Source organism: Budorcas taxicolor, chromosome 8 (genome assembly GCF_023091745.1).
Source record: "Budorcas taxicolor isolate Tak-1 chromosome 8, Takin1.1, whole genome shotgun sequence".
NCBI lineage: Eukaryota > Metazoa > Chordata > Mammalia > Artiodactyla > Bovidae > Budorcas > Budorcas taxicolor.
Window position 1 is genome coordinate 41,946,795 of NC_068917.1, and position 288,358 is coordinate 42,235,152.

The following is a 288,358-nucleotide window of genomic DNA, read 5'->3' on the forward strand; positions in this document are numbered from 1 at the left end:
AGAAGAATTGGACTTTGGCTAACACCCTTCCCACGTTGCTCTATTTGGTTTAGATTTTCGATTTCTAGTAAAAGGTAAGTGATTTCTAAATGCCTCGCTGCCTCTTCTACAGTCAGGGATTCTTTTTATCATGAGTTTGCAGATGTCCTTGTTTGCATGTCCTTCCATGTTTTTAATATTCTTAAGTATATCCTTATTTCAATTTTGGCTATTTTTCCCCTTTCTGTTAGTATTTACAACATGAGCGTTTTCCCCACATGATCGGATAGACTTTGGCAATGTTGTATTTAATACTACATGATGTCCCACACTCTGGATGTACTACAATTTATTTGACTGGATTTTTATATGCGGAAGTCATTTCCACATATTTGACTTTAATAGAGGAGCAATCCTTTTGCATTTAAGAAAATTATTTGTTATTTGTTTCTGACTGTGCTGGGTCTTCATTGCTGTGCAGGCTGTTCTCTAGTTGTGGTGCATGGGTGCATGGGTTCATTGCGGTGGCGTCTTTTGCTGTGGAACACAGCATCTAGGACGTGCAGCTTCATTAGTGTGGCACCTGGGCTCAGCATTTGTGACGCCAGGCTCTAGAGCACAGGCTCAATAGTTGTGGTGCACAGGCTTAGTTGTTCTGTGGCATGTGGGACATTCCCGGATCAGGGATCAAACCTTTGCTTCCTGCATTGGCAGGTGGATTCTTTACCAGTGAGTCACCAGGGAACCTGCATATTTCTTTTTTTTTTTTTAAGTTTATCACATCAACACCTTCCTTCATATGAAAATACTACATTAAAAATTGTGAATTCTTTTAAGGCTCCTGGTACATCTTACCAAATTGCTTTCCAAAAAGGCATTTTGATAGTTATTCCACCTACATCATGTAAGTGCTTATCAATCAAATTTTTGCCATCGTGCATATTATAATTAAAAATAGAATGCAAGAAGCTTTTTCCATGTGATAGTTTAAAATGTTGTACATTTTCACATGTGTTCCTTTAATACAAAGGGTGACTGGTTTACACTGACTCGATGGACGTGAGTCTGAGTGAACTCCGGGAGTTGGTGATGGACAGGGAGGCCTGGCGTGCTGCGATTCATGGGGTCGCAAAGTCGGACACGACTGAGTGACTGAACTGAATTGAATGAGGCACTGATATTTTTCTTGCTGACTTTATATATATTAAGTTAAATATAGCTATTAATTTATAATAAATTATATATAATAATATATAACTAAATTAGATATGTGCATTGAATCTCTCAAGACAGAGGGGATGAGAGACAGTATACAACATATTAGTCTCTTGTTTTAAAAACTTGTTTAAAATAATGTTTCAGGTTTGTCATTAGACTTCTCATTTTTTTGGTGATTGTTTTTGATACACAGAAATTTTAAATTTTATTTGCTCAACATGTGATTTTTTTTTTTTTTAACCTTATGATTTCCTCCAAGTCTTTTTTGATTAGAGTCCTTGGCCATTTTAAATCTTAATTATAATTTTAAAATTATGTTTACCTTATTTTCTATCAGTTAAAAAGTTGTTCATATTCTGATTTCTACTTGATTTTTGGGGAGCGTAATGTGGCACAAGTTTCCAATTTCATATTTTCCTCCAAAAGAGGCAATTTTCTTACCCTGTTGGTTTTCAGAAGGTCTTTTAAAAAAAATTATTTTTTATTGAAGCATAGTTGAATTAGTGTTGTTAATTTCTGCTGTACAGCCAAGTGACTCAGTTATACATAATACGCAGTTTTTCATATTCTCTTCCATTATGGCTTATCATAGAATATCGAATATACTAATAGTCCCCTGTGCTATACAGTAGGACCTTCTTGTTTATCCATTCTCTATGCATATCAGTTTGCATGTGCTAATCCCCAGCTCCCACTCTTACACTATTCTATTTCCCTCCCCATTGGCAGGCACCGGTCTATTCTCTATGTCCCTTATTCTGTTCATGTCTCATGCTGCTGCTGCTGCTGCTGCTATGTCGCTTCAGTCGTGTCTGACTCTGTGCGACCATGGAGACGGCAGCCCACCAGGCTCCTCCATCCCTGGGATTCTCCAGGCAAGAACACTAGACTGGGTTGCCATTTCCTTCTCCAATGCATGAAAATGAAAAGTGAAAATGAAGTCGCTCAGTCATGTGCGACTGTTAGCGACCCCCTTGACTGCAGCCCACCGAGCTCCTCCATCCATGGGATTTTCCGGGCAAGAGTACTGGAGTGGGGTGCCATCGCCTTCTCCTTCTGTCTCATAGACAGGCTCATTTGTATCACATTTTAGATTCCATATATAAGTGATATCATACGGTATTTGTCTTTTTCTTTCTAACGTATTCACTTAGTATGCAATCTCTAGTTCCATCCATGTTGTCGTAAATGGCATTATTTTGTTCTTTTTTATGCCTGAGTAGTATTCCATCGTATGCATATACCACAGCTTCTTCATCCATTCCTCTTGTTGTTGAATGTTCAGGTTGTTTCCTTGGCTTGGCTATTGTGAACTGTGCTGTTATGAACATAGCAGTGCATATCTCTTTTTGAGTCATAGTTTTGGGGGCTTCCCTGGTGGCTCAGAGGTTAAAGCATCTGCCTGCAATGCAGGAGACCTGGGTTCGATCCCTGGGTTGGGAAGATTTCCTGGAGAAGAAAATGCAACCCACTCCAGTATTCTTGCCTGGAGAATCCCATGGATGGAGGAGCATGGTGGACTATAGTCCATGGGGTTGCAAAGAGTCAGACACGACTGAGTGACTTCACTTTCACTTTCTTTGTCTGGATATATGCCCAGGAGTGGGATTGCTGGATCATATGACAATTCTATTTTTAGTTTTCTGAGGAGCCTCCATACTGTTTTCCACAATGGCTGCACCAACTTAGATTCCCATCAGTAGTGTAGGAGGGTTCCCTTTTCTCCTTCTTACCACCATTTATTATTTGTAGACTTTTTAAAATGGCCATTCTGATTGGTGTGAGGTGATACCTTATTGTAGTTTTGATTTGTATTTCTCTCATAATTAGTGATGTGGAGCATCTTTTCATATGTCTATTGGCCATCTGTATTTCTTCTTTGGAGAAATGTCTCCTTAGGTCTTCTGCCCATTCAAAAGGCCTTTTTAGTCAGATATAGGTTCTTTCAAAATTAGAGCATCTCCTTTCCAATTGGCCATGAAAAAGGGTAATTGGACATGGTGGCTTCAGCTATAATGCAACTGGACTGGTTTTCTACCTCCTGTGTGGCCACCAGTGACAGGACACTAAGGAACAGGAGGGACCAGCCTGGAGTTTGAAGGGGAGGTAAGAGTGGTGTACTATCACCCTCTTTCTAGGCTCCAGGGACAGCTCAGCTCATGGGGGTAGAAAAACTCTGAACAAAAGGGGGATTTGCAGATCTGGCTTCTGTGCCCTTGAGAAAGCTCTTTTCTACCAGCACTGTTAGCTCCCAGGCTGCCTGGCTTAATGCAGGTTCTTCCTGTAGCTGACCATTGTCACCAGCTCGCAAATGTTCCCTTGCAGAGTGGCATAATTGGGAAGAACAATTGTCCATTAGCACCCTGAGGCCCTCACTTAAGCCTGATGGGACCTAAACCTGCCCTCTGACCCCCAAATAAACAAACCAGAAAACAAACTAATGGTGCCTCCTGAACCTGGTTATAAGCCCTATTCCTGCACGTTTAAACATAGTTGACCCATCCTCACACCACCTCAAGTGAGTACATATAATCCCGTTGCTGTAGCAACAGGACCTGTCCACAGTATTTATCAAAGATCTCTTTTGCCTTTGGAATCACTGTTCTTGATTTCTCAGTCTTTGATTCTCTGTTAGCCTCTGACTTCTGCTCTGTCTTTTGCAAATGGTTTGGATTCTCTTTTCACCTCTTGGCTTGGCACCTCCCTTGATGTTAAAGTCTGTCCTAGAGAACTTCCACCATATGCCCCTACTAGCCCCTCTTCCAAGGAAGAATGCACACAGGCCGTGAGATGAACTCTGTGGAAGACAGAGACTGGTAATTCACCTGAAACCTGACAACTGGCATGCCCTTCCACTCGCCTTGGCCAGGTTAATAGGAAATAATGGAGAGATGGCAAAACAGGGACTTGGGACTCTCAATACCCATCAAGTTGGTTTAACTTACTTGGTCATAAAGGGACACATTAAAAAAATAACATGCCTGACAGGCCAGATGAATTGAGTCAGCCCCACTGCTGACAACCAGGCTTTTTTTCTACTAGGGCACATTGCCTCCCATGGAATATTGTCGGAAATGCTTAGCAAACATTATGTGTTCAGAAAAAGAAGGTTCAAACGACTTAAATTTTAACACAGCTCCTGAGAGGTAGAACTTATCCCTAGGTTTTCTGACATCCACCCAGCTCAGCAAGTCACAGTGTAAAGTTTAAAAGACCATGAGATGTTTGAGCCTTACCCCTAGGAACTAGAGACCTTTAGATCTTGTCTTTCTGTGTTGGATAGAGGCACTGCTGAGGTTTTACCTTCTAAAGATAATGGAAGTGCTGACTTTTTAGAAGGAAACAAGACAGCAAGAGAACGGGTTCTTACAAAGGACAATATATATTCATTTCCTCATTCAGTAAATATGTATTGAGCAATGACCATGGGCTGGGCACAGGGCTAAGCACTGGGGACCCAGTAACAAAGAAATAAGATGGACATTGTCTTTGGTCTCATGGGCCTTAAAGACTAAAAAGGATGTTATTGATCTAAAATTATGCTTCTGCCATAAAACTGTTATGATTTCATTAATTCACACAAGAAATATTTATTGACAACATAGTACATGTCATGTTTTGTGTTAAGAGAAGGAAATAAAATGGTGAGCAAAGCCAGATATGATTCCTGCCTTCATGGAGCTTACAATCTAATGAGGAAGATACTAAATAATTACATGCATACAGGAAGCTATTCAGTTCAGTTCAGTTGCTCAGTTGTGTCCGACTCTTTGTGACCCCATGAACTGCAGCACACCAGGCTTCCCTGTCCATCACCAAATCCCGGAGTCATGACCCAAACTCATGTCCATTGAGTCAGTGATGCCATCCAACCATCTCATCCTCTGTTATTCCCTTCTCCTCCTGCCCTCAATCTTTACCAGCATCAGGGTCTTTTCAAATGAGTCAGCTCTTCGCATCAGGTGGCCAGTGTATTGGAGTTTCAGCTTCAACATCAGTCCTTCCAATAAACACCCAGGACTGATCTCCTTTAGGATGGACTGGTTGGATCTCCTTGCAGTCCAAGGGACTCTCAAGAGTCTTCCCCAACACCACAGTTCAAAAGCATCAATTCTTCTGTGCTCAGCTTTCATTATAGTCCAACCCTCACATCCATACATGACCACTGGAAAAACCATAGCTTTGACTAGACGGGCCTTTGTTGACAAAGTAATGTCTCTGCTTTTTAATATGCTATCTAGGTTGGTCATAACTTTTCTTCCAAGGAGTAAGCGTCTTTTAATTTCATGGCTGCAATCACCATCTGCAATGATTTTGGAGCCCAGAAAAATAAAGTCTGACACTGTTTCCACTGTTTTCCCATCTATTTCCCATGAAGTGATGGGACCAGATGCCATGATCTTCGTTTTCTGAATGTTGAGCTTTAAGCCAACTTTTTCACTCTCCTCTTTCACTTCCATCAAGAGGCTCTTTAGTTCCTCTTCACATTCTGCCATAAGGGTGGTGTCATCTGCATGTCTGAGGTTATTGATATTTCTCCCAGCAATCTTGATTCCAGCTTGTGCTTCATCCAGCCCAGCATTTCTCATGATGTACTCTGGATAGAAATTAAATAAGCAGAGTGACAATATACAGCCTTGACGTACTTCTTTTCCTATTTGGAACCAGTCTGTTGTTCTGTGTCCAGTTCTAACTGTTGCTTCCTGACCTGCATATAAGTTTCTCAAGAGGCAGGTCAGGTGGTCTGGTATTCCCATCTCTTTCAGAATTTTCCATAGTTTATTGTGATCCACACAGTCAAAGGCTTTGGAATAGTTAATAAAACAGAAGTAGATGTTTTTCTGGAACTCTCTTGCATTTTTGATGATCCAGCAGATGTTGGCAATTTGATCTCTGGTTCCTCTGCCTTTTCTAAAACCAGCTTGAACATCTGAAAGCTCATGGTTCACGTATTGCTAAAGCCTGGCTTGGAGAATTTTGAGCATTACTTTACTAGTGTGTGAGATGAGTGCAATTGTGCAGTAGTTTGAGCATTCTTTGGCATTGCCTTTCTTTGGGATTAGATTGAAAACGGACCTTTTCCAGTCCTGTGGCCACGGCTGAGTTTTCCAAATTTGTTGGCATATTGAGTGCAGCACTTTCACAGCATCATCATTTAGGATTTGAAACAGCTCAACTGAATTCCATCACCTCCACTAGCTTTGTTTGTAGTGGTGCTTCCTAAGGCCCACTTGACTTCAGATTCCAGGATATCTGGCCCTAGGTGAGTGATCACACCATCGTGATTATCTGGGTCATGAAGATCTTTTTTTGTACAGTTCTTCCGTGTCTTCTTGCCACCTCTTCTTAATATCTTCTGCTTCTGTTAGGTCGCTACCATTTCTGTCCTTTATTGAGCCCACAGTTGGCTTAAAACTCAACATTCAGAAAACAAAGATCATAGCATCTGGTCCCGTCACTTCATGGGAAATAGATGGGGAAACAGTGGAAACAGTGTCAGACTTTTTTTTGGGGGCTCCAAAATCACTGCAGATGGTGATTGCAGCCATGAAATTAAAAGACGCTTACTCCTTGGAAGAAAAGTTACGACCAACCTAGATAGCATATTGAAAAGCAGAGATGTTACTTTGCCAACAAAGGTCCGTCTAGTCAAGGCTATGGTTTTTCCAGTGGTCATGTATGGATGTGAGAGTTGGACTGTGAAGAAAGCTGAGCGCCGAAGAATTGATGCTTTTGAACTGTGGTGATGGAGAAGATTCTTGAGTCTCTTGGACTTCAAGGAGATCCAACCAGGCCATTCTGAAGGAGATCAGCCCTGGGATTTCTTTGGAGGGAATGATGCTGAAGCTGAAACTCCAGTACTCTGGCCACCTCATGCGAAGAGTTGACTCATTGGAAAAGACTCTGATGCTGGGAGGGATTGGGGGCAGGAGGAGAAGTGGATGACAGAGGATGAGATGGCTGGATGGCCAGATCACTGACTCGATGGACATGAGTCTGAGTGAACTCCGGGAGTTGGTGATGGACAGGGAGGCCTGGCGTGCTGCGATTCATGGGGTTGCAAAGAGTCGGACGCGACTGAGTGACTGAACTGAAGTGACTTGCATGACATGTTCCCTTGGTATCTCTAATTTTCTTGAAGAGATTTCTAGTCTTTCCCATTCTATTGTTTTCCTCTATTTCTTTGCATTGATCGCTGAGGAAGGCTTTCTTATCTCTTCTTGCTATTCTTTGGACCTCTGCTTTCAGATGCTTATATCATTCCTTTTCTCTTTTGCTCCTCGTTTCTCTTCTTTTCACAGCTATTTGTAAGGCCTCCTCAGAGAGCCATTTTGCCTTTTTGCATTTCTTTTTCTTGGGGATGGTCTTGATCCCTGTCTCCTGTACAATGTCACGAACCTCTGTCCATAGTTATCATGTACTCTATCAGATCTAGTCCCTTAAAGCTGTTTCTCACTTCTACCGTATAATCATAAGGGATTTTATTTAGGTCATACATGAATGGTCTAGTGGTTTTCCCCATTTTCTTCGATTTAAGTCTGAATTTGGCAATAAGGAGTTCATGATCTGAGCCATGAGATCTTACAATTAGGGGAAACTGGATTCATTAGATTAGGAGGTTCTTGCTTGAGGAAGTTCCACTTAATGTAAGACTTGAAGGATAAAGAGGAGTTAAAACTAGGCAATGAGAGGAGGGAAGAACATTCTAGACAACTCACCATGTGAGAAGATCCTCTTGTGGAAGGAAAGATGGTGAGCAGGAAGGACTTTGAAAGGCCAGTGTGGCTGGAGAATTGGGAATAAGGAGTGCCCTGGTCTCAAGTGGGCCTAAGCAATAGGCAGGAGCAGACCAGTCGGGTAGTGCACCTTCCCAGTCGGTCTCTAGGTTAACAGATAGGGTACCACAGCAACTCCATGTTGGAGATGCGGAGCTTTAAAGCAGACAGGCTCCTTGCAGCAGCATGCAGGAAGAAGACTAGATGCTCACTTAGGATCTACTCTAAAACTAGGGCTCATCCCCCCACAGGGCAACATGGAGGGAGGAAACCTTCCTTTCCAGAGTGCCATAAGCAATAGGCTGTTTTGCTACTGCTGATAAGTCACTTCAGTCGTGTACGACCCTGTGCAACCCCATAGACGGCAGCCCACCAGGCTCCCCTGTCCCTGGGATTCTCCAGGCAAGAACACTGGAGTGGGTTGCCATTTCCTTCTCCAATGCATGAAAGTGAAAAGTGAAAGTGAAGTCGCTCAGTCGTGTCCGACTCTTCGTGACGCCATGGACTGCAGCCCACCAGGCTCCTCCACCCATGGGATTTTCCAGGCAAGAGTACTGGAGTGGGGTGCCATTGCCTTCTCCGAGGCTGTTTTGGGAGCCCACTAAATTAGATTTAAGTCCTTCATCTGTTACCTGTAAGTTCTTCAGCTATTAAGTGGGAATAAAAAATACTTTCTTTTCAGGATTCTTGTGAGAACCAAATGAGATAGTGTATTAAAGCACTTAACACAGTGCTTGGCTCATGGCAGGTATTCAAGAAATAATAGCTATTATTTTTCTTAGTCTGTTAAATGGAGACAGTGGCTACCTCACATGGTTTTGATGATCTGTGATTAGATTACAGTACGTGGAAGCACGAGGCTAGGGCTCCTCTGTGCAGTCCTATTTCTAGTCTGAAGAGCTGCTGCTGCTGCTGCTAAGCCGCTTCAGTCGTGTCCTACCCTGTGCGACACCGTAGACGGCAGCCCACCAGGCTCCCCCGTCGTTACTAGGAGCCTACTATTTTTCAGAGCCTGTTCTAATGCTCCCTGCGCAAGCTGGGCCATTGCCTTCATGATGCATAAATGATGACCCTTGTGCAGTCTTTTTTTTTTTTTTGCTTTTTCCTTCATTCCTTATTTTACATATAGCAGTTTGTGGGCAAGGGTGGGATGATTTGGGAGAATGGCATTGAAACATGTATAATATCATATATGAAATGAATCGCCAGTCCAGGTTCGATGCATGATACTGGATGCTTGGGGCTTGTGCAGTCTTTTAAAAGCAGTCTCTTTTCTCACGTTTCCAAGTTTATGGCTATCTGTCCATGTATTAATCTGCGTCCCAATACCAGGCAGGGAAGCCCTGCATAAGAAGGCACACCCATCACACCCAGTCGGCTGTGGGCGCTGCCGCCGAGCCGCAGGCTATCTGCCCAAAGAACCTGAGGCGCGGCGCCGCGGGACCGGCCAATCAGAAGAAGTTTGGCCCTCTGCAGTTTCCGTCCGCTCACTAGGAGGCGCTGCGGCCGCCGCGGCGGCTCCTGGAGCTGTCGCGGGCCGGGGCGGTTGGACTGGCTGCTGATTCTCGTGGCCATGGAGTGGGCTTCGGAGTCGGGGGCCGTGAGGCGGCACCGCATCGGAGGGGAGCGCCGGGACGGCCCGGCGGCCACGCAGCAGCCGGAGAGGGAGGCCCTGGCGCCGGAGCCCCTGGCGGACGCGTGCGGCGGCGGCGCAAGGACGCGGAAGCGGAGCGGGGAGCGGGGCGGTGGTGGCGCGAGCCGGGGCGCGGGGACGGGACTGTCTGAGGCGCGCGCCGCGCTCTGGCTAGCGCTCTACCTGCTCGCGCTGCGGGCGCTTGTGCAGCTCTCGCTGCGGCAACTCGTGCTCCGCGGGGCCGCTCTTGGCCAGCAGGGAGAGTTCGACGCGCACCAAGCCAGGTACTGCCCCTCCCACCAGGCCGGTGCTTTCCTTTTCAGCCCGGGGCACCTCACCTGAGTGTACCCGCCCCGCGGGACCGCCCGGGCTCGCCGGCCCTGTCCGGCTGCACGTGGGGTGGAGTGAGGGTGGCCTCGCGTGTCCCCCTTCTAGAGGTACAATTTAAGGGACGCGGGGCTCGCACTGTCCCTTGTTTGAGCTTGTGTTGCTGGTGGTCAGGGCAATTAGGTTGGCTTTTCCACCCACTTTCTGGTTGTTAGTCGTCCCCATCTCTCAGAGCAACTTACACTTTTTACTCGCCCTCCTGCTATACAAACGCAAAGCTGTGAAATTTGTGAACCCAGTTAGGTTTTCGGGGAGGGTTCGGAAGGGAATAATGCAGTGATCTAAGTTTTTGAGGGTACAGGTCTCAAATCTGAGCACTATGAAGGCTTTCTCTGGAACACGGCACATTCACAGTTTTACAGTTTCAAGAAGTTCTGAGATTCCTGGAGCTTGTCCTTGGTGTGTCAGGTTTTTTTGTTTTAATTAAAACTTTGCTCATTGGTTTCTTCTAAGTATGCCAGAAAATGTGAATTAAGTCACAGGTTTTGTAAAAACCAAAGCTCAGAAAATCATATGCTTGCAGAGTTTTCAACAGCTACTGTGTTTGAAAAAACTTTTAAGTACAAAGCACTGGAATCTTTTTTTTTTTTTTTAAAAGGCTTCCTGAAACACACCTCCGCCCCCTTTTTTCCCGATTTGGAATGCAGTGAAAAGACAAAAAAATTTTTTGTTTGTTTTAGGGGTAGAGTTGGTTTAGCCTGAATTGAAGTTACTAGGCCCTATGTGCACACTGGGAGGGCTGAGGCCATTCTTCAAAATAAAAGGGTTTTCTTTGCTTATTTAACTTCTTGACTAAATTGTCTTTGCTCATTGGTTTCTGCTGCTTAGAATCAGTAACCCAGAGTCAGTAACCGTCCAGAGTATGACAAAATAGTTTGCTGTCCCATCTAGCTATCAGCAGTTACGCATTTTGAGTAAACTCCCTGGTCCTTGTATTAATTCTGTGTGGGGGTTGGGAGAAGTTGGGAGTGGTGTGGGTGGAGAAAACTGAAGGGATGAATTCATGGAAGGCAAAAAAAAATGATGGAACTTGGCAAGTGATTTTCACATGTTACCTGCAATAATAAAGGCAGCCTTTTTTGTGAGAAGAACTTGTTTTATGTCAAAGAACTTGTCTTTTGGGGAGGGAGAGTGTGGAGGGATAGTTGCTCAAAGTGTTAGTTTTAAGCCAGCATGCCCTGTCATCATGCTTCTTTTCATTGCTTCCAGGGATTATCTTGAACATATAACATCCATTGGCCCCAGGATTACAGGAAGTCCAGAAAATGAAATTCTGACAGTACATTACCTTTTGGAACAGATTAAACTGATTGAAGCTCAAAGCAACGGCCTTCACAAGATTTCAGTAGATGTACAACGGCCCACAGGCTCCTTTAGCATTGACTTCTTGGGAGGGTTTACAAGCTACTATGACAACATTACCAATGTTGTGGTAAAGCTGGAACCTAGAGCTGGAGCCCAGCATGCTGTCCTGGCTAACTGTCATTTTGACTCGGTGGCGAACTCACCAGGTATGTGCCTGTTTTTGGTCATTTTGAGGTCCTCATAGCCCCCAAAGTTTGTTAACTCCAAACTGCTTGAGCAATTGTGGGACACCATTTTTTGAGACAAACCCTTTTTTTCCATTGTGGTGGAAGACAGCATAATTAGAATAGTATAATTTTGTTTATGATTCTACCTTTTAGTATTCCCTCAAGTGCTTTATTTACTTAATTTTCAGACATTAGTGCCAGCAGCCCAGCTACAGGGCATCGAGTGTTTCTACCAGACTGAAATAGCCTTATCATTGTTACCAGTGTGTGTTCTTGAGTCCTGGAGTTAGGTTCTGCCCCTTTAAGTGTTTACTCAGCTAGGTGTTGTGCTAGGCTCTGGGAATATGGGATAAAAGAACCGAGACTCATTCTCCTAGCAGTTTCTTTCGACCTGTTAAGTGAGAATTTTGATCCATTGGAGATGCCATACTGTTAGAGCACATTAATTTTTAATCCATAAATCTTGCCTGAAAATAGTTTTCCAAAATAGAGTACTTGATGTTTATTACAGGGCCTGAAACAATAAATATTTGTTGAATGAATATCTCCTGAATTCAACTTCAGTTTTTTAAAGCAAGATTCCTCAGGGAAAAGTTTTCAGTAGCTAGGGAATGTACATAGGGAAGAATAGAAAATAGCATTTTACAGTGAGATGGCATCTGGTTCAGTCCCCTCATTTGACAGGAATACACTTAGCTGACCACCACTGATCTGAGACAGGGCCTGGACCTGGGTTTCCTGGCTAGTCGGTTCTTTTAGCTGTATTTGAAAGAAAGGAGAGTATTAGGATGTAGTTAATGTTCCCTTTGGCAAACTACTTAACCTCTTCTTTCTTCAGTTTCTGATTAGAAAAATAGAGATATAATAGTACTTTCTTAATGGCATTGCTTAGAGGATGAAGTGAGGGTTAAATTTGAGTGAAACAGTAGACTAGCAACTGGCATGAAAAATCCTTTTTTTTGGTTATTAGTATTTATTTAATATTAAGTTCAATGTAGACATGCAGAGTTATACATAGTCTAAAATAAAATTTATGTGCTTGATAAAATTTTTTATACTAGGATATCTTTAGTTGGAAATCTTGCCAGTTGCATTTAGAATGTAATGTGCTTTTTCAAAAATCAGCATGCACTCATGGTTTTTTACAAAGTCAGAAATACCTTTTTGTGTTGGGAAAATTAGTGGTCTTTTATGTCCAATTCAAAGCAGTAATAAGCATCACCCTTTGCCTACTGTTTTGATGCTTAAAATCTAGGAAAGAACAAATTAACACCATGGTTATTTAAGAGCATTATGTAAGAAAGATGTATATACAAGTGTCAGAAACAGTGCTAAATGTTAGAAATCATATATGGAGTCCAGGCATAAGGATGGGATTATTTGGTTACTGGAACCCATTTTTAACTAAAATTTTATAAGGATACCCATGCCAACAATCTCAGGGAAATTTCTGTCATTAATAAATTGTTAAAGATAGTGTTAAAGACATTTATAAAATAGACTATCACCTAAATTTTTTTCGTGGATGAACAAATTGAAGCATGAGTTTTTTAAGAGTGCTTCTGAGTAAGAGATCTGAAACTTAGGAATTGATATCAGTTAGGAGTAATGTTACCCACAGAAAGGCCATAAACACCTTCTTGGGTTTGCACGGTTCCAGGCTGTTATTCTGGAGGTGGCTTCAGTTTCAATGATAATTCTAAATGGGAAGGGATGTTGGTTAAGCATACAGCCCTTTTGATACCGTCCTCTAACTTTCCTTCTCTTTCTTAAAGATGTCTGACCCTTCTCTAGGTTTGTTCTCAGACACCAGAGCTATTAAAATAGATGATAAAAGTACAGTTTAGCGTTTAATCCACCCTATAGAGATATATATCTTTCAACTTCCATTTGTCTTCTTTTGAATAAAGAAAAATTTTACTGCTTTTTATTTTAAAGTAACTCACAGTCTCAAAGTTAAAGACCATTTATTTCATTTGGTTCTTGAAAGATGGCACTTTTTATTGATAGCTACATGTACTTCCTGCTCGATAGTAATGAGGTAATTATTACTTTGCTTCACTTTGATTAAATTACAGTCCAATAATCACTACTAAGACAAGTACTTTGGGCTTCCCTGGAGGTTCAGAGGGTAAAGCGTCTGCCTACAATGTGGGGACCCGGGTTCGATCTCTGGGTCAGGAAGATCCCGTGGAGAAGGAAATGGCACCCCACTCCAGTACTCTTGCCTGGAAAATCCCATGGACTGAGAAGCCTGGTAGGTTACAGTCTATGGGGTCGCAAAGAGTCAGACACGACTGAGCAACTTCACTTTCATTTTCTTTCAAGACGAGTATAGCTAACAGGTAGTTTCTTCTCAAGCAGGAATGAGGTCTCGAATTGAATAGCACCAAAACAAACACTTTAGCTGGCTGCAAAGCAGTCCATAAATGTGTAGAGAAAAGAAGGGAGACTGGCACTGAATGCCTACCGCACGCGTACTAGACGCTCGGCATGACTCTGCCGTCCTCACAGCACACCTGTGATAGCTGTCATTAGTTTGCCCTCCAGTCCAGCAAGGAGCAAAGGGGCAGAGCTAGAATTTACATCCAAGTCTTTCTTACTCCAAAACCTACACTGATCTCTGTAGTACCCTGCCTCCCAGCATGTAAACCCAGAAATGCTGTGCCTATGTGCTTTGATTATTCTTTAAACTTTTCATTATGGAAAATTTCAAGTGTAGACAAAAGAATAGTTTAATGAACCTGAGTGTACCTCTCTCAACAGTTCAGTCTTGTTTTTTCTGTACTTCCCCCACCCCCTCCCCTTGACTATTTTGAAGCAGATCTCAGGTATATCAGTTCTTCTGTGGCTATTTTGGGCTGGTTCATTGAAAGATAAGAACTCTTTTTTTGACATGCTCATAATACCATGAATACCTCACTGAAAAACTTAGTAGTAATTCCTTAATACCAGCAAATTGGAGTAGGTAATGGCAACCAACTCCCATATTCTTGCCTGGAAAATCCCCTGGATAGAGGAGCCTGGCAGGCTTATAGTCCATGGGGTCACACAGAGTCAGACATGACTGAGCGTGCTAACAATATCAGCTAATATCCAGTTAGTTCCTTTAATTACCTCTTACAGTACTTTTAGAAGTGTTTAAGTACAAAAGTCACCTTTATAGTCACCTTTAATTAATAGCTAAAGTTTCTGAATCAAGAGGTTAAGTGATTTGATAAGGTCCTCTGTTTTATCAATTCTTAGACCAGGGATATTATTAATACTTTGGTCATTAACCCCCTTTCTTGTTTCCATCAGGTGTCTTCTTTATATTTTTCCATCACACGATCCCCTTGGAGAAACTTTTAAAATAATGCCACACTATCCAAACTGACCCTTCTAAATGTGGCGTGATCTGCAGCTTTTATGATTTTGGCAGAAAAACTAGCAGGAAGGGAGTGGGTGGCAGTTGGAGATGACATAGGAAACCAGAAGTGAAGATACTACAGAGGATGTGAATAAGGATAAATTAAATTGCTTTTGGTGATGAGAATGCCAGTTTTCAGTATTGCTTTAGGTCCCCTCTAGTTGATTAGTTAACAAATACTAACTGAGCAACTGCTGTGGGACCAGGCACAGTTGGAGTTACTGAGGGTAAGTCAGCGAGCAAACCAAAGATCCCTGTCCTCCTGGAGGTCAGTGCTGGTGGGTGCAGTTATTACCTGATGATGGCGGAGCTGTGCTACTGCAGCTGTTGTGATGCTGCCTTGGTAGGAAAACTCCTGTTCTTGCCATGATGGTTTGTGCTATAAAGATTTTAAAATCTGAGAAGCAAATCTGTTTTTCTGATTTAAAGGTGCCAGCGATGACGCAGTTAGCTGTTCAGTGATGCTGGAAGTCCTTCGTGTCTTGTCGACATCTTCAGAAGCCTTATCTCATGCGGTCATATTTCTCTTTAATGGTGCTGAGGAGAACGTCTTGCAAGTGAGCTTTCACTATTTTAAAGACTAGGCTTGAGTAATAGTGACAATGAGAATAGTAATAATAGCTAACACATGGGTTTTGATGGAGTACTTTAAAAAAAATCGATAGCCACTTATGTATGCATGGTTAATTTTGAAAACTCAGAACAGATCATCTTGTCAGTGTTTAATTCATTATAGGGCTCTCCGATGGCCTAATTATTTGGCTCAGGTTTTCTAGTTTCAGTGATGCTTTGAGGCAGGCACATGTCATGAGTGCCCAACCATAGGAATAGTGCCTTCTTTTTTGTGTTTTCTTTTGCACAGGTTCACACTTAACTAAAGATGCTGTTTGGCTTCACTCACGGGAATGAGGCTGCCTTCTGTGATGAGTGACTTTCCACTGAGCAAACTGCACACGGCCATTAGTCAGAGGGAGAGAAACAGAGGATGTCTTTAGATCCTGCCTTTGAAAAAAATGATTGTTCTGTTTTTTTCTTTGCCTCATCAGCATAGACGCTCCATCTTTTAAAAAAGCACAATAAAGACTTCAGTAATATTAGATTGTTTACCCAGTATTTGTTTTCTTCTCATTCAGGCCAGTCATGGTTTTATTACCCAGCACCCCTGGGCCAGCTTGGTCCGTGCATTTATTAACTTGGAGGCAGCAGGTGTAGGAGGGAAAGAACTTGTATTCCAAACAGGTATGTGAGGCTATGCATTGTATATTGTAATGCAATTTTTGTTTTATAAAAGTGGAAAATTTCTGAATGTGAATAATCTAATGAAATGAGCATTCTTTTTAAAGCATGAGATAGCTTTAGCTTGTCTTTTTAAAGTTTTTAACAAAATAATATTTAATGTCATAAAAATCTGGTAAATCATATTAGAGTTCAGAGCTCAGATTTGTTTAGTTAGGAGATACTGAAATCTGCTATTGGTAGTTTCATGCTATTATTTTTCTGCTCTGTTAGAAATGTGTGTAATGCGTTTTAGCCAGAGATGTTGCATTTGTTAGAAACTTAATATTTAGGCATGAGGTGGGCTAGGGGAAGTGAATAAGGTGATATGGAAACTTTTAAAATATTTTTAGCACCTTTCACAGACATGGTATTGTTTAAGTTATAAAGATATGCTAAGTATGTCTTCATATCCTAAACAATACACATTTTAATATTCTCCATCCAACTTATTTTAGATTTTTTCCACTCAAATGTATATTTTAACTTCAGTCAAACCTTTGAGGATCTCAAAGTTATGTGGTCAGAAGCAAGGTTCTCCCTTCTTTTCAACTCATAGCTTTCTGCTTACTCTTCATCTGAATAGTGAGAAGAAGCTGGTATGTAATGTCTGTGGGGATAAGTGGATGACTCACTATTATCCATTTCCCTCTAATTCTTGGATATTGGTCAGGATAGGAGAAACACTTGATATAATAACCACCAGATCAAAAAGCAGCAGGAGAACATTCTGTAAGCAGAGAGGACACTGTGTCTTTCTTTTCTCTGAAAGTATCTGGACCACACATGAGCAGGAGTGTGTCTTTTTATATTTTCTCTCCTGGAAATATACTGTAAGTACCTTCACATCCATGCTTTGTTTGTTTATTTTTGGCTGTGGTGGGCCTTCATTGATGCATGCAGGCGAGCAGGGGCTACTCTTCATTGCTGTGCACGGGCTTCTCATTGTTTTGGCTTCTCATTGCAGAGCACAGGCTTAGGCGAATGGGCTTCAGTAGTCGCAGCGTGCGGGCTCTGTAGTTGAGGCTCATGGGCTTAGCTGCTCCACGGCATGTGAAATCTTCCCACACCAAGGATCAGACCCGTGTCCCCTGTATTGGCAGGTGGATTCTTATCTACTATGGCACTAGGGAAGTGCCACACACATTCTTTTTAATTTGTTATCACAGGACCCTGCCCCTGAACTTCTGTAACCCAGAGAAGAACCAGTTTTAAGGTTTAGTCTGTGTCTTTCCCTGAATTTTTTCTGGGAAAAAATGCATATGTATTAATGCATGCATACATATTCTGTGTATATATATTAATATATCTTTCATACATATAATCCAGAGAAATTAAAACACATTTACCTAACTCCTGGGTGTATATCCAAAAAAACCCCCCTAAAACCCCATTAATTCAAACATACATGCAGTGCAGTGTTTCTAGCAGCATTATTTACAATTGCCAAGATATGGAAGCAACCTGTGTCATCAACAGATGAATGGATAAGAGTGTGTGTGTGTGTATGTACAGTGAAATACTATTCGGTCATACAAAAGAATGAAATTTTGTCATTTTCAGCAATGTGGATGGACTTGGAGGATATTGTGCAAAGTGAAATAAGACAAAGACAGATACTGTATGATGTCACTTATATGTGAAATCTAAAAAATACAACTAGTGACTATAACAAAAAAGGAGCAGACTTAAACAGAACAAAACTAGCAGTTACCAGTGGTGGGGGAGGGGCTCTACAGAGGTGAGGAAGACGTACAAACTGTTGAGTGTAGGACAGGCTCAGGGATGCATTGTACAACATGGGGAGTATTGCCCATACTTTGCAGTAACTCAGATGCAGTAACCTTTAAAAATTGTGTTCAAAAATTTAAAAAAAAGAAACACATTAACCTAGGGTTAGCGAGGGCAAGACACAAGTCATTTCATTTATTTCTTTACATTTATTGAGTACTCACTTTACTGGTTTAATTTATAGTCCATGCTCTTTTTACTAAATGCAGACCATTAAACTCAAGAATCCTACAGTTTACATTTTAGATATATTGGCATTATTTTGTTAATAACAGTCACCACTGGATGGTAGGCATTGCTGATGGAGCTGTGGTGTGAGTGACTAGAGGGGAGGATGGGGCAGACTGTGAAAAGCCAATTTGAATTCTCCATTGCTTCATAAACTTAAAACCAGAATTGCCATTGCAGCTTTACTTATACTCTTTATAGTTTTCTGTACTGTTTACATTTTTGCATTTCATATGGGCTTCCCTGATAGCTCAGCTGGTAAACAATCCACTTGCTATGCAGGAAACCCTGGTTTGATTCCTGGTTCAGGAAGTTCTCCTGGAGAAGGGATAGGCTACCTACTCCAGTATTCTTGCCTGGGAAATCCCATGGAGGGAAAGGCCTGGTAGGCTACAGTCCATGGGGTCACAAAGAGTCGGACATGACTGAGCTACTTCACTCACTCACTCACCCACTCCAGTATTCTTGGGCTTCCCTGGTGATTCAGATGGTAAAGAATTCACCTGCAGTGTGAGACACCTGGGTTCATTCCCTGGATTGGGAAGATCCCCTGGAGAAGGACATGGCAACCCACTCCAGTATTCTTGCCTGGAGAATCCCCATGGACAGAGGAGCCTAGTGGGATATAGCCCATGGGGTCGGAAAGAGTTGGATACAACTAAGTGACTAAGCACAGTACATGATTAATAATAAAATGAAAACAGACTTGTTACTAGTTAGCAATATATATAGCTTAGTGGGTAAAGAATCTACCTACAGTGCAGGAGACACAGGAGTCGTGGGCTCAATCCCTGGGTCAGGAAGATTCCTGAGTAGGAAATGGTACCCAGTCCAGTATTCTTGCCTGAAAATCCAATGGACAGAGGAGCAATATATATACAGCTTAAGTGTTTTACTTACTCTAGAATAAAATTCCCATATTTCAAAATTAATTTTCTTTGTGAAGGGGCATTCTACAAAAGATTTGTAAAGAATGTTTTTCCCTGTTCTTTGAGTCTTTGTATGCTGTTTTCCCTCTAGATTTTGGTAGTTTATTCTTGTGGCTAAATGCTATACCCCAAAGCTTTCTGGGCATTTTCTGATGGTCTAATACCTTTCTATCTCTCACTTCCCAATGTTCTTGCTACGAAACACTAGCTGTCTCATGGGCATTGCTTTCAGAAAGCTAGTTAGTGTTGCTTCCGTGTCTGAAGAGGCAGGAGGAGGCCTCCTGGGTCTGGAGTCCTGGGGAACACTGCCAGAGCACTCCGTCCTCAGCTTCTGCAGCAGGCGCTTTTATCCTGAACAGTAGTGTTTGTCCTGCCTGGGAATGTTTCAGTTAAAACAGTTCGTACTCTGTAGTGTCCTGTTGTCACTTCAGAGAGACATTCATTTGGGGAGGTTTTAGTGACTAGAATAATCACTACTACTTAATTTTTTTTTAAAGGGCCAGAATGCATGAAAGAATGGCAAAATTTATCAGACTGATGATATCTATCATTGAATCAAGGCTTAATTTAATAGTTTTGAAGGTGTTATAAAATTCATTGTTTAAAATTTTAAAGTGATTAAGCCAGTAATACATGTTCCTTGTAAAAAAATTATATGCTACCAACCTTGAGTAGAAGAAAGCTCATAAACAACGGGGTCAATGAAATCTTTTTTTTTTTCAATGAAATCTTTTTTTTCCCTCTTGTGAAAAATATCTATGTAATCTTAGAACCCAGAGCAAACTATTGCTATAGTTTAGTCTCTATCCTTCTGGGATTTTTTTTCTATTCATCTCTATATAAATATATAAAATATATACTATATGTAATCTTGAATTTGACTTGAACAAGTCTTTATTGAATTTGTTACAATATGGCTTCTGTTTTCTGTTTGATTTTTTTGTCTGTGAGGTATGTGGGATCTTAGCACCCTGACCAGGGATCAAACCCGCACCCTCTGCATTGGAATGTGAAGTCTTCACCACTGGGCCACCAGGGAAGTCCCCAGTAGTTTTTAGGTATAGTCACAGAATTGTACAGTCATCACTACAATCAGTTTCAGAATCTTTTCATCTCCCACCCTTTGGGGTGATAACCCCGAAGAGAAACCCCATACTCATGAGGTCTGGCTTCTTTCACTTCTTACAGTATTCTTTGATGTTCATGCATGTTGTAGTGTGTATCAGTACTTCATCCACTTTTAAAAATTATTACTACTGTTATTTTTTGGCCACACCACATGCCTTGCAGGGATCTTAGTTCACCAACCAGGGATTGAACCTGCACATTTGGCAATGAAAACGTGGAGTCCTGACCTCTGGACCACAAGGGCATTCCTGAGTGCTTCATTCTTTTTTATGGCTAGATTATATTCCATGTAGGAATATCCTGCATTTCATTGATCCATTCATCAGTTGATGGACATTTGGATTGTTTCCACTTTTATGCCATTGTGAATAATGCTTCTGTGAGCATTTGTGTGTAGTTCTCTGTGTGGACATGTATTTTTATTTCTTTTGAGTGGATTCCTAAGAATGGAATTACAGGGTTATATGACAAGTTTATGTTATAACTTTTTGAGAAACTATTAAACTAAGTTTTATTTTAGAAGAAATGTAAATTCAAACAACAATAAGAACTTTTTAATACTTAGTTTTGCAAAAGGTAAGTAGAATGATAATGCCCAATTCTGATGAATAGAGAGGAACAGGCATTTTTATACACTACTGCTAGAAGTATAGATTGGTGCAGTTTTGGGGGCAGTTTGGCTATATATATATCACTTTAAAAAATGTACAGATCCTTCTTCCAGCAGGTCCCCTTGTAGGAATTTATTCTGTAGAAATAGTTGTACATAGATGCGTAGATCTAAGTCCTGCATAGTCTTTTTGATTTTTTTTCTTTTTTTGTAAGAATGAAAAATTGAAAACACCTTTCAGGTTCATGCATAAGAGACTGTTTATATTAATGGTGAGTTTGTTGACATTGAGATCTGCCTTCCCTCAGTATCACACATGTACATAACTTTTGCTTTAAGATGGGGCTCATTCTTTAAGAAGAAATTAATGCACAAGAAACTGGGAGCATCATGGGATTTAGATGATGGTAGGAGAAAGACTATAAGGTGAAAATATTTCTCTATGAGATAATTAAGAGCTTTCTGTGGGAGGCAGGGTAGGTTGTGATAAAGAGCACAGGCTCTATAGTCTGCTGATCCAAGTTCAGATCTCAGCGCTGTAGCATTGCAACCTTGGACAAGTCATACAACCACGCCATACTTCAGTTCCTTATCTGTAAAATTGGACTAGTATTGGTGTGTACCTTTTAGGATGAAAAACCACTTGGTAAAAACCTCAAGTCTGTAATTTCTTGTGTAAGAGCTCACTTTGCATTTTTTATGTCACAGAGACTCTCTTAGCCTGGAACTCATCTGCCTTACCCATCCCAGTCTCTCCAGTTTTCCCTTTTGCACCATCACTGGACCTGTCTGTGACCTGTACTGTAGGCCTCCATGGACCATCAGTGAGAGCCTGGGGTAGGGCTGGAGCACTGCTGTACAGCCATGGCATCTGTAAAGGGTCAAAGGCCAGGGAGCAGCTACTCAAAACCTTTTCCTGTTGATGGATCTTATGGTTTTCTCAAAAATTTTTGTGGTACAGTGCATAAAATGAACTTAAACTTTTATCTTTAGGTGTCTATTTCATCACTGATTGGTTGATTGGCTGTGTTGGGTCTTAGTTGTGGCAGATGGGATCTTCTGTTACTGTGCCCAGGCTTAGATGGTCTGTGGCATGTAGTTCCCTGACCAGGGATTGAACCTGAGTCCCCTGAATTGGAAGGTGGGTTCTTAACCACTGGACCGTTAGGAAAGCCCCTATCTCATCTTTTATTATAAGCTAAGAAAAGTACACAGCTCTGAATGCTCAGCTTAATGGATTTTTATAGACTGAGTAAGTAATGTAACTAGAACCCAGATCAAGATTGAGAATATTTTGGTTGCTTCCAGAAGCCTCTGCTGTGGTCCCTTCTCAGTCATTCCTTCCCCAGAATCACTCTATTTTAACTTGTGTCTTGGTAGATTTAATCTTGCTTGTGTTTGAACTTTAAATTGACTCATACATAGTGTTTCTTTTGTGTGTGGCCTTTTTTTCTCCTCAGTGTTATGTTCATAAGATTCATCTGTGTTACATTTAGTTCATTCTTTTTCATTGCCAAATAATACTCCATTGACAAGGGTATCCATTCTGCTGGTGATGTCAGATTGTTTCTAGGCTTTGGCTCCTATGAGTGGTCTTATGAACATTGCTAATGAGTGTCTTTAGTAAACATGTTTGTGTATGCACATTTCTTAGTGAAACTACAGAGTCATAGGTGTGTGTAGTCTCAGCTTTGGTAGATAGTGTTGGTAAACAAATGCCATGCTGGGATGAAAAAATCCTAAAGAAACAATTAGCAAACTGAATCCAGCCATGTATCAATATGTGCATTTATATGTGTATGTGTACATACAAAAAAGATAATGTTTCCAGCCAGGTTGAGCTTATTTCAGGAATATAAGATTTTTCAACTTTCAGGTATACAGCATAGTGACCCAGTATTTGTATGTGTTGCAAAATGATCATCAATAAGTCTAGTTAACATCCATTACCATACAGATGCAGATTTTTTTCCTTACGTTGAGAAGGTTTAAGATCTGTTTTCTTAGCAACTTTGTTAAAATTAAAAAAAAATTAATCAGAAGATAATTGCTTGACAGTGTTGTGTTAATTTCTGCTATACAACATGAATCAACTGTAAGTATACATATACCCATGTTGAGCCTACCTCCCATACCCCATCCCGCCCCTCGGTCATGGCAGAGCACTGAGCTGAGCTCCCGTGTAACACGGCAGCTGCCTACCAGCTGTTCTGCGTACGGCAGTGTATGTGTGTCAGCGCTGCTCTCCCTTGATTCTACTCTCTCCTTCCCCTGCTGTGTCCACAAGTCTCTTAGCAACTTCCAGGTATGCAATACAGTGTTATTAAATTTAGTCCCCATGCTGTACACACATTATGTCCCTGCAACTTACTTATGACTGGAAGTTTGTGCCTTTTGGCCACCTTCACCCATTTCCCCCATTCCCCTCCCCCCATATTTGGCAACCACAGTCTGTTCTCTGTGTCTATGAAGTCCTTTTCTCAGGGGACGGGTCAGGATTCCATGTGAGATCAAATGGTGTTTATCTTTCTCTTTCTGACTTACTTCATTTAGGATGGGCTGAATGATATTCCACTGTGTGTGTGGAAGAAAAAAATTTGCAACTATATGATAATGGGGGTGTGTGTGGGTATACACACACACACACACATTTTCCTTATCCATGCGTCTGTTGATGGACGCAGGTTCTTTCCATGTCTTGGCTATTGTAAATAATGCTCCAGTGCATATGGGGGTGCAGATATCTTTTTGAGCTCGTTTTTGGTTTTTTTTTGATAAGCGCCCAGAAGTAGAATCATATAGTTTTTAATTTTTTGAGAAACTTCTATACTGTTTTCCCTAGTGGAAGCACCAATTTACTTTCCCACCAGCAGTGCACAGGATTCCCATTTCTCCACATCCTTACAAACACTTATTTCTTATCTTTTTGATAACAGCCGTGCTGACAGATATGAAGTGATCTGTGACTGTGATTTGGATCTGCATATACCTGATGATTAGTGATGTTGAGCACCATTTAAGTACATCTTGGGCATCTGTTAGACCATCATTAGACAAGTGTCTATTCAAGTCCTGTGACCATTTTTTAATCAGAGTGTTTGGAATTTTTTATTTTGCTCTTAATTTGTATGAATTCTTTATATTTTAGATATTAACCCTTTATCATATATATGGTTTACAAATATTTTCTCTCATTCAGTACACTGCCTTTTCATTTTGTTGATGATTTTCTTTGCTGTGCTGAGTCTTTTTAGTTTGATGTAGCCCTGCTTGTTTATTTTTCGCTTTGGTGAAATCCAAAACATCATCACCAAGACCAATGTCAAGGAGCTCACTACCTATGTTTTCTTCTTGGAATTGTATGATTTCAGCTTTATGTATTCAATCGTTAACCCATTTTGAGTTAATTTTGTGTATAGTATAATATAGTTGTTCACTTCTGTTATTTTGTGTGTGGCAGTCCAGTTTTCCCAATACCAACTATTCTTACCCACTGTATATTCTTGGCTCCTTGTTGTAAATTAATTGACCATACATGTATGGAGTTACTTCTGAATTCTCTGTTCTGTTTCATTGATCTGTGTTTCTGTTTTGATGCCAATATCATACTGTTTTCATAACAAGAGCTTTGTCATACAGTTTGCAGTCAAGAAGTGTGATGTCTCCAGCTTTACTCTTCTTGCTTAAAGTTGCTTTGGCTATTTGCAGTTTTTTATGGTTTCATACAAATTTTAGGATTGTTCTATTTCTGTGAGAAATGCCATTGGCATTTTGATAGGGATTGCATTGAATCTATAGATTACCTAGTGTAGCATGGATATTTACCAATATTAGTTTTTCTAATCTATGTTGTTGTTCAGTTGCCAAGTTGTGTGTGACTCTTCGGGACCCCATGGACTGCAGCACACCAGTCTTCCTGTCCCTCATTGTCTCCCAGAATTTTCCTAAGTTCATGTCCAGTGAATCAGTGATGGCACCTAACCCATCTCATCCTCTGTTGCCATCTTCTATTTCTGCCTTCAATCTTTCCCAGTATCAGGGACTTTTCCAATGAGTTGGCTGTTTGCATCAGGTGGCCAAAGTATTGCAGCTTCAGCTTTAGCATCAGTCCTTCCAAAGAGTATTCAGGGTTGATTTCCTGTAAGAGTGACTGGTTTGATCTCCTTGCTTTCCAAGGAACTCTCAAGAGTCTTCTCCAGCACCACAGTTCGAAAGCATCTATTTTTCGGTGCTCTGCCTTCTTTATTGTCCAGTTCTCACAGTGTTAGTGACTACTGGAAAGACTGTAGCCTTGCCTATACGGACCCTTGTTGGTGAAGTGATGTCTTTGCTTTTTAACACATTGTATATGTTTGTCATAGCTTTCCAGCCAAGAAGCAATTTTCTTATAATTTCATTGCTGCAGTCACCATCTGCAGTGATTTTAGATTCCAAGGAGAGGAAATCTGTCATTGCTTCCACCTTTTCCCCTTCTATTTGCCATGAAGTGATGGACCTTACAGAAGCAGAAGATATTAAGGAGAGGTGGCAAGAATACACGGAAGAACTGTACAAAAAAGATCTTCATGACCCAGATAATCATGATGATGTGATCACTCATCTAGAGCCAGACATCTTGGAATGTGAAGTCAAGTGGGCCTTAGAAAGCATCACTACGAACAAAGCTAGTAGAGGAGATGGAATTCCAGTTGAGCTGCTTCAAATCCTGAAAGATGATGCTGTAAAAGTGCTGCACTCAATATGCCAGCAAATTTGGAAAACTCAGCAGCGGCCGCAGGACTGGAAAAGGTCAGTTTTCGTTCCAATCCCAAAGAAAGGCAATGCCAAAGAATGCTCAAACTACTGCACAATTGCACTCATCTCACACACTAGTAAAGTAATGCTCAAAATTCTCCAAGCCAGGCTTCAGCACTGTTCAGTGAACCACGAACTCCCTGATGTTCAAGTTGGTTTTGGAAAAGGCAGAGGAACCAGAGATCAAATTGCCAACATCCGCTGGATCATGGAAAAAGCAAGAGAGTTCCAGAAAAACATCTATTTCTGCTTTACTGACTATGCCAAAGCCTTTGACTGTGTGAATCACAACAAACTGTGGAAAATTCTGAAAGAGATGGGAATACCAGACCACCTGACCTGCCTCTTGAGAAATCTGTATTCAGGTCAGGAAGCAACAGTTAGAACTGGACATGGAACAACAGACTGGTTCCAAATAGGAAAAGGAGTGCATCAAGGCTGTATATTGTCACCCTGCTTATTTAACTTATATGCAGAGTACATCATGAGAAACGTTGGACTGGAAGAAACACAAGCTGGCATCAAGATTGCCAGGAGAAATATCAATAACCTCAGATATGCAGATGACACCACCCTTATGGCAGAAAGTGAAGAGGAGCTAAAAAGCCTCTTGATGAAAGTGAAAGAGGAGAGTGAAAAAGTTGGCTTAAAGCTCAACATTCAGAAAACGAAGATCATGGCATCCGGTCCCATCACTTCATGGGAAATAGATGGGGAAACAGTGGAAACAGTGTCAGACTTTATTTTTTTGGGGCTCCAAAATCACTGCAGATGGTGACTGCAGCCATGAAATTAAAAGATGCTTACTTCTTGGAAGAAAAGTTATGACCAACCTAGATAGTATATTCAAAAGCAGAGACATTACTTTGCTGACTAAGGTCCGTCTAGTCAAAGCTATGGTTTTCCCAGTGGTCATGTATGGATGTGAGAGTTGGACTGTGAAGAAGGCTGAGCGCTGAAGAATTGATGCTTTTGAACTGTGGTGTTGGAGAAGACTCTTGAGAGTCCCTTGGACTGCAAGGAGATCCAACCAGTCCATTCTGAAGGAGATCAACCCTGGGATTTCTTTGGAAGGAATGATGCTAAAGCTGAAACTCTAGTACTTTGGCCACCTCATGTGAAGAGTTGACTCATTGGAAAAGACTCTGATGCTGGGAGGGATTGGGGCAGGAGGAGAAGAGGACGACAGAGGATGAGATGGCTGGATGGCATCACGGATTCGATGGATGTGAGTCTGAGTGAACTCCAGGAGATGGAGATGGACAGGGAGGCTTGGCGTACTGCGATTCATGGGGTTGCAAAGAGTCGGACACGACTGAGCGACTGAACTGAACTGAACTGATGGGACCAGATGCCATGATCTTAGTTTTTTAAATAGAGTTTTAAGTCAGCTTTTTCACTCTCCTCGTTCACCCTCGTTAAGAGACTCTTTAGTTTCTCTTTGCTTTGTGCCATTAGAGTGGTATCATCTACATATCTGAGGTTGTTGATATTTCTCCTGCCCGTCTTGATTCCAGCTTGTAACTCATCCAGCCTGGCATTTTGCATGATGTGCTCTGCATATAACTTAAATAGGGTGACAATAAACAGCCTTGACATAAACTCTTTCTCAATCCTGAACCAGTCCATTGTTCCATATAAGGTTCTAACTATTGCTTCTTGACCTGCATACAGGTTTCTCAGGAAACAGGTAAGATGGTCTGGTATTCTTGTCTCTTTAAGAATTTTCCAGTTTGTTATGATCCACACAGTCAAAGGCTTTAGCATAGTCAGTAAAGCAGAAGTAGATGTTTTTATGGAATTCCCTTTGCTTTCTCTATGATCCATCGAATATTGGCAAATCTATCTCTCGTTCCTCTGCCTTTTCTAAACCCAGCTTGAACATCTGGAAGTTCTCGGTTCATGTAATGCTGAACCCTATCTTGGAGGAATTTGAGCATAACCTTACTTGCTTGGGAGATGAGTGCAGTTGTCCAGTGGTTTGAACATTCTTTAGTGCTGCTCTTCTTGAGAATTGGGATGAGGATTGACCTTTTCTAGTCCTGTGGACACTGCTGGGTTTTCCAAATTTGATGACATTTTGAGTGCAGCACTTTAATAGCATCATCTTTTAGGATTTTAAATAGCTCTGCTGGAATTCCATCTCCTCCAAGCTTTATTGACAGTAGTGCTTCCTACGTCCCCCTTGACTTTATACTCCAGAATGTCTGGCTCTGAATGACAGACTACACCAATGAGGTGATCTGGGTCATTAAGATCTTTTTGTACAGTTCTGTGTATTCTTTCCAGATATTTTCAATCTCTTCTGCTTCTGTTAGGTCTTTACAGTTTCTATCCTTTATTGTGTCCATCTTTGGAAGAAATGTTACTTTGATATTTCCAATTTTCTTGATGAGGTCTCTAGTCTTACCCTTACTGTTGTTTCCTCTATTTCTTTGTATTCATTGAAGAAGGCCTTCTTGTCTCTTTTTGCTGTTCTCTGGAACTCTGCATTTAGTTAATTTATGAGCACACAATTTCTTCCATTTATTTGTGTTATCTTCAGTTTCTCTTATCAGTGTCTTAAAGTTTTCAGTGTATGTGTCTTTCACCTCCTTGGTTAATTTGTTCCTTGGTATTTTATTCTTTTTAATACAGTTGGAAATGGGATTGTTCTCTAAATTTCTTTTTCTGGTAGCTCATTGGTGTATAGAAATACATCTGGTTTTGTGGAATGATCATATATCCTGATTTTTTACTAATAGTATATGAAGACGGTTTAATATTCGAAAGTCACTCTGTGTAGTTCATCACATTACCATCTCAGTTGAAAATCTCAATGTAATCATCTCAGGATATAAAGAACAAGGTTTATGTTCCTTCAATAACAGTACATTTATTATATTCAGAAATATGATATGAATATAAAACTGTTAGTGAATAAACTGCATATTCAGATTTCTATTGTTCTGATAACATTTCAGCTGTTTTTAATCTGAGTTCCAATTCAGGATCAAACAGCAGAGATATTTTGATATATCACAATCATTACATAACACACAAGTAAAAAATATGTGTGAACATAATTATTATAAAGTCAATACACATCTAACTTCAATATGTCAAAGAGGATAGACTCTGGCCACACGTTCCCAGAAGTTTTCCACCTGCCCTTTCTCAAATACTGGATTGGTGCAGAGGTAACTGTGGTTTCAGACCCTGAATTTTAAATCAGTATAATTAGGCTAAAACACATCTTTATTAATAAAACAGGAACCATCACAGTCAATACATTTTTGCCAACAGGAAATAAAAATAGGAACCATTACAGTACGTTTTTGCCAACAGGAAATAAGTTTATTCCTGTAGCATAAAAATCTGCTCTTTTGAATTCAGCAAACTCTAGGAAAGCATTTTCTGTGTACTCCTGGTTGTGGAAGCATTTTCGCTGCAAAAAGTTGTTGAGATGCTTGAAGAAGTGATTCAGTTCAGTTCAGTTGCTCAGTCATGTCTGACTCTTTGCGACCCCATGAATCGCAGCACGCCAGGCCTCCCTGTCCATCACCAACTCCTGGAGTTTGCTCAGACTCATGTCCATCGAGTCCGTGATGCCATCCAGCCATCTCATCCTCGGTCATCCCCTTCTCCTCCTGCCCCCAATCCCTCCCAGCATCAGAGTCTTTTCCAATGAGTCAACTCTTCACATGAGGTGGCCAAAGTACTAGAGTTTCAGCTTTAGCATCATTCCTTCCAAAGAAATCCCAGGGTTGATCTCCTTCAGAATGGACTGGTTGGATCTCCTTGCAGTCCAGGGGACTCTCAAGAGTCTTCCCCAACACCACAGTTCAAACGCATCAATTCTTCAGCACTCAGCCTTCTTCACAGTCCAACTCTCACATCCATACGTGACCACTGGGAAAACCATAGCTTTGACTAGACGGACCTTAGTCGGCAAAGTAATGTCTCTGCTTTTGAATATGCTATCTAGGTTGGTCATAACTTTTCTTCCAAGGAGTAAGCATCTTTTAATTTCATGGCTGCAGTCACCATCTGCAGTGATTTTGGAGCCCCCCCCCCCCCCCAAAAAAAACGTCTGACACTGTTTCCACTGTTTCCCCATCTATTTCCCATGAAGTGATGGGACCGGATGCCATGATCTTCGTTTTCTGAATGTTGAGCTTTAAGCCAACTTTTTCACTCTCCTCTTTCACTTTCATCAAGAGGCTTTTTAGTTCCTCTTCACTTTCTGCCATAAGGGTGGTGTCATCTGCATATCTGAGGTTATTGATATTTCTCCCGGCAATCTTGATGCCAGCTTGTGTTTCTTCCAGTCCAGCGTTTCTCATGATGTACTCTGCATAGAAGTTAAATAAGCAGGGTGACAATATACAGCCTTGACGTACACCTTTTCCTATTTGGAACCAGTCTGTTGTTCCATGTCCAGTTCTAACTGTTGCTTCCTGACCTGAATACAGATTTCTCAAGCGGCAGGTCAGGTGGTCTGGTATTCCCATCTCTTTCAGAATTTTCCGCAGTTTATTGTGATCCACACAGTCAAAGGCTTTGGCATAGTCAGTAAAGCAGAAATAGATGTTTTTCTGGAACTCTCTTGCTTTTTCCATGATCCAGCGGATGTTGGCAATTTGATCTCTGGTTCCTCTGCCTTTTCCAAAACCAGCTTGAACATCAGGGAGTTCGTGGTTCACTGAACAGTGCTGAAGCCTGGCTTGGAGAATTTTGAGCATTATTTTACTAGCATGTGAGATGAGTGCAATTGTGCGATAGTTTGAACATTCTTTGGCATTGCCTTTCTTTGGGATTGGAACGAAAACTGACCTTTTCCAGTCCTGCGGCCGCTGCTGAGTTTTCCAAATTTGCTGGCATATTGAGTGCAGCACTTTTACAGCATCATCTTTCAGGATTTGAAGCAGCTCAGCTGGAATTCCATCACCTCCACTAGCTTTGTTCATAGTGATGCTTTCTAAGGCCCACTTGACTTCACATTCCAGGATGTCTGGCTCTAGATGAGTGATCACATCATCATGATTATCTGGGTCATGAAGATCTTTTTTGTACAGTTCTTCCGTGTATTCTTGCCACCTCTCCTTAATATCTTCTGCTTCTGTTAGGTCCACACCATTTCTGTCCTGTATTGAGCCCATCTTTGCATGAAATGTTCCCTTGGTATCTCTAATTTTCTTGAAGAGATCTCTGTTTTCTCATTCTGTTGTTTTCCTCTATTTCTTTGCATTGATCCCTGAGGAAGGCTTTCTTATCTCTCCTTGCTATTCTTTGGAACTCTGCATTCAGATGCTTATATCTTTCCTTTTCTCCTTTGCTTTTCGCTTCTCTTCTTTTCACAGCCATTTGTAAGGCCTCCCCAGACAGCCATTTTGCTTTTTTGCATTTCTTTTCCATGGGGATGGTCTTGATCCCTGTCTCCTGTACAAAGTCACGAACCTCATTCCATAGTTCCTTAGGCACTCTATCTATCAGATCTAGGCCCTTAAATCTATTTCTCACTTCCACTGTATAATCATAAGGGATTTGATTTAGGTCATACCTGAATGGTCTAGCGGTTTTCCCTACTTTCTTCAATTTAAGTCTGAATTTGGCAATAAGGAGTTCATGATCTGAGCCACAGTCAGCTCCTGGTCTTGTTTTTATTGACTGTATAGAGCTTCGCCATCTTTGGCTGCAAAGAATATAATCAGTCTGATTTCGGTGTTGACCATTTGGTGATGTCCATGTGTAGAGTCTTCTCTTGTGTTGTTGGAAGAGGGTGTTTGCTATGACCAATGCATTTTCTTGGCAAAACTCTATTAGTCTTTGCCCTGCTTCATTCCGCATTCCAAGGCCAAATTTGCCTGTTACTCCAGGTGTTTCTTGACTTCCTACTTTTGCATTCCAGTCCGTTATAATGAAAAGGACATCTTTTTGGGGTGTTAGTTCTAAAAGGTCTTGTAGGTCTTCGTAGAACCGTTCAACTTCAGCTTCTTCAGCGTTACTGGTTGGGGCATCGACTTGGATTACTGTGATATTGAATGGTTTGCCTTGGAAACGAAGAGAGATTATTCTGTTGTTTTTGAGATTGCATCCAAGTACTGCATTTTGGACTCTTCTGTTGACCATGATGGCCACTCCATTTCTTCTGAGGGATTCTTGCCCACAGTAGTAGATGTAATGGTCATCTGAGTTAAATTCACCCGTTCCAGTCCATTTTAGTTCGCTGATTCCTAGAATGTCGACGTTCACTCTTGCTATCTCTTGTTTGACCACTTCCAATTTGCCTTGATTCATGGACGTGACATTCTAGGTTCCTATGCAATATAGCTCTTTATAGCATTGGACCTTGCTTCTATCACCAGTCACATCCACAGCTGGGTATTTTTTTTTTTGCTTTGGCTCCATCCCTTCATTCTTTCTGGAGTTATCTCTCCACTGATCTCCAGTAGCATATTGGGCACCTACTGACCTGGGGAGTTCCTCTTTCAGTATCCTATCATTTTGCCTTTCCATACTGTTCATGGGGCTCTCAAAAGGTCAGGTGAATATGGCAAATGAGGCAAAAGTTTGTAACCCAATTTGTTCAACTTTAGAAGTGTTGGTTGTGCAATGAGTGGATAGCTGATGTGGTGGAGAAGAATTGGGCCTGTTCTGTTGAACAGTGCCAGCTGCAGACATCGCAGTTTTTGGTGTTATCTCATCAATTTGCTGAGCATACTTCTCGGATGTAACGGTTTTGCTAGGATTCAGAACTGTAGTGGATCAGAGAGGCAGCAGACCACCAAACAGTGACCATGACCTATTTTTGGTGCAACTTTGGCTTTGGGGTGTGCTTCAGAGCTTCGTTTTGGTCCAGCCACTGAGCTGGTTTTCTCTGTTAGTATAAAATCCACTTTTTGCTGCATGTCACAATCTGATTGTGAAATTGTTCATTGCTGTTGTACAGAATAAGAGAAGACAACATTTCAAAATGACGTTTCTGATTTGCAGTCAACTCAGTTCGCTCAGTCTCTGTCATGTCCAACTATTTGCGACCCCAAGGACTGCAGCACGCCAGGCCTCCCTGTCCAGAGCCAACTTCCAGAGTTTACTCAGACTCATGTCCACTGAGTCCGTGATACCATCCAACCATCTCATCCTCTTTCATCCCCTTCTTTTCCTGCCTTCAGTCTTTCCCAACATCAGGGTCTTTTCCAATGAGTCAGTTATTTGCATCAGGTAGCCCAAAGTATTGGAGTGTCAGCCTACCATCAGTCCTTCCAATGAATATTCAGGATTGATTTCCTTTTGGATGGACTGGTTGGATCTCCTTGGAGTCCAAGGGACTCTCAAGAGTCTTCACCAACACCACAGTTCAGAAGCATCAATTCTTCAGTGCTCAGCTGTCTTTATAGTCCAACTCTCACATCCATATATGACTACTGGAAAAACCATAGCTTTGACTAGATACCTTTGTTGGCAAAGTAATGTCTCTGCTTTTTAATATGCCTTCTAGGCTGGTCATAACTTTTCTTCCAAGGAGCAAGCGTCTTTTAATTTCATGGCTGCAGTCACCATCTGCAGTGATTTTGGAGCCCCCCAAAATAAACTCTCTCACTGTTTCCATCATTTTCCCATCTATTTCCCATGAAGTGATGGGAGCAGATGCCATGATCTTAGTTTTCTGAGTTTTGAGCTTTAAGCGAACACTTTAAACTTTTTCTCTGTCCTCTTCACTTTCATCAAGAGGCTCTTTATTTCTTCTTCACTTTCTCCCATAAGGGTGATGTCATCTTCATATCTGAGGATATTGATATTTCTCCCGGCAATCTTGATTCCAGATTGTGCTTCATCCAGCCCAGCGTTTCTCATGATGTACTCTGTATATAAGTTAAATAAGCAGAGTGACAATATACAACCTTGATGTACTCCTTTCCCTGTTTGGAACCAGTCTGTTGTTCCATGTCCAGTTCTAACTGTTGCTTCCTGACCTGCATACAGATTTCTCAGGAGGCAGGTCAGGTGATGTGGTATTCCCATCTCTTTAAGAATTTTCCACAATTTGCTGTGATCCACACAGTCAAAGGCTTTGGCATAGTCAATAAAGCAGAAATAGATGCAGTCAACTCATGAGGCACCCAATTACTGACCTTTTTCACCTTTCCAATTTGCTTCAAATGCCAAATGACTGTAGAATGGTTGACATTGAGTTCTTGGGCAACTTCTTGTATAGTTATAAGAGGATTTTCAGTGATCTTCTCAGATGGTTGTTGTCAACTTCTGATGGCCAGCCACCATGCTTCTTACTTTCAAGGCTCTCGTCTCCTTTGCAAAACTGCTTGAACCACCACTGTACTGTACGCTCGTTAGCAGTTCCCGAGCCAGATGCATTGTTGATGTTGTAAGTTGTCTGTGCTGCTTTATGACCCATTTGAAGTCGAATAAGAAAACTGCTTAAATTTGCTTTTTGTCTAACATCATCTCCATAGTCTAAAATACATGGAAAATAAACAGCAAATAATAATTTATTAGCAATTGACCGGCTACAGTCCAGTCCAGTTCAGTCGCTCAGTCGTGTCCAACTGTTTGCGACCTCATGGACTGCAGCACGCCAGGCTTCCCTGTCTGTCACCAACTCCCAGAACTTGCTCAAACTCATGTCCATCGAGATGTCCATCGAGTCAGTGATGCCATCTAACCATCTCATCCTCTGTCTTCCCCTTCTCCTCCTGCCTTCAATCTTTCCCAACATTAGAGTCTTTTTCAGTGAGTCAGCTCTTCGCATCAGGTGGCCAGAGTATTGGAGCTTCAGCTTCAGCATCAGTCCTTCTAGTGAATATTCAGGGTTGATTTCCTTTAGGATTGATTGGTTTGATCTCCATGCTGTCCAAGGGACTCTGAATTCAGAGTCTTCTCCAGCTCCACAATTGAATGTATCCATTCTTCAGTGCTCAGCCTTCTTTATGGTCTAACTTTCACATCATATATTACTACTGGGAAAAGCATAGCTTTGACTTTACGGACTTTTGTTGGCAAAGTGATGTCCCTTTTTAATACACTATCTGGGTTTGTCATGGCTCTTCTTCCAAGGAGCAAGTGTCTTTTTAATTTCCTGGCTGCAGTCACTGTCCACACTGATTTTGGATCCCAAGAAAATAAAATCTGCCACTGTTTTCACTTTGTCCCCCGTCTCTTTGCCATGAAGTGATAGGACCAGATGCCATGATCTTTGCTGTTTGAATGTTTAGTTTGAAGCCAGCTTTTTCACTCTCCTTTTTCATCCTCATTAAGAGGCTCTTTAGTTTCTCTTTGTTTTCTGCCATTAGAGTGGTATCTTCTGCCTATCTGAGGTGGTTAATATTTCTCCCAGAAGTCTTCATTCCAGCTTGTGATTCCAGCCCACCATTTCTCATATTCTCTACATATAAGTTAAATAAACAGGGTGACAACATATAGCTTTGACATACTCTGTTCTCAAGTTTGAACCAGTCCATTGTTCATGTCCAGTTCTAACTGTTGCTTCTTGTCCTTCATACAGGTTTCACAGGTGACAGGTAATGTGTTCTGCTATTCCCATCTCTTGAAGAATTTTTCCACAGTTTGTTGTGATCCACACAGTCAAAGGCTTTGGCGTAGTGAATGAAGTAGGAGGAGATGTCTTTTCGTATTCCCTTGCTTTTTCTATGATCCGATGGACGTTGCAATTTGATCTCTGGCTCCTCAACCTTTTCTAAATCCAGCTTGTACATCTAGAAGTTCTCAGTTCATGTACTGTTGAAACCCAGCTGAAGGATTTTGAGCATTACTTTGCTAGCATATGAAATGAGTGCAGTTGTGTGGTAGTTTGAACATTCTTTGGCTTTGCTCTTCTTGGAATTGGAATGAAAACTGACCTTTTCCAGTCCTGTGGCCACTGCTGAGTTTTCCAAATTTACTAACTTGTGGAGTGCAGCACTTTAAGAGCATCATCTTTTAGGATTTTAATTAGCTCAGTTGGAATTCCACCACCTCCAGTAGCTTTATTTGTAGTAATGCTTTCTAAGGCCCTCTTGACTTCGTAGTCCAGGATGTCTGGCTCTAGGTGAGTAACCATACCACTGTGTTTATCTGTGTCATTAAGACTTTTTTTGCATAGTTCTTCTGTTTATTCTTGCCACATCCTCTGCTTCTGTTAGGTCCTTGCCATTTCTGTCCTTTATCATGCCCATCTTTGCATGAAACGTTCCCTTGGCATCTCCAGTTTTCTTGATGGGATCTGTAGTCTTCCCCATTCTGTTGTTTTCCTCTATTTCTTTGCACTGTTCACTTAAGAAGGCTTTCTCAGTTCTCCTTGCTATTCTCTGGAACTCTGCATTCAGTTGGGTATATCTTTCCTTTTCTTGTTTGCCTTTCACTTCTCTTCTTCTCTCAGCTCCTTGTAAGGCTTCTCCCTTATGTGTGTGTGTTTATTTCAGTGTTTTTCTTTAGGGATTTTATATTCTAACCATTGTAATGCATGACTTGATCCCGTTCAGGCCAGTGGCAGCCCCTTCAGCTGGTGCCTGTCCTTCTGACACATCTCTGACGTGTTTGAGCACTTCCTTTCTGGCACAAGATGCTTCCACTTTTGAGTATTTTCCTAGCCTCAGATTTGGAATTGGGCATATTTCTAGGGAGAACTGGTTCTTTTAGTGGATAATGGTATTCAAAAGCAAAGAGCCTGATGCTGAGTATGTTTTTCTTTATGTTTATCTTGTTTGGACTTTCTAGGGCCTTTTGATTTCACAGCTTGGTGGTGTTTCCTGTAAGTTTTCAGAAATTATTTGCCTTGTTTTAAACATTGCTTTGATTCCCATCCTCCCTTTCCTCTGGGATTCCAGTTACTCATGTTAGACCTTTTCACTCTATCCCATATGTCTTATAAGCATTTTTGAATTTTCTATCCCTGTTTCCTTTTGTGCTTTAATTCTCCAGATTTGTGATTTTTCTTCTGCTGTTTTTACCTTTGTATTAAGCTGTGTATGTATGAAAATTCGTAAAGCAGTTATTATTTTCAGTTCTAGGGTTTCTATTTGACACACTCTGTCTTTGTTAATAGTGTGTACTTGTCTAGTGATACCCTTGCTATCATCTGTGTTTTTGAATAATTAATATTTATTTTAAAATTCATGCCTGGTAACTCCAGTATCTGGGTCACCTAGGTATCTGATTCTGTAGTGTTCCTTCACCCCTTCTATCCTCCACCATTTATGGTTTTTTTTTTTTTTTTTTCTGTAGGAAAGCAAATGATTATCTGGTTATAAAGTTATAAAAATGTTAATATTCTTGGATTCTCTGAAACGGAGTTACTTGATCTGTCAACATCAGATAACTTTTTGCTAAATTTAGTTGTAATATGCAACCCCTGAATCTCAGTGGATTACAACAGCAAAGTTTTATTTGTTGCTTATGTTACATTCTGGTTCCTGGGTAATTGTAGCTACGTCCCATGGTTATGATGTTCCATGTGTCTTATTCATCCTGGGATCCAGGCTGAAGAAGCCCCATCAGGGACATAGCGATCTCAGGGCCAAAGTTAACGGGAGAGGTGGCCCATGTGATGGCTCTTCAGGGTCCGTGTCTCTCCCATTCACAGTCAGTTGGCTGAAGCAATTCATGTATGTGCTGCTTCCACAGGAGGCACTGTAAGTTATGTGAGAGGGAAGAGTGAATAATTGGGGACAGTAATATAATTTATCTTGCTATCTGAAAGGAAAAACTCCTATATTTGAAAACTATATGCATGGAGATGTTAATGTGGAATTATTAATAATGATAAAAGTTATGTGTAATAATAAGGAACTTTATGATATATTCAGTAATTATGCAGTTATTAAAATGATCACTTAAAAATTATTTGGCTGCTTTGGGTCTTAGTTGTGGCAGGCAGCATCTTTTCACTGCAACGTGCAGGCTCTCTAGTTGTCGTGTACGGGCTTAGTTGCCCTGCAGCATGTGGGAGCTCAGTTCCTGATCATGGAACCTGCATCTCCTGCATTGAAAGGTGGATTCTCTTAACCACCGGACCATGATCATTGTGATATCTTAAATAATCATTGTAATAACTAGCAACATAGGAATATGTTTAGTACAGTGTTAGTTCAGTTCAGTTCAGTCGCTCAGTCGTGTCCGACTCTCTGCGACCCCGTGAATCGCAGCACGCCAGGCCTCCCTGTCCATCACCATCTCCTGGAGTTCACTCAGACTCATGTCCATCGAGTCCGTGATGCCATCCAGCCATCTCATCCTCTGTCGTCCCTTTCTCCTCCTGCCCCCAATCCCTCCCAGCATCAGAGTCTTTTCCAATGAGTCAACTCTTCACATGAGGTGGCCAAAGTACTAGAGTTTCAGCTTTAGCATCATTCCTTCCAAAGAAATCCCAGGGTTGATCTCCTTCAGAATGGACTGGTTGGATCTCCTTGCAGTCCAAGGGACTCTCAAGAGTCTTCTCCAACACCACAGTTCAAAACCATCAATTCTTCGGCACTCAGCCTTCTTCACAGTCCAACTCTCACATCCATACATGACCACTGGGAAAACCATAGCCTTGACTAGATGGACCTTTGTTGGCAAAGTAATGTCTCTGCTTTTGAATATGCTATCTAGGTTGGTCATAACTTTTCTTCCAAGGAGTAAGCGTCTTTTAATTTCATGGCTGCAGTCACCATCTGCAGTGATTTTGGAGCCCCCAAAAATAAAGTCTGACACTGTTTCTACTGTTTCCCCATCTATTTCCCATGAAGTGATGGGACCAGATGCCATGATCTTCGTTTTCTGAATGTTGAGCTTTAAGCCAACTTTTTCACTCTCCTCTTTCACTTTCATCAAGAGGCTTTTTAGCTCCTCTTCACTTTCTGCCATAAGGGTGGTGTCATCTGCATATCTGAGTGAAAGAGAAATGTAAAGATTATACATACCCTATCAGTACATCTGTGTACACACATACGTTTATAAGTCATACATAAGTTGAAGACATAAAAATGATAATAGTTATCTTCGGATGATGGTCTTGTGAGTGGTTTTTCATTTTTAAACTTAAACTTTTTATATTGCTGTTATCTTATTATTAAAAGCAATTTTGTTTTCCACAAGATTATTTTTCATTTAAAATAATCATATACGTTTATCAAAGAAATGTTGGAAAATATAGAAAAGAGGATTAAAAAAATGAAACTCTTGATCTATCTCCCCAGATCATCACAGTAACTATTTTACGTATGTTAAAAAATTCCAGATTAACCTCATATTGTTGTCATGTTTCATTTCAGGTCCTGAAAATCCTTGGTTGGTCCAAGCTTATGTCTCAGCAGCTAAACACCCATTTGCTTCGGTGGTGGCTCAGGAGGTTTTCCAGAGTGGAATCATTCCTTCAGATACTGACTTCCGGATCTACAGGGATTTTGGGAACATTCCAGGTATTGTCAATTATTATGGACTTTTCTGTGACAATGATTAATTAAAAACAAGTCTTACTTTTTGGAAGTTTGTGAGTAAACAGCATTTTCTGAGAGCAGATTTTTATGTGAGAACTATATATACTGACTCACTGAAAGAGAGTTCCTGATAGTCTCCTTTTCTTTTAAACTCCAGTTTTCTTTAAATGCTTCCTTTTTTTTAGAACATGTCATCTTGGCCCACAATGTGACAGAAGAACAGGGGAGAACTGTTTAGCACTTCATTCCCAAAAGATGGTAATAGATCCTTCAGGGATCTTTTTCATTGTTACCTTGCTTTGCCAACTGCCCTGGGGACTTGTACAGCTTATTTAAAGTTAAAATTTGGCTCTGGCCTGGCAAGGATGTAGATGGTAAAGTTTTGATGACCTCCCATGCCAGTACTCCTACTCCTTGCTGTGTGACTTGTAATGCCCCAGTCATTATATATTGAATTATATACCATAGCTATAGGTTCTGTGAGAATTTCATCATTCCTTCTTGAATGTGACAAAGCAGTCATGCTACTGCTTTGATGTCTTTTAGGAATTTAATACATTAAACAAAGAGGCCTTAAATTGAGGTCAATCTTTAAAGTAAAATGACTTTTTTTTTTTTTCCTGTATGTCTTAGGAATAGACTTAGCTTTTATTGAGAATGGATACATTTATCACACCAAGTATGACACAGCGGACAGAATTCTAACAGATTCCATTCAGAGAGCAGGTTGGTATTCTCATTTAGACTTCTGATATTAAGGTGGAATATTATGGATGACCTGTGAGCCTATAGATACTCTGTGCATTAGGGAGGCAGTGTATGGTGTGAATGAAGTGGGGCTTTGGAGTTAGACGAGGCTTTGAATTTTAGCCTCAAAGTCTAGTTTAGCAGTTAAGAACCTAAAACTATTTATTATGAGGAATTTGAAAGGGAGTTGACCTAGGGTTATGAAAACATTGCTGAGTATTCAGAGTGTAGCCAGAATGGAAGCTGTACATTGGAGGTGGCACAAACACATATTCGGCAACTTGCCCAGGTATGGAAAAGTTACACTGATCCAAGGTTGTGTGGTGAGGACAGGTGTCAGGACAGGGGCGTTAAAATGTTTTCCAGTGACATCAGTAGTAGTCAGGGGAAGTGAGTCTGAGGCTGAGCCTTGCAAAGAGTTGGGATCTGGCACAGTGGGAAAGAGCCTGTTCGAGTAAGAGCTCTGCGTGAGTAGGGCTTGTTTGGGCCGAGGACTGTTAGACTACAGTGTGAATGGAGGTTGCATTTTTCAGACATAGAGGGAAATGAGGCAGAGGTGTATGGGGGTAGAGAAAGCTGTAGATGGCTTTAAAAGTCAGCAAGCGGATGCTGTAGGAATAAGAGATCATTAAAGGCCTGCATATGTGAATGAATGATGGTTTAAAAAGCTGTCAGTCTGGTGATGCAGTATGGAGTGTATGGGAGAGAAGGGGAGAGAGCCAAGATTCAGGGCTGTTCCAACAGTAATTTTAGTGTGGCATACGAAGACCTAGACTGTACTGCTGGCAAAAGATAGACATGAAAGCAAGGGTAGAAAACTAGGTACATTTTGAATGAAAACTCAACAAGACTTGATAGGTTACATAGCAGGGATGCATCGGATGGATGGCAGCAAGGAAGACCTCAGAGGGTCAAGCCTGGCTGGCCCGGGAGAGATGACACCACTGGCCATGACTGGACATGGGAAGGCGGCTCGCCCAGAGCAGTAGTGAGGAGGGCACGAGGCTGTGAACTCTGTCAGACACGAGACAGAGGGCGTCTGGGAACTGACCAGATGAAAACGCAGACGCAGCATTAGAGACCATGGCAGAACTGGGTACCTGGGTTTGGAAATTAAACGCACAGTCCAAACCACAGACGTCTGGAGAATGGAAATGGTTTTTGGAAGAGTGAAACAAACCTGAGCTTAGGGGGAGATGCATTTGAAGGCGGCAGGAGAGCCAATGAGAGAAATCCCACAGTGAGACAGTGTGGTGTCCTCAGTGAAAAGAAGAGGAAGTCCAGGATGGAATGAGCATCAGAAGATATGCCAGCCATTCAAAGCTTCTTATAATTCTTCATTATAGTTTAAACTCAGTCACTGATTGATGTAACAGATACTTATGACGGCCTCTGAGGTGCCAGCTTCTGCCTGACAATGACTCAGCCTACTCTCCAGCTTCATTGCAAAATACTCTCGCTCCCCATTCTGGACATTTTCCCCCTCCTTGGGGCCTTTATCTACACAGGTCTCTAAACAAAATCTCTTCCCTGTCGTAGCTCCTATCCATCCTTAAGCTAGAAATTCACTTCCTCAAGTGCTTCCCTGATTTCTCCAACTCCACTAGTCTCCCTGATATGTTCTTAGGGCACTTTCTCCATACTATCTTTTTTTAATTGAGGTATTACTGACATTCCTTATTATTATTTTTAATATGTACTTATCTGGCTGCATCAGGTCTTAGTTGTGGCACACAGGATCTTTCACTGGGGCATGCAGGCTTGTGGGTGCAGGCTCCAGAGCATGGGCTCAGTAGAGTGGGCATGAGGACTTAGTTGCCCCATGGCATGTGTGACCTTAGTTCCCTGAACAGGGGTTGAACCTGCATGCCTTGAATTGCAAGGTGGATTCTTAACCACTCGACCAGCAGAGAAGTCCTTGTTAATTCTTAATACATGTGTAATAACTTGTTTGGTGTCTGTGAGCTTCTTGAGGTTCTTGGTTCCCCACTGAATTTCTATGTCAGAGCAGTGTCTGCTATGTTAAGTATATATTAAATGAATAGAGACTGAGAAATAGCTGTTGGGTTTGTCACCAGCAAGCGTACAGTTGATCAGGGAGTAGCTATAATAAGTAGAAGAGAAAGGATGAAGACCAGGTCACTGAGCTTCAAAGCAGAGAAGAAACAGCACATAGGGCATGGACCTTATAAAAGATAGTTAGCAAGAAAAACTGGGGCGAGCAGTAGGATGGTTAGAAAGCTGTTTCTGTTCATAGTCTTTCTAGGTACTCCTTGACTCCAGCAGTGGATGGTTTATTCAAAGTTGTTACCTTTCATTTCTTTTTACTAATAGGTGACAACATTTTAGCAGTTCTTAAATATCTAGCTACATCTGATATGTTGGCTTCTTCTTCTAAGTATCAACATGGAAACATGGTCTTCTTTGATGTGCTTGGCCTGTTTGTCATCGCTTACCCATCTCGTGTTGGCTCAATAATTAACTATATGGTGGTGATGGCTGTTGTTTTATACCTGGGAAGGAAATTACTGCATCCCAAATATAAGAGTAAGTATTTTCCTCTAAAACTACAATACTGGATGGGTGTAGAGTTTACCTAAAGTTTTTTGGCACTTTTCTTGTATCTTTCCAAGAAGTTACAAATCTTAAGAAAAATAACATTTGATTTACACTGTTGTAAGAAATTTCTTGCATAAAGGACAGAAATGGTATGGACCTAACAAGAGGTGGCAAGAATACACAGAATTACACAAAAAAGATCTTAATGACCTAGATAACAATGATAGTGTGATCACTCACCTAGAGCCAGACATCCTGCAGTTGAAGTCAAGTCGGCTTTAGGAAGCATCAGTACGAACAAAGCTAATGGAGGTGATGGAATTCCAGTTGAGCTATTTCAGATCCTAAAAGATGATGCTGTGAAAGTGCTGCACTCAGTATGCCAGGAAATTTGGAAACTCAGCAATGGCCACAGGACTGGAAAAGGTCAGTTTTCATTCCAATCCCAAAGAAAGGCAATGCCAAAGAATGCTCAAACTACCGGACAGTTGCACTCATCTCACACGCTAGCAGAGGAATGCTCAGAATTCTCCAAGCCAGGCTTCAACAGTACATGAACTGAGAACTTCCAGATGTTCAGGCTGGATTTAGAAAAGGTAATGGAACCAGAGATCAAATTGCCAGTAAGTATCCATTGGATAGAAAAAGCAAGAGAGTTCCAGAAAAACATCTGCTTCTGCTTTATTGACTACACCAAAGCCTTTGACTGTGTGGATCACAAGAAATTGTGGAAAAATTCTTCAAGAGATGGAAATACCTCTGCCAACCATACCTACCTCCTAAGAAAACTGTATGCACATCAAGAAGCAACAGTTAGAACCAGACATGGACCAACAGACTGGTTCCAAATTGGGAAAGGAGTATGTCAAGGCTGTATATTGTCACCTTGCTTATTTAACTTATATGAAGAGTATATCATGCGAAATGCTGGGCTGGATAAAGCACAAGCTGGAATCAAGATTGCTGGGAGAAATATCAATAAACTCACATATGCAGATGACACCACCCTTATGGCAGAAAGCGAAGAGGAACTAAAGAGCCTCTTAATGAAAGTGAAAGAGGAGAGTGAAAAAGCTGACTTAAAACTCAACATTCAAAAAACTTAAGATCATGGCATCTGGTCCCATCACTTCATGGCAGATAGATGGGGAAACGATGGATCAGTGACAGACTTTATTTTCTTGGGCTCCAAAAAAACTCAGATGGTGACTGCAGCCATGAAATTAAAAGATGCTTACTCCTTGGAAGAAAAGCTATGACAAAGCTAGACATCATATAAAAAGAAGAGACACTCCTTTGCTGACAAAGGTCCATCTAGTCAAAGCTATGGTTTTTCCAGTAGTCATGTATGGATGTGAGAGTTGGACTGTGAAGAAGGCTGAGTGCCGAAGAATTGATGCTTTGGAGAAGATTCTTCTTTTGAGTCCCTTGGACTGCAAGGAGACCAAACTAGTCAATCCTAAAGGAAATCAGTCCTGAATATTCATTGGAAGGACTGATGCTGAAGCTGGAACTTTAATACTTTAACCACCTGATGTGAAGAACTGACTCACTGGAAAAGGCCCTGATGCTGGGGAAGACTGAAGGCAGGAGAAGGGAACGACATCCAATAGACGGTTGGATGGCATTACTGACTCAGTGGACATGAGTTTGAGCAAGCTCTGGGAGTTGGCGATGGACAGGGAAGTCTGGCAAGCTGCAGTCCATGGGGTTGCAGAGTTGGATATGACTGAGCAACTGAACTGAAGAAATTTCTAAATGATTATCAGAGTGATATGCTCATTATACTTTTAGTCTTGGTGAAGCATGCAATTTTTATGTACTTATGCACTTCATGGAAGTATTTCAAAAGCTTGTAGAAAATGGTTTGTAAAGATTGACACTTAGTGAAGAGTCCCCTTAAAAAGTGTCCACATTGTGGACCAGTAGCACCCTGTTCTGGTTAAACTGGTCTGCTTCTGCTTGAACTATTTAATAGTCTTAAGTTAGTGTGTGCTGTTAGCAGGTCAGATATTTAGCAGCGGTTTAAATATCCCTTAATCACTGGTTATTTTCTCATGCTGCTTCTCTTCTCGTGTTGTTGCTTTTGCTAAGATTTGATATGTAACTCTGCCTTCCATTTTTGCTGTTATTTCAATACACAGAGCATTCCAGAGGTGATAAAAAAATCAAGATGACTCCCTTTCCCAGTCAGGAATATAGCTGAACTTTTCCTGAAGACTTATCTCTTTGGGTCTTTTGTACCCACTGACTCTCAGCAAATGTTCATACCTGAATTTTATTCACTGTTGTTTTCCTTGTTGTAATGTTAAACAAAACTTACCCCTAGGAAATTTTAATATTTTCAATTATGGTGGTAAATTTTGTTTTAATGTTTGCTCCTTTAATTCTACTAACTGGTTGTGAAATTGATTTGATAAAGACAGTGATCACTACTCTTTTTTTCTCTCCGTCAGCTGCTACCTACACAAAGGACTTCTTCTGTGGACTTGGCATCACTCTGATAAGCTGGTTTACCAGCTTGGTTACAGTTCTCATTATAGCAGTGTTCATCTCCCTTATTGGACAGTCCCTCTCATGGTATAACCACTTCTATGTCTCCGTTTGTCTGTATGGAACTGCAGCTGTAGCCAAAATAATATTCATACATACCCTTGCGAAAAGATTTTATTATGTGGTAAGTGTTGGGCTTTTTCATTGATTTCTTTCTGCCGCCTTCAAGGATTGAAGACAGACTCAGGTGGGGTTCCTTATGTTTGGCCTTTTGTGACACCAAAAACTGTTTGGCATGGTTACGGAAAATTGACTCCCAGAACCATGTTGACTTTCTGGAAAATTTCTTATTCGGAGGGTTGCAGACTTTAAATAAATGAGTTTACATGGCTGGCAAAACAGTGTTTGGGGTGTTGGTGACACCAAGGTGTGTTAGCATGCCTTCTGCCTCTGCTGACAGTGGCAGTTTTTATAACCATGCTCCTTAATCTACCAGCCTTCCCTGGGACCACCGGTTATTTTTATTTGAAAAGCTCTGTTCCCCGACGGACTGTCAGCTCCTTGAGGGCAAGGGTGGTTTTGTTCACGGTCCCCTGTGCTTAGGCAGTCTCCGGCACAGAACTGACACTCTTTTCTGCCTGGCTGAGCACTGTATCTGAAGCTGCACTGAACATGTTCAGTCTTCTTTACTTTTTTTTTAACCTGTGCTGTTGATACAGATTCTGTCAGCATGCTAGGTGGTCTGGGGGTTAATGACACATTGCTGAGGAGAGAAAGCGAAGGGAGAGAGAGTTCCAAAATGACATATGCTGTCTTCGAGAAATAGCCGTAGTCATGGTTTCAACTGTGTACATTTGTTTGGTAAAGACAAAGTTAAGTATTAGGTTTATGAGAGAGCAGGGCTAAAAACTGAATAATTAGTGAGAGAGCAAGCCACACACGTTTTGATTTCCTGAGATAATAAAAGGGAAAGTCTGTCTTTCTTCCATCATTTTCAGTATGGCATGTACACACCTGTTCATCTCGGTTTGTCCTGCTGGGGATTAGACTGGAGACACGGAAGACTATAAACAGCATATTTCACTTGCATGTCTTCAGTACCTGAAGCTGGGTCTCAGTTCAGTTCATGTTTGGATATGGTTTAAGGAGCCCTTCTGTGTGGCAGGCCCTACTGAAGAAAGATTCATTGAGGTTAGCCATCTGTGTATGGTTGAGCCAATACTTATATCTTCATGACTTCAGTTTCCAAAAGAACTACATGATGCGGCTCAATTTCAAGTATTTATTCTTGCTGCAGTGGGATGTGACCAGAGTGTGGCTGACACCCTGGTTGATATGGCACTGGGGTACAGTAGAGGGTAAGACAGGAATGCTTAGTAAAATTCTAATTTCAGTTGTCCAGTTATGAAACTTTGGGCTGAAGGCACAGTAGAAAGAGTAATATGTGCATTTCTGTCTCACGTTGTCTTTGAGTGCCCAGTGGGTTCCCATCCTCAGGCCTGGTACAGAGACTGGGGATGTAGTCTTTCCTTTGAGAAGGTCACAGTCTCACTGGGGGATGAAATGATGGGGAAACCACAGTGACTTCAGTGCACTGGGATAAAGTGAAATAGAGTGATAGGTTCACCGTGCTGTAGGGTTGTAGGGCCAGGAGAGATGAATTTTGTTTGTGGAAGTCAGGAAGGCTTCATGAAGAGGGTGGTGACATTTGAACTGCATTTTTTGTGGTCTGAGTAGAAATGTACCAGGGAACTGGTTGATGGGCAAAGGTCAGAATGTATAAGATGCGTTTGGGTCACAGGCAGTAAAAAGTTCCGTGTGGTGAAGATAAGGTTGATGGTTAAGAGCATAACCCTAAAAATCACTGGGGCCACATTTTAAACTTTCTAGGTAGGGTACTGAATGAGATTTGTGATTCAGCAGGAACACACTGGTAACAGCATACATTACCAGCGGACTGGAAGGGGGAAAGGGTGATAGAGGTGGGGAGAGGGGAACTAGATTTGAGGGATGTTTGAACTTGGTACAAAGTGGGAACAGTGTAAAACATCTTCAGTTATTACAGTCTTCATTGTTGCTGTCTTTGTTTTTAAATAACTATCTGAGTGGAATGTGGCTTCATATTGAATCCCGAGAACTGTTTTATTCTTTTCAGAGACCATGACTCTTGACTAAGAGTGTTGAACATCTAATATTTTACCAACAATAGCCTATCTTTCATTGTCCAAGGAAGTTTGTTAAGTGACCTTAAGTTTGTTATGAAACATGTGTGACTGAAACTCTTTTGCACTTTTGAAGTAGGGGCCCTTTTAACAAACATGCCCTGGACTGTATAGAAATGAGAAGGCAGACGAGAGAGAAAAGCTTAAACATACCTATTTCTGCTTTGGTGTTTCTGCACCGAAATTATAACTTTCGTGTTTACACTAATAGAATCACTGGTGCAGAAGTTAAAATGTATAAAGTCCATATGGCAACTTTCTTCTGCAGAACTCAAGGTGCTGTACAGGAATCCTCAGATTTTCAGACTTCAAAGCTCAACAAGTGTTGATCAAAGCCCCCAAGGCCCTGTGCTCTGAAGGTCCTGCGGTTCTTGAGGCGTGCTGTTAGAGGCGCTGCGGCAGCTTGTACTGTTCTGCATACGGGTTGTTTCTCTGGTTTGCTTGACATTCTTTGAAAATTTCATGAATAAAAGAGCTTATAGAAGTGAATGTTTTAAGGGAAGTCCTTTGTTCTACTTTAGAACATTTCCAAAGGTCTCTCAGCCCAGTGGAGGGAAAGCATATATATGAGTAATGATGTTTTTACCCTAACTTGTTAAATTCTCCTTTCCTGTGCAGCAATTTGAACTTATTGCTTCGTGAGAGGAGGCAGCTTTGTCAGTGTTTACTTCATAGTTTAAAGGATAGACCCTGCTCGAGACAAAATGTAGCTTTTCTGAGCAGTGGAAATTATACTGCAATAGAAGATCTTGATGAGTTGTCTGTATTTTCTTTCTTTCAGAATGCCAGTGGCCAGTATCTGGGAGAAGTATTTTTTGATGTCTCGTTGTTTGTACACTGTGGGTTCCTTACAGCTCTCACGTACCGAGGGCTCTGCTCTGCATTTATTAGTGCTGTCTGGGTGGCATTCCCGTTGCTCACAAAGCTTTGCGTGCAAAAGGACTTGAAGCAGCATGGTAGGGTATTTTTGGTTGCAGTACAAACAGGAAATGCTTTAAAATACATTAAGGCTTCCAGAAACTTGTCTCCTTATTTGATTTTATTGGGTAGGCTTTCAAAATTGTTGCTGTTTTAAGATCACACAGATGTTTATCTTATACCCATCATTCTCACATAAATGAACACGTGGTAATATATTACATTTTTTGTTTTCTTATTTGTATTTTACCCTCTCAAAGTGTTTTATGCCTCTTTATAACATGTACCAAAAGGCCAAGTCATCAGCTAATCTAATTTTTGTTAGGTGTAAAGATACACTGTTGCTATAAAAAGCTATTATCTCACTGGAGAATTTCAGAGATGTATGTTTTCTTTCTCTTTTTTTTTAGGTGCTGGAGGAAAATTTATTGCCTTTTACCTTTTGGGGATGTTTATTCCATATCTGTACGCACTGTACCTCATCTGGGCCGTATTTGAGATGTTTACCCCTATCCTTGGCAGGAGTGGTTCGGAAATTCCACCTGACGTTGTGCTGGCGTCTATTTTGGCTGGTTGTACCATGATTCTCTCATCCTATTTTGTAAGGAAGAAGTTTTGTTTGTTTTTTTTTAAATTTCCTTCTTCATTTTATATATAAATATGTGATGAGTTTAACCATGCTAGATCTTATGAAATAGTGTTGAAGAGCTTTCCTGGTTTCTCAGACTGTAAAGAATCCACCTGAAATGCAAGAGATCTGAGTTCAACCCGAGCTGGGAAGATCCTCTGGAGAAGGAAATGGCAACCCGCTCCAGTATTCTTGCCTGGAGGATCCCATGGACAGAGGAGCCTGGCGGGCTACAGCCCACGGGGTTGCAGAGTCAGACACGTCTGAGTGGCCAACACTGTTTCTACTCTTAAGCCAAAGAGATGGTGCCTATTGTAGGTTCGGTGTGGTCAGAAAACGTAGAAGGGGGGTTTTGTTATTTTTGCCTCCTCATGCTCCCAAATCCTCTGCTGATACTTCTTTTTAGATAGCTTTCAAACCACCTGAATGTGAATGTGTGGAATGAATACCAGGTGAGAACTGGTAGAGATTGCTTGGTGGTGAATTTTGAGAACGTGTTTTGAACTTACTGACTAGAGGCAAGCACTAATAAATAGGTGGTAGTTTCACCGCTGCTGGTAGAGCTAGTGAAGGGAGACTAATTCTGATGAGGACTTTTCCACTGTCATTCAGCTGCCTCACTGCTGGCACCGCCAAGGTCATTAGTTGAGTCTGTGTCCTTGAGTGACACATTTACAACACCCGAGCAGGCCTCATTTACCAAGTAATGAGAACGTGTTACAGCCCTTGTCATTTTGCTCTGTCAGTGTTCCACCCGCGGAGAGAGAGTCCTGCCTTTGCCATGCCTGCTTCTCTTCCCTGGGACTCTCCAAGGGGAGTGGGGGAAGAAATGGTGCAGAGTGGATAACATCCACCCTGCTGGAGCAAGCTCCAGGCGGAGCTCTGCCCTTAGCGTGGTGTCAGCACTCCCCAGTTCTGTGGTTCTTTTCATTGCAGTTCCTAAGAGTAAGACATAGTCATTGAATACCAGGAGTTATACTCTGAGACTTGAGACTAGGGGACAAAACAGAAAAAGTGATGACTCCTAGAATTCTTTCCTTCATGGAGATGACAGTGAGCTTTTCACACTGACACAGTAAAAGGCATCTCATGTGAAGACTAAGATCTAGGAACCAGAGATAAGAGTACCACATGCATGGTCAGCACCATCCGTGGAAGTCCCTTCAATAGACAATTTGTCCTTGTTGAGTCACTAAGTTGTGTCCGACTCTTGTGACCCCATGGCCTGTAGCTGGCCAGGTTCCTCTACCCATGGGATTTTCCAGGGAAGAATACTGGAGTGGGTTGCCATTTCCTTCTCCAAAATCACCAATAAATAGCTGTGTATGTGACTGTGTCTATAGCCCCGTAGAGTAATTCTTATACACAGAACTTTTTTTTTTTTTTTTTTACCATTAATACTGTGGTTAAGTCTTTACTGGTATTTGCAGGGATGGATGGAAGATTCTAAAGTGCTCTTTGTTCCCTTCAAGGTTTACTTCTCTTGGTTTTAATATTAAGCCTTTAAATCCTCTGTGTTTCATGATAGGTTGGCTGTTGTGAGAATTAAAGGAGTTTGTAGTGTCATCATATGTAGATGAGGTTTAATCTAGAGTAAGCGAAGTTATGAACTGGATCCTTCACCCCTCAAATGTATGTAAATCATCTTCCGTGAATGAAGGCTCTTGATGCTCATAAAAGATGATCAAAGTGTGAGGCATTTCAGATCAGTTCCATATGAACCAGGGACAAAATGAACGCTGAAAACTGGGCGTGACCCCAAAGCATGGAAATCTTTGAAACAATAAGCAACTAAAGTTATTATCTTCTAAATTATATTTTATTAGGAAAGCTTTTGGAGGTGCCTCTTGGAATATTTTAAGCTCTAATTTGATTGTCATTATAATGTGAGATAACTCTGCTGCTCTTTGATGCTGTGGGTTACCATTCTCTTCACTCTTATTTGTGTGTACCTGTGTTATAGATAGTGGCTTTTTAATAGAGTGAGCCTTTTCTCCTTGGGTAGTGGAGAATTAACCATAATGCATACTTCTGAGGGCTTTTCTCTAAGTCTATGGGGATTTATTAAATATATTTGCTAGGAAGCAATTAAATTGCTGGCAAATGACTGGTTAACAGGCTTCTGGGAGTTATCCCGTGCTGGGGCCGTCATGGTTATACTGATTACCTGAGACTACTGATAGGAGGGGGATCAGGAGGAACCTGTCAGAGAGAAACAGAAAAAGCCAGTACTCACTGGACATTCCATAGGCCCTTCTCATGCTTCTCTTCATTTTCATTCACACCCATTTCGGAACTGTATCAGATACAAAGATAGTGACAGTTAAGACAGTGGGGTCCAGACGTGTTGTTACTTAGGCCATTCTCTTCTTCCTTCTCTCCCTATGATCACCTTTTCATTTATCACCATTACCAAACCTCTTCCAGAAGGTGGACAGAAGAGGCAGAAGATGAGCCTCATAACCTGGAGAAGACAGAATGTGGATGTGGGAACTATAGCCAAACCGGAAGCTGTAGGACAGCTCTAGGTAGCAGCAGGTGGAGAATGACAGGAACCACAGGGAGATTTTATCTGGACCCACATGACTCTGTACCGAAACCTAACCAGCCTTCCACTGGAGGTGAAACTCATTACGTGGCAGGGTATTTGATACTGTGCTAAGGAGCCACATTTTAAATACTGTGACTCCTAGGAGGAAGAGGGACAGACAGGGTAACAAATGGTGTTTTGCTAACTCACTACCCTAAATCCTTGGGTACTTTTTCTCCTTTCTGGCTCCAGTGTGAAAACATAAGGCCAGTATACTCCTTTGCTGGAGATTACTCTGGATGGCACAGTGTTACACTGTAGATATAAAATCTCTTTATTAGTTTCATATAGTTGAGTACTTAGTATGAATAATTTTTCATTTTCATCTCAAAAAAACATTTTCACCTTTATGTTCTTCACTTTTCTTTTTCTTGACCCTGGGAGGGTAGCCAATAAGGGGAGCTGGGATTAGGTCATTGTTTCCTGGAGTGGCTCCTTCAGAACCCCTAAGAGATCTGGGGACATATTCTATGAGTTGTGTGTCCCCCAAAACTTTAATTCAGTGATTTCATTACAGTTAAGAAACTGATGTATTTAGGACTTTCAGGATGCCCATCTTGAGACTGAGCCACTTGCTTTTCCTGCCCAGGTTCAGATTTGCTGTTTGTGTTGGCTTCAGTTAGCTCGGCAGTGAAAAGAGCAGAATGGCTTTTATTTTCCCAGCTTGTTTCAGTTTTCAGAGTTTGTTTGTTTTAACTGAACTAAAAGTTGATTTCTGATACTGCGTAAGTTTCCAGTGCAGAGCTACTTTTCCAGCAGTTCTTCCTTACAACGCAGGCTCACAGGCAGTCTTGGAGGTGAATCTAAACGCTCGTTTAGGTGGATCCAGCAGCAGCAGCAGCAGCACCTGGGCATGTTATGGAAGCATCACGAACAGAACTTGAGTTTTGTTTCGAAATAGGCCTGCTTACTTGCATAAAAGGTTACTTCTTTAATAAAAACATGTCATGATGTCTGGTACAATTAAACAGTTGTCCGCTGTACAGTCTTGGCTGCAGAGTATTGATAGAATCAGAAATAAAATAAGGCCATGGTTTGACCGACAGATGTACCTGCTCTGATCTCTTGACTTAGCAGAGGCCCTGTCTCAAGTTTCCCTGATCCCCCGTACTGTCTGGCTGCCTGACAAGAAGCCACCATCATGCAGATGGGGGCACCTCATTTATTTAGACTCAGACTTGTGATGGAAATCCCTTATAATTAGTGCGTTTTGTACTGGAAGCTGGAGTATGTTAGCACATGCTGATACATGTCCTTCATTATCTGCTACAATCGGCCTGTTAGAAAGTCACCAAAACCACTTTCCTGCCAATGGTAATTTTTCTGTTTTTCTGTTTTTAGATTAACTTCATCTACCTTGCCAAAAGCACAAAAAGAACAATGCTAAGTTTAACTTTGGTATGTACAGTTACATTCCTCCTTGTTTGCAGTGGAACTTTTTTCCCGTACAGCTCCAACCCTGCCAGTCCAAAGCCAAAGAGAGTGTTTCTTCAGGTAAGAGTGATTTTGTGTGAGCTATTTGAGATTCTGGACAGGGAAAGGCTTATGGTGTTTTGAGCTTCACTAGTCAACAGTAAAGCTCAAAACACATAAGTGACTTTTCTACTGTTGACCTGTTAATTGTACCTTGACTATTTTGTGTAAGGCAGTGAGGAAAAGATTGACCATCAATAGGCATTCTGATCAGCTAGAAACCCTTCTCCCAAGGGACTGAATGGAAACCTCTGTTTGTTTTTAGTACTGTTCAAATTACAAAAATGTACTTAGAAAAACGAGCGCATGTATGTATCATGGAGTAATGAACTGTCAGAAGTACAGACTGTAAAGTTGTCTGCAGACTGAGTAAAAATGTGAACTCCTATCAACTGGAAAAGGGAACACATTCTTTAAAATGCTAGTAAGGCTGATCTTAGGTAACATTCAAGGTAATACGGGATAGCGAAAGTATAACAACTTAGATATTAATAGAATGAGATTTACAACTTTCTTAGATTCAGGTTTTTCTGCAAACTTTTTAGAGCTGGTGAAAAACAGGAAAAAGAACTTGAACTTAAGTCCTCTTATTTTCAGTCTTCCTGTTAGAGGGAATGGAGTGGCCCAAACAGAAAAGCCAAGAGTCATAACCTAGATTACTATTCAGAGACTTGAGTAAGTTAATAATAATATGTTTGAACTTAAATATCAGAGAGGAGATTTTGAGGAAGAGCCAACTATTCCTTGTTTACAAACCTGTAGGACACAGCGATACATTTTACGTGACTGATGTTGCATCAGTAGTCATTAGGAGAAGCTGCTGCTGCTGCTGCTAAGTCACTTCAGCCGTGTCCGACTCTATGCGACCCCATAGACAGCAGCCCGCCAGGCTCCCCGTCCCTGGGATTCTCCAGGCAAGAACACTGGAGTGGGTTGCCATCTCCAATGCTTGAAAGTGAAAAGTGAAAGTGAAGTTGCTCAGTTGTGTCCGACTCTTAGCGACCCCATGGACTGCAGCCTACCAGGCTCCTCCATCCATGGGATTTTCCAGGCAAGACTAGACTCTTATTTTTAAAAAACTCCTGTCTTGATTTGTTTTGGGGTTCTCTTCTTCCCCAGTTTCAGAACTTGGCAGACTTTTCCTATAAAGGGCCAGGTAATGAATATTTTAGGCTCTGCCAGCCATGTGGTCTCTGTTTTAGCCACTCTGTTTTTTACAGAGTAAAGCTGCCATGGACAATACCAGCCGATGCATGTGGCCGTGTTCCAGTAAAGCTTTATTTATAAAAATAGTAGCAGGCCATTTGGCCTGTGGGCTTTGGTTCACCCCTGCCCTTTGTACTGTTTCTTTTCGAATTTGATATTCTTCAGGCTGGTTTCTGCTGTCAATAGAGCTATTCAGGACGGAGCAAGGTGCCTTTTCATTCTGTTAGGCACAAGTCTGTCATCTAGTGGTGAGCTGTGATTTCTGTTTTTCTTTGCACATGAATTAGCTTCATGTAATAGACTGAAAGGGAAAGGGGTGTGTGTGTGTTTGTGTGTATTTCTTTTAGAATGTATTTAAGACCTTTTAGGAGTTTTAGTGTTCATGTGTTTTAAATCTGAAATAGTTGGTTTTCAAAAAAATTTGTATGAATACAAATATAGCAGTATATTTGTAAGACATAGTAAAACAATCATCTTGAATTAAAGGATCATTAGTTGCACCTTAGAAAACCCTTGTGTTCCCTCCTTAATCCCAGCTCTTCTGCTCCTCTCCCTCTTCCCACCCTCCAAAGTTCTGTCTTAAAGGTTGCAGTTAACCATCACTGTACCACATATGTATGAATCTCTAAACAACATATAAGTTTTGCCTATCTTTGAGCTTCTTATAGATAAAGCCAAATCGTAAATACTCTGGTGACTTTGCTTCTTATTGCCCAACAGCATATCAGAGTGTTCCAGGTTGAATTGTTATCACTGTAGTTCATTATTTTTCACTGCTGAATAGACTTCTGTTCTAGGATGATACCCTAATTTATTTGTCCATTATACTGTTAATGGACATTTGGGTTGTATCCAGTTTTTGCTAATACAGACAGTGCGGAACCAACAATCTTATACCCTGTTCAGGTTTCTCTAAGGTCCACACTCAGGAGTGGAGTTGCTGGCGTGAAGGGTATGTGCATGCTAACTTTACGAGGTAATGCTAAGCAGTCTCCTGAAGTGTTGGTGCCAGTGGTGCGTGAGGGTTCCCGTTGCTCGGGAGCCTCTTCATTTCTTGGTATTATCACTTAGTCATTTTGTTCATGTGGGACAGGGATGTGGGTGAAGGAGTTCAAACAGTAGTTTCCTCATTAGGCTTGTTCTTCTCAGCATATAACTAGAACATTTCATGATCTGGATGGAAACATAGTTAAACGGGACTCTGGAGTATGGATCAATGGATTTGATTACACCGGCATGTCTCACATAACACCTCACATTTCCGAGATCAACGATTCCATCCGAGCTGACTGTGAGGAGAACGCCCCCCTCTGTGGTTTCCCTTGGTATCTTCCTGTGCACTTCCTCATCAGGTTGGTTCATTACTTCTCTGCTTTAAGTTGGGGGTTAGTGTGTTCTCAATTCCTATCACTATGTCAGTACTGTTATTTAAACTGGTTAACAGAGAAGTTGAGTGTTGTATTATTTTTATCACTACAAAAGCTCTGATATCACTACAGACGAAACACTCAGGAGTTTTTTTTTCTTCAAAATTTTGCTTTTTCAAATTTAGGACGTCTTTCCTCTAGAAACCTGAATGAAGGGTAGCCCTCTTAACTGGTCTAACAGATAGCAAGCAGCTAAGCATCAGTTTCTAATTGTTTTATTTCTGGGAAGTTTAATGCTTTGGCAGTGAAGGAATGGAGGAGAAGAAATAGTATGGGTAATGGAACTCAGATCACCTGGGATCCTTGTTCTTAACTTCAGGAAGGTTTTACTACATAATAACCTGGGCTTCAGAGAAACTCACATTGTTTATCATTATTTCCATCAGATTTTATGTGTTTTTTTATATTCTGAGCGTGTCCATGAGTTATAAGTTAATCAATAAAGCAACCTAAATATTGAAGTTACCTTTCCAAATAGGAAAAACTGGTATCTTCCTGCCCCAGAAGTTTCTCCAAGAGAACCTGCTCATTTCAGACTTGTATCCAAAGAACAAACACCCTGGGATTCCATAAAGCTGACCTTTGAAGCAACAGGTAAGTCAAATAGTTTTTTTCTTCTTTCCCTTCTTAAAAATTTCAATACGCACATATATTTTTTTCCTCAAATTTATAATAGTGACCAGCAACTTAGGAAGAACTTAGCATTTTTAAAAGCAATTAAAGCTGGTTATGATTTTTAAAATAAAATACTTTATTTTTTAGAGCAGTTTAGAAAAAGTTTACAGAAAAATTTGAGCAGAAAGTACAAACATTTCCCATGTCTGCCCTCCCCCACCCTCCAGCTTCCCTTATTATTCTCCTTTTGCATTAAGTGTGGAACATATCACGGATAAGCCAACATTGATACGTTATTAATAACAAAAGTCCTTATTCTTTGTGCTGCTCAGTTCTGTGGGTTGTGACAAATGCATATTGTCATGTATTATTACAATATCATACAGCATAGATTCACCGCCCTCAAGTCCCCTCGGTGATCTCTCTGCTCACGCCCTCTGGCAACCACTGACCTTTTACCGTGTCCATTGTTTTGCCTTTTCCGGAATATCATATAGCGTGGAATTTTACTTGGTACCCTTTCCAGATTGGCTTATTTAGTAATTTGCATTTAAGGTGCTTTTATGTCTTTTCATGGCTTGATAGCTTATTTCTTTTTATTGCTGTGAATGTACCACAGTTTATCTGCTGATCTGTTGAAGAATATCTTGGTGGTTTACAGTTTTTGGCAATTCTGAATAAAGCTGCTATAAACACTTGTGTGCAAATTTTTGTGTAGAATAAGTTTTCAACTCATTTGGATAAAGATCTAGGAGTGCAATCGCTGGACTGTACAATACGCCTCTATTTACCTTTCTAAGAAGCTGCTGAAGTGTTTTCCGAAGTATGAACTCCTGCCAGCAAGGAATTTGAGTTCCTGTTGCTCTGCATTCTCACCAGCATTGGTGCTGTTAGTGTTTTGGAGTTTAGCGATTCTTATAGATGTGTAGTGGTATCTCGTTACTCTTTTGTCATTCCCTAATGACATATGTTGTTAGCATCTTTTCATACTTATTTGCCATGTGTATAACTTCTTTGGTGAGGTGTCTATTCTGATCTTTTGTCCATTTATTAATTTATTGTTGAGATTTAAGAGTTCTTTATATACGGGTACAAGTCCTTTATCATGCATTTTGCTAATATTTTCTCCCAGTTTGTATTTTCATATCTTAACAAGGGTTTTTCATAGAGCATAAGTGTTTTAAATTACTGAAGTCCAACTTACTTTTTTTTAATGGCATGCACTTTTGGTGTTGTACCTAAAAATCATTGCCAAACCCAAGGTCTTTAAATTCTCTCTGATGTTACCTTCCAGAAGTTTTAAAATTCTGCTTTTTACACTTATGTCTGTGATATGTTTGGAACTAATTTTTGTGAAAGGTGTACAGTCTGTGTCTAGATTGATTTTTTTGCATCTGTTCCAGTACCATTTGTTGAAGACTGTCCTGTCTCCACTGAGTTGCCTTTGCCGAAGATCAGTTGACTGTATTTGTGTGGGACTATTTTGGGCTCTATTTTGTTCTACTCATCTGTTTCTCTATTCTTTCTCCATTTACTGCACTGTCTTGATTTCTGTAGCTTTATAGTATTTCTTGAAGTTGAGTAATGTCAGTGTCTCGACTTTACTTTTCTTCAGTATACTGCTTATTGCCTGTCTTTTGTCTCTCCATGTATCAATTTGGCAATACCCACAAAATAGCTTTTTTAAAAAAAATTTTACTTTACAATACTGTATTGGTTTTGCACAAAATAGCTTTTTGTGATTTTGATTGGAATGGCATTGAACCTATGGATCAAGTTCGGGAAAATGACATCATTATTGACTCTTCCGATCCATGACATGGAATCTCTCCATTTATTTATATCTTATTTTTGTAGTTTCACACTTTTGCTCATATAGATTTTGTACATATCTTGTGAGATTTATACCTCAGTATGTAATTTTTGAGATGCTAATGTAAATAGTATTGCTCACTGATGGTATATAGGAAAGCAACTGACTTCTGTGTATTAACCTTGTATCCTGTAACCTTGCTATGACTGTTAGTTCCAGGATTTCTTTGGTTGATTCTTTCTGATTTTCTACATAGATGATCATGTCATTTACAAAGGCAGTTTTGTTTCTTTCTTCCCAGTCTTTATACTTTATATTTCCTTATCTCGTGGCATTAGCTAGGACTTCCTAGTTTGATTTTGAAACTGAGTGGTAAGAGGAGGTCATCCTTGCCTTGTTCCTGACCTTAATGAGAAAGCTTTCTTACCTGCTGAGGATGATATTAGCTGAGTATATTTTCTGTGGATGTTCTTTATCAGGTTGAGGAAGTTCCTATCTGTTTTTAGTTTGCTGCTAGTTTCTATTGTAAATGAATGTTGGATTTTATCAAATATTTTTCTGTCTTTTGATACGACCTTGTGGTTTTTCTTTTACCCTGTTTATGTGATGGGTTATATTACTTGATTTTTAAATGTTGAACCAATCTTGTATACCTGGAATAAATTCCACTTGGTTGTAGTGTATAATTCTTATACATTGTTGGATTTGATTTTCTAATATTGTGTTGAGGATTTTTACATCTGTGTTTATGAAGGAATACTGATCTTTAGGTTTTCCTGTAATGTTTTTGTGTGGTTCTGGTATGAGGGTGATGCTGGCCTCAAAATTAATTAGAAATTATTCCTTTTGTTCCTATCTTCTGGAAGAAATGGAAGAGAATTTGTATAATTTCTTCCTTAAATATTTGGTAGAATTCACTAGTGAACTGATCTGGGCCTGGTTCTTTCTGTTTTGGAAGGTTGTTAATCATTCAATTTCATTTAAGAAGAGACTTTCAGATCCTGTTTTTTCTTGTGTGTGTATTGGCAGGTTGTGTCTTTGAAGGAATTGGTCTATTTCATTTGGGTTATCAAATTTTGGTGCCTACAGTGTTCCTAATATTCATTATTCTTTTACTGTCCACGGGCTCATCCTGTAGTGTTGTCACCTATTTGACTTCTGAGATTAGTAATCTGTGTCTTCTTTTTTTCTTAGCCTAGCTAGAGCCTTATTGGTTTTACTGATCTTTTCAAAGAACTGGTCTTGACTTCCTATTACAATTTTATGAATTTCTGCTGTTTTTAATTACTTATTTTTTCTACTTAGTTTAGAAAAAGAAGAGTAGATTAAATCCAGTTTATTAAAGTGGAAGCTTTAGAGTATTGATTTTAGATCATCTTTTCTAATGTATGCTTTCAGTGCTGTACTTTTCCCACTAAACACTATTTTGGTGCATCTCATAAATTAAAATGCTGGTTCACTTTACTTTGTTAACATTTGTTTTTCAGTATCGATTTCTAGCATAATTTCATTGGGGTCTAAGAGCATACTTTGTATTTCTGTTCTAAATTTATTGAAGTGTGTTTTATGGTGCAAGATATGGTCTCTTGGTGAATGTTTCATGTGAGCTTGAAGGTGTATTCTGGTGTTGAAGTACTATGAATGTTTTTGATGGTGGTGTTTTTCAGCTAGTTCCCAGAGTCTGCTTAAATTCATGTTCATTGAACTGGTGATGCTATCTAACCATCTCATCCTTTGCCCCCTTCTCTTTTGCCTTCAGTCTTTCCCAGCATCAGGGTCTCTTCCTATGAGTGGGCTCTTCACAACAAGTGGCCAAAGTATTGGAGCTTCAGCATCAGTCCTTCCAATGAACAGTCAGGGTTGATTTCCTTTAGGATTGACTGGTTTGATCTCCTTACTGTCCAAGGGACTCTCAAGAGTCTTCTCCAGCACAATTCAAAAGAAGCAATTCTTCAGCACTCAGCCTTCTCTATGGTCCAATTTTCACATCCTTACATGCTACTAGAAAAACCTTAGCTTTGACTATACGAACTTTTGTCAGCAAAGCGATGTCTTTGTTTTTCAATACACTGTCTAGGTTTGTCATAGCTTTCCTTCCAGTGAGCACGCATCATTTAGTTTCATGGCTGCAGTCACCGTCCACAGTGATTTTGGAGCCCAAGAAAATAAAATCTGTCACTGCTTCAACCTTTTCCCCTTCTCTTTGCCATGAAGTGATAGGACTAGATGTCATCATCTTAGTTTTTTGAATTGAGTTTCAAGCCAGCTTTTTCACTCATCTTTTACCTTCCTCAAGAGGCTCTTTAGTTCCTCTTCACTTTCTGCCATTAGACTGTTAACTATGTACCTGAGGTTGTTAATATAACTCCCAGCAATCTTGACTCCACCTTGTGATTCATCCACCCTGGCATTTCACATGATATACTCGGCATATACGTTAAATAAGCAGGATGACAATATACAGCTATGTTGTACTCTCTTCACTATTTTGAACCAGTCAGTTGTTCCATGTCTGGTTCTAACCGTTGGTTCTAAGGTGGTCTGGTACTCCCATCTCTTTAAGAATATTCCACAGTTTGTTGTGATCCACCCAGTCAAGGCTTTAGTGTAGTCAATGAAGCAGAAATTTTTCTGGAAATCCCTTGCTTTCTCCATGATCCAATGAATGTTGGCAATTTGATCTCTGGTTCCTCTGCCTTTTCTAAACCCAGCTTGTACATCTGGAAATTCCTGGTTCACATACTGCTGAAGATTAGCTTGAAGGATTTTGAGCATAACCTAGCTACCATGAGAAATGTACACAACTGTGTGATAGTTTAAGCATTCTTTGGCATTTTTTTCTTTAGGACTGGAATGAAAACTGACCTTTCCCAGTCCTGTGGCCGCTGCTGAAAGTGAAAGTGTCACTCAGTCGTGTCTAACTCTTTGCATCTCCATGGACTGTAGTGTGCCAGGCTCCTCTGTCCGTGGAATTCTCCAGGCAAGAATACTGGAGTGGGTAGCCATTCCCTTCTCCAGGGGATCTTCCTGACCCGGGAATTGAACCCAGGTTTCCTGCATTGCAGGCAGATTCTTTACTGTCTGAGCCACCAGGGAGTTTTCCAAATTTGCTGACATATTGAGTGCAGCATTTTAACAGTATCATCTTTTAGGGTTTTAAATAGCCCAGCTGCAATTCTATCACCTGCAGTAACTTTGTAGTAATGCTTCCTAAGGCCCACTGACTTTATACTCTAGGATGTTTGGCTCTAGGTGAGTGACCACGATGGGTCATGAAGACCTTTTTTGTACAGTTCACCAATGTATTCTTGCCATGTCTTCTTAATCTCTTCTGCTTCTGTTACGTCCTTAGCATTTCTGTCCTTTATTGTGCCCATCTTTGTCTGAAGTGTTCCCATGATGTCTCTAATTTTCTTGAAGAGAGCTCTGGTCTTTCCCATTTTATTGTTTTCCTCTACTTCTTTGCATTGTTCATTTTAGGCCTTCTTATCTCTCCTTGCTGTTCTCTGGAACTCTACATTCAGTTGGATGAATCTTTCCCTTTCTGCCTTGCCTTTCATTTCTCTCCTTTCCTAAGCTATTTGTAAAGCCTTCTCAGACAACCATTTTGCCTTGCATTTTTCTTAGGGATGGTTTTGGTCACTGCCCCCTGTACAGTGTTACTAATTTCCACTCATAGTTCTTCAGGCACATTCTCTACCAAATATAATCCCATTGATCTATTCGTCACTTCCACTGTATCATCATAAGTGATTTGATTTAGGTCATACCTGAATTACCTAGTGGTTTTCCCTACTTTAAGCCTAAATTTTGTATTGATATATTAGCATTTTAATTATACTTGTTAAACATTACTTTCAGTGGTTTCAAGCTTTCAATAAGTTAACTTTCAAGTAACACTATACTGCTTCATGGGTAGTAGGGACATTTTATAAAATAGTATCTCAAGTTGACCTCTGAAGCAGTGAATAAGTCAGATACTTTTCTCTCTCTTTCACTTCTTAAGCTTTTTAATGTTACATGTGGGATTTTTTTCCTCCTCAGACTTATTTTTGATCAGCAACTTGAGTGCTTACAGTGTTTCTAAAAGTAATTGAAGCAATAATTTTTAAGGAGCCTTATTTTAAAACTTTCATTGTCAGATATTTGTTGTCAGGTAGATCGCAAGAGCATTTGGCCTGGCATTAGCAGACAGTTTGTTTACCTTTCTTGGTATATTTACCATGTTTAGAACTAGTAGTCAGGTCCTTGAGTTTCTCAAATGGTGGTCTGAAGTCTTCTCTCTAATATTATTTTGCAAAAGTATACTTGATCATGTCACTTCCCTAAGTAAAAGAGCTTTTCTGTGATTTCCTGTTGCTGCAGAACGCACTCCAGTTTTTTGGGAGAGAGCATGTTTGGTCTTTGGTAATCTGGCTTATGTACCTATTTCAGCTTTTTCAGAACTTCCCTTATGCACTCCTTAGCTGCATCCAAGTGCTCATTTCCATCATCATGCACTCCCTCTTGGTGAGAGTGATGTTTTCTTGTTTCTCTCTCTCTCTGGAACTCTGTTTCTTCTCTTGGCAAAATGTCAGTATTATTCAGACCTTTCTTTCATTGTCTCTAACAGACTGAGCAACTGCTATCTATTTTGTGCCTTTTGTACGTATCTCGATTGTAGCACTGACCTCCTTGTATCATGGTTATTTAGTTCATATCTGATTTTCCACTAGCATTCAAGGGAGGCAGATATGGATGTGTTTTTATTTTTCTTTCTAGTCTCTGTGCCCAGTAAATATTACTACCGCCTAATGGGCACTCAATTTGTTGAGTTACATTTGGCAATTTTTTTTAAAGATGGTATTCAGATACAAGGGAAAACCATGTTTGTTATTTCTAGTGAAGGTATTTTTTGGATAGGATTGACATTTAATTTAAATCAGTAAATTTTGAGTAAAGCAGGCTGTTCTCCATAACCATGGTGGGCTTTGTTCAATCAGCTGACAGCCTTAAAAAAAAAAAGACTTGCCTCCTTCAAGGAGGGGGAGTTTTGCCAGCAAGTCCTGGGGATTCTAATTCTTCCCTGAGTCTCCAGCCTGCCTGCACCTCCTGCAGGTTTGGATTTGCCAGCCTGTACAGTCACATGAGCCAGTTCTGTAAAATAATTAACTTTTTCTACATATCCTGTTTGTCTGCTGCTACTCCTAAGTCACTTCAGTCGTGTCCGACTATCTGCGACCCCATAGACAGCAGCCCACCAGGCTCCGCCGTCCCTGGGATTCTCCAGGCAAGAACACTGGAGTGGGTTGCCATTTCCTTCTCCAATGCATGAAAGTGAAAAGTGAAAGTGAAGTCGCTCAGTCGTGTCCAAATCTTTGAGTGAAAAGTATTTTCAAACATAACTTTCCCTCTTGCTTATTTTTATTCATTCATATATAAATATAAAATATATTTCTATTATAAGGCCTAATTTACATACATTGACATGTCCAGATCTTACAGTTCCATTAGTTTTGATAAAATCATACATAACCCCCTATCAAAACACAAATATTTCCATCACCCCATAAAGTTCCATTACATTCTAGTCCCCCTGAGCAGCACCTTTCTGATTTCTGCATTAAGAGATTTGATTTGCCTGTTCTTTAATTTCATATATACACATGGAATCATCCAGTATGAAATAGTGTCTGGTCAGTTAAGCATAATGTATTTCAGATTGAGCTGTGGTGTTTTTAAGTTGTCAATATTTTGTTCCTTTTCATTGCTGACTAGTAGTCAGTGTATCAGTCAGTAGTCAGACTGTCTCGTGGCTTATCACTCTCCTATTGATGGATACCTGGGCTCTTTCCAGTTTGGGGCTAAGGTGGATAAAGCTGTTACAAACATTCTTATGAAAAGCTTTTTGGGAATATGTTTTCCACCTCTTGTAGATAAATATCTAGTAGTGGAATTGTTTAGTTCATAGGATAGACTTATGTTTAACTTTCTAAAAATGTTGTTTCCATTTTTCTCTACCAGTATACAGTAATTCCAGTTGCTTTTCATTCTTCCTGAATTTGCTGGTTCTTCCTTTGTTTTTTCATTTTATCATTCCTCATAGGTGTTCCTTATCCTATCATTCCTTATAGTATCTCTTGAATTCCTCTTATAATTAAGATGTGGAACACTTTTTGAAGTGCTTATTGGCCATTCATATGCTTTGTTTCCTCATGTCTTTTTCCCTTTTAAAAACTGGGCTTATTGTCTTAGAGGAGTTTATATATTCTAGACACAATCTTTTATTAGAGACAGTGTTACCAGATTTTCTTGCCCATTCATTTTCTTACTGATGTCTTCTGATGGGACTTCTATCTTATCATGCTTTTCTTTTAGGATTAATGCTTTATGTGTCTTCCAAAAAAGCTTGTCTACCCAGACATTATGAAGATAGACTTTGTTTTCTTCTAGAAACTTTACAGCTTAAAATTTTTATGTTTAGGCTTAGGATCCACCTTGAATTAATTTTTGTATATGGCTTGAGGTAGAGGTAAAGGTCCTTTTCCCTTACAAATATTCAGTTCCAGCACCATCTGTTGAAGACTCTGCTTACTGAGTCACTTCGGTGCTCTTGTCAAAATTTTGACTCTCTATCCCTCACAACTTTGCCCACTTTCTTCTGAACTTTCTCTTCTGCACATAGTCTGTTGGGTTTTGTATTTTTTGGTGACCAGTGGCCATCATATCAGTCATGAAAAGTAACTGCATTTATTGTGTGAAGGCATAGTTCATTCAGTTTTAACACAGAAGGGACTTGAAAATCTAGTAGATAAGGGAAGCTGGAGGACACAAGATGGTAGTAGTGAAATAGTAAGATTTGGTTGTTAAGCAGTGGGATGAAGCACTTGTGAGAGATAAGGGCTCTAGCTGACACCTCTTAGGTGAATACTTCCTTTTTCTAGGCTTTAACAATTTAATTAGGAATAAACTCATTTTGTACCAACTGGTTTTCTTGTTCATGCCAATAAATTGATTTTTATTTAAATGCTAGCCTGTAAAAAGGAAGCACAGAAAAATTTAAATCTCTCTCCTTCCTGTACAATTTGGAGAATTCCAATAAAAATCAGGTCCCTGACAGGCAGATTGCACATCTACTGACCTGTGTTTTGTGATTACAAAGGTTAAGAAATCATTAAAAAGAAAATTGGTGGTATGAGGGTCTGTTTGTGTACCAGTTACCACATTTCTTAAATTATAGAAGCTTAATCATTTAATGATTAGGAGAGTGAAGATCCTTTGTAGTTTTTGGTTTTGACTGTTTTCCTTGCCATTCTTTACATGCTTATTAATTTTAGTATTTAGAACTTTAGTATTCTCTAATATAAAATTATATATATATATTATAATATAAAATATTATAAAATTTATAAGAACTGACACTGTAATGTTGAATCACCCTATCCATCTTGCTATCTTACTGAATCTTTTAATATTTTTTAATCATTGATACTAATGTTCTCCAGGTATACCAAGAACCGCCAAAATTTAAAGGGTTAGATAGTAAATACTGTAGGCTTTGCCATATGTCTCTGTTATAGATTCTTTCCTTTTTTGCTAGCCACTCTTTAAAAGCGAAAAACCCATTCTTAGCCCAAGAGCCATACTAACGCAGACCTCAGGTATAGTTTGTCAACTACTGTATACCATGTGTAAATACAGTATTTCTTTACCAACTCGTATGCCTCTGGTCTGTATATAAACAGTATATCCTGTACTTCTAATATACAACAGTTGTGTAGATAGTAAGCATCCTTGCCTAGTTCTTGGCATCAGAACCACAGTCTCTAGTGTTTTCCTGTTATGTAAGATATTGACTTTAGGACTAAAAGAGTGTATATTTTTTATCATGTTAAACAAGCATTCAGAACTTAACATTCCTTCAATGTTTTTTAATAAAGGATAGGTTTTAATTTTGTGAAAATCTTTTTTAGCATCTATAAAAATAATCATCGAATTTTTCTCTCATGGTATATTAGGTTATCATGTATTTTCTTAATGTGATGCATGATACTGGTTTGGGGTGTTTTTGGTACTGTTTTTAACAATTTAGGTATACATTATAAATGTAAACACACCGTGACTGTTACAGATCATAAAACAGTTGGTAAGTTTTCCTTACTTTTCCTGTCTTGCAGTAGTTTATGGGGCATTAGAACTGTTCTGTTGAAAAGTTGGCTGGAATTCCTGAGACGCCTTGTGCCAGGTGCTTTTTTCTTAGAGTGGTTTCTTTTTCTAGAGAGATTGGCCTGTTTTAGCTTTATTATCTCTGTGTTCAATTTTGATATCCTGTATTTTCCTAGCAATGTACCCATTTCATTCAGGTTTTCAAATTTACGGAAATAATAGTGATTATGTAGTGATTTTTAACATTTCTTCTTTTTTTTGTTGTTGGTTGTGTCATTTTTAATTCTATTATTGGTAGGTTTAAAAAAATTATTTTAATTGGAGGCTATTTACAGGATTGTAGTGGTTTTGTCATACACTGACATGAATCAGCTCTTATTTATCTTTGCATATATTAGTGTTTGCTCTGCTCTTTTCCAGTCAGGTTACCGAGTGATCGTCTTGTTAAAAGTATAAAAAAACAAAACAGATTTTTGATTACTAGGTCGGTTTGTTCTATTGTCTATTTCATTGATTTCATCTGTAATATTTCCTTATCTTTTAAAGATTCTGTCCACTTGCCTGAAATAACCTTTGTTCTTTATTTTTACCCTTTCTGAATATCTTGGGATACAGTGTGGTTAGGTCTAGTTTTGTAAGCTACATTTTTCTTTTAGTAGCTGGGTTGTGTCTATTCACATTTATTTTTATGACCAATACTTGCAGTCGCAACTGCCTCACAGTATTTATAATTACTTGTTTTACTTGCTGTATTTGTGTTCTTTTTTTTTATGATGTATAAGCTGATAAGAATACCACAAAAACTGGCATACAAATAGCAAAAAATTAAATAGGTGATCAAAACAAAAATATAAATCTTAAGTGCCAGAAACTTTTTTAAAGCGCAAAGCCAACAAAACAGATTTATCTGCTTTCCCCTTTCCCTCTGTGTTTGTTACAGGCAGCATTTGCACATTAGTCTTCCACTTTCACATTAATATTTGTCTTAATACAATGTATGTGGATACGCTAAAATCCTCAGTGCTCTTTTGCTCTGGTTTTTGCAGTTATTCTCTAGATTTCTGAAGAAGGGCTTCTGAGTGATAGGTAGGTTCTTGTATGTTTAAATGCCTGGGCCAAGGTGTAAACACAAGTTTTCTTATTATGAACTCTGTGCTTTTTCTGCACCTCATTGCTTACCTTGTTGATTCATAATGAACATCCAGACTGAAAGTCCTCCACTAGGTTTGTACTGAGTGTCTTTATTGCTAGTGAAGCATGAACTTCGTAGTCTGGTTTGGGTTGCTTTTCTTGAAGGTTGTTTCAACTGTTCTTCCTTTTATCCTACAGGACCAAGCCATATGTCATTCTATGTTCGAACCCACAAAGGGGCTACGCTTTCTCAGTGGTCTCTCGGCAACGGCACCCCAGTCACAAGTAAAGGAGGGGACTACTTTGTCTTTTATTCCCATGGACTCCAGGCCTCCACATGGCACTTCTGGATAGAAGTACAGGTGCGACGCTCCCATCATCGCTGCTATCACTGATCAGGTTCCCAGGGTGGTATGTGGCAAGACCCTTGGGATCAGTCAGTGTTCTGTCTCCTTAGAGCTAGAGAACTAATTAACTTTCTCCTGTAGGTCTTGGAAGAACAGCCTGAAGGAATGGTCACTGTGGCTATTGCTGCCCACTATTTTTCTGGGGAAGACAGATCCTCCCAGCTGGATGCTCTGAGAGAGAAGTTCCCAGATTGGACATTTCCCTCTGCCTGGGTGTGCACCTACAATCTCTTTGTATTTTAATCTTGTGGATGAGCTCTAAGTACATATCCAGTGGGATACTCCATGTGGCACAGTTTCTCCTTATGTTGCATGGACAGTTGTATGTAAGTCAGTGAATTTTAACGAGCGTATGTTCTAAGAACTTTGTGGGCTAACACTCTTCAGGGCTGAGCATGATCTATAATGGTTACACTGTGGAGTAGAGTGCATGGCCCTTTTGACACTTGAAAATACCAGTTTTCTGGCACGTAAGCACACATGGGTACTACACACACACGTCATTTTATATGACCTTAAGAACAAAAGCCAGCAAACCAGTTTTAATAGTTGAACCCTTAGGATCATGAAAGATGCAGAAAGTACTGTAAATCCCTTGTTAATGATACAAATGACATTTCCAGTTAAAGCCCAAGACCATTGTTTTTTGTGTCAGTAGATGGTAGGTAAAGTATCACAGGAATTAATGATCAGTCATAAGAAATTTGAGATGAAGACAGGCTTCTGAGGCCCCAGCCTGTGCTGGGAGCTGTGCTTCTCTGGGCAGCCTTGTGGGCAGCCTTTAGAGTGTGCTTGGTGGCTATAAGGCCCTAGTACTCTGATGTGGAAACCTGTATTGAAATGGTGGCTCCTGTCCTTCAGACACGTGGTCACTAAGATCCATCGTTGGGATGCTTTTCTGAGGTGGTTTTCAATACCTGCTTCCTTTTGGGGTTTCCAGGCTCTTCTGGTTTAGAATACTGTCTGTGGAAGTACAGGACATGAACTTCCCTTCTCAGAGCGCTGAGGTGCCCCATGCTGGCTGTTCTGGGGGTGGGAGGAGAGTGGGAGTGGCTGGACATTTTATTTTGATTCTTAAAGGAATGAACAGAATATTGTTATCCAGAGTTAATCCTTCAGGGCATATTATTGATGCACTGGGTCCTTGTTTTCTAGCCAGTTGAACAGGTTAGTTTCTCAGTAACTTACTGTGTCTGGCAGAGCTGGCTTTCCTGAGACTCGAGGCTGTGGCTTGCACTGGAGTGTCCTTCTAGCTGTTGGTGTTTAGGTCCTGCACAACAGCAGCTCTAGGACTCAGAGGTACTTTTCATGTTGAGGAAGATGGCTGTTGGCTCCAGCAGTGGAAGAGTTTGGCGAGAGCAATGGTAAATTCTGCTAGCTTTTTTCCATTAAAAATGTAAAAAGTTAGACACTTTTTGTCTTTAGTAAGTTGGGCTAAAAGAGCCATAGTGAAACAAACAAAACAGTGGCACTCAAATCTGCCTGAACAGAAAGAGCATAAAGCTGCTTGTCCGATATATACAGTGTGCATTCTGAATCGTGCTCCTATTTCCTCAAAAACTGGGCCTACACAGACAGCAGGGTTACAGCCAGAGCTGAACGGCACCATGCTGTCACATGCATGGACACTGGAGCCAGTGCTTCTCCTGGACTTCGTAAGAACCATAGAGCTGACCCTTGAACAACACGGGTTAGGAGTGCTGACCTCTGCACTGTTGAAAATGTGCATCATCACACCCCTGTATACAAGGTTTTGTCTCTGTGGATTCAACTATGGATCATGTAGTACTGTGATATCCATTCAATGAAAAACCCCTGTATAATTGGACCTGTAGTTCAAACCCATGTTGTCAAGGGTCAGCTGTATCATTAGTCTTAGATGAGTCAAGTGACACACACAGTCTGCACTGTAGCTTTTATAGACTCACAATTGTGGAGAAAAATAGTATCTAAATGAATTTCAAAATACAGGCATATTTTCTGTTTCTGTGGTTAATCTGAAATAGATTACTGGAAATTATTTATAGGGAAAAGAAAAGCAAAAGCAAACTTCCAAATGTGGAGGAAGGGCACTACCTGAGGTCCCTGTGATTCCCATCTGCCCCACCCCGCCTTGGGAAACGCGTTGTTAACTCCTTTTTGATAATAATCATGGTTTTCTTTGCCTTTATTTTCCTATGTGGACAGTTTGCTCTTGTTTTGGTTTTCTTTGGCATTATAAAGCTCTAATGTTGTAGAAGGTCAGTAACAAGATGCACATTAGACTCAGGGTATGCTTAACAGTCTGGGGGACTGCTTTAATGCCAAAAATGGTTAAATAATTGCACACAATACTCATGGCTCTTAATAACACACTGTCAGATCAGCAGTCTGAAGAACTTGTTTTCGCACAGTACTACACATTTGGGGAAAGTGTGAAGGATTGTGATTTTGAAGAAATTCTTAAAATTTACCCAAGAACGACGGTTGCATGGAGTACTTCTGTTTCCATACTTCAGCAGATGTACATAGGCCTGATCATATTTCTAAACCATTACTACCACTTACTTAAGAAGCCAGCCTGCACACTCAGGAAGCTGTGGGAAAAATGAATATGTCTGTCCATTATCTTTTCACTGGTTTGCTAGGGATGAATTGTTGCCTTACAGTTTAACTGAAATAAACATGTTAAATACTAGTCAGTATCATTAACAGAGAAACAGACCATCATTGTTTATATTTTCCTGTAACCCCCTCATCTGAAGAGTTATTTTAAATCCATAAAGCCTTTTAGAGCTTAAAAAAAAAAAACACAACAACTCTGCTGTTAGAAAGACCTAGTTGGCTCCTGTGGGTATAATTGCTATTTTAAAGGGTCATGTGAGCAAAGAAATCAACATGGCTTCAACTGGAATCCATTTTACTGTGGAATGAAATTGTGCATTTGAATTTCACAGAAATTAAATGTTGAGCCTATAGCCTGTTTAGCAGTTTTATCATCACTGTTGGCAAAGAAAATCACTGAAGGGCCAGTAAAAGATGTTCTTTCATTGGGGGACTGGGGGGAAGAAAATACTATCTTTCAGCCAGACAGTGACCCGCTGCTCACAAGAAAGGCACACCACCAGGCCCCAAAATACAGAACCCACTTGTGAGCTCCAAGAGCTCCGTGCAAGTTACCTCCCTTTCCAAGTGAGTTCCCTCAGAACAGTTCAGTACAAGGTGAAACAGCCAAATAACTTATGTTCTTAATAATACCTTGTGTTTTAGGGCCAATAAAGCCAAAATGCATCTATGCCTCATGTCTGTTTTTATTCGAAAAAACATCTTGGGCATTTTTGAAGTTCATCAGTACTTTTCTTTTAAATACTAGCACTTCCTTACTTGATTAGTGAAAATACAACAAGTGTACTGATAATTTCTTTTCCTCAAGTTTGGCCTGTATCATGACCAAAATGAGGTTTAGCCCAGGGATGGAATGTGGGTTTAACACCTAAAAGTCAACATAATAGACTGTAGCATTAGAATAAAGGACAACAATATAATCATCTCAACAGAAGTGAAGGTTTTTTGACAAAGTTAATACCTCTTTACGATAAAAAATTTAATAGAAGGGAACTTCCTTAACCTGATAAAGGCCATCTATGGGAAACTCAACAGCTGACATCCGAATGTGTAATGAAAACTCAGTACTTTCCCCCTAACATCAGAAAGACGAGGGTATCTACTCACTGCCACTTGGATATTGTATTGGAGGCTCTAGCCCAGGCTCTGATTATAGACGACAGGATTTTCTATACAGGAAATGCCAAGGAATCCACACAAAAAACCTATTATATAGTTAGTGAATTGAACAGTGTTGTAGGACGCAATTGCAACATAAAAAAATCAATTATTCTATATACTAACAAATAATCCAAAAACAAAACAGTTCTATTTGCAATAGCATCAAGAATAAAATACTAATAAGCTTATTAAAAGTACCTATAAAACCCTCCTGAAAGAAAACTGAAGCCATGAATAACTGGAAAGACACTCCATGTTCATGGGCTGGAAGGCCTATTATCAAGATGGCAAGATTTTCCAAAAATTGATCTGAATGTAATCCTTATCAAACTTCTAGCTGCCTTATAGGTGTGTGTGGGTGCACACACAAGCTGACAAGCTGACTCTAAACTCATATGGAAATGCAAGGGGCACAGAAGAGCCAAAATGGTCCTGAAAAACTCAACAGCTCTCAAGTTCAAAACTTCCTTTTTCTAGGTAGCAACAGTAATCAAAACAATGTCATACTGGCATCAAGGAAAGACCCAGAAATCAATGTAATACAACTGACAGTTCCAGAAATAAACCCATTTGTTTGTAGTCAGTTGATTTTCAACAATTCAATAGGAAAAAAATCTTTTCAGTAAACAGTGAACTTTTCAGTAAATTATAACAACTGAGTAGTCACATACAAAAGAACAAAGTTAGACCTCTTCATACCATATACAAAAACTAACTCAAAATGGATCAGAGACCTAAATGTAGGTGCTAAAATATAAAACAGAAAAAAACATAAGCATAAATCTTCATAACCTAGGATTCGGAAATGATTTCTTGGATATGACACCCAGAAGCTCAAGGAACCAAAGAAAAAGTTGGGGACTTCACCAAAATGAAAAACTTTATGTCTCAAAAGACAGTATCATGAAAGTGAAAAGCCCTTAGAATGAAAAAATGTTTGCAAAACTGTCTAGAATATATAAAGAACTCTTGCAAATCAACAATAAGATAAATGAGCCATCTGTGAAGTGGGCAAAGAATGTGAATACAGTTTTCTCCAAAGAGATGTGAATGGCTGATGATAATCATATGTGAAAAGATGTTAGCCATCAGGGAAATGTAAATCTAAACCATAAGATATGACTTCATACATAACTCAGATGGCTATAACCAAAAATACAGAAACAAATGTTGACCAACAGAAACTTGAACCCTCATCCACTACTAGTAGAAATGTTTTTTTTTTTTTTTCCTTTTAAAATGGTACAGGCATTTTGTAATACAGTTAAGCATACCCCACCCCCCGGCCCCTGCCGCCCCCGCAAATTAACCAGTTATCATAACCCAACGTTTCCACTCCTAAAGAGAACTGAAAACTTACGTCCACAAAACAGTGTCTGAGTTGAATCCCTCCCAAATGTCCCTCAACTGAAGAGTAAAGAAATATATCCATAAAATGGTATACCCATATACATGTTAAATATAAATTTTTAGTTATAAGGAAAATTCTAAAAGGTAGAATTATATAATGAAATATGACTTTTAATGCATACATTTTTTGCTCTTAACTTGATGAGTAAACAAAAAGTTCATGTAATGGTTTTATTGCCCTTTACCAAGTTAAAAAAAAAAAACACATTACAGAAGTAGCAGCAACTTTTAATTACAAGCAAAGGTTAACTCTACCCCCAAATAACTTGTTTTGGTATCAGCAAATAATTTAAACTTCAAATAGTTATACTGAATATTTAAATTCATTGGTTAAATATGGCTTAAACAGTCAAATACGTGATCCAAACAAGGCAAAATTAAAATATGATTCAAAAAATTAAAGTATATAACAAACTACCAAAGAAAAGTTTTTCTGTAAAGCTGCCAATCTTTTTGCCTTGGGGCCACCTATATCTGTTGGTTGCAAAACAAGTATTTTATACAAGAAAAGTTTCAGTCGTGGCATTAACCATAGGAATATGGTTAACTTAATGGTGCCCTGCTTTTAAGAGTGAAAGATGAACCCAGCAGCACATTAGGATGTCTGTAAACATGGCTGTTTACCATGGTGAATCATTTCTATTGATTAAATACACCAAACACGGAAGTAATGCTAGTTCTTCTCATAATGGACTAGGACAGGAGAAGAACTGCTTCAGTTTCTTGCTGGGCTGCATGGACTCACATGGGAAACATTTTCTATCTTAAGATTCAGGGAAAGGTGGTTTAAAACAAAGGCTTAAATAAACATAGCACCAGAAGGGCCAGGTACCAGTAATCACATATTCCACCAATTCAGGAGTTTTAGTATGTGAAAGTATTGCACTTGTAATGTGAAAAGTAAGTGACAGTAAATTATCAAAATCAGTAATTTAAAACCATTGATGACTTTTGAACAAAGCATTTTTCAAATTTGAGTTTCCTTTCAAAGGAAACCTGGCTAGGACAACTAAATCTAGCCATTAATTTTAAAAAGCAAGGATAGAGGACCAAGTTTTATTTCTAAACTGTAATTGCACTATGAGAGGAGAGGCTGTTTTACATAGTGGTATGAATTTGGTCCACATCAAATACATTGTTACTATAAAAATAAGTTTGTTTTTGTAAAAAATAACATTGCATTCCTTTGTTCAAATTGCACAGTACAAACAAGCTATCTAAATTAATACTGTTATAGGGTAATTGATAAACATACAGTGGATATGTGTTTAGTCTGAAGCAACTGAGTCTGCAATTGTGTTTTCATAATGTATGAAAACTAAAATTTAAGTCATATCCAGAAATACATAAAATATTTAAGAAGTTATGATGCATTCTTTACATACTAATTTTTAGTAGCCGTGATAATACAGGATTCAGCAGTCTATTTACATAGAGTTCATTTTTATTCAATTTACAAAAGCAATAAATAAACATTAATTTGCACAAAACCTGTTTCATTTCATGATCAGTGTGACCATTTCTGTTACCTTATGACCAAGCCAATAAATCTGTCTTCCTTTATGAAGAGTGCTTGTATCTGGAAAGAAGAGCAAGCCCTGTCTTTGTTCTAAGAGTGAGTATCTATAGCCATGCAGAATCCAGCATAAAACCTTACAAATTATAGTACAAGCCCTAAAAATAGGAACAGTGCCTTTGAGTATATTTACACAAAATTATTCACAAAAAGATACGATTCTTTGATACAAAATAGTTTAGTGGTATCTAATAGCATAATTGGTAAGAACTCCTCAGGCCTCTGCCTACACTCACCTAGCAGGAACCAAGCTAGACAAAAAGCAGGCACACTGACACAGGTAAACAGCTTCCATCGATTGAGGACCAGGATTAACAGGCCAGAAGAGAAGCATGTTACAGGTGCCTGTTATACCAGGGCAGGAATCTATTCAGAGGCCCAACTAGGGAGGTCCAGTGCTCTTGATCCAGGGGGCATACAGGTAGCTCAAGCACTTGATGAGCTACAGCAAGCACCTTAGCATTTATTTTTAAAAAGCAGTCCAGAACACACGCTGAACCAGGAAAACAAAGGAAGCTTTAAGTAGTGAAAAAGTAAGCTCATCTGGGGCAATACGATCCCTGTGGTTTAAGAGCTACCAGTCTTTAAGAAAACCAAAATGTTCGCATGTACATCTGTACAATATTCTGTACAACTTTCCACTGCAGCTTAAAAAAAAACTTTTATGAAAGATCTTTTTTTTTTGATATCACATTTTTTATGGACTCAAGATTTCGTAGAAGAAAAAGTTAAAATTTAATAATACCTTACCAGAGTCTCTGAGCTGTGTTCTCCCCCTGGTTAAATTTTCCAACTAGGTCACAGTGTCCTCAGTTGCACGCTGATGCTAGTTAATACTGCCCATGGAGATGGTACTCACTGTTGTTACGACACAGAACAGTCATAAGTCCCATCTTGAAAAGCTTCCTCCTCCTCTGCTCGCGCCGTGGCCTCCTCTTTCCGGCTGACCAGACTGCCATCTGCGACCTCGCCCTGGGGGATGCCCCCATGGCCCGAGGAGCCCCTGTTCTCCTCTGCCCGGGGGCTGGTCTGTTCAGGAGTCTTACCCACAGTCATCGGCTGGAAGGCTTCAGGCTGGACCTGCTCTTCTGTGATCTCACTAAGCTTCTGCAGGTGTGGCTTAATGATGTTTAAAAATGGCTTATATCCAGGACTAAGCAGAAGAAAAAGGAAATTGGCTCTTATCAGCCACGTTCAAAAGGCTCCATAGCATGTTATGGACAGATTCTTACTAAGCATTGATACAGTAGGGTCAGTGATAGATTATAGGGTACAGGAGGAGGCACAGAGGTACTAGGAAGGGAAAGGCTTTTAGATGCCAAGGCCCTCATGGAGGGGGCTACACATAATGTAAGTGTGAGCACAAACAGCAAAGATGGATACTCTTTATCTGGTATAGCAATTAAAAAGCATATTCTATAATCGTAAACACCATTAATAGGATTTTCAGACTTGAAAAACAGGACCTTCAGAGAACATTTAACCTAAACGAATTTGCCAATTAAGGAAGACTAGAGCCAAGTGAGGGAAACCCCAAATCCACAGGTGACTGGCGACAAAGGGGGTAGATCCCAGGCTCTTCTACTTTCATTCACTATTCTTATTTTGGGCTTGTCAGTAACTGCTATGGAATGTTCAACTCACACAGACTTTAAATTTTTACTTGTTTTCAGGGTATCATCTTCAATTCCACAGAACTAGAAATCTAAAGTTCCACCCTAGTTCTAAGGTCATTTGGACTGTATTGGTCCTCAGTGACACACATTCACTGGCAACAATGAATATGACTCATTTAAAATAACTGGGTCTAAAATGGTAACTAAAGAAAATAATCTTAAAAATGAATATACAAAAGGAGTTTTTATTTCAAGCAACCTACAAATCTCCAAATAAATGAACCAGAAATAAGCCTTAATGTGAAAGAGGAGAAGTCACCAGAGGACAGTCAAGGGAACGAGCCTAATAACTTACCAATCTGTGGAGGCCCATCGGTCCACAGCATGCAGCCCCGTCTTTATGTTCTGTAACATCTCTCCATCTACCTCTGAAGACTGTATAATAACCAAAATCTGGTTGATGATTGAGGATTCTCTAAGAATCAGGCCTATAACAATGCACCAGTCCAGACATCCTGCCTCCATGAAGATGTGCAGCAAATACCTATATACAGAAGCAGAAACACAGTGACTGATGCTAGGAAGGATCTATGGATGAAGAGAAGGGCAGTCGTTATTGGGAAGGCAGCCTATATACCCGATTTGCCCAAACACCCTGAGGAGGCATTCTATGCTTCCAAAATGTTGAGAAACTTACCGAAGCTGGACCTGGGATTTGTGAGGCCCTTTACTCGCCAACTCCATGGAGATATGCTCCAGCTCTGACTGGGTTAGACTGAGTGTGGAGAAATTTTCATCCACCATTGTCCAGTCTCCATCCACCATGGAGCTACTTTCAGTCAAGTCCGTGGCTGAACCAATACTGCATTCATCACCTGATGAAGAATTGTCAAAAGTCACAAACTAGCTTAATGTATGTCTTCCTTCAATTAAAAATATTGGCTGTCTCTCAGATGTTGCTTCCTCTTTAGGATTTTGAGACCAAAACATTAAATTCACTACTAAAATTCCCATGTTACACTAAATAGTAGATGTTTAAAAAAAAAAAAAATCATCTGAGAGGTAACCAGGCATTATGTGCCATATAAAAGAAAAATACACTACTACCTATTAAGCAGTCTTGCCCACCTCTGGAAACAACAACAAACCTAGCTACAATTTGTTCAAGTCCTTTTTGGGGAGAGGGAGGTGTCACACAGCTTGTGGGGTTTTAGTTTCCAGGTCCTTGAGGCAGTGAGAATACAGAATCCTAACCACTGGACCACCAGAAGATTCCCAATCAAGTCTTTAGATTCAATCACCAGTCTACAAGAAGTACAGAAACTGTTTAAACCATGAAGATGCAATCAACTGAGATCCAGTCATGAGAAAATTCACAGAAGCAAGTCTCTTCAATGAATAAATTGCAAGAAGAAAAAAAGAGATGGGGAAGGGGAAAAAGCACTAAAAATGGAATTTAAGAAACATAATCACTGTGTATGAATCTTACTTGGATCTTGATTCAAAGTATTCTTGGGCTTCCCTCGTGGCTCAGCTGGTAAAGAATTCACCCGCAATGCGGGAGACCTGGGGTCGATTCCTGGGGTGGAAAGATCCTCTGGAGAAGGGAATGGCTACCCACTCCAGTATTCTGGCCTGGAGAATTCCATGGACTGTATAGTCCAAGGGATTGCAAAGAGTCAGACCCAACTGAGTGACTCTCACTTTCTTTTGAACCGCAAAAATATTATGACATTGTAAAACAGCTGGAATTTGAATACTTACTGGATATTTGATGGTATTAAGGAATTACTGTTAAATTTTTAGAGAGATGTGCCATTATTTTTAAAAAAAAGTCCTTTTAGAAATATATACTGAAACATTCACAAATTAAACATATCATATCTTAGATTTAGTTCACTAATACAAGAAGGAGAAAGTGTTTTATCAACAAATTTATTCATGAATTGGTAATAACTGAAGTGGGGGTTGGAGGGAAGGTGCCCATTATAGTATTATTTCTCCTTTTAAAAGATGTTTGAAATAATCTCTCTAAAAGGTTTTCTAAAGAAAAGCAATGATGCCACCTCAGGTCCATTAGGATGCTACTATTAACAAAATCATCAAAGAAGTGTTGGCGAGGCTGTGGCAAAACTGGAATCCCTGCCAGTGTTGATAAGAAGTAAAGTGGGGCTGCTGCTATGAGGAAAAAGCTGAAAACAGAATTATCACATGAGCTGACAATACCCAGAAGAATTGAAAACGGTCTCAAAGAGACTTCCCATATTCACAGTACCCGCCCCGTTCTTTGCAGCATAATTCACAATAACCAAAAGGTGGAAGCAATGCAAGTGGCCACTGATGAATGGATAAACAAAATGTGCTTTGAACACACAACAGAATATTGACAAACCCGAAAAAGGAAGGAGATTCCCATGCACGCTACAACAAGGATGAATTTTGAGAACATTATCTAAGTGAAATAAGCCAGACACAAAAAGACAATTACACGGGGACAGAAAATAGAACGTAGTTGCCTGGAGTTGGAGGAGGGAGAGATGGAGAGTTTTCTTTAATGGGTATAAAGTTTTGCTTTTGCAACGTAAAAAAGTGTTTTGCAGGTTGATTGCCCAAGAATATAAATGAACTGTACACATAAAAATCCTTAAAGCAGTAGATTTTACATGTATTCTACTACAATAAAAGAAGCCATGGCTTCTATATGCCTCCCTATATAGGAGCAGCTCAGGCAACAGTGAGCATACACTGAAAACCAAGCATCAGGTGGATCTGGCCATTGAAGCTGCAGAATCAGACCAACTGCTGCTTCAGCTCTTATATAAACCTAAACAACATGAATCACTTTAAAGCTTCTTCAATTTGTAATTCACCCATTACTATAATTGCAGAAGACACACATTTTTTTGGTAAAGGGTCAGACAGTAATCTTAGGCTTTGAAGGCTGAGATGCAAAATTCAGGGTATCATGCAGGAATTTAGAAGATAAAAAAATTTTCCCATAATTTTTTACAGCTGAAATAAACAGAAGATAACTGGTAACAATTTTTTATAATACAGGTCCACCTATGAGAAGAATGGAATTCTTTACACATGGATAAAGTTTTGTTTACTTGAGGTTCAAAGTTAGTGTTTCTGTATCATCAAAATTGATTACAAAGGTTCATTTATTAGTGTTTAGCTGTAGTGAGGTTTTACCTGTTTCATTTATGTAAAATAAACATGGCAAAGTATAATCAAAGTGATTTTGACCTTGTGCTAGTAACTATTCACCTGTCCAGCAGATACTAATGCTAATTCTCAAAGACACATCTTGAAATGAGTAAAGCTCTCTCTGAAATGCTACATATGGCATATAAACTTTCCTCCAAAGAAACTAATGAGGAGCTAGGATTTAAAATGATATCTACCTTTATTAGATAAAGGTGACAGGAAGGCATCTTGCATCTGTGGCCCGTGAGATGAGGCTGTGTCTATTTCTTGATGAGCAGGACCAATGTTGCCGAGCCAGCTCTGACTTCGTTGGATATTAGAGATGCCAGCATCTATCTCGAGGTTTAAAAATGGGTCAGTTGACTGTGACTTTAACAGCTGCTCTCCCACTGCAAGGTAGGAAACACAAAAAAAAGGAATTAAAGGTGCACACACTGCCATTTCCAGTTCAGTTCTTTCAGCTTCTCTTCCCCCACCAACTCCAAATACGAAAAGTTCAAAGCCAATTAATGTCGCTACACTGCATCACCCACCCATGAACCAGGGAGGTTGGACTGGAACAGAATGCACTGACCAGATAATGCCACCCAGCAGTCATCTTCTATCATTATTTAACTTACCAGAAACTAGGCAAAACCTCAGTCATCCTTAAATGATTTTCCTTGGTTTTAAGATGACATGAAACTTTCAAATGCCATAATAAAAAGGGTTTTGTTTGAATTTTCGTAAGTAATAATGATTACAACCTGAACTAAAAAAACCTAAAAAAAATTTTTTTTTACCAAGATACAGTTCACTTTGCCCTCTCCTAATTTAGAAGATGGCCCAAGCTCTCAAAGACGTATTTTTACCATTTCTCTGGAATGAATCCTGTCAGGTAAGTCACAATTTAGCTTATTTTGAGATCTGTGGCTAACCAATGCCAAAGTGAAAGTTGCTCAGTTGTGTCCAACTCTTTGCGACCCCATGTACTATACAGTTCATGGAATTCTCCAGGCCACAGTACTGGAGTGGGTAGCCGTTCCCTTCTCCAGGAGATTTTCCTGACCCAGGAACTGAACCAGGGTCTCCTGCATTGCAGGAAACTTCCTACCAAAAAAAAAAAAAAAGTGTGGTATCTTCTATACTCAGTCAATGCTCAACTATACTGATAATCTGAGAAAACAATCGGCTGGATTTATAAATTAAACTTCAAAGTCAAAAGGCCAAGAGACACATGATCTACTTTTATTTACATCCTTAGTCAAATGGTGGATGTTCCAACTGATCTACAAAAAGTCAGCTTCTATCTAAGCTTGGAATGAAAAGACTTCTTGAATATCAACTAACGGAAAAATGTCTAAACATTTGGAGCAAATACAATTCTTGTATAAGTAACACAAAGCCTATATTACCTGTTCGGTATTTTCCATTTTTGAAAGGAGAACTGACAGAAGAAGCTGGGATGATGGGAAGTGGCCAAAGGAAATCTTTGTGGAGCCTCTTCAGGGCCAACACAAAGTTGTCTACTCGGGCAGCACGGGTACGCTCCTTGCACAGCCAACTAATGAGTTCAAAGCCCAGCTGGGCTGCAAAGCAGCCGAGATCCTTTAGCCGAACTTCTTCTAAGAGACGCCGAGCGTGTCTCCAGAGCATCATATCAATATACATGTTCTCAGCACAGTCACTGTCTTTGCTCCATCTGTAAGTGGGAACACAAGTAAGCTACAGAACAAGCTTCACATACTTCTTATGAAGTAGCACTGAAAATGCTGACAAGGAGGTAGGAGATTCGAGAGAAGAGGAAGATCAAGTATCAGAGCTTCTCCATGAGATAGCACACCTGTTGAACAGTAGCTGGAACACAGTAAGTAGCCTCTTAAACATGTCTGTAAAAGTACAGAATAGAAAACAAAAAGGAGACTTACAAAGCCAAATCAGGAAGAGGATAGTGACTGGATGAAGTAAAGAAAGGAAGCAAACAAACGCTGTATTTGAAAAGACCAATGAAAAGAGGGAAGGAGATCAGACCAAGGAGACTAAAGAGAAGCAAAGTGAAATGTAGTCTCTTAACGTGAGTTATACAGACACATAAGAAAAAAACAGATTTAAAGAAATGAATGACTAAATATCATCTGTTACCCCTTATTCCTATGAACTGGTGAGTCGCAACTGGTTTGGTACTGGGGTGATGGCGTGCCTTCAGAGAGCAGTACTGGAGCAGGACTACCTGCATTCTGAACTTGGCTCTGCCCCACAGTTTTGTGAATATAAAGAGAGTTTATTTTTCTGGGCCTCTGTTTTTCACCTGTATAATATGGATAAAAACTGTATATTTACCCATACGGAGCTGTTACTGAAAGACCTATACACGGAAATGTTTGAATTGTGCCTGGCGAGCAGTGAGCACTTAGTATATATTAAACACCACTCACATTCAGGGTATAGCTGAGTAGCTACTGTTTGCCTGTCAATTGTTTCATAGTCTTTCATGGTTGCATTTAACTTGTTTATGGTGTATGTGTGTCTGAGTGTGTGTGTGTTGGGAATGCAGGTGTATTAATGGCTCTGTAAGAAAAAGCTGTAAAACATCACAATAAAAATGTTCAGTAAGCTCTCATTCTGTGTCAGGCGCTGTAGTAAGAGTACACACAGAATAGAAAAGAAAGGATTAGGGGAGAGAAGGAAACCAAGAGCCAAGACCACATAACAACACAGGAAGGAAAACAAGGACCTCACAAAACAGGCAAATCTATTTTACAATGTTCAGCATGAGTTCAGAGCTACCCCTCAGGGCATAGTAACCCATCTACATATAATACAGGTTTCAGACTCCAGGATATACTTTTTTGGCACGAACTGTTTAACGACTTCTCCACTCAAAAGAGTCCCAAGAGAGTCCAGTACACGACTAAAATGTCAAAAGGTACACTGGGAAAGAATGGGAAAACTGCTGACTGTCAGAAGGCTTTTGAATTATTTGCAGATCTATCTTCCTTTTTATTCTGGTCCTCTGTTATCAGAGGTAATTTAATGTTAGTCGCATTTAGAATGGGCACATCAAGACCTATTCTAGCACAAAGGGCAAAAATACTACAAAGAATAAAGAAGTGAATTTAGGAGAAAGAAAAAAGGGAAGCCTTTAGGGAAAGTAAAAAGGAACTGCAATCAGATCAAACAGTTTTTTCCTAAGATCCAATTTTACAAATACTCTGAAATGCAATGTGTTATAGAATTCCCTAAAAGCAGGAACAGTTCTTCATTCTTTTACCTTTTTCCAGAAGGACCGGATGGCATACTTAGTGTTTTCTGTAAGCTGAATTTACTAGCAGGAACACTGTCAGCTGACTGGGATAAACTGATGCTTCGATTCCTGAAGAACTCAAATCCACCACCACTTGAACTAGGTTCCTATGATTACACACAAAGTGCAGTATGGTTAGAGGAAGATGCCACGTGGGTGTGTGGCCTAGCAGAGCTGTGCAATTCTTCAACTAACCTGAGCTGTAGGTGTGGATGGGGGCGTCTCAGATTCTCCAGAGCCAATGGCTTTCAGAAATCGAATCATGTGTCGACACAGGTCCCACTTGCCTTGTTCCAGGGCTGTGTTGAAAAGAAGGGTGGCATGTTGCCTACTTACTGCTGGGACTTCCATGTTCTAGAAAAACAACCAAGAATTCCTTTTATACTACAAATGATTTGAGAAGATATGAGTAATTCTTTATCTCCATGCTTCCCTAAACCCAGACAAGTAATGCAGATATCGCATTGTAGGGAATAATTTACTAGTCAAATCAAAAGAAGCACTGAAAAGTACCATGTAAGAACAAGTGAGGCAAATACTCCCCTGGTGTAATATAATTTATGATTTCTTGCACTCCCATTACTGCCAGATATCTTAAACTTTATACATTCTTTCATTTCTCCTAGTGATTCTCAAAAGAAGTATATCATTCTCATTTTACACATGAGAAAACTGAGTTAAACAACTTGTTGAAATTATGCATTTAAAACTTTTTAAAAATTGTAATTGCATGGCAATGCAGAGTGTAATGCCCATGTACAAATATAAGCACAGGAAAAAACGGTAAATAGTATCTCAGTATTAATATGAAAATTAGTCTGATTCTGTAGTCTTCCTGAATATGTCTCAGAAACCCCCAGAATTCTGTAGACCACACATTGAGAATCCCTTGCCCTCAAGAGTGTTAGAAATCCAAAATGAAAGAAGTCTGGTTCCCCAAAATAGGACTGTTGGATGAGAGAGAAATAAAAATATATGTTCTAAACAAAGAAAGAAATAAACAACTTGCTGAAGATCAGCAGAAAAGCAAGAGTATAAATTTGTCTTTCTGACTCCAAGAAAGCTCTGGTCTATGTCCTGTGACAGAGCTTTCTGAGGATGTGACTTAATAAAAAACTGCTTTGGGCAACAGTATGTACTACTGCTACACAATGGGCATCCACAGTGGTTCTTTCACAGATTTAATCTTGCTGCTTGCCCTGGCCTTCATGGAGAGGCGCCTAACAGGCAAGTTCAACTATAATTATCATGTCAGTCACAACCTAGGAATCCTGATAAAGTTTCTAATTCCATTGCTTGGGAGATCACTGAAATCTAAGCAGTGACCTAAATTAAACAAACAAACAAAAAACTGCATTTATCTTGTTTCTGTTTTTACGACTGTGAGGCCTTTTAAGAATAGCCAGAATCTCAGGGCCACCCACCTTCTGCCAGAATATCTCCTCTGACTTCAGTCAGCCGCCATGAAGCAAATGCTGACAGGAAAACTGCTTCAGGCAGAATCTCAAACCAGGTTTATGGTTAGCTTCTTTAAACAATAATAACAACTCTGCGGTAATTTGGAAGAACATTTACTTCTCAGCCAATTCCATGCCACCAGGAGAGAGATTACTGTGGGGGGCTCAGATAAACCCACTAATATTCAGATTATTTATTTACTAGTATGTTTATTATATATTTTGATAATCATATGTAATATGTGCGTATTATATGTATTATAACACATTATATGTATATACATACACGTGCTTCTCTGGTGGCTCAGACAGTAAAGAATCTGCCTGCAATGTGGGAGACCTGGGTTCGATCCCTGAGTTGGGAAGATCCCCTGGAGGAGGGCATGGCAACCCACTCCAGTATTCCTGCCTGGAGAATTCCCATGGACAGAGGAGCTTGGGCTATAGTCCATAGGGTCACAAAGAGTCCAACATGACTGAGTGACTAGGCACAATGTATATATGTATATATATACATACAAGACATTCCTTTAATATTATTCAAAATAATACTGTAAACTCATTAATTTGTTTTAGGCCTATTTATGGGCAAACAGGATTAAAAAAAACCCCAACCCTGCAATGCTACTTTTTAACAGTAATTTTCTGCCATCATATAGTAAGACTGAGTTCTTCAAAAGTAAAGATAAAACCTGAACAGAAAACTTGACTCTAATAGTTCTTTTTTCCTTTGTAGTATTTACTTATTTGGCTGCACCGAGTCTCAGTGGCAGCATGTGGACTCTTTAACTGCAGCATGCAGGATCTACATCCCTGAGACCAGGGATTGAACCCAGGCCCCCTGCATTGGGAGCATGGAGTCTTAACCACTGGACCACCAGGGAAGTCCCTGTACTAGTTCTTTAAGCACGATCACAGTGCCAACCAAGGACATTTGCTTTCTTTTTCCTCTAGGTTTATGCTAATTCTTATACATTTACAAGAAGAAAATTGTTACCTGTAAGATAATAAGGTAAGACGCAGCAGTATCTAAATCCTGAGCCATCAAACATTCCTCAAACAAGTCCTTGGGGTTTCCAACAGCTGCAAAAAGGTAGTTCCACAGGGCATACTCAGTCTTCCTGGCACAGTGAACAACTGTCTGCAGGAAAAGGGGGAACTCGGTGATAAATTTCGCCACCGTGGGAAGCAGAGGGTCGGGAATGGGCTCCCGTGAGGTAGCTTCTTCTTCCAGCACTTCATGCAGCATGAGCTCCAGTACGTGGGGAAAGTAAGGCAGCGCGGCACAGGACTGGGCTAAGAGCAGAGCTTGCTCCCCGAGGTTCCTCACCAGCAGCTGACGCAAAATGTGATGGAGGTAGATCTGAGAGGTTCTCTCCACGACACAGAAAGGGAAGAGCACCTCCAGCTGTTCCCTAGCACTGTTCCGAGAATACAGAGAATCGTAGAGCAGAGTGTCGTTGACAGCACCAAGGACTAATGCATCTTCAAACAGAACAGCCAGGGGGTAGATATTTATGTGGAAAGGCAGCATGATCCGTTGGGACAAGAAGGAATGGGGCTTGCGGTGATCCCTGGGGAAGAGAGGGAGCCAGACTTTCATCCCGGCACCTCCACAGCTCAGCCAGAGGGCCTCCAACAGGTGACGCTTCTGTTTATTTGCACGACATGTGGTCCAGACATTTTCAACAGACTGGGCTAGTACAACAGGAGGACAGAATGGCAACTGGAGAAAAAGAGACTGAAATCAGTTCTTTTCCCATTAAATTTATAGATGAACTTTTCCTAGGTACTAGTTTCTCAAGTCTTTCAAAATAATAGTATAAATTCTGGGGAAAATTAGAGGAATCTGTTTAAAGTTAATAATACTGCCCTGCCTTTCAAAGTAAGTGTACTTAAATCTAAAAACAAAACAACGCCCCTCCCCCAAGGAACTTCACCAATTTATCCTGTTTTTCCATTAGAATTATTCCAAACAATAACACCTAAGCAGTAACGTCTGGCATACAGAACATTTTATTATCATTGTAGGATCTTATCCTCCACTTTCCACAGTCTTGCACCCAAAGGCTTACAACTAATTTTATATACTTTCTCAGTTTCCAAATCGTAAGATAATACTCTGCTCTTAAACTCTTTTATCCCCTCATCCTTCTCCCAGACGTCCTTCACATTCTAAGCGGCTCTCATCTAACTCACAAGCCTCCTTTGGTTAGGGCTGCTGTCCCTGTCTCGGATCTGAGGGCCGGACCTGACATCCTTCACATTCTAAGCGGCTCTCATCTAACTCACAAGCCTCCTCTGGTTAGGGCTGCTGTCCTTGTCTCGGATCTGAGGGCCGGACCTGTCCCTCTGCATCATGATGAGCTGTCCTGCCAGATTCAGCATAATGCTCTCTGCATCGCGAGCCTGAAAGGACAGTGAGTTGGATTCATATGAATTAACAAGTATACTTTCAGCATCTCCCCCACCAAGGCATAATGCTTACAGGTTAAACAAACAATCCTGAGTGTCTATTACGGTCAGTCATTCTGTTAGACTCTGTTGGAGTCAAGGAGCTGTCTGGCTCCAGTAGTACGAACTTAACACAATGCAATTAATAATTAATTAATGAAAAGGTGATGGCAGAGTTGAATTATCCTGAAAAAACTAAGAGACTTCCAGAAGTTCATAAAAGTGAGACCTTGCTTCAGTGACCTGGTGGGCATAGCTAGAGAAGGCTTAAGGATGAAGTGGGACTTGAAGGGTGAGGATGACATACATGGGTGGGAGAAAAACGTTTGGTACTTTAGTTGAAGAATGAAATATAAATGACACAAGAAGATAAAATAGTTCTACTGCGAAAGTGAGAACAATCTGGCTAGATTAGGGATATTACAAGAAAAAATACTGATGGTAACAGACCTTTAAGGAGGGCTTGGAAAGTCAAGTAAAAATATATCAGGAAATAAGCCACTACTTATGGTCCTTGAATAAAAGAGTTATTAAAAATTCTGAGTTATTCAGGATGGATGACTGAGGGGAGGAAGATATCATGGGTAGTAACTTCAGGACTGAAGTAAATAGTCTGTGTTTTATTAAGGAAAATTTCAATCAAACCCCAAAGTAGAAAACCTAGGATTCCCATCTTTAAGTCTGAGGAGCACTGCTTTAAAGTATATTTTCAGCTATCAAGTCATTTTCACTTGTAAACAGGAAGAACATTTTGATTAAAACAAACCAAAAGCTTACTTATATTCTAGACTTGAAGGATAAAAAAACAAAGCTGAGTCAAAGATGATTTCAGGCTGCTGAATCTAGGTGAGGTGCTAGAGAAGTTGTGGTCTTCATGGACAGAAGTTAGAAGGAGATAGTAACTTAGGAAAGGGGAATCTGAAGAGTTTCCTTTTACTGCCCATTAAATTAGAAAGAATCTTAAGACTTCCAGATAAAAATGTTGTGAGAGATGACTAAACTGGAGATGAATACCAGAATCATTGAACCATAATGGTAAGGCTGGTAAACTGAAGGTAACAGATGAATTTTCTGAAGCAAAGTATATGGCAGCAACAGAGCAAAGGACCACTGGCTAAGCTTTTGAAGGCAAGAAGAGAAACAAAGCATGATGCCACGAACCAGAGGAGGAGAGAATTTTAGGAAGGAAAGGACGATGATTAAGATGGCATGGATTGTGTCCTAGCTTTGACTCCTGCTGGCTGGCTGAATTTAAGCTCCAATATCATTTAGGGTTCAGTCAGGAAAACAACCATCACCCTATGTATTCTACTTGCAAAAAATAATCAGATACATGAAATGCTCATTTGTACTGCTCTAAGACACAAGAGATTGTGTGTAAAGAAATGTCAAAAGGATGCTGAATACTTAGAGACTTTGTCACTCATTTTTGCTTTATATCATCCAGGTAGGTAATAAGCATGTTAATTTAAAATGCAGGAATTTGAAAAATTACCCCACAAAAATCTGTAAGCAACCGTCACAAAGCTCAAGAATTTTACTTGGAAAGGAGTCTTCCGTTCCCAATTTAGCACATAAACTATAAATGAACATCTGTCCATAACACATGAGAAATAGTTGAGTTAGGAGAAGGAAAAATGGAATTGAAAAGCTGTGTGAGAATTATAAGAACTAGAGAGGAGAGGAAACCGAACATGCAATCCCAAGAATCAAACAGTATGACTGGAGGGACAAACGGGTTTCCCTGGTAGCCCAGATGGTAAGAATCTGCCTGCAATGTAGGAGACCCAGGTTCGATCCCTGGGTTGGGAAGATTACCTAGAGAAGGGAATAGCAATCCACTCCAGCACTCTTGCCTGGAGAATTCCATGGGCAGAGGAGCCTGATGGGCTACAGTCCATGGGGTCATGAAGAGTCGGACATGACCGAGTGAATAACACACACACCCCCACAAACTCCTCAAACACTTCCAAAGACCTGAAGAACATCCACTGCAGTTTACTAAATACGTTAATGTTCATAATGACCACTTTAAAGTTTTCAGATATAAAATACAGTGGTGAATTTACTATTATTTCATTTAAAAAACCCCAACAAAACAGGGCTTCCCTAGTGACTCAGTGGTAAAGACTCTGCCTGCCAATGCAAGAGACATGGGTTCGATCTCTGGTCTGGGAAGACTCCACATGCCCCAGAGCAACCGAGCCTGTGCTCTCAACCTTGGAGCTGCACTTACTGAAGCCCACACACCCTAGAGCCAGTGCTCCGCAACAGGAGAAGCCATCACGCGGAGAAGCCTGTGCACCGCAATTAGAGCAGCCCCCGCTTGCCACAGCTAGAGAGAAGTCTGCTCAGCAATGAACCGCCAGCACAGGAAAAAATAAAAGCACAAAATTCTCCATTTTTCCCTTCAGCTCTATCCACGCAGTCAACATTTTTTATTGATAATATCACAGTACATAAGAACAGGTGACCATTACAGCCCTCTCAAGCAGCTTTGATGAACTTTTCAGAAACTGAATGTAACACAAAAGCTGGGACCACATGTATCCTCAAGGTCCTAAATCTGAAGGAACCCAACAAACCATCTAAAATCCCTGGTAGGTAATTCTCATTGGAGCATCAGAGACAAGGGGCTCACCTGTCTCCTCAGGGAGACCACCTTACTGTTGAACAGTTCTCATTGCTGGTTTTTTGTTGTTAAATCAAGACTTGCTTTGTTTTTTAAACCTTGGCCTTCTCTCTGTGCAAGATGTAATCTATTTCCTCTTATCTTTCAACTTCTTATTCTGCTCTTTACAAAGTTAAGTATCTCCTCTTTGTAAAGGGGCCTCAATTAAAATGGGGCACCCAGTGTTATTCATCTTCTGACTGCCTACTCTATCTAGAATATTCAAGAAGTCTTTTTCTTTAATATGACTTCAAACATGATGAAAAGTACATAAAATGTACACCCCCCAATCTTATTCTCATTATTCACATTCACAAATACTGAGGTTTGTTTCACCTAACCCTTTTCTCTTTTTATTAATACTTATTTTGCCAAAGTATTTTAAAGGAAGATATCATACCATTTTACTCCTATACATTTAGTAGGCATCTCTCAAATATAGGGACATCTGATTATATAATTACAATGCCAACATCACATCTAAATTTAATAAAATTTAGAACTATTTCTCAGTCAATATCGCTAATTGTTTTAACAGTGTCTTTTTGTAGCCTATTTGAATCAAGATACAAATGACCTTATGAATTGCATTTTTTTGTTATAGCTCTAAAGTCTTATTTAAAAGAGTCTTTTCTTTTTTCCTCCACATTAATGACCTGCAGTTTTCCTACAGAATGTTATTAAACTAAACCTCTATCCTTGTATTTTTGATGAATAGAAAATGACTCGAGAAGCTTGATTCAGTTCAGGCTCAATGCTTTTGGCAGTAATTCTTCATGTGAACCTCAGGCTGCATCACCCCAGGAAGCATGCATGGTTCTCCTACTTTTAGTGATGCTAAGACTGACTAATGAGGCTTTGGCATGACAACTCAATACCTTCATTGTGAAGTTCCCATCAACCTTTCATTGATTTCAACTGGTGGTCACTGAATCCACTCATTTTTTCAAAGGCTGCAAAACTGATTCTTAATTCTCAAATTCCTTCCATATCTTTTAGCTAGAGTTCTGTAAAACATTCCTTTTTTATTAACTAGGACTATCTGGTTACATGAAATACGAGTTTGCAGAGAAAATGGAACCTGTATTTTAAAGCCACTCAGTGGAAGTGCCTTAATAGGAAGTTTTAAAAGACTAGACAGACAGGGATGACAAGTAACTCCACACAGAACTTTTCTTTGAAGATGGGTTGCACACTGACACGAAGTTTGGAAACATAAGTTATGCAACCTGGGTCATGGTGGCAACGCTACCTGCACAGTTACTTTAACCAGAAGCTATGGGAGTATCCCTTCTCTTTGCTCACAATTAACTAATGATGGAGTCCTCTATATGTCATATTCCTTCTACTTCTTTCTGTCTTCTTTTCACTACCCAAGTTTGGGCCACAAACACCATTCACCTAGATCACTGCAATAGCCTCTTAGCTGCTCTCCCTTCATCCAGTTTTGTCCAACTCTGGTTCATTTTCTTCCTTTGTAATGTTTTCTCTAATATTACAAAGCTTAGATCTAATAATATCTAGCTTAAAACACTTTAGACTTTAAGACAAAGTCCAAAGTATCAATAAGACTATCACACTCTATGTTCCAGTCACTGCGAAATTTCTTCTATTTCCCTGAATGTGTCCTGTTCTCTCTTATCTACAGGCCTTTGAACTGTTCCCTCTGACTGAAATTCCTCTTTACTTAGATAACCACCAATTATTCTTCAGGTTTCAATTTAAATGATAGAGAAACCATCTGTGATTGCTTAGACTACTCTAGGCTTTTGTTATACAGTATAACTTTTATACACAGAATAACGTTTTAACACAGTATCACTTTTTGGTATACACAGTAACCTGTATTACTTTTTGGTATACACATCACATTTGTATTAATTATCTATGTAATTATTTCTTTCCAGTATCAGCAAAAACCATGTTTGTTTAGTTGGCACTGTAACCCAGCATCTTCACACAAGGCAAATTCTATATATTTAGTATGTATTTTCTGAACAAATTAATAGTTCCTAATATCAAATTAAAACACAAAGACCCCAAAACTCTGAAGAGCTCTGGTAACAGAATGGTACCTGCTGTGGCATTTTCAAGGTGATTCCATTCTCTGTACTCACTGATGTCAGAGTGACAGATACCACTAGGAAAGGGTGAGGAATGTAGCGTGACATGGATACTTCCTGAAGAACCTGAATACCAGCAGTATTTGGACTGTAAAAGAGAAAGAAACAACAATTCTAATAAGTTTTTTTATACCTCAACAATTTAATGAGTCCCCCCCCCCCATTTCCACTACAAATAGTATCAGAGTTTATGTTTATAGGGGCCCCAAATACTTTCTACCTACCATTTCCACCTCCCCAAGTATCCTTTAAACAGCAGACTGACAAGGCTGTGGCACTCAAGAACACAAATGGAGATGAGGGGAGGGAAAAAAGGGAGTAAGATATAGAAAGTAAAAAAGAAATTGGGAAGAAGCTTACAGGAATAGCTCAGTCAGCTGAGAAATAGTTGCGTGAGGAAGGAAATGGGTTCTATCTAAGGTGATCTGTTTTTATCATTATAAAAGATATCCTCAATTACTAAGCTACTTCAGCAAACACGCACTTCATAGCTTTTTTATAAAAAGAAACAAAAGCCATCTGAGAACAAACTAAAACTCAAGAAGTGTGGTCTAAATGCTGCAAGTCAGCTAGACGCCAAGAAGAATATAGGCAACACACACAAAGAGCAAGATGACTGTCAGTTTTTCCTTTTCTAGACTACAGCCATCTAGGCCAGTGAAAATGTACAAGAGTCTGCTAAGGGCATGCTTCCTAAGCCCCTAAAACTACAGAAATATTATAAATTTCCCCAAGTTTCTAGAACACTAGGAAAATTAATAACAACTTGTTATCAAGATGTGTAAAAAAAATTAATATTTAAAATTTTACCCAATCCCAAACTAGTGTTTTTTTCAAATGAATCCAATAAGATTAGCTGAAAAAATTGGTAAAGCTTTATAGTTTATTTCTTTTGGTAGCTAAAAAACAACTACCATACAAAGATCACTAATTAAAATTCCTTGCTTTACGAAACTCTTAAAGGAAACCAAATACAAAATAGAATAACTGTTTTGAGAAATAAAACTACAGAGGAAGCATGATAAATAAGAGCAAAAAATGACTCTCTATATTTTATATACTTACCCATCAGATTTTCTTTCAATACTATAAAGGCATATTGAACAGTCTGCTCTAAAAACTATTACCATGTCCCGGAAGACACTAAGCAGTAATGTTTCTGCTTGTGTTTTGGTGACATGAGCAAAAGCATTGTCCAGATTTGAGGTTCGCAAATACACTCTGAGCTGTAGAAAACAAAAATAAAGACAACTGTAAAAAGAAGATACCTACCATGGATGACTAAATACTAAATACTAGACATACTGTTTTTTAATTTACTTTTTTTCAAGAGGAGCTAAAGACTAATTTGAGCATTAATAATAAGTGGATGTTTCTATTTTGACAAAGTAGGCACATTCTACAAATAACTAAAAGATGAGTGATCAAAACTGTGATGTACTATTATGAGATACTCCTTTTAGACCTGCATATTTAGACATGACATCAGGAGATGGAGTTTCTCAAAAAATAAATATATAAATCAATCAATATATCTCTAAGGACAGACATTCTTATAAACTTTTCAACTTTTAACTATTTTTTATTAGTTACAAACTTTATAGAGAATGGCTAAAATCATTAGAAAAAGTAATCACAGAAGTCCTGGTTATTCTTTAATTTTTTTTTTTAAAAACAGTAACTTGAAAATCCCATTAGCTAAAAATGTGGAATTTTTTATTAAAAGGAAAATATCTCATTCATTTTCAGTAGATTATTTTTATATAGATCAAACAATGCTGTGAAAGTGAAAATTGTTAGTCACTCAGTTGTGTCTAACTCTTTGTAACCCCACGGACTGTAGCCTGCCTCTGTCCATGCGATTTCCAGGCAAGAATATTGGAATGGGTTGTCATTTCCTTCTCCAAGGGATCTTTGGCAGGCAGATTATTTATTGTCTGAGCCACCTGGAAAGTCCTTAAATAATGCTTAACATCTTTAAAATAAAAAATTTATTTATTTCTGAGAGAACAAAAACATACCTCTTCTTGACGATCACTTATGTTATAACATGCAAGGACAATAAAATCATTCCACCAGGCTAAGCCACCTGTCACAATCATATTCTGCTCCTTAAAGAAAAAAAAGTTTACGTTTATTCCTGACAGTAATACATTTGTAAAATATTCCTAATCAGACAATGAAAGCTCTAATTATTTCTGTTCTACTCTCTATTCTTCCCACCCCACAACATTAAGTGTTACTCGAGGGCCTTTATTAATAATGATTCAGATCCTATTTTTGAAAAAAAGAATGTGTATTTCTGTAAGGCAGAAAGTACATCATTCAAAGTAACTGGGAACCATGTAGCATTGTTATTCCACATTCAATACATCTTGGTTTACATTCTGGCTTTATCATTTATCAGCTGCCTGACTCTGAATCCTATATAAAATGGTAATAGTAGTGCCCTCACTGGGTTGTTATTAAGATCCATGAGATACATGAAAAGTGCCTGGTACATAGTAAGCACCTAGTAAATGTCAACTTCCTTTTCTATTCCTCCTATTTGATTCTTGCAAAATCCAAATGCATGTTTGTATGCTACCCAGATGTTTATATTGTACACAGACAAGCAGGAAATGATCTCAAATTTTGTGGAGATTTATTCGAATAATATCTGATGAACTCCACCTGAAATGGAAGAGTACATTCTCAATTACAGGATTAGTTTCTGATATTAACAAGAATTAAAAACTAACTATCTCAACGGACATGAACTTGGGTGAACTCCAGGTGATGGTAAGGGATGGGGGGCCTGGCATGCTGCAGTCCAAGGGGTTGCAAAGACTTGGACACAACTTAGCGACTGAACAACTATCTCAATACAAAATCCATTATCAAATACCAAGTACCTTATCAGAACTGACCCTTGGACATAATTCAGTCATTTAGTAATGTTTTTACTTTTTAGTAAGTAAACAGGGGTTTACTCTATACATAATTATACTGTAGTTCTCCCACACTTTGACAAATAGGTTTTTAATTTCAAAAAGACTAACCTGGGTAATGTTTCCAAAAAGCTTCCATTTTTTGGTGAGTAAAGAGTAATGTGCAAAACCAAACTTGCCAACAACAGCAATATTCTGGCCAAGCTTATCAATAGCTGAAAACTGAATTAAAAAAAATTAAGATCTCTTCCTTGAATTTTTTATTTAGACATAAAGAGCTACGGATTATGTCAGGACGGCACACTATTAATATAAACATTTGCTAGGTGAATTAAATGTAAAATGCTAAATTCAAAAATCATATTTAAATTATATTTAACAAAATTACAGATTTACACCAACAATGTACAAGGAATCAAGTATTGAAACTTTTATCAATTCACCCACTGAAAAGCTCAATCCCCAGAATACCTCTTTCAGCACATGCCATCCACTGAAAGTTAACACCAACAAAGTAACAAATAACTCACCCGTATAGGCCAATTGCTCTCTAGATAGGTGCTGGAAATCTAGGAAATAACATATCAGTTTGTAAGACTTTTGAAATGTTTACTATATTTAAATGTAAAGCATTAGCATCATAATATGAGATTAATTTTCCTGTAATGTTTAAAGTGCTCCCAAATAATTGAGTATTATTGGCAGCCAATATTGCATATCGCCTGTCTTATCCATTTCACTATATGTTTCTAGACATCAGGCTTTCCTCTTTTTTCTCTATACTGTTTTTGTTTGTTTAACTATTGAACACTCAATCAATAACGGAGTGACAAAAGATATTTAGAGAAGCATCTACAATGGTAGCCAAGAACTGTGTAGATAAACAGTCTGGTTTTGCTGATATGAACCATCTCTAAAATCTTATCTAATAAAATCAGAGCCTCAGCAAGAGTTGTTGGTTTTTTTTTAAATAGCACTCTTTCTTATTTTTATATTTTTCTGATTAAAAAAGCAATGTACGCTTATAAATTTTAAACAATATAAAAGCACACAAAGTACAAACTGAAATTCTTCTCTTACATCACTGCTCAGGGGAAACAACTAATTAGTTTTTATTCTGTCTCTAAACAGCCATGTACACATAAAAGTGTGTCTAAGTCATGGCTATTTATTCACCTACAAGACTTTTAATATATTACAGATACGAACTCTTCATCTGCAACATCAGCAATAGATGTATCTTTCCATGCTGTCTGTCTCATTTTCGTACATGGTGTCATTTTATTACTCTAATGAGAATTTTAAACTTAAAAAATCCTCTGTGAGATATCAATGCAGATTAAGTCAAGTTTAGCTTTATTGAGACTGTGACCTCTCTCTTAGTCTGCTGATTAAATAGTTTCACGAACACATGGTGAATGAAGGGTGAAAATTAATAGAACAACGGAACAAAGGAAAAATCTTCTGTTCCTGGAATAACTACTGAACCTTCAATTTATTTATTTTCCTTTTACTCAAAGAAAAATTATTACATATTTTAAAAAGGAGAGCCAAATGAAAAAGCCAAGTAAACGCAATCAAATCCAATAAGCTTCTTTGTGTAATGTGAAGACAAAACCAAAGTCAAGCAAAAAAAAAACAAAAAACAAAAAAACCTGCTGAAAACATCTGTATTAACCTTGATAAAATTTATTCATAAAACTATTTTTGTTAGACTTCACTTACTATCCAGTTAGTCAACCTAAAATCTAAATTAATTAATAGCTTTTAGTACATTAGGAAGTTCTTAACCCCAGAACTGCTTATGTGTGGATGCCTACTTTAGAGAATTAAGTGATAGACATACTTGAAGAATGCTAAACTTGTATCTTAACAGATATGCTGTACCATTCAGGCCAACTAGTAAAATTCATTATGATGGGTGAAATTAGTGCAGAATAATGGTAATCTGAGGTAACGATCAGGTGGCAAAGTAAAATTTGAAAGTAGTTTTGTAGGGGGCTATAAGTGAAATTCTTTTTTTGAATGAAGAAAATAAGAATAGTCACTTGAAGAAGGATATTCCTGGAGTACAACTGGGCTAGCACCCAAGACACTGAAGAAACAAACAAACAAAAAACAAAATGCCCCACTTCCCCCAAACCTTGGTATTTCATAGTATTTATGAAATGTGTGAGTGGGTAAAGTGGGAAGTGAGATCTCACTGCCAAAGTGGATTCCAACACGAAGAGTTTCTAACCACAGGAACCAAGGTTAAATCTTATTATTTGATCACACTCTGATGAATATCTCTAAGAGAAAACAATGTATTCTTCTATCCTCCAAAAGTATATGAGATGACACAAATGGCAAAAGATTTGCTTTCAAAACTTACACTGAAGCTTTATTTATACAGTTTTATGTCTTGAAGATGCTATGAACTAAGAACAAAAACTTTTATTTTCCCTAGGAGATCTACATATTACCTGAACTTTGAGTTCCACTCCTAATACTGAGAAAAGAAAATGGCAAAACTAAGAAAAGAGGTGGCTAATGAATGATGAAGAAACTCAGGTCAGGATTGCATACTCAGGGCACAAAAGTCATGTCACACCACTGGGAAACCCAGTGCAAAGCTACAGAATCTCTACTCTTAACATCTTAGGATTTTTCCATCTCTCATAGAACCTAAATCTACCTTTTTCCCTTTAAAGTCATTCTGCTAAAACCCTGTCTTCTCCTCAGATTTATTTCTGTCTGTATCTGGTGAGATTGTGAAAACCATCATCCTAGGAGATCTGATCTGTGCCAAATACCTGGAACACTTGATTCACATTGTAGGAATGAGAGCAAATCATTTATAAATTAAATAGCCTTTACAATCCTCTTCGTTGACTTAACAAAGTGCCTGATACATTACCCTGCTTCTGACAAGTATGCATTTGTGTTATTTTTGTTAAAGGAGAAAACATAATTAACATAGAATCTTCTGACCAGGAAACTAATGAGTATAAGGTAGAAAGCTTAAACAAACAAACAAAAAACCTAGTAGTCTAGATGGGGGACAGAGCAAGCAGGATTAGTTGAGCTCATCTGATGAACTCTAAGCTGTATAAGAAGCACACAAAGTATTAATCACGCAAACAAAGCCACTTTGATGGAGGATGCAGGCACTCTCCTGGACAAGAGTATGTGCTGAAGGCGGAATTAAACAGGCACCCATGTTTCTTCAGGGAATACTTACTAAAGGCTAAAATGTCTGGAAGGTAAAGCATTAACATTATAGGGACACTGTAAAACCACACTACCAAACACACACCACCAAAACAATGCATTGACTCTTGTGGCTAGATTACCAGCAAACAAAGCATAGGGCAACTCAAAGTAAAAACGGTGCCAAGTAGGCACATGCTAGGTTTTATTAATAGATCTAAGTCAGCAGTATATTATATGCTTCAACATTTAGTACCTAGGTTTTAAGATAGGTTCTATTATTCCCTTAATTTGTATTATGGCAAGGATCAAGTCTGCCACTATTCTGCTGTGTGACCTTGGGCAAGTCACCTAAGTTCCCTGAGCTTCAATTTCCTCATGTATAAAATCTAGTTGGACTACATAATTGCTAAGGTCCTTCCAGCTCTAAAAATTCTATGAGTCCATTATAACTTAATTTGGGGGAACTACAACAACTCTAGCATTATTTTTATTAGCTTTAAGGAAATGGAAACCATTAGGTAAAGCTAGAGTTAAGTTTATCTTTCTGAGTATTTTAGATATCTGAAGAACAGAATGACAGAAGAATCTTGCTAGTACCTAGTTGTCTGAAGTTGTAAAAGCAGTGTTATATGCTTCTACCACAGGATACTTCGTAGACGGCTATGAATCACAGAATCACTGAATTTTTGAGCTGGAAGGAAATTCCGTTTTTGTCATTGCCTGATGGATTTTTGAGTTCCAGACCTACCTTCTTCGATCCTCTGCTCTACTTGGCTCTCTGCAACACAGACCTGGCTAGGCAGAACTGGCATTCATGCTAGGTCAGTGTAGAATGAATAGTTCAAAGTATGGGGGAATGAAAATAGCAGAGAAATGGCTATAGGAGAGAAGGGAGCAGTGGAAAATTTTAGTCAAGGAAGTAGCTGATGCAGTTTTATTTAATAACTGTTACTAATTATAAAATGGTATGCACATTGTTTGATTTTATGAATTTATCAATGTAAGTTAAATACATTTTCTTTTAGTGTATACCAAATGTCAATGTAGGAGATATTCTTCCTTTAATTTTTCACACAGAGACCATTCTTCTATCTCTCATTATCTTCACTCAAAGTCAATTGAAAATAACATGGGAGGTGAAGTAAGCTAGGTAAAAGTATAGAACGTAGAAGACAAAGAACTGTGGAAATAGACAATGACTAAAAGAAACTGACTCAAGAGTAGACTCTGATGTATCTGACACACTTTGGTGACAAAACTGGGACGAAAACATTCAGGACTCTGAAATATGTATGAAAGTTTCTTTAAGAAACTTCAATTTACTAATCTGTCCAAATTAATTTTGTTTTCAAAACTCAGAATTAATTTCTATATTAAATGTCAATTTATCAGAATTACTAAAAAGAAACTACTAATTTGAAAGTTATATCAGAATGAGTAAATAGTCTGGAGCAAGACCAAGTAATAATAAAAATTTTAACAATAATGTTCTAGACTAATCACAAGTCTTCATCTTGGGTCCAAAGTCAGACAATTAACCTCAATGTGTACCCATCAGGACTACAAGATCATCTGGACAGTGTCACTTTTCATGAAATTACCACACTTCTGCCTCTGCAAATCTAGAGCTAAATTTACACCAAAAGAAGGCTGACAGTCCTGCACAGTAAAAGGGCAAAGCATAAACTTCTAGTTTGTGAAACTATTCACTTACTAATGGACTGGGGGAAAGAAAGGAGAAGACAAGAGGACGAGAGCACAGGAAAGCAGGAGCTTTGACAGTCAAAAACGGCTAGGAAGTTCCTCAGTTCTCTAAAGCACCGAGTGAACTGCTTAGAAATCTGCTTTAGGTGCTGTCTTAGCAAGGACTAAGCCACCAGCCAACAGCATCTGAAGACTCACCTGCACTACATGCCAATGCCGATGACCAAGTAAAGTGCTTAAACTCTGAGACTCTAAACCGCCACCTGCAAATGGGCTCTTTTCCCGACGGGTTTTGTGATCAGAGTGAGCTGAAGAACTCCTGGGATTCTGGCTCTGTGAGGCCTCTCCACAGTTCAAGTACAATCGATCCTCCCCCTGAAGCAACACTTGCTCTTGGTTACTCTAGATGGGGGAGAAGGAAGCAGAGGGAAGGAAAGCAAATAAAAACAAGGAAGGTGGGGGAAAGTAAGTAAAATGTCTATTTAGTTTTGTTGCTGGGAGTATACCATACATTGCAGCATTGATTTTCCTCACAGAGGACAAGACTACATAAAAATTGCTCACACTGTTACACTTAAGACTAACAGGCAACATTTTAATGATTTCTTCCCAGTGTAAAAAAATCTTTATTAAAGTTTATCATAAAGATTCCAAAACATGCCCAGGGTTACAACTGCTATAGCAGTATCTTTCATAACTACTTCAAAATGGCAATGCTATGAGAGATTTTCCATCTGAAAAGTGAATAAAACTACTCAATGTCTACAATTTACAAAGTAATTTTATATAAAGTATCTCATGAATGGTGATAAGAAAACATGTCTGGTCACTTTGTGTATATGCTCACCGATGTGCCCACATGGCAAGGAGTGGATTAGACACAGGGATAACTGGATTCTGGAGGATCTTTTAAATCATGGGGAGGAGGAAGAGTAGCCTACATCTGTGGTCCTGGTTCAGAACAATTCAATAATTGCTTGGTGAATGCTTGGTTAGTACCAAGGGATGTGCCAGGCTCTGAAGACATTTAGAGAAAAAGTTTCTACTTCTGTGAAAGGCCAGTGTTTTCAAATGTAAGCAGATTATTCACTCACTATTTTTTATAAATTAGATAGATCAGCACCCCAACCCCTCATGTTCCCATTGTAGTCCAAACATCATCTTGACATAAAACTTGGGGTGCTTTTATATTATTATTTTGGATGAGGGCGCAGAGGAAAAAATCCTCTACTCTTATTTTTCTTATTATTCAACTACAGTAATAAGGTCTGAGATCCACAGTATTTTCATTCTTTCTCAGTGTGTTGTAAATTTTAATTAGAAACTGGTTGCACCATATATTTAAAAATCCATTGATGGCAGATACTAAGATATGCATTTCTATCATGTAACGTATACTATTTTTACATAGAAATATTCTTACAAATAAATAGCATATTAATATCTTACTTCAGACTGGTAAACATGAATTTATGTTATAATTTGGGGCAGTGTATCCCAAAGCAGGATTCTAGGCTTATTTTCTTGCAGGTCTTCCTTAAAAATTCATAGGTAAGTAAGCTTGGGAAATATTTCTTTCTATATACCAACTTTTGGACTTTTATGATGCACATTAGCGTTATCAAAGACTAGATTCCTATGGTAAAGAAATTTCTACAGCTTTGTTTAACTCCTTTATTTCACACAAGACAACAGAACTTTTTCTTATTCTATGTAACTGCTATTTATATTTCTCACAAAATGTGCCCGGTGGAACACACTTTGGGAAATGCTATTAACACTACATTTTATTCAAGTAAACCTGTAAACACTGTTTTTCCTCAAGTTGCTTATGATCCTACTTAAAAAAAAAAAAAAAAAAAAAAGCATGGGACTTTTGTGGTGATCCAGTGGTTACAACTCAGTGCATCTACTGCAGAGGGTGCAGGTCTGACCCCTGGTCAGGGAACTAAGATCCTGCGGCCTACCCCCTCCAAAAGCTAATCCTGCTCAGAAATAAAATTTGGGGGTATTATTTAACATAAATTAAAAAGAAACCTAATAATCACAGAAAATATACAAACGAAGATCGTATGTCAACTTTAGGAGTACATGCAACATATCTATGTCATAAGGACATATGTATCTGATATTCTACATGAAAGCCATTAAAAACAAAGCCAAACAGAGTTTTAATTAATAAACTTACCATACAAGGGTTTACAGTGAGTGCACTCTTGATAAACTGGAACAGTAGAATACCAGGCTGTTTAACTATACTCTTGGAGTCAGACTCATTTTCAGTATTTTGAGAACCAAATCCACTGATTACCCAGAGGTGATAGCCTTCAGCACCCCAGCTCTTAGGGAAAGAGGTGGGGGAGAAAAAGAAGAGGGGGGAAATCAAAGCAATAGAAAATGTTATTTTTTCCTGGTTTTAAATATTTGAATTCTCAAATAACCAACAATAAGCATTATTAATTACTTCTGAAGGCTGGAGATACCATGACAAACACCACAGACAAGAATCATAAACCTACATCTACTACATCTCAGATGTGGAAACCATGATTGCTCTCCACCTAGAGTAGGGAAAACACTACATACTAATCCTAGCCAGAAATCCTAAGAATTGCCTACTGCTATCTGTAACTTCTCTATTAATTTAACTGCCTCTCAAATACAAAGAACTTCCTGAGAGAGACAAGATCCACATTACATAGCTGAAGCTTGACAAACAAGCACTGAAACAGGTACAATCTTGTACAGAACAAAGAACAATGGACTGGTGACTATGAGACTAGGATTTCCACTGCAGCTTGGCTACCACTTTGTTGTACTACCTTGGCCAAACTATTTGGTTTCACAGGGTGTAAGTTTCTTCTTTTATAAAATGAGAGAGCTCAAAGAAATTAACCAGGCCCAGTCAATTTTAATATTCTATAACTAGATTTCATGATTGTTAAAATCACTTAAAAAAAAAAATCACGGGAAGAGTAGTAATTCCTAACCTGCAAGGCCAAGAAAATACTAATGAGGGGAGGAGAAGTCCATGAATTGCTACAAAATTTCAGAAGTTCTGCTTTCCCATGAAAAGTTTCAGTTGGACAAGTTAACTAAAATGCTTAGATTCTTAGTTTGTGATTAAAATATCAGCTTAGTGAGGCTGGTAACACCAGTTGTTGCACTCCATTCAGAAGCACTGATTGGCAGTCACAGAAACAGTGTTTGAAAACTTAAAACTATGAAGGTGTGTAGAGCCATCACATGGGATCCTTGGTGATGAAAGGTTGGGAAGCCCATGGTTTCAAGGCAACCATGGTGGTTTAAATTCTTCGAGAAACCCACGATCAGAAAATGCCTTCCTCTGTGGAGCAGGAGAGAAAGGTAGTGGTAAGCCTAAGCCTCACAGCCACTAACTTCACAAAAATGGTACAGAGAGGGCTATAGTAAGAAAATATTTTTATGTAAAGACAAGGGTAGTTATACCTCACTGCCTTCTACAGAAGCTGTTGAAAACTGATGGTAAAAATACTATTACAACAAGGACTACAATTCTTTTGATATACGTCTACGGAAAAAGTTTAAAATATGCTTAAATAATGTACATGTCCTCCAGGAAAAAGACCCAATGAGCACTTCACATTAAAAGAAAGGAGGCTATGGGAAGTGGGTGCTGAGTCACATAAGAAATGCAGGTAATGTTTTGGAAAAACAAATGCCTGATCTGAACAGTCACTGTGTTCACAGAGATGACAGGGCTTGCTGGACACATCAAAACAAAATAAAAATCACACACTGAAAGTTAGAAAGCCTGTTAAAGATAACACTTTCATTAAAGCACGAACTGTGTAAGAAGAGTCTTATGAGACTAGAAGAGCTTTTTAATTTTATTAGGTCAGTATGAGGGAAAAAAATACAGTTTTCCACACTGTATCAATATTTTATAGAAAGAACTTACCATAGAGTTGATTTTAAGGGGATCTTTTTTGGTACCATCTGACCTATAACTGAAAGAGAAGAGAAAATTAAAAAGAATCTTCTAATTGCATACAACATTTAGCTTTAATTTTTTTAAAAATGATTTTCTTCCTTTGAAAGAGAAACACACAATACTGTGTGAAATATGAGACTCCTGGTCAATATACCTAGGTATGTCACTGAGATACAGTCTTCTAGGTACTAAATAATTTCTTGACAGGGTCATGCAGTTTGGGCAGGTGTGTTCATTATGTCAGGACTAAAGTTCAGCATAGCATATGGAACGGGCAGAGATATTAACCCACTTCTGTCAACCCACAGAGTACCTATATTAACTCAATGAGATAATGTAAATTTTCACTTCCTACTAGCTACTTATATATATAGTTTACAGCTCTTATTAGATAATAAGCTACTTAAATAGATTCATGTGTGATTTAACCTTGAATGAAACATTTATCACATACACAATAGGGGTTTGATAAATAAATCCATTTTTATTGAATGAACAATCAACTGAAAGAGGATGGATGTATGAGGAACTGATACATTCTGAATAAATTAATTCTGAACCTTATAAACTGTTTTGGGGGAAGAGTCAAATAAGGCAAACTGGTAGCTGTATGACAAAGTTTGCATGCATGTGTGTATGTGTGTGTGTATGTGTATTGTTTCAGAGAAAATGGAGTTATTTTGTCCAAAATTCCTTTATTGACTCACGCAAAATCTCCTCCAAGTGTACAAATCAGCTGGGCTCCAAATACACTCCATAAAGAAAGGCCACCATATTCCCAGGTCACTATTACAACACTATTGTCAGGAGACCATCTGACCAACTTAACAGCTCCTGTTTTGTTCCAAATGTCTGTTAAGAAACCACAGAAAAGTTAAGGATAAACGACTGCTTCATATTTAGTACTTTTTACAGCCTCTATCTTCAACTTGAAACAAGCAGAAAGGCATGTCTGCTGCAATGAGATGAATTCAGTTCATTTAGGGCTATTTAAAATTAGTATGATCATCAGCCTGGGCCTGATCTAAGCAGAACAAACTCTGTACCCAAGTGATTCGTAAGAACCCAGAACCATTTCTTGCCACTATTAGCTTAAATAACTATTGATACAACTGTGTGGTCTTAAAAACTCTTTGGCTTTGGGAGAATCAGTTTCTCTAAGATGGGAATAATATTCCCCTTGAATAATTCAATACAATATCAAAGTACTCTACAAAGTATGAGGTGTTTCAAAATATAAAATATTTTACCATGATCTCCCTGTTTTTTCAGTAATATCAAAGGGACTCAAATTAATGCAAATTGAAGTTTAACCTTATATTAGGATTAAGTAGGTAAACTCCAGCTTCAGCACTATAGATGCTTACATCTTCTTTTAACTAGTAATACTTCTTCTAATCCTATATATAATTACTAAAGGGGAAATTTTCATTGCATAGTAAAATCCAAGTTTCTTTACTGCAGAGTTAAATGAAACATACCAGCATTTCCCATCAGGAATTCAAAAAGATCTGTATGACCTTCTTTACAATTACAGTTCTTTACATCTGCAGTATTAATAAATTTTTGTTGTAAATATATCTGCTGCAAAGGGGTGGTATACAGATATTAGCCTACAAAAGACAGGCTTGGTTAACAGAGTAAGAACTTTTTCCCTCTGCCTATGTTTGAATCCTCACATTACCATTCCCCACCATAATTCAGGTATATGAATAACTGGTATTTATGTATATAAAAATGGGAACATATCTAAGCAACATCATATCTTTTTAGTATACTTTACACACCTAGGAGAGAAATTTAAATCCAAACCAAGAAAAAAATACAAACTCAAATCAAAGCTTATAAGCAATTCCATGTGCAAGGAAAAAAAATAAGGTTTAGATGTATATTTACTATCACAAAAAGCTGCTAGTGTTTTAGCTTACAAACAGTATTCCTATTATCCCAAGTAAACATATATATCTGTATCTGCATCTACATACACAGACGTACATATTTTCCAAGCGTTATACACATGTTAAAAAAAATCTAGGTACAGAGACGTACCATAAAACAGTAATGACGGTTAACCTAATTTTCAAGTGGCAGGAATACAGAAAATTTATCTAGCTGGTAACCTACTGTAAACTTAGATTGTGATAATTTGCATAATGAGAAAAATGTAAAAAATAATCCCCAAACTTGCTGTTAAAGTTGAATTTGCAAGACAGAAAGGACGATCTCCAGGAGCCAGAAGGAAAAAACAAACAGTGAGACCAGTTAGTGCTTCAATTAAGGCAGCCTAGGTGTGAAGAGTGGAAAGTGATGAGGCAAAAACAGTTGGAAATATAGGGACAGGAGGTTGGAATGGGACCTAGCTGTGATTAGGGAGTTGGGGGTCTCACATCCTTATGCAAAGACCAAAAAAAGGGGTTTCAGGGCAACATGAGTCTGAGAATCAGAATGGAAGCTGATGATCATGTAAGGATTCCTGATGTGCTACCACCTGTAAAAATCAGCCAGTGAAGCCAGAAGAAAACATAGATGCTTATGTCTGTTCCAGAGGCAGGACAACACAAGCCTCCCAACATTTTAAGCAGCTTTATAGCCAAAAGTTACATAATCCAAAAGGGCAGCCCTCTCCCATAACAAAGACCACAAGAGCAAGAGTTAGCAGATAACTAAAGGGAGAAACGGCATTCCAAGAACCTGAGAAAAGGAAACAACCTGAAAAATTCAATACAGTGTTGTCAAACGATCAATAAAAGGGATCAGAACTTCCTGTAATGATGTAAATATTCTATATTTGCTTGGTCTAACAGACAGCCACTAAGCTATATCAGGCTATTTAACATTTAGGTGTAAAGAGGCAACTGAGATTTCATAGTAATCCAAATCTATGCCCCCAATCACTAATCCCAAAGAAGGTGAAGCTGAATGGTTCTATGATGACCTACAAGAACTTTTAGAACTAACACCAAAAAAAAAAAAAGATATCCTTTTCATCATAGGAGACTGGAATGCAAAAGTAGGAAGTCAAGAGATACCTGGAGTAACAGGCAAGTTTGACCTTGGAGTACAGAATGAAGCAGGGCAAAGGCTAACAGAGTTTTGCCAAGAGAACGCACTGGTCACAGCAAACACCCTCTTCTAACAACACAAGAGACAACTCTACACATAGACATCACCAGAAGGCCAATACTGAAGACAGACTGATTATATTCTTTGCAGCCAAAGATGGAGAAGCTCTATATATTCAGCAAAAACAAGATGGGGAGCTGACTGTAGCTCAGATCATGAACTCCTTATTGCCAAATTCAGACTTAAATTGAAGAAAGTAATGAAAACCACTAAGCCATTCAGGTATGATCTAAATCAAATTCCTTACGATTATACAGTGGAAGTGACAAATAGAAACAGAAGATATTAAGAAGAGGTGGCAACAATACACAAAAAATCTTCATGACCCAGATAACCACGATGGTGTGATCACTCACCTAGAACCAGACATCCTGGAATGTGAAGTCAAGTGGGCCTTAGGAAGCATCACTGTGAACAAAGCTAGTGAAGGTGATGGAATTCCAATTGAGCTAGTTCAAATCCTAAACGATGCTTTGAAAGTGCGGCACTCAACATGCCAGCATATTTGGAAAACTCAGCTGTGGCCACAGGACAGGAAAAGGTCAGTTTTCATTCCAATCCCAAAGAAAGGCAATGCCAAACTACTGTACAATTGCACTCATCTCACAGGCTAGCAAAGTAATGCTCAAAATTCTCCCAGTGAGGCTTCTATAGTATGTGAATGAAGAACGTCCAGATGTTCAAGCTGGATTTCAAAAAGGCAGAGGAACCAAAGATCAAACTGCCAACATCCGTTGGATTACAGAAATACAAAAAAGTTCCAGAAAAACATATACTTCTGCTTTACTGACTTTAAAGCCTTTGTATGGATCACAACAAAATGTGGAAAATTCTTAGAGAGATGGGAATACCAGACCACCTTACCTGCCTCCTGAGAAATCTGTATGCAGGTCAAGAAACAACCATCAGAACCAGCCATGGAACAATGGACTGGTTCCAAATTGAGAAAGAAGTACATCAAAGCTGCATATTGCCACCCTACTTATTTAACTTATATGAAGAAAATCATGCAAGATGCCGGGCTGGATGAGGCACGAGCTGAAATCAACACTGCTGGGAGAAACAGAATAACCTCAGATATGCAGATGACACCATCCTCATGGCAGAAAATAGAGGAACTAAAGAGCTTCTTGATGAAAGTGAAAGAGGAGAGTAAAAAAGCTGGCTTAAAACTCAACATTCAAAAAATGAAGATCATGGTATCCAGTCACATCACTTCATGGCAAATAGATGGGAAACTGGAAATAGTGACAGACTTCATTTTCTTGGGCTCCAAAATCTCTGCAGATGGTGACTGCAGCCATGAAATTAAAGGACGATTGCTCCTTGGAAGAAAAGCTATGACCAACCTAGACAGCATATTAAAAAGTAGAAACATTACTTTGCTAACAAAGGTCCGTCTAGTCGAAGCTATGGTTATTCCAGTAGTCATGTATGGATGTGAAAGTTGGACCATAAAGAAACATGAGCGCTGACGAACTGATGTTTTTGTTTTGTGGTGTTGGAGAAGATTCCAGAGTCCCTTGGACTGCAAGGAGACCAAACCAGTCAATCCTAAAGGAAATCAGTCCTGAATATCATTGGAAGGACTGATGCTGAAGCTCCAATATTTGGGCCACCTGATGTGAAGAAATGATTTATTGGTAAGACCCTGATGTTGGGAAAAAGTGAAGGCAGGAGGAGAAGGGGAAGACGGAAGATGAGATGGCTGGATGGCACTGCCGACTTGATGGATATGAGTTTGAGCAATCTCCAGGAAGTTGTGATGGACTGGGAGGCCTGGCGTGCTGCAGTCCCCAGGGTCGCAAAGAGTCAGACACAACTGAGTGACTAAACTGACTGAGGCAACTAAGAAACGTTTTGATTTTCTCTTAGTTTCATTTAAATAGCTATCGTACTGGATGTCACAGTATGGATAAAAAAGAAACAGGGCTAGAAAACACAATCAAAACACTCAGCATCCTGTTCTTGCCAGCTGCAGCAAAAACTCTTTAGGAAATGAGGAAAAAAATGCAACCTTAAAAACCTATGCAATAAGAGTGATAAAAACTTAAGGAACTAATTTCTATTTCCGGCTATATAGCAAATTTGATAGCTGGATTGACTCTCCACACTGCAACAAGTAAAATGTTAAACAGAATACTTAAATATTTCAAAATATTAAAAAACACGGGGAGGTAAGTGGGTGTACAAACTGCTGTTGCCCTGAATTTTTCTGCCAAAACCTAGAGACCTGACTTTCACCTACGACAACTCTCAGCATATGAGGGACAGAAGATAAAACTCAGAGCTTGGCCAAGACGGGGAATAGAAGATACCCATGTAATGCTGAGAATACAATTCCATGTTCAAGGGAGAGTGAGAAATAAACTCTACCACATAGAAGGTGAAAAAAATAGCAAGGAGCACTTTCCTGTTTTTGCCCATGGTACTGAATGGAAAATAAAGAAGCTCCCCTGAGAATCTGCAACCACAAGCCAGTCCTTAGGCTCATCTACAATCTGTGTAACTTATAGGATTCAAAAAAGAAAAAAATCTCAAACAGAGAATATAATGCAAAGGCTTCAAGACATTAATGTAATTTTCCCAGGTGACTGAAAGAAACAGACAGATATCCTCTCAGCAAAAACTCATTTCAATCTAGTTTCTGCTTTCCTGACCAGAAAACATATATACACTTTCTTTCCTCCTTTCTTCTTGACTCAAGAAGTAATGCTTGGGCCTTAGAAGTTAACCTGTGATCATGAAAGAAAAGGCCAAATGAATGCCAAGAGCAGCTTACCTTTGGATTTCTTGCCATTATAGAGAATAAATACTATTTGTTTAAGGGATAGTAAGTTGGGTTCTCTGTTAGTTTCAGTCAAAAACATGTCCAGTAATAACAGATTTTGCACTTACTCCAGTGGACAGAATTCATCTAAGAGTCACAAAGGGAGTTCCGAGAGAGATTTTTTTGTTTTATTCACTACTGTGTACCAGCATTTAGAACAATGTCTGGCCTATAGTATGTACTCAATAATTACTTGTTGAATGACTAAATGGAAATGAAGGCATAAAATAATAGAGGCAATGAAATTAGGAAAGAGTCTAAAGCAAAGCCCAGACAAGCAACATAGAGGCTACGACTAAGTGAGGATAGAGAAAACTAAATGGAAGAGATAAAAGAGATCTCCCAGGAGACTCTAGTAGAAATCCTTGAGTCAGAGAGAATTGTTGTTACACGTTTTAATAATACTTGGCCTTTGGGATCCATCATCTAATTCAAATCAAAACTCACTACACATATTATCTGTAATTAAGAAGAAAGAAAAAAAGAAGAGGACTCACCAGGATACTGTTTTGCTGTTAACTCTAGTTTATGAGACAGCTGCATGGCTCCAGTGGTGTTATCTATTGTATAAACCTGTACAGAACCACTGTGAAAATCAGAAAGACTTTCAGTGTAAAAAGACAAATACAAATATAGAAAACATGACTATGGAAATATGTTCTGCTGATAGGAGTGTAAACTAGAACACAACCATTTTGTAAATAATTTATAGTCATCTCATAATCTGAAACAAATGCATATTCTATAGTCTAGTGATTTCACCTATAGATATACCCCAGAAATATCCTTGTCTTTGTGACATATACAATGTCATCATAAGACTGTTAAGTGCAAAGAAATGCCAACCATCCACACGTCCAGCAATGACAAAGGGAAGAGAAACTGTGGTATGTTCATATAATAGTATACCATATAGTACTGAAAATGAATTTCTGTCCTATACCTTAAAATGGACAGCATATCTCTCTACCCACCCATCTATCTATATCTATATAAATAGTATAATTTCATTTCTATACTGTGAAAAACATCCAAAACATAGTAGTGAAATACATTTGTGGTAAAAATACACAAAGAGATATAAAGGAAATTTGGTGGCAATTAGGTTAGTCTGAAAATGAATGAGTTTTAGATCTTATTGAGGATTTATCATTAATTTACCCATGCATTTGATTAAAGATTGTATGTCTATGTAAGAGAAAATGAGTTAGGAAGGGACTGGGAGACATGATTAGCAAGTAGGAGTGATAAAATTTATATTGGCTAGCAATGTTCTATACTTTGACCAAGTTGTGAGAAGATTATAATATGTGTATTATAATTGTGTATTATAATTATTTGTAAAACTAACTATCTTGATTACATACTTCCCCATTTGTTTTTATTTTATAATATGAAAATTCCAAAGGGTATTATAAGTTCTATGTCAATAAATTTGACAGTGTATATGAAAGAAACCAATTCCTAGAAAAATATAACTTGCCAAAATGACTGAGGAAGAGATAGAAAAATCTGAATCTTCCATAAGGCTATTTTAAAAATGAACAGGCATTCAATTTTACTTTGAAAACCTTCATTATTTGAATCAAGGCAAGAAAATGATTTTACAAATGAGCTTTAAATTTGCTTGTTAACTAAGGCACACTCACTAATTTAAAGGCAAGTCAACACTGATGTCTTAAAAAGAAAGGATTAGGGGCTTCCCTGGTGACTCAGAGGTAAAGAATCCACCTGCAGGAGACACAGGTTTGATCTCCGGTCCAGGAGGCTTCCACACACTGCTAAGCAACTAAGCCCATGTCCCATAACTCTAGAGCTCAGGAGCCAAGCCCACCTGCCACAACTATTGAAACTTGTGCCCCCTAGAGCCTGTGCTCCACAACCTGCAATGAGAAGTCCAGTGGCCCCCACTCACCACAACTAGAGAAAATCCTGCTTAGCAACTGAAGACCCAGCACAGCTGAAAATAAATAAAACCTCCTCCTGATGTTATTTAAAACAATAAAGAACCTAAATTTTAACTGATTTAACCTTAACTTGTGATTCAATTTCCTACCACTAAAAAAAAGCTCACAAATTAAAACACCTAATCTCCAAAATCTGCCCTTTATATTTGCTTGCTTCAATTAAAATACTTTTACATTTTATATTAAGGTTGATTCATAAATTATAAAAGGCACAACAAAGTTCCTAAGTGTGTTAATAAGAACATCTTGTTTTTTAAAAAAATTATTTTTGGCAATAAGTGTTAAAATACAGGCATCTACATTACCTCGCACAACCAAATGCCATCAGTCGATACTTGTTATTTACTGCTACACAAGTTCCATCAATAACATCTTGTGGCCAAACTCCATGAAGCTGCTAAAATTAAGAAACATAGTTAAGATTTAAAATGTGTTCTCCAAATATGCTTCAATTAACATAATTCCCCTGCAGTAAACATAATTTCATAAGGTTTTATATGGTTCTTTATATGGTTTCATCTGGATAGGAAAACATCCCATCAAGACTACCATCTGGATTTTCCCTTAAAATCTTAATTTCATTAACTGGTTTAATAAATATTTCCAGATGAGCTCAGTCTAGTGCTAATTCATTTATAAAACACTAAAAGATGGATATCTGATCTCTAAATTCAAATTAATTGAAGACAATTTTCCTAGTAAAAAGTAAACCCCTTGATGGTAGAAACTGCATCTAACTCGCTCACTATTCTTCTTCTTCTCACTTAGCACACAGTGTTTTACTTTCCCAATCAATGGGAATTAGTCAATTTTATTTGGTCTATCTCGTCTCTTGAGAAACCTGTATGGGGGTCAAGAAGTAACAGTTAGAACCCTGTACGTGATAACTGAATGGTTTGGGATAGAGAAAGGAGTATGACAAGGCTGTTTATTGTCGCCCTGTTTATTTAACTTATACACAGAGCACGTCATGCGAAAGGCTGAGTGCTGAAGAATTGAAGCTTTGAATTGTGGTGCTGGAGAAGACTCTTAAGAGTCCCCTGGAAAGCAAGGAGATCAAACCAGTCAATCGTAAAGGAAATCAACCCTGAATACTCTTTGGAAGGACTGGTGCTGAAACTGAAACTCCAATACTATGGCTACTTGATGCAAACAGCTGACTCACTGGAAAAGACCCTGATGCTGGCAAAGACTGAAGGCAGGAGGAGAAGAGGGTGACAGAGGATGAGATGGTTGGATAGCATCACTGATTCAATGGACGTGATTTTCGGCAAACTCCAGGAGATGGTGAGGGACAAGGAAGCCTGGTGTGCTGCAGTCCATAGGGTCTTGAAGAGTCGGACATGACTTGGGGGCTGAACAACGACGACATTCTTTAGAAGTGATTAATGATTTGTCAGTTGCTTACTATTCTCTTTTACTCCTTTATTTTATAGTATAACAGCATGGCATATGGCAGCCTAACATTACATCTCAGATCTACCACTCACTTGTAAAAATGACTTAGTGATATTTTCAAGCTTCAGTTTTCTTTTCTGTAAACTACCTCTTAGAGTGTTTTGAAGTTTAAATGGGAGTAGATATATTCAATACATGGAAGGAATGCTGCTAAAGCTGAAACTCCAGTACTGTGGCCACCTCATGCAAAGAGTTGACTCATTGGAAAAGACTCTGATGCTGGGAGGGATTGGGGGCAGGAGGAGAAGGGGACGACAGAGGATGAGATGGCTGGATGGCATCACGGACTCGATGGACGTGAGTCTGAGTGAACTCCGGGAGTCGGTGATGGACAGGGAGGCTGGCGTGCTGCGGTTCATGCGGTCGCAAAGAGTCGGACGCGATTGAGCGACTGAACTGAACTGAACTGAACTCACTTAATATAATGCCTGGAATTCAACAAGTTAAATAAGCTTCAATGAATGGATGATATTATTATTAAGCTTCATATGCTACTTAATTTTGAATACAGACACAGAATAGAGTCAACTCTGCTGTTTTTATTTGTCAAATCAAGGGCATCTTAGATCATAAATTCTAAGGCAAAAGTCACCATGACTGCTAGTTTAGTAAGCACAGAGTTTAGCACACTACAATACAGCACTTTACTTTTGGATTATCACAACAGTGAACATTAGATGATCGGATATAATTAAGCTGTTCAAAATATAACACTATAGGTTTTTTAAAATTCCTAAATAAACTATATAATCTGCTCTCTATGAAATGTTTGCTTCTTTGTAGGAGTTTTATTTATTTTACTTTAATAATAAAACTATACATAGAAAATGGCAAAAGATAGCAATGAACATTATTTCTTTGGACTGTCTAGACTGGAATTCATTCATTCATCCCTACCATTAAAGTCTTCCAGGCACCCACTATTCACCAGATGCTGCTCTAGATACTGAGGATACTGCAGATATTCACACATACCAAAATCCTCAGCTGTATCCCTGCCTTACATTTGTTAAAAGACTGACAAGTTTAAAAAATTGTACAGTATTACACAGAAAGTTGGTAAATGCTACAAAAAAAATAATAAAACAGTTATGGAGAAGAGAGTGTATGGGGGAAGGATGTAATATTAAACTATTTTCCCTATGATGAAGGTGCCTCTCAAGGAAAGTACTGAGAGAGAGCAACAGAAAGGCCCTGTCATAGCAGCATTTCTAGCATGTTCAAAGATAAAAGAAACTTGTGTGGCTGGAGTGGAGTGGAATAAGGGAAGAAGTAGTAAAGGAGGTAATGGATCAAACAGTAGGCCAGATTTATAGGGCTTTGAAAGCCACCATGAGATCTTTGACTTTTTCTCCATTTCATATATGGGGAGTCATTTGGAGAGTCTTTAATTTTTTAACCCTTTTTATTATGAATTAGAATATGATACATCAAAGACAAATACCGAAACCAAAAATGTACATCATAGTAATATCACAAAGGAAACACTTGTGAAATTACCACTCAGCTAGGAACTACCAGTACCAAAAGTCTCCCAATAGTGTCACTCCTGATCAATATACCCTCACCCGAACTACAAAAGTAACCAACATCCAGACTTACATGGTAATCACTTTCTTCTTTTCCTTTAAACTATTAACACTTAAACATGCACTCATACAAACTCTAATTCAGAGCTGCCTAGGTTTTAAGATTTCCTTCTGCTTTACGTAAAATAGAATCACAGCACATACTTTTTTGTGTCTGGCTGTTTCCACTGAATATTTTTGTGAGATTCATCCATGTTGTTGCATAGAGCCTTGTTTGCTCATTTTAGCTCACTGGGCCTCTGGCCTCCCCTAGCCTCCTAATTCCTTACTGTTTTGTTAGCTCTCCAAAGCCTTTAAGCACATTAAAAAAATTATTTTTTCTCCAGCTTTTCTAGTTGACCTCAGCAGGTTTTGTCCTAAAACTCTAGTCCTACTAAAGGGTTCTGAGCAGAGGAGTGGCATAGTCTGACATATTTTAATAGATGTGTCTACTGTATTTTTACAGTGTATACTCTAAGTTATACATAGTGTGTGTGTGTGTGTGTGTATATATATATATATATATGATGTGTATATAGATGTGTATACTGTAGAGCGGCTGTAAATTTGTACAGCCATTACAGAATGCCAAACAGGAGTTCTTATAAGGCACTTAAATAATGTCTAATATAAATACACCATTAGAGTATTTCCCAATTACCAGTAATACATATGCAATGTTTTCATGTAACTTATATTTTCTACTTATAACTTCCTTAATAATATCCATCTACTTTTCATTATTTAAATCCTTAAATTACTAGAAAATTTTCTTTAACCAAATACTAATTAAAGCTGATATTCAGAAATGAGTCAGTTACCTTCCAGTTCTAACATGTTTATTTTCAGGAAATAAATTTAAATCCAAAACATGTCAACAAAATGAAAAGGGAGTCTACTGAATGGGAGATAATATTTGCAGATCACATATGTGACAAAAGGTTCTATTCAAAACATATAAAGAACTCATGTATTTAATAGCAAAAAAATTGATTAAAAAAATGGGCAGATGATCTGAACAAACATTTCTCTACAGAACACGAAAGGATGCCCAAAAAGTACCTGAAAAGATGCTCAACACCACTAATATCAGAGAAATGCACATCAAAACCACAATGAGATGTTACCTCACACCTGTCAGAATGGCTATTATCAAAAAGACAAGAAATAATTAAGTGTTGGGACAATGGGAGAAAAAGGAATCCTTGTGCATTCCTGATGGCAGTGCAAATTTGTGTAGCCACTACATCTCCATGTTCAATGCAGCATTGTTTATAAAAGCCAAAATATGGAAACACTTAGGTGTTCACTGATGGATGAATGGATAGAGAAAATTTGGTATATGTACATACACGCACACAAAACGGAATACAGCTGACTCATACAATATGAGGGTTAGGGGTACCTATCCCCCACAGTAGAAAATACACACACAACTTTACAGCTGGCCCTCAATATCCATGGGTCTGCATCTGTGGATTCAATTAATTGCAGATTATAGAGTACTACAGTGTGTATTTACTGAAAAAAATCCAGGTGTCAGTGGACCTGTGCAGTTCAAATCTACGTTGTTCAAGGGTCAACTGTATTTAGCCATAAGAAAGAATGAAATCTTGCCTTCTGCAACATGCTGAATGAAGTAAACTAGACAAGAAAGCTGATACCATATAGAAAAATATGCCCTTAAAAACTTGAAATTCCTTCCAGTTAGAGAGGCTGAACATGAATATTTAGTTTCTCTGACTTTTAAAATCCCAAATGTGTAAGTTGGCAAGGACAGAATGGGAGAGGAGGTAGTATCAGAAAATTCTGTAAGCTGGGAAGCAAGCGTATGAGTAGAGTCCTTAACCAGCAGTAAGGAACACTTTGAAAAACAGTCAAATTTGCATTACAGGTTACACAAAGGGCTTGGGGAATTAAAATGTCTCTCAAAAGCTGAACTAAAAGCAGCAGGACTGGCTCAAAGACTGTTTATTCAACAGCTGGATCTGCTTAGGTTACCTCCCACTCTGAGCAGCTAAGGAATATTCTACCTCCACTCCAAGAGAAAACTGAATTTTTTCTTTAGAGAAAAACAAGACAAAAATCTCAGCAGTCTCTAAACAACACTGAAAATAGGGATACGTGGGAGTTTACTTCCTGAATTTGGAATCTCTAGTCTAACTCTTTCATAACTCAAAATCCCAAAATACTGGGCCAGCCAGGTACATCATCTTTGGAGAAGACTGGATAAGGCGTGAGGAGGAAAAAAATAACCCAGTTAGCTCATGTTATGAAGAGCACAGTCAACCAAATCCACCAAATCCCAGACAGCCTTTGGTGAATCTAAATTTTTATTCTGGGTCTTTGTCACAACCAAATTCATACATTAACTAATCAAATATTTACCATTAACTCTGAAAGGATCTAAGAGTAAAGGAATATAGGGAATCCAGAGGATGATGATGATGGACAGCCCCAACATGCAGCCTGTGTGCAATCCATCCAGAAGAATCCAAGAGAAATTTCTTCAAGACGACGAAACAAATACTAATATAATAAAAATCACATTATCTATATTGGAATGATGGGAAGAACTTACAGACGTTGTGGGACCAGGGAAGAGGGAAGTAAATGGTCATTTTCCACAACGGCAAGTCAATAAACACAGCCTAAAAACCAAAAACTACAGGAAATACTCAGAGTAGTGGAGATAAACAGCAAAATAATCAATAAAGGAGTAAAAAGTAGTTGTCTCTGAGAATGAACACTGGGCATGAAGAGAGGAAAGGAACGATCATTTTTCATTAACATGTCAAAAGGCTTCCTTGTTTATGTATAGTTAAGACTTCTTTGTCTGTTTATGCTAGTTGTATGTATAGCTTTGATGAAAAAAAATTAACAACCACTCCTAAAATCTTAAATAAGGAAAACTGGAGGGGGATTTAATGAAGATTAAAATTAATAAATGCAAAACTGAAAAACAAACATTGAAAGTAAATCCTACCTCTGCAGTAAATCTACTTGACACTGGTGTAATAAATCCAACTTTACCATCATTAAACACAACAGCAAATCCATCAAGTGTGGCACAGTATTCCATGTCTCTAATGTGTACATCTGCAAAGCCCAGGAATGAACCTGCTGATGAAAAAATAAGTATTTGAAACATTAATATAAATATAGTAAATTAATTCTCTTACACTTTTGCTTGCAAACCATGTAAGAACAGTTAAAAGGTCAAAATTTAAAGACCTAACAACACTGAACAGTTAAACTATTCCTTCCTACACACACACACACACACACACACACACACACTCAACTCACTCTCCTTTTCTTCCCTTGCATAATTAATTTGAAAGTAGAAAAATCAATGTTCATCCATAGAAAATATCTGACTATATTATATAAAATATTAAGCTCCTTGTTCTATCTCATGTAGAAAGTATTACTACCTCTAGATGACTGCAGGTCTACTGAAAAGGGTACTGTACAAAGATTAATAGCTTTCCTCCCATTTGTCATTCCTTCCCAGTGAATAAGATGAAGAAGTCCATCAGAAGTAGCAACCAGGAGATCTTCCAGCACAGACTGCAAACTGTAGGGAAGCAATAAGCAATTTATCAGTTATCTTTTAAGAAAAACATACTGGGAAAGCAATGAATATAACTGCTCTGGAGAATATTGAAGCAAAGATCATGAAACCACTTATAAAACTGCCATTTATCAACAATTTCACTATACAGTAGTTTATCTATGTATAATTCAATCTAGATCAGAAATTCTGGGGGGGAAAAAAAGACCATAGTTGCTATTATTACAAACCTGACAGACTGAGTTTAAAAACCAGACACACTGAAATGACAGATTAGAAGATGGAAGGATAAGTGAAGCTAAGAAAGGAAAGAGGCAGAGAAACCATAAAAATGAACTAATGACAGAATGACAGTCTAGAGCTAGGGACTGTAGTGGTACCCATTCTCTACCCCTGTCCAAGAGGACTTTCACCAGTGATGGAGATATTCTGTTATCCATACTACTGAACACAGTAGCCATTAGCCATGTGTGGTGACCGCACATTTGAAATACCGAAGGAGTGTAACAAAAACACTGAATTTTAAGTTTATTTTATCTACAGTTAACATTTAAGTCACTTCATTTGACTAGTGGCTACTGTCATGGAAAACACAGTTCCAGACCACAGTATTTCTAAGGTATCACAGAATCTCATGTTAGGTCTGGGCTCTGTGGCAGGCGCTATGCTTGTCAAAGATTGAAAGGTGAAGAAATATAGTTTCTCCCTCTAGAAGACCTCTCAGGTAACTAAGTACTGAAAATAAATTATGTAGTATGATCTCAGCATTTATTGATACTTGCAAAGAGCTTTAACAATTACAGTTTCCAGGGCAATAAACGCCTAATTTGCTTACTCTTATAATGCCAAGCCTGGAGGGCAGTGTTATTTACATCTGGTACCAAATGTTTATGGGAGGAAGGTCAAGAGTGAGGAATAATCCAAGTGAAGCTACAAAGATACTGGCAGAAAGAAAGAAAGAAGCAATGGAAACCTGGCATCAGGAAAGCCAAGGGAATAGTGAAAGTCAAAGTGTTAGTCGCTCAATTGTGTTTGACTCTTTGCAACCCCATGAACTATAGCCTGCCAGGCTCCTTTGTCCATAGGACTTCCCAGGCAAGAATACTGGAGTGGGTTGCCATTTCCTTCTCCAGGGAATACTCCTGACCCAGGGATTGGACCAAGGCCTCCTGCATTGGAAGCAGACTCTTTACCGTCTGAGCTACCAGGGAAGCTCTCAAGAGTATCAAATGCTATAAAAAAATTGAGTATAAGAAAGAATGAAAAATGTATGTCTAATATACACTATTATATACTGTTAAATGAGCTTTCATACTTAAGAGGTTAAAAGTTTATTTCAGAAATATTTTAATTCATAACAGTGAAAAGAATGTTTTTCAATGTTTTCTTTAACCTTCAATTCTTTCGAGTCCAATGACTTATTCTACTATGTATTTCAGATAATTAACAATTTACTGTACTTTCTTCCCAACTATAAAAATATTTTAAAAGATTATCCCCTTATTGAGCTCCATCTCTTGAACTTCAGAGCATTTTAACCAATTACAATTTCCAGTTTAAAGAAAGTTCATCTTTTAAAATATATTCTTTTATTTCAAATTTATATTTTAATGGTAAAATTTATGTGTAGCATGTGGTGGCTAGAATATAAAAACTTTATGTTTTAGACCTGCTACTGCAAGGAGATCAAACCAAGTCAATCTTAAAGGAAATGAACCCTGAATATTCATTGGAAAGGCTGATGCTGAAGCTCCAGTACTTCGAGCACCTGAAGTGAAGAGGTGACTCACTGGAAAAGATCCTGATACTGGGAAAGACTGATGGTAAAAGGAGAAGGAGGTGGCAAAGAATGAGATGGTTAGTGTCACTGACTCTATGGACATGAATTTGAGCAAACTTTGGGAAATAGTGATGAACAAGGAAGCCTGGTGGGCTACAGCTCACAGGGTCACAAAGAGTCAGACATGACTTGGCGACTGAACCACAACAACTGCATGTCAAAAGAAGTAATTTAGTGGAGTAGTCACTGGGCTTCCCTGGTAGCTCAGTGGTAAAGAATCTGCCTGCAATGCAGGTCGGGAAGATACGCTGGAAACAGGATAGGCTACCCACTCCAGTATTCTTGGGCTTCCCTGGTGGCTCGGCTGGTAAAAAATCCACCTGCAGTGTGAGAGACCTGGGTTCGACCCCTGGGTTGGGAAGATTCCCTGGAGAAGGCTACCCACTCCAGTATTCTGGCCTGGAGAATTCCATGGACTGTATAGTCCATGGGGTCGCAAAGAGTCAGACACAACTGAGCAACTTTCACTTTCAGTCACTGGTTTACCAGTGATCTTCATTCAGTAGGAGTCAGCCTAGGTTTATTTCAAATTGCATTCTTTCTCTTCCTTTCTCATATGTCCCTAGAAAAATCACTGCATATGATGGTTAGGAACAAGATCAAGGTTAACCTTCAGTAATTTAACTGCCTGACAGACAAAACTCAACACTCCTTTGACAAAGTTAACAGAATTCAGAATCTCTACCATCATTCACCATGCTGTGACAAAAAATGACCAGGCATCTAAATAAATAGGAAAACGTGATCCAGAGTTAAGAGAAAAATCCATCAATGTAAACTGACTCATAAAAAATCCTGATGTTGGAATTAACAATGACTTTAAAATAATTAAGACAAACATGATAAACAATCTATATAAAAAGATAAACCCTTCTTGTTTAATTGAAAGTAAACAAACTTTAAATTAAAGGCTGATGTCAGATGTTAAAGTACTGAATATTTCCATAGTTTAGTAAACAGGTCTTGTCCCAAATCACCCAAGTGTTTTCCCTCACCACTGATTCCTGTTCTCACAAAGAACTAAAGGATTGATTCCGGGCATCTGGGGGATGTCAAGATTCTGTACAAATAATCAATATCCTTGGGAAGATCCCCTGGAGAAGGGACCGTCTACCCACTCTAGTATTTGGCCCTGGAGAATTTCAAGGACTATATAGTCCATGGGGTAGCAAAGAGTTGGACACGACTGAGTGACCTTTACTTTCACTTTTCTTTCATTTATGTCTTTGTATGTCGCATTGATTTTTATTGAAAATCACCCTGGGTGTAATAAACACAGAATACATATAAATATACTCTAAGTTATGCCTTTAGAGAGAGGCTCTCCAGTCATTAACTTCTATGGGCTTTACCAACAGCTATGTGATATCCCAGGGGTGTCTGTTATTGCCATTGTTATTCAACTAAGGATCTTAGAAGCAGAATAATAGGATTTTGGAAGGAGAATAATAGGATTTTGGAATCTGATTAGTCAAATATTCTTAATGGAAATATATAATTAATAATTAACAATTCTCAAATATGTAAATATGTTTCTTACCTAATTAATATTAAATACTGGGAATACCAGACCACCTGACCTGCCTCTTGAGAAACCTATATGCAGGTTAGGAAGCAACAGTTAGAACTGGACATGGAACAACAGACTGGTTCTAAACAGGAAAAGGAGTATGTCAAGGCTGTATACTGTCACCCTGCTTATTTAACTTATATGCAGAGTATATCATGAGAAACGCTGGACTGGAAGAAACACAAGATGGAATCAAGATTGCTGGGAGAAATATCAATACCCTCAGATATGACACCACCCTTCTGGCAGAAAGTGAAGAGGAACTAAAAAGCCTCTTGATGAAAGTGAAAGTGCAGAGTGAAAAAGTTGGCTTAAAGATCAACATTCAGAAAACTAAAATCATGGCATCCGGTCCCATCATTTCATGGGAAATAGATGGGGAAACAGTGGAAACAGTGTAAGATTGGGCTCCAAAATCACTGCAGATGGTGACTGCAGCCATGAAATAAAAGACGTTTACTCCTTGGAAGAAAAGCTATGAGCAACCTAGATAGCATATTCAAAAGCAGAGACATTACTTTGCCAACTAAGGTCCGTCTAGTCAAGGCTATGGTTTTTCACGTATGGATATGAGAGTTGGACTGTGAAGAAGGCTGAGTGCCGAAGAATTGATGCTTTTGAACTGTGGTGTTGGAGAAGACTCTTGAGAGTCCCTTGGACTGCAAGGAGATCCAACCAGTCCATTCTGAAGGAGATCAACCCTGGGATTTCCTTGGAGGGAATGATGCTAAAGCTGAAACTCCAGTACTTTGGCCACCTTATGCGAAGAGTTGACTCACTGGAAAAGACTCTGATGCTGGGAGGGATTGGGGGCAGGAGGAGAAGGGGACGACAGAGGATGAGATGGCTGGATGGCATCACGGACTCGATGGACATGAGTCTGAGTGAACTCCGGGAGTTGGTGATGGTCAGGGAGGCCTGGTGTGCTGCGATTCATGGGGTCACAGAGAGTCGGACACGACTGAGCGACTGAACTGAACTATATATACTACATGGGGCTTTCTATGTGCCTGGGAAAAAGGAAGATAGAGAATAAACTGTAAAATTTATTAGCATTTATTATTAGTTAGAAATACAGTAAGATTTTAATTATAAATTATATTAGTACTTTTTTTCCTTTTTAAATTTTTAAAAAAAATTTTTGTACTGGGATATAGCCAGCTAACAATGTTGTGACAGTTTTAGATGAACAGAAGAGAGTCTCAGCCATACATACACATGTACCCATTCTCCCACCAGCCCCCCTCCCATCCAGGCTGCCACATAATACTCAGCAGAGTGCCATGTGCTATACAGTAGGTCCTTGCTGGTTATCCATTTTAAGCATCGCAATGTAGTACTTTTTACTTTCTAAACATACTCTATCCTTAATCAATAACAAGAAAAAGCTGTTTAACATTTAATCCTATTCCTTCTTCAATAAAAAAATTAAAGATGGCAGAACTCTTGCCATCTTATGCCTAAAAGCAGCAGTCTGTCCCTATCTTTATTTGACTTATTTTCAGCAGTTTTCGGAGAGAAAACAGAAGGCTAAAAGCCCAATTTTCATACCTCCTCACTCAATTGAAAATTATATAGGAATTCTCCAATTAAATTTCCAGGAGGTCCATGTTACAGGTGCTAATAATAACACTCTTCTGAAATGCAATCATTTTACTGAAGTTTTGAGAGAAACCTTACAGATTTCCAATCACCTAAATAAGTAGGTTAAAAACGAGCACAAGTTACACTTGTACAAGATAGCAGGAATTCTTTTTTTTAAAGGTTTTTTTTTTCTATCCTATTTCCATGAACTGTATATTTTTTCCTCCCACCAGGTGGAGGCAGAAAACCATGCTTGTACAGTCCCACATAGCTTGGTTCCTAGACATTCAAAATTCCTCACACAAGTTACGTTCTTAAACAGAATCTCTATGCTGAAATAAAATCCGAGATGAAGAGTAACCTTAATGCAATGTTTTGTAGCCCTCATCACATTTGAAAGTGAATAAAAACACCAAAAAGGCATTCTTTTTCTCTGAGAAGAATTAGAGTGAAAAAGGATAGATTAAACCAGGCAAGACAATAGTCAGCCACTTGCACACAATACTATTTTAATATGTTCCACTATCTGTACTGTATTCTAATAAGAGAAACAATAAAAGAAGCCGTTCATTACAACTGAATCGGAAGGATTTAAAAAACATAGGCACTGCCCTCATATACAATAGCTTAATGTATTCACATATTGCATTCATATAGATAAACACTTCTTGCGAAACCTGGCCCCTGGCCACTCAGTTCTCACGCCCAGTTTCTTACGTATTCTTCCAGAACAACACCTATTCTACCACCACCAGCGCTCTTTAAAAACAGGGACAGTAATGCCAGCATTATTACATACAGCATACTTTTCTTTCTTTAATCCAACAACATACTTGGGAGTTTTTTCAAGGAAGAGTGCCCTCAATGTTTGTACAAAAGCAGAAGTATCTTTTTAAGTAATATATACTATGTTATACCATTTGAAATGAAGAAAATGGAGTAGTCAACAAAAGTCAGAAATGCAGTTCTTGGGTGCAATCTCAAAAATGACAGAATGATCTCTGTTTGTTTCCAAGGCAAACCATTTAATATTACAGTAATCCAAGTCTATACCCCAACCAGCAATGCTGAAGGTGAAGTTGAATGGTTCTATCAAGACCTACAAGACCTCTAGAACTAACACCCTAAAAAACGTTCTTTTCATTATAGAGGACTGGAGTGCAAAAGTAGGAGATCAAGAGCCACCTGGAGTAACAGGCAAATTTGGCCTTGGAGTACAGAATGAAGCAGGGTAAAGGCTAACAGAGTTTTGCCAAGAGAACGCACTGGTCACAGCAAACACTCTCTTCAACAACACAAGATGCTCAAAACTGAAATCAGACTGACTATATTCTTTGCAGTCAAAGATGGAGAAGCTCTATACAGTCAGCAAAAACAAGACCGGGAGCTGACTGTGGCTCCGATCATGAACTCCTTATTGCCAATTCAGACTTAAATTGAAGAAAGTAGGCAACACCACTAGGCCATTCAGGTATGACCTAATTCAAATCCCTTATGATTATCAGTGGAAGTGACAGATTCAAGGGATTAGATCTGACAGACAGAGTGCCTGAACTATGGACAAAGGTCTGTGACACTGTATCAAAACCACCCCCAAGAGAAAGAAATGCAAAAAGGCAAAATGGTTGTCTGAGGAGGCTGTACAAATAGCTGAAAAAAGAACAGAAGTGAAAGGCAAAGGACAAAAGAAAAGATCTGAATTCAAATTCCACCCATTTGAATGCAGAGTTCCAAAGAATAGCAAGGAGAGGTGAGAAAGCCTTCCTTAGTGATCAATGCAAAGAAACAGAGGAAAACAACAGAATGGGAAAGACTAGAGATCTCTTCAAGAAAATTAGAGATATCAAGGGAACATTTCATACAACGATGAGTTCAATAAAGGACAGAAATGGTATGGAACTAACAGTAGCAGAAAATATTAAGAAGAGGTGGCTAGACTACATAGAAGAACTATACGAAGAAGATCTTCATGAGCCAGATAATCACGATGGCGTGATCACTCACCTAGAGCCAGACATCCTGGAATGCGAAGTCAAGTGGGCTATAGAAAGCATCACTACAAACAAAGCTAGTGGAGGTGATGGAATTCCAGTTGAGCTATTTCAAATCCTGAAAGATGATGCTGTGAAAGTGCTGCACTCAATATGCCAGCAAATCTGGAAAACTCAGCAGTGGCCACAGGACTGGAAAAGGTCAGTTTTCATTCCAATTCCAAAGAAAGGCAATGCCAAAGAATGCTCAAACTACTGCACAAGTGCACTGATCTCACACACTAGCAAAGTAATGCTTAAAATTCTCTAAGCCAGGCTTCAATAGTAGGTGAACGGTGAACTTCCAGATGTTCAAGCTGGATTCAGAAAAGGCAGAGGAACCAGAGATCAAATTGCCAACATCCGCTGGATCATTGAGAAAGCAAGAGAGTTCCAGAAAAACAGCTATTTCTGCTTTATCGACTATGCTAAAGCCTTTGCCTGTGTGGATCACAGCAAATTGTGGAAAATTCTTAAAGAGATGGGAATAGCAGACCACCTTACCTGCCCCCTGAGAAATCTGTATGCAGGTCAAGAAGCAACAGTTAGAACTGGACATGGAACAACAGACTGGTTCTAAATCAGGAAAGGAGTACAACAAGGCTGTATATTGTCACCCTGCTTATTTAACTTATATGCAGAGTACATCATGTGAAATGCCAGGCTGGATGAAGCACAAGCTGGAATCAAGATTGCTGGAGAAGTATCAATAACCTCAGATACACAGATGATACCACCCTTATGGCAGAAAGCAAAGAAGAACTAACGAGCCTGTTGATGAAACTGAAAGAGGAGAGTGAAAAAGTTGGCTTAAAACTCAACATTCAGAAAACTAAGATCATGGCATCCAATCCCATCACTTCATGGCAAATAGATGGGGAAACAATGGAAACAGTGACAGACTTAATTTGGCCGGGGGGGGGGGGGGGGCTCCAAATTCATTGCAGATGGTAACTATAGTGATGAAATTAAAAGATGCTTGCTCCCTGAAGAAAAGCTATGACAAACTTAGTCACCATATTAACAAGAAGGGATTACTTTGCCAACAAAGGTCCGTCTAATGAAGGCTATGGTTTCTCCAGTAGTCATGTATGGATGTGAGAGTTGTACTATAAGGAAAGCTGAGTGCTGAAGGAAGTGATGCTTTTGAACTGTGGTGTTTGAGAAGACTCTTGAGAGTCCGTTGGATTGCAAGGAGATCAAACCAGTCAATCCTAAATGAAATCAGTCCTGAATACTCACTGGAAGGACTGATGCTGAAGCTCAAGCTCCAATCCTTGGCTATCTGATGTGAAGAACCAGAAAAGACCCTGGTTCAACCCTTTTCTAATCATGGTCCTTGGAAAAGACCCTGATGCTGGGAAACACTGAAGGCAGGAGGAGAAGGGGACAACAGAGGATGAGACAGTTGGATGGCGTCATTGACTCGATGGATGCGAGTTTGAGCAAGCTCCAGGAGTTGATGGGACAGGGAAGCCTGGTGTGCTGCAGTCCATGGATCACAGAGTCAGACATGACTCAGCGACTGAACTGAACTACATCATTTGAACAACTCTAGATCTTATTAAAAAAAAATTTTCTAAATAAAATTATAATTGATATACCCAAATTGTGGGCTTTATTACTGTAATTTAAATATAATAATGTACCATCTTGTAAGGTTTTACATTTTTTATAAGACTAATCAAGTATTTCTAGGACTAAAAAGAATTGACAAGAAGTAAAATCAACTTTCTTATTGCTCATGCGATTAACAAACCACACACTGTATACTGTCATCACAAAATGCTAAGTTTAACCAAAGTACTGTACCTCATGATGGGTGCTTGCAAATCCAGTATTTTCCTCATCTCTAAATTTAATGCTGGAGCACACTGTTCTTCCTTAAAATGGGGTGTCCCTTTCATTTGTGGGCTTCCTCTAAAAAAAAGAATACACAGGATTAAAGAGAAAGATATTCAATTCAATTGTATGTACAAATCAAGTGTTCATCCTTTAGGTTCTCAAAAAACATATTTAAATTCCATTTTAGCAGACAATATCAATTAGAAATTATTGTGTTTGACCAATGTAACCTGTGTTGGTAGGGGTCGGGGGGTGGGGAGGTTGGTAGTAGAGGTAGAAAAGCAAAGAATCTAAAACACAAACACACACACACACACACGACAGTTAGGATAAAAGTGAATTCTCAAAGGAACCAAGAGATATCTTACTTTAAATGACTGATGGCCTTTTTCTGAGTTGGACAACTATGGAACTTATATACCATTCTATCGTATAGTGCATATCCGAAGTGATCCAAATCATCACCTCATCTTACCTTAGTCCACACCTCACTCTTGCTTTCTATTCTTTAGGTGTGTATCAGACAGAAGGTCAGATTCAGGGATACAATTAGGAGATGTTTTAAGTAAGTGGTAATAAATGGCAAAATGGCTAAATTTGAAAACTCCTTGGCACTAAATGGCTGCACTAGAGCAGCTAGGTCAATGCCAACATAATTGAGCTGTCACACACAACCCCTCAAAATGACTATAAAGATGTTTTAGAATCTTTATAACCATATGGCATTTGGACCATTCTTTCTCAATGCTTGTGCTAGGATTTAATAGCTATCTGTCTATTTTCTTACTATCAGCTATGATTAATTCAAGGCAACAATTAGTCTGCCTTCATCATCTTTCCATCTTGCTAGCTATAGTCCTATAAATCAATTTGTCAATATTACTAAAATTATGTGCAAAGAGTCTAACAAGTTAAACAGCTTTTAAGAGTCCTAGCTTTGAGAAAATTATTTGGATGCTAAGAAAATTATTCAGATACTTTTTTTTTCTTTCTCTTAATTCAGACACTTTTTAATTTTTAGGTTATTTCTCATATCAAAGCCTGGTGGGGCTCTATTATCATCCAGCTACTGCCATGAGCTGGAATATCTGATTCTTTCTACATGTCTGAATGGCTAAACTAGCTAATGTTTAACCAAACATGTTCATGTTCAATTAGTATGTTTGACTGATATGATAGCCCTTAGAAGGCCACTATGAGTTATTATCAATAATTTATGGGACTCACATCTGACTAATTACACAAAACACTGTGATGATTTTCCTGAGACATTCTCCACGTACATAGAGTTTTGAAGTTATTTTTCAAAGTAATACATACATATATTGATAAAAAGGCAAACAATGCTAGAAGGCTTACAACCAAGAAAACTACAGAAGTAGTCTTTTTTCAGTGACGAAGCAGCCAGCTTGAATTCTTTGAGCTGTTATCTTTTTTTATTTACTTGCATATTTTTAAACCATGTGTTTACACTGCTTTAGCATCATTAATTTCAGACATTATTAACTTTCTATTCTCATTTACCATTTCCCCCCCATCCTCCCAACATAATTATACCAAATGTTTTCATGATGATGATTATATAACTATGTTTCACTTCTGGGTCAAGTAGTGTTCAGTAATTACATTTCTTTCCTTGTATAACTTGCTAATTTTCTTGAAGTTAACTTTACCACATGCCTCCATTTGCTTGATTTCCTTTAAACTTATACCTAATTGTCTCAAACTCCTTAACAGCTCTGACAAAACAACTCTCAATACAGTCTTCTATGTGGTCAAACCTGTTTCAGAGCTTACCGTTTCCACTCCGCCCGCCCCTGCCTCTGGAGTCACCCTTCTTTAAGCCCAATGGCCTACTGCCTGAGTCTAGTGCATAGCTATCAGATACGGTATTTACTTTGTCATCATCCTTATGATTTCTTTGCTTCTTTCCTATGTTGAATCCTTTATTTTATAGATCCCGTATCTTCCTCGGTTCACATATTCTTGGGGCTTCCTGGAAAGGTGCATGAGAAGTAAACTTAGAACTCTCAAGTCTGAAATGTCTCTATTTTATTATGACATGTGAATGAATGCTTGTCCTTCCAAAAAAGACTATGATAAAGTTGTCTGAAAAGGCATTTCTCCTGCTATTGTTCTACATCCTAGGAGGGTCCCACAAATGTTTCTTCCAATGCTTTTACTGAATTTTAAATTTCTGCTATCATGCTTTTCAATTCCAGGAACTTTCTCACCGATTTCCCCTTTGTCTTATAGAATCAACTTTTTAAAATTGGGCAATACCTGTTTAAGGTTGTTTATTATTATCTCCCCAAAGTGTTTTTTTTTTCCCTGCACTATTTCCTTTCCACCATTTGCATTTTTAAAAGAGGTTTATTTATTTATTTGGCTGCACTGGGTCCTCACTGCAATGCACAGGCTATCTCTAGCTGTGGCACAAAGGCTCTAGAGGGTGCAGGCTCAGCAGCTGCAGTGAGCTGGCTCTCTAGTCGCAGCACACGGGCTTAGTTGCCTCATGGTACGTGGGATCTTCTCCAGCCAGGGATCGAATCTGCATTCCCTGCACTGGAAAGCAGATTCTCAACCTCTGGACCACCAGGGAAGTCTCATCTATTTCCTGTGAGTTTCCTTTTTTCTGTTGTGTGTGTCTGTTTTATGTTGGAAACTTTCTTAAGATGGCTAACAATCCTTGGCTAACAATATTTCTTCATGTTTAACAGGTTAGTAAGAAAAAACAAATTATAAGCTCTGTGTGTTTAAGCTGGGTTGTCAACTGGTGGGCCTCAGTATACTGGCCAGAAGTCTTCCAATATGATAGCCTGTTGGGTCATTCATCTGGAGTGATTTAATTTCTCCAGGAAGAATCCCTCAATCCTGTCTGGGATATTTAAGTATGGAAGCCAGATGTCTGGAGCAGAGCAAGGGAAGAAAGCTTGACATCTTATCATTCAGCACAACAACTTTCACTTAATCACCATTTTTAGTTTAACATCTCATCCTTACCCTATTCTGTGTCTGGAATCCCTCTGGTTTAACAGACAGTGTATTTCCTGTCTCCTGTGAGGTAAGAACATAGAAATTCCATTCCTTGTTCAGATTTTTCAAACAATCCCAATTTATGGCTCCCTATATTCTGTGATATTAGTACCTGAGCCATTCTAGAGTTCTGATCAAACAAGCTGTTGTTCATCAATATCACATATGCAACCACAGGCTCTCAGGTTTGATATTCTTGAGTCATTTATTCTTACTCATCCAAATTTTTGGTTATTGGTTAGTTATTTCCAGCTGTCATTAAAGGTGGAAAACAGAATTTCAACTTTTCATTCTAATTGCTGATTTTCAAGAAAAAAGCAGAGGTCTTCCCTGGTGGTACAATGGATGGGATACCAATGCAGGGTACACAGGTTCGATCCCTGGTCTGGGAGGATTCTACATACTGAGGAGCAACTGAGCAGGAGCACCACAACTACTGAGTTCATGTGCTACAACTACTGAAGTCTGGGCGCCTAGAGCCTGTGCACCACAACAAAGAGGAGCCACTGCTTGCCACAACTAGAGAAAGCCAGCACACAGCAACAAAGATCCAGCGCAACCAAAAAAGGAAAAGTGGAAACCTCATTACCCAACTTTAAACTGGAAACTATTTTCCTTTATATAAATACTATCATTTAGTAAAGCTAAAGTATTAAGCATTTTATAGCAAATTTAAGTAAATTCTGACTTCTCAGTAACTTTCAGTGCAAAATTAAGAAATATATTTCACAGTGTAGTTTGCATTGCTTCCTCCAAAAGTACTAAAAGGCAGGCAACTGTTAAAATCACAATAACAAAAAAATTAACTTTCTGATCAAAAATACTATTACTTATAATTCAACAATAACTTGAGAACTACAGCAGATTTTTGAAAGGGGAGGCTTCCCTGGTGGCTCAGATGGTAAAGAATCTGCCTGCAATGTGGGAGACCTGGGTTCGATCCCTGGGTTGGGATAATCCCCTGGAGAAGGGAATGACTACCCACTCCAGTATTCTTGCCTGGAGAATTCCATGGACAGAGGAGTCTGGCGGGCTACAGTCCATGGGGTCGTAAAGAATCAGACATGACTGAGCAACTTTCACTCATCCACAGAAGATGAGGCAGGAAGGGTAAGTTAAAGTCTAACTATGAAGAGCACTGAATGCCAGAAGGAAAAAAAGCAGTAAATCGAGCATTCACTAAATATGAGTACACAGTAAGCTCTGCAGACATTTTCTCAATTGATTGACCACCATCCTTTGATTCAGGCATTATTATATCTCTTTTTCCAGAAAAGAAACTGAAGCTTCAGTTTATTAAGAATTCTGTTTATGGTCACACAACTAGTAAGTGAAGGAGTTGACATGTGAGCCAGTGGCTTCAACTCCAGGTGCTAAAAAACTGAAAACTAGTAGAATTAAAGAGGTTAATAATAACCTTTGTGTACACAAAGAAACATTACAATGAATGCCAAAGAAGGGATTAGGGATAGGGTGGGGAGGAACAGTCTGGGGATTACTTAGGAGACTATTAGCAAGAGTACACAAAGGCATCTACTGGCAGTAGCAGTAGAATGTCTTTTCAGACAACTTTATCATAATCTTTTTTGAAAGGAGATAATAAAAGCATATTGAGAATTATAACTCTTACTCAGTCACAGAGGCTTCTTAGAGACAGACACAATCACACTGTATGCATACCTGATTGTCATTTAAGCTACTGAAAAATAATGTATTTTTAATTCTTAGGCACATAAAATTGTGCTTTCCTGACCACTTAAAATGAGGTACGGCCATGTGACTTGTTTTGGCCTATAAAACAAAAGGGGAAGTAATTTGTGTTACTTCTGGGCAGAGGATTTAAGAGCCAACACTTAGCACATTAAGCTCTGCTTTAATCCTCTATCTCAGGGACTCAGCTGTCATAAGCTTAGCTTATGACATATAGTACAGCTGTCCCTTGGTATCTGGGGAGGACTGATTTCAGGACCCACCATGCATATCAAAATCTACTGATACTTAAGTCCCACCGTTAGTCCTCTTTATCTGTGGTTCTGCATTCACAGATTCCACTAACCATGTGTCATGTTGTACTATATGTTTATTGAAAACAACCACTCATAAGTGAACCTGCACAATTCAAACCCATGTTGTTCAAGGGTCATCTATATACTGTGTCAAATAACTATAAGAGTTATTAGACTGTGGTCCAGTAAAACCCAGCAATAGCTTGTGATTATCATTCATAGGTGATTTTATTCAGTATGCAGTCTGAGGAGCAGAAAGAAAGAAGAATGAAGAAAAATGAATGTAGCTTAAGAGACTATGGGACGCCACCATGCATACCATCACACATATAATGGGAGCACCAAAGGCACGGCAAGAGAAAGGAAGCAGAAGAATAACTGAGGAAATAATGTTTAAAAATGTTCCAAATATAATGAAGACATGAAATCTACTATCCAATGAACATAGCAAACTCCCAAGAAGGATAAATTTAAAAAGATTCACACCAAGATACATAATCTGTAAACTAATGAAAGACAGAATCTTGAAAGCAACAAGGGAAGTGACTTGTCATATACAAGGGATCCTCAGGACTCCCCTAGTGGTCCAGTGGTAAAGAATCCCCCTAGTGGTCCAGTGGTAAAGAATCCATTGTGCGGTGCAGGGGATGTGAGCTCAATTCCTGATTGGGGAACCAAGATCCCACATGCTGCAGAGTAACTAAGCCTGCATGCTCATTCATGAACACCTTATTGCCAAATTCAGACTTAAATTGAAGAAAGTAGGGAAAACCACTAGGCCATTCAGGTATAACCTAAACCAAATTCCTTATGATTGATTATACAGTAGAAGTGCCAAATAGATTCAAGGGATTAGATCTGACAGATGGAGTGCCTGAAGAACTATGGATGGAGGTTCGTAGCACTGTAACGGAGGCAGTGATCAAGACCATCCCTAAGAAAAAGAAATGCAGTAAGGCAAATGGTTGTCTGAGGAGGGCTTACAAATAGCCGAGAAAAGAGGAGAAATGAAAGGCAAATAAGAAAAAAAGGACATACCCATCTGAATGCAGAATTCCAAAGAATAACAAAGAGAGATAAGAAAGTCTTCTTAAATGAACAATGCGTAGAAACAGAGGAAAACAACAGAATAGGAAAGACTAGGATCTCTTCAAGAAAATCAGAGATACCAAGAGAACATTTCATGCAAAGATGGGCACAATAAAAAATAGAAATGGTATGGACCTAACAGAAATAGAAGATATTAAGAACAAGTGGCAAGAATACACAGAAGAACTATACAAAAAAAGGTCCTAATGATCCAGATAACCATGATGGTGTGATCACTCACCTACAGCCAGACATCCTGGAGTGTGAAGTCAAGTGGACCTTTGGAAGCATTACTACAAACAAAGCTACTGGGAGTGATGGAATTCCAGCTGAGCTATCTCAATCCTAAAAGATGCTGCTGCTAAAGTGCTGCACTCAATATGCCAACAAATTTGGAAAACTCAGCAGTGGCCATAGGACTGGAAAAGGTCAGTTTTCATCCCAATTCCGAAGAATGGCAATGCCAAAGAAAGTTCAAACTACTGTACAATTGCGCTCATTTCACATGCTAGCAAGGTAATGTGCAAAATCCTTCAAGCTAGGCTTCAACAGTATGTGAACCAAGAACCTCTAGATGTTCAAGCTGGATTCAGAAAAGGCAGAGGAACCAGAGATCAAATTGCCAATATCCGACGGGTCATAGAAAAAGCAAGGGAATTCCAGAAAAACATCTACTTCTGCTTCACTGACTACGCTAAAGCCTTTGACTCTGTGGATCACAACAAACTATGGAACATTCTCAAAGAGATGGAAATACCAGACCACCTTGCCTGTCTCCTGAGAAACCTGTATGCAGGTCAAGAAGCAACAGTCAGAACCAGAGGTTCAAAATTGGGAAAGGAGTATGTCAAAGCTACATACTGTCACCCTGCTTATTTAATTTCTACGCCAAGTACATCATGCAAAATGCCTGCTTGGATGAAGCTCAAGCTGGAATCAAGATTACTGGGAGAAATATCAGTAACTTCAGATATGCAGATGACACCAACCTAATGGCAGAAACCGAAGAGGAACTAAAGAGTCTCTTAATCAAAGTGAAAGAGGAGAGTGAAAAAACTGGCTTAAAACTCAACATTCAAAAAATGAAGATCATGGCATCTGGTCCCATCACTTCATGGCAGCTAGATGGGGGAAAAAATGGAAATAGTGACAGACTTTATTTTCTTGGGCTCCAGAATCACTGACTCCAGCCATGAAATTAAAAGATGCTTACTCCTTGGGAGAAAAGTCATGACCAAGCTAGACAGCATATTAAAAGGCAGAGATATCACTTTGCCTACAAAGGTCCGTACAGTCAAAGCTATGGTTTTTCCAGTAGTCATGTACGGATGTGAGAGCTGGACCAAAAGAAAGCTGAGTTGAGCATCAAAAGAAGAACTGCTGCTTTCAAACTGTGGCACTAGAGAAGATTCTCGAGAGTCCCCTGGACTTCAAGGAGACCAAACCAGGGTTAGGGTTTAGGGTTAGGGTTTTCCTTCCCAATCCTAAAGGATATCAATCCTGATTATTCACTGGAAGAACTGAAACTGAAGCTCCAATATTTTGCCCATCTCATGTGAAGAGCCACCTCACTGGAAAAGACCCAAATGATAGGAAAGATAGAGGGCAAAAGGAGAAGGGGGCAGCAGAGGATGAGATGGTTAGATGGTATCATAGACTCAATGGACTTGAGATTGAACATACTCAGGGAGACAGCGAAGGACAGGGAAGCCTGGCATGCTGCCATCCATGGGGTAGCAAAGAGTTGGATGCAACTGAGAAATGAACAACAACAATGAATGAAAAGATAATTCTATATCTACATTATGGACTCACAATGCATAATGATGTAATGTGTGACAATAAGAGGAAATGAGAGGGATGAAGTTGTACAGGAACATAGCTTTAGTATTGAAATCAAGCTATTAATTCAATCTAGGTTGTTTAAATGTAAGATGCTAAGTAATTCCCAAGGTAACCACTGAGAAAAACTAAAAATATACAGAGAAAAGGAAATGAAAAAGGAATCAAAATTAAACACAAAAGAACTGAGGATCAAAAAGGATATGACACATGAAAAACAAACAGCAAAATAGCAGAATTCCTTTCTTACCATCAATTACTTTATATGCAAACAGACTGAACTCTCCAATTAAAAGGCACACTGACTGAACAGATTAAAGAAATATATGATCCCACCTCTAAGTTTTCTATAAGAAACTCATTTTAGAGCAAAAGAAATAAGATGAATATGAAAGGATGAAAAAATATTTCATGCAAATAGTAACTAAGACAGAGCTAGGTGGTTGTAGTAATATCTGACAATATACTTTAAACAAAAAATTGTTACAAGAGATAAAGGACACCGCATATTGATGTAAGAGTCAATCCAGCAAGAAGACATAACTATTATAAACAGATAAACTTTCAATAACAAGAGTCCGAAAACTTATGAAGCAAATACTGAAGCAAATGAAGGGAGAAATAGTTCAAAAGTAACAGTTGGACATTTCAATACCCCACTTTCAATAACGTACAGTACAATTAGACAAAAGATTAGTAAGGAAATAGAGAATCTGAACATTATAAATCACTCAGACCTAAGACACATACCAAACTACCAGGTAATAGCAGAATACACATTCTTTCACAAATGTACATGAAACATTCTCTAGGATAGAATACATTAGGTCACCAAAATGCCTCAATACATTTAAAAAGACTGAAATCATGCAAAGTATCTGATCACCATGGAATGAAACCACATAGCAATAACAGAAGGGAAATTAGAAAATATACAAAAATGTAGAAATTAAACAAGTCTCAGAGACCACCAACAGGTTAAAGAAAAGACCAAAAGGAAAATTAGAAAATCCTTTGAGACTAATGAGAATGAAAACACAGCGTCATAGAGGGCAGTAAATGCAGTCATCAGAGGAAAATTTACAGCCAAGATGCTTAAACTTAAAAAAGAAGAAAAATCTCAAATCTATAACCTAACTTCACTCCGTAAAATGAACTAGAGAAGAGCAAACTTAAAGAGGTGGATGTGACTACAACAAAACTAGCAGAAGGAAGGCTATCATGAAGATTGGAATGGATATGAACAACAACAACAAAAACCCAGGAAACTGGAAAATAATAGAGAAAATCAAATAAAGCACAGGTAGTTCTCTGAAAACATCAATAAAACTGAAAAACCTAAAGGAAAAAAAGATTCAACTTACTAAAATTAGAAATGAAAGAAGGGGCATTACTACTGACCACAGAGAAATAAATGGATAAGAGAATTCATATATTTAGTGAACCTGAATTTCCTTTTCTGAAAACACACATTGTCAAATGTCCAGTGGAAGTAGATGTTTAATAATTCAAAAGGCAACCCAGACAATGACAACTGCAACTTACTAAAGACCTACTAATTCACTGTTCTTATCTTACAGATGCACAAAAGCATAGAAAATAACTGAACAAGCATCTTTTCCAAGTCAATGCCTGCAAATAGTAGGACACAGATTGAAACCCAGGTGTCTCCAGTTTCAAATCCTATTCAAATCCACATCTCTAAACTGCTACGTATTTATTAGAAGTAATAATACTAAGTCCAATATCATAAGAAAGAATGAAAAATGAAATTAAGCCATTTTTAGAGTTTTGTTTTACTGATGTATGTTTCGTGAATTAAAAGCAAAGTTTCACTATGCAATTAAGTAAGGGCTTCCCAGGTGGCACAGTGGTAAAAATTCCACCTGCCAATACAAGAGACAAGGGATCCCTGGGTCTGGCAGATTCCCTAGAGAAAGAAATGGCAACCCACTCCAGTATTCTTGCTTGAGAAATTCCACAGACACAGAAGCCTGGCGGGCTACAGACCCATGGGGTTGCAAAGAGTCAGACAAGACTGCACACATGTGCGTGCGCACACACACGTGTGCACACACACAATTAAACTCTGCTGCTGCTGCTAAGTCGCTTCAGTCGTGTCCGACTCTGTGCAACCCCATAGATGGCAGCCCACTTGGCTCCTCTGTCTCTGGGAGTCTCCAAGCAAGAATACTGGAGTGGGGTGCCATTGCCTTCTCCAACGCATGAAAGTGAAAAGAGAAAGTGAAGTTGCTCAGTCGTGCCAACTCTTCGCGACCCCATGGACTGCGGCCTACCAGGCTCCTCCGTCCATGGGACTTTCCAGGCAAGAGGACTGGAGTGGGGTGCCACTGCAATTAAACTCAACAGGCATTTATTTCAACAAAGTCTATTTGTGCAAGAAATCCCAAATACTTCAAATGCCAGCTAAAGAAAACAACGAGGTGGCTCAGATGTTTGCGCCTACAATGCGGGAGACCCAGGTTCAATCCCTGGGTTGGGAGGATCCTCTGGAGAAGGAAATGGCAACCCACTCCAGTACTCTTGCCTGGAAAATCCCATGGACAGAGGAGCGTGGTAGGCTACAGTCCATGGGGTCACAAAGAGTTGGATACGACTAAGCGACCTGACTTGACTTCACTTCAAAGGAAACAACATGGCAGATGATCTGATAAATCTTGTGGCAGAGGGGCCAGGAGGGGTATGGAGGGCACAATAACACAGGGACATGGGACAGGAATTTCAGAAGTACAGTGTTTTCCTAGCAATGCAACTTACCCAAGGCCTATCTTTCCTTCTAAGTATAGCTCAAATGTCCCTAGCTACAAAACTTTCCCTGACAACTCCAGCATCTTTGCCTGAAATGCTATTAATATTACCACTTTTAGGGATGTTCACTTGGCATATGCCATTTTATACTGCTGTTAAATACTTATTTCTTCACTAGCATCTTATACCTTTCCAGCATCAGGACAGCTAATGTCTTACAAATGATACTATAGCACACAATAAGTATTTGATGATGATAATGAAAATGAATCTAATTTCAGATTTTCACATCTTTTCTTTTTCCCCAGTTTACTGAGGTGTAACTGACATAGAACCCTGTATGAGTTTAAGGTGCACAACGAAACGATTTACATATATATTTTAAAATAATTACCTCAGTAAGATTAACATCCAACATCTCACATAATTACACTTTTTTTTCCCTTGTGATGAGAACTTTTAAGATCTACTCTCTTACAACTCAGATTATCAAGTTTTAAAATGTCTGGAATGTGTTAGACTTGATCCAGCAAGTTCTGGCAGTCCGAGGTGAATTCTGGACCAAAAGGCTTTGATTCTCCAACCAGAGTTCTGGTAAGGCTCAGGATGTTTTCTTTCCTCAAACTCCATACCTCATATGGCATCATTCTGAGTCAATCTAATTGTTTACCAGAATGTCAATAATGAAAGCATTTTGGGATGAAATAAAACGATGATATCTTAAATGTGCTAAAACATACCCAATGAAAAAAGACTAAAGTTGACTGACAGGGACATAGATGGTCAGTCACTTTATTACTATAACCGAAAACTGGTGCCAAATTAGCCCTCCAGATACAATTGGAAAAAAAAAAAAAAACTGGACAAAATATAAGAAACAGTTTTCAGACACTGCATAACAGGCAGCACAGGACTGTACTCCTGAGTGAAGGGAGGCAAACAAAGCTTTCTGGTAGAAGTCACTTTTGATATTACCATGTAAGTTAGGAGAACACAAGCATAATACAGCAGTCTTGTTAAGTTGAGCAGAAGAAGATTAAAGTTTAGGGAAGCAGAAGCAGCTATTCATGGAACAGTACAAGAGAGGCAGGAGATACAGAAAAAGAGCTCTGGAAACCAATATAGGTTCCCCTTAAATGTTGCTAAATACTAAGCTACGCCTGTATGTAGGGAAACTCCACAAGGTCAGCCAAAGAAAAACTTCCAGAGTTTCAAGTTGTAGAGCTCATAGAGGGCTTGGGGAAATCCTAGTTCTGACCAGATCAAAGAGACCTGTTTAAAGACCCAGGACATTAGTATAGAGATCAGAAGTTCTAATATAGCCTAAAGGTTGAATCTGCCCTAAAAATATATAAATAAGCTCCAAAAGGATCAAGAAAATCTCCAACTTAACTGCTCTCCAAGACAAACCTCAACATTCTTTAAAGCAAAAGAATAAAAATCAGACACTCGATACGTAATACAATGTCCATCCTCCAATCTTAAATGTGATATGCCCCAGCAATTCAACTCCTAGGTATTTATTTACTCAAATATAAAGCTAATTGGAGAGTGGAACAAGACTGGAGTCTGAAAAAGCAGACTAGGTTCACAATTTCACTTTTTACTGTTTATATGTCTCTCACTATTTGTGCATTGAATATAATTTTTTAAAGATAATACTCCATTTACAGTTGTCACAAAATATTGGATAAATTTCCTGTGCTGTTCAATATATCCTTGTAGTCCATCTTACACTCAATAGTTTGTATCTACTACTCTCTCATGCCTATATTGCCCCTCTCCTCACAGGTAACCAGTAGTTTGTTCTCTGTATCTGTGAGTCTGTTTCTTTTTTGTTATATTCATTAGTTTGTTACATTTTTTAGCTTCCGCATAGAAGTGATATACAGTATTTGTCTTTCTTTTTCTGTCTTTCTGTCTGGTTTATTTCACTTAACACAATGCCCTCTAAGTCCATACCCTCTAAATCCGTGATCTCTGCATGGATATCAAACCAATCAATCCTAAAGGAAATGAATCCTGAATATTCACTGGAAGGACTGATGCTGAAGCTCCAATCCTTTGGCTACCTGATGTGAAGAGCCGATTCATGAGAAAAGACCCTGATGCTGGGAAAGACTGAAGGCAGAAGGAGAAGGGGACAACAGAGGAGGAGATGGCTGGATAGCAACACCAACTTAATGGACATGAGTTTGGGCAAACTCTGGGAAGCCTGGCATGCTGCAGTCCATGGGGTCACAGAGTCAAACATGACTGAGCGACTGAACAACAACCTGTTCTAAGATAGAGCATGGCTCCCCTGGTGGTTCCGTGGTAAAGAATCTGCCTGCAATGCATGAGACATGGGTTCGACCCACGTCTGCAACCCACTCCTGTATTCTCGCCTGGGAAACCCCATGGACAGAGGAGCCTGGGAAGTTGCAGTCCACAGGGTCATAAAAGAGTGAGACATGACTTAGTGACTAAACAACAGCAAAGATGGAGCATATGAGAAAAGATAGGCAGTCTGAGAGTTAAGATGCTGTCAAATAATTTGACGATGCTGAGATACTCTAGAAAAACTCATATGATAAACTCATAAGATTCAGAAAAGAGAAGCAAGAGATAATAGTATTTCTAAAATTGAGAAGATGACTGACTACTGGTCTCAACTATGCTGCCTCTATTCTTTAAGACTATTATAAACCACTCCAGATCATTATCCTTTCTTTTTTCTTAAATTCCTAACTCCCCAAATAAATCCAAGAGTAACAGATGACTAGATTGAAAGAGGATTGAGGCAGTGTAGTACTGGTGATTAAATACACAGATTTTGAAGTTACAACATTTAGGTCTGATCCTGAGTGTGTCATTTACTAGTGTGTGACTCTAGGTGGGTTACTTGGCCTCTCTGATGCAAGTAACTGTCCCTAACTACCTCATCAGGTTGCGACAGGGATTAAATGAATTTGAAAAGTGCTTAGAACAGTGTCTTGAACCGCGTAAGTGTTTACAATGGCACAGATAATAATACACTCGTTAAAACTAATTTTTTTTCATTTAAAAGTTCTATACAATTTTTAAAGGTTACTTTCCATTTACAGTTATTACAAAATATTGGCTGTATTCCCTATGTCGTGCAATACCTCCCTGTGCCTATCTTACATCCTATAAAAACTAAGTATTTTTTTAAAAACTCCCCTCAAATCAGATTTTAAAAACCTAAGCCATATAATCCTGCAAAGAACTGAAGAGGAAAATATTTTTATTCCCATTTTATAAATAGGTTCTACTAGAAAAACTAAGAAACTTACTAGACTAAAAAATCCAACTAGAAAGTAGTCTAGCACACAAATATTCGATTGGCCAAAAAGTTTGCTAGGGCTTTCCATCACATATTTTGGCCAGCCTAATACATAATAGACTGATTAATTTGCTCTGCAAAACTATTCCCATAAGAGATTTTATTCCATTTTATGTAGTAGTTACTAGCAGTTAGACTCTAAAAAGAGTATACTATCAACTCAAAAGCAAAAAATGTACAACATACAGTATTCTTGCCTGCGAAATCCCATGGACAGAGGAGCCTGCCAGTCTATGGGATCACAAAGAGTCGGACACGACTGAGCAACTAACACAGAAAAAGCGTACAAAAATTAGCAGTTGTCCATATTACTTTTTCCATCTACTAAGTGCTTATCTAAACATTTAAAATGCATGATCTCATTTAATCCTTGAAACAATAACAACTGCTATCTCATTCTACAGATGAGGAAACTGAGGTTTTAGAGGGATTAACTTGATAGAAGTTATACAGCTGAAAAACAGCAGAACTGACATTTAATTCCAAGTCTATCTGACATCAAACGCTATATCCCCTTTCATTATTCATGCTGCTCTAAGGCAATGCATACTTTATTGAGGCTCACATACTAAAAAATCTTCAATACAATGAAGATCATCCAAGTCAAAAAATAATAATAATGCTGCTCTTTACTTCTCTACCTTAACATATGCAGTCAAACAGCAAAATTCATGCATTGTTGGGATACTAGTTAGTATTACAAGGTAAGAAACTTTTAAAAACCTTTGGGAAACAAAAAATGAATCTCAAAATACTGTTTCAAAACACTGGAAATACATGTAAATCATGTTGGTGAAATGAAGTGAGGTGTATTTTTCACTGTTTCCAGAGATGTCATTTACCTCCCCTGCCCATCTAGAAGAGAATAATAATAATAATAATCACCTATAAGGTGACCCTGTTTATTGCTTTTTATTTACAGGAACGTGTTTAAACTGAGAATTAAAATGGATTACATTTCCTCTTATAAGATTGCTTTTACCTATTTATTTTTGAAATCTTTGTGTTTCTTAGCCATTTATATGACTCCTTCATATAAAAAATAGTAAGCCTTGGTCCTATTGACTGCATAATTTTCCCCCAGTTTGCTACTTTTAATGTTTGTCTGTTTTATCACTGTTGATTTTCAGAAATTTAAACTTTCATAAAATGAAATCTATTTTCTCTTTCACTTCTTATATAACCAATAACATCTGTCTTCCACCGTCTAGAAATGTCATAAATAATTCATTTATATTTTCATCCAGTTTTAATGGCTTGATCTTTTTTTTAAAAAAGGTGTCATACTTGAAAATTATGTTATTTTATTTCAAAAGTTCTTTCAAGAAAATGTTATTTTAAAAGGCAAACAACAACAACAACAACACAATATAAAACATACTGAACAACAAAGATTAAAGATGAAAAGTCCAAGCTCCCTCAAATCCTTTCAGGGCTACATGCTTAGTCTAGGCACATACTAAAATATACAGGGAAAAGTGCCTATAGCTGGCTGACATTTTGCCTCTTCTCTTCACAATCTCTTGGCTCATGCACCCCAATGGAGACTGAAGAATGCTGAGCTAGAGTGTGTTAGTAGCGATTCTGAATGTCCAAGAAGGGGACAGTATTGGGCAGGCCAAAAAGTTCATTTGGGCTTTCCCATAAAACATTACAGAACATATTCATCCAAGATTTTCAGACTTACTATAGAATTTTTTTTTATTCAAGTGACAGCAGTTTGAAGACTTGGTAATTTCTGAAACAGTGTTTTTGGAAATGCTGGCCCAGCACTTCAGACAACCCTAAACTGCAACATTTTGTGAATACAAAGTACACAAATTAAATATTTAAAAAATAAAAGATAATGAACTTACTTGGGATACACTGGTTCATAAAGGTACTTGTCCCCTCTTGTAGATGTTATGTGAAAAAACAAGACGTAGCCATTTGCCGTCTGAAAGATAAATTTTATTTACCATGAATTAAAGGGTAAAGCTATGACTGTAACCTTAATTTTAATTTTATTTAAAGTATTTATTTCAAAGTATTTCTTTCTTTGAAAATATTTTACTCTTAAGAATACTCTTTTGAAGATCTACAGCTAAATTATCCAAGTAAATGAATCACTATGTTTCAGTATAATCTATCTTGTTCATAAAGTAACTCATGAAAGGAATTTATAGGTTTCAAAATATTCCATAGGTAATTGAAATTAATAATTTATAATAAGCTGTAGACATTAGTATTCTAAAATAGCTATTATTCAGGTAATAGATGGCTATTTTGCAAAATATACAGACTGTTCTGAACTCTGGAATAATATGGTAAAATTTTTCTGAGTTTTTAAAGCAATGACATCACCAAATGGTAATAGTATGATGAAATTCAACATACTTTATACATTTCAAAATCAATAAATTAGCCTGATTTACTACAAAATATACTCTTGAGACAGAAGAAAAATAGAGAAACTTCAATTTCAAAAGTTTGAACATCAGCTAATTTTTCTAAGTTAGCAAAATGCTTCAAACTGTATTAACTAGGTCAGAAAGAAAAATACCCTACAATATCACTTATATATGGAACCTAAAATATGACACAAATGACACTTATTTTCAGGACAGAAACAGACTAACAGATAGCTAAAACAGACATGGTTGCCAGGGTTGGGGATGGACAGACTGGGAGTTTAGGATCAGGCAGATACAAATTGTTATATAAGGAATGGACAAATAACAAGGTCCTACTGTATTGCACAGGGATCTACATTCAATATTCAATATCCTGTGATAAACTATAAGGGAAAAGAATATTAAAAAGATCATGTGTATGTATATATATGTATAAATGAATCACTATGCTGCACACAATTAACAGCATTGCAAATCAACTACATTTCAATTAAAAAATTCTAAATTGTTCTAAAACAAAATGTCATATGATCAAGGCAGATATCTACTTGTGAAGCTCAACCAACCATTTTACCTTTATACAAATATAAAAAAAACCCTGTATTTAACTTTTTCTAAACGAACCTCATGCAAAGAGCTGACTCATTGGAAAAGACTCTGATGCTGGGAGGGATTGGGGGGCAGGAAGAGAAGGGGACGACAGAGGATGAGATGGCTGGATGGCATCACCGACTCAATGGACATGAGTTTGAGTGAGTTTGGTGATGGACAGGGAGGCCTGGCGTGCTGCGATTCATGGGGTCACAAAGAGTCGGACAAGACTGAGCGACTGAACTGAACTGAACCAGATACTTTCAGACATAACAGAATCAAGTGGCAATGTTTTACTCAAACTACTTTATATTCATACTGAATTCCTGGCATTTTAGTGGCAGGACAGCTTTTAACAAAAATAGAACTAAAAAAAAAAAAAAATTAAAAAATTATTCAAGGTTTCTAATTTCTTTCCAGTACAGGTTTTCTGTTTTTCATAGAAAGGAATGCAAGAGGAAACACTCAATTTTTTCAGGAAAGCCAGGTGATCTGTTTTTAAGCTAAAAATGTTAATATTTCATAATGTTTTCCAAAACTCTATTTCAACATATTGGGATACCAAAGAAAAAAGGATAAAATCCTCCAGGGGAGGTGTCCGCGCTCCGAGGCTGCGGTGGGCCTCATGGTGAGCTGGGGCCTGGTTCTCCGCGCGCAGAGAACGCCAGCCTCGGCCGGGGCCGGCCCGCCTGGTCCAGTCATGGCAGACTACTGGAAGTCACAACCAAAGAAATTCTGTGATTACTGCAAGTGTTGGATCGTGGACAATAGGCCTGTATGATGATTCCTCTGTTAGAGAGTCTCCTGATAACTGTGTTCATGCGAGATGTTCTTTGTTGATCTCAACTGAGAGCTTACAAAGTACTTTCATATGCGTTGCTCTTGATTTTTCAAAACATCGAACAATTTCTGTTGTATTTTCATTCCTTGTAGGAAAGTTGTGAGCCTTCTTCTTTATCATCAGCCCAAATTTGATTATCTACTAAGCCAAATTATTTCTCTCTGGCCCTTCAGTCACACTCAGGAATTGGACATTGAAGCACTGAATTTCATGAAAGAGGAAAGAATCATAAAGAAAATGTGGCGAAGAGGATCAGTGAGATTAAACAGAAAAGCCTGGATAAGGCAAAGGAAGAAGAAAAGGCATCAAAGGAGTTTGCTGCAATGGAGGCAGCTGCCCTGAAAGCATACCAGGAGGATTTGAAAAGGCTTGGCTTAGAGTCAGAGATCTCAGAGCCAAGCGTGTCACCAGTAACCAGAACCGTCCCAACCACCTCTGCATCAAATCAGCAGAAAGAAAAGAAGAAAAAGAAAAAAGACCCTTCAAAGGGCAGATGGGTAGAAGGCATAACCTCGGAGGGTCACCATTACTATTATGATCTTATCACAGGAGCATCTCAGTGGCAGAAACCTGAAGGATTTCAAGGAAACTTAAAAAAGGCAACAGGGAAGACTGTGTGGATAGAAGGGCTAAGTGAAGATGGCTATACCTATTATTATAATACAGAAACGGGGGTAAAGTCAATGAAAAGTCACTTGGCACCCTAGAAGAGTCCAAATCATCAGATTCACATGGTGAGTCTGATGGCGAACAAGAAGCAGAAAAGGAGAAAAAAAGAGAAGAGATCCCAACAGAAACACAGAAGCTAATAATAAAGTTTAAGGAAAAAAACAAAAATAGTAATAAAAGAACTGAACCAGAAACACAGAAAGAAAAAAATACCCAAGGGAAGAATTCATCAGGTCCAAGTGAAAAAAAACCCAAAGAAAAAAATACCCAAGGGAAGAATTCATCAGGTTCAAATGAAGAAAAACCCAAAGCTCATAAAAAGCCAAACCCATATGGAGAATGGCAGGAAATTAAACCAGAAGTTGAGTCCCATGAGGAGGTAGATTTGGAGCTTCCAAGCACTGAAAATGAATATGTGTCAACTTCGGAGGCTGATGCTGCTGGGGAACCCAACTGGTTTTTAAAGAAAAAACAGTCACTTCTCTTGGAGTCGTGGCAGATGGAGTGGCCCCAGTCTTCAAAAAGAGAAGAATTGAAAATGGAAAGTCTAGAAATTTAAGGCAACGAGGTGATGATCAGTAATTATAAGAAAGCGCTTAATGTTTGCTTTTTGGACATAATGGAGACTGTACATCTTTAAAAGCTCCGTTGTGTTTGTTCTACATTATTTAAGTGATAAAAATTTAGACTTACTCTGAATGTATTTTATGTGAATTTAAAATAAATCTTTTTCATGTGAAAAAAAAAAAATCCTCCAGATAAGACAGTCATTCTAATTCCTCATGTACAATATTATATTATTCTAATGTGAAAACTATGAGATCAGAAAGAAAATGGATGCTAATAAAAACCATACTGAAAGTTTCACAGATGTCACGACCCCTATATAGATTACTGACTGTTTAAAATGTGTAAACTCTACTACTACATGGGCTAGAAAAGTAAAACAACATAGTACAGTACTTAGACAAATAACATACATACTTTGTCTGGAATATCAGTCACTCAAAGTTAAAAGTTTAACATTTCAGAACATCAAATGCTAATAATATTCTGAGAATTTTAACAACTGCTTAGAAGACTATAATGCCAGGGAAAATACAGCATCACTTTGCCCCAGCATTTAGAAACCTTACATAGACAGTATACTAGATGAGATTACAAATATGGCTTGATTTACTATTTTGGTATTCTCTATCAATCATCTCTACCAGCTATAGCTGGCTTTGCATGTATATCAAATGTTATATATTTCCAGATATTAATGATTTCATCAGTGATAATTTCATAAACACGCCTGCCTTTGAACAACAAAAGTTTTGGTGGTAAACGATCGTTCTTAAAAAAGAGCATCTTTCTGTATCTATACCAAAACTGTTATTATTATGTAGTGAGACCATAGTTAGACTGTCCTTCTCTTCTTATCCCCAAATACTGCAAATTTAAGTATATAACTCGAAACCTTCTTCTATAATAAACATAAGTACACACTCTAAGACCAGCTTTCCTAAAAAGTTAATGAAAAGACAAAATAAAGAACTTCAAAGTTCTCTTTCTTGTTATTCCTAATCTTCCTGTTATCATTCCTAATCTTAAAATATTTTTTTTTTCTCCAAGGCATATTACTGGATTATATGGCTTTAACTACAGAGGTCCAGGAAGCAACTGTTAGAACTGGACATGGAACAACAGACTGGTTCCACATTGGGAAAGGAATATGTCAAGGCTGTATATTGTCAACCTGCTTATTTAACTTATATGTAGAATACATCATTAGAAACGCTGGGCTGGATGAAGCACAAGCTGGAATCAATATTGCTGGAAGAAATATCAATAACCTCAGATATGAAGATAACACAACTTTTTATTTTTTTTAATTTTTTTAAATCAATTTTTAAATTTTAATTGGAGGCTAATTACTTTACAATATTGTAGTGGTTTTTGCCATACATTGACATGAAATCAGCCATGGTGTATATGTGTTTCCCATTCTGAACCCTCCTCTCACCTCCCTCCCAATCCCATCCCTCTGGGTCATTCCAGTGCACCAGCCCTGAGCACCTTGTCTCATGCATCAAACCTGAACTGGTGATCTATTTCACATATGATAATTTACATGTTTCAACGCTATTCTCTCAAACCCATCCCACCCTTGCCTTCTCCCACAGAGTTCAAAAATCTATCCTTTATATCTGTGTCTCTTTTGCTGTCCCACATATACAGTCCCTGTTAGCATCTTTCTAAACTCCATATATATGCATCAATATACTGTATTGGTGTTTTTCTTTCTGACTTACTTCACTCTGTATATTAGGCTCCAGTTTCATCCACCTCATTAGAACGATTCAAATGCATTCTTTTTACCAGCTGAGTAAATTTCCATTGTGTATATGTACCACAGCTTTCTTATCCATTCGTCTGCCGATGACATCTATGTTGCTTTCATGTCCTGGCTATTGTAAACAGTGCTGTGATGAACATTGGGGTATACCCGTCTCTTTCCATTCTGGTATCCTTGGTGTGTATGCCCAGCAGTGGGATTGCTGGGTCGTATGGCAGTTCTATTTCCAGTTCTTTAAGGAATCTCCACACTGTTATCCATACTGGCTGTACTAATTTGTACTCCCACAAACAGTGAGAGGGTTCTCTTTTCTCCACACACTCTCTAGCATTTATCGTTTGGAGACGTTTTGATAGCAGCTATTCTGACTGGTGTGAGATGGTACCTCATTGTGGTTTTGATTTGCATTTCTCTAATAATGAGTGATGTTGAACATCTTTTCATGTGTTTTTTAGCCATCTGTATGTCTCCTTTGGAGAAATGTCTGTTTAGTTCTTTGGCCCATTTTTTGATCAGGTCATTTATTTTTCTGGCACTGAGCTGCAGAGCTGCTTGCCTATTTTTGAGATTCTTTGTCAGCTGCTTCATTTGCTATTATTTTCTCCCATTCTGAAGGCTGTCTTTTCACCCTGCTTATAGTTTCCTTCGTTGTGAAAAAGCTTTTAAGTTTAATTAGATCCCATTTGTTTATTTTTGCTTTTATTTCCATTACTCTGGGAGGTGGGTCATAGAGGATCCTGCTGTGATTTATGTCAGAGAGTGTTTTGCCTATGTTTTCCTCAAAGAGTTTTATAGTTTCTGGCCTTACATTTAGATCTTTAATCCATTTTGAGTTTATTTTTGTGTATGGTGTTAGGAAGTGATCTAGTTTCATTCTTTTACAAGTGGTTGACCAGTTTTCCCAGCACCACTTGTTAAAGAGATTGTCTTTTCTCCATTGTATATTCTTGCCTCCTTTGTCAAAGATAAGGTGTTCATAGGTGCATGGATTTATCTCTGGGCTTTCTATTTTGTTCCATTGATCTATATTTCTGTCTTTGTGCCAGTACCATACTGTCTCGATGACTGCAGCTTTGTAGTATAGTCTGAAGTCAGGCAGGTTGATTCCTCTGGTTCCATTCTTCTTTCTCAAGACTGCTTTGGCTATTCAAGGTTTTGGTATTTCCATACAAATTGTGAAATTGTTTGTTCTAGGTCCCTGAAAAATACCACTGATAGCTTGAATGGGCTTGCACTGAATCTACAGATTGCTTTGGGTAGTATACTCATTTTCACTATATTGACTCTTCCAATCCAGGAACAAGGTATATTTCTCATCTTTCTGTGTCATCTTTAATTTCTTTCATCAGTGTTCTATAGTTTTCTATATATAGGTCTTGTTTCTTTAGATAGGTTTATTCCTAAGTATTTTATTCTTTTCATTGCAATGGTGAATTAATTGTTTCCTTGATTTCTCTGTTTTCTCATTGTTAGTGTATAGGAATGCAAGGGATTTCTGTGTTAATTTTATATCCTGCAACTTTACTATATTCATTGATTAGCTCTAGTAATTTTCTGGTGGCATCTTTAGGGTTTTCTAAGTAGAAGATCATGTCATCTGCAAACAGTGGTTTTTACTTCTTTTCCAATCTAGATTTCTTTTCTTTTTCTGCTCTGATTTGGTAGAATTCAGTTGTGAAGCCATCTGGTCCTGGGCTTTTGTTTGTTGGAAGATTTTTGATCACAGTTTCAATTTCCACACTTGTGATGGGTCTGTTAAGATTTTCTATTTCTTCCTGGTTTAGTTTTGGAAAATTATAGTTTTCTAAGAATTTGTCCATTTCTTCCTAGTCCATTTTATTGGCATATAGTTGCTGATAGTAGTCTCTTATGATCCTTTGTATTTCTGTGTTGTCTGTTGTCATCTCTCCATTTTCATTTCTAATTTTGTTGATTTGATGCTTCTCCCATTTTTCTTGATGAGTCTGGCTAATGGCTTGTCTGTTTTATCTATCTTCTCAAAGAACCAGCTTTTAGCTTTGTTGATTTTTGCTATAGTCTCCTTTGTTTCTTTTTCATTTATTTCTGCCATAATTTTTATGATTTCTTTCCTTCTACTGACCTGGGGTTCTTCATTTCTTCTTTTTCTAGTAGCTTTAGATGTAGAGTTAGGTTATTTAGTTGATTTTTCTCTTGTTTCTTGAGGTAAGCCTGTATTCCCATGAACCTTCCCCTTAGCACTGCTTTTACTGAATCCCATAGGTTTTGGGTTATTATGTTTTTATTTTCATTCGTTTCTATGCATTTTTTTATTTCTTTTTTGATTTCTTCTGTGATTTGTTGGTTATTCAGAAGCAGATGACACCACTTTTATGGCAGAAAGTGAAGAAGAACTAAGGAGTCTCTTGATGAAAGTGAAAGAGGAGAGTGAAAAAGTTGGCTTAAAGCTCAACATTCAGAACACTAAGATCATGGCATCTGGTCCCATCACTTCATGGCAAATAAATGAGGAAACAATGGAAACAGTGACAGACTTTATTTTGGGGGGCTCCAAAATCACTGCAGATGGTGATTGCAGCCATGAAATTAAAAGATGCTTGCTCCCTGGAAGAAAAGTTATGATCAACCTGGACAACATATTAAAAAGCAGAGACATTACTTTGCCAACAAAGGTCCGCCTAGTCAAAGATATGGTTTTTCCAGTAGTCATGTATGGATGTGAGTTGAACCATAAAGGAAGCTGAGCACCAAAGAACTGATGCCTTTGAACTGTGGTGTTGGAGAAGACTCTTGAGAGTCCCTTGCACTGCAAAGAGATCCAACCAGTCCATCTTAAAGGAAATTGGTCCTGAATATTCATTGGAAGGACTGATGCTAAAGCTCAAACTACTATATTTTGGCCACCTGATGCGAAGAACTGACTCACTTGAAAAGACCCTGATACTGGAAAAGATGGAAGACAGGAGGTGAAGGGGACGACAGAGGATGAGATGGTAGGATGGCATGACTGACTCATGAGTTTGAGTAAACTCTGGTAGTTGGTGATGGACAGGGAGGCCTGGCGTGCTGCACCTCATGGGGTCACAAAGAGTTGCACATGACTGAGTTACTGAACTGAACTATACAGAGGTCCAACGACCTGCAGGCAATTTATATGACATTCTTTATGTTCACGTCTTTTGTATATCCATGCATTAGGGCCATAAGATCATAAGGATAAAGGGTATTAAGAGGATGAAAGAAGGAAATCATTACTTAAATAGAGGATAGAAAAAACATATCCGCAAATCAATCAATGTAATTCACCACATTAACAAACTGAAAAATAAAAACCATATGATTATCTCAACAGATGCAGAGAAGGCCTTTGACAAAATTCAACATCCATTTATGATAAAAACTCTCCAGAAAGCAGGAATAGAAGGAACATACCTCAACATAATAAAAGCTATATATGACAAACCCACAGCAAACATTATCCTCAATGATGAAAAATTGAAAGCATTTCCCCTAAAGTCAGGAACAAGACAAGGGTGCCCACTTTCACCGCTACTATTCAACATAGTTCTGGAAGTTTTGGCCACAGCAATCAGAGCAAAAAAAGAAATAAAAGGAATCCAAATTGGAAAAGAAGAAGTAAAACTTTCACTGTTTGCAGATGACATGATCCTCTACATAGAAAACCCTAAAGACTCCACCAGAAAATTACTAGAGCTAATCAATGAATATAGTAAAGTTGCAGGATATAAAATCAACACACAGAAATCCCTTGCATTCCTATACACTAATAATGAGAAAGTAGAAAAAGAAATTAAGGAAACAATTCCATTCACCACTGCAACGAAAAGAATAAAATACTTAGGAATATATCTACCTAAAGAAACTAAAGACCTATACATAGAAAACTATAAAACACTGGTGAAAGAAATCAAAGAGGACACTAATAGATGGAGAAATATACCATGTTCATGGATCGGAAGAATCAATATAGTGAAAATGAGTATACTACCCAAAGCAATTTACAAATTCAACACAATCCCTATTAAGCTACCAGCCATATTTTTCACAGAACTAGAACAAATAATTTCAAGATTTGTATGGAAATACAAAAAACCTAGAATAGCCAAAGCAATCTTGAGAAAGAAGAATGGAACTGGAAGAATCAACTTGCCTGACTTCAGGCTCTACTACAAAGCCACAGTCATCAAGACAGTATGGTACTGGCACAAAGACAGAAATATAGATCAATGGAACAAAATAGAAAGCCCAGAGATAAATCCACACACATATGGACACCTTATCTTTGACAAAGGAGGCAAGAATATACAATGGAGTAAAGACAATCTCTTTAACAAGTGGTGCTGGGAAAACTGGTCAACCACTTGTAAAAGAATGAAACTAGATCACTTTCTAACACCATACACAAAAATAAACTCAAAATGGATTAAAGATCTAAATGTAAGACCAGAAACTATAAAACTCCTAGAGGAGAATATAGGCAAAACACTCTCCGACATACATCACAGCAGGATCCTCTATGATCCACCTCCCAGAATACTGGAAATAAAAGCAAAAATAAACAAATGGGATCTAATTAAAATTAAAAGCTTCTGCACAACAAAGGAAACTATAAGAAAGGTGAAAAGACAGCCTTCAGAATGGGAGAAAATAATAGCAAATGAAGCAACTGACAAACAACTAATCTCAAAAATATACAAGCAACTTATGCAGCTCAATTCCAGAAAAATAAACGACCCAATCAAAAAATGGGCCAAAGAACTAAATAGACATTTCTCTAAAGAAGACATACGGATGGCTAACAAACACATGAAAAGATGCTCAACATCACTCATTATTAGAGAAATGCAAATCAAAACCACAATGAGGTACCACTTCACACCAGTCAGAATGGCTGAGATCCAAAAATCTGCAAGCAATAAATGCTGGAGAGGGTGTGGAGAAAAGGGAACCCTCCTACACTGTTGGTAGGAATGCAAACTAGTACAGCCACTTTGGAGAACAGTGTGGAGATTCCTTAAAAAATTGCAAATAGAACCACCTTATGACCCAGCAATCCCACTGCTGGGCATACACACCGAGGAAACCAGAATTGAAAGAGACACATGTACCCCAATGTTCATCGCAGTACTGTTTATAATAGCCAGGACATGGAAACAACCTAGATGTCCATCAGCAGATGAATGGATAAGAAAGCTGTGGTACATATACACAATGGAGTATTACTCAGCTGTTAAAAAGAATACATTTGAATCAGTTCTGATGAGATGGATGAAACTGGAGCCGATTATACAGAGTGAAGTAAGCCAGAAGGAAAAACACCAATACAGTATACTAACACATATATATGGAATTTAGAAAGATGGCAATGATGACCCTGTATGCAAGACAGCAAAAAAGACACAGATGTGTATAACGGACTTTTGGACTCAGAGGGAGAGGGAGAGGGTGGGATGATTTGGGAGAATGGCATTGTAACATGTATACTATCATGTAAGAATCGAATCGCCAGTCTATGTCCGACGCAGGATACAGCATGCTTGGGGCTGGTGCATGGTGATGACCCAGAGAGATGTTATAGGGAGGGAGGTGGGAGGGGGGTTCATGTTTGGGAACGCATGTACACCCGTGGTGGATTCATGTCAATGTATGGCAAAACCAATACAGTATTGTAAAGTAAAATAAAGTTAAAAAAAAAAAAAAAAAGAAAAAACATATGTCTCCCTTAATGCCACTTAGGAGAAAAAGAACTACAAACAATGATATAAAATATATCAACAAGGCAATAAACAGTCAGAGGCATAAATATTAGGCTTCATTTAACTGCAAATCTAGTAATAGACATTAAAAAAATCATGCAAGTTACCTCACTTAATTCCACATTTTAAAAAGAAGAGACTAAATTCTCTGGTGGTGGTAGTTGATATGGTTATTATTATTATTAACTGCCTGTTTTTATTCTGCTGTGTTTGGGCATTTGGGAAGTTTCACTAGCTACTCCAAACTAAATGTGTTTTAAAATTACTTTATGATTGATGGATGATATATATACTAGAAATAGTAACTTTCTGTAAACAGGAAGAATTTAAATCTAACTGTGAACCAGTACAACACTGTAAAGCAATTATCCTCCAATTAAAATAAAACTAACTGCATAATTAGACAAATCAACAGTTACCTATAACTAATGCTTAACCTGTAGGCAGCTTCGCAATACTTTCTTCTACCAACCAAATGCTTTTATTGCACGTGAATTCACCAGATACTTTAGAATTTCAAGACACAGGGCATTTCTTCCTCTGCATATACCATTCTTACCATAACGGATAGAATGGATTTACGCATCTGGCTCCAATGACTTGAATCATGGAATCATAAGGATTTCTATAATCACTTAAGAGATATGGGTTTGATGATCTAGATCTTTTATCCCAACATATGGTCATATTAGGTTTCAAATATGGCTGGCAGAAGAACATTTTAAAATTCTTTACACTAATTCATAAATGGTGTTTTCTGTTTTTAGCTATATTTCTTTATTATATGTTGAAGTATATAAAATTACTCCAAATCATACCTCTAAGAGAATGATTTAACATTTTGAATACTTTCAGACTTTGCACATACATATGAATATATGTAAATGAAGAATAACAAAAAGTTGTAAATAGCACATTCTCTCAAAAACAGGTGATGAATATCTTTTGATACAAATAGTCATCACATCATTATTCCTAGTTCTATAACACTGTTTTATACCAGAACACTTGAAGACTTCTGGTTCTAACCAAGATGGATTAAACTGAAGACAGTTTATGCTCCCATCTGAAATAAACAACCCAGAACCAAGCAAAATATATGAAACAATGGTTTCAAAACACTGACACCAGCAGTGAAGGCCAGTGATCCCTGAGAGATGGGAAACTGAGCTGAGTTCTACTGTTTCAGCTTACTGTCTTGAGAGTTCTCAGGTCACAGCACTGAGAAGGGAAGTGGAGACAAAGCCTAGGAGACGACCTGTGTTGAGAAGATGCTGCTGAGAGTTCAGGAAGAACAGGCACTTAAAATTTATATAACAGAGTACTACCAGAGACAAGAGAGTTCTATGGAGAAAGAATCAAAGAACACCAATAAGCATATGCATGTGAAGACACTACCAATGCAGAAGAAAACCAAAAGGATTAGAAAAGGGAACAGTGCGTGGTGTTCCAACAGTCCTGAAAACAGTCCCTGTCCCATCAGCAAGACTGAGAAAACTCATAACGCACATGGCTTTGATTAGTTGCTCGTAACAGTGTTTTCAGGTATGGCTGTGGTAAATCTTAGAAAGGTAGTGTCTTAGTAGTAGGGAATAATTAGCTCTAGATTGAGTATTGTTCCAACACTTGCAATACAAACCCACAAAACAAAATATGAACACACCAAACTGCCTCCAAGTAACATAAGAACTTCCCAGGACAAAGCTAAAGATTTCTAGGACCACAAAAATATCCAGTAAACAACAAAGTAAAACCATAATGTCTGGCATCCAATGAAAGATTACTACACATGTAGACAGGCAGAAAAACACAAGACACACAGTAAGAAGAAAAATCAACCAATCAAAAATGATCCAGAATTCAATCTGATGTGAGAATTGGCACAAAAGGACACTGAAAACAGTTATAACTGTGTTCAATATGTTCAAAGGCCAGGGAACATAGAAAACCCAAACCAAACTATAGGGATTAAAAAAACTAAACTGAGATAAAAATACACTAAAAGGAATTAATGGCAGATTAGACATTAAAAAGTTTCCTGGTCATGAATGAAACACACACAAAAAGACTAAAACTGACAGAGTATCAGTAAATTATGGCCTAACATATGCACAGAGTTCCCAAAGGAGAGAGGTAAGAGGGGAAAAAAACAAAGTTGAATTAAATTTAACACAAATTTCATTTGTTTCACTTAAACTTCTTTAAAAGATAGCTGAATTTTAAAATAAAAATAGCAGAAATGTAGGCTGGGGTCTTACAATATATTAAAAATAAAATGTGTATAATATATGTTCCTTGACCCCAAAAGAATTAAACTAGAAACTGATGACAGAAGCTTTCTGGAGAACTCACAAATAGATATGCTTCTAAGTAATTCACAAAAGAAGAAATCAAGACAGAAATTTAGAAAAACATAGGAATTAGTGGGGTATCATTACAGTAGTGCTTAAGGGAAACTTTATAGCTTCAAATGCCTGTCTTATAAAAAAAAGAAAAATGGGTTCTACTTTAAACTAGAAACATACAAGCAAATGAAACCAAAAGTAAATAATTTTTTTAAAATAAAGAAAATAATAGAGATCAGCATGGAAATCAGTGAAACAGAAAAGAACATCAAGGAAACTAAAATCTGGGTTTTGTTTTGTTTTTAAAAGAGATCATTAAGATCTTCCATACTTCTAGTCATAGTGTCCAGGAAAAAAAGAAACAGGATAACCACTATCAGAAATGAGAGGTGACATCACCACATAGTTTGCTACTGCTGCTGCTGCTAAGTTGCTTCAGTCGTGTCCCACTCTGTGCGACACTATAGACGGCAGCCCACCAGGCTCCCCCGTCCCTGGGATTCTCCAGGGAAGAACACTGGAGTGGGTTGCCATATCTTTCTCCATCACATAGTTTACACATATTTAACTTTATGATAGTAAATTTACAACTTGGATGAAATGGATAGATTCCGTGAAAGACATAAACTATCAAAACTTGCTTGTATCTATTAAAGAAATTAAATCCTTTCCATGAAACAAAACTCTAGGCCCAGATGCTATCACTGGTGAATTCTACCAAATATTTAGAAAAGAGACAATATCGATTCAACACAAACTCATCTAAAAAACCAAAAAGGATGGAAAATTTTGATCTCATTTTATGAGGTCAGCTTTACCTTCACACCAAAACAAGATAAAGACATTCTGAGGGAAAAAAAGCTACACACCAATATCCTTTATTAACATCTATGTAAAATTTCTAAACAAAGATTTGGCAAATTAAATCTAACAATGCACTGTCAGAATAACAGATCATGTTTATTCAGGAATACAAGGTTGGTTTAACATTTAAAAATCAATAAATGTAACTTACAATATTAACAAACTAAAAAAGGAAAATTGTATGATAGTCTCAACAAATGCAGAAAAGGTATCAAACAAAATCCAATATAACACTACTAATTAAAAACTATCAGCAAATTAACAAGAGAGGGTTAACTTTTACTACGTAATAAACAGAATCTTAAAAATACCTATAACATGATTTTTAATACCAAAAGATAAATACTTTCCTATTCAAGATTATATTGGACAGTCTTACCAATAAAATCAACAAAGAAAAAGGAATAAAAAGTATCCAGACTGATATCATAGTCTTTTGAGAAAGTATGATGAGATCTACTAAAAAAGTAGTAGAATAAGTGAGTTTAGCATGGTTGTAAGATAGAATATCAACAGAAAAATCAACTGCATTTCTACATATTAGAGATGAACAATTAGAAAATTAAAAGTTTTCCCAAAAACATATAAAATACTTTGAGATAAATCTGGCAAAAGATGTGAAATACTTGTACACTAATAATAAAACATTGATGAAGTTAAAAATATCTAAATAAGAGATATAACTTGTTTATAGGTCAGAAGATTCAATTCTGCAACGATCACAAATCTTCTCCAATGGATGCACGCATCCAACACAATTCCAATCAGAAGCCCAGCAGTCATATTCATAGAAACAAACTAGGTGATTCTATAATTCATATGGAAACAAAAAGTCCTACAACAGTGAAAGCAACTTTGAAAAGGTAGTTGAAAATGTAACACTATATGATTTCAAAAATAATTACAGAGCTAGAGTAATCAAAAAAATACTGTATTGTACAGGAGACTGGGATCAAGAAGATCCCCATGGAAAAGAAATGCAAGAAAGCAAAATGGCTGTCTGGGGAGGCCTTAAAATAGCTGTGAAAAGAAAAGAAGCAAAAAGCAAAGGAGAAAACGAAAGATACAAGCATCTGAATGCAGAGTTCCAAAGAATAGCAGGAAGAGATAAGAAAGCTTTCTTCAGTGATCAGTGCAAAAAAAACAGAGGAAAACAACAGAATGGGAAAGACTAGAGATCTCTTCAAGAAAATTAGAGATACCAAGGGAAAATTTCAGGCAAAGATAGACTCGATAAAGGACAGAAATGGTATGGACCTAACAGAAGCATAAGATATTAAGAAGAGGTGGCAAGAATACACAGAAGAACTGTACAAAAAAGATCTTCAAGAACTGTACAAAAAAGATCTTCACGACCCAGATAATCACGATGGTGTGATCACTCATCTAGAGCCAGACATCTTGGAATGTGAAGTGAAGTGGGCCTTAGAAAGCATCACTATGAACAAAGCTAGTGGAAGTGATGGAATTCCAGTTGACCTGTTTCAAATCCTGAAAGATGATGCTGTGAAAGTGCTGCACTCAATACGCCAGCAAATTTGGAAAACTCAGCAGTGGCCACAGGACTGGAAAAGGTCCGTTTTCATTCCAACCCCAAAGAAAGCTAATGCCAAAGAATGCTCAAACTACCGCACAATTGTACTCATCTCACATTGCTAGTAAAGTAATGCTCAAAATTCTCCAAGCCAGACTTGAGCAATACGTGAACCGTGAACTTCCTGATGTTCAAGCTGGTTTTAGAAAAGGCAGAGGAACCAGAGATTGCTAACATCTGCTGAATCATGGACAAAGCAAGAGACTTCCAGAAAAACATGCATTTCTGCTTTATTGACTATGCCAAAGCCTTTGACTGTGTGGATCACAATAAACTGTGGAAAATTCTTAAAGAGACAGGAATACCAGACCACCTGACCTGCCTCTTGAGAAATCTGTATGCAGGTCAGGAAGCAACAGTTCGAACTGGACATGGAACAACAGACTGGTTCCAAATAGGAAAAGGAGTATGTCAAGGCTGTATATTGTCACCCTGCTTATTTAACATCTATGCAGAGTACATCATGAGAAATGCTGGACTGGAAGAAACACAAGCTGGAATCAAGATTGCTGGGAGAAATATCAATAACCTCAGATATGCAGATGACACCACCCTTATGGCAGAAAGTGAGGAGGAACTAAAAAGCCTCTTGATGAAAGTGAAAGAGGAGAGTCAAAAAGTTGGCTTAAAGCTCAACATTCAGAAAACGAAGATCATGGCATCTGGTCCCATCACTTCATGGGAAATAGATGGGGAAACAGTGGAAACAGTGTCAGACTTTATTTTTTTGGGCTCCAAAATCACTGCAGATGGTGACTGCAGCCATGAAATTAAAAGACACTTACTCCTTGGAAGGAACGCTATGAGCAAACTAGACAGCATATTCAAAAGCAGAGACATTACTTTGCCAACAAAGGTCCATCTAGTCAAGGCTATGGTTTTTCCAGTAGTCATGTATGGATGTGAGAGTTGGACTGTGAAGAAGGCTGAGTGCTGAAGAATTGATGGTTTTGAACTGTGGTGTTGGAGAAGACTCTTGAGAGTCCCTTGGACTGCAAGGAGTCCAACCAGTCCATTCTGAAGGAGATCAGCCCTGGGATTTCTTTGGAAGGAATGATGCTGAAGCTGAAACTCCAGTACTTTGGCCACCTCATGTGAAGAGTTGACTCATTGGAAAAGACTCTGATGCTGGGAGGGATTGGGGGCAGGAGAAGGGGACAACAGAGGATGAGATGGCTGGATGGCATCACTGGCTCGACGGACGTGAATCTGAGTGAACTCCGGGAGTTGGTGATGGACAGGGAGGCCTGGCGTGCTGTGATTCATGGGGTCGCAAAGAGTCGGCCACGACTGAGCGACTGAACTGAACTGATGCATAATTTAGGCACATTTCAAGTAGACAAAAATAAAAAATAGCTGAAAGTTTTGAGTTCTAGGCATTCTACAAAATATACTAAAGGCCTGTGCTAAGGTAATGACAATGAGAATAAAGAGGATGCCAATAAATTAGAGTCAGGATTTAGCAAAATACTGGTGATTGGAAGAGAATGCAGAATCAAGAGACTCCAGGTTTTTTCCTATTATAAGCAAAGCCTCAATAAAAATATTTATGCATATGCCAAATACACTGGTGCTTCTTGCCACATAGAGTACTAGGAATGAAACAGCACTTAAAATTCATTTTAATGTTCCTTGTGCACATATATCAGAGAAGGTGATGGCAACCCACTCCAGTACTCTTGCCTGGAAAATCCCATGGATGGAGGAGCCTGGTAGGCTGCAGTCCATGGGGTCGTGAAGAGTCGTCGCACACGACTGAGCGACTTCACTTTCACTTTGCACTTTCATGCACTGGAGAAGGAAATGGCAACCCACCCCAGTGTTCTTGCCTGGAGAATCCCAGGGACGGGGGAGCCTGGTTGGCTGGCTGCCGTCTATGGGGTCGCACAGAGTTGGACACGACTGAAGTGACTTAGCAGCAGTGCACACACACATATATATATACAAATTGTCTGAAACTGAGGAAAACTGTAGGGATATTTATGGTCTAGTATCATATCTACTAAAATGATATTCTACTTTTGATATTCAGAGAAAACACTCCGAAACACTATGGGCCAATTCTTAAAATGGTAAAGGATTTTCTTTCTCACACTTAAAATATTAAGGTACAACTTGATAAGGAGGTGACTGTGGCTCTGTTGATGATACAGTAATAGAATTTTTAATATAACTGACATGCCAGAGCACACAATGACTATTCTTGGCGGTTGAGGGGAAGGCCATAAAAAGTGCTTTGGTTTTGACTTAAAGTGCAGAGAGAGACTCATGTTGTATTGCTCTACAGGTCATACAACTGTATACGCTTCTCACACAGTCTACTGATGTTTTTGTAAAAGCAAACTGCAAAATATCTCCTGGATTCAGCTTTATTCCATAATAGCTAGTAGGATTAAACAACCATGCTAACAGTGAAAGGCAGTAAAGCAAAATTATTAAGACTTTCAAATTCTAGAAACAGGCTTCATGGGTTAGAACTTCATTATCAGCAGTGTGATCTGAAGTACATAGTATCTATGTAATCTGGGGCAGGTGCTTTAATCTGTCTACCACAATCAACTCAACCGTATGATGGAAGTAACAAAATTACGTACCATCAGAAGGCTGTTATGAAAAATAATTTTAATGCACATAGGCACTTAAATAGTGCCTACCACAGAGCAGGCACCAAAAAAGTTAACCATCATAATAACTCAATTTTTAAGTAAGCAGTTAATTCACAATCAATGGATTCATGTACGAGGCTAAGAAAATGTAAAATACATTTGAGACAAAGGACCATCAAAATTATAAAGCTTTAGAATCCAATTAAACTTCTAATTATCTAGTAAGTTCACTTAGCTAATACACATGGTAATATATAATTTTTAAGATTATTTTTATGTGTCCCTTTATAGATTATCTTTTAGTACAAATGACTGCAAAGAAGAGTGATTGCTTTGTACTGTGTGTGATCAGTCATGTTCAACTCCTTGTGACCCCATGGAGTCTGCACCAGGCTCCACTGTCCATGGAATTTTCCAGGCAAGAATAATTCCTACTTCAAGTGATTGCCTCACTGAACAGATAATACAAAAATACCAGTGACCTTCCTAAACTATTATCAAATGATAGTTCTCCATCTGTATTATTCTACATTATAGTACATTATAATATAAAAAATGAAGATAAAATATAACCTCTTTTGCAGGCAGAGGCAAATGAAACTTGAACAATGGGATGAAATGGTTTACTTTGAGTTAGCTTCTGCTAAGATGGAAAGACTGAACCCACATTCGTAACTTTCTTCTTTTCTCAGTTGCTGTTGTTCTTACTTGTTAAATAGTGTCTGACTCTTGCCACCCGATGGACTGTAGCCTGCCAGGCTCCTCTGTCCATGGAATTTCCTAGGCAAGAAATACTGGAGTGGGTAGCCATTTCCTTCTCCAGAGGATCTTCCCAACCCAGGGACCAAACCTGCATTTCCTGCGTCTCCTGTATTGCAGGCAGACACTTTACCTGCTGACCCATCTGGGACTACAACACAGTTACCAAAAAGCATGCTGTGACTGCTCCCAGAAGTAAATGCTGACAGGGCTTGCTCCTTGGAAGGAAAGCTATGACAAACCCAGACAGCATAACAAAAAGCAGAAACATTACTTTGGCAACAAAGGTCTGTATAGTCAAAGCTTTGGTTTTTCCAGTAGTCATGTACAAATGGGAGAGTTGGACCATAAAGAAAGCTAAGTGTCAAAGAATTAATGCTTTCAAACTGTTTCAAACTGTGGTGCTGAAGTAGACTCTTGAGAGTCCCTTGAACAGAAAGGAGATGAAACCAGTCAATCCTAAAGGAAATCAACCCTGATTATTCACTGGGAAGGACGGATGCTGAAGGTCAAGGTACAATACTTTGGCCACCTGATGTGAAGAGCTTACTGACTGGAAAAGACCCTGATGCTGGGAAAGACTGAGTACAAGAGAAGAGGGCAATAGAGAATGAGATGGTTAGATGGCATCATCGACACAATGGACATGAGTTTGAGCAAACTCTGGGAGATAGTGTGGCATGCTGCAGTGCTGGAAGCCAGCGTGAGGAACTCCGCCCATGACAAAGGTCATGAGGAAGGAGGTTTGGCATACCTAAAGGCCTGATCAAGCCTCAGGAAACCCCCTGTTCCCGAGCACTTACCCCCAAAACCAGAGTCTATCTACTTCACTGTTTCATGCTCTTGCCTACACCTCTGACTTTATGGGGGGCTGCTCCCCACCAGTTCTCTCGGAGAAGGAGTAAACGTGCAGCTCCAAGTCAATAAAAATTCCTGGGTGTGACAAGAGTGTTTCAACTCCTCTGAAGGTTATCTAGCGCACCTGTATAGGTTCGGCTGGCCACATGTGATTGTTTACAGCCTCCCAATCTGAGAGGCACGAGATGTTTTAGAGTTACTAAAGGCAAGTTCTTTTGGGAAGTTAGAAATTACTAGTATAGTGGGTTGGTTAGGAATTATATTGGTGAAGAGTTCTTCATTTGTTGTGCCAATAATTGCTGCTAATTCCCTGCCCTGGGTGTGACAAGGGTGTCTCAGGTCAAACCTCTCTGCTGGCAAACTAGCTTGTGTGACAGGATTATCCATACTCCTGCCATTGTTTACTACCTCTCAACCATAAACAGCACAGAGAGTTTGGAGTATTTTGAGAGTCTTAATTAGCATAGGGCTTTTCTCATTGTTGAGTCAATGACTGCCACCAGGCCTCCATATCCTTAGGCACCTGGGAATATATTAATCAATGTATTTGGAATATAGAAAAGGAAATATAGTAGTTTTTAAGGTTAGCAATACTAGACTTTTTGAGTTAATGAATTTTCTCTTTTGTAATAGATCACTGTACTTTGTTATAAATCACTGTGTCCTTGCTATGTAAAAATGTAACTTAATCACTATCTTAAGACTAAATAGATCTTAAGGGGAACATTGGTGAAAGAATTTTCATTTGTTGGGCTGATGTTTGCTGCTAAATCTCCATATTCCCTGCCCTTATAATAAATATAACTAGCATATAGAAGAAGTAAGTATTAACCTTTAAGCATGTAGGAGAAATAAGTATTAACCTTTAAGATTAATCATGTTAACCTTGGGTTAAATAAATTCCTTTCTTGATTGTAACTCACTACACCCTCACCCTATAGGAATGCAACTCTATTTGGAGGGTGGTGCCTGGTTTAAGAAAAAACACCCTTGGAAAAAATAAGTTTTTTGGTTATCAGAAAGAAAGGAGCATAAATGTCAGCAGGCCTCATGCCCAGAAAATGATGTAAAACCCCTAAGATCTTTTTTTATGTTAAAGCACCTGATTTTGATAAAGGTCAGGACTGCTGACTCCCACGTGACTCTGTATTCATCCCTATGTGTAACAAAAGGTATATGCTGCTGCTGCTGCAGCTGCTAAGTCACTTCAGTCGTGTCTGACTGTGTGACCCCACAGACAGCAACCCATCAGGCTCCCCCATCCCTGGGATTCTCCAGGCAAGAACACTGGAGTGGGTTGCCATTTCCTTCTCCAATGCATGAAAGTGAAAAGTGAAAGTGAAATCGCTCAGTCGTTTCCGACTCAGCGACCCCATGGACTGCAGCCTACCAGGCTCCTCCGTCCATGGGATTTTCCAGGCAAGAGTTCTGGAGTGGGGTGCCATTGCCTTCTCCAACAAAAGGTAAAAAAGCAAACCCCAAAATAAAGAAATCGGATCAGTTTCTGGAAAGACTGATTCCCCCGTGTTGTTCTTTCTTGCTCCCCGTTTTTCTGGCTGAATTCCCATCTGGAGCGTGGGTGCTCGCCACGTCTACTTACTTGCCCTGGCTTTCAAGCCTACGCGAGAAGGAGCCCAAGGAGGGGCACCTTCCAATATTCAAGTGGCGCCAGTGGCCTAACGTAGATGGTGCAAATTCCTTGTCTTGGAATTTTATCAGTATCCCACATAAACCAAGTTATTCAGCCTCTTTTTCTCTCCTACTGTTTTCTGGCCGAATTCCCATCTGGTGCATGGGTACCCACCAAGCCTGCTAATTTTGCCTGGGCTTCTAAGATCGGACGGGCGGGGGTGGGGGGGCCTCAGTGCCTCCTCTCCTTCAGGAGAATGGGAAGACGCCTGCGGCCTACATAGGTGGTGATTGGTATTCCATGTAAACCAAGTTATTCAGCCTCTTTTTCTCTGCTAATTTTCTAATCCCTCTCTATCTGTAATTAAATAAGTTATTTCCAAGGACGCCGACTCAGTCCCCACCTTCAAATCACCCTGGATCCACCAGGGCTGGACCCCGGCACTGCAGTCCATGGGGTTGCAGAGTCAGACTCGACTTAGCGACTGAACAAAAACAAAGACAGGAAAGCAACCTAAGTGTCCATTGACAGATGAATGAATAAAAGATGTTGTACATACAGTGGATTATTACTCAGTCATAGAAAGAACGAAATAATGCCCATGTGCAGCAACATGGATGGACTTAGAGATTATCATAAGGAAAGTAAGTCAGATACACAAAGACAAATATTATATGATACCACTTATATATGGAATCTAAAATATGATACAATGATCTTTTTCACAAAACAGAAATAGACTCACAGACATAGAAAACAAATTTATGGTTACTAAAGGGGGAAGGAGGTGTAGGAAAGATAAATTAGGAATTGGGGATTAGCAGATACAGACAACTAAATATATAATAAATAACCAAGGTCCTACTATACAGCACAGGGAACTATCTTTAATATCCTGTAACAAACCACAAAAGAAAAGGATGGAAATAAATATATAAAACTGAATCACTTTGCTGTACAACAGAAACTAACACAACACTGTAAATTAACTACATTTCAATTAAAAATAAAGTTAGTGTTCCCTATGATCAAAATTGATTCCTCAAAGTGCTAATCTGTAATTTTACAAATTTCATGTGAAAATGTCTTTTCCAACCCATACTGCCAAATACTGACATCAATCCATGAGCATGATTTTAACTGAATACATTCATCACTTGATAGGCAATTATACAGTCTACCACATTTCTTCTATGTTTGCATGTTAACATGTCACTACATTGTAATCACTTCCAATTGAAGGTTAGGTGGAAGCACTCCTCATTTGTACAATGGGTTCTGAAATATGGAAATTTCTTCCATAACGGCATCAAAGTTCAAAAAAATACTATCAGAACCATGGCTTGAATTCAGAAAAAAATATCCATTGCTAATTTTTCTTAGACATCTCACTTCTTGTTAACTTTTGACAGAAATGGAAGTATAAAAAGCAGCCTGACATTACTTGTAATTCAAACATTTAGTTCAGTTCAGTCGCTCAGTCGTGTCCGGCTCTTTGTGACCCCATGAATCACAGCACGCCAGGCCTCCCTGTCCACCACCGACTCCCAGAGCTTACCCAAACTCAAGCCCATCAAGTCAGCGATGCCATCTAGCCATCTCATCCTCTGTTGTCCCCTTCTCCTCCTGCCCCCAATCCCTCCCAGCATCAGGGTCTTTTCCAATGAGTCAACTCTTCGCATGAGATGGCCAAAGTACTGGAGTTTCAGTTCAGTTCAGTTCAGTCGCTCAGTCGTGTCCGACTCTTTGCGACCCCATGCAGCTTTAGCATCATTCCTTCCAAAGAAATCCCAGGGCTGATCTTCTTCCGAATGGACTGGCTGGATCTCCTTGGAGTCCAAGGGACTCTCAAGAGTCTTCTCCAACACCACACTTCAAAAGCATCAATTCTTTGGCGCTCAGCTTTCTTCACAGTCCAACTCTCACATCCATACATGACCACAGGAAAAACCATAGCCTTGACTAGATGGACCTTTGTTGGCAAAGTAATGTCTCTGCTTTTGAATATACTATCTAGGTTGGTCATAACTTTTCTTCTAAGGAGTAAGCGTCTTTTAATATCATGGCTGCAGTCACCATCTGCAGTGATTTTGGAGCCCCCAAAAATAAAGTCTGACACTGTTTCCACTGTTTCCCCATCTATTTCCCATGAAGTGATGGGACCGGATGCCATGATCTTGTTGAGCTTTAAGCCAACTTTTTGACTCTCCTCTTTCACTTTCATCAAGAGGCTTTTTAGTTCCTCTTCACTTTCGGCCATAAGGGTGGTGTCATCTGCATCAGTTGTCATGAAAATGGCTTAACCACATATAAATTTCTGACTGCTAAGTCAATGAAAGGCTTTGGGCTTGGGCAAGTCAGAATATTCAGCTTCTGTTTCTAACAAAAACTTAAAATATAACCATCTGTTTTACAATGTTTACCCAAGGATTAGTTTTGTAAATTTGCCAACTAAGCCTTTTTCTGCTCCATGTTTTTTTACCACCATCAATTAAAACACGTTAGCAGATTCTACTTCAGGTTATACTGAATTAGTGGTCTCTCAACCTTTTTGAAAAATTTTTTACCTGTTGTTTCACACATGCTATTCATGGGGAATAATTCATAATCATTTCACACTCTGCCTTAACTATTCAAATAACAACTGAGCAGAATTAACATCTGTCAGTTCATCACAAGAACCAAGCAAACGTACTTTGATTGCACCTTCATTTTAATTTTTTGTATTTGTGAAAAAAATTCTCATATGATGAGTCCATTTTAAATTTTCTAACTTTTCCTGACTACTAATTTCAGTGAGTTGAGAATACTATGATGAGTACTTAGCTGGGTAAGGTCAACTTATATTGTATTCTTTTCACATCACTATAGTCATTCTAAAATAAACAATATGTTTCCATCTAATTCAGTAATAAAATAATGCACACTCCCATGTGCTTTAAAAGCATGACATTCAAAATTTATTATTCTCTTCTTTCATTCCGACACAATTTAATTCCTTATGCACTAGTAATAAAAATAATATGAAATGTCACAGTATAGCAATATGCATGGTACTTGAAACACAAAATTTATAAATGTTTCATTATAATTTATAGTACACTGAGCGGAAGAGTGAAGAGATGAAGCACCATATATGGTCACTGTTGGGAGTACTCAACTCAGATACTGTCACTTTAAAGCAGCCGTAAACAACATGTAAATAGGCATTTTCAGGGAAATGTTATTTATGGACAGTAAAATTTAAATTTTAAATAATTTTCAACTGTCAAAAATATTTTTCCTCTGATTGTTTTCAATCATTTAAATACATAAAAATATTCTTAGTTTATAGTCCACATACCAAGAGGAAGCAGAGTAGATATGATACATAGTTGGTAATCTGCAAAACCTTTCTATAGGAAGTGAGTAACTACTCAACATTTTTTATTTTATGGAGGCATTTTTGGATGATTAACCCAGTCAGTATTAAACAGCATAAACAGGAAAAGGATTGAAAGCACAGAGATAAATTAGTGTAGTAGTTGAAAGGACAGTAAATGGAATCTAAGTATCTCATTTTAAAGCCCTTCTCTCTAATATATACTATCTGTGTAACTGTGGATAAAACTTAATTTCTCAAACCCTCAATACACTAATCTACTAGAAAGGGCAATTGTATTTACTTTGAAGTGTTCATTTAAAGATTGAAAGAGATGATGCACATAATCTGATTATAACAACACTTACATAGAAGGTGCTCAATAAATGTTAACCATGATAATTCAAATTAACATCACTAACTCAAATTAGGTGATGATGACAATGAAAAAATAGAATTTGAAAAGGTAAGATCAACCAGATCTAAGCACGTTAATGGACCAGAGAAGAGATGCAGAAATAAATTCAAATGGATATGAGAATGTTGTATGATATAAACACAAAATTTATCATTTTTGTGACACATCCCTGGGAATAAAGGGAAGGATTCATAATATAAATCTGAGAATACCATGTGAATATAGATGAAAGCTTAAAAAATCTGGATTAGACTTTAAGGAAAGTGAAAGGAATAAAAAGAAAACAAAGTAGGCACCATTTATCGGTGGGAAGAAGTAAAAGAATCAAGAAAGAAGATACAGTAGGAGTAACCTAAATAGAACAACTGCTATCACAGACAGTAAAAACTAAAGAGTGTGAAAGAGTAAAAAGATCTTACCCAAGAAAATCCAATTTAGATGCAACGTAATGATTTCATAAGAAAACACCATTAAAATCTACTTACTGACACAGCTATCATGGTACTATCTGGCCTCCATTCAGCTTGCTTGTAGGACCCAAACTGAGAAGATGATTTTGCAGGTTCCTTGTAGGTTACAATTAATACACTGGGCTGGAAGAAAAAAGTTGTATTTTATTAATGTTTCTAATAAGTAAATCTAAGATAACATCATGAAGTACTGACAGCATTTTAATAATTTTAGAAGTATAATAAAAGATAACATAACCTTTTCTAACTCAACATTAAAAAACTAAGATCATGGCATGCAGTCCCATCACTTCATGGCAAATAGAAGGGGAAAAAGTGGAAGCACTGACAGTTTTATTTTTCTGCACTCCAAAACCACTGCAGATGGGGTCAGCCACAAAATTAAAAGATATTTCCTCCTTGGAAGGAGAAAGCTATGACAAAACTAGACAGTGTATTAAAAAGCAGAGACATCACTGTGCCAACAAAGGTCCATATAGTCAGAGCTATGTTTTTTCCAGTAGTCATATACGGATGGGAGAGTTGGACCATAAAGAAGACTTGAGGGGTAAAGAATTGATGCTTTTGAATTGTGGTGCTGGAGAAGACCCTTGAGAGTCACTTGCACCTCAAGGAGATAAAACCAGTCAATCCTAAAGGAAATCAACCCTTAACAGTCATTGGAAGGACTGATGCTGAAGCTTCAAAACTTTGGCCACCTGATTCAAAGAGTTGACTCATTGGAAAAGACCCTCATGGTGAGAAAGATTGAGGGCAGGGGGGAAAGGGGGTGGCAGAGGATGAGATGGCTGGATGGCATTACCAACTCAATGGACAAGAACCTGAGCAAACTCTGGGAGATAGTAAAGGACAGCCTGGAGTGCTGCAGTCCATGGGGTTGCAAAGAGTTAGACACAACTTAGCAACTGAACAACAATATTAATTCATAAGTTTAAACAGTCCAAGCAAATCAGATAAAAAGAACCATAAAAAAAAAATCTAAATAAGTCTATATCTATTAAAGAAACTGAACTGATAATTAATGAGGTTCAAAGACAGAAAGGATCAGCCCAGATGGGTTCACTGGTGGATTCTACCAAACACATAAGAAAAAAGTTATACAAAATTTCTACAATCTCTTTCAGAAGATAAAAGCAGAGAATATGAACTCCTTCCTTGAGGCCAGTATCACCCCAATACTAAAACCAGAAAAGGCATTATAAGAAAATGACAAACCAGTATCTCTCGTGCACAAAGATGCAAAAATTCTAAACACAGTATTAGCAAATCAAATCCAACGATGTATAAGAGAATTATATACCATAATCAAGTGGGATTTACTACAGGTCTTCAAGAGTGGTACATGTGAAAACTAATATAATCAACCATCATATAAACAGGCTAAAGGAATCAACAGATGTAGAAAAAGAATTTGACAAAATTCAACACCATTCAGGACAAAAATTATCAGCAAACTAGGAACAGAGGGGAACTTTTTCAACCTGACAAAGAAGATCTACAAAAGCCTATGGCTAACAGCATACTCACTGGAAAAAACTAGTTTTCCTGATAAGATCAGGTAGGTACACCCTTCCTTTTCAAAATCATACTGAGCTAATGCAATAACACAAGAAAAGGAAATAAAAGATATACAGATTAAGAAGAAAAATTCAACTTGTTCTTAGATGATATGGCCACACATACAGAAAATCAGAAAGAATGAACAACAAAAAATTTGTGAAAATAATAAGTGATTACAGCAGGGTTGCAGGATAAAGTGTTATTAAACAAAAATCAATTGCTTTTCTATCTACTAGCAACGGATAAGTGGAAGTTTCAACAAAAAATACTTAGGTACAAATTCCAAACATGTGTAAGACCTATGTGAGGAAATCTACAAAGTTTCAATGAACAAAAGAAGAATCTTCAATTCTTCCGAACTTGATCTACAGATTCAACACAATCCCAATCAAAATCACAAGTTATTTTACAGATGCTGACCAACTGGTTCTAAAGTTTACATGGAGAGGCAAAAGATCCAGAACACCCAATTCAATATTAAAAGAAACAAACTAAATTGAAAGACTGACAGCAAATTTCAAGACTTACTATAAAGACAAAGAAATGAAGACAATGTGGTATCAGCAAGAGTAGAAAACAGATCAATGCCACAGAATAGAGAGCCCAGAAACTGACACACACAAACACAGTCAACTAACCTCTGACAAAGGAGCACAGGCAACATAATGGAGAAGAGATGGTCTTCTCAACAAATGATGCTGGAACAACTGGACATCTAATTTCTGACACTAAAAAAAAGCTCCACAAGGTCACCTGGTACTTTGTCTGCCTTTGCTCTAGAATCAACAACTTTTTCAGAAATTCCTGACTCTTTTAATTAGAAACAATATTTAGAAAACAAGACCTGAAACCAAGATGCTTACTGCTAGTGGGATGTCATTACCTTTAGGTTTTCTGAGAAAATACAGTAGGAAATATATGAACCTATACTAACCCACATCTACACACATATCTATAAATACTGATTTTAATATATGCAAATATTTATAAACAGAAACATATGTGACCATAATCAAGCACAATGTGCTTAATTCTAGACTTCACCCTTACTTGGAACTTTCTTCTGACAGTGAGTGCTTGGCTATCATTTCATACAACTAATTTAGTTCTCTGTTCTATATATGGATACAGTATTTTGGAATTGCTAAATATATTCTCATAAAAAACAATTTTACCAAATAGAATACAGTTGTTATGGATAACTTCTTTTAATTTAGCTTGAGAATAACCAGTTACAACACCATTTTCCAAAGCTACATAAGTCATTCCCTCAGAAGCTTTTTTCAATCTCTAAAATTGAAATACAGAAGTTTCTAAGACACTGACAAAGCTCTGAAAACAAAACTGCCAGTCATTAGTGATTGTACTTCAAATATCAATTAAAAGTTTAAAAAAAAAATACCTTGATGGGAAATGACATTAGCAAAATGTCAGAATACATACTTTTGGATTCTTTCCTCAACCCCTAACAATTCACAGACAAATCCCCTTTTTTGAGGAATACAGAAACTAATTGAAAAGCACCTGAATGCTGGATGAATGAGCGAGAAGGCTCATTAAAACTGGTAGGAAAACTCAGGACACCTTCTCACCAGAATTCCTACCACCAACACAGTGTCATACAAGCAGGATGAAACCCTCCAGCCCACAGTTAATCCCTGCAAAGGAAAAGGAGTGGTCTGTGTGTCCAATGCGCCAACCTTTCCAAGGGGGCTTCTCAGAGGACAGGCTTCTATCTTGTCAGTCTTGCATAAGATACTGTCAGAACTGGCATAATCAAGCTACCTGGGGGAGGACAGAGACAGTGGCTTGGATAGTAGTCACCATCGCTATTCTCTACAGCTCAGCACAAGGTTAGCAGAGAAGAAAATTCTAGCTCTCAGCTTCCCCCTGGAGAAAGAAAGAATTGGTCCACATGTCCAAAACCCCAACTTTATGGGGTCTACTCAAACGAATGGGTTGTCTTATCTGTCTCAGAGTGCTGACAGGACCTGGAAATGTCTAGCTGTCTGGGGGCTTCAGTTGTTGAGCCGTGCCCAACTCTTTGCAACTCCACGGGCTGTAGCATGCAGGCTTCCCTATCCATCATCAACTCCCAGAGCTTGCTCAAACTCACGTCCATTGAGTCGGTGATGCCATCCAACCACCTCATCCTGTTATCCCCTTTCTCCTCCTGCCTTCAATCTTTCCCAGTATCAGGCAGGGTCTTTTCCAATGAGTCAGTTCTTCATATCAGGTGGCCAGAGTATTGGAGCTTCAGCTTCAGTCCTTCCAGTTGACTGGTTTGATCTCCTTGCTGTCCAAGGGACTCTCAGAGGTCTTCTCCAACACCACACTTCAAAAGCATCAATTCTTCAGTGCTTAGCTTTCTTTATGGTCCAACTCTCACATTCATACATGACTACAGGAAAAACCAAAGCTTTGACTAGACGAACCTTTGTTGGTAAAGCAATGTTTATGCTTTCTAATATGCTGTCTAGGTTTGTCACAAGTTTTCTTCCAAGGAGCAAGCATCTTTTAATTTCATGGCTGCAGTCACCATCTGCAGTGATTCTGGAGCGCAAAAAAATAAAGTCTGTCACTGTTTCCATTGTTTCCCCATCTATTTGCCGTGAAGTGATGGCACCCAATGCCATGATCTTTGTTTTCTGAATGTTGGGTTTTAAGTCAGCTTTTTCACTCTCCTCTTTCACTAAGCATACACTGAGTAGATAACCACTGCTCCTCCACAAGCGTAGTTTCTCCCTGTGGAGCTAAAGAATTAGTCCACAACTTCAATGCCTCAACTTTTCTGGGGGCTGCCCAGAGTGCAGGGCAGGGATGGGGGGGGGGGGGGGTCTCTCTTGCCTTCCACTGAGCAGTGATGATACTGACATAATTTAGTCACCAAGGAGTTGATGAGAATAGAGACCAAGGCTTGGGCTAGCGTTGCTCCTCCTCCAGCTCAGCACAGAGCAACTGGATTAAAAAGCTCAGCTCTTAGCTTCTCCCTAGGGAGGGAAACAGTTAGATGAAGCATCAAATGATCGAACTTTTTTAGAGGAGGCCTGAGAAATGGCTTCAGTATTACTAGTTTTGATGCTGTGGAGGGATCCAGCATAATCCAGATACTAGGGGGCTGAAAAGAACAAAGTAAGCATGTTCAGTTCAGTTCAGTCGCTCAGTCGTGTCCGACTCTTTGCAACCCCAAGAATTGCAGCACGCCAGGCCTCCTTGTCCATCACCAACTCCCGGAGTTCATTCAGACTCACGTCCATCAAGTCAGTGATGCCATCCAGCCATCTCATCCTCTGTCATCCCCTTCTCCTCCTGCCCCCAATCCCTCCCAGCATCAGAGTCTTGTCCAATGTGTCAACTCTTCGCATGAGGTGGCCAAAGTATTGGAGTCTCAGCTTTAGCATCATTCCTTCCAAAGAAATCCCAGGGCTGATCTTCAGAATGGACTGGCTGGATCTCCTGGCACTCCAAGGGACTCTCAAGAGTCTTCTCCAACACCACAGTTCAAAAGCATCAATTCTTCGGCGCTCAGCCTTCTTCACAGTCCAACTCTCACATCCATACATGACCACAGGAAAAACCAGAGCCCTGACTGGACGGACCTTAGTCGGCAAATAATGTCTCTGCTTTTGAATATACTATCTAGGTTGGTCATAACTTTTCTTCCAAGGAGTTAAGCGTCTTTTAATCTCATGGCTGCAGTCACCATCTGCACTGATTTTGGAGCCCAAAAAAATAAAGTCTAACACTGTTTGCACTGTTTCCCATCTATTTCCCATGAAGTGATGGGACCAGATGCCATGACCTTAGTTGTCTGAATGTTGAGCTTTAAGCCAACTTTTTCACTCTCCTCTTTCACTTTCATCAAGAGGCTTTTTAGCTCCTCTTCGCTTTCTGCCATAAGGGTGGTGTCATCTGCCTATCTGAGGTTATTGATATTTCTCCCAGCAATCTTGATTCCAGCTTGTGCTTCTTCCAGTCCAGCATTTCTCATGATGTACTCTGCATAGAAGTTAAATAAGCAGGGTGACAATATACAGCCTTGACGTACTCCTTTTCCTATTTGGAACCAGTCTGTTGTTCCATGTCCAGTTCTAACTGTTGCTTCCTGACCTGAATACAGATTTCTCAAGAGGCAGGTTAGGTGGTCTGGTATTCCCATCTCTTTCAGAATTTTCCACAGTTTATTGTGATCCACACAGTCAAAGGCTTTGGCATAGTCAATAAAGCACAAATAGATGTTTTTCTGGAACTCTCTTGCTTTTTCCATGATCCAGCGGATGTTGGCAATTTGATCTCTGGTTCCTCTGCCTTTTCTAAACCCAGCTTGAACATCAGGGAGTTCATGGTTCACTTATTGCTGAAGCCTGGCTTGGAGAATTTTGAGCATTACTTTACTAGCGTGTGAGATGAGTACAATTGTGCGGTAGTTTGAGCATTCTTTGGCATTGCCTTTCTTTGGGATTGGAATGAAAAACGGACCTTTTCCAGTCCTGTGGCCACTGCTGAGTTTTCCAAATTTGCTGGCATATTGAGTGCAGCACTTTCACAGCATCATCTTTCAGGATTTGAAACAGGTCAACTGGAATTCCATCACTTCCACTAGCTTTGTTCGTAGTGATGCTTTCTAAGGCCCACTTGACTTCACATTCCAAGATGTCTGGCTCTAGATTAGTGATCACATCATCATGATCATCTGGGTCGTGAAGATCTTTTTTGTACAGTTTTCCGTGTATTCTTGCCACCTCTTCTTAATATCTCCTGCTTCTGTTAGGTCCATACCATTTCTGTCCTTTATCGAGTCTATCTTTGCCTGAAATGTTCCCTTGGTATCTCTAATTTTCTTGAAGAGATCTCTAGTCTTTCCCATTCTGTTCTTTTCCTCTATTTCTTTGCATTGATTGCTGAAGAAGGCTTTCTTATCTCTTCTTGCTATTCTTTGGAACTCTGCATTCAGATGCTTGTATCTTTTCTTTTCTCCTTTGCTTTTTGCTTCTCTTCTTTTCACAGCTATTTGTAAGGCCTCCCCAGACAGCCATTTTGCTTTCTTGCATTTCTTTTCCATGGCGATGGTCTTGATCCCTGTCTCCTGTACAATGTCACGAACCTCATTCCATAGTTCATCAGGCACTCTATCTATCAGATCTAGGCCCTTAAATCTATTTCTCACTTCCACTGTATAATCATACGGGATCTGATTTAGGTCATACCTGAATGGTCTAGCGGTTTTCCCTACTTTCTTCCATTTAAGTCTGAATTTGGTAATAAGGAGTTTATGATCTGAGCCACAGTCAGCTCCTGGTCTTGTTTTTATTGACTGTATAGAGCTTCTCCATCTTTGGCTGCAAAGAATATAATCAATCTGATTTCGGTGTTGACCATCTGGTGAAGCCCATGTGTAGAGTCTTCTCTTGTCTTGTTGGAAGAGGGTGTTTGCTATGACCAGTGCATTTTCTTGGCAAAACTCTATTAGTCTTTGCCCTGCTTCATTCTGCATTCCAAGGCCAAATTTGCCTGTTACTCCAGGTGTTTCTTGACTTCCTACTTTTGCATTCCAGTCCCCTATAATGAAAAGGACATCTTTTTTGGGTGTTAGTTCTAAAAGGTCTTGTAGGTCTTCATAAAACTGTTCAACTTCAGCTTCTTCAGCATTACTGGTTTGGGCATAGACTTGGATAACTGTGATATTGAATGGTTTGCCTTGGAGATGAACAGAGATCATTCTGTCATTTTTGAGATTGCATCCAAGTACTGCATTTCGGACTCTTTTGTTGATAATGATGGCTACTCCATTTCTTCTGAGGGATTCCTGCCCGCAGTAGTAGATATAATGGTCATCTGAGTTAAATTCACCCATTCCAGTCCATTTTAGTTCCCTGATTCCTAGAATGTCGATGTTCACTCTTGCCATCTCTTGTTTGACCACATCCAATTTGCCCTGATTCATAGACCTGACATTCCAGGTTCCTATGCAATATTGCTCTTTACTGCATTGCTTCTATCACCAGTCACATCACAGCTGGGTATTGTTTTTGCTTCGGCTCCGTCCCTTCATTCTTTCTGGAGTTATTTCTCCACTGATCTCCAGTAGCATATTGGGCACCTAATAACCTGGGGAGTTCCTCTTTCAGTATCCTATCATTTTGCCTTTTCGTACTGTTCATGGGGTTCTCAAGGCTAGAATACTGAAGTGGCTTGCCATTCCCTTCTCCAGTGGACCACACTCTGTCAGACCTCTCCACCATGACCCGCCCGTCTTGGGTTGCCCCACAGGCATGGCTTGGTTTCAAGTTTTGAGATGCCATCGGAATCTCTGGCTGGGCTGACTGGTAGGGATCTTCTACTATATGAGGCCAACTCATTAAGACTGGAGAGTTGCTTGCTTTGTCTAATGCACAGAAACCAACAAGGAGAGTCAAGGAAGATGAAGAAACAGGCAACTATGTTCCAAAGGACACAGGATAAATGTCTAGAAAGAGACCATGGTGAACTAGAGATTTATCATTTACTGGACAGATTCAAAACAACCATCACAAACGTGTTCACTTAAGTGAGGAAAATAATGCATAAGCAAAGTGAGAATTCCAACATAAAATACTGTTAAATATATACAGATCCATATATGTGTATACACACGCACACACACATATATGCCTGCCAAGCAAAAATCATAGAGCTAAAAAATAAAATAACTGAAATAAAATTTCACTAGAGGGGTTCAGTGGGAAACTATCAAGCAGAAAGGTCTAAGAAAAGTGATCAGGAATCATTCAGTTACAAAAGCAATGGGACTTCTCTGGCAGTCCAGTAGTTAAGACTGCACTTCCAATGCAAGGAGCATAGGTTTGATTCCTGGTTGGGGAACTAATATCCAACATGCCGTGTGGCACAACCATGAAAATTTAAAAAAAAACCACACACACACACACACACACACACACACACACAAGCATAAGGAAAAAAAAAGTTAAAAAAAATCTAAAAAAAAACCAAAAAACAAAAAAACTAAGGAACTTGTCAGACACCAACAAGCAGCCCAATCAATGTATGTATAGAAGAAAAAATGACCAGAAAATTTATTCAAAGAAATAATGGCTGAAAGCTTCCCAAATCTGAGGAAGGAAATGGATTCCCAGATCCAAGAAGCCCATAAAAACCCCAAAGAAAAGGAACTCAAATCTCCAATGAGACAAATTAAGATTAAACTGTCAAAATTCAAACCAAAGATGGAAATTTGAAAGCAGAAGAAAAAGCCAACTTGTAATGTACAAGGGAATCACATGAATTTCTCAGCAAAAACTTTGCAGGTCAGAAGGTAGTGGGACAATATATTCAAAGTGCTAAAAGATAAAAGCTGTCAACCAAGAATACTATAATGGCAAGCTGTCTTTAAAAAAGGAAGGAAAACTAAAGTCTTTCCCAAATAAACAAAAATTGAGGGAGTTCATCACCACTAGCCCTACTCACCAACTCTTCAGGTTAAAATGAAGACTCACTAAACAGCAACATAATAGCATAAAAGTGAAAGTGAAGTCGCTCAGTCATGTCCAACTCTTAGTGACCCCATGGACTGCAGCCTACCAGGCTCCTCCGTCCATGGGATTTTCCAAGCAAGAGTACTGGAGTGGGGTGCCATTGCCTTTTCCAGGGGATCTTCCCAACTCAGAGATTGAACCTGGGTCTCCCACACTGCAGGCGGACGCTTTACCCTCTAAGCCACCAGGGAACATAACAGCATAAGAAAGTATAAAATTGGCTGGCACAGGTACAGTAAGTACATATGAACATTCAAGTTGCAAACTTCCATCAATATCAGGCAAATTGTAGCTTGCCCTCCATCTCTCATCTCCCACCTTCTCTCCCTCCTCCCATCAATAACTCTTCTTGCCTGGTCACGCAACGTCAGCCTCTGTATGCCAGCTGTTGTACTATACTACTGTACTTTTCAAGGTACTGTACTGTAAGATTAAAAATATTTTTTTTTTACATATTCCTTGTGTGAAAAGTACTATAAACGTGTTATAATGAAGTCAGGCAGAAAGAGGAAAACAAATATCATCTATTAACACATATCTATGGAATCTAGAAAAAGAGTACCAATGAACCTATTTGCAAGGCAGGAGTAGAGAATGGGGGAAGGAGCAGTGGGATAAATTCAGAGAGCAGCACTGACTGACATACACCACTATGTGTAAACTCTATAGCTAGTGGGAAGCTCTGTGTAACACAGTGAGCCCAGCTCGCTGCTCTGTGATGATCTAAAGGGGTGGAATGGAGGGGATAGGAGGGAATATATGTATACTTATAGTTGATTCACATTGTTGTTCAGCAGAAACTAACATAGCATTGTAAAACAATTATTCACCAATTAATTTTTTTAATTAAAAAAAAACCTATTATAGTACAGTACTACACAGCCAATTGTGTTAGTTGCGTACCTAGGCTAACTTTGGTGGACCTATGACAAACTGGACTTACGAACTTGCTTTCAGAACACAACTCATTTGTATGTAGGGGACTTAGGCTACCCACTCCAATATTCTTTCTTGAAGAATTTCATGGACAGACGAGCCTAGCAGACTACAGTCCATGGGATCATAAAGAATCGGACATGACTAAGTGACTAACACTTCAGTCAGTTCAGTTGCGTCAGACTCTTTGCGACCCCATGAACTGCAGCACGCCAGGCCTCCGGGTCCATCACCAATTCCCAGAGTTCACCCAAACTCATGTGCATCGAGTCAGTGATGCCATCCAGCCATCTCATCCTGTCATTCCCTTCTCCTCCTGCCCCCAATCTCTCCCAGCATCAGGGTCTTTTCCAATGAGAACTCTTCGCATAATGTGGCCGAAGTATTGGAGTTTCAACCTCAGCATCAGTCCTTCCAATTAACACCCAGGACTGGTCTCCTTTAGGATGGACTGGTTGGATCTCCTTGCAGTCCAAGGGACTGTCAAGAGTCTTCTCCAACACCACAGTTTTCACTACTATAAATATAGACAAATACAGAATACTGTAATGGTGATAGGTAAATTTCTTTCAATCCTAGTATAAAAGTTAAAACACAAAAGTATTAAAATAACTATACCTAAACCAGACCACCTGACCTGCCTCTTGAGAAACCTCTATGCAGTCAGGAAGCAACAGTTAGAACTGGACATGGAACAACACACGGGTTCCAAATTGGAAAAGGAGCACGTCAGGAATGTATATTGTCACCCTGCTTATTTAACTTATATGCAGAGTACATCAAGAGAAACACTGGGCTGGAAGAAGCACAAGCTAGAATCAAGACTGCTGGGAGAAATATTGAATAATCTCAGATATGCAGATGATACCACCCTTATGGCAGAAAGTAAAGAAGAACTAAAGAGCCTCTTGATGAAAGTGAAAGAGGAGAGTGAAAAAGTTGGCTTAAAGCTCAACATTCAGAAAACGAAGATCATGGCATCCAATCCCATCACTGCATGGCAAATAGATGGGGAAACAGTAGAAACAGTGGCTGCCTTTATTTTGGGGGGCTGCTGATGGTGACTGCAGCCATGAAATTAAAAGACGCTTACTCCTTGGAAGGAAAGTTATGACCAAACTAGACAGCATATTCAAAAGCAGAGACATTACTTTGCCGACTAAGGTCCGTCTAGCCAAGGCTATGGTTTTTCTAGTAGTCATGTATGGATGTGAGAGTTGGACTGTGAAGAAGGCTGAGCGCCGAAGAATTGATGCTTTTGAACTGTGGTGTTGGAGAAGACTCTTGAGAGTCCCTTGGACTGCAAGGAGATCCAACCAGTCCATCCTAAAGGAGATCAGTCCTGGGTGTTCATTGGAAGGACTGATGTTGAAGCTGAAACTCCAATACTTTGGCCATCTGATGTGAAAAGCTGACTAATTTGAAAAGACCCTGATGCTGGGAAAGACTGAGGGCAGGAGGGGAAGGGGAGGACAGAGGATGAGATGGTTGGATGGCATCACTGACTCAATGGACATGAGTTTGGGTAAACTCCGGGAGTTGGTGATGGACAGGGAGGCCTGGTGTGCTGCAGTTCATGGGGGTCGCAAAGAGTCAGACATGACTGAGCAACTGAACGGAAAAGATATATTAATACATGTACATTAATACAATTAATTCACCTATTATAGACCTATATGTAAGACCTGATCCATCAACGTTCAGGAATACAGGAGAAAATCTTCTGTGGTCTTGGATTAGGAAAAGATTTCGTAGATAAGATATAAAAATCATGACTCACAAAATAAATATTATTAAAAGTGACAGAGTGATCCTTATAAAAATTTAAAAATACTTCAAAACACTTTAGAAAACACTACTAAAAAGAATAAAGACATGCTATAAACTGAAATTAAAAAAAAAACAAGGAAATCATATCTGCATCAGTGACTTGTATCGAAAATAAATGAAAAATTCTTAAGAATAAAAACAAAATTCAATTTTTTAAGTCAAAAATTTAAATAAAATTAGTGTTGTATTTTAGCATATATACACAAAAATATACTGATACAAGTTACTGAATAAATGAAAGCAAAAGGACAGCTCTTTCTTACATTAGTGTTCCAATTAATAAATGCAAAAGGAAACAGGGATGCAGAGAATTAGATAAACACCACATAACAGCATAATAGCTGCAGCCAAGATCCAACAATGGACACTAAAATCAGCATGCAAAAGTTTCAGAAAAAACAGGATATGCACATTATCTTCTCCAAGTTACAATAACTTTACAGTAGAGAAAACTGGCAGACAACAAGTGATCAAGGTAAAGGTCGACAACAGAAAGACATATGAACATCATGAACTCTGATATATACTGAGAAGGACATTTTCATGATATTCCTACCAAAAATACATAAGCACATTCCATTCATGAAGAAAAAAAAAGAGAAAACAAGCTGACTGATGCTATAAATGAACTGAACAATATTCTTCCAGAGGATCATAACAGACAAGGAAAACTGAACAACTGTACTGAATGGAAGACTAAGGGGAAATAACAACTACATGCAATGTGAAATACAAGTCTAGAACAGAAACAAATCATCCATAAAAAAAATTGGGGAAAATTTCAATGAGATTTATACTTACTGTACCAATGTTAATTTCCTCTTTACAATTATGCTAAGTGAAGACACACAACAACCAAAAAACAAGAATATACGTATGATTTCATTTATATAAAATTTTAGAAAATGCAAACTAATCTACAGTGAGAGAAGTAAGCAGATGAGTCACTGTCAAGAGATGAAGAGCAGTGGGAAGCAACTATAAAGAGACAGGAGGATATTATACATGTTTCGAAATTCATGTTGATGTATGGCAAAACCAATATAATATTGTAAAGTAAAAAATAAATAAATAAACCACACACAGAAAAGAGAGACAGGAGGAAACAGAGTGATAAAAGATGTGTTCATTATCACGATTACAGTGATAGTTACATGGGTATATACATGTCAAAAAAACAAATTTAAACTACAAATATGTACAATTTATACATATGTCAATTATATACTAAAAAATATCGTTTGAAAGTTAAAAACAAGTTATCTTATATGGTCTTTTGAAGAACTAATTAAAGGGAAAAAATACTTAGGCCTACTCAGAATCTACTGCAAAAGCCTAAAGAGAAACATGAACTATGGCAAAAGATAGGAGGGACAGAAAGACAAAAACAACAAAAACTGATTGCAATTTGTTTCGCAACTAAAATGAATACATCTAAGATACAAGTTAGCATAAATTCTACATTTTTGATGATTTATGGATCTTTGACCTATCTGAAAAATTATTTAATATCGATTACAAAGAAGACATTAACCAATTCAGTAAGAGGGCTTTGAAAACAAAAAGGTTTCTATTGCTATAATCAGCAATGAGAATAATTTGCCTATTGGATTAATAAAGATGAGTCAATCGGAGTGACATTTAATCACTAAACTAAAATCATAGCTATGTTTTATTTTAGTATTTGCTAATTTTTAATTTCTATTTTAATGTTTAAATATTTTGTAAATTTTTCAGTTCTCAAAATGAATAATTCTGTAATTTGGAAGTCGGAAAGCATACTAAACCTGATGTTTTTTTTTACTCTTTTTGGATCCATACTGAAACAAAAGAATAATGTACAATAACATGGGCTTATGAAACCACCAAGCTTTTATGTAAAGCAGACAAGCAGCAGTCTTCAGTCTCACCTTTCTTCTTCTTCTCTTCATTTTGCATAAATGTAGTAAGAAATGTTATAAATATTAATAAGTACCACTCTGACTTTGTCAATAGCAGAAATCAACACGTTTAAAGGCCCCCCCAATTAACTATTGACTCTACTAAAAAAAAAAAATTCTTTTTCTGGTACTGTGGGTTAGGAAATCAACTTATTTTTTGGTGGGAGACATGATTCAATCTATCATATTCTCTCTTTGTAATGCTCCATAATAACTGAAAAGTAGAATACTAAGAGTAAATTAAAACATCCTATGACTGTATGTCTTATTGTATTACCTATACTAACACTTTCCAATCAAGCTTTCAGCAAGACGAGAAATGCACTGTCCAATATAATACATACTAGTAACACATGACTACTGAGCACTTGAAATGTGGCCAGTTTAAGGATTTTACTTAATTCTTAATAAACTAAGAATTTTAATAACGTGACCAGCAGTTTCCATGCTGGATATACCTAAGTAGGTTCTGTAGAAACTAGTGATTATTTAAAGGACTAGAGATCCATTCAACTGTAAAAACCCTGTGTTGAAGCTGAACATGTGTCTTTACCATAGACCTTTAGCAAATCTTTAGTGGGCTGATGTACACTATCAACCTTCAATAGATACAGTATGTATATTTTCTAAATCTATTTGATTAAACAACTCATCTTTCCTCTAGATTATCACACAGTATAAAGAGCTCCTTATACCAGCCTTCAGGAAATTCTAATCTACTTTTCAAGTAGTTATAAATGTATATTATGTCTGATAAACTAAATATTATCAGCTTTTAGTCTATTTTTTACTTTTATAGTGTCTAGTTTACTAGGTTTCTGTATATTCAGAGTTGTGCAATCATCTATATAATTCCAGAGTATTTTCAATCACTTCAATAAGACACTCTGTTATCTACTAATAGTCATTCTTCAATCCCTCCCTACCCCCCAGCTCCTAGCAACCAATAATCTACTTTCTGACCTATGGATGTGACTATTCTGGAGATTTCATATAAACAGAATCATATGATTTGTGGCCTTTCATATCTGGTCTGTTTCATTTAACATAATCTTTTAAAGTTCCTCCATGTTGTAGCATGTATCGATACATTATTGTTATATGACTGAATATTCCCTTGTATCTATATACCATATCGTGTTTATCCATTCATCTATTGATGGATATGTGGGCTGTTTCCACCTTCTGGCTACTGTGAAAAGCGCTGCTATCAATGTTCATCCACAAATTCCTGACTGAACACCTGTTACCAATTATTTCGGCTATATACATAGGAATGGAATTGCTAGGTCATATGATAACTGTGTTAACTTTTTGAGGAACTGTCAAACTGTCTTCCACAGTGACTGCACTATTTCACATTCACACCAGCAGCCCATGAGAGTTCTAATTTTTCTACCTCCTTGCCAACGCTTGCTCTTTTTAATAGTATCCGTTCCAGTGAGTATGGTAGTATCTTGTAGTTTATTTACCATTTCCCTAATGAATAAATCATTTTGAGCCTCTTTTCATGTGCTTATTGGCTATATTACATCATTTTGGTGAAACATCTATCCAAATCCATTGTCTATTTTTTTAACTGGGAACTCCAACTTTCAAAGAAGTAATGTTCCAGTATCTGTCTTAAATTGATAATTGGGGTCCTATCGGAAAACTCACTATAAATGGTGATTAGATTGCTTCATCAGCTCAAAAAGGTCTACTCAGCCCACATATACTAACAGGGAACATAATATAGTGGTTAAGAATATAGGCTCTGAAGTCTGAACACAAGGTTCAAATATCTGCTCTGCCATTTAATAGCTTTGTGAGCTTAAACAAACTAGTTTCTCCTATGCTTCAGTTTCTATATCTTTACAATAAATCCAACAATAGAACCTACCTCACTGGTAGGTTCTGCAAAAATTGAATAAATAATAAGGCACTTGGCAGAATGTTTAGTACTCAATAAGCACTGTGTGTGTGTGTGTGTTAGTCGCTCAGTCATGGGCAACTCTTCACAACCCCATGGACTGCAGCCCACCAGGTTATCTGTTGCTGTTTCATTATTTTAATGTCTCACAATTACATTATTAAACATACTACAGAACAAAACTCCCAAGTGCTACCTTGAAATAGTTTATTTGAAACGCCTACTTAAGACACCAATAACAGCTTAGCTTAATCAACAAAGACACCTGGAGGAGGGCATGGCAACTCACTCCAGTATTCTTGCCTGGAGAATCCCATGGACAGAGGAACCTGGTGGGCTACAGTGCATAAGGGTCACAGAATCAGACATGATTAAAGCGACCTCACACGCCGCAGTCAACAAAGACAAGATCAGTCCCAACTTTCTGGCAATACAGGGCTTCGACCACCAGATACCTGAACAGGGAAAAGAAACAGACTGACTAGAAGTGGGCACAGGGAACTTTCTGGAGTGATGAAAATATTCTGAATCCTGACTGGAATAATCATTATATTAGTATATACACCGGTCAAAATCCACTTAAGATCAACACTTCACTGTGCATCAAAAAAAAGTCCAAAAGTAAGTAAACAGGCCACCATTTAAGTATATTTAATGCTATTTACAAAAACAGAGAAGATTACCAATGTGTTTTAGATGATTTTCAAAAAAAGGTTTTTCTGGTTACTGACATTCCATTAGGGTATACACAGGGCACTTTTATCAGTAATATGCTACTTCTACTGATACCATGTCAGTAGTGATGAGTAATTAACTTCATGCTTCAAACATTCCTCAAATTTCAAAGTGCAACTTTCCTTAAGGGCAGCACTGTGACTGATGACCCAATCTCAACATCAATGCTCCTGGCATCTAACTAAGATGCTCACATTCCTGCACAGGAAGAAGACAGCCAATAAACTATTTTCTTTCTTTTCTATACACAGTGAGTAACATTTCAGAAATCCCTGATTCCCACTTCCAAGCTCTTAAAATCAGGCTGTTTCTCTCCTACCATGTTACTGTTCTTTATGCTGTGCGGTATTCTTTCAATTCACAAGTATTCTAGAATAGAAACATTTAAAAAATTAATTTGGATTGTCAATCACTAACCAATAAAGTTATATGCAGATTTACAACTACAGAGGTCGTCAGGGCCCCTAACCCCTGTTATTCAAGGGTCAGCTTACTGTATTTGCAAAGTAACTGATGGCATACACAAATTAAGAACACTTTATGCATGAAAAACTGCTGAATCTCAGGTAAGAACAGTGGCAATAAATGATGTTTTTGCCAGGACTGGTCCTATCCCCTCAAGGAAGCTTGGTAGGCAGTAGCGCCACCAGGGTGGGGCTGCTAGTGAAAAACCAGCAGCTTTGTTGCTGAAGATAGGATGCCCTGATATGGAGCAGAGTGCAATATACCCTTTAGCACTGTTGATAAAAGCGGTAAGTTCTTAGAAAATAAACAGAAAAAGCTGACAGTGCCGATAACCTAGAGTTTGCAGACTTGCTTCGGGCAAGTAGCACATCCCACACCGGCCAGAAATTTAACAGGAAAATCCTGGAAACCAGGGAGTCAAAGAGGGAACTGATAAGATTGCCACAGATCCTTGGCTCAATGGGAGGCAGAGCTTAGCAAGAGGAAAAACTCTTAAGCATCCAAGCTCCCCGTTCATCCCTGTCTGTCAGCGAGGCTGTGTACATGCACAGATGAAGAGTACCAACAGGCTAATAAGCTCCCCACACAACACAGACTCACTAAGAGGCTGTTTGCAAAGAAGTTCCCAAAGGGCCAGACAGGAAGTACAAGCTGAGTCAGACATATAAACGTCCTAAACTTTGCCTACACTCCCTAATTCATATAATCAACCAATAATCAACTCAGCTTTACTGGCTCAAGATGTTTGAACATCTAAACACTCACTATGTAGACATGGAGGCAGCTCCTAGAAAGCCATGGTAAAAATGAAAATAAGAAAAATAACCAGAGATGTTAGTCAGTTGCTGCAGTTGCAGGGGACATAAATTTTGCAGATTAAATCCATCCAATTAACTTAAAAAAACCATAATACTAAAACAAAAAATCGGCAACAATGACTCTCGGGGAAAAAAAAGACTTTAGAGTTAGTATAATAAATTAATCAAAACGGCCAATTATCAACAGAAAAATCAGAAGATGTACAATCAGTGAGTCAGACAGAAGGAAAAAGAAACTACTGTGAGTGGACCCAAAACACCAGGCAAATAAACCAGTCATGATAATATATTAAAGGAATAAAGTAACGTATGTTTATATAATGAAAAGAAAATATGATGACACCCAAACAAGCTGGGAATCTCAAAAGAGTAAAATCAATAAAACAGAACCCACTCTAGAAATTTCAGTTTAAAAGTACAATAACTGAAATGAAAACTTCATTATACAGACTCAGCAGCAGATTTGAGATGGCAAACAATCAAAAAACACGAAAACAGTTCAATAAAACTAAGCCATCTAAAAAAGAGAAAATAAACAGTGAACTGAAGAAAGCCTCTGAGATCTGTAGGACATCAAGTGCACCAATATATGTATAGTGGGAAGTTCCACGAGATGACACAAGGGATAAAAAATAATAAATAATGACTGCTAATGTCCCAAGTCTGGTGATAAACAGTAAACCCCAGATTTGGAATGCTTGACAGAACCCCAGTGGGATAAACACTTGTATACATACATCATAAACTACTTACAGTCAACAACAAGATGTTAAAAGAACATGTGTATAACAGGTAACCACACACAAAAGAACAAAACCACAATTAATGGCTGAGTTCTTGTCAGAAGTAATGGAGACCAGATGGCATTGAAAGTACATATTTAAATGCTGAAAACAGAAAAACTGTCAGCTACGAATACTATAGCCAGCAAAATTATCCTTTGAAGCTGTAGGCAAAGGAAGTCATCCCAGATTAAAAAAAGATAAAAATAATTTGTTCTTAGCAAGCCTGCCGCCTTATGAGAAATACTAAAAGAAACCCCTCAGAAAAAAAAAGGAAATGTCATCAAACGGTATGCAAAAAATAGTTAACCTAAAATGTCTAAGACTGCTGTACCTGAAAAAACAAAAAAAGCCAACGTACAATGTTCGTCCTGAGTTGGCAGATGGCAACCTGGATTTTGGGAGGGTTCACACCATTCCTTAACTGATCAGAGTGGCTGGCTGTGCCTAAACTATTTACACAAACCTGTTTTCTTTCAGAGAATGTGCAATTTGGTATGCACTGGGCAAAAAGCTCCCAATAAAAACCTTGGGAACTAGGTCTATAATGAACTTCCTTGGTGTTTAACACTACACAAATGCTATCACAAAATGACACTGGAGAAAATAAGCACAACCTACATAACTACACTGAAAGAGGACTACTGGAAGCTCACAGCTCGTTCCTCCAGATCTTGCTCACTAAACCTTTTCCCTTTGGCAAATTTGCTTTGTATACTTTTGTTGTAATAAATCACAGTTATGAGTATGGCTATATGCTGTGTACTGTGAGTCTTCAAAGCAAATCACTGAGCTGGGAGTGGGGGATGATTTGGGAAACTAGGGACAAAGATGGTAACTCAAATCAAAAGAAGAAACATAGACAACAGGAAATGGTAAATGGATAAGTGCAAAAGACTGAATAAATGTATTTTTATCTTTCCTCCTCTTAATTTCTCTAATATATCACTCTATAAAATAATAATTTTTAAAATAAAGTATCCTGTACTATTATGGGGTTCGTAACATGTAGACATTAGATCAGTTCAGTTCACTTCAGTCACTCTGTCGTGTCCGACTCTTTACGACCCCATGGACTGCAGCATGACAGGCCTCCCTGTCTATCACCAACTCCCGGAGTTTACCCAAACTCATGTCCACTGAGTCAATGACACCAATCAACCATCTCATCCTCTGTCATCCCCTTCTCCTCCCACCTTCAATCTTTCCCAGCATCAGGGTCTTTTCAAATGAGTCAGTTCTTCACATCAGGTGGCCAAAGTATTGGAATTTCAGCTACATCATCAGTTCTTCCAATGGACACTCAGGACTGATCTCCTTTAGGATGAGGATCTTGCAGTCCAAGGGACTCTCAAGAGTCTTCTCCAACACCACAGTTCAAAAGCATCAATTCTTCAGCGCTCAGCTTTCTTTATAGTCCAACTCTCACATCCATATATAACTACTGGAAAAACCATAGCCTTGACTAGATGGACCTTTGTGGACAAAGTAATGTCTCTGCTTTTTAATATGCTTTTTGTCTAGGCTGGTCATAACTTTCGTTCCAAGGAGTAAGCATCTTTTAATTTCATGGCTGCAATCACCATCTGCAGTGATTCTGGAGCCCAGGAAAATAAAGTCTATCACTATTTCCATTGTTTCCCCATCTATCTGCCATGAAGTGATGGGATTGGATGCCATGATCTTCATTTTCTGAATGTTGAGCTTTAAGTCAGCTTTTTCACTCTCCTCTTTCACTTTCATCAAGAGGCTCTTTAGTTCTTCTTTGCTTTCTACCATAAGGGTGGTGTCATCTGCATATTTGAGGTTATTGATATTTCTCCCGGCAATCTAGATTCCAGCTTGCAATTCATCCAGCCCAGTGTTTCTCATGATGTACTCTGCATATAAGTTAAATAAGCAGGGTGACAATATACAGCCTTGTCGTACTCCTTTCCCTATTTGGAACCACTCTGTTGTTCTATGTCCAGTTCTAACTGTTGCTTCCTGACCTGCATACAGATTTCTCACGAGGCAGGTCAGGTGGTGTGGTATTCCCACCTCTTTCATACATGACAATAACACCTCAAGAAAAACACCTGAGAACATAACAACCAGACAAAAACTCAGTAAGAGGCAACTTGAATAACGCTATAGACTAATTACGGAGAAGGCAATGGCAACCCACTCCAGTACTCTTGCCTGAAAAATCCCATGGGTAGAGGATCCTGACAGGCTGCAGTCCATGGGGTCACGAAGAGTCGGACACGGCTGAGCGACTTCACTTTCACTTTTCACTTTCATGCATTGGAGAAGGAAATGGTAACCCACTCCAGTGTTCTTGCCTGGAGAATCCCAGGGACAGCGGAGCCTGGTGGGCTGCTATCTATGGGGTCACACAGAGTCGGACACGACTGAAGCAACTTAGCAGCAGCACAGACTAATTAATTTCACTTAAAACATTTTCACAGATAACTCCATACAACAGAAAAATACACATTTTTGCCAAATGCACATATAATATCCTCTAAGATAGACTATAAGTTAGGCCACAAAACAAGTCTTCAGTTCAGTTGCTCAGTCATGTCCGACTCTTTGTGACCCCATGGACTGCAACACGCCAGGCTTCCCTGTCTGTCACCAACTCCCGCAGCCTACTCAAACTCATGACCACTGAGTCGGTGATACCGTCCAACCATCTCATCCTCTGTCATCCCCGTCTCCTCCTGCCTTCAATCTTTCCCAGCAGCAGGGTCTTTTCCAATGAGTTGGTTCTTTGCATCAGGTGGACAAAGTATTGCAGTTTGAGCATCAGTCCTTCCAATGAACATTTAGGACTGATTCTGAAACTGCAATACTTTGTCCACCTGATGGACTGGTTGGATCTCCTTGCAGTCCAAGCGACATTCAAGAGTCTTCTCCAACACCACAGTTCAAAAGCATCAATTCTTCTGTGCTTAGCTTTCTTTATAGTCCAACTCTCATATCCATACAAGACTACTGGAAAAACCATAGCTTTGACTAAATGGACCTTTGTCAGTAAAGTAACATCTCTGCTTTTTAATATGCTGTCTAGGTTGGTCATAGCTTTTCTTCCAAGGAGCAAATGTCTTTTAGTTTCACGGCTGCAGTCACCATCTGCAATGATTTTGGAGCCCCCCAAAATAAAGACTCTCACTGTTTCCTTTGTTTCCCCACCTATTTCACATGAAGTGATGGGACCAGATGCCATGATCTTAGTTTTCTGAATGCTGAGTTTTAAGCGAACTTTTTCACTCTCTTCTTTCACTTTCATCAAGAGGCTCTTTAGTTCTTCTTCACTTTCTCCCATAACGGTGGTATCATCTGTGTATCTGAGGTTATTGGTATTTCTCCCAGCAATCTTCATTTCAGCTTGCGCGCTTCAACCAGTCCAGCATTTGTTATGATGTACTCTGCATATAAGTTAAATAAGCAGGTTAAAAAACTGAAAAGCTTTTCTCTAAGATCAGGAACAAAGCAAGGGTGCTCACTTTCTCTAATTCCATTCAAAACATTACTGGAAATCCTGCCCAGTGAAATCAGTAAAAAAAAAATAAAAAGCACCCAACTGGAAGTGAAGTAGAATTATCTCTCTTCTCTGAAAATATGATCTATGTAGAATACCCTATAGATTTCACACAAAACTGTTAGAAGTGATTAACAATTTAGCACAGCTGCAGGTTGCAGTATTAGCACACAAAAATCAGTTGAATTTCTGTGTAATAAGGAACATGTACAAATGAAATTTTAAAAAATCACTACATTTATAGTAGTATTGAAAACAATAAAATATTCAGAATTACGCTTACCCAAGGAAGTGAAAGACTTGTATGCTAAAAACTACAAAATATTCCTGAAATAAAGAAGATGCATGTAAATGGCAAGAATCTCATGTTCACAGGTTAAAAAACAATGTTAAGATGTCAATAATACCAAAGCAATTTACAGATTCAAAGTAAGCCCTATCAAAATTACAACACCAGTTTTTTGTTTTTTGCAGATATTGTGAAAATTCATCCTAAAACATGGAATCTCAAGGGACTTCAATAGCTAAAACAAGCATAAAATAGAAGAAGGTTGGAGGTCTCACACTTTGATTTCAAAACTTAATACAAAGCTATGGTAATCAAAATAGTACCACACTGACATAAAGACTGACATACACAACAATGAAATACAACAGGGAGCCCAAGATTAATAGTAATACATCATATATGTGGCTAAAGGATTTTCAACAAGTGCCAAAACCATTCAATGGGGGAAAAGAGTAGTGTTTTACAAATTGCACCAGGAAAACTGAATATCCACAAGGAAAAAAATAAAATTTGATCCTTATCTTACACTATATACAAAAATCAACTCAAAATGGATCACAAATCTAAATATAAGCTAAAACTATTAAAGTCTTAAAAGAAAAACACAGGACAAAAACTTCATGACTTTGGATCTGGCAATCATTTCTTGCATATGACACCAAAGGCACAGGCAACAAAAGAAAAAAACAGTTAAGCTGGACTTCATCAATATTAAAAGCTTTTGGACATCAAAGGACACTATCAACAGAGTACAATGGCAACCCATATAATGGAAGAAAATGTTTGCAAATCATATATATAAGGAATTGATTGATATTCAGAATACAGTTAACCCTTGCAATGCAGGAACTGACCCTCTGTCAAAAACCTCAGTATAACTTAACAGTGGGGCTTTCATCACTGCAGTTCCACATCTGAGAATTCAACCAACCACTGATAATGTAGTACTATAGTATTTTACTAATGAAAAACATTCACATGTTTGGGTCAGGCCAGACCCACGTTGTTCAGGGCTAACTGTGAGTACAGAATGCCAAGAACTCAACAACAAAATCACCTGATTTTAAAATGGGCTAAGAATTTGAAGAGACGTTTCTCCAAAGAAGATACAGAAGCAACCAACAAACACATTAAAAGGTATTTAATCCAGGTGGCTCACTGGTAAACAATTCACCTTCCAATGAAGGAACTGCAAGAGACTCAGGTTTGATCCCTTGGTCTGGAAGATCCCATGGAGGAGGAAATGGCAACCCTCTCCAGTAATCTTGCCAGGATAATCCTATGGACAAAGGAGCCTGGTGGGCTACACTCCATAGGGCCACAGAGTCAGATATAAATGAGCATACACAATGACAAGCGATGTTATCTGTATGCATGTGAGCTCAGTCATGTCCAACTCTTTGTGACCCCATAGACTATAGCCCTCCAGGCTCCTCTGTCTGTGGGATTTTCCAGGCAACAATACTGGGATGGGATGCCATTTCCTACTTTAGAGGATCTTCCCGACCCAGGGATTGAACCCACATCTCCAGCGTCTCCTGCACTGCAGGCCGATTCTTTACCACTGAGTCACCAAGGAAGCCTGGGAGATACAAATCAAAACCATAATGAGATACCACTTTGTACTCATCAGGATAGCCATCATAAAAAAAAAAAAGGAAAAAGAGTTTTGGCAAAGATGTGGGAAAATCTAAACCCTTGTGTATTGCTGATGGGAATGGTGCAGCCACTGTGAAAAAACAGTATGAAAACAAAACTCCAGCAATTTCTCAAAAAATCAAACAGAATTACCATATGATCCAGCAATTTCACTTTGGATATATACAAGTGAATTAAAAACAGGGACTGAAACAGACATTTGTGCACTAATGTTCACAGCAGTACTATTCACAAACAGTGAAAGCAACCCCAAAAATGGATGCAATTCAAATGTTCATCAACATATGAATGGATAAACTATAATATACACCTACAATAAAGTATTATTCAGCCTTAAAAAGGTAGCATATTTTGGTACATGCTATGTAACACGGAAGAACCTTGAATACATTCTAAGTGAATTAAGTCTATCACTAACAAACATTGTGTTTCTACAACAGGCAAATTCATAGGGAAACAAAGTAAAACGGTGGTTGCCAGGGGGTGGGAGGAGGGGGAAATGGAATTACTGTTTTTCAGAAATGGAGTTTCAATATGAAAAAGTTCTAGAAATGGATGAAAGTAATGGTTGCACAAATATGAATGTACTTAGGGCCACAGAATTGCACATCTAAAAATTATTAAATGGTAAATTTTATATTATGCATATTTTACCATTTTAAAAGCATTAAAGTAAAAAGTGGAATGAAACATTTTCTATACTTTACCAGAGTTAATTCAGAGTCAACCTGAAATATACTGTAATAAGATTAATTTTTAATTGCTAGAGCAACCATCAGTAAAATAACTCAAAAAGTATGTTTAAGAAATCAAAGCGATTAAAGGCATAACAGATAAACAGAAAACATCTGAAGTATAGAAGAGAAAGAGAAAATTATCTAGTGTAAACCCAACCACATCAATAATCATATGTGAAATAGACTAAACACTCCAATCAAAAGGCAGGAGCTGCAGCAGACTCAGGTCTGATCCCTTGGTCAGGAAGATCTCCCGGAGGAGGAAATGGCAATTTCCTCTCAATTTTATTGTAAACTTGAAAATGTTCAAAAGAGAAAAAAATTATGGCATACAACTAATACAGTACTTAGAAGAAAACTTAAGAGCTTAAAATGCCTACATTAAAAAAAGGAAATGCCTCAACTTAAAGCAAGCTAAACCCAAAGCAAGCTGGAGAAAATAATTTAAAAAAAAAATCAATGCAGAAATCAATAAATAGAAACCAGAAACTTAACAGACTAAGGTCAGTAAAAACAAAAGTTGGTTCTCTGTAAAGATCTAAAAAATTGATAAAATTTCAGCTAGCCTGAAGAGGAAGTCCCTTGTGATTCCGTATCAATTTTAGAATGGATTTTCATATTTCTGCAAAAAGCACTGGTGGGATTGCACTGAATCTGTAGACTGCTTTTGGCAGTACAGTCCTGGCATTTCAACAACATTGTCTCCCAATCCATAAAAATGGGATGTCTTTCCATTTATTTGCATCTTCTTTCTTTCAGCAATTTTTGTAGTTCTTAGAATGTCTTTAGCCTCTTTAATTTTCATTCTAAGTATTTCTTTATTAATATCAATTTTTTAATTGAAATGTAGTTAATTTACAAGCTGTGTATTAGCTTCAGCTATGTAGAAAAGTGACTCAGTTATATCAAGTGTACACATACACACACTCTTTTTCAGAGTCTTTTCCATTATAGGTTATTACAAGACATTGAATATAGTTTCCTGTGCTAAGGAGTAGGTTCTTTTGCTTATCTATTTTACACACAGCAGTGTGTATATGTTAATCCTGAACTCCTAATCCATTTCCCCTCACACTCTGTATTTTATTCTTTTTGGTGCTATTGTGGAATGGAACTATTTCCTTAATTTCACTTTTGGATGTTCACTATTTCTATATAAAAATGCAACTGAATTTTGCATCTTGATTTTATGTCCTGCAATTTTGCTGAATTCATTTATTAGTTCTCACTACCAAAAAAAATCCTACTGAAGTAAATAAATTTTGGCAAGGCTGCAGAACAATATACAAAAATCAATTTCATATCTATATGTCAGTAACGATCTGAAAATGAAACTGATAATTACATTCACAACAGCATCATAGAAGATAAACACAACTTAGAAATAAACTTTAAAAAAGTAACAGACCTGTACAGTGCAAACTAAAAAATACTGCAAACAGAAACTTTTCAAAATCTAAATGAAGAGACACTCATTTAGTGTCATTTCCTGAAAAATCCCAGCAAGGTTTTTCTTTTCTTTCTTCTGTAGAAACTGACAAAGACTCTAAAATCTATATAGAATTGCAAAAGATCTAAAACAGGCAAAATAATTTTGAAAACAAAAAGTAGGACTTTCACCAACTTGCTATAAAAGCTCCAGTGTGATGATGCTTGTACAATGATAGACATACTGATCAACAGAACAGAAAATACAGAAATACACCCTTACATTTATGGTCAATAGATTTCTGACAAATATGCCAATGCAATTCAACAGTGAAAAGAGTTTTTCTAACAAATAATGCTAAAGCAATTGGCTCTGTATGTAAAAAAAGAAACTGATCCTAGATCTTTACCTGAAACCATACATAATAATCAACTCAAAACAGTTGACAGACCTATGTATAAGAGTTCAGATGAAACACTTACAAAAGAAAATACAGAACATGTCTGTGATACTGTACTGGCAAAAGGTTTCTTAGACAGGACACAAAAAGCATGACTCATAAAAGAAATCATAATCCAGACTTCACCAAAACCAAACTTTTTCTCTTCAGAAGGCACTATTAAGAAACTGAAAAGACAAATCACAGACTGTGATAAAATATATGCAAGGCATATCTGATGAAGAATTTGCATCTAGAATATATAATGAACTCTTAACAACTGAATGAGACAAACGCTCCAATTTAAAAAAAGGAATGGGCAAAGCGTGTGAATGGACATTTCATCAAATGAGGCACACAAATAGCTAATAAGCACATGAAAAGATGCTAAACATTTTTAGTTATCAGGAAGATAGAAACTAAAGCCACAATGAGCTATCACTACAAAGCCACTAAAAGGCTATAACAAAAAGACTGACAATAATAAATATTAACAAGAATGTGGAGAAACAGAAACCTTGATATACTGCTGTTGGGAACATAAAATTTTATAGCTACACTGGAACATCTTGGCATTTTCCTAAAAAGCTAAACACAAAACTTAACAAATGACCTAGGAGGGCCATTCTTAGGTATCTCCCCCAGAGAAATGATAATACATAACTGCAAAAAAAACAAAAGTATACAGAGATGTTTATAGTAGCATTATTCACAATGGTCCCAAATTAGAAACAATCCAAATATCCATCATTGAGGAATGGACTTAAAAAAATATATATATGGTATATCCATACAATGGAATAATATTCAGCAATAAAAAGGTATACCAAAAAAGTGTTATACTAAATGAAAGTCAGACACAAGACCAAATATTATATGGTTATGTTTACATGAAACTTACAGGAAAGCGAAATCCAGAGACAAAAGGCAGTCAATGATTTTCTGGGCCTGAAGGGGGAGCAGAAGCTGAATGCAAATGAGCATAATACTTTTGAGGTTGCTATCAATGCTCTTAAAACTAGATAGTGATGATGACTGCACAACTCTATTAATTTACTAAAAATCATGGCACACTTACGGGATGTATTTTATACACCTCAATAAAACTTAAAATTAAGCTACAGCAAATTCTACAGTATAGCTACAATAATATTCAAAATTTTATATGCAAAGTTAGGTATGATTTATGACTGAAATAAGTCAAATTACGTGAGGAGACAGGTTTAAGCAAAGCTTAAAAGAAAAGTGAGATATCCTGACTTCAACCAATTGATGCTTGCTAGTCAAAAAAAAAAAAGTCTCACTCTGTGGCAAGTCTGAATTCTAGAATATTTTAAAATGATTAAATTATAAATTCATCACTTGCCCCTTGGAAGGAAAGCTATGACAAACCTAAACAGCATATTAAACAGCAGAGATATCATTTTGCTGATAAGGACTATGGCTTTTCCAGTAGTCATGTACGGATGGGAGAGTCGGACCATAAAGAAGGCTGAGTGCCAAAGAATTGATGCTTTTGAACTCCAGTGCTGGAGAAAACTTTTGAGACGTCCCTTGGTCAGCAAGGAGATCAAACCAGTCAATCCTAAAGAAAATCAATCCTGAATATTTATTGGAAGGACTGATGCTGAAGCTCCAATACTTTGGCCACCTGATGTGAAGTGCTGATTCACTGGAAAAGACACCGATGCTGGGAAAGACTGAGGGCAGGAGGAGAAGGGGATGACAGAGGATGAGATGGTTTTGACAGCATCACTGACTCAATGGACATGAGTTTGAGCAAACTCTGGGAGACAGTGAAGGACAAGGAAGCCTGGCGTGCTGCAGTCCATGGGGTCGAGGAGGCAGAAATGACTTAGCAACTGAACAACAAAATTTATTCTAATTTGATAAACTGCATAATAAATACTTTATCTAGCAGTAAATAGAATGCTATGAATGTAATATTTTCTATACCATCATTTTAGCAGACATATAAACACTATATTAAATATTTAATCACATGTGAGAAAACAAAACTTTTTCAATTACTTAGTCCTTTTGATTTGGTAAGGAGGAAATCTGTATGAAGTGCTAGTTTACGTCTAACCATCTCTGACGTAATCTAAGAAACTAGTTTTTCATAACATTCATTTTGCTCCTCATGAATAACCCTCTATTCACAAAAGTGATGCTAGCTTTCCATGAATAAAAAAGATATAAATTATTTTGAAAGAAAACTTTAAGTCTAAAAGTTAGGCTGGACAGGTTACTCTGAGGACAGGACAAACATCATGAGTGAGTTATGTTAAGAACCTAAATTCAGCAAACTTTGCTTCCCATGATGTAAATCACACAGTACATAGTAAACTCAGAATCAACATTTACAAGTAAAATGGATCGCCCCAGTAATTCACAAGCACTGAAGATGAGCAAAATGTCTTTACTTAGATGTCTTTATTCTGCTTCATTTGTGTGACCTTCTTTTTCCACTGTTGTTTAGTTGCTAAGTTTTCTCTGACTCTTCTGCAATCCCACATACTGTAACCCCTCCTCTGTCCATGGATTGGCATTTCCTTCTGCAGGGGGTCTTTCCGATCCACGGATTGAACTTCTGTCTCCTGCATTAGGAGGCAGATTCTTTACCACTGAGGCACCAGGGAAGACGCTATATACCAGATACCCATCCTAAAAGCCTGATTTTTCCTGGACTTCAAATGCCATTCTTCATACTATTTTGCTGTGGTTGCTACTACTTCTTTACCATGCATATGCTATCCAAACTGCAGCCAGCCACTACTAAAACTTAAGTTGTATCACATCACACTCAGTTTAGTTCAGTTCAGTTGCTCAGTTGTGTCCAACTCTTTGCGACCCCATGAATCGCAGCACGCCAGGCCTCCCTGTCCATCACCACCTCCCGGAGTTCACTCAGACTCAACGTCCATCGAGTCCATGATGCCATCCAGCCATCTCATCCTCGGTCATCCCCTTCTCCTCCTGCCCCCAATCCCTCCCAGCATCAGAGTCTTGTCCAATGTGTCAACTCTTTGCATGAGGTGGCCAAAGTATTGGAGTTTCAGCTTCAGCATCATTCCTTCCAAAGAAATCCCAGGGCTGATCTCCTTCAGAATGGATTGGTTGGACTCCTTGCAGTCCAAGGGACTCTCAAGAGTCTTCTCCAACACCACAGTTCAAAAGCATCAATTCTTCAGCGCTCAGCCTTCTTCACAGTCCAACTCTCACATCCATACATGACCACTGGAAAAACCATAGCCCTGACCAGACGGACCTTAGTCGGCAAAGTAATGTCTCTGCTTTTGAATATGCTATCTAGGTTGGTCATAACTTTCCTTCCAAGGAGTAAGTGTCTTTTAATTTCATGGCTGCAATCACCATCTGCAGTGATTTTGGAGCCCCCCAAAATAAAGTCTGACACTGTTTCCACTGTTTTCCCATCTATTTCCCATGAAGTGATGGGACCGGATGCCATGATCTTCGTTTTCTGAATGCTGAGCTTTAAGCTAACTTTTTCACTCTCCATGTTCATTTTCATCAAGAGGCTTTTTAGTTCCTCTTCACTTAAACCCTTCAAATGGTTCCCCATCCTGCTTGTTAAAAGCCAAGTCCTCACAATGGCCTATAATGCCCTGCATCATCAGTGCATGTCCCTATGCCCCACCCCCAACCTTATCTCTGACGAATTTCTTAATATCCTCTTTACTCATTTCACTCCAGCCACACTGACTTTTGACTATTCTACTACACTGGTGTCAAAGCATGCAGTTCCTTCCTCAGAACCTTTGGACTTGTGATCACCCTTACCTGAAAAAAATCCAATCCAAGATGGCAGAGTAAGGACATGCACTCATCTTCTGTTAGAACTCCAAAATTACAACTCACGGCTAAACAACCATTGACAGGATAATGCTGGATCCCACCAAAAAAAGATACCCCACGTCCAAGGGCAAAGGCAAAGACCCAGCAAGACGGTAGGAGGGGCGAAATCGCGTTTAGAATCAAAACCCAAATCCGCCAGAGACGCTCAGAGGGCTCAAACAAAAACCTTGTGCGCACCAGAAGATGCCACAGAGACTGAGCCAGATCTGCCTTTGACCCAGGAGCTCTGGGTACAGCAGACCTGGGTATGGCACAAGCCCTCTTAGAGAAGGTCACCATTAACCCCACCATACAGCCGCCGGAACTTACACAGGACTGGAGAAAAAAACTCATGGAGGGCACAAACAAAACCTTGTGTGCACCAGGAGAAAGGAGCACTGACGCCACAAGAGATGGACCCAGATGTGCCCGTGAGTGTCCAGGAGTCTCCGGCAGAGGTGGCAGTTGACGGTGGCCTGTTGCAGGGTCGGGGCACTGAGTGCCGCAGTGTGTCGCCATTATCTTCATATCTTCCACCATAGTTTGGCCTCAGGTCAAACATTAAGGAGGGAACACAGCCCCAAAACAGAAAATTGGAGTAAGGATTTATAGAGCATGACCCCGCCCATCAGAACAAGACCCAGTTTTCCCCCCAGTCAGTCTCTCCCATCAGGAAGCTAGCTTCCATAAGCCCCTTATCCATCAGAGGGCAGATAGGAGGAAAACCACAATCACAGAAAACTAATCAAACCGATCACATAGCCTTGTCTAACTCAATGAAACTATGAGCCATGGCATGTAGGGGCATCCAAGACGGACAGGTCATGGTGGAAAGTTCTGAAAAAACATGGTCCACTGGCGAAGGGAATGGTAAACCACTTCAGTATTCCTGCCTTGAAAACCCCATGAACAGTATGAAAAGGCAAAAAGATAGGACACTGAAAGATGAACTCCCCAAGTCAGCAGGTGCCCAATATTCTACTGGAGATCAATGGAGAAATAACTCCAGAAAGAATGAAGAGACAGAGCCAAAGCAAAAACACCCAGTTGCGGATGTGACTGGTGATGGAGGTAAAGTCCAATGCTCTAAAGGACAATACTGCATGGGAATCTAGAATGTTAGGTTCAATCAAGGTAAATTGAGAGTGGTCAAACAGGAGATGGCAGGAGTGAATGTCGACATTTTAGGAATCAGTGAACTAAAATGAGACTGGAATGGGTGGTTTAACTCAGATGACCATTAAATCTACTACTGTGGGAAAAAATCCCTTAGAAGAAATGGAGTAGCCCTTGTTGTCAACAAGAGAGTCTGAAACGCATTTCTTGGGTGTAACCTCAAAAACGACAGAATGATCTCTGTTCGTTTCCAAGGTAAACCATTAAGTATCACATAACCCCAGTCTATGCCCAACCAGTAATGCTGAAGAAACTGAATGGTTCCATAAAGTGAAAGTCACTCAGTCCTGTCTGACTCTTTGTGACCCCATCAACCGTCCATGGAATTCTCCAGACCAGAATACTGGAGTGTGTAGCCTTTCCCTAATCATGATGATGTGATCACTCATCTAGAGCCAGACATCTTGGAATGTGAAGTCAAGTGGGCCTTAGAAAGCATCACTACGAACAAAGCTAGTGGAGGTGATGGAATTCCAGTTGACCTGTTTCAAATCCTGAAAGATGATGCTGTGAAAGTGCTGCACTCAATATGCCAGCAAATTTGGAAAACTCAGCAGTGGCCACAGGACTGGAAAAGGTCCGTTTTCATTTTAATCCCAAAGAAAGGCAATGCCAAAGAATGCTCAAACTACCACACAATTGTACTCATCTCACATGCTAGTAAAGTAATGCTCAAAATTCTCCAAGCCAGGCTTCAGCAATATGTGAACCGTGAACTCCCTGATGTTCAAGCTGGTTTTAGAAAAGGCAGAGGAACCAGAGATCAAATTGCCAACATCCGCTGGATTATGGAAGAACCAAGAGAGTTCCAGAAAAGCATCTATTTCTGCTTTATTGACTATGCCAGAGCCTTTGACTGTGTGGATCACAATAAACTGCGGAAAAGTCTGAGAGAGATGAGAATACCAGAGCACCTAACCTGCCTCTTGAGAAATCTGTATGCAGGTCAGGAAGCAACAGTTCGAACTGGACATGGAACAACAGACTGGTTCCAAATAGGAAAAGGTGTACGTCAAGGCTGTATATTGTCACCCTGCTTATTTAACTTCTATGCAGAGTACATCATGAGAAACGCTGGACTGGAAGAAACACAAGCTGGAATCAAGATTGACGGGAGAAATATCAATAACCTCAGATATGCAGATGACACCACCCTTATGGCAGAAAGCGAAGAGGAGCTAAAAAGCCTCTTGATGAAAGTGAAAGAGGAGAGTGAAAAAGTTGGCCTAAAGCTCAACATTCAAAAACGAAGATCATGGCATCCGGTCCCATCACTTCATGGGAAATAGACGGGAAACAGTAGAAACAGTGTCAGACTTTATTTTGGGGGGGATCCAAAATCACTGCAGATGGTGATGGCAGCCATGAAATTAAAAGACGCTTACTCCTTGGAAGGAAAGTTATGACCAACCTAGATAGCATATTCAAAAGCAGAGACATTACTTTGCCAACTAAGGTCCGTCTAGTCAAGGCTATGGTTTTTCCAGCGGTCATGTATGCATGTGAGAGTTGGACTGTGAAGAAGGCTGAGTGCCAAAGAATTGATGCTTTTGAACTGTGGTGCTGGAGAAGACTCTTGAGAGTCCCTTGGACTGCAAGGAGATCCAACCAGTCCTTTCTGAAGGAGATCAGCCCTGGGATTTCTTTGGATGGAATGATGCTAAAGCTGAGACTCCAGTACTTTGGCCACTTCATGCAAAGAGTTGACTCACTGGACAAGACTCTGATGCTGGGAGGGATTGGGGGCAGGAGGAGAAGGGGATGACCGAGGATGAGATGGCTGGATGGCATCACGGACTCGATGGACGTTGAGTCTGAGTGAAATCCGGGAGGTGGTGATGGACAGGGAGGCCTGGCGTGCTGCGATTCATCGGGTCGCAAAGAGTCAGACACGACTGAGCAACTGAGCTGAACTGAACTGAGCCTTTCCCTTCTCCAAGGGATCTTTCCAACCCAGGGATTGAACCCAGGTCTCCCACACTGCAGGTGGATTCTTTACCAGCTGAGCTATCAGGGAACGGTTCTATGAAAACCTACAAGACCTTCTAGAACTAACACCCCCCCAAACAATGTCCTTTTCATTATAGGGGACTGGAATGCAAAAGTAGGAAGTCAAGAGATTACCTGGAGTAACAGGCAAATTTAGCCTTGGAGAACAAAATGAAGCAGGACAAAGGCTAACAGAGTTTTGCCAAGAGAACGCACTGGTCATAGCAAACACCCTCTTCCAACAACACAAGAGAAGACTCTACACATGGACATCACCAGATGGTCAATACCAAAATCAAACTGATTATAAATTTCTTTGCAGCCAAAGATAGAGAAGTTCTATAAAGTCAGCAAAACAAGACAGGGAGCTGACTGGCTCAGATCATGAACTCCTTATTGCCAAATTCAGACTTAAATTGAAGAAAGTAGGGAAAACCACTAGACCATTCAGGTATCACCTAAATCAAACCCCTTAGAATTATACAGTAGAAGTGACAAATAGGTTCAAGGGATTAGATCTGATATTCAGAGTCCCTGAAGAACTATAGACGGAGGTTCGTGACACTGTACAGGAGGCAGGGATCAAGACCATCCCCAAGAAAAAGAAATGCAAAAAGGCAAAATGGTTGTCTGAGGAGGCCTTACAATAGCTGTGAAAAAGAAGAGAAGCAAAAGGCAAAGGAGAAAAGGAAAGATATACCCAGTTCCAAAGAATAGCAAGGAGAAAAAAGAAAGCCTTCCTCAGTGATCAATGAAAAGAAATAGAGAAAAACAATAGAATGGGGAGGACTAGAGATCTCAAGATATTTCTTTTTGAGAAAATCAGAGATACCAAGGGAACATTTCACGCAAAGATGGGCACAATAAAGGACAGAAATGGTATGGACCTGACAGAAGCAGAAGATATTAAGAGGTGGCAACAACACACATAAGAACTCTACAGAAAAGATCTTCACGACCCATAACCACGATGGTGTGATCACCCACCTGGAGCCAGACATCCTGGAGTGCGAAGTCAATGGGCCTTAGGAAGCATCACTACGAACAGAGCTAGTGGAGGCGATGGAATTCTAGTTGAGCTATTTCAAATCCTGGAAGATGATGCTGTGAAAGTGCTGCACTCAATATGCCAGCAAATCTGGAAAACTCAGCCATGGCCACAGGACTAGAAAAGGTCACTTTTCATTCCAATCTCAAAGAAAGAAAATGCCAAAGAATGTTCAAACTACCACATAATTGCACTCATCTCACAGGCTACCAAAGTAATGCTCAAAATTCTCCAAGCCAGGCTTCAACAGTACATGAACCATGGACTTCCAGATGTTCAAGCCAGATTTAGAAAAGGCAGAGGAACCAGAGATCAAATTGCCAACAGCCACTGGATCACTGAAAAAGGAAAGAGTTCCAGAAAAACATCTACATCTGCTTTATTGACTACACCACAGTCGTTGACTGTATGAATCACAACAAACTGTGGAAAATTCTTCCAGAGATGGGAATACCAGACCACCTTACCTGCCTCCTGAGAAATCTGTATGCAGATCAAGAAGCAAAAGTTAGAACTGAACATGGGACAACAGTTCAGTTTAATCACTCACTTGTGTCCGACTCTTTGCGACCCCTGGACTGCAGCACAACAGGCTTCCCTGACCATCACTAACTGCCAGAGCTTACACAAACTCACGTCCATCCAGTCAGTGATGCCATCCAACCATCTCATCCTCTGTCATCCCCTTCTCTTCCTGCCTTCAATCTTTCCCAGCATCAGGGTCTTATCAAGTGAGTTACTTCTTTGCATCAGGTGGACAAAGTATTGCAGTTTCAGCTTCAGCATCAGTCCGTCCAATGAATATCAGGACTGATTTCCTTTAGGATGGACTGGTTTGATTTCCATACTGTCAAAGGGACTCTCAACAGTCTTCTCCAACACCACATTTCAAAAGCATCAATTCTTTGGTGCTCAACTTTCTTTATAGTCCAACTCTCACATCCATACAAGACTACTGGAAAAACCATAGCTTTGACTAGATGGACCTTTGCTGGCAAAGTAATGTCTCTGCTTTTTAATATGCTATCTAGGTTGGTCATAGCTTTTCTTCCAATGAGCAAGCGTCTTTTAATTTCATGGCTGCAGTCACCACCTGCAGTGATTTTGGAAACCAAAAAATAAAGTCTCTCGCTGTTTTCATTGTTTCCCCATCTATCTGCCATGAAGTGATGGGACCAGATGCTGTGATCTGTTTTCTGAATGTTGAGCTTTAAGCCAACTTTTTCACTCTCCACTTTTACTTTCATCAAGAGCCTCTTAGTTCTTCCCTTTTTGCCAGAAGGGTGGTGTCATCTGCATATCTGAGGTTACTGACATTTCCTCTGCAATCTGGATTCCAGCTTGTGCTTCAACCAGTCCAGCATTTTGCATGATGTAATCTGCATATAAGTTATATAAGCAGGGTGACAATATACAGCCTTGACATACTCCTTTTCCTATTTGGAACCAGTCTGTTGTTCCATGTCCAGTTCTAACTGTTGCTTCTTGACTTGCATACAGATTTCTCAGGAGGCAGGTCAGGTGGTCTGGTATTCCCATCTCTTGAAGAATTTTCCATAGTTTCTTGTGATCCACACAGTCAAAGGCTTTGGCATAGTCAATTAAGCAGACGTAAATGTTTTTCTGGAACTCTCTTGCTTTTTTGATGATCCAACGGATGTTGGCAATTTGATCTCTGGTTCCTCTGCCTTTTCTAAATCGGCTTGAACATCCGGAAGTTCACAGTTCATGTATTGTTGAAGCCTAGCTAGGAGGGTTCCATATTGTGAAAGGAGTACATCAAGGCTGAATACTGTCACCCTGCTTATTTAACTTATATGCAGAGTACATCATGCAAATTGCCAGGCTGGATGAAGCACAAGCTGGAGTCAAGACTGCCAGGAGAAATATTAATAACCTCAGATATTCAGATGATACCACCCTTATGCCAGAAAGCAAAGAAAGACTAAAGAGCCTCTTGATGAAAGTGAAAGAGGAGAGTGAAAAAGTTCCCTTAAAATGCAACATTCAAAAACAAAAATCGCATCCAGTCCCATCACTTTATGGCAAATAGATGGGGAAACTATGGAAACAGCGAGAGACTTCATTTTTTTTGGTTTCCAAAATCACTGCAGGTGGTGACTACAGCCATGAAATTAAAAGACGCTTGCTCCTTGGAAGAAAAGCTATGACCAACCCAGACAACATATTGAAAAGCAGAGATATTACTTTGCCAACAAAGGTCCATCTAGTCAAAGCTATGGTTTTTCTAGTAGTCCTGTATGGATATGAGAGCTGGACTACAAGAAAGCTGAGTGCTGAAGAACTGATGTTTTTGAACTGTGCTGGTGGAGAAGGCTCTTGAGAGTCCCTCAGACTGCAAGTACATCAAACCAGTCAATCCTCAAGGAAATCAGTTGTGAAGATTCATCAGAAGTACTGATGCTGAAGCTGAAGCTCCAGTACTTTGGCCACCTGATGCCAAGATCTGACTCACTGGAAAAAACCCTGATGTTGGGAAAGATTGAAGGCAGGAGGAGAAGGGGATGACAGAGGATGAGATGGTTGGATGGCATCACCAACTAGATAGACATGAGTTTGAGCAGGCTCCTGAAGTTGGTGAAGGACAGGAAAGCCAATGTACTGCAGTTCATGGGGTTGCAAAGTGTTGTACACGACTGAGCATCAGAACTGAACTTTTTGAAATGTTCTTCTTTCAGATACCTACGTGGCTTGGTCACTTAGTTCTTTAAGGTCTCTGCTGAAATGCAACCTCCCTAAGGAGGCTTTCTCCAACCATCTTTAGCTAAAATAACAATGCCACACGAACATTCCCTGACACCCTTACTCTGCTCTTCTCCACGGCACTCATTATATTGACATATGGATGTGTTTGCTGCCTGTCTCCCTTGACCAAAGCAGAAGCTTCATGCAGGCAGGGACCGTTTCTGTGTACTGTTGACATCCTGGCACCAGTGTCTAGAAGAGTTCACATCCTGGCACCAGTGTCTGGCAGTATTTAAATTTTATTTTACTGTGTTTGCATCAAAAGTTTTCAAACTTTCCTTGTAGTGCCTGTATAGTGGGCAGTTAAACAGGGACTCAAGGCTTCTAGAAACGTATATTTTCCAGCTTTCATGGATTGGCACTAGTGACTCCCAACAAGTAGTTCCACTTTAGGTCTACATTCCATTTCACTAGGATCTGAAGTAAGAGGAGGGGAATCCAGTCACTAAAATCTCTTCAACTCCACTGACCATCAGCACTGAACTCCTTCCTCTCCATCTCACTTCAAGGTCCACTTTTCTCACAGAAAAGTCAGGGGTCCCTGTAATACCGTGCCATAATTTGCACAGAAGGTTACGGGGTTGTAGTCAACCTAGGCTTACTACATTTCAGTCTTAGAACCAGCCAACACCAAATCTTTTCAGGGTACAGGTGATAACCAGAAAAGAAAGCCTTCTCAATCACAGACTTGAATCTTATAGAAGCTTTTATTTCAGTGATTAAAAGATGCACTAAATGGAAACTATACTGATTGACATTAAGCATGCACCTCTACTGATACTGCTGTTAGTTTCTAACTGGCCCAAATCTTAATTTTTTTCATTTGGGAACATCATTATTTTGGACCCTGATACACAGGGTAAGTTAACTTCTTCCTTGTGGCAGTTTAGCATGATTATGTTCACTGGCTAGATACCTTTAACTAAAGGCTGCTAGACTCAGGCAACTTGTACTAGTTTGAGACCATACTTTAGATAAATAAGTGAATCACAGTATAGAGGAGGAAGATAATCTAGAAAGCTGAAATGTAGTGTATGAATATTCCATACATTTTTCCAGCACTGATAGTCAAACACTAGATAAGGAGGCCTAGAGTGAAGAACCAAATTACTCTTCCCCAACCACTGCCCTTTCTGAGACACACAAAGATGTACACTGATCTCCTCAGAAATCTGAAATGAATCCACACAAATAACAGATTACCTATCCCTGGTGGCTCAGTCGGTAAAGAATCCACCTGGAATGTGGAAGACCTGGGTTTGATCCCTGGGTTGGAAAGATCCCCGGGAGAAGCCAATGGCAACCCACTCCAGTATTCTTGCCTGGAGAATCCCCATGGATACAGGAGCCTGGTAGGCTGCAGTCCATGGGGTTGCAAAGAGTCAGACATGACTGAAAAACTAAAAGCACACACATGTGGTCCCACTACCAAATTATAGATCACATCAATATAAATATACACTGGGAACAAGGAGTTCAACTGGCTATATATAATACTGCACAGTAATTTAAGTTCTGGCAAACTGCAGATTACCTAATAATTAAAGAAAGACCCTTTATAAGGTAGCACTTCTACCACCACCCCTGCCCAGCTTTAATGAGATACAATTCGCATACAACACTGTTTAAGATGTACAACATGTTGATTTGATGCCCTTGTACACTGCAGAAAGATTACCACCAGTCTTAGCTAATAAATGTATCATGTTACATAATTACCATTTCTTCTTTTGTAGAGAAAACACTGAAAATCTACTCTCATCTAAGCAACTTTCAAGCATATAATACAGTGTCAACTATAATCACCATGCTGTACATGAACTTATTCAGCTTACAGCTTGAAGTGTATGCTCTCGTATCAATATCTCCCCTTTTCCACCACTCCCTAGCCCCTCATAGCCACCATTCAAGTATGTTTCTATCCATTTTGCTTTTTCAGATCACATATATACATAAGTGATATATACATAATTTGTCTTTGACTTATTTCACTTAGCACAATGCCCTCTAGGTCCTTCCATATATGCTGCAAGATGTCCTTTCTCATGGCTAAACAATATTCCATTATGCATATACACTACATCTTCTTTATCCATTCATCCATTGACAGATACTTAGGTTACTTCCACATCTTGGCTATTATGAATAACATACTACTTTTCTAATATAATTTGGGCTGGGTATAATTTAAAAAAGCATTTAATTCACCTTAACTTTTATAACCCTAATACAATTTTTTCTGATTTTAAGTTGTAATTTAATATCTTCACATTTTTTAAGTTACATGTCAACATTTAAAAATCTTCAAATTATTAAAACTTGAAAAAAGTAAGTGTTATGCATAGGACAGATATCTTAAATTCATTTTTTAAAAATGCTTATTAAACATCTTTGTGCAAAACATAAGTACAAAATAAGATTACTTATAAATTAACATAATATTGTAAATCAGTTATACTTCAACTAAAAATAAATAAGATAACTTCTGCTCTCCAGAAACTTACAATCCAGTTGGAGAAATAAACCAAGTGTGAAAAGCTACACTACAAACAGTACTGCTCATCAAAAACAATGAACTCAATGAAAAACAGTGTTCATCAAAAACAATTATAGTAAATAAAGAATGACTCAGAGCACGATTTCAACAGAGGCTAAGGTTTGGGTAATATTCTGATAGGCAGAGACAGGGCAAGAGAGCATTCCAAGAGAGGAAAGTCTCTGATATTAAACCAAGGAGTTTGAACTTCATCCTTTAACCAACAGTGAACCCTAAATGACTTCCAAGCAGTGGCTTTATAAGCAAGGCTCTTTGGAGGCATTAACAGAATAGGGTTGAAAGCGTGAGAAATGAGAGAGCTGGAAAAATACAGGCACAAATTGTTGGGTTAACCAAAAAGTTTGTTTGTGTTTTCCCATGACATCTTAACCATACACCTGATTGAATATCTATCTCATTGTTTTCCATTATTAGTACACAGCAAAAAGAGGATAATTTTTCACTCAGGGTTGCTCAAAGACAATTTATTATAGTTCATAAGTCCAGTAATTCTACCTATGTCATCTTTTTATTAGCAGTGATTACTCACAAAATTTTCATTTATATTAACATACTAGTATCTTTGAACAGAATGTTTTTCTCTCACATACAGTATGTCCCCTTAATCCTTTTCATACACTGCCTATTGATACTATCTTTTTCACAGAAAGTGTTCATATATTTAAAATAATCAATGACCTGAAAATTAAGATAAGATTAATTTAGAATTACAGCATTCTGAAGTATCATTCTGTGGTTCACAGAGACTTTTATAGTCACAGTTAAGTAGTATACTAAAGGAATAATTCTAGGCTCTCTGATACAATACAAAACACAATTTATCTCATACAACCCCCATGTCAATCATAAATCATAATGTGCTTTAAACAGCAGCTTCACCTTCAAAGCTGAAATCAGCCCTTTTACAACACCCTTGGCAGAAATACATCACCAGCTGCTCCATCAAGTAACTCACATCTCTAGCACCCCAATCTAACAGACATACCAAACCTTTTTGGAGTCCCCTTTTTTGGTCCCAAAATACATGAATGATCTTTGTTGTAAATTCAAGTAGTTTAAAACTCCTAAGTAGATTCACTAAGTAGAGAAAGCAAATTTACACCAACACATTACAATGAAAATGAGTCACACCCTCACACTAAAAATGAAATCAAAAGCAAAATGACTATCAACAGAAATTTAGTTATCAACACATCTAAAAAGCACTCTACGACACTTCTCAAATTTGAAGTCAGGAAAGAATTCTGAAGAGACGTGACTATAACACTCAGATCCCAAACAGCTACATAGGGTATACAACAGTCGCTGTAAGAGGTACATAAAAGCTCACTAGAAAACCCACAAAATGCACACGTTATTCTTAGAGATTTTATTTTACTGTTTTCATACCCTCATGTCTAATCAACATTTTCCAGGCAGCTATTCTTTTAGACATTAAAATAAATAAACAAACAGCTAGACTATTAAGTGCACATTCCTCCCACAAGGCTAGTTTTCTCTTTTTAAAAATGCATTCCTCCTAACTGAATTTAACTTACTAAAAGAGCCCTAACAAAATTTTAAGAAAGCAAATTGTATTATATCCTCACATCTCTTTGAGCATGTTTCTCCATGTTTTTAAATGCCCTCAAGCTGCTTTAAAGACTTCAAATTCCATAAAACCCTTCTTCAGATCTTCAAAATTCACTTTATTCTGTAAAATTACTTGCATATACAATGTCTCCAAAATCAAAGCTTTCATGTTCTCATGCAAAAATGTTAAACCCGTTCACTCTAAATTACATAGAAATGACTGATAGCTACTCAATTTAGCTAGAGGTATTTTCACTTTTAAAAGAAGTTTGTTAACCTAACTTAGATAGGTTTAACTTACATAGTTTAAGTTTAGAAATTTAAAAAATCAAAATAAACACTGGAGTCTGGCACCTGTTTCCCCATTCACCCAGTTATAAACTTTAAAATCATCTCGTCCAATACTTGATTTCTAAAGTGACGGTGATGTCAGAGTTCAAAGTTAACCATAAGTGAACTGACAGTACCATGGAGCCTCCTCTAAGGTATTCCTGAATTTCCTTTCACATACTTCTGAACCCATACACTCTGTACAACCTAAATTTTTGCCAATCTTAATGATAGTGGCCCCAGCAATCTGTGAGCACCATTGGAATTTGAAGGAAAGGGGTATGACCAGTTTTACGTTGACCAGGACTGCCATAGATTTGTTTAATATCTAAGTCCAAAAGCAAAACAAAACACACACAATAAAACCCTGATATTCTCAATATTCACAATATCCCTAAGAAAGTCAAGGAACATTTTTGTTTCTTTTACAGATAAAGTAGTCTACAGGTTTCTGGTCTATTCTTCCTTCATATTAAGTTTATGCTGTGTACTGCACTTAGTCGCTGTCATGTCTGACAGTGACCCCATGGACTGCAGCCCACCAGGCTTTTCTGTCCATGAGGATTCTCCACGCAAGAATATTAAGAGTGGGTTGCCATGCCCTCCTCCAGGGGATCTTCCCAACCTAGAAATCACACCCACATCTGCACTGCAGGTGGATTCTTTACCGACTAAGCCACCTGGGAAGCCCAAGAATACTAAACGTCGGTAGCCTATCCCTTCTCCAGGGGATCTGCCCAGTTTAGGAATCAAACCGGACGATTCTTTACCAACAGACGATTCTTTACCAACTGAGCTATGAGGGAAGCCCATATTAAATTTCAGTTCAGTTCAGTCACTCAGTTGTGTCCAACTCTTTGAGACCCCATGAATCGCAGCACGCCAGGCCTCTCTGTCCATCACCAACTCCCGGAGTTCACTCAAACTCATGTCCATCGAGTTGGTGATGCCATCCAGCCATCTCATCCTCGGTCGTCCCCTTCTCCTCCTGCCCCCAATCCCTCCCAGCCTCAGAGTCTTTTCCAATGAGTCAATTCTTTGCATCAGGTGGCCAAAGTGCTGGAGTTTCAGCTTCAGCATCATTCCTTCCAAAGAAATCCCAGGACTGATCTCCTTGCAGTCCAAGGGACTCTCAAGGGTCTTCTCCAATACCACAGTTCAAAAGCATCAATTCTTCTGCGCTTAGCTTTCTTCACAGTCCAACTCTCACATCCATACATGGATGAGCACTGGAAAAACCACAGCCTTGACTAGATGGACCTTTGTTGGCAAAGTAATGTCTCTGCTTTTGAATATGCTATCTAGGTTGGTCATAACTTTCCTTCCAAGGAGTGAGCGTCTTTTAATTTCATGGCTGCCAGCACCATCTGCAGTGATTCTGGAGCCCCCAAAAATAAAGTCTGACACTGTTTCCACTGTTTCCCCGTCTATTTCCCATGAAGTGATGGGACCAGATGCCGTGATGTTACTTTTCTGAATGTTGAGCTTTAAGCCAACTTTTTCACTCTCCTCTTTCACTTTCATCAAGAGGCTTTTTAGTTATGCCTAAAATTAAGTTTTGTCAGTCGCTCAGTCCTGTCTGACTCTCTGTGACTCAATGAACTATAGTCTGCCAGGCTCTGCTGTCCATGGAATCCTCCAGGCAAGAATACTGGGGTGGGTAGCCATTCCCTCCTCCAGGGGATCTTCCTGACCCAGGGATAGAATCCGAGTCTCCTGCATTGCAAGCAGATTCTTCACCATCTGAGCCACCAGGTGTTGGGTGATAAAATTAAGTTATGCCTGTCCTTTATGGAGTTAAGGAAAGTTATATTTCAGGCTTTACTATTTGTTACATTAGAGTGGAATTATGAACTAAAGTTCAGAAGGCAATATAAAATTTACCTTCTAATTATTTTTTATATGCCTTAAAAATAATATATACAAAAAAAATTACTCAAGTGGCATACATGATGTAAATGAATTAGTATCTCATTTAAGACCCAGATGATATGCAATACATAAAAACATGCAATCAAGCACCAGACGGATGTGTCACATTGCTGTTTTGTGACAACAAAACAACACAAAGCCCTGTTTTGTTCTGAGATGTATTTAAAAATTAAATCAGCCAAAACTTAATGGCAAACACTATAATTTAAAACCTAACTATTACAGTCATATAAAAGATACCAGAAATACCTAAATCTCATCATTACTTTTAGCAGGGCTGTGTGTGAGGATAGTCAAGGGCCTTACAGGCATTCAAATAGTCACACAGATGTGACAGTTTTAACTAATTTGATTAAACCCAGTATTTCACATGTATCTAACAAAGCTAAGGTCGAAACCTATTTCCACCTGGTAAAAATCAGCTTTCAAAGGATAACAACTTCACTCTGACATAGATTAGCACTGCCTTCTCTTGGGAGGGTGGGGGGAAATTTTTATACTCTATTCTGTTGCTTATGAACAGACCTGTAGCAGCGTTCAAGGAAAATAAGGAAATCCACCAGTTATTTTTTAAGTTATTCTTTCAACCACTGACTAATTAGATACAAGAAATAAAAGAGCACGATTCACAGAAAGCAAAAACAGAACACTGGTTCAAGCGCTTCCCAAATCTTATTACTTCCAGGTGCGAATACCAGGAGGCGAGCGGAGAGATTGAGTCCCACTTCAGCTCCTACTGACCCCCCTATAATTCTCTACAGAAGAGTCCAAGAGCTGTAGAGAAAATAACTGACCTAAAAGTGGAGGGATGTTAGGGCAAGGCGAGGAATTGGGTTACCAGACCTTCAGTTAAAAAAAAACACTAAACCTCTGGCTGTAGTTGCAGAAATGTTATCACCGCATGTCAAGTCTGGCACTGACTGGGTAAAGCCCAACAGGCTTTCCCCAACTTCAAAACAATGGCCTTTAAAGCAAGGTAAGACTAGGAACACAACAGCGGCCAGATTCCTAATTGTGAAAAGTTTAACCAAATTTGTTCCTCGGCGAATGGGGGAAGAGAGAGGAAGGAAAGTCTGGACTCGGCCGAAGGAGCGCGTGGGGTCCGCACTGTGCGCGGCCGCCGGCCCAACGCAGGGAGGTGCAGGGATTTGGGGCAGCAGCGACGGCATCCACCCCGGAGCCCTGGCCAGAGGACGTGTCCAGACCCGGGGGTTCGCGCAACCAAGGAGGCGGAACAAGGACGGCGAAGACGAGTGGGTCTGGTACGAAGGGGCAGGGGTCCCAGACTGGGTGGAAGTTGGGGGCGGGATGGTGCCGGGAAGCCGGGAGGAAGCGGCGTGAGGCTCTACTTACCCGACTGTACCAGATGCTGAGGCGAGCTGGGGCCAGCACGGCGAAGAAAGTCCTCTGGGGGTCGGACTGAACGTGGAAAGGCGCCTCGGCCGGGCTCCCCAAAGGGCAGAGCAGCCTCTTGGGCCAGCCGCTCAGGAAATACATGGTCCGCGCGGAGCCTCAGACGCCGCGGCGCCAGGCGGCCCCCGGCCCCGTCCGTCACACTCAGCGGCCCAGGGTCGGACGCCCGTCTCCCACACCGCCACCGGCCGAGTCGGCGGCGGCGCCGGTGGCAGCTCCGGGCATCTGCCCTCTGGCCGGGCCGGGCCGGGCCAGGCCGACACAACGCTAAGCGACGAAGGCACCCCAGCGCAGACGGGGCCCAGTGTGGGGGTAGGAGGGGGCGGGAGAGGCTGGATGGAGAGGGGGCGGGAGGAGCTGGAAGTCCCGCCCCGGCCCTGGCCCCGCCCCTTCCTCGGGCCGCACTGGCGTCACCACGCCGCGCCGCGTGTGTCTTGCCGGCGAGGGCTGCTGCGCGCGTGCGTACTGGAGATAATCTTCACTGCTGTCTGAAACTCCGCCTTGGGCTTCAGCTCAACACGCATGCGCCTTGCGCTGCTCTGGCTCCTCTGCGCCTCCCAGTTGCTGTGTGGGCTGTATACTCAGGGCTAGCAGGCAGGACAAGTGCCTGAGACTCGGCGACAAGTGGGCCCAGCCAGCAAGACTCAGCTACTCGGAGATTACGATCTGGGACCGCCCCTTGCCCGGCCAAATTTAACTTTCCTTCCCTGATTGGTGAAGTCTCTGGTGGAGGTGGGTCCGGAGCTGCCTTGCCTGGGTCGGGGGCACGTGCAGGGGAGGGTGACTCACGTGACGTTTGCTGCTTCAATTCCTGTCCTGGCTTGTGGGCCGCGGTCTCTGTGCGGGGTTGTGCGGTCCCTTGTCCAGTGAACCCTTGTTGTATGCCAAGGTCTGCAGTGAAAGCTGGTGGTGAAGTCCCTGCCCTCATGGAGTTTACACCCTAGAGGGGACCTTATTTCAATTCATAAACCACTTGCCGTGAAAGTGCCTGAATCCTGTTCTCTGTCCTTCAGGAATTCTAAATGTAGTGTATATTTTAAAATTTGGTTTGCAATCTTGTATCCATTTACCAGCCATAATGTTAGACAAGGCAAGGCTTTCTCTTTTGCACTCTCAGTAGAGCATGTGATTTAATTTTGGAACTGGAACCGACTTTAGCGATTCTGTAGTTTGATGTTTAAATTTTTGGACCCCAGGGATCACCTTAACAATAAGAGTTTCTTTAAGCGTTGACCCTGGGATTACATCTGAAAAGGAGGATGCAGGAGTGGCGAGGGAAGGAGGAGTAGGGGAATGGGGTTCTGGATTAAAAGACTTTCTTCTCATTATCTGCGTCTTTGTACAGTCTGAATTTTTCCCCATGTTTCAATTAAAAGTTTTTTTTTTAAGAGCCCAAGTTTTTTTTTTTTTTTTAAGTTAACTCACATGAATAAACAAACAGCAAGAAAGGAAACTAACTTAATCCATATCGGATGCAGTATTGTAGCTGGTACTCATAGCAAAATATGTAACTTTCCATAATTTTCCTAAACATTCACTGCATTCTCCAGAAGGTGATCAAAGAATCCAAGATTCCTCAAAGCAAAGTTTAAACTGCCTCACCACTCACCAGCCTCTTGTGGCCAGACTGTGTCTCCTTCCTGGTGTTTTTTTCCCGACAAACAGCATAGCAGCCTGGAACATATTAAATAGTAAGGATAGTAAACTGAAAATTTTTGTCAAAGGAAGATTTGGATGAAACCCTGATCCAACTAAACTGCACCATTAGACAAATAAAGAGGCCCAAAGCAGTTTCTTGACTTGCTAATATAAAATTGTAGAAAAATAACACAGTTGCATCATACAGTCATCTAACATTCTCAGATTCAGTTATGCATTTGGCAGAAAGAGAGAGGAAATTAAAGTTAAGTTACAGGGCACCAGTTCCACTTGAAAATTTCCTGAGGGTGTATTTCTCCCAGCTCTCCTTCAGAGGGTGTTTGTTCTCACGTGCCTCCTAAATGTTAGCACTTAACTGCACTCACACACAGTTTAAGGAACTTGTAAGTACTTTTCATTGCACTCATTTTTAACTTTACTTGCTGATTTATTAACACACTCCTTTGTAGCATTTAAGGTTTGCAAAATATTTTCAAATGCATGACTTGATTTTGTTCTGTAGCTAATCTTCAAGGTAGGTAACATTGGTGTGATGTTAACAGGACCAGAGTGGTAGACATGCCTAAAGTCTTCCTTCTACAGATCTATTGATCTCTAGATTGAAGTGACCTGTGGTAGTTGCTCCAGGCAGGGAGATCCTGTAGGCCTTTCTTCCTGTCCAGGGAGAAGTAAAATATCTGACTCTCTCCACAACCCCTTACTTAAGAGTCCCCCCCTCCATTGTGGTAGAAACCCTATGAATGGGATTTTCAAACTTTCAGATATCACAGTCTAACATTTATCTGTAAAATACACTAGCAATTCCTATGCTCTGGATGTACCTTCTCTTCCTTTCTGCACACCACCGTCACTTTCAAGTCAAACTTATTGAACTCTATTCTGAGCTAAGACTGAAGTGTAGGGGAAATCTAATAGGTACAAGTTTTCATGTATCAAACTAACGGACTCTCTTTAATCACAAGCAATAGTGTTCGGACACAAGAACAGAGGTACATTTATAAACAGTTGTTGGAAGAAGAGTTGGCGCAATTTTTCTAAAGAGTAGCTGGTGTGCTGTGTACTTAGTTGCTCAGCTGTGTCCTATTCTCTGCAACCCCATGGACCATAGCCTGCCAGGCTCCTCTGTCCATTAAGATTCTCCAGGCAAGAAGACTGGAGTGGGTTGTCATGCCTTTCTCCAGAGGATCTTCCCAAACCAGGGATAGAGCCCAGGTCTCCCACGTTGCAGGTGGATTCTTTACTGTCTGAGCCACCAGGGAAGCTCAAGAGTAGCTGGTCTTACATTTTTAAGAAGAGAGGGAGAGAGAGAGCGCGTAAACATTTGTTACCTTTGGAACCAACCATTTCTTTTCCTTTAGTGATTTTTTTTAAAGGAAAAAACACCAGTATGTACAGAGTTTAACTTTAAGAATGTACCCCACAAAGATAGCTAAGAGGAAATAATCTAAATGTCCCTCAAAAGACATTAGTTATAGTCCTTCCTTACTATGAAATGTTTTGCAAAAATAAGAGTTGTGGGGAAGAAAATTTAATCACATAGAAGTATATTCAGTATATATTATGAAGTAATGAAAGCAGAAAAATGGCGGTATGGAAAATATCCCATGTTCATAAAAAAAAATGTATAAAAATGCCTAGGAGAAAATGGAAGAAAATTCACTAAAATATTGGTGTTGACCCCTGATTATAGGTGCTTTTTTGTGTTCTTTGGGAGGGTTTTTTGTGTTTTCCAAATTGTCTATAATGAATACATGTTACTTTTGTAATGAAAAAAAATTCCATAAGACAAAGTTAAGTTGCTAATGATTTATAATGCCCCACTTTTCTGCTTTAAGTGAGGCCTACAGTGCAGGCAAATCAAAGAGAGGAATGTAGTAATCTGGAGCTTCAGGCACTGTCGCAAGACTGGTGAGAGAAGGATTAGGAGGAAAAGCACTCTGAGTCATCAAACTAAAAGTAGGCTCTCTGCCCTTCACACATTCACAGACTTCTTTCTTTCTTTCTTTTGGAGGCTAATTACTTTACAATATTGTATTGGTTTTGTCATACATTGACATGAATCTGCCACGGGTGTACATGTGTTCCCCATCCTGAACCCCCCCCCCCACCACCTCCCTCCCCATACCATCCCTCTGGGTCATAACAGTGCACCAGCCCCAAGCACCCTGTATCATGCATCAAACCTGGACTGGCGATCCATTTCACATATGATAATATACATGTTTCAATGCCATTCTCCCAAACCATCCCACCCTCGCCCTCTCCCACAGAGTCCAAAAGACTTCTTATGATGATACATAACTGACTGGATTCTGATTCTGCGCACACCGCTCCCAACTTGGGGGGACCTCTATAAGAGCCTATCACAATATTCACTGAATATGATACTGGTTTAGTTTTGGATTGTTTAATATGATTTAAACATTCAACTTTATGATATTTTTGTATTTGCTTTTTTGTATTTTTTGTATGATACTTTTATATTTATATTTGCTAATGTATTTGCTTCTGGGATGGATTCTTGATTAGCATTTATGCCCTCCTGAAGATTGATAATATCTCAGCTGAACTAATACGATGTCTGGGTTGTGCTTCAAGATAATCTGGGGGTGAGTGGAGAAGGTGGAAGTATGTATGAAACAAAGTTGGCCATGAGTTGATTATATTCGAAGCTAAGTGATGGCTAGTAGGGAACTCAACATGTTATTCACTCTACTTTTCCACATGGTTGAAACTTTGATTTAAAAAGTACAAACATTTAAATTTTTAAAAATTTCAGTAAATGAAAATGTGATTAACCAGTCTACCTTGTCCAAAGTCCTCCTCACAGTAAATAGTGTTAAATTTTACTAAGAATCATTTAATTAACCATAAAGCCAGAATGGCTTATTATTAATAAGCCTTAACGGATGCAAATGAGACTTTCCAAGCTAGGCTTCAATAGTGCATGAACCGAGAATTTCCAGATGTTCAAGCTGGATTTGGAAATTGCAGAGGAACCAGAGGTCAAATTACCAACATCTGTTGGAACATAGAAAAAGCAAGATTCCAGAAAAACATCTACTTCTGCATCATTGACAGTGCAGATCACAACAAACTGTGGAAAATTCTGAAAAAGATGGGAATACCAGACCACCTCACCTGCCTCCTGAGAAACCTGTATGCAGGTCAAGAAGCAAGTTAGAACCGGAGATGGAACAACAGACTACTTCCAAATTGGGAAAGGAGTACATCAAGGCTGTATATTGTCACGCTGCTTACTTAACTTATGTGCAGAGTACATCATGCAAAATGCCGGGCTGGATGAACCACAAGGTGGAATCAAGATTGCCGGGAGAAATATCAATCACCTCAGATATGCAGAGGACACCACTCTTATGGCAGAAAGTGAAGAGGAACTAAAAAGCCTCTTGATGAAAGTGAAAGAGAAGAGTGAAAAAGCTGGCTCAAAACTCAACATTCAAAAAACTAAGATCATGGCATCCAGACCCATCACTTCATGGCAAACAGATTCGGAAACAATGGAAACAGTGACAGACTTTATTTTCTTGGGCTCCAAAATCACTGCAGATGGTGATTGCCGCCATGAAATTAAAAGACGCTTGCTCCTTGGAAGTAAAGCTATGACAAATCTAGACACGTTAAAAAGCAGAGACATTCCTTTGCCAACAAAGATCCATCTAGTCAAAGTTATGGTTTTTCCAGTAGTCATGTATGGGTGTAAGTTGGATCAGAAAGAAGGCTGAGTGCCAAAGAACTGATGCTTTTGAACTGTAGTATTGGAAAAGACTCTTGAGAGTTGTTTGGACTGCAGGGAGATTCAACCAGTCAATCCTACAGGAAATCAGTCCTGAATATTCATTGGAAGGATTGATGCTGAAGCTGAAACTCCAATACTTTGGCCACCTGATGTGAAGAATTGACTCATCGGAAAAGCCCCTGATGCTGGGAAAGATTGAAGGCAGAAGGATAAGGGGACGAAAGAGGATGAGATGGTTGGATGGCATCACCGACTCGATGGACATGAGTTTGAGTAAGCTCCCGGAGTTCTAAGCTCCAGGAGTTCATGATGGACACAGAAGCCTGGAATGCTGCAGTCCATGGGGTCACAAAGAGTTGGACATGACTGAGCAACTGAACTGAACTATTTTTAGGTTATTCACCCTGTCTGAAACAGATCACCAGAACTTTCCATTTTGCAAAATTGAAACTATATATCTTGTCAACAATAGCTTCTCTTTCCCCCTGCCTCCCAGCCCCTAATAACCACCATTCTACTTTCTGTTTCTGTGAGTTTGACTAGTTTAGTTTCCAACTCATATAAGTGGAATCATACAATAATTATCTTTTTTGCAACTGGCTTGTTTCACTTAGTATAATGTTCTTAAGATTCATCCATGTTGTATGTAGCATGTGATAGTATGTCATTCTTTTTTAAGGCGAATAGCCCATTGTATAAATATATTACACATTCTGTTTATCCATTCATCCATATGTGGATGCTTGGGTTGTTTCTACACTTTGGCTACTGTGAATAAAGCTGCTGGGAACTTTGGTGCACAAACATCTGTTCAAGTCCTGGCTTTCAACTCCTTTAGATATACACCCAGAAATGGGATGACTGGGTCATATGGTAGTGCCATTTTTAATTTTTTGAGGAACTTCCAATACTGTTTTTCATAGAGGTAGAACCATTTTTCAACCCAGGCAACAGTGCACAGGGTTTTAATTTCTCTACATCCTCACCAATACTTGTTATTTTCTGCTTCTTTAATAGTAGCCATCTTCATGGATGTGAGATAATTTGGGGTTTTGATTTTAATTTCTCTGATGATTAGTGATATTGAACACCTTTTTACATAGTTGTTGGCCATGTGTATATCATCTTTGAACAAATGTTATTATTACCTTTGATACAATGTCACATCAGCAGATCTGAGAGAAAGACAAAGCCCAAGAGCAAATCTTTGAGCTTAAGTTTTGGAGAACGTAATTTTAGATTCTGTATCAGGTTTGAATGGGGTTAGTTCTTACACTCAAAGAATTATACGAATCTCACAAGTATGAGATCTTAATCAGAATGGGCCTGAAATATTATCTAGTCCAATCTCCAGCCTCGACAAGAATATAAGTAGATTTCATAGAGTAAGTTTACATATATTTAAAACACAAAATTAATTTATAAAACTACTAAATACTTAATGTAAAAGGAACATATCTATGAAACCACATTTAATACACTTGATTATAAGTACTAAAGGATATGAAAAAGTGGCTACACATTAAAAAATAAAACTAAAGGGAAAGCCATCAAAATATTTGCAGTACTCAACTCATCTCTAGAAAATATAATTATGCATAGTTTTCTTTTTCATTCCTGGCATTTTCTGTTTTTTTTTTCTTTTATAAGTGGAAAAATAGTAATATTTTTCTTTTTTAATTAGAAAAAATAGCTATTTTGTATGTTAATTTGTTATTGAGGAGATCAACTTTCCCAAATTGTGGTCCACTTATCACTTGCATCAGAACTGTCTGGAGATACACTTAACATCCAGATATCTGTAAACTATTGTATATAAAATAAGCTACAAGAATATATTGTACAGCACAAGGAATATAGCCAGTATTTTATGATAACCATAAGTGGAGGATAACCTTTAAAATAGTGACTCGCTATATTATATACCTGTAACATATAATATTGTATATAATTATACTTCAATTTAAAAAAGAAAAGAGAATCTGCCACACAGAAAACAATATAAAATAAAAAGCAGATTCCATGACCAAATCCCAGGCTTCCTGAGTCAGAATCCCTTTACGGTGTGGCCCAAGAATTAACATTTTAAACAAATACCCACAAGATTCTCATGCATATTAATAAGAGTTAATAAAGAGTTGATTAGGAGTTAAAAGCTAAAGTGCCTTCTGTCTATATTCTATATGTAGGCTAGAATCTCTATACAGTTCTCCTATCAGCATACAAACAAGTCAAAATCCTGCTGCACTGGATTCTGAGGAAGTGTGGGCATGAATCCTCTTCCAGCAAATCTGAATTTTCTTGATTTCCTGGTGAAAGAGCTATCCAAAGGGTATAACAACTCCGCTGTAGAGACCAGAGGGTACCAAGGGGTTGAAGTAACCTTAAGTCATTCAATAGCAGTCCTCATGAGTGAGTGGAGCCCATGCTTATGGACTACTTGGCCCTGTTCATCACCTTTGTGTTGCCTTGCTAGCCCTCTAAACTACCTTTAACTGTTCCTCATCTGTGGAGTGGAGATGCTAATACCTATCTTGTCAGATTCTGTTTTTTTAATGATGCTGGAGACTGAAAGGTCAAAGTAATCCATGCCCTTTGAAGCATATTTTGAATTAGACACAAAGAACTTCCTAATGATGAGTTCTATTACACAAATGATAATAATAATAACTAGTATTCAGCTCTCATTATGTGCTAGATACTGCTCTAAGCACTTTATAATACTTAATGTTTATCATCCTAACAATCATATGAGGTAGCTATTATTATCCTTACTTTACAAGTGAAGAAACTAAGGCTCAGAGAGGCTCAAGGTTCAGAGTAAAGGAGGAAGTGGTGGAATCAAAACTTGAACCCAGAACACAAGCACTTAACAACTTGAATATAGTCTCTCTCTACAAACTTATTTTCTCACTAATAAAATACACATATTTTATATCAGGCAGACTTAACTACTTTTTTCAATTCCTAAGAATATTTTTTATGAATCCTTCATGCAGAAAAGTTGCTTTGCTAAGGAAATGAATGAAATTGGCCTTTTCATATTCACCTAGCAAATAACATCCTTTATATCTTAAGCAAAAATGAAATGATAATCTATCCAAACGGTCATGTGAAAATATTAATAAGCAGTGGATGGAAGAGAGGGAAGAAGGAATTGCATCACTTAGGTAGGATGTTGAATCTGTAAAGTGAATCAAGGAATTAACCTTTTAGCAGTTGGATAGTATTTCAACAACATTAATGCACCACATCATTCAATACGTGGTTCACCAAGGAAGACTCTCCCCTACTCAGTGGGCATTTTTAGAAAGTGAGCAAGTGCAGGCTGTTTCCTGTGAGAGGCCCTTGGGGTTTGACTGTGCGCTGCACTGTCTGTGGCTTCCCATCAGAGAGCAGTTTCTGGGAGGGAGCGTTCCAGTTTCTCCCCTCAACCTACACTTTCCCAATCCCAAGCAAGACTACTGTTCTCAGAGGTTGTCCCCTCTGTAATAAAGACAAGAAAACTGACAAAGGTGGCAAGAGCTCCCTCCAGGTTTTTACCTTAACCAGGTAGAAGGAAGCATCTATCAGCCAGGTGTATTGGAAGAAGCTGGCCACTGCCTGTATATATTTGTTATTAAGCCCACGTCCTTCCATGATCAAGGAAATAAAAAACAGTTTACCTGTTGTGCGTTTGTGCTAAGTCGCTTCAGTTGTGTCCAACTCTTTGTGACCCCATGGACTGTAGCCCCCAGGCTCCTCTGTCCGTGGGTTTCTCCAGGCAAGAGGACTGGAGTGGGTTGCCGTTCCCTTCTCCAGGGGATCCTCCCAACCCAGGGATCAAACCCAGGTCTCCTGCATTGCAGGCAAATTCTTTTACCATCTGAGCCACCAGGGAAGCTTCTCTTACTTCCAACTAAAACACTAGGCAAAAGTACACTTAAAAACAGTGGAGCAAAAGAGACCTCTGACAAACATTCCACCAACCGAGCTGTAAAAGAACCATCCAGTGTGTCAATATTCAATAATCCTTCGAAACCTTTCATGTCTCACAAAGACACTGTCGCCTTCAACAGCAGAGAACCACCTATGAGGCTACTTTCTACAGAAGCAACCCCGTGCTCTTTCCAGAAATGCAGCAGCTCCGCCACCTGCCTTCTTCTTCTTCACAGACCCTCCTTTCCTTTACTCTGTCTTCGTTTTGGTTCCCCTAGAAGCCAACAAGAATACACATGCCAATAGTTCATTTCGGTGTTGGTATCAGGAAATGCCAGCAGAGAAATACGCAAGAATGGGAGACAACCAACGAGGAGAGTGTTTTCAAGCACATGAGCACTATGGGTATTGGGTGCTTAGTCCCTCTGGGGAATTCTGGGAACAAGCGTAGATCCCATACTTCTGAATTACTGCATCTGAGAAGCAAGGGCACTGGAGATTTATAAACCAGCTCCTACCAATCATTAGTTAAGGGCTGCTCCTGGGAGGCATTAAATCTCCGCACACCCAACCTCCATACTCACAGCTGGACCTCTAACCACTAGAGAAAGTCACTGATAGGTGGTGCAGTTGCTGGCAGTTGGTACAGCCTCAAGGAGACATGGGCAGGGCACCAACAGCATCTGCTACCCTGGTGCCTGAGATTCCAATCTAGTACATGGAGACCCATTAATAAATGTCAGGGCTTGCAGAATAGGGAAGAACATCAAGAGTTCTGGAGACAGGCTGATTGGTTTCAAATTCTGGGTTCTTAAACTTCCCTAAGCATCAAATTCCACAAAGGATTGTTGTGGGGATTAAATAAGGTAATTCACATTAAAAAACAACAACAGCAAACACCCAGTATTGCGACTGACATATAGTATGTATTCCCCCAAATGCTAGTTATTAATATTATTCTTAACACTGGATCCCCTTAAACCTGACCAGACCTTAAAATGTTCTGCTTGGCCAGTTTGCCCTGCAGGAACCCAGAAGTTCTAGTCTTGCTACTGGCACAGCATTTACACTGAAAATCAGCAAGTAGAACAGTGAGCCAACTAGTCTTGAAGATCGGGCCAGAGGGAGCCCTGAATTCTCATCAGAGGGGGAAAGGGTTATCTGAAGCTGAGTGGGGCTCAGTATATCCCACAAAATGGATACAGATCTCCCAAGGAAGGCATAGGTTTCAGGACAGGACATGGTCCGACTCATCCCCTCCATATTATTTTTCTGCCCAGCCACTCAGTCTTTAATTTTTTTATGTTTATGAGAAAAAATAGTGGAGGAAAGAACTAGCACTTATCCTTCTCCATAACAGGTTTCAACACAAAAACATAACTGTGTTTTCAATAAGCAAGTATTTTTGGAATTCCTGAGTTCAAATAAAATTACATGGTTCACATGCTGAAGGCATTTTTTTTTTTTTCCCAAACTGGTTTTCCTCCCCAGTCAGTGAAGACCAGATTTTGGAAAAACTCAAACTTTCATTAAAGTTCAGCCATGCAGGATATAAAAGCTGGGTGGGTCCTGCTTAGATTTTTCTTTGTTGCTAAATATCTCTACCTGACAGCAAGAACAGATTTTGGAAATCGGTACACAGGGCATGGAGAGAGCTATGAGGCCACATAAGGCAAAAAAAGGAAACTTTGAGAAGAAAATGTATCATATTTTCCAAAAAGCAAAAACCACCAGTTTTTCAATTCTTAAGATAGTGTCTGGAAAATATAGTAAATTTGTTTCAGTAACAATGCTGTGTTCTTCTAAATTGCTCATTGATAATGAAGATTGTGATTGAATTTCAAATTTTTGAAAATGCTTAGCCACTAATATTTATAGGCCCTCGATTTAAAAAAATGTTGCCTTCTTTAATTAAAATAAACACATATCCTCCAACATCAATATTCAAAAGAGAATATCCACATGGAAAGGAACAGCTGAATCTTATATCGCCCTGTGTCTACAGCCCACGCTCAGCAACAAGAGAAGCCACTGCAGTGAAAAGCCCATGTATCGCAATTCGAGAGTAGGCCCCCTCTCAGCAGCCAGAGAAAGCCAGCACGTAGCAATGAAGACCCAGTGCAGCCAAAAATAAATTAATAAATAAACAAAACAATAATATTGGTCTAGTCCAGAGCAATAGCTTGGTTTGATTCCACAAGCACGTCCTGATAAACTTCCTTACCTTAATCTGTGTCTTGAATCTAGTTCTCATGGCAGGTACCCAGAGCCCAGGTACAAATATCTAGATACCTTAACTCCTCAAGTATAGACCCAAAGGAGTAAAGAAAGAGAAAGTCAAAGCAGCCAATTATTGCTTGTATGTAGAGCTGTCTTATGCTCAGTTGACTGGTGGTTTTAGTGATTGATGGCTCCCTTGCAGGAGGAACTTTGTCTATCTCTCTCTTTTGAGGTTTCTGAATAATAACCATATTAGAATATAACTCAGTAAGTACCATATTTATAAAAAGTTATCTTACAGTAAAAACAAATTAGCAAAAAAGAATAGAGAAAGAGATTTAGAAATGAAAGAAATACTAACATATCTCACTTTGTACAAAAAAAATACATCTCTGAAAAACTGGACTATGAATCATATTTTGGTGAGTTAAATTATATTTTAAAGTCAGTAGCAGAACTCACCATGTGAAGACTTTTATGACAAATAGTTTTACAGAGAAAAGAATTGCAAATTGAAATCACTAACTTCCAATTTGTTACTTTACGGAATCAGATTTTCACTCACTGAAATGATTTAAACTAAAGTATTTGTTATTTAAAATCTAAAGCCACAGCAAAACATCTAATATAAAATTGCATTAACTTCTGATTAATTACCCTTGGCCCAACACTTTTAGATATAGAGGGAGAAAAAGTCACTTCAAGTTAACATATTGTGATATTGTTCTTAAGAATATTAGCCAAATTCTTTTCCAGTACTGGAACTTTATTGTATTATTTTTGCTCAAAATAAATGAATTGGCAAAGACTTAGTCTCTCCCTTAAATAATTTTAATTCTATTGTCATGTTTTGGTAATGGATTTAAACTTCATCCTGATGTCTCTGAGAATAGAGAAATGAAGGTTGGGAACTGACTTCCTCTTCTGCCAAAGAGTGTTTCCTCCGCTAGATTGGTAGTTGCAGAGTAACCATGGATAATTTGGTACCAAATTTGGACAGAGGTTTGAGAATTTGTCTTTAGCTCAAAGCCAGCAATTCACATTTAAATAAAATGTACATTTGGATGTATTGCTCAAATTTAGATAAGATTATGTTATTCGGGAGGAAATCAGTCCTAAGATGACATCTATTTATAGTGGAATGAGGAACTTCCTTGGAGGCTAATCATGTAAGTAGATCTGTTATTACAAAACTACCGAAGCCTGCTTATACAGTATCATGAGAGGCAACAGGCACAAGTACCTGTCAGGAATGTCCTTTGGAGAGGAGGAATAGCAGATACTCAGATCCAAAATATTGAAATGAGCTCTCTTGAGAAGAAATGCAGAAAGATGCAGAAAGACGCTGCTTAAAAGTAGGCTTCTATAGGTCACAAGTCGCTTCACTTCTCTGGGCCTCTTAGGGTTACGTGAAAACACAAAGAGACATTTTGTGCTCAGTAAAGAGGGTAGCAGGGAAGGAGTGGCCCTACTTCCTTATATGGAGGAAGTCCCTAAAGGCCCGCAGCTCCCCAGTTCCTTTCATATCATCAGCTTCAGCTTCTCCAACTCTTGGGCCAGGTGTGTGTTTCACTCCACAATGAATGTCACCACGGGTTTGGGAGGAGGGAAAGACTAGTGCAGATTACAGTCTACCCTTGTGGGTTCTGGTATGTCCTTGCTCCCCCCATTTCACATCCTGTCTTCCCATCCTGTGGTCTTTGGCTCTAATATCAGATACAGGAACAACAGCTTCACATAGACAGTGTAGCCAGCTTCTGGAATTGCATACAATTAAATCCCCTATAATAAATCCCTTATTGCATTAATTTCTCACAGTGGTTCTGCTTCTTTGAACAAACCCTGACTGATACATTTGGGCTGAATTTTATTTGTTTGTTTTTTACTATTATAGAAATGCTACCATGAACATTCATGTTTGTGCTTTCTGGTATACTTGTGCTAAAATCCCTCTAAAATAGATACCTAAAGAGAACATATTTCTGGATTGTAGGGTATTCAAATATTCAACTTTTAAGGTAATAAAATTTTTTAAATTCTTGAGTAGTTGTGCCAATTTATACTCACAGAAGCATTGTTTAAGAGTTCCTCTTGGACTCACAGACTTAGAGAACAAACCGGTAGTTGCCAGTAGGAGGGATGGGAGGAAGGGATATTTAGGGAGTTTGGGATAGACATGTACACTCTGCTATATTTAAAATGAATAAACAACAAGGACCTGCTGTATAGCACATGGAACTTGATGGAGCAGCCTAGATGGGACAGGAGTCTGGGGGGGGAATAGATACATGTATATGTATGGCTGAGTCCCTTCTCTGTTCATCTGAAACTATCACAACATAAAAAGAGTTTCTCTTGATCCAAGTCTTTGCAATTTCTTAGTATTAATATACTTCTTAATTTTAACCCACCTATAGAGTATATATAGTTTCTTATTGTAATCTTAATTATAACATTTGTATGATTATTAATGAAGGTGGAGAATCTTTGTATATTTCTATTCTCTACATCTTCTCTTCTGTAAAATGACTATTCATGTCTCTTACCTATCTTTCTATGGCATTGCTTGATGTTTAATTATTGATATACAGGAAGAGTTCTTCATATATTCTGGAAACAAATCTTTTAATGTAATATGAAGTGGTGCACTGGAGCTGGCTTGCCTGGTCTCATAAGAGTAATTTTGTGCATCTCTTCCAAACTGTGTGTAAGACATTGTTTTGGTAGTTTGAAATAGGCTATGGTGGGATTATTTCCTCCATGGTAAACATCAAACCCTACAAATCATGGCTTTTTCCCCTGGAAAATTAGTTTTAAAACATTTACAAGCACACCACTAGTTATATATTTTGCAAATATCTATTCTTGGTTTGTGGTTTGTCTACAAATTATTTTGTGGGGTCTTTTGAAGAACAGAAATCTTTTAATTTTAGTAGAGTCAAATTTGTTGATCTTTTCTGTTGTCAGTTTTGGATAAGATTGTGTGTATGTTTCAAGAAATTCTTCTCTACCCCAAATACATAAAGATACTATTTATTTTCCTTTTAGATGTTTAAAAATCACCTTTCCCATTCAAGTCTTTAAAACAACTAGAATGCATTTCCTATATACCCATGGGGTAGGAATCTGCTTTTTCCCCCTGTATTTCCCTAGCACCACTTGTTGACTAATTCTTCTTTTCCATAGTATGCTCAATACCACTTCTCCTTCTTCTTTGTTGATTTTTGGTTGTGCTGGGTCTTCAGTGCTGTGCACAGGCTTTCTCTAGTTGTGGCGTGTGAGCTCATTATGGTAGCTTCTCTTGTTGCAGGGTGCTGGCTCCAGGCATGTGGGCATCAGTAGTTGTGGCCCTCAAGCTCAGGAGTTGAGACTCGCAAGCTCTAGGGTGCAGGCTCAGTGCTTGTGGTGTGCGGGCTTAGCTGCTCCACAGCTTGTGGAATCCGGAGATTGAACCTGTGTCCCCTGCAGTGGCAGGCTGATTCCTATCCACTGTACCACCAGGTAAGTCCACCACTCCTCTTTTATATTATGCCCATAAATACATAAATCTGCTTCTGGAATCTCTACTATTCCATGAATCCACTTGTCTACTGCAGCATCAGTACCACACTCTCTTCATTCTTATGACTTTATAATTAAACTCTTGAAATCTGATACAAGTCTTCCTACCTTATTCTCCAAAAGAGTCTTTGTTATATATCAACTTTTGTTTTATCTGTACAAATTTTAGAATCAGCTTATCAGTTTTAGTCGGGGTTGGGGGACGAAAATCCCATGGGATTTGGAATTAGATTACATTGAATCTATAGGTCAAATTGGGGAGAACTGGCAACTTCACAAAAGAGTCTTCCTATTGAACATCTTCCACCATGTATTTCTGTGATAGGTCTTCCTTGATGTTCATCAAATAGAGTTTTGGAATTTATTGCATATAGGCCTTATGAAAGAGGTAGCTTATGTTTTTTTAATTGTTACGGTAAACTGCACTTTTTTTTTCAAAATTGGATTTTCTAGCTCTTTTTTGCCAGTGCTTAGAAGTATATTTGATTTTGTGTATTGGTCTTCTATTCAGCCATGTTACTGAGCTCTGCATTCGTTACTAATCATTTGCCTGAAGATTCACTGGAATGTAGACAACTATATTTTTATGAAAAAAGACCACTCCAATACTTTTACCAGCTACTGCTTCTCCTATCTTTGTGCTCTGTTATTTCTTGTCTTACCACACTAGTTAAGAAATACATTATAATACCAAATAGAGGTAAATGGACTTTCCTTGCTCCTGAACTTTTTAGGGTTTGCTTTTCATTTACCTATCATTAGGGATATTACTTGTTGCATATTTAGGATGGTTCTATGTTCTTTCCTGTTTAATGTTAATGTGGTGAATTATATTTATTTTCTAGTATTTAACTTCACTTGCATTTCTGGATAAACCCAAAATTGCTCTAGATATTTTATCTTTTAAAAATAAACTCTTAAAATTAGCATTTGGGGTGATATACTGGACAAAGGGATGGTTCACTTTCCAGGTGGGATAGAGCAGGTGGTACAAGATTTCATCACATTACTCAAAAGGGTGCATAACTTAAAACTTATCAATTGTTTGTGTCTGGATTTTTCCATTAATGTTTTCAGACTGTGGTTGCCTACAGGTAATTGATAGCATGGGAAGTGAAACCGTGGGTAAGAGGGGACTACTGTATTAGACTTTTTGATTGCAGCCAATTTGATAAGTAAAAAGAATACTGTATAAATATATTCATTTTCTACTAAGGAAAAAAATAATAAAAGTTATTTTAAAAATCTTCAAGGATTCAAACGAGGAAGAGACAGCTGTTTGGAAATGAGGGGCAGGGGAAGTCTTGGAGGAGGTAGCCCGTAAGCAGTGTCAGGGATAACAGGTAAAACTGTGGCCGTAGATGCAGGCAGGGGTGGCAAAACATTCAAGGCATGAGCAGTCCAGAGCGGGTGGCATGAGCAAAACATGGAGAGTGGAAAATTGTCTTACATGTAACCTAGTTTGCCTAAAGTGAAAGGGGCACATTCTGGGTAGTGAGGGAAACACACCTCATAGAAAGCAATGAATCCTTAAACCCGGGACTCCCAGCCTGGTGGCCCGTTACATCCGCTGCGGATTTTGGAAACAAACAAAAAATCAATGCCTGAGTCCCAGACCTCAAACCAGTTAAATTAGAATTTCCAGTCAGATCTTTCTAAAACTCTCCAAGAAATACATTTTTTTTAGTTCAAAATTGAATTAAAATTCAAGCTTCACTATCTCTTTAAGAGAAATAACAACAAATGTTCTGTGTCTCAAAATAATTACTTTCTACTTTCAGGGGGTAAGATCATTCACCAAGTGGGTATAACTCACAGTGAAGACTACTTACACACCAGTGACTGGGGGCAGCCAGCATGTCTGCCCCAGCCTCCCTCCTAGTGAGACTGTGCTCAGGATGCAGTGAAGCGCTGCTCTGACACTAGGTGGAGCCCTGGATTGTCATTAGGTGAAAAACTCACACATCAAATAAATAGAACGTGGAGGTGGGGGGGAGACATTGCAACCATCTACTCTAACCCCTAATTTTATGTTTTATTTTTAATTTATTTTTTATGTGTGCAAAATGTATTACTTTTCAAACAAGTTATATATTCACTTGGTTCTAAGCATACAAGGTCAAAGGCTATACATGCCCTTTCCGGGGTGGATAGTCTCTGCCCTCCAGACCCACTGCCACCTGCCTCCACCCCCGAGAGGCTCTTCGGGGAGGGTGCACTGACAGCGTTCTCTGCCCTTGGCTTGCTGGTGGCGTTTGCACTGGCAAGAGATAGGAGGACAGGAGAAGAATGGAGTCAGGGTCTCTATTTAACCCCCGCACCTTCTCTGCTGGGCTGTGGGTTGGAAGTCTGTGGCTTCTTCCATACCTACAGCTCGCTCGCGCGCTCTCTGGATTCAGGTAAGCATTATTCCCCCTGTCCCTTGGGGCCCAGGCATGGCAATGACTTTTCCTCTGTAGCTAGTCCAAGGGTGGACGCACCACCATCCTTTGTTGGGTGCTTATCCCCGTCCACACCTTTGTAACTCATTCTTTCATTAAACTCCCTTTGGAGTGTATTTCTGCTGGTATCCTGATAGGTACAAGCTTCCTCTTCACATCTCTGTCCCCCAGCCACCCAGTTCTCCTGAAGCAATCAATTCTACAGGTTTCCTGCATGTATGGGCTTCCCTTGTGGCTCAGCTGGTAAAGAATCTGCCTGCAATGTGGGAGACCTGTGTTTGATCCCTGGGTTGGGAAGATCCCCGGGAGAAGGGAATGGCTACCCACTCCAGTAGGTACTTAATCTCTTTCAGTTTCATTTTCCTCACAGGAGAAATGATCTATGTAAAAGGTTATTCCTTATAACAGCATGTAGGGATGCTGGAAACAACCTAAATGTTTATTGAGAGGGGACTGGCTTAAAAAAAAAAAAAGGTTTGTACACCTATAAATGGAATATAATGCAGCCATAAAAAAGAGTAAGGTAGAGGTCTGTAAGCTTAAATTATAGCATACTCCAGGAGTACCCAACCTCTGGATCTAATGCCTGATGATCTGAGGTGCACGATAAATGTAATGCACTTGAATCATTCCCAAACCATCCCATCCACCCACTGGTCATGGAAAAATTGTCTTCCACAAAATTGGTCCCTGGTGCCAAAAAGGTTGGGGACTGCTGGCATATTGTATTGTTCTAAACAATACATGGCTGGATGGCATCACTGACTTGATGGACGTGAGTCTGAGTGAACTCCGGGAGTTGGTGATGGACAGGGAGGCCTGGTGTGCTGCGATTCATGGGGTCGCAAAGACTCGGACACGACTGAGCAACTGGACTGACTGACAACAATATATACTAGAAATCATTCTATAACAGCTTATAGACCTCTACCTTACTCTTTTTTATGGCTGCATTATGTTCCATTTATAGGTGTACAAACCTTTTTTTTTTTTTAAGCCAGTCCCCTCTCAATAAACATTTAGGTTGTTTCCAGCATCTCTATATGCTGCTATAAGGGATAACCTTTTACATAGGTCATTTCTCCTTTGAGGAAAATGAAACTGAAAGAGATTAAGTACATTGCCTAAGGTTAATTCTCGGCAGAGCCCAAGTCATCGTGGTCATCCGTTTGAAGGATGAAACTGCAGTGAGCTGCACAACGGGATCTGAATCTTACTAGGGTCCCTCCCCTGAAAAATTTACTGCACATTTCCACTCTTCTTAAACTTCCACCATTATACTTTCATTCCCAGTATACTGGTTACAGGAATGGACTCCAGAGCCGCAACACCAGGGTAGTTTCCTACTTTATTATTAGTAGGCCATGGGACCTTGGACAAGTCACTTAGCCTTTTGGTGCTCAGTTTTCTCTGAAATGACTCTTGCCTCATGGTGTTGCAGAGAGCAGCAGGTGCTTGCTGCAGTGCCTGGGGTACACGAAGAGGCGCATGAGCACTGCCTCTTACTGGTGGTGTTACTATCATTTCTTTGGTTTGAGGCTGTGCTCCCATTTGAGCATTCCAGTACAACCTGAGGAACTAACTCATTGTGTTTCATCAACAGTTTGTCTTCTAAACTGAGATCATCGAGATGATCAGATCACTTCTTAAAAACAGATGTAGATGAAGAAAAACAGGCAAAAAATTAGGGAACTTGGGGCCTTAAAATGGGTCCTAAAAGAGAAGGGACTTTCTAAAGACAACTCTTCCCACCTCACAATTTGATTTTGGTTTTCCTGTTCACATGTATTTAAAATAGTGAGACCCACAGATATATCTGCCTGCTGGACATGCTCCCCAAATACCTTACAGTTTCCAAGCTAGACCCACTGTTCACAAGCCCTTCACCAACCTCCATCCTTTTTTTTTTTTACTTTCTTTTACTTTATAATACTGTATTGGTTTTGCCATACATTGACATGAATCTGCCACGGGTGTACATGAGTTCACCTCCCACCCCCAACCTCCATTCTTTACCAACAAAACCAACCCAGTTGTTCTCCCACAGTCCCAGAGCACATCTAGGTAAGTCCATTTTAAAAGCCCTCAAGATAAGGGCTTCTCTGGTGGTCCATTGGTTAAAAATCTGCCTTTCAATGCAGGGGACATGGGTTCGATCCCTGGTTGGAGACTAAGATCCCATATGTTTAATGTGCTACAATGAAGCCCCAGTGTAGCAAAATAAGTAAATAAAATCTCAGAATCACCCATGACTGCTGTATTTCACATATTTCATGGCAAATTTGTTATCAAACCCTGTAAATTATTTCTTCCTAATAGTTTTCAACTTCATTCCCACTCTTTCCTCTTTATGTCCTCTAAGACTACCTTAAATCAGACACTTGGTATTTCAGTATTGCTGTTATTTCAATACCACTGTAATAGCTTCCCCTCTTTCTCCTTCCTCCCTTTCTTACCTCTGAAAATATGTATTGAGTGACTATTATTTATCAGGCCCTGAGCTGGCAGAGGGGAGGCAAAAGTGAACAGACAGAAGGATCCTAAATCTCACTCTAACTTTAACCTGATCCTAATCCTCAATTTCATTCTCTCTTCATAATCTGAAGAGAGTCAGACATTAAACAGATAAATAATTGGTTCAGGATAACAGAGATCTTGCTTTCTACTCCAGGAGGTCAGGGCTTCCTAGTCTGAGGGTTGCATTATAACCCTTACTTTGGAAAGTGTCTGGAATGGTAAGAACTGGAGTTGTGCAAGAGGAGGGGAAAGGAAGTGGCCAGACCCTAAGGAGAAGGGAGAAGGCATGAGACTGGCATGGATAGGCTACTGGGAGGGGCAGATGTGCAGGAGGTTCTACAAGTGCTGGGAATCTGATGGCAATTGTGCACAGTACTCCAAAGGGACTGAGACCTCTGCTGGGGGAAGCCTGGATGCGTGCCTGTGGAAGCCTGGCCTGAGCCCTTCAGTCTCAAGGGCAGTGGCAGGAATCCCTTGTGGCGACCTGTGATCAAAAGAGAGGACCGTTGTGGGAGTGTCTCTGCAACCTGCTGGGCAAAAGAGCCCAACAGAGGCTACAGGACCAGCCAGCAACAGAGAGCAAGCAGCACAGTAGTTACACGACCAAAGAGCAAGACGCGTCTCCATTGTCATGCCAATACGTAGGCCCTAGGGCCTGACATGACCCATTTTGGGATGGGAGGTAATAACTGCAGTTTCCTCCGTATAAGGCAATAAAATGCTGACTTCATGTCATGAGCCTTATGCCATGAGCCATTTCTAGAAGGCCAAACAGGCTAATTAATTTCTTCTTTCTTCAAAAGAAAATAATCCAAAAAGGAAATAAATATATTTTTAAAAATCACCAATTAGTTGTGTTATCACGAGCGGGCCAGGCATCCCCTATGGGTCTCAGTTTCCCTGTCTTTAAAATGTGGGGGATGATGCTAAAAGAGTTCCAGCTCTACCATCCCAAGGTTTTTTATGATGTCTCCTCCAAAGAACAGAATTGTTAATACAATAACTTGAGAGTTTCTTTCTTGACTTTAACCATGTGGGTTGCCCTCCCAGCTGCGAAAATGAAAGCTGATGAGGTATTTACGTCATTAACAGAGTTTTTATAATTCCTGCTCGTTCCCCTTACGCTCTTCCTGTATGCTGTCTTCTTTGAGGGCACATGACCTTTCTTTACTTGAGGCAGATCATGTGAAATATACCCAGGAGACCTTCTCACCTGTAGCTATTGGCAGCAGAGAGAGGGGAAAGAAACCCGTCAGTTTAAGAGGTTTTTCACACTAAATGAACAAGAAAACTCACCTTTCTCTCCCCAGTGACAGTGTTAGCTCAGGGGCTTCCCAGGTGGTGCTAGTGCTAAAGAACCCAGCTGCCAGTGCAGGAGACATAAGAGAAGAGGGTTTAATCCCTGAGTCAGGAAGGTCCCCTGGAGGAGGGCACAGCAACTCACTCCAGGATTCTTGCCTGGAAAATTCCATGGACAGAGGAGTCTGGTGGGCTACAGTCCATGGGGCCGCTGAGTCAGACACAACTGAGCAGGCGTGCACACACGCAAACCCCTTCAGACAGGCTTCCCCAGGCAAATAGCCAGCTTCTCCCATGGACCTTGGGAAAAGGGGTTGTTAAGAGAATGCAGCTTTACTGAACTTGGCATTTAATTACTCAAGTGAGTTTAATGTTGGAGGAGGGTGGCTAGAAGGAGTCAGTGTAATTTTCAACTGGTTGGGGGGGTGGGTAGACTGCTAGATGAGACTGAGAGGCACAGACTCCAAGACAGATGGCCAGTTCTTATCACTGGCTTGGCCACTTAACAGCTCTGTGACTTTGGGCAAATTGCTTTCTGTCTCTCATATATAAAATGGGAACAATAACAGTATCTGGTTCATAGGATGACTGTGAGGATTTTATTATGAAGCTTAAGTGTGAGTTAGTTATAGTTGTAAAGCACAAAGAATAGGTCCTGACACACTGTAAGAACTTTGTGGTTGTTAGTGTTGTTTTTTATATGCCAAGAAATACAGTTTGCCCAAAGCATCTTCAGTCCTTAAATCAGAGTTTGAAGTTTACAGCTTCAAAACTCAGCTTAAAAGCAATTCTGTATCATTGAGTAAGAAATTTAACAGCCTACTATGTGGTTTCCAAATCTGAGGTTAGATCACCTCATGGGAAATGGGTAAATGACACACACCCCCCGCCCCTGCCAAAGAGTAAAAATGTTATGGACACTCAGAAGAACTGTCTTACAGGTGACAGTCTAAGTAATAAAATCTGCAGAGTCAATCTTTTCAAAAGGATACACCTAAACTGCTTGATAAATAACATTCTGGGATTTCTCTAACTTTTCTGAAAGGAGTTTTTTGGTGTGTCAGTATCTAGGTGAAGGCAATGGCACCCCACTCCAGTACTCTTGCCTGGAGGATCCCATGGGCAGAGGAGCCTGGTGGGTTGCAGTCCATGGGGTCACTAAGAGTCAGACACAACTGAAGCGACTTAGCAGCAGCAGCAGTGGCAGCCAGTATCTAGAAAGGTGCTTTCAGCTTTTCTTCAAGATGTAGAAACAGCAAACAAGGATGTCGAAACCTTTCCTGTTTGGTTAAAAAGAAAGCCATGTGACAGATCAGGAAATCTGCACTGTTATCCATTGAAAGAAGTGATCAATAGTCACATATTTTCTTAATTTTTGAATTTAACATTTAAGATTTCCAGAATATTTTTTACTTGCACAGTTCCACTGAACCTCAGAGTGTAAGAGCATAGCCTACATTTTGTTTACCAACTGAGTGTGAGAACAGCTTTCAGGTGCTGATTTTCTCTATGGCTTGAAAAGTTAACGTAAGACATTGCTAAAGTTGTGCTGGGCTTCCCTGGTGACTCTGTTGGTAAAGAATCCACCTGGTTGGTAAGAATAGGTGGATTACCATAACCTCTCTCTCTCTTTTTTTTTGGGGGGGGGGGGACTTCTTTAAACTTTTTTTTTCCTAAAATGAGAATGAGTTTTTTAAATAACTGAAAGCCTTTTTAAAATGAGTATTTGCTATTTGGCCGATTTTCTTTAAGAAAAAAAAAAAAGTTAATTAGCTTGCCTTCCTTTTAGAAATGGCCCAGGGAATAAAGACATGAAGTTAGCACTTTTTATGCCTTAAAAAGAGGAAACTTTGCAATTGCCCAATTCTCAATTCCAGCATAGTCCATGGGTCCTGGGCAGTAAACAGCATTAGGTCTCATGATAGTGATGTGTCAGAAAGACTTCATTTCTACTCTTTTTGACAGTGACTCTTTATCACACTGATCACAAGTGCTGGTGCTAGATAACTAGACCAGAAAACCCCTTAGATGAAAAGATAAGGCCCCAGATGCTTTCTAACACCTCCCAATTTGTTTGTTGGAGATCTGGGGTTAAATCTTGGTGAGAGATAAATGTAAGTTTGATGATCTTATCCTACGTTTCTTTGTGTGTGCGTGTGTTTAATTTAGGTTTTGTTTTGAACAACATTTTATCCTGAAGTCACATGGTAGCATACAGTATTTAAGATTCTCAGTTCCCCTTACTACAGAACCACCAGTTGTAGCTTCAGAAACTGGCCTTAATGAGAATAAGATGATATAAGAAAGCGAAGCCCAGCTTGGGTTTTTGCAAGGTATTAGGATGTTTCTCAAAAGAATCCCTTTCTCAGTGCTGAGGTGAAATTGCTATTTCAGTGGAGGATGACTAGCACTTCTGCACTCCCTTACTTTATGGTCATTGACAGCTGTAAACTCCCTGCATATATGGCACCTGCTTCATTTCACAGAGTATCACACACTCTCAGGAAGGTAAAAAATGTCCAAGCCTTGGTCCCAACTTCCAGAAGCTTCCAGTCTTATTGGAGAGACATTCTGTGGAAACACCCAAGGAGCTCATGCAAAGCAGATCGAATGGACCCCATTTAAAAGATCTGTGTCAAGATGCTTCTTTATCCGGGTTGTGCCTTTCTCAATAAAGCCCAGGCTCCTAGCAGTCATGGGAATCTCATTTTCACAATCTAATGCATGTTTTGTTTGACTTCAGCCCCTCTATATAAATGCATGGTTTTTTGTCATCACGTCTTCTTGTTCTCAGGACCTTCTTGCTGATTTTAGGAGCCTCTAAATCTTAGGACCAAATAATATCCTCAGAATCTTCCTCATATTTCCCTAGATCTGAAAAGACATGACCATTTAGCACTGATTCTGGGCAGCCTATTTCTTTACTGGTTCTAATGAGTCTTCTAAAGGTGCTGACTATAACCTTTATATCTTTTCACCAATACTTATTACCATCCTTTTTAGCAAAGTGGAGTTTTTAAGTCCTTGCCTTTTTATCAGCAATTAGCAAATTCCAGACCTCTTGCTTACAATTCAGTTAATTTTAGAACTGAGTGAAATTATTGTCTGTGCTTTGCTTTTGTGCTTCATTTCTTTTTCTTATCATTTACCCATTCAACAAACATTTCATTGAACACTGAACTATGACAGGCACTATGCTCGTAAATAAAAACATAAAGGTGAAAGAGACTTGATTCCTTCCTCAAGGGCACCACATCTGGTAGAAAAGACAGAAAATCAGCCCATATGGTACCTTTGTGTGAAAAAGAAAAAGTCGTCCTTGCCTCCTAGCAGAGGCAGCTCTGCACTAGGCCTCCACTGACGCAGCAAGCAGAGAACAGGATGGACTTCAGCCCCTCTTGCTTCCTCGACCAGGGATCCTTGTCCTTGGGCGCAACCTGAGCAATCCTATGCAATAGCCCTGGACATGGAAACAGCATGTTATACTACAATGTGATAAGCACAGAGAAGAGAGGGCCTGACCATCTGGTAGGATGGGAATCTGGGGGAGGTTTCATAGAAGAGATTAAGTGTGAGCTGAGACACAAAGAAGCTCATTCAGTGAAGGGGCTGAGGAGCAGAGGGAAGATGTACAAAGCCAAGCAGGTTTGAAGAGCACGGCATGTTTGAGGCTTTCTGAGTCACTGATGATGGCAGAATGCCAAGTGGGGGGTGAGAGTGGAAGAGATTTGACAAGAATTGAAGCTGGAAGACACTATAGCAATGGTCTAGGTCCTTGCTACTCAAAGTTCTAGACTCCTCCATAGGGCAGCTTTGGCATTACCAGGCAAATGGTAGAAGTGCAAAATCTTGGGCCTCATCAAGACCTATTGAATCTGAACCTGCATTCCAACAAGCAGAAGTTAAGAGAGTTAAAACTGTCTCCCTCTGGAGAAAAGGATTAAAGCTGAAAGAATAGAGCTTTTCCTTGTAACTGGATTGTTTTTCATTATTAGCTCTTCTGTGTGATCTCGCTTTATAAACCAATGTACATGAAACATCTGGGGAAAAAATTAAGAGAGTAATTAGGAAATAAGAAAATAAAAGTGGCATGGCTATTCTTAAGGGTGAGGAGCAAAAAAGAAAAAGGATAACTGCTGTGCTTCCCTGGTGGTCCAATGGATAAGAATCTGCCTTGCAATACAAGGGACACACGTTCACTCACTGGTCTGGGAAGATAGCACATCCCTCAGGGCAGCTAAGTCTGCGAACTGCAACTACTGAGCCCACAGGATCCAACTGCTGAAGCCTGCAAGCCTAGAGCCAGTGATCCCCAACAAGAAAATCCACTGCAATGAGAAGCCCTTGCACTGCAACTAGAGAGTAGCCCCTCCTCGCCGCAACTAGAGAAAGTCCGCATGCAGCAGTGAAGACCCAGCACAGCCAAACAATAAAATAGATAGAAATCTTAAAAAAAAAAGAAAAAAAAAAAAAAAGAGCCCAGGAAGGAAGGCAAATGAAAGTGATCTGTGAAGCTCTGCTTCATCCTCTTCTCTTCTGCTTCTTTTTGCCCATTTATTCATTCAACCATTCAGCTATTTAGTGCATCCATTGAGCACCAATTATTTGTCAGGCATGGATGTCTGCATCTTCCTAGCAACTGCAGGGGTTTCTGCACACTTGCAGACCTCACAAGAGAGCCCAAGAGGTCCCTTCCCCAAGGGGCCTAACAGCCACTCTCGCCCCTGTGCTAGATTCTCTCCCTCTCTAGCCCTGGGAGGGCCATCAGGACAGCAAGCACAGTTGAAGCTGGAAGGCTCTGGGACTTCTGTTCTTTGCTCAATCCTCTGCATGTGGTTTCCCTGATTCTTTTTCTCCAAGGGGAATCCTAAGTGGGGGAAAAAAATCCAGGTTCAAGTATGGCTTCAGGGTCTGTGGAAGATCATGATTGGACCTGACTGAGTGAGGGGCCGGTTCTGGTTTTGGTAAGCCACTGAGGTAAGAGCTGGGGTATATCCCTCTGAGCCACTGACTAATTTCCCCTCAAAAGGAGAAGACGAGGCTGAAGCGTTTGAGGTACACATAAGGGACCTTTGGGGTAGGGGAAGCAAAAGAGAAATAACGCTTTTCCCCCAAACTCTGTCTGGGAATTCATCACAGAAACCACTTAAGGCAAGAGTGTCATCATTCTGTGATAGAAAACCATGTTACCACAAAACACAGATGACAAAAGAAAGGTGAAGTGGGTGGCATGGTGGTTGTCTGGTGTGGTTTTTTAAACAGATTCCACAATATGAGTATAAAAAGACCAGTTCAAATGCTTGCCATGAGTAAGTCGCTCAGCTTATGTGTTCTCTCTGTGTGTGGGTTCAGGATCAGGAGACAGGGGAAACAGGGAAGAAATATGCAAACCTCAAGATTCTACCCTTGTGCTGCCTGCACAACTTTAATCTTTGAGATGATAAAAATAACAGTCTTGCTCAGATTTATGCAGAAAGAAAATATAATTGAGACCTCCTAATGTCTCTCATTTCCTTCAGAAAGTCTATAGGTACTAAAGACTTCTTTTAAGCAGCCCCGCAGATTGCTCAAGTTTAAAAAAAAAAAGAGAGACAAAAAGAAGGAAGAAAGAATTTGTTGTAATTTGATATGTGGAGACCATGTTGAGGTTTAAATGGCTGTTTTTTTCTTAGAATAACCCGTGCTAAGAGTGTTGTAATTGAAAGTGAAAGTGACACTTTCATGCATCTGTGCCCACCCACCAACTGTTACTGGTCTACAAAGCCCTGTGTGGTTGGTGCTTTATAAGAGGGATACAAATGATCAAGCTGTGGACTGCAGATGTGCCTTCATATGTCAGCATGATTTTGCATGAATGAGGGATTTTTTTTTTAAGCTTTAACTTTTGGGGCTGTATATATAAAACAACCTGTGTTTTAAACAACAGATTTACATTAACCTTCGAGGCAACTGATTCCCCAGGACAGACAGATATGGCTCCTTTACTCCTATCACCCAAGAAAGATTAGTTGACTTTGTCATGATCTGCCTGAAACTGCTTTTTACCACTTCTCTTTCCTCTGCGGCAGTTTTCCAGGTGGAGAGGAAGTGTCTGAACCTGTGCCCCCTGTGTCGTGGGTTTTAGTTACAACTGGAGGTCAGTGTCTACTGATGGGTAGTTACTTATGTTTGCTTGGAAGCAGAAACATATCTCCCAATATGTTTTCCTTTTTAATTATGTTTCTCTCCCAACATACACTTTCCTCTGTGGTTTGGTGTAAAGAACTTTGTTGTTACATTAAACCTGTATTTGGACCCCAGGACCGCTACCTACTTGCTGGTTGTGGTACTTTGGACATAGGACTCTCAGCTTCCATTTCTTATCACAGAAAGGCGATAAACTTACCTATTTTGCCAAATTGTTGTAAGGGCTAGTGCATGTGTTCGTGCTAATGTCTGACTCTTTGTGATCCCTTGGAATATAGCCTGCTAGGTTCCTCTGTCCATGGAATTCTCCAGGCAAGAATACTGGGGTGGGTTGCCATGCCCTCCTCCAGGAAATCTTCCTGACCCAGGTACTGAACCTGCGTCTCCTGCATTGCAGGCAGATTCTTTATGGCTGAGCCACCGGGGAAACCCCTGTAAAGGATTAAATGATATAGTTTATGTGGAACAGCCCACATGGTGTTTAGCATGGCAGATTTCCCTACATGTTAATTTCTTCTTTGCTTTCATTTATGATCAATGCAAAGAAATAGAGGAAAACAACAGAATGAGAAAGACTAGCGATCTCTTCAAGAAAATTAGAGATACCAAGGGAACATTTCAGGCAAAGATGGGCTCAATAAAGGACAGAAATGGTACGGACCTAACAGAAGCAGAAGATATTAAAAAGAGGTGGCAAGAATTCACAGAAGAACTGTACAAAAAAGAGCTTCACAACCGAGATAATCACGTTGGTGTGATCACTCACCTAGAGCCAGACATCCTGGAATGTGAAGTCAAGTGGGCCTTAGAAAGCATCACTACGAACAAAGCTAGTGGAGGTGATGGAATTCCAGTTAAGCTATTTCAAATCCTGGAAGATGATGCTGTAAAAGTGCTGCACTCCATATGCCAGCAAATTTGGAACACTCAGCAGTGGCCACAGGACTGGAAAAGGTCAGTTTTCATTCCAATCCCAAAGAAAGGCAATGCCAAAGAATGCTCAAACTACCGCACAATTGCACTCATCTCACATGCTGGTAAAATAATGCTCAAGATTCTCCAAGCCAGGCTTCAGCAGTATGTGAACCGTGAACTTCCAGATGTTCAAGCTGGTTTTAGAAAAGGCAGAGGAACCTGATATCAAATTGCCAACATCCGCTGGATCGTGGAAAATGCAAGAGAGTTCCAGAAAACCATCTATTTCTGCTTTATTGACTATGCCAAAGCCTTTGACTGTGTAGACCACAATAAACTGGAAAATTCTGAAAGAGATGGGAATACCAGACCACCTGACCTGCCTCTTGAGAAATCTGTATGCAGGTCAGGAAGCAACAGTTAGACCTGCACATGGAACAACAGACTGGTTCCCTATAGGAAAAGGAGTACGTCAAGGCTGTATATTGTCACCCTGCTTATTTAACTTATATGCAGAGTACATCATAAGAAACGCTGGGCTGGAAGAAGCACAAGCTGGAATCAAGATTGCTGGGAGAAATATCAAGAACCTCAGGTATGCAGATGACACCACCCTTATGGCAGAAAATGAAGAGGAACTCAAAAGCCTCTTGATGAAAGTGAAAGAGGAGAGCGAAAAAGTTGGCTTAAAGCTCAACATTCAGAAAACGAAGATCATGGCATCTAGTCCCATCATTTCATGGCAGATAGATGGGGAAACAGTGGAAACAGTGGCTGACTTTATTTTTTGGGGCTCCAAAATCACTGCAGATGGTGATTGCCGCCATGAGATTAAAAGACGCTTACTCCTTGGAAGGAAAGTATGACCAACTTAGATAGCACATTGAAAAGCAGAGATATTACTTTGCCAACAAAGGTCCGTCTAGTCAAGGCTATGGTTTTTCCAGTAGTCATGTATGGATGTGAGAGTTGGACTGTGAAGAAAGCTGAGTGCCGAAGAATTGATGCTTTTGAACTGTGGTGTTGGAGAAGACTCTTGAGAGTCCCTTGGACTGCAAGGAGATCCAACCAGGTTATTCTAAAGGAGATCAGTCCTGGGTGTTCATTGGAAGGACTGATGCTGAAGCTGAAACTACAATACTTTGGCCACTTCATGCAAAGAGTTGACTCATTGGAAAAGACCCTGATGCTGGAAAAGATTGAAGGCGGGAAGAGAAGGGGATGGCAGAGGATGAGATGGCTGAATGGCACAACCGACTCGATGGACGTGAGTTTGAGTGAACTCCGGGAGTTGGTGATGGACAGGGAGTCCTGGCGTGCTGTGATTCATGGGCTCTCAAAGAGTCGGACATGACTGAGTGACTGAACTGAACTGAACTGAACTGAGGAAAGGGCCCAAGAGGGAGCTTGGGAGAAGCATGGATGATAGGTAAGAAAGGAAAAGAGGAATAAAAGGAAATAACCTTGGATTGGCAAGCTCTAGTCCACATGCTCAGCATATCTGTTCTGCAGCATGTAAAATAACTTGCATGTTTCATGTTATTTGAGTTTGTGGGGAGTGAGCTGCTTTGACTTGATACTCTTGGAAACTGTGCCCAGTGTCTTGCTATCATGAGAGTGTGTCTTCAGGCACTTTGTGAGGATCATTCAAGCTGCTCACAAGGACAAATGTGTAACTGAGGAGTCCTGCTTTCAAAGAATCCCAATTCTAGTTAATGCCCAAATAACTCTGAGATTCACCTCTCGCCTGACTGCAGGAATGTCAATATCTGACTTCTCCTCCCTCAAACTTCTGGGAATTCCTAGGGTGTGCTTATTTCAGTCAACTACTTGGAGCCTCAAGGGTAGCCCTTCTCAATGGGGAATAGACTGCAACATTTAGCCTAACTTTACTTAAGGAGAAAGAAAAAATGATGCATAAAAGAAAAAATATCTGGATCCTCCAAAATATCTCCTAAGTGCTTGCTAAGTTGCTTCAGTCCTGTCTGACTCTTTGTGACCCCATGGACTGTAGCTCACCAGGCTCCTCTGTCCATGGGATTCTCCAGGCAAGAATACTGGAGTGGGTTGCCATGCCTTCCTCCAAGGGATCTTCCTGACCCAGGGGATCAAACCCATGTCTCCTGCGGCTCCTGCATTCCAGGCAGATTCTTTACTGCTGAGCCACTGGGGAAGTCTGAAACATTTCCTATCCTCTCCTCAAAGGAAGGGTATCTCTCCCTCAGTCCCTATCCTGCTGCCATGGTGGAGGGACCCAGTTTCCTATAGACCAGAGTCCATTAACCAAACTTCTCCTTCCAGACCCCAAGGAAACACAGGTTCAAGACTGTAATTCTACTCACTGCAAAGACAACCTTTTTGCATAATCAGTGCTTTTTATGTTCACTACCTTGTGTAATATATGTATAGCAAGTACTCAAATATTTGCTGAGTCAATAAAGCAGAGGTCTCCAACCCCCGGCCCTGTTAGGAACCTGGCTGCACAGCAGGAGGCGAGCAAGTGAAGCTTCCTTTGCCACTCCCCACCACTTGCATTATAGCCTAAACCATTCTGTGACCCCCACCTTTGCCCCCCAGGTCTGGAAAAACTGTCTTCCATGAAGCCAGTCCCTGGTGTCAAAAAGGTTGGGACTGTGGGAATAAAGGAATGAACGGTCTCAAACTTTCTATTCCAGATCAGGATCTTGGCTTTACCTTTATGTGATTAAAAAAAAATTATTAATCTTCTTACCCTGAAATAATCCATCTCAAATGTAAATTTAATATCTTTCTTCTAGAAAAACATAAAACAACCCAGAACACTAAAAATACAAGTAGCTTCTCCCCATCTCGGCACCTCAACTTCTTATTTCTGGCAATTAAGATCTCATGAAATATTTGCCCCCAGCCTAAGCTGTCACACCTCATTATAGAGGGCATTTACTGTTAAGAGCATATTCTCTGCAAATCCCAGGATTTTCACTTCTGCATGAAGTCTGACTGAGCAGACTCTGTTATCCCCCAATCCAGCTTTTAAGACAAATCACTTATCCTAGTGGTTAAGGGTTCCTTAAGTTCAGGCTCTATGGTTACATACTAACTGTGACAGGAAATTCAGTGCATTATCTTTACTTCCTTCAAAATGCAGCCAGCTAAGCTTCATTGCTTTACATAGGAAGAAACTAAGGCTGAGAGAGCATCAGCTGCCTCTGGTGATATAGCTGGTTAGTGGCAGAGTTGCCTTCAACCCAGGCCTACACCTTCTCTTAGCCTTAAGGCTGGTTGTAAAGGAACAGACAGACTCAACTAGGCAACTTTATGAAACTACTCCCCGTTTCCCGCTTCTCCACAGTATTCTGCCCCGAGCTTATTGGGCTTCCAGGTAGTGCTAGTGTAAAGAACCTGCCTGCAATGCAGGAGACATAAGAGATGTGGGTTCGATCCCTGGGTTGCGAAGGTCCCCTGGAGGAGGCCATGGCAACCCACTCCAGTATTCTTGCCCAGATAATCCCATGGACAGAGGAGCCTGGAGGGCTATGGTCCATAGGGTTGAGAAGAGTCAGACACGACTGAAGTGACCTAGCACGAACAAGGAGCTTTTTAAAGTCTTAAAAGACTTTGTGGCCTAAATGAAATTATTTCTAAAGACAGAAAGATGGAGCAATGGGTGGGTGTACATGTAGGGGAAAGGGTAGGGACTTCCCAGAATCTCTCAGAACACATGCGAACACAGCCACCTACTTTTCCTACAGTGACTGATCCTGTCTGGAGGCAAGTCTTTCGCACGATACTCTTAAGACTTCCAGTTACTTCCTTAAGGTCAAGCCCAGAATTTCACATCAGTCCTTCTCTACTCCTGACAACATCTACCAGTCAAAAGGAAAATATTTGTTACCCTTTACAAGTTTCTCGTCCTGTGTCATCAGCCCCACTATATTCTTAGATACAAAGAGTGTTGAAAGCAGGATGTTTGAGTTTAAAAACAGAGTTTAGGGGAAAAAATAATAATACTAAAAAAGGAATATGGCAAGGTGACATAGTTATCAAGGAACCATGCCAATTAAGCTTGAAAAGCTGACTCATTTGATGATTCATTGACAGAAGATTTTAAGAACTTACTTCAGTTGGTAGTGGTAAGTTCATTTGAGGATAAGATCTTGAGAGTCAAGCTGAAATGAAAGATTCCTGTCTCTGATATCACTGTGAAACACAAGTGAAGCTGAACTTTAGAATGAGATACTTCATGGAAGGAGAGAGCAAGAAGGGAATTTAAGAACTGTTTCATTCTAACTCGATTCCCACGAGAGAAGTAAGGTAGCTAGATTGAGAAATCATAGGGTTTGGGGGCAAGAAGGAGACCTTATAAATTTACCTCCTAAAAGAAGAGTACCTTCTAGAGCATCATGAAAAATGGCATTTCCAGGCTATGAGACTATTTCCAAGAACTGGGAGGTTAACTTTCGATGAGTATCTCAGGTTGTAAGCAAGTCCTTTTCAGTTCTGGGTGAAACTCTACTTAAATGTAACTTGTACCCATTGAACTTGATGTTCGTGTCTTCCCTTAATAAACCTTCTTCAGGAGAAATACACCCAACTTTTAAGGTATTACTAGGTTATGGTGGTTTCCAGCCCCATCACCATCTTAGGTGCTTCCTCCAGATTTATTCCCACATATCAGTGTTCCAGTTAACAGACAGAGCCCAGAATAGACCAAACATTCTAGATGCAGTCTGGTCTAGATATAGTAGGAAGACAGCAAGACTATCTGCTCCCAGCTTTGGACAATATCCTGCTATTGGTGGTTCTGAAGTTCTCCTTAGTTTTTGGCAACTGGATTTCAATTCAGCTTGCACTTGTAGCTGTGGCACAGTTATAATTGACAAGTATGGTATCAGTCATATTTTTTCATATTAGGCCCCCAGAAAGAAGTCAGTTTCTTAATAGTTGCTTTGTCAGCCTGACTTCTTCTCCAACCATATTAATTTATTCACATGCATATAAATGTAATCCTTTATTATATGCTATGCTACAAATAAAGATGTTCTGTGTCCTTGGCACCTCCCTGAATTACCAAACTGGTAATGTTACTAAAAATAGAAATGGAGTAAATTGGGCAAGTTATTTAACTTCTCTGAACCAAGTTTCCTTATCTCTGATTTAGGAGTAGTTGCCCTACTCCCTTAACTGTTAGGAAGGCTGCTTCCCAGGTGGCTTCATGGTAAAGAACCCACCTGCCAATGCAGGAGACACATGTTTGATCCCTGGGTTGGGAAGATCCCCTGGAGGAGGAAATGGCAACCCACTGCAGTCTTCTTGCCTGGGAAATCCCATGGGCTATATAGTCCATAGGGTCACAAAAGAGTCAGACATGACTTAGCAGCTCAACCAGAATAAAGACATTTAAAAATGCTTGTCAGGGAGTCCAGTGGTAGTCCAGTGGTTAAGAATCTGCCTGCTAAAGCAGGGGACATGGATTTCATCCCTGGTCTGGGATGATTCCACACGCCACAGGGCAACTAAGCCTGAATGCCACAACTGCTGAATCAGAGTTCTAGAGCCCACTGTCCGCAACTGCTGAAGCCTGCACACCCTGGAGCCAGTCCTCTGCAGCAAGGAAAGACGCGGTGATGAGAAGCCTGAGCACCACAACTAAAGAAAGCCCATACACAGCAACAAACAACCAGTGTAGCCAAAAATAAATATATTTTTAAAATCCTTTGAAATTTTAACTTGTCACAGAAATCTAACTTAGAATGATGACTTGTCACTAATGCTGATAGAATTAGTTTGTGTTTTATTTGCTCCCTTCTTACTCCTGTTTATAATGCCTGGTGATTTTTTAAAATATCAGCCTTGCCCCCATTACTCCCCATTCACCACGGAAAATCCTCCAGGCCCAGTGCATTTCTCATCTTCCCCCAGGTCTCTAGTGCTTCTCCCTCCTGTAGAAGCTCCTTTCCACTCTGAATTTCTTTGCTTTATGGTCTGTTCCACACATCAGACAATTTTATGTGGCCTTGTTTTTTATACAACTTTTCCTATGTATGATGTATTCCTCCCACTTCCTATAAATTCCCCAGAGTGAAGCATATCTAATATAGACTTTGTATCTCACACAATGCTGATTGAGGTTCAGACTTTCAAGACAGAACTGGATAGATCCTGGGAACTAAACCTTTCCTCCCAGCAGCTCAGAAAGGGAGGACATGCCATCCGGGTAGTTTGATGAATTTCCCATCTTGCTGACGAACATTCAGAAAAGTCGGGCCTCTATCAGCCTGAGCTTGAACTTTCATTTTGACTTGGGGGGTTATAGCTGGAGTTGTCAGTCTGGCATTTTTCCTAACACTTTCAAATGTCACATTTTAGCATCTAGTAGTCATTGTCCTTTCCTCCTCTTCATTTTTAGAACACTCAGAAGAGTTTTTGCGTTTTGGAAAGACCCCTCTCGCTCCCCAGCCCTGAGTTTTCTGCCTTTAGGAGGGTGGTTCTTGAGGATGACTCCCCAGAGCACCACTCGGAAAGAACGCGAGCCGCTCGTGCTGTCACATGTGTGTCATGTGCTGTGTTGCAGCCCAGCCATGCGGTGCGTGCAGCGGCCAATGCGACGTTCAGTTAAGCAGGCAAGATGTTGGCAACCCCAGAACCTTCTCAAACTTTCACTTAGCAAATTTTCCTTTTAGTTTCTTTTTAGAGCCTCTTCAAAACACAGGTGAAAGTTTGTATCAGAAAGGGAAAAAACATGAGTTGTGCTTACAAGAGTTTTGCCAAACATATCATTATACTTGGTATGTGTGCCATGTTTTGATTTTCAATAAATACAGAACTTCTAAAATTTCAAAAATACTTTTAAACTCTTTCAAATTTAATAATTTATAATGTTAAATTTAAAGATAATTTTTCAGATTTAAATTGTTAAATGTGTTTTTCAAAACCTTTCAAATACAGGAAGAATATAATGAAAATAAAATTGCCCTTGCACTTATCACATAAACGGAGAGAGTTACTATTATCACATACCACACAAATTTTATAGTTAAAAAAGCAAAGGAAAGGAGAGGAAGGGAGTAAAAAAAGGAATATCAGCTTTTAGATTTTCTTCTCAAACCTGTTTTAAAAAATAGGACTCTATAGAAAGTAACACCAAGAATTTTGAAAGAAATGACAGATATACTGTATTCTTAATAACACTTATACCACCAGGAGTACCATTGCTGTTTCTGAATATCACAGTGTTTCAATGATCAATAAGTTTACAGAGCTCTGGTTTCTGTATCACAGAGGACAGATGTATATGTATGTGTGTGTGTGTGTGTGTGTGTATGTGATGCTCCATTAAATTGTGTGTCATCCCGGTGCAGGGGCCATACTATCTTTCTCAGTATCTTTCCAATCTTAGCATATGTGTTGCTGAAGCATTTAAAGTATTTTTCAAAAGTCTTATGTGAAGTGTGAAAATCACTCAGTCATGTCTGACTCTTTGTGACCCCATGGACTGTAGCCTGCCAGTTTCCTCTGTCCATCATGTCCATGGAACTCTACCCATGGAGTGGGTAGCTGTTCCCTTCTCCAGGGGATCTTCCCAACTCAGGGATCGATCCCAGGTCTTAGCCATCACAGGCAGATTCTTTACCATCTGAGCCACCAGGGAAGCCCAAGAATACAGGAATGGGTAACCTATCCCTTCTCCAGGCAACCTTCCCAACCTAGGGATCAAACCTGTGGCTCCTGCATTGCAGGCAGATTCTTTACCAGTTGAGCTACCAGGGAAGCAATATATGTTACCAAAAAACCTTGTAAAATAGAGAAAAGGAGAAAATTACACTGAACTTTGCCACTTTAACAAAACTCTATTAACACTTTAGTATACATCTTTCCAGACTTTTGTCTGATTCTCACTGTTAACATTTTATTTGCTAGTTTGTTTGTACTCAACACTGTAATAGAAGGGAAAAAATTACTATGAGACTATCTATACCATTGCACCTGGGTGTTCATTGGAAGGACTGATGTTGAAGCTGAAACACCAATACTTTGGCCACCTGATGTTAAGAGCTGACTCTTGAAAAGACCCTGATGCTGGGAAAGATTGAGGGCAGGAGGAGAAGGGGACGACAGAGAATAAGATGGGTGGATGGCATCACCGACTCAATGGACATGAGTTTGGGTTGGCTCTGTGAGTTGGTGATGGACAGGGAGGCCTGGCGTGCTGCAGTTCATGGGGTCACAAAGAGTCGGACACAACTGAGGTGCCTGAACTGAACTGAACTGAACTGAACACCATTGCTCCACTCTGATTTTCTCTTTTTCTCCATATATGTGTATTATATTTACTTTGTTTACTACCTTAGGTGTCTAGGGATTTTATAACATTTTTAGTTAAGGGGAAATGGCTTTGATATCAGTTAGCTTTAGGTCTGACTACTAGCTGTGTGAACTCAGGAAAATTATTAAGCAACCTTGTTACAACTGTCTTACTGTCACTGAGGATAGCACTCTACCTACTTATCAGGTTCTGCTAGCACTGCTACTGCTACTGCTACTGCTAAGTCGCTTCAGTTGTGTCCGACCCTGTGCGACCCCACAGACGGCAGCCTACTAGGCTCCCCCGTCCTTGGGATTCTCCAGGCAAGAACACTGGAGTGGGTTGCCATGTCCTTCTCCAATGCATGAAAGTGAAAAGCGAAAGTGAAGTCGCTCAGTCATGCCCGACTCTTAGCGACCCCAGGGACTGCAGCCTACCAGGCTCCTTTGTCCATGGGATTTTCTAGGCAAGAGTACTGGAGTGGGGTGCCAAAAGCGATAAAGTATATAAATTGAGTAACAGAATGACAGGCTCATGGTAAGCATTTAATATATAGAAACTATTTCTCTACTTAAAATTATATCATAGTTATTTCATATTTCTACATAATCTTTATAACTAGATAGTGATCAGTAATGCAAATATATATCACTATGACTAATTCACTTCTGTTTTGTTTGACAGATTATTTCCAGTTTGGGGCCATCTAGATAACACTGTATGGGCTTTCCTGGTGCTTCAGTGGTAATGAATTAACCAGCCAATGCAGGAGACCCGGGTTTGATACCTGGGTTGGGAAGATGCCTTGGAGGAGGAAATGGCAACCCACTGCAATATTCTTGCCTGGGAAGTCCCATGGACAGAGGAGCCTGGCAGGCTACAGTCCATGGAATTGCAGAGGAGTTGGACAAGACTTAGCGATTAAACAACAACAGGTAACACTGTAATGTATGTTTTCATCTATTAACGTATTCCACTTCAGTCTATGGATTTCCTTTTTTAAAAAACCCTTGGAATGGTATATTTGGATAAAAGCATGAACCTCGACATGATTCTTGCTATTTATTCAATAATTTTTTCTAGTTCATTTTTTTTAATTGAGTAATCAAAGCAAGTATAGAGTTTTGTACATTTTTCATTCTTTCAGAGTTATGGCAAAGCTTTTAAAAAATCATACATATATATATATATTTACATTTGTAATGAACCTCTCCATGTTTATTGCTTTTTCTGTTTTTTTTTTAACTATTTCCTCAGATTAAAATATGTAGAATTCCTCAAGCAAATGGTATGAAAAACTTTAAGAGCCCTGATCTATAGACAAATTACCTTCCTTCCAAATTTGTACTGATTTATATGACCACTAACAACTTAAGAGTGTGTGTGTGTCTGTATTAAGTCGCTTCAGTCTTGTGTGACTCTTTGTGACCCTATAGACTATATCCTGCCAGGCTCAACTTCTATCAATTTAATATTCTGGAGCATTATATGTTAAAATTTAAAAAGGTTTTTGCCAATGTAATGACCTGACTCTTGAGAAACCTATATGCAAGTCAGGAAGCAACAGTTAGAACTGGACATGGAACAACAGACTGGTTCCAAATAGGAAAAGGAGTACATCAAGGCTGTATATTGTCACCCTGCTTATTTAACTTATATGCAGAGTACATCATGAGAAACACGGGGCTGGAAGAAGCACAAGCTGGAGTCAAGATTGCCGGAAGAAATATCAATAATCTCAGATATGCAGATGACACCACCCTTATGGCTGAAAGTGAAGAGGAACTAAAAAGCCTCTTGATGAAAGTGAAAGAGGAGAGTGAAAAAGTTGGCTTAAAGATCAACATTCAGAAAACGAAGATCATGGCATCCAGTCCCATCACTTCATGGCAGATAGATGGGGAAACAGTGGAAACAGTGTCAGACTTTATTTTTTGGGCTCCAAAATTACTGCAGATGGTGACTGCAGCCATGAAACTAAAAGACGCTTCCTCCTTGGAAGGAAAGTTGTGATCAACCTAGATAGCATATTGAAAAGCAGAGACATTACTTTGCCAACAAAGGTCTGTCTAGTCAAGGCTATGGTTTTTCCAGTGGTCATGTATGGATGTGAGAGTTGGACTGTGAAGAAAGCTGAGCGCTGAAGAATTGATGCTTTTGAAGTGTGGTGTTGGAGAAGACTCTTGAGAGCCCCTTGGACTGCAAGGAGATCCAGCCAGTCCATTCTGAAGGAGATCAGCCCTGGGATTTCTTTGGACGGAATGATGCTAAAGCTGAAACTCCAGTACTTTGGCCACCTTATGCGAAGAGTTGACTCATTGGAAAAGACTCTGATGCTGGGAGGGATTGGGGGCAGGAGGAGAAGGGGATGACAGAGGATGAGACAGCTGGATAGCATCACCGACTCGATAGACATGAGTCTGATGAGTGAACTCCGGGAGTTGGTGATGGACAGGGAGGCCTGGCGTGCTGTGATTCATGGGGTCACAAAGAGTCAGACACGACTGAGCAACTGAACTGAAACTGAACTGAACTGAACTGAATGATTTAAAAGGCCTACTTAAGTTTTGTTTTTCTTTGAATGTTAAATGAATTGTAAAGCCTTTCATTTTTTCAATTTTAAAGCAAGGGGAACTGAGACATTGGGATGTTGCCTGACTTGACTAGCAGCCTGATTTTATTCCTCTTTGATCTGTACAACACAAAATTTCAGGCGTTGGTTGCTTCCTCTGTACTTCTTGTAGCTATTCTGTTTTAAAATGGAATTCTGTTTTTATAGAACAAATAGAACTGAGCAGAAGCCATGCTGCTCTCTTTGAGTTTGCCTCTTCTAAGTGGAGCCTGCTTTTAAGAATACACAGTTATAGACAACATGTGTTGTAGGAGGCAGATGATGACCTAAGTGTCCTTACAGGAAAAGTTGACATCACCAAGGTCTTACCTTAAAGGTCCAAAAAATTGATTCTGTCAGTACACTCAGAATTAAACTAAAAAATTGTACCATGCCAACCAAATTCCTTGGACTTTAATATAATAAGAAATACCATCAATGTGCATATCAGATATTGGTTCACAACATTCTATTCCCATAGAAGAATCTGTATGAAAAGTCAAATTATAATCAGTTTGCTCAGGAGCTATAGAATTAGGATGGGGTGGGAAGAGAGGATGGTGGTTGGAATAATGTTAATGGCTGGTCATCAAGCTATGTGAATCCAGTGCATCCATCACCACTGGAGGGACAGACCACACAGGTGGTAGGAATGCATGTGCTGGAAGGACAGGGACTCCTTGCCACTGGATGTGCTCGAGATTCATAATTACAATTTTCCACATTGGTCTCTTTTCCCTAGACTCTCTGCTTTTGTCCTCAATCCAATTCCATAGTATTTTGTTAAGATCTTCTATGAGTCAATATTGGTTTGAGTTCTCAGGTTAGTTCAGTTGCTCAGTCATGTCTGACTCTTTGAAACCCCATGGACTCCAGCACGCCAGGTTTCCCTATCCATCACCAACTCCCAGAGTTTACTCAACCTCATGTCCATCAAGTCAGGGATGCCATCCAGCTGTCTCATCCTCTGTCGTCCCCTTCTCCTCCCGCCTTCAATCCTTCCCCGCACCAGGGTCTTTTACAATGAGTCAGTTCTTCGCCTCAGGTGGCCAAAGTATTGGAGTTTCAGCTTCAGCATTAGTCCTTCCAATGAATATTCAGGACTGATTTCCTTTAGGATGGACTGGCTGGATCTCCTTGTAGTCCAAGGACTCTCCAAAGTTTCTCCAACACCACAGTTCAAAAACATTAATTCTTCAGCACTTAGCTTTCTTTATAGTCCAACTCTCACATCCATACATGACTACTGGGAAGACCATAACTTTGACTTGATGGACCTTTGTTGGCAAAGTACTATCTCTGCTTTTTAATATGATGTCTAGGTTGGTCATAGCTTTTCTTCCAAGGAGCAAGCGTATTTTGATTTCATGATTGCAGTCACCATCTGCAGCGATTTTGGAGCCCAAGAAAATAAAGAGTCTCACTGTTTCCATTGTTTCCTCATCTATTTGCCATGAAGTGATGGGACCAGATGCCAGGATCTTAGTTTTCTGAATGTTGAGTTTTAAGCTACCTTTTCACTTTCATCAAGAGCCTTTTAGTTCTTCTTTGCTTTCTGTCATAGTGTGGTGTCATCTGCATTTCTGAAGTTATTGATATTTCTTCCAGCAATCTTGATGCCAGCTTGTGCTTCATACAGCCCAGCAATTCGCATGATGTACTCTGCATATAAGTTAAATAAGCAGGGTGACAATATATACCATTGATGTACTCCTTTCCTGATTTGGAACCACTCTGTTGTTCCATGTCCAGTTCTAACTGTTGCTTCTTGATCTGCATATGAATTTATCAGGAGGCAGGTCAGGTGGTCTGGTATTTCCATCTCTTTCAGAATTTTCCACAGTTTGTTGGAATCCACACAGTCAAAGGCTTTGTGTATAGCCAATAAAGCAGAAACAGATGTTTTTCTGGAACTTTCTTGCTTTTTCAATGATCCAACAGATGTTGGCAATTTGATCTCTGGTTTCTCTGCCTTATCTAAATCCAGCTTGAACATCTGGAAGGTCACGGTTCATGTACTGTTGAAGCCTGGCTTGGAGAATTTTGAGCATTACTTTGCTAGTGTGTGAGATTAATGCAATTGTGCAGTAGCTTGAGTATTCTTTGGCATTGCCTTTCTTTGGGACTGGAATGAAAACTGACCTTTTCCAGTCCTGTGGCCACAGCTGAGTTTTCCAAATTTGCTGGCATATTGAGTGCAGCACTTTTACAACATCATCTTTCAGGATTTGAAATAGCTCAACTGGAATTCCATCACCTCCTCTAGCTTTGTTCATAGTGATGCTTCCTAAGGCCCACTTGACTTTGCATTCGAGGATGTCTGGCTCTAGGTGAGTGATCAGACCATTGTGATTATCTGGGTCATGAAGATCTTTTTTGTATAGTTCTTCTGTGTATTCTTGTCACCTTCTCTTAATAGTGTGTGCTTCTGTTAGGTCCATACCATTTCTGTCCTTTATTGTGCCCATCTTTGCATGAAATGTTCCCTTGGTATTTCTAATTTTCTTGAAGAGATCTCTAGTCTTTCCCATTCTGTTGTTTTCCTCTATTTCTTTGCACTGATCACTGAGGAAGGCTTTCTTATCTTTCCTTGCTATTCTTTCAAACTCTGCATTCAAACAGGTATGCCTTTCCTTTTCTCCTTTGCCTTTTGCTTCTCTTCTTTTCACAGCTATTTGTAAGGCCTCCTCAGACAACCATTTTGCCTTTTTGCGTTTCTTTTTCTTGGGGATGGTCTTGATCAATGCCTCTTGCACCATGTCATGAACCTCCATCCATAGTTCTTCAGGCACTCTATCAGATCTAATCCCTTGAATTTGTCACCTCCACTGTATAATCATAAGGGATTTGATTTAGATCATACCTGAATGGTCTAATGGTTTTCCCTTTCTTCAATTTAAGTCTGAATTTGGCAATAAGGAGTTCATGATCTGAGCCACAGTCAGCTCCTGGTCTTGTTTATGCTGACTGTATAGAACTTCTCTATCTTTGGCTGCAAAGAATATAATCATTCTGATTTCAGTATTGACCATCTAGTAATGTCCACGTGTAGAGTCTTCTCTTGTGTTGTTGGAAGAGGGTGTTTGCTATGACCAGTGCATTCTCTTGGCAAAACTCTCTTAGCCTTTGCACTGCTTCATTCTGTACTCCAAGACCAAACTTGCCTTTTACTCCAAGTATCTCTTGATTTTTTTGCATTCTAGTCCCTTATAATGAAAAGGAAATTTTTTTGAGGGTGTTAGTTCTAGATGATCTTATAGGTCTTCATAGAACCATTCAACTTCAGGTTCTTCAGCATTCTTGTTGGGCATAGACTTGCATTACTGTGATATTGAATGGTTTCCTTGGAAACGAACAGAGATCATTCTGTTGTTTTTGAGACTGCACCCAAGAACTGCCCTTTGGACTCTTTTGTTGACCAGGAGGGCTACTCCATTTCTTCTAAGGGATTTTTGCCCACAGATGTAGATATAATGGTTATCTGAGTTAAATTCACTCATTCCTTTCCATTTCAGTTCACTGATTCCTAAAATGTCGATGTTCAGTCCTGCCATCTCCTGTTTGACTAGTTCCAATTTATGTTGATTCCAGGTTCCTATGCAATATTGTCCTTTAGAGCATCAGACTTTACTTCCATCACCAGTCACATCTGCAACTGGGTGTTGTTTTTGCTTTTTTTGGCTGCATCTTTCTTTGTAGTCAAAGATGGAGAAGCTCTATACAGTCAGCAAAAACAAGACCAGGAGCTGACTGTGGCTCAGATCATGAATTCCTTATTGCCAAATTAAGACTTAAATAGAAGAAAGTAGGGAAAACCACTAGATCATTCAGGTATGACCTAAATAAAATCCGTTACAATTATACAGTGGAAGTGACAAATAGATTCAAGGGATTAGATATGATAGACAGAGTGCCTGAAGAACTATGGATGGAGGTTCATGACATTGTACAAGAGACAGGGATCGAGACCATCCCCAAGAAAAAGAAGTGCAAAATATCAAAATGGTTGTCTGAGGAGGCCTTACAAATAGCTGAAACAAGAAGAGAAGTGAAAAACAAAGGAGAAAAGGAAACATATAAGCATCTGAATGCAGAGTTGGAAAGAATAGCAAGGAGAGATAAGAAAGCCTTCCTCAGTGATCAGTGCAAAGAAATAGAGGAAGACAATAGAATGGAAAAGATTAGAGACCTCTTCAAGAAAATTAGAGATACCAAAGGAACATTTCATGCAAAGATGGGGACAATAAAGAACAGAAATGGTATGGACCTATCAGAAACACAAGATATTAAGAAGAGGTGGCAAGAATACACAGAACTATGCAAAGAAGATGTTCATGACCCAGATAATCACAATGGTCTGATCACTCACCTAGAGCCAGACATCCTTGAATGCAAAGTCAAGTGGGCCTTAGAAAGCATCACTACAAACAAAGCTAGTGGAGGTTATGGAATTCCAGTGGAGCCATGTCAAATCCTGAAAAATGATGTTATAAAAGTGCTACACTCAATATGCCAGCAAATTTGGAAAACTCAGCCATGGGCATAGGACTGGAAAAGATCAGTTTTCATTTCAATTCCAAAGAAAGGCAATGCCAAAGAATGCTCAAACTATGGCACAATTGTACTCATCTCACACACTAGTAAAGTAATGCTCAGAATTCTCCAAGTCAGGCTTCAACAGTACATGAACCATGAACTTCCAGATGTTCAAGCTGGATTTAGAAAAGGCATCTCTGTATGATTTTGGTATTAGGGTGATGGTGACCTCATAGAATGAGTTTGGCAGTTTGCTTTCCTCTGCAATTTTCTGAAAGAGTTTGAGTAGGATAGGTGTTGGCTCTTCTCAAAGTTTTTGGTAGAATTCACCTGTGAAGCCATCTGGTCCTGGGCTTTGTTTGTTGGAAGATTTTTTATTACAGTTTTGAATTCCGTGCTTATGATGGGTCTGTTAAGATTTTCTGTTTCTTCCTGGTTCAGTTTTGGAAGGTTATACTTTCCTAAGGATTCGTCCATTTCTTCCAAGTTGTCCATTTTATTGGCATATAGTTGCTAATAGTAGTCTCTTACGATCCTTTGTATTTCTGTGTTGTCTGGTGTGATTTCTCCATTTTCATTTCTAATTTTGTTATTTGATTCTTCTCCCTTTTTTTCTTGATGAGTCTGGCTAATGGCTTGTCTGTTTTATTTATCTTCTCAAAGAACCAGCTTTTAGTTTTCGATTTTTGCTATAGTCTCATTTGTTTCTTTTACTTCTGCCCTAATTTTTATGATTTCTTTCCTTCTACTACCTCTGGGTTTCTTCATTTCTTCTTTTTCTAGTTGCTTTAGGTGCAAAGTTAGGTTATTTACTTGATTTTTCTCTTGCTTCTTGAGATAAGCTTGTATTGCTGTGAACCTTCCCCTTGGCACTGCTTTTACTGAATCCCATAGGTTTTGGGTTGTTGTGTTTTCATTTTCATTTGTTTCCATGCATATTTTGATTTCTTTTTTGACTTTTTAAAAAATTTCTTCTGTGATTTGTTGGTTATTCAAAGTGTGTTGTCTAGCCTCCATATGTTTGTATTTTTAATAGTTTTTTTTCCCCTGTAGTTGACATCTAATCTTACTGCATTGTGATCAGAAAAGGTGCTTTCAGATGATTTAAATTTTTTTGAATTTACAAAGGCTAGATTTATGGCTCAGGATGTGGTCTATCCTGGAGAATGTTCCATGTGCACTTGAGATAAAGGTGAAATTCATATTTTGGGGGTGAAATGTTCTATAGATATCAGTTAGATCTAACTGGTCCATTGTATCATTTAAAGTTTGTGTTTCCTTTCTAATTTTCTGTTTGGTTGATCTATCCATAGGTGTGAGTGGGGTATTAAAGTATCCCACTATATTGTGTTACTGTTAATTTCCCCTTTCATACTTGTTAGCACTTACCTTATATATTGTGGTGCTCCTAAGTTGGGTGCATATATATTTATAATTGTCATATCTTCTTCTTGGATTGATCCTTTGATCATTATGTAGTGTCCTTCTTTGTCTCTTTTCACAGCCTTCATTGCAAAGTCTATTTTATCTGATATGAGTATTGCTACTCCTGCTTTCTTTTGGTCTCCATTTGCATGAAATATCTTTTTTCCAGCCTTTCACTTTAAGTCTGTATGTGTCCCTTGGTTTGAGGTGGGTCTCTTGTAGACAGCATAATGAATGCTGATACAGAAACAAGACCTGTATTCATTCAGCCAGTCTTTGTCTTTTGGTTGGGGCATTGAATTGATTTACATTTAAGGTAATTATTGATAAGTATGATTCCATTGCCATTTACTTTATTGTTTTGGGTTTGAGTTTATAAACCTTTTCTATGTTTCCTGGCTAGAGAAGATCTTTTAGCATTTGTTGAACAGCTGGTTTGGTCGTGCTCAATTCTCTGAGCTTTTGCTTGTCTGTAAAGCTTTTGATTTCTCCTTCATATTTGAATGAGATCCTTGCTGGGTATAGTAATCTGGGTTGTAGGTTTTTCTCTTTCATCACTTTAAGTATGTCTTGCCATTCCCTTCTGGCCTGAAGAGTTTCTATTGAAAGATCAGCTGTTATCCTTCTGGGAATCCCCTTGTGTGTTATTTGTTGTTTTTTCCTTGCTACTTTTAATATTTGCTCTTTGTGTTTGATCTTCATTAATTTGATTAATATGTGTCTTGGGGTGTTTCACCTTGGGTTTATCCTGTTTGGGACTCTCTGGGTTTCTTGGACTTGGGTGACTATTTCCTTTCCCATTTTAAGGAAGTTTTCAACTATTATCTCAAGTATTTTCTCATGCCCTTTCTTTTTGTCTTCTTCTGGGATTCCTATGATTCGAACATTGGGGCATTTAACATTGTCCCAGAGGTCTCTGAGGTTGTACTCATTTTTTAAAATTCTTTTACCTTTTTCCATTCTGCTTCATTTACTTCCACCATTCTATCTTCCACCTCACTTATCCTATCTTCTGCCTCAGTTATTCTCCTGTTGATTCCCTCCAGAGTGCTTTTGATCTCAGTTATTGCATTATTCATTATTGACTGACTCTTTTAAAAAATTTCTTCTATTCCTTGTTAAACATTTCTTGCATCTTCTCAATCCTTGCCTCTAGTCCATTTATCTATAACTCCATTTTGTTTTCAAGATTTTGGATCATCTTTACTATCATTATTCTGAATTCTTTTTCAGATAGACTCCCTATCTTCTCCTCTTTTGTTTGGTTTGGTGGGCATTTATCATGTTCCTTTACCTGCTGAATATTTTTCTGCCCTAATACCAAAACCAGACAGAGATGCCACAAAAAAGATACAGGCCAATTCACTGATGAACATAGATGCAAAAATCTTCAACAAAATTCTAGCAAACAGAATCCAACAACATATTAAAAAGAGCATACATCATGACCAAGTGGGCTTTATATCAGGGATGCAAGGATTCTTCAATATTCACAAATCAATGTGATACACAACATTAACAAATTGGAAGATAAAAACCATATGATTATCTCAATAGAGCAGAGAAAGCCTTTGAGAAAATTCAGCATCCATTTATAATAAAAACCCTCCAGTAGGCAGGCATAGAAGGAACATACCTCAACATAATAAAAGCCATATATGATAAACCCACAGCAAACATTATCCTCAATGGTGAAAAATTGAAAGCATTTCCCCTAAAGTCAGGAACAAGACAAGGGTGCCTGCTTTCACCACTACTATTCAAAATAGTTTTAGAAGTTTTAGCCAGAGCAATCAGAGAAGAAAAAGAAATAAAGGAATCCAGATTGGAAAAGAAGAAGTAAAACTCTCACTGTTTGCAGATGACATGATCCTCTACATAGAAAACCCTAAAGACTCCACCAGAAAATTATTAGAGCTAATCAATGAATATAGTAAAGTTTCAGGATATAAAATTAACACACAGAAATCCCTTGCATTCCTATACATTAACAATGAGAAAACAGAAAAGGAAATTAAGGAAACAATTCCATTCACCACTGCAACAAAAAGAATAAAATACTTAGGAATAAATCTACCTAAGGAAACCAAAGACCTATATATAAAAAACTATAAAACACTGATGAAAGAAATCAAAGATGACACAAATAGATGGAGAAATAAACCATGTTCATGGATTGGAAGAATCAATATAGTGAAAATGAGTACACTACCCAAAGCAATCTGTAGATTCAATGCAATCCCTAACAAGCTATCAATGGCATTTTTCACAGAACTAGAACAAATAATCTCACAATTTGTATGGAAATACAAAAAGCCTTAATAGCCAAAGCAATCCTGAGAAAGAAGAATGGAACTGGAGGAATCAACCTGCCTGACTTCAGACTATACTACAAAGCTACAGTCATCAAGACAGTATGGTACTGGCACAAACACAGAAATATAGACCAACGGAACAAAATAGAAAGCCCAGAGATAAATCCACGCACCTATGGACACTTTATCTTTGATAAACGAGGCAAGAATATACAATGGAGAAAAGACAATCTCTTTAATAAGTGGTGCTGGGAAAATTGGTCAGCCACTTGTAAAAGAATGAAACTAGAATACTTTCTAACATCATACACAAACAAACTCAAAATGGATTAAAGATCTAAATCTAAGGCCAGAAACTATAAAACTCCTAGAGGAAAACATAGGCAAAACACTCTCTGACATAAATCACAGCAGAATCCTTTATGACCCATCTCCCAGAGAATGGAAATAAAAGCAAAAATAAACAAATTGACCTAATTAAACATAAAAACTTTTTCACAATGAAGGAAACTATAAGCAAGATGAAAAGACAGTCTTCAGAATGGGAAAAATAATAGCAAATAAGCAACTGACAAAGGATTAGTCTCAAAAATATACAAGCAGCTCATGAAGCTCAATACCAAAAAAATAAGCAACCCAATCAAAAAATGGGCAAAAGAACTAAACAGACATTTCTCCAAAGAAGACATACAGATGGCTAACAAACACATGAAAAGATGCTCAACATCACTCATTATCAGAGAAATGCAAATGAGGTACCATCTCACACCAGTCAGAATGACTGCTATCAAAAAGTCTCCAAACAATAAATGCTGGAGAGGTGGGGAGAAAAGGGAACCCTCTCACTGTTGGTGGAAATGCAGACTAGTACAGCCATTATGGAGAACAGTGTAGAGATTTCTTAAAAAAACTGTAAATAGAACTGCTGTATGACTTAGCAATCCCACTGCTGGGCATACACACCGAAGAAGCCAGAATGAAAAGAGACACGTGTACCCCAGTGCTCATCACAGCACTGTTTACAATAGCTAGGACATGGAAGCAACCTAGATGTCCATTAGCAGATGAATGGATAAGAAAGCTGTGGTACATATACACAATGAAATACTACTCAGCTTTTTAAAAGAACACATTTGAACCAGTTCTAATGAGATGGTTGAAACTGAAGCCTATTATACAGAGTGAAGTCAGAAAAAAAAAAAACCCACCAATACAGTATATTACGGCGTATATACGCAGTTTAGAAAGATGGTAACCGTGAACCTATATATGAGACAGCGAAAGAGACACAGATGTAAATAACAGACTTTTGGACTCAGTGGGAGAAGGCAAGGGTGGGGTGATTTGAGAGAATACATTGAAACATGCATAATACCATATGTGAAATAGATCACCAGTCCAACTTTGATGCATTAAACAGGGCACTCAAAACCTGTGCACAGGGATGACCCTGAGGGATGGGATGGGGAAGGAGTTGGGAAGGGGGTTCAGGATGGCGGACACATGTACACCCATGGCTGATTCATGTCAATGTATGGCAAAAACCACTACAATAGTGTAAAGTAATTAGCCTCCAATTAAAATAAATAAATATATTTTAAAAATAGAAAAGGCAGAGGAACCAGAGATCAAGTTGCCAACATCCGTTGGATCATCGAAAGAGCAAGAGAGTTCCAGAAAAACATCTGCTTTCTGCTTTATTGACTATGCCAAAGCCTTTGACTGTGTCACAATCAACTGTGAAAAATTCTTAAAGAGATGGGAATACCAGATCACCTGACCTGCCTCCTGAGAAATCAGTATGCAGATCAGGAAGCAACAATTAGAACCGGGCATGGAATAACAGACTGATTCCAAATCAGGAAAGGAGTACATCAATGGTGTATACTGTCACCCTGCTTATTTAACTCATATGCAGAGTACATTATGAGAAACGCTGGGCTGGATGAAGCAACAGCTGGAATCAAGATTGCTGGAAGAAATATCAATAACTTCATATGCAGATGACACCACACTTATGGCAGAAAGTGAAGAAGAACTAAAGAGCCTCTTGATGAAAGTGAAAGTGGAGAATGAAAAAGTTGACTTAAAACTCAGCATTCAGAAAACTAAGATCATGGCATCTGGCCCCATCACTTCACGGCAAATAGATGAGTAATCAATGGAAACAGTGACAGACTTTATTTTTGGGGGCTCCAAAATCACTGCAGATGGTCACTTCAGCCCTGAAATTAAAAGATGCTTGCTCCTTGGAAGAAAAGTTATTACCAACCTAGACAGCATATTAAAAAGCAGAGACATTACTTTGCCAACAAAGGTCTATCTAGTCAAAGCTATAGTTTTTCCAATATTCATGTATGGATGTGAGAGTTGGACTATAAAGAAAGCTGAACGCTGAAGAATTGATGGTTTTGAACTGTGGTGTTGGAGAAGACTCTTGAGAGTCCCTTGGACTGCAAGGAGACCCAACCAGTCCATCCTAAAGGAAATCAGTCCTGAATATTCATTGGAAGGATTGATGCTGAAGCTGGAACTCCAATACTTTGGCCACCTGAGGTGAAGAGCTGACTCATTTGAAAAGACACTGATGCTGGGAAGGATTGAAGAAGGGAGGAGCAGGGGAAGACAGAGGATGAGATGGTTGGATGGCATAACCAACTCAATGGACATGAGTTTGAGTAAACTCTGGGAGTTAGTGATGGACAGGAAGCCTGGCGTGCTGCAGTCCATGGGGTTGCAAACTGTCGAACGTGACTGAGTGACTGAAGTGAAATGAACTGAACTGAACTTCATTCTTTCCTCAGTTATTTCTCCACAGTTCTTCAGTAGCATATCAGGCACCTCCAGACCTGGGGAGTTTATGTTTCAGTGTTCTATCTTCTCTTTTCATACTGTTCATGGGATTCTCAAGGCAAGAATACTGAAGTGGTATTGCGTTTGGGTTTGGGTTCTAGGACTTTGTAAATGAATAAACATCCAGCGCCTATTCCTAGGTATGATGCAGGCTTTTGGAGAAAACCAAACACATATGTAATTACAAAGTACCATGTGGTGTAAGCTTGACTGTATTATATGCCCTAGGACCAAGAGCGACCTGCAGAATCTTGAGGTCTTGTTCTGCTATGTGCTGTGAGCTTTTATTGTGGACTTCACTTGGCTTACATGTAAAATGGAGACAAGAATAGCCTCTGTTTCATTAAACTGCAAAGGTTAAATAATGTGATACATGTAAAGCCATTAGAACTATGTCTGGCACATGGTATGAAAGTTAGCTACAATGATAAACAATTGCCCTCATGATGGCTACTGACACTATAACACTGGTTATCTATTGTTTCAAGCTCAACAAAAGAAATAATGTATAGTCCAAACCCTCCCCTGCACTTTAACACATCTAAATGCCATATGTGAACCGTGAACTTCCAGATGTTCAAGCTGGTTTTAGAAAAGGCAGAGGAACTAGAGATCAAATTGCCAACATCTGCTGGGTCATGAAAAAAGCAAGAGAGTTCCAGAAAAACATCTATTTTTGCTTTATTGACTATGCCAAAGCCTTTGACTGTGTGGATCACAATCAACTGTGGAAAAGTCTGAGAGAGATGAGAATATCAGACCACCTGACCTGCCTCTTGAGAAACCTATATGCAGGTCAGGAAGGAACAGTTAGAACTGGACATGGAACAACAGACTGGTTCCAAATAGGAAAAGGAGTACGTCAAGGCTGTATATTGTCACCCTGCTTATTTAACTTCTATGCAGAGTACATCATGAGAAATGCTGGGCTGGAAGAAGCACAATCTGGAATCAAGATTGCCGGGAGAAATATCAATAACCTCAGATATGCAGATGATACCACCCTTATGGCCGAAAGTGAAGAGGAACTAAAAAGCCTCTTGATGAAAGTGAAAGAGGAGAGTGAAAAAGTTGGCTTAAAGCTCAACATTCAGAAAATGAAGATCATGGCATGTGGTCCCATCACTTCATGGGAAATAGATGGGGAAACAGTAGAAACAGTGTCAGAATTTATTTTGGGGGGCTCCAAAATCACTGCAGATGGTCATTGCAGCCATGAAACTAAAAGACGCTTACTCCTTGGAAGGAAAGTTATAACCAACCTAAATAGCATATTCAAAAGCAGAAACATTACTTTGCCAACAAAGGTCTGTCTAGTCAAGGCTATGGTTTTTCCAGTGATCATGTATGCATGTGAGAGTTGGACTGTGAAGAAAGCTGAGCGCCGAAGAATTGATGCTTTTGAACTGTGGTGTTGGAGAAGACTCTTAAGAGCCCCCTGGACTGCAAGGAGATCCAAACAGTCCATTCTGAAGGAGATCAGCCCTGGGATTTCTTTGGAAGGAATGATGCTAAAGCTGAAACTCCAGTACTTTGGCCACCTTATGCGAAGAGTTGACTCATTGGAAAAGACTCTGAGGCTGGGAGGGATTGGGGAAAGAGGAGAAGGGGATGACAAGGAATGAGATGGCTGGATGGCATCACCGACTCAATGGACATGAATTTGAGTGAACTCCGGGAGTTGGTGATGGACAGGGAGGCCTGGTGTGCTGCACTTCATGGGGTCACAGAGTCAGACACGACTGAGCGACTGAACTGAAGTGAACTGAAATGCCATAGAGGTAAGAAGTATATCATCAGAAAAGGCAGGATGACCAAAAATATGATATATTGGAAGTGTTTTTCCTCAGGGTGTTATGTGAGAGCAATACTTTTCTTAGGATAGGCTTTTGACATTTTGTGCTATATAGTCTAGGAGAGGCCCACAGAAACATCTGGGGCCTCCAACATCTCAGCACAAATGACATCACCAGGATTCTTATCCATCTATCCCAACATCTGGCAGATATCAGGGTTACATTCATCTTTGTCTTCTCAGCCTAGTGGTGAGTGACAAAGACCATAATTTAGCCATCTTAAGTCACCAGAGCCTTGTGGATAGTAAGAGCTCATAAACTGTTGATTGATTACATAACTGGCTTTGATGGCAAACATTGGTTTTCCTCTCTAGCATCCATTTATAATTTGGGGTCCTACCGTACTCCACACTTTCAGTTCACATGTACTGAGTGGAAAAATGCCAAAGAATGTTCAAACTACATTATAATTGTGCTATTTCACATGCCAGCAAAGTTATACTCAAAATCCTTCAAGCTAGGCTTTAGCAGTATGTGAACCAAGAATTTCCAGATGAACAAGCAAGGTTTTGAAGAGACAGAGGGACCAGAGATCAAATTGCCAACATTCGTTGGATCATGGGGAAAGCAAGGGAATTCTAGAAAAATATCTACTTCTGCTTCATTGATTACACCAAAGCCCTTGACTGTGTGGATCACAACAAACTGTTAAAAGTTCTTAAAGAAATGGGAGTACCAAATCACTTTACCTGTCTCCTGAGAAACTTGTATGTGAGTCAGTTGGCAAGTTAGAATTGGAGGTGGAATGACTGACTGGTTCAAAACTGGGAAAGGAGTATGTCAAGGCTGTATATTGTCACCCTATTTATTTAACTTATATGCAGAGTACATCATGCAAAATGCTGGGCTGAATGAATCACAAGCTGGAATCAAGATTGTTGGGAGAAATATTAACCTCAGATATGCAGATGATACCACTCTAATGGCAGAAAGTAAAGAGGAGCTAAAGATCCTTTTGATGAAAGTGAAAGAGGAGACTGAAAAAGCTGGCTTTACACTCAACATTCAAAAAACTAAGATCATGGCATCCAGTCCCATCATTTCATGCCAAATAGATGGGGAAAACGTGGAAGCAGTAACAGATATTATTTTCTTGGGCTCCCAAATCACTGTGGATGGTGACTGAGGCCATGAAATGGAAAGATGCTTGCTCCTTGGAAGGAAAGCTATGACAAACCCAGATAGCATATTAAAAAACCGAGACATCATTTTGCTGACAAATGTCCAGATAGTCAAAGCTTTCATTTTTTCAGTAGTCATGTATAGGTGTGAGGATTGAACCATAAAGAAGGCTGAGCTTCAAAAAATTGATACTTTCGAACTGTGGTGCTGGAGAAGACTCTTGAGAGTCCCTTGGACTGCAAAGAGATCAAACCAGTCAATCCTAAAGGAAGTTAATCCTGAATATTCATTGAAAGGACTGATGCTGAAGCTCCAATACTTTGGCCATTTGATTCAAAGAGCTAACTCATTGAAAAAGGCCCTGATGCTGGGAAAGATCAAAGGCCAAAGGAGAAGGAGGTGGCAGAAGATGAGACAGTTAGATAGCATCACTGACTCAATGGACATGAATCTGAGCAAACTCTGGGAGACTGTGGAGAACAGAAGAACCTGGCGTGCTTCAGCAGTCCATGGGATCACAAAGAGTCAGACATGACTTAGTCACTCAACAACAACAACAGTTGAGTGGAGCTCCAAACTTAAGACATCAGTCACATATTGTTTTTCTTCTAGTGATAGGTTTAGGAGAGGGCACATGACATAAACTTGTCTAGGGTTAATATATGAATTGCTGCAAATGCTGGAAAAATGGCATTTTGTGTGTGTGTCGATTTGAACATGGAAGGTTTAATAACTACTGCAACCACCTTGTGATCACAAAGGGAGATGATTTTCAAATGTAGAGTCAACAAAAAGGCAACAGAATGAAGAGCTAGTGGAGAGAACTTCGACAGAGATACAGAAGACACTGTTAAGACACCTCTGCCCAACTGTACCTTTGGCAGCATCTTTGACTCTTCAGTTAACATAAGCTGACACATTCTGCTTTTTAATTTAAGCCAGTTTGCATTGGATATTCTTTTGCTTGCCACCAAGTGATATAACTTCTTCTGCAAAGTGCATGTTAAAATAAGTTAATTTTGTTCTATACTCATGGCCAAAGCAGTTCCTAGTTGTTATTTTTTTACTCAATTAATCAAGAAATGGTTTTTGCAGTAGTCATGAATAGATGTGAGAGTTGGACTATACAGAAAGCTGAGTGCCGAAGAATTGATGCTTTTGAACTGTGGTGTTGGAGAAGACTCTTGAGAGTCCCTTGGCCTGCAAGGAAATCTAACCAGTCCATCCTAAAGGAAATCAGTCCTGAATATTCATTGGAAGGACTGATGTTGAAGCTGAAACTCCAATACTTTGGCCACCTGATGTGAAGAGCTGACTAATTGGAAAAGACCCTGATGCTGGGAAAGATTGAAGGCAGGAGAAGGGGACAACAGAGGATGAGATGGTTGGATGGCATCACTGACTCAATGGACATGAGTCTGAGTAAACTCCAGGAGTTGGTGATGGACAGGGAGGCCTGGCGTGTTGCAGTCCACGGGGGTTGCAAAGAATCAGACACGACTGAGCCACTGAACTGAACTGACTGAATCAAGGCTATTCATAATAGGCTATTGTTATGTGGTGAGATGTCACAAAGTTTAAGCAAGTTCCTTGTCCTACAGTTCAATTGGAATTCATTGTCTCTGTATTTTTCCTCTCACAAGGAATACATCTCCTTTACCCAGGTAAGTTTTGATCCAGCAACGAGATCCTTTGAACTGTTCTTGGTTCTAAGCCTACCTTCCTCTACTCTGACCTGCTGGTGGTAGGGCTCTGATTCAGCAAACCTCCTTTACTAGCCTTCTTTGCCAGCTGATTTCCTGTTTAATAAATGGGAAGCCTTAGGGACTGGAATGTGGGAACAGGAGAATTCCTTCCTATTTCTAGTTCCTGAATGTGTCGTAGCAGTAGACAGCAGAAAGGGATTTGTTCTCTTCAGTTCTAATATCTTGGTTTCCTTGGTATCACTTTTTACTCTTTCTGCCTTCTAATATTTTTATAACCAATTCCTTATATTAAATACTGTTTTTCTGATTGAACCCTGGCTGATACAGTATTTGATACTAGGAGTGGTTTCAGGAAACAGACTTTCAAACCAGGAATCTGGATTCATTTGCTTTGCACTCAGAGCTAAGCTCTTCACCAATGGATGATGGGAAGTAGTAATTTGTGGAATGTGATGACATCATGATTTATTGATGACATCATCATATGTTCTTCTCAGGTTTAATGCCACTGGTCAGCTGGCTTTTGGAGATCAAGTAACTGCTGTATGTGATCATTATGGTAGAGAAGATGACTATAAGGAATGTAAGGTGAGATGGCTACTCCTGATGGTGATATTGTGCTTGCAGGAAAAAATTACAAGCTCATATCTTTCAACTCAAATCATCTTCAGGGTATCAGAGGGCTCCTAAGGATGCCCCTAAGAGTATCTCTTATTCCCTCTACATATAGGAGACATATCTAAAACATTCAGACCCAAACTAAGCATCCACAGACAGGCCAAATCTCACATGTCAAAGTTTAGGCAGTAATTTAGAAGGCATAGGACTCTGAGGAATGGAAATATTTGAGTGGACTTGGATGAAGCTGAGAATCTTGAATCTCCCAAGTATCACTGAGCTTCCTTTAAATAAGCCTCTATTTCCTGTTTGATGATACTAGCCTTCCTTTGCATGAAACTTTGTAATGACTATATATGGAGCAGTTGCCTTGCATGGAGATCCCTATTCATTTTAAACTCCTTTGCTCCCAACTTTCATGGCCTTCAATCTTTTATCTGGAGTCAGATCCCAGCCTGCTTAGGGAGAGAAGGGCACAGTCTTGATCAGGAGGAAGGGGGTTATACTCCAAAAGAATAACACGATTTGGTTACATTTATATTAGAATAAACATATCTAATATAACAGAGGGTGGATTCTAAGGTATCAGACCAAGGTGAACAGAACAGAACATTGGGTTGGGGCTTAATTTAGGTAGTCCTGATATAATACACTTTCCATAGATTTTTGGACTTAATGCTATGGTAAACTGTTAATCATAGCCCCCAGAGAATCATGCCACTCTGTATATTGTGCCCTTATGTAACCCCTTCCACAGTGGTCTTTGGCATAGCTGTCTGACTTGCTTTGGCCAATGAGACTGGAACAAATGTGATGCAAACAGAAACCTGTCAAGCCCTTGCATGTTGGGGCTTGCCTTCTTTTTTCTTGTTCTGGACCAGCTTCCATGTTGATGAAGCCTGACTAACCTGCTGGAGACACATGGCCCACTAGCAATCGGCAGCAGCTCCAAGACATGTAAGACCAGCTGAGGCCAGCATCTTTCTGCCAATCTGTCAAACCGCCAGACCGACTGCAAACACATGGATGAGCCCAGCTGACATGTAAGGAAGAAATGCCCCAGTTGAGCCCAACCCAATTTGCTAACTTACAAAATCATAAAAACATATGATAAACATAAGCCACTAAGTTTTGTTATACAGCAAAAGCTAGGTAAAACAAATGTATTAGTTTGAGCAGCTGGGAGTGGCTCAGTTTGCTTGTCTCAGAAACGTTATGTTCAACAATACATTCAATGATATCAACTTGACAGAATTTTGCTGGAATAATGTATAGAAAGGATTCTAATGGCTTAGGGAGATAGGAATAATGGAGTAATTTATCATGTAACCTATGTGTCTTTCCTCACCTTGAAAGGGTCCAAGGGATGTTTCCCTCATTAAAGTATTGAGAAATACATTAGTAAGGGAGCCCCAGCAATCTTGAATACCTCCAGGGAGCTGTTTTCTGTAGGCCAAAGTTGATGCTGGATAATGCTGCCACTGAGATGGGCTTCCTGATTTCAGTGGAGATGACGATCCTAGAGTAGGGGAGGGGGCGGGGGGCGGCAGTGGGTGGCTGGCCTACCAAAACACTACTTGACCCATATGACAGAAATTTGACTTATCACAATTAAGAATCAGCTTCTTGCCCAGTTCATAGACCCAATGAGTTCACAGATCTGAAGCTCCTGGTTGAAGAGGAAAATTGGACCCTTAAAGATGGACTGTGCAACAATGCTGCAAATACGTAGTGGAGGTCTTCCTCCAAGCTATCCCTAAAGGGAACATAGTCATTTACTAAGGTGTCTGTGCATTGGGAGAAATGGAAATACCCAAACTTTTCAAGGATTCCAAAATACTGCTCTGAAATCACACTAATCCTTAGGAACCCCAAATACCACTGTGATCTAATGGTCAAAATAGGGGCTTAGAGTGATCAGGTGATAAACAAAGTTTGGGCCCAATTCCAGCTCATCATAGATCTGTGACCCATGCATCCATTAAAAATTATAATTAGGAAGCCTAGTCAGCAACATATTTGTGGATTTACTCATGCATGCTCAGTCACTTCAGTCATGTCTGACTCTCTGAGACCCTGTGGGCTGTAGCCTGCCAGGTTCCTCTGTTCACAGGATTCTCCAGGCAAAAATACTCGAGAGGGTAGCCATGCCCCCCTCAGGGGGATCTTCCCGACCCAGGGACTGAACATCTCTTATGTCTCGCATTTGCAGGCATGTTCTTTACCAGTAGCACCACCTGGGAAGCTCATCTGTGAACTTATATACAATGGCGAACTTGAAAAAAGGACAGAAAATGATATGTTAATAACTATACCAAGATGCTGTACAAGTCTGGACAAAGCAACTGCTAACAGCAGAAATGAAAATACTTGTGTTTGGATGATGGCGTCATAGGTGATTTTTGCTTGTTTGGCCTTCTCAAGTCCTCAAACTCTCCCAAAAGCTGTTTTTGCTTTCTTTGTAAAAGGGACTTTTTTTTTTTTTTTAATACTTAGAACTCATTTAGCTCTTCTTCTTTGAGGATTACCATTGTACAACTTTCTGGCCAATCATATTAAGGTCATGGTAAGTAAGAATGTTAAGTGTAGCCACTCTGTCCAGTGTTGTAATGAGTCTCAGAGCCAGTCATGCATGAGGCATCGCTCACATACAAGATACTGCAAGAATGACAAAATCTCACTTTTTCCTGCCCTCTAGGAGCATATAGCTAAGGGGACGATATAAAATATGCTCAAATCCTCATGATTCAAAACTGAAAATAAATAACTGTTTCAGAGAGGGACAAAGAAAACACTGCTCCACCCAAAGTAAAGAGAGCTCATATTTAGTAGGGAAAAAAAAAAAAAACCCAGAAAATATTCACTGGCAGAAATGGCATCTAAAGAAAGCATAGGGTTTTGTGAAGGCAAATCGAGGCCCCAGAAAAGAGGTGTTCTGGGTGCAGGGGACAGTACAGGGCATACTGGAGGACTGGAGAGCCCCTTGACTTAGCTGGGGGAATGTGGCATGTACAGGAGAGCCTGGGGACAAAACCCCTTGGCTGGAAATCCTTGGAGCACAGCTCACTTCTCCCTTAGGGTTAGGATTTAGGAGAAATATCCTGCAGACAGACTAGCTTAATAGTGTCCAGACATTGCCCATTTAGCAAAAAATAGTGGCTGGTACATAGGGGGATTACCAGTGGTGCTTGTCATTTAACAGGTACTTACCATGTGCTGTACATGCTAAGTGCCTGATAAAGGAAGATGCTAACTGTCTTTTTAATATTACAGCTGGGCCTTCATATTGAGTTTCCACATCCAACTGAGGATTGAAAATATTAGAAAAGAATTGCAGAAAATTCTAAAAAGCAAAACTTAAATATGCTGTTCAACTATTACATAGCATTTATATTGTAGTTACAACTATTTTACTGAAGCACTTACACTGATTGGGTCTTATAAGTAATCTGCAGATGATTTAAAGTATATGGGAGAACATGAATAGATTACACAAAAATATGGCACCATTTTGTATAAGGGACTTGAGCATCCACAGGTTTGGTATCCGAGGGGGTCCTGGAGCCAGTTCCCTGCAGATACCGAGGGAGGATTGTATTCATCTTTTAGATAAGGAAACTGATGCTTAGAGATCAGATGATATGTACAAAGTTGTGTAATTCATATACATTTGAGGTGGGGTTGGAATCTCTGACATCAGAGCCTGTCTTCTACCTCCTGTAGTGCCTCTTTGGAAACAGTAAGAGTGAAATTAATTCTAGACCAGAAAAAGTACTGCAGGGTGTATGTAACCAGTAAAATTCCACCTTAAATCCCAGCCAGTAGGAAATAAAGACACAGGGTGGGGTGTAATGAATATGGTTCCACTGTTCTAGTTCTATCCTTTCCAAGCCAACCAGGCAGCCTTAACCAAATTTCTTAACCTCTCTGTGCCTCAGTTTCCTTATCTTTAAAATAGAGACATGAATAGTGCCTTTTTTAGAGGGTTTTGAGAGAATTCGTTTTAATAAATATGTATAAAATGCTAGACAACATCAGGTAGGAAGTACTTGGTAAATGTTAATCATTATGGTTGTTAGGCTGTAGTGTAGAACATTTCTCACACTAGGACACAATGCCTAGTAGTCTTCTTCCCCAAAGAACCCTGAATTTTGGGATACTGGAGCTAGGGAGCCCTGTCCCAATTTGGTGTTTAAGAAAAGAACCCTGATCTAGGACTAAAGATGGTGGTATTTTGACAGAAGCCATTATTCCACCAGGTTCCTATAGAGTTAAATATTACCACCCAAGGATGCAGCATGCCAATCACGTATCAGTGGAGATGTGCAGCCCACATGGACAGACCTGCTTCCTCGGGCAGAAGGTCCTGTCTGCCTGTTCCGACCCCTGCACAATTAGGAGGTGCTTCCTTCCCCAGCAGGGGCCCCAGACCAACACATGGGACCTGGGAGACAGCCGTGGGACCCTGCCCTTCTAAAGAAGGAATTTGAGTGTGCTGCAAAGGCTTTTACACCTATGGGAGCCAACTGGCCTTATGGAACATTAAACTTACTGACCTGGATGGGCCCTGAGGAAACCACTTAGCCAAAAGCAGAACATCTGGAACATTTTGAAGAACTGAGTTTTATTCTTCAGTGGTATTCTTTGATTTTCAACAGAAGAAACTGAGATGTTACATAATTGTCTGTTACTCACTTTCACCCCTCTTCATTCTCATTAACCTAAAATTGTTCTTAGTCTGTGCATCAGTTAAAAGAGTTTGCTTGAAGCACACTCATCATCTGTTATACTTGATAATGTTTACATTTGGATAGTTTATGGGTCAGCTAATGCCTTGAACGTCCTAGCACACAGACCAAATTGAACATGATCAGCCTGATGGACCACATCCAGTTACCCTCCTCCTTGACACGTGATAACGGAGTCCCACAGGATTTCTAGTACTGACCATCAGAGATCATAGCTAGTGACCATCACTCTATCACAGACCTGGAAACCGAGCTACTGAAAGGTTAAGTTTAAAGTCAAAGAGAAGGCTAGGAAAGGAGCCTTAGTTTGGTGCTTTGACCATTATAGCTACTCATCTGAAATTTTTGCAGAAATAGCATATTAGTATGACAAAACTTAAAATGTGTATGATTGGCTTCTGAGGTTAAGTAGACGGGATTTTTTTGAAGGAAAGATGTAGTTTGCTTTTGCTTTTAAAATACCGTTCAACACAGTGCCATTACAAGTTAAAATCAATGCTTTGTGATTTAGATCTCAGAAAAATACTCAATGGCTTTTCTCCACAATCTGTAGTTGACCACTCTGTGCACTTCAATGCTTAAACATTGCATTAAAACAACTCAGATGTTTTCTAGCTTCCTGTAAACCATAAAACATGTCAATTATGGCTTGACTTTGTATAAAGTCCTGTCTGTGAACTCACAGTCTCAATAGGCTTGTTCAGTATCCAGAGGAAACTACACATAAAAATAACTCTACTGGAAATCTTCTGTCCATTTCTGTAACTGGAAACTTCTACTTGTCTCTGCTTCTGGAAACCACTTTGGAAACTTAAGGAGAAATAATTCCCTCTGTTTCCAGTCTGGAAGAAAGAAAGAGCCAGAGGACCCTCAGTGGGGTCCTGGATCCAGTGTGGTTGTTTTCTAAAGTGCAGTAGTGTGTGCGTGGAGCCATGGGCTGTTGGGGAGAGAGCCCAGATCAGTGGAGGGGCAGTCGCCCGACTTTCCGTTACATGGTGGTGGGTGCTGCCTAGTCATGCTGCAGTCTCCAGAATAAAGTGCTGGTTTATACAAAGACAATTGAAAAGTACAAACAACAAGCTCTGCAGGCCAGAGGATTCTTGTTCAGAGTCTAGAAGTTTCTTGAGGATGTCCTATCAGGTCACCCCAGCTCCTGAGACCACAGGTTCACATCTGGAGAGAAAAGTTCACAAACAGAAAAATCATTCTTCTGACTAGAAAATACACAAACTCTCAAAGTCTAATTGGAGTGAGAAAATTGGAGTAAAAAAAAAAAGCTCAAAGGCAGCAGGGCTTAAAGCTTTCTTTCCACCCCCTCGACCATTTGCCCTAGTCCAAATCTTTAGTTTCTCTCCCCAGACTGATGGCAAAAAGCTCTCTCCTCTGTTCTCTGAGCTGCAGGCAGCTGAGCAATAGTGGAGCAAAGTTCAAGGGGCTTCCCTATTCAGAGCTTTCATTGTGTCAGATATTTCTGTTTATTCCTGGAGATGCATTTTCCTCCACTCTGCTCAGCCTGTGCACGTCCTGGGACTGCATCACTGGCCTCTCTTTCCTTTGATTTCCATTCCATTTTTTCCCTCAAGTCTCAGAGAGAGAGGAGATTGCATGGGATAGGAGAGTAAGGTTGGGAGATCTCTTCCTCAGTCACCTACTGGAGAGGCTGCAGGTCCGTTTTCTCTCTCTCTTAAAGTCTACAGCTCTGTGGTCTGCCCTTTCCTCCTGTGGTTCTCACCAGGCTTCTGGAACTACTCCCTTCCCTTTCCCCTTCAGTCTGAGGATACTGGGCCCCCTGAGACTAGCAAGAGCAGGGACCAGTGTCTATCTGTATTCACTATCATATCCTTTTATAATGAATTGATAAAACATGTAAACTATTTTCCTGAGCCCTGTGAACAGCTCTAGCAAATTAGTTGAACCCAAGGAGGTGGTCATGAGGACCTCAGATTTATAGCTGACTGGCCAGAAGTACAGGTGAACGTGTGACTGGCATCTGAAGTAGAGGGGGAACACTCTTGGGAACTGAGCCCTTAACCTGTGCAATCTCGTGCTATCACCAGTTAGTGTCAGAACTGAGTTACATTGTAGGACACTCACCATGTGATGCAGAGAATGGCTTGATGTGGGGAAAACTTCCACACATCTGGTGTCAGATATGCTTGAGTTTGATAGTAGTATGAGAGTTAAAGAGGAATGTAGGAGGACAACTCAAATTTTTTCCTACTCAGAATATATATGTGTATATATATAAAGGGTTATAAGAAAAAAGAAGAAAAAAAATTAGAACCATTGGCATAGGAAAAAGAAAAGGAGACATGTCCATGTTGCTATAATAGAATGCCAAAGCTGTGGTTGGTTCTCTGGTGGAAGTTCTTCGAGGAAAGATAAGAGAATCAAGTAAACAAAACAAAACAAAATGAAGATATTGGACCAATTACTATATAGGTATACATAGAAAGCTGGCCTCATATTTTAATATAAGGTATATAGAAATATATAGAGGTATACAGAAGTATACAGAAAGAGGTATACAGAGGTATTTAGAAAGCTGGCCTCTTATATTTTAATCTTAACCCAAACTATGGCAATGAGAGCAGTTTTTTGAGTGCCTCATCTCTAATACTTCATTGTAAGACTCTTAGATGACTAATGTGCTTAAGTCATTTTCAAAATTCTCCCATGGCCTACCTGACACAGAGTCTTGCAAATAAAAACACAATACATGTTTGAGAGTGAATGCATAAATAAATAGTGTTATACTGGGGATCACAAGATCTTTCTATTTTTTTGTCATTATTTCATCAATTGTCACTTAACATGCCTTAAACTCAATCTCATGATCTCTAAAGTAGAGAAGTCAGGCTGCTTTATTAGGTCTGGAAGCTCTAATAAAGTATGACTTGGATGACTAGAATAACTTTTTTTTAAGGAAGCATAACACATGTCTGGCCATAGCAAACACCCACTTCCAACAACACAGGAGAAGACTCTACACATGGACATCACCAGATGGTCAAAACTGAAATCAGATTGATTATATTCTTTGCAGCCAAAGATGGACAAGCTCTATACAGTCATCAGAAGAACAAGACCAGGAGCTGACTGTGGCTCAAATCATGAACTAGTTATAGCCAAATTCAGACTTAAATTGAAGAAAGTAGGGAAAACCACTAGACTGTTCAGGTATGTCATATATCAAACCCCTTATGATTATACAGTGGAAGTGACAGATAGATTCAAGGGATTAGATCTGATAGACAGAGTGCCTGAAGAACTTTGGATGGAGGTTTGTGACATGGTTCAGGAGGCAGTGATCAAGACCATCCCCAAGAAAAAGGAATGCAAAAAGGCAAAATGATTGTCTGATGAGGCCTTACAAATAGCTGTGAAGAGAAGAGAAGCTAAAGGCAAAGGAGAAAAGGAAAGATATACCCATTTGAATGCAAAGTTCCAAAGAATAGCAAAGAGAGATAAGAAAGCCTTCCTCAGTGATCAATGCAAAGAAATAGAGGAAAACAACAGAATGGAAAAGACTAGAGATCTCTTCAAGAAAATTAGAGATATCAAGGAAACATTTCATGCAAAGATGGGCACAATAAAGGACAGAAATGGTATGGACCTAACAGAAGCACACACTATTAAGAGGAAGTGGCAAGAATACACAGAAGAACTATACAAAAAAGATCTTCATGACCCAGATAATCACAATGGTGTGATCACTCACCTAGAGTCAGACATCCTGGAATGTGAAGTCAAGTAGGCCTTAGGAAGCATCACTAAGAACAAAGCTAGTGGAGGTAATGGAATTCTAGTTGAGCAACTTCAAATCCTAAAAGATGATGTTGTGAAAGTGCTGCACTCAATAGGCCAGCAAATTTGGAAAACTCAGCAGGGGCCATGGGACAGGAAAAGGTCAGTTTTCATTCCAGTCCCAAAGAAAGGCGATGCAAAAGAATGCTCAGACTAATGTACAATTACACTCATCTCACACACTAGCAAAGTAATGCTCAAAATTCTCCAAGCCAGGCTTCAACAGTACATGAACCATGAACTTCCAGATGTTCAAACTGGATTTACAAAAGGCAGAGGAACCAGAGATCAAATTGCCAACATGTGTTGGATCATCAAAAAAGGGAGAGAGTTCCAGAAAAACATCTACTTCTGCTTTATCAACTATGCCAAAGCCTTTAACTGTGTGAATCACAACAAACTGTGGAAAATTCTTCATGAGATGGAAATACCAGACCACTTGACCTGCCTCCTGAGAAATCTGTATGCAGGTCAAGAAGTCACAGTTACAACTGGACATGGAACAAGAGAGTGGTTCCAAATAGGAAAGGAGTACATCAACAGTGTATAATGTTACCCTGCTTATTTAACTTATATGCAGAGTACATGATGAGAAATGCTGGACTGAATGAAGCACAAGCTGGAATCAAGACTGCCAGGAGAAATATCAATAACCTCAGATATGCAGATGATACCATACTTATGGCAGAAAGCAAAGAAGAACTAAAGTGCCTCTTGATGAAAGTGAAAGAGTGAAAGAGTTGGCTTAAAACTCAACATTCAGAAAACTAAGATCATGGCACCTGATACCATCACTTCATGGCAAATAGATGAGGAATCAATGGAAACAGTGACAGACTTTATTTTTGGGGGCTCCAAAATCACTGCAGATGCTGACTGTAGCCATGAAATTAAAAGATGCTTGCTTCTTGGAAAAAAAGTTATGACCAACCTAGAGAGCATATTGAAAAGCAAAGACATTACTTTGCCAACAAAGGCCCATATAGTCAAAGCTTTTGTTTTTCCAGTAATCATGTATGGAAGTGAGAGTTGAACCAAAAAGAAAGCTGATAGCTGAAGAATTGATGTTTTTGAACTGTGCTGTTGGAGAAGACTCTTGAGAGTCCTTTGGACAGCAAGGAGGTCCAACAAGTCCATCCTACAGGAAATCAGTCCTGAATATTCATTGGACGGACTGATGCTGAAGCTGAAGCTCCAATACTTTGGCCACCTGAGGTGAAGAACTGACTCATTGGAAAAGACCCTGATGCTGGGAAAGATGGAAGGCAGGAGAAGGTGAAAACAGAGGATGAGATGGTTGGATGGCATCACTGACTCAATGGACATGAATTTGAGGAAGCTCCAGGAGTTGGCGATGGACAGGGAGGCCTGATGTGCTGCAGTCCATGGGGTTGCAAAAGTCGGACACGACTGAGTGACTGAACTGAACTGAACTGAACTGAACTGATACATATCTATGGTATCAGAATTCAGTTCTAGTCGACCAGCCATATCCGATTCTTTGCAACCCCATGGCCTGCACGCCAGGCTTCCCTGTCGGTCACCAACACCCAGAGCTTCCTCAAACTCATGTCCATTGAGTCAGTGATGCCATCCAACCATCTCATCCTCTGTCATCCCCTTCTCCTCCTGCCTTCCATCTTTCCCAGCATCAGGGTCTTTTCAAATGAGTCAGTTCTTCACCTCAGGTGGCCAAAGTATTGGAGCTTCAGCTTCAGCATCAGTCCATCCGATGAATATTCAGGACTGATTTCCTTTAGGATGGACTGGTTTGATCTCCTTGCTGTCAAAGGGACTCTCAAGAGTCTTCTCCAACACCACAGTTCAAAAGCATCAATTCTTTGGTGCTCAGCTCTTTATGGTCCAACTCTGACATTCATATATGACTACTGGAAAAACCATAGCTTTGACTAGATGGGCCTTTGTTGGCAAAGCAATATCTCTGCTTTTTAATATGATGTCTAGGAATCAGAATCCACTCCTAAAGTTATATTGGCTGACAGCTTGTTTGCCTGCATAACAACAAGAAGCCGGGGGCCTGAATAGCCCCATAAGTGAGTCAAGTTAGCTGCAAGAACTTCCACAAATGGAAAGGGTAGTGTACCACAGAAAAGGATTCAGGAATTCTGGACTAGGAGTTCCATCATTAAGTTATAACATAACCTTGTGCAAGTTACCTTGTCTGTTACATCCCTGCAGTATGTGTCTATTCCTTCTCAGTTGCCTGAGCTAGGAATTTGTGAGAGGCAACTAAGACACTGATACATGTTCTTGAAAGGGAGTAAAAGCGTTTCCCTCCCAAAAGCTGAAAAGGACCCTATGAAGAGCCCTACATAATGCATCTGACTACTGAGATACAGAGAGATGAGTAGGGGATGGTTAACAGGGCTTAAAAACTCCTTTCTTAATCTAACAGGCACCCCTGAGGTACTTAAAACAGTGACACATGGGGGAATTTAAAAATGTATTAAAGTACAAACAAAATTCAGGAAACATGAAGAAAATAATATGAGGTTCCATCACACAATGACAATTATTATGGATTTTTTTATGATTATGAGCAGTTTAATGTTTTTTTTGGTATTTTAATGTCTTCGTTTTGGGGGGAGAAAGCAGGTATGGTGGTTATATTAAAACTTTTTTTTAAAATAGAGAACTAATTATATGATGAATATATTCTGACACTTTATCCTTTTTTCTTTTTTATATAGAAAGCATTTTTCCTCAGAAACAGAATGTTAAATGGTAACATATGCTCTATTGTTTCTCTGTTGTATCAGTTAGGATAGACTAGATTATGCTGCAATAACAAACAACTCTTAAATCTCAATATAATAAATAAAGGCTTACTCTTGGTCATGCTCCATGCCCACCTAGGGTCAGCCACGCCCTGTTATTTGTTGTTACTCAGAAGCCCAGGCTGATGTAGAAATCACTGCCTTGAATGTTGCAGATGAAAACAGAAAATACAGCAAAGCACAGGCTAGCTGTTATATATTCTACCCCAAAGTAACACACATCACTTATGCTTACATTTAGTTGATCAAAGCAAGTCATATGACCACACTTATAACCTAATTAATCATACAGAAGTGCAATCCTATTGTGTACACAAGAGCAAGAGATCTAGAAATGTGTGAAATAACACTAATGACTACCACATTCACCATGGAGAAGGATGGGAAAGGGCCATATCCTTGGCTACATTTAGTTTTATCTGAGGTTTTAATTTTATAATATTAAGGTTAAGGCCTTGAAGGCCCATCTTGGGTGACTGAGAAGTCTGGATTTTCACAACAACAGGAACAGGTACTACCTTTCCCAGAGTTTTCTAGAAAGTTAGGGGTAGAAACATGGAGTGGAAAACCCAGCCCAGAGCAGCTGTTACTTGAATTACTGAGCCCTTCTGGGCACTCTCACAATAATCAGGCCTCACTTCAGTCACTGGTCAGTGAGGCAAAACCAGCAAGCTCTTCCTTTCTTAGGTGGGAAACAAGAATAATTATTTGAATAAGAGTCTTGCCAGAAGTATGTGTGACACATATCTCAATGTTCACAGTAGCACTATTTACAACAGCCAAACATGGAAACAATCTAAGTGTCCATTAACAGATGAATGGATTAAGAAGATATAGTGTGTGTGAGTATGTGTATACACACACACAATGGAATATTAGCCATAAAGTGAATGAAATATTGCCATTTGGTGCAACATGGATGGACCCAGAGAATATTATATTTAATGAAGTAAGTCAAAGAAAGACAAATATCTTATGATATCACTTACATGTGGAATCCAAAAAAAAAAAAAAATACAAATGAACTTATTTACAAGACAGACTTACAGATATAGAAAACAAACATGATTACCAAAGGGGCAGGAACGAGGGATAAGTTAAGAGTATGGTATTAAGATATACTACCATATATCAAGATTGCTGGGAGAAATATCAATAACCTCAGATATGCAGATGACACCACCCTCATGGCCAAAAGTGAAGAGGAACTAAAAAGCCTCTTGATGAAAGTGAAAAAGTTAGCTTAAAGCTCAACATTCAGAAAACGAAGATCATGGCATCTGGTCCCATCACTTCATGGCAAATAGACGGGGAAACAGTGGAAACAGTGTCAGACTTTATTTTGGGGGGCTCCAAAATCACTGCAGATGGTGACTGCAGCCATGAAATTAAAAGATGCTTACTCCTTGGAAGTAAAGTTATGACCAACCTAGATAGCATATTGAAAAGCAGAGACATTACTTTGCTGACTAAGGTCTGTCTAGTCAAGGCTATGGTTTTCCCCATGGTCATGTATGGATGTGAGAGTTGGACTGTGAAGAAAGCTGAGTGCCGAAGAATTGATGCTTTTGAACCGTGGTGTTGTAGAAGACTCTTGAGAGTACCTTGGACTGCAAGGAGATCCAACCAGTCCATTCTGAAGGAGATCAACCATGGGATTTCTTTGGAAGGAATAATGCTAAAGCTCAAACTCCAGTACTTTGGTCACCTCATGTGAAGAGTTGACTCATTGGAAAAGACTCTGATGCTGGGAGGGATTGGGGGCAGGAGGAGAAGGGGACGACAGAGGATGAGATGGCTGGATGGCATCACTGACTCGATGGACGTGAATCTGAGTGAACTCCGGGAGTTGGTGATGGACAGGGAGGCCTGGCATGCTGTAATTCATGGAGACGCAAAGAGTTGGACACGACTGAGCGACTGAACTGAACTGAACTGAACCATATATAAAATAAACAACAAGAATTTACTGTACAGCACAGGGAACTATATTCAGTGTCTTATAATAACCTATAATGGAGAAATATCAATAACCTCAGATATGCAGATGACACCACCCTTATGGCCGAAAGTGAAGAGGAACTAAAAAGCCTCTTGATGAAAGTGAAAGAGGAGAGTGAAAAAGTTGGCTTAAAGATCAACATTCAGAAAATAAAGATCATGGCATCCGGTCCCATCACTTCATGGGAAATAGATGGGGAAACAGTAGGAACAGTGTCAGACTTTTTTTGGGGGGTCTCCAAAATCACTGCAGATGGTCATTGCAGCCATGAAATTAAAAGACGCTTACTCCTTAGAAGTAAAGTTATGACCAACCTAAATAGCATATTGAAAAGCAGAGACATTACTTTGCCAACGAAGGTCTGTCTAGTCAAGGCTATGGTTTTTCCAGTGGTCATGTATGGATGTGAGAGTTGGACTGTGAAGAAAGCTGAGTGCTGAAGAATTGATGCTTTTGAACTGTGGTGTTGGAGAAGACTCTTGAGAGTCCCATGGACTGCAAGGAGATCCAACCAGTCCATTCTGAAGGAGATCAGCCCTGGGATTTCTTTGGAAGGACTGATGCTAAAGCTGAAACTCCAGTACTTTGGCCACCTCATGCGAAGAGTTGACTCATTGGTAAAGACTCTGATGCTGGGAGGGATTGGGTGTAGGAGGAGAAGGGGACGACAGAGGATGAGATGGCTGGATGGCATCACTGACTCGATGGACATGAGTTTAAGTGAACTCTGGGAGTTCGTGATGGACAGGGAGGCCTGGAGTGCTGCAATTCATGGGGCCATAAAGAGTCGGACACGACTAAGTGACTGAACTGAACTGAACTGATAATGGAAAAGAATCTGAAAAACTATATATGTATTACTGAATCATTTTGTTGTACAACTGAAACTAGTACAATACTGTAAATCAACTATACTTCAATAAAAATTAAAATTAAAGAAATGAAATTAAATATGTCCAAAGGCATGCTCAGAGCAAGTCCCCAGACTTCATCTTCTGAGATGATAATGAGTAAGAATATGAAGGCCCAGGATTGCTCCTGGAAAGCCAAGAACCTAACACTGTCTCCCAGTGGTGGGTTTTGAGGGTGAGGCAGAGCTAGGGTAGCAGAGACTGTGTGTCAGAGAGTGAGAGGCTGGCTCAGCCTAAGAACTTCCGGTGGGCTCTGTCCTCAGATTTCATGAAACTGACATAGGAGTGGGGGTGACATTGTATCCCTTAGCTCAGGAAGAAGTATTTGGTTGGCAGAAAAGTTCATTCAGGTTTTTCCACATCTTATGAAAAACCCTAAACGAACTTTTTGACCAACCCATTACATTTACTGTGGAAGGAGGTGCAAAGCCCGGGAGAACCTCTAGGTCAGGAGACAGCAAAATTTTTATGTAAAGGGCCAGATTATAAAAAATTTAGATTTTTATGGGCTATATCGTCTCTTGCAATTACTCAACTCTAACATAAGAAGCAGAGGAATGGATGGGAAATTAGGGGACAGGGACAATAAGAAAATGAAAAGCATGATTAAGTTTTTTTTCATTTTTAAAAATTAATTTTTTTTTTTTTTTTTTTTAGTATTAAGTTTTTTATTTTTTTAATTTTAAAATCTTTAATTCTTACATGTGTTCCCAAACATGAACCCCTCTCCCACCTCCCTCCCCATAACATCTCTGTGGGTCATCCCCATGCACCAGCCCCAAGCATGCTGTATCCTACGTCAGACATAGACTAGCGATTCAATTCTTACATGATAGTATACATGATAGAATGCCATTCTCCCATATCATCCCACCCTCTCCCTCTCCCTCTGAGTCCAAAATTTATTTATTTTTCATTATTATTTAAATTTTGTTTACATAAACAGCTGGGGATTTGACCCCCTGGCCATGGCTTGCCTACTCTTTTTTTTTAATCGATACACACCAGTGGGTAGGAGAGTGTTAACTGGTTGATTCTCATTAATAGGTGCCTACTAAAGTATGACAAATGTTCTAGAAATCATTATAAGTTGTTCTCTTTTGAATTGGCAAACTCAACTAAAATTAAACAAGATTTTTTAGTAGCAAGCTTAATTTGGTCAAAATCAGTCACTTTCTTTTAAACTGATCATAGAATAAGCTAAAAGAAGTAGAGAAAAACAGCTAATAAAGGAGACAAAACCAAAAACCCAATAGTTTTATTAACAGTAAAATCTCACTTCATTTCATTGACTAAGTAGATATAAAATATGTACACTTAGAATAAGCCAGGAAATAATGCTGTGACCATGCTGTTAAGAGTGGTATAGACTGTGTGTACAATGCAGAGGGAAAAACAAACAGGGCTGAGCTGCAGACAGAGTCTTACAGACTAAGAAAGGGAGTACAGTTCAGTGCATAGGCATGGGCTCTTCCTGGCATACTTGGGTCCATTTTCTGGCCCATGCATTCACTGTCATATGACCGTGCACAAGTATCTCCTCATCTCTGAGACTGGAGATGGTGGGAGGAAGTATATACCTCGTAGGGCCACTGTGAAATTAAATGTACCTCTAGAGTGTTTAGAACAGTGGTCTGGCATTAAAACAATAATAATGCTAACTTATTATTCTATACTAAGGCAGATCCTACAAGAAGTTTGAGTTTCAGCAAGAAGGAATGAGGAGGGCATTCCAGGCAGAAGACGCAACATGAACAAAGGCGCAAAGGTAGGAATGAGCACGGCTTGGGAACAGGAAAGGGAGAAGGATGGCCTGAAAAGCCATGCAAAAGAGCTCAAATCTAATCAAGAGACAGGAGATTGGCCTGATGATGAAAACAGTGTAGGGGGAATCAGATCTTGCAGTATGTGCTGCTCCACTCAAGGGGACTTCCCAAAGCTATCTATACATAGCTATACGTATCTATCTATAGTTCTCATTGGGTGTTGGCAATGAAACAAGATGTTAGATAAGTCAAATCCAGCTCTTATAATTTGTTCATTTTACTGAGAAGTAAAAATTATTTTTTCAAAAAACTTGTTTGATTTTATCAAGTAATTTCTTGGCTACAAGTTCGGGGTTTGTTTTTTTTTTTTTACCCCCTCTAGATCTACTCAGATATTCATTACTTCAAAATATACAAAGTGGTAGATTCTGAAGTCACAGATGCCCTTTTGTTACTGAATGGTTGACAGGCAGGGAGTTGAGGGAAAAACATCTTGCTGAAATAACAAAAAACCCTAATTAGTCTACATGCAAATCTGGAGTGGCAGCTGCATGGATGAGCAGGTATTAGACAAAGCCCTGGTCATTTGGACAACTACAGTGACCAGAAAATAGATGGCCACATACTTGTATTTTCAAAGGCTCTAGGAAGTCTGACCAACTGACTTACTCCAGGCAAGAATGTCCCCCTCATTTCTTGATGCCTGTGATGGTTTATTTTATGTTAATTTGGCTAGACTACTGTGCCCAGCTATTTGGTGAAATGTTAGTCTAGATCTTGCTCTGAAGGTATTTTGTATAATAGATGTAATTAACATTTACCATCAGCTGACTTTACATAAAGTAGATTATCTTCCATAATATGGGTGGGCTTCATTCAATCAGTTGAAGACCTTAACAGCAATCAGAGAAGGAGGAATTCTGCCTCAAGTTTGTAATATAAAAATATCCTACCTGAGTTCCCAACCTGGCAGCCCTACAGATTTCATACTTTCCAGGCTAAGAATCTGCCTGTAATGCAGGAGTCATGGGTTTGATCTCTGGGTTGGACAGATTCCCTGGAGAAAGAAATGGCAACTCATTCCAGTATTCTTGCCTGGGAAATCCCATGGACAGAGGAGCCTGGCAGGCTACTGTCCATGGGATCGCAGAAGAGTTGGATGTAACTTAGTGACTAAACAACAAGTGGTTCTGTGTTTCTGTTCTTCCAGAGAAGCATGAAGTGCCCCTCATCCCCAGCAACACATTCCAAGTTTTCTTGGCTGTCCAAACACTTGGCCCCAGATCTGTTCTCTTTCTATCCTTCAGATCAGTATTTCCATGTTCTGTTCCCTCTTCTTCCCAGGGGATATTATTCCAAATGTTAAATCAGTTCTCAATAAAGAGTTAATAACTGATGAGCAACTTTTTAGGGAAGAACTTTAAAAAAAGCATCTACTGAAAATCTAACACATTTGTATCTGCTTTGACAAAACCATAATACATTATACTAAATAAAAATAATTTTTCCTTTAATACTTCGCTAGTGATCATCAACCAAGTTCTATATTTTATGCAGCTCTAAACATGATTAGAAATACTTCAATCAATCTGAAAATAACTTTGAATGCAATCAAAACAAGTACTAATAGACCATAAAATAATGTCATGTACATATGTACGTGATAAAGGTGAACAGAAATATAGATAAACACAGTTTTTTTTTAAATGAAAAACATCCCCTCCACATTTGTTATTAAATGGCCAAGGCCCTCAACTCTTTCCACCTGCACCCAAGGCAGACATTATTCATCCATCTATCACCACAGTTTGCATCTAGAAACGGTCTCCCAAACTATCCTCATCTCTGCTCCAGGCATTCCCCGCACCTGACATGAGTCTTGTTTGCCCTCCTGGATTTGATCTAACTTTCTCAATTTACAGATGACAAAACTGAAGCACAGAGAAGAGGCAGATCTTACCTAAGATTATGTAGCTAGATCACAGAAAAATTTAAATCTAAATTGTCTTGAATTTTAATTGTGACCTCTTTAAATAGATAATTCAGGTATAAAATCAAGAGAATAATGTAATGAACATCTGTATACCCACTACTCAGTTCAGGAGGTTAAATTTGATGTTTATCATTTCCATGCTATTTTTGTACTTCTTTCGTACTTTGTACATATGACTGTTTCCCATATACACTACTTAAGGTTGTTTGCATGTTTCTGAACTTTCTGTCATTGGTAATATGCTATCTATGTCTTTCTGCATCTATCTTTCCTCTCAAAATTGTATTGTTCAGATTTATTCATCTCAAAAATACATCTAGTTTTGGTGCTTTCATTTTAATTATTGTCTACTTATTCATCTTTTCTCTTTTTGATTCATATTTGATTATTTCTAATTTGTCACTGTTATAGGTAATAGTACCAGGTACATTCCTAGCTGTATCTTCTATGATATATATCTAACTGGTCCTGACCTCTTACTACTCTCAGGTAAGTGTCAAGGAGGAGTGAGGGAGGAAGAGGAGAAGCATCACTTTCACCTCCCTGACTCTTCCTCCAGGTTAAAAGGTAGAGAGTGTGGGTAAATAATATGTGGAGGGGCAGTGGGTCGGGCAGGGGATGGAGAAAATGAATCCCATTTCTTTAATTTGACTTTTGATCAAGACAGTTACTTTATTTTGAATTTCAGACAACTATTAAAAGAGAGTGTGAGATTCCTCTGTTTATAAAGGAGCTCTACTGGTTAAAAATGACTGTGATACCCTCACTTTATAACTGCAATATTCAGACCATGTGGCAGGTCACAGGAGAGACATTTAGGTTGGCAGCAAGCCGTTGAGTAATCAATTCCTCAAACAGGTGTTTCTGCCTTCATTACTCAGACTCTAAACTCTTCCCTTACAAAATTATGTTTCTAGGAAAAGACTTGAAAACTGATCGACAGGCTCAATTAACCTACAGGCATGTTTTGTTTAGTTTGTTTGCTATTTGAAATACTTTTGGCTAGCATTTAATAATTAAGATATTTTATACAAAAATCTGGATTTCCATCTTCTCTGGCAATGTAAGGCTACTGCTAAACTGACAGGGAAAATGCTCTCCAATTTGTCAAAATCCCTCCCCTCCCCCACTCCCTATTTGGTTAGGGACAGTTTTTACTCATTTCATCACTGGCCCAATAGGCATCTGAGTTTATTACTTCTGTGCTCAAGTTTTTCACTATTTCTTCCTTGTGCTGAGCAGCTGAAGGAATCACTTATTCAAACATTTTAACCTCATGAAATTCAGCAAATATTGGGCCTCTTTCATGGGAACTCACCTGGAGGCCAAGGAGATCAATTTATAGGAATACAGGATTTTTGTTTCCCAAGAAACAAATGTTTGTATCAGAACTTGCAGTGTTGATCTGAAAGTTGTCTCATGATTCAGAAAAGCTCAGGCAATGGGATGTCAAGCACAGCCTGCTTAGGCTGCATTTCTT

The 288,358-nt window shown here is 39.3% G+C and overlaps 2 protein-coding genes, 1 non-coding gene and 1 pseudogene across 3 annotated transcripts; 2 read left to right on the plus strand and 2 right to left on the minus strand.

The window, feature by feature from the left end:
- The first annotated feature begins 9,546 nt into the window (after positions 1 to 9,546).
- ERMP1 (endoplasmic reticulum metallopeptidase 1) lies at positions 9,547 to 68,103 on the plus strand. The gene is made up of 15 exons (XM_052645184.1): positions 9,547 to 9,890; positions 11,203 to 11,504; positions 15,364 to 15,491; positions 16,068 to 16,173; positions 38,940 to 39,086; positions 39,738 to 39,830; positions 42,186 to 42,398; positions 44,867 to 45,087; positions 47,907 to 48,081; positions 48,454 to 48,644; positions 52,603 to 52,755; positions 55,090 to 55,292; positions 55,846 to 55,961; positions 67,270 to 67,433; positions 67,560 to 68,103. The coding sequence occupies exons 1-15, from the start codon at positions 9,547 to 9,549 to the stop codon at positions 67,719 to 67,721; spliced, it is 2,718 nt and encodes a 905-aa protein (XP_052501144.1). The 3' UTR covers positions 67,722 to 68,103.
- Positions 68,104 to 74,201: 6,098 nt separating this feature from the next.
- RIC1 (RIC1 homolog, RAB6A GEF complex partner 1) lies at positions 74,202 to 213,135 on the minus strand. Its single transcript, XM_052644806.1, has 27 exons — positions 212,992 to 213,135; positions 167,837 to 167,944; positions 142,182 to 142,261; positions 129,241 to 129,294; positions 126,205 to 126,312; positions 117,229 to 117,371; positions 116,778 to 116,914; positions 111,071 to 111,162; positions 109,296 to 109,384; positions 103,553 to 103,697; positions 102,813 to 102,861; positions 101,061 to 101,213; positions 99,071 to 99,274; positions 94,504 to 94,542; positions 94,085 to 94,195; positions 93,065 to 93,154; positions 92,109 to 92,269; positions 90,996 to 91,131; positions 86,088 to 86,204; positions 84,793 to 85,521; positions 82,534 to 82,692; positions 82,306 to 82,445; positions 80,450 to 80,736; positions 79,253 to 79,444; positions 76,543 to 76,720; positions 76,201 to 76,389; positions 74,202 to 75,382 (listed from the first exon to the last, which is right to left on the minus strand). Exons 1-27 carry the CDS (start codon positions 213,133 to 213,135, stop codon positions 75,094 to 75,096), a joined length of 4,323 nt encoding a protein of 1,440 aa, XP_052500766.1. The 3' UTR covers positions 74,202 to 75,093.
- LOC128052298 (WW domain-binding protein 4-like) lies at positions 144,010 to 145,401 on the plus strand (annotated as a pseudogene).
- A 35,687-nt stretch (positions 213,136 to 248,822) lies between the features above and the next one.
- Positions 248,823 to 248,925, minus strand: LOC128052884 (U6 spliceosomal RNA). Its single transcript, XR_008199849.1, has one exon. It is a non-coding gene; the product is annotated as a U6 spliceosomal RNA (small nuclear RNA).
- Between the last annotated feature and the right edge of the window lie 39,433 nt (positions 248,926 to 288,358).

Bases quoted from the DNA above. Each gene is read 5' to 3' on its own strand.
- ERMP1 (XM_052645184.1), top strand. From the start codon at position 9,547: ATGGAGTGGGCTTCGGAGTCGGGGGCCGTGAGGCGGCACCGCATCGGA. The intron at 42,399-44,866 runs GTAAGTATTTTC...TCTCTCCGTCAG, and splicing joins ACTGCATCCCAAATATAAGA to CTGCTACCTACACAAAGGAC. The intron at 48,082-48,453 runs GTAGGGTATTTT...CTTTTTTTTTAG, and splicing joins AAAGGACTTGAAGCAGCATG to GTGCTGGAGGAAAATTTATT.
- RIC1 (XM_052644806.1), bottom strand. From the start codon at position 213,135: ATGTATTTCCTGAGCGGCTGGCCCAAGAGGCTGCTCTGCCCTTTGGGG. The intron at 82,693-84,792 runs GTAACAATTTTC...TTGTTTTTCTAG, and splicing joins CTTACCTTATTATCTTACAG to AACATGGAAGTCCCAGCAGT. The intron at 76,721-79,252 runs GTAGATATCATT...ATTCTTCATCAG, and splicing joins GTCACCTTTATCTAATAAAG to GTGATGAATGCAGTATTGGT.